The sequence below is a fragment of the Gobius niger genome (assembly GCF_951799975.1).
Source record: "Gobius niger genome assembly, chromosome: 1".
Classification (NCBI taxonomy): Eukaryota; Metazoa; Chordata; class Actinopteri; order Gobiiformes; family Gobiidae; genus Gobius; species Gobius niger.
Genome location: NC_136852.1, coordinates 57,728,145 through 58,016,502, shown reverse-complemented (window position 1 = coordinate 58,016,502; position 288,358 = coordinate 57,728,145). Strand labels below are relative to the sequence as shown.

Genomic DNA, 288,358 nt, shown 5'->3' with positions numbered 1-288,358 from the left:
ATTCAATAGGGTATTCAATAGAACTATAATAATCTGCAAATGTGTATTAATATCAAGTCATATCAGGTTTAAACTAGGGCTAAACCAAATGTAAACCAGGCCAAAAACAGGTCTATACAGAACTAAACAATTCAGGCTACATGGGAGGAATAAGGTCTTAACTAAGGCCCCAGTGATTCTCAAACAGCACGGCTCTCACTCCTACAGCTGTATAGACAGAGGCTGAGACACCTGTCTGTGGAGCCGCGCGGCTCCAGGTTCAGACTTTATGAAAAAGATGCAGTGAATGACACTCGCAAGCGTCGCCTCGTCTTTGCATTGTTATTTATACAGCTGCAGCCGCTGTTATCCTCTTTAACTTTGACCATCGTATACAAAGAACCTCTGCGCTTACAAATGAAGTTTGTCACATTTCCGACATAATGTGATGGAGCTGATGGGGAAAAAAGCGATCAGTGCACTTACATGGATTAATACGATATTATTTCATCCACTTCGCAAACACATACACAACGGCTCTCCCTTACACTTTGAAGGCAGAGAAATGCGCTCTAACCTGCCGTGGCCTGTGAGGAGCCCTGCCTCAGCTAATCCTGCAAACATGATGCGTATGGTCCTTATGTTTCTGTTTGTGATCCGTCATTCCGTTCAATACAAGCCTCCTGTTTTCTTAGTTTTGTCCTCGTTTTCCTCAGTGTCAGAGCCATGTTTTCATGTGAGCTCGGTCTGGTAGGTGATGGTCTTGGCGCCAACACACCGCCACTCAAAGCGCCTGCATTGGATAGATATTATAATAATAATAATAATAATGCATCGGGTTTTATATAGCGCTTTTCTGGACACTCAAAGACGCTTTACATTGCATTATTCATTCACTCCATACCCGGTGGTGGTAAGCTACTATTGTAGCCACAGCTGCCCTGGGGTAGACTGACTATATACAAAGAACCGAGAGAGGAGAGAGAGGCGTGAAGTGTAGGCTTCAAAGACGCACGATGTAAACTGCTATATACTATTCCTTTCGCCCATTGTTTCTTAAACATTATGTTGAAATTGAAAAAAAAAATCTCCAAATTACATTTGTAATAGTGAAATATGAGTCTTAAAGGGACAATACAGAGTTTAAAAATGTTAAAATTAAGTATCTTCCTCCCCCTACATGTTCCAACAATGTCCTAATGTGTAGAATAAGCTCAGACCTGTTCACCACAACTGCCTCTAAAATCCTGCACTGTCACTCAAAAAGGTGTTAATTCGGGTCCAAAGTGCCGTCATGCACAAGCTTAATGTTGAAGCTGCAGTTACACGTATTACCTGAGGTGACAGTAGTGAGTATAAAATGGCTAATTTACATCTAGCCCCTTTAATATTGCAAACCTTTACACATGAGTTTGAACACGTTTTGTTCCATGATTCTGTTCAGAAATCATCAAATCAGATTTGTTTCCGGCACAAATAATAGGTAGCCTATAATTGCACACATTTCTTTAAAAAATGCTTATAATGAGATAAAATAATGAAGGATAAAAATAGCCAATTTTTTACGATCCTGTCCATCAGAATGACGGAGACAAATCATCCCTAGCGAAACCACTGGGCAGGCCGGACCTGGCCGTGTTTTGATCAGGTCTGGTGCAAGGTCTTTGTTCTGTGTTGTTGTTGTTTTTTTACTTGAAAAGTGAGTCTTTCTGAACACCCCTTTACCCCTTTTGTCTCTGAAAAATTTACAAGTCCAGAGTGGTTTGCACGCATATATTTTAACATGTTTTATGGAGACATGAAGCGACAGGAAACAAGAAAAATCATCAAATGTCAAAACACTCAAGTTGCTCTCAAATGATTTCAGTGGAGATGCCATCATGAGTTGTATCTGCCACTATTTGCAAACCACCACTCTGAAGCAACAGTAAAGCTCCATTTTGCAATTGTAAATATGAGACCAAGCGGAAGAAGGCACAGAGATAAATGCTATTATTTTATGAGAGCCTCAAAACTCGACTTACTGCCTGTCTATTTTGTAGTTTGATGTATGATATTTGCTGGAAATACTCACACACTATACACAAGAATAAAAATATCTGTAACATAAAAGAAAGTCTGCAAATATCAAATCTCTAGAAGAAGCAGTTGAGACCTTTAGGATTTATGTGCAGATTATTGAGGCAAACATTAATTAATTAATTAATTAAACCTGGAAATAGTGTTCTCTAAGTGTACTGAAGTTTTGCATTTATTTTGCAAAGTAAAAGTAAAAGTAAAAGCATGCAATTCTGATCTAAAGTTGTAGCTTTCACCATATGTTTCTGTACTGAAAAATATTCTGCTGCAGTTTCACAGCAGCATCGTGCCATCTGGCTCTTCATTACACATTTTCCATCTTGAAGTTTTATTTTGGGTGAACAGCAATTACCTCTCTGTAATTAACATAAATGCTCATTATTTGTATCATTTATTTGTAGTATAAGGATGAAAACATAATGCTGTTTCTATATTGATTTAATACAACAGTCAGGTTTTATTGATTCATTTTCAGAAATGTCAGTCTGGCTTGTGTATTCTGGTGGTAGCCGTAGGGCATACGATCAATTCTGACCATTGAGAACCTGTATAACTGTCTGACACTTGGGTTTTGCACACTGACACATTGAGCAAACTTTCAAAAACATATTGATTGAATGTCGAAAACCCAGTATGAATCAGGCCCTGGATATATCTGCTCCGGATATTGACCACATCACAGAGACAATTCCCAGTCGACGCCTTCAACCAATAGATTTTCACTATGCTCCAAAAAGAAATTCCCTTCTGTTTGACTGAACATAAACTTCCACTAGTGGACACAAACTACCTCATGCCAAACCCGTTGTGGATTTATTAAGAAACAATAGAAATCATGAGAAAAGAAGAAACACATTCTCACAATAATGTTATGATCCTGCTCATAACACGCTTTTTTTTATTATAATTAAAACAAGATAATAGAAGTAAATAATCATTTGTCAGTTAAAAACTCAAGATCCATTTCATAATAAACAGTCTTACGATTATTCTGCATTTGACCCATCCCTCCATGCTGCTTGGCCGACCCATAAGGAGCAAAGAGGGACCGCAGTGCAGCGCAGGCTAATGGTCAGAGTCACCTGGCTGGAGTATTCCCCCATTGTGCCTATTTTTGGTTGATGGTGGAAACCGCAGCATCCGGAGGAAACCCGTCCAGGAGAGAAACATGCAAATTCCACACAAGAAGACCTGCACAGTTCAGGGATTGAACCCAGGGCCTTTTTAGTGTGAGGCAAGAGGCTTAATTTATTCAATATGAATAAAAATGATCAACATCTCACAATGGGTCATTTATCCAGTGTTTCCTCAAGTGCAAAACAAGTAGCATGTGCAAAAGTGGATCCGCAGCCAAGTTATTTATGCAATTATTACTCACATAGCATTCTGTAATTTACCTATCAAGTTTAGGGCCCTAATACAAAAACACACGCAATTTCAACTTATACTATTTGGTGCAACATGTCCACAAATAGCTTTATTCAATTTTGCAACTCGCGCATGTCTTCATAAAAGACCCCAAAATGCCCAAACTCATGCCAATACGTGGGTGTTGTCCCAAGCAAATGTAGAGCAAGTATCTTCAATTCTCCATTAGCAGTGGAGGATTAGCAATGAGATGGTATTTTTCTGAATACACTTATGATTGTTAGATATATTAGGAATATATTTTGGCTATGTGCAAACAAACACTGAGAATGAATGCTTATTTGCCTACAAAATGAACATGTTTACTGCTCCTGATGCAAAGGCTCGGACGCCTTCTCCCTCGTCATTAGCAGCAGAACATCAACATTCTGGCCTTAATTATTGCTGTTGGTATTGTGTGAGTGCTGTGAATCATTTCTCTGCCACCTCCTCTGCCCAAGAAGCAGTGATTTAATGTTAATAAGCAGCGATACATGGAACAAAGCTGGTATGTGGGAGATATGTGGCAAGCATCTGCAGGGGGTTACAAAGTAGTCATGGAAGTCTTTGTTTGCTGAGGTATGGTGTGTAGGTGGTGTGTATAGGGTGTCAGTTATGTGGAAATGAAGCACAAGACTGCAGACGTCCATAGGCAACAATTATATACCACGTGATAAAAGAATATACCTACCCTATATATAAATGGATTTTGCTTGGTTCCTATTTTCACTGTTTTTAAAATACGGAGCCAAGTGGCAAAACGCAATGCAGTCATCTCTGAAACTTTTAGAAAGAGCAAAAACATATTGAGGAAATTTGTTTCACCACCAGTTAAGTCCAAGTCATCTACATTGCATTAAAGGGGACACATGATGCAAGACCGACATTTTAGTTTAGCTTTTGACCATGTTTTAACATTGTTCCCTCATCAAATACATACCTGGAGTAGTATTTTGCTTCATTCAACCACTTGCACTTGAACAATCAATTTAGCGTAGCCTCTATTTTTCCATCATGGGTTGTTCCCCCGGCTGCCAGCAGAGGGCACTCAAAGCAATTTGAGCATAATTTACTCATTAAAGCAGTACTAAGTAATTCATGCCCCTAGAGGCCATAAGCGCCACTGCAGGTGTCGTAGCATATTACGTTTTTTATTCATTGTCAGTGAGAGTAAATACAATGCTGACAGAAAAGATAAAGGGAGAGATGGATATTGTACATCCAATTACACAATGGAGATCATTTTTTTCACTTAAACTTGGCTGTAAATACTGTTTAAGTGGCGCGAGTTAGTTAGCTTTGCCCGCTAGCCTGTTAGCTTCTTCTCCGTGATTCCATTAGTGTGTATTGGGGCCTCTGGGTCGGAGCAGGGAAAGCTGCAAGTGTGGTTTTCTGTCCAGACACACCAGGGGGAGATGAAAGACCCCCCAATCATCCCATCAACACTTGTATTACAGCCCAGAGGGACTACGAAAAGGATTCATTAAGGTACACAAGTTACATAGTACTGCTTTAACTATCAGCAATTAATATGGCATTGTCCACCTAAGCAGTTAAGAATATTTAAAAAAAGATGACAAAAAACACAACCAGTCTTCACACTGCATAAAAATCATCTCAGTTTTTTATTCTCTGTTTGGTAAATTGGATCAAAGGTTATCTCAGTAATAATTTGACAGACTCCAGACATTCCCCAACTGTCACTTGTCGGATTAACATATCATATTACTAAAAAACACTTTGAGATTTATATTCAGCGACAGATCTTAGACATAACCAGGTTTTGAAAATGTTGGTAAGCGGCTCGTCTGCGGACTGCATTAGCCTGACAGCTGTGAGTGCTAAATCTGTTGATCCAGACACCGATTGCTTTTGACTTGGTCCTCATTTGATACAAATAATACTAGTCTTACCAAGTTAATAAACTATTCCAATTCAAATTTCATGACCTGACTTGATATTTCCCTGTAACAATGGTTGATGTGTTAATGTAGGCGGTAATCACTTCATCACCCCCGCCCACTGGTCACTGAACAGGCTGTTACAGTAAATAACCCGACATTAAAATGGCTTTCTCACAACCTTTTGAGTGTAAAACCATCTACCAGGTCAATCCCATTAACTGCAGCATCATAAAACTCAGGCTGACTCCCACAACCGAGCCATAATGGACTGCTCTTCTAATGGCACTTTACGCAATCATCTCACCCACCCATCGCCCAGTCTAATGTACTCGCATCAAAACAATACTCAACAAAGCTTTCGAGGGCCAAGGTTAAATGCTAATGCTATTGAAAATACATACAATTTCTACTGCAGGTATAGCCTACTCGGAAATAATTGTGTTATTAATCAACATTTCATAAAAGGTGGATCATGAATGCCGCATATTCCAGGAAAAATGGACAAATCATGTCTTTGTCAAAGTGGAAGGCAAGCCGGTGTGTCTAGTTTGTGGCGAGGGGCTGGCAGTGATGAAGGAGGCAAATCCTGAGCGCCATCACACCTCGAAACAAATGTGTTTGGATAAAATGAATGCTCTTCGTTGGAGTTTGGGTGCCCAGCAAGCAGCTTTCACAAGACTGACCTAAACTTGGAAAATCAGCTTTGAGGAGCATCATCATCACTGTCTGCTGACATCAGGCGCCTCAGCAAAGATAAACAGTTCCAGCCTTCGCATTATGTGAGACTGACATGCATTGAAATTATGATACTCCATATGCTATCCTACCTCTACCTCAATGTTGTATAAACTCTAGTATGTATGTCGCTAAATTGTAAGACCCTTGGAGTACTTTATAAAAATGTATTTGGCCCTTGATGTGAAAATGGTTCCCCTCCCCTGCTATAGTGTATGCAGGGCATTCTAAAGCCCCCTTTCCACAGACAGGCGCGTATCAGCCCAATGCCTGGTCAGCCCGGTTACCCCCTCTTGGTTACATAGTTACCTAGAATTTGGATCTTTTGAAGAGTCAAATGAGTCAGGGACAATCGTAAACAAAGGGACCTCCCACTTTCAATACTCCTAATACAACATATGGCAAATGGAGAGCAAACAAATGAACAAACTATAATCCAAAATTAACAAATTGATGCTCCAGTTGGAGATGGGAAACATTTATATGTCTTACTGCACTCCGTGTCCACAATTCTTCAAAGACAACTAACTTTTGTGCAACAATTTTGCGTTAAATTTCACAAAACCTTGCAACAAAATCAATCGTTTTTGCCCGCTAATGTTTTATGTCCAACACTGTTTGTCTTAAACTGAATCTCTTACATTTTTTGTACTTACCCCTCCGCACAGAAGGCAGCGGCACTATCACGCTATGAAGACTGAGGCTGTACGACTCACAATATTTTCTTTTCCTTCCTCGGTTTTTCTAGGCTTGGTTTGAGCCGTCGCCAATCTCAAACTCAAGCCACAGACCAAACCCTTACAAGCTTCGATTTGAGGTTAAGAGCTTTGTCATTTGTGTCATTATTAACATCTGTTCTATTGTTTTAAAACTCTACTAAATTGAAGCTAAGCACAAAGTCAAACCACAAAAATGGAAATGGAAATATTCTATGCCAAAGTCCCATCTATTTTAGCTTCACGCTGCTTTCTTTGAGTTATGAGGTGCTAATGGCTGCAAAGTAGTTCATATTTTTTCAAAGTGAAAATAAAAGAAGCGAGAACTGTGAAAATATGTAATATATTTAGTCCTACAGCAAGCTTATACCTGATACGAGCTCGCAGTTGAGAGTGGCCATCTTTTCTTGGCATGCAGATTAAAACCATACAGAGATGAGATGATTCATACTGGTGAGCCATATGCCAATAAGCAACAGCTTGGTTTTGGTATTTTCCAGTGTTAAAAATCATTCTTGCTCATTGTTTTTTGTCTGTAATGTAGTCCTTGTGAAGCCATTTAAGGATCACACCTTCTTTCTCATTCAGTCTGTGTGTTTTATAGTCCTGGCACTTGTATGTCCCGTGCATCCAGCCCATGGAGCCATGCACTATCTGGACTGAACACCTTTAGGTGGTATCAGCCCGGTGCTGGACAAGCTGACTGCTTCCCATTTAGATTATGGATGGATGGTTATTACTTCCTCCAGGCTGTCACTCAGATTAAACCAATATGTGCCTGCACTGGGGCTTATCGTGCCACAGAGAGGACCCTTCTCCTTGGAACCAGGAGCGCCCATTAAAATGAGCCATCTACAGAGCGCTTTCGCAAATTTATTAACACAGTCTCAAGATGTGGTGAAAAATTGCTGCATTAAAGGGATAACAGCATACATGCAGATTAACTGCGCTGGTTTATGACTGACACTGGACTGAGAATATGGTGTATCGTGTTTACTTCTCTCTTCAAGTCAGGTGGAAGGTTTAAGCCATAAATAACAGTTTGTTAGGAAACGCTGTATTTTAATGCAGAAGAATATAGTATAGTTGTTGAGCTTTCTTTTTGCTACCACTGCCTTGTTTTGGATTTGTGGCCATATGGAGCCTCTGCATTTGACACATCTTTCAAGCAGTCGCTTGGTTTTGAGGATTAGACGGTTGTGCATGCTTTAGGTTGGTGGGGAAATCTACTGAAATCTAATGAACCAATTAGATAAATCTTTACATGCATGAGACCCATGTATGTTCATGAACATGCAATGTTCCAACCAAATAAACCAACAAATAAATAAATGGTAAAGTTACAAAGTTTAATGCTATGTAACTTGTTTACCTTAATAAATCCTTTCCATAGTCCCTCTGGGGGTAATACAAGTGTTAATGGGATGATTGGAGGGTCTTTCATCCAGGAAACCACAATTGCAACTGCGCTGCCTTCGGGTCGGAGGCCCCAAAACGCAAAAATGGAATCATAAAGAAGAAGCTAGGCTGCTAACAGGCAAAGCTAACGCTAGCGCCACTTAAAAAGGATTTATAGCCAAGTTTGAGTGAAAAAAATTATCTCGCAACATGCTACGACACCTGCAGTGGCGCTTATGGTCTCTAGGGGCAAGAGGTAAGATGTTTGAGTCTTTTATTTTTTGCGGGACATGTTACAAAACGGTTCTTGGATTGGATCGCCACTAGACTTGTTTTAGAAATGATTAGCTGTGAGCCGGGTTTGTGCTTTTGAACAGAAAATAGGAGTGACTGGCTTAGAGCTTCTCAGATATCACTGTTAATTTAATATGAATACATAAAACCATGAATAATATGCCCGCTCCATTGTATTCTCTCCATGGAAATAAACTTATTTTATTTTAACACCTGCTGCCATTCAATGAAGTAGCACATATGTCAGTTATATTACAATCAGTAGCTCCAGAGATATTGTGTGAATTAATAATGCATGTGCTAGATTCAGCAATTCAAGTGTGGGCTAGGAAAGCATCTCTTTCATCTCAGCCTGTGTGTTTGTGTGGGTTCACTGTCTACTGTAGGAGCCATGTTATTTTTTCCCCTGCTTTGTCTTTTATTGTATGCGTAAATGTGTATGGAGCCTGTTTAGTATGTGTCTGTGGCTCGCCTCTGTGCCTCTCCTGACCCTCCTGGTTAAGCACACGAGGAGAAGAAAACCGCAGTAGAGCTAAAGCGTGGAATGTGCTTGGCTTTCGGGATTACTGTGGTCCTTGTGCGTACAGAGGAAATCACAATTCAGGGTCCACCACCACCACACACTTGAAACAGTGGGGGAATCAATAGGCGCTGCTTTATTTCACTTTAAAACAGGGCTGCATGTTTTTAGAGAAAATAATTATTCTTCCAAGAGCATTAACTTTAGAGACAAGACTGGGAAAATGATTAAACCACTCCAAGAATCTCATGCGTCTCTTACAGAGAGTTCAGGTTTTATACATAAAACCCCATGGAGACGGGAGACATTATACTGTGTTGCCTAAATAATTGCAATCTTTGTGATTTGCCAGTTGCAAACGTTTAAAGTGCAATTTGATTCAGGGGCGCTATTTCAGCCCCACTTTAAAATGACGAAATGTTAAAAAAAGCTGAAATGACTAAAGTAGACGGGACACACATCAAATCTCGCAAATAAATATATCTCGTACAGAGAAAAAAACAGCACTGATTTCCCTAGAGCTCAACACAAAGCACTTTTCATTTTCAAGCTGCACAAGTCTGGAATGGCTTCAGTGAATATTTTGGACGAGCCTCAAAGCTGAGCACAAACTGCATATTACTGCTGCTGTTCAAAAGTATCTCTTTTTACACATTTGACAGTCGATAGTTGTACATCAGTAACATTGGCGCCTGTGCCTCTGCCTCTTGTATGCCGAGGTCTGGGGCTCAATTCCCAGTGGGCAATTTTGCGATTGTTAAGGTTGTGCGTCTGTTGGGGGGGGGGGGGATTTATTATTTTAGTTTCTTATAGGGCAATAGTGAGTCAATACCAACATGATTGATAACTAACATGAATGTGTTGTAACACTGGTTTCCTCTGCTGCAATATATTGGAATCTCACGGATGGAAAGTAGCCCATGGCTAAATCTGGCACATTTACACAAAAGTGTTCATTAATGTGCACTGGAGTGCTTAATTTGATCCCCTGTTTGAGGGAACGTATTCCCCCAATTCTCAGTTTTTCAGGGTAAAGGATCCAGCAAAAGATTTATCTGATATAATGGTGTTTAATGAGAGTGTTCCGGCAAATGTTTTGGCCTGATCCCCCAATCCATCACATCACACCAAAAGTGTTCCTGAAACTACAAATTTACAAATTAAGCACAGCTGGCCTCTTCAAATAAACTGGAACTTTCTTTATCAAACTTCTTTAAATGTATATATATATATATATATATATATATTAAATGTATATATATATATATATATATATATATATATATATATAATATATATTAAATGTATATATATATATATATATATATATATATATATATATATTAAATGTATATATATATATATATATATATATATATATATATAAACAAGGCGATGTGTGTCATCGTCACTCACCGCTAAACTTCAGCTGTAGACGCTCCGCACAGGTACAGTTACATCCTCCAAAACACATGACATCTGTGCGTCTTTGTTTAAGTTTCTCCTGCAGTGACCGTGGCTGTGGTTAATTATAGATCCAGTGCTGCGTAATGTCAGAGGCGCAGACGAATGCGTAAGATCCAATCCTGGCCATATTCCGTCTCCAAAGCTTTGTCTCCGAAAAAAAGTAAACCCAGAATGTGGCCCAACACCTGGCCAAACACAAGCTTCAAATCAAACGCGCTGCTCCGAGTGCTTCAGCCTCCGTGTGCGGAAAGCGAAAAGGAAAAGGAAACTTTTTTTTACTTTGCTGCTGTACCATTTGTTTTCTATTTTGCTTTCACGTATTGTGAGCCCAGAGGTACATTTTATTATAAAGCAGCTTTGAAAGCATTGCCAATTTTATTCTAAGGTTATAAATATTGTCTAACAACGATCATTAGGCTATTTAGTTTCAAAACCTACTTATTATTTTTTAGATTGCGCTTGCACCGTGATGCACCAAACCACGGGTCCTGCACTGTGAGCCGAACTGTGAGAGCTGAACCCCTAATATTTATCCATAAATATTCCACTGTCTCTTGAATTCTATTCCCTGAGTTTAGCGAAAATATTGTCGTTGTAGTATATAAGAAAGGAGTACGGGTGCATCAAACACTCCAATTGCAGTTTGTTTGAAATTATTTTTAGCATTCATTCTTTTATAAATTTGTAGTGGCCATAGTTTTTGGAATGGGTTGGGAACCACTGGTCTACTGAGTGCGGGTCTACAGCTATACTGAGTGACGGGTTATAGGGACTATAGTGGAAATTTTTTTGTAAAAACTCATAACCTCAGAATATCACATATGGAGACTATATATATATATTAAGTGGCGGATATTCAGAAATCCTACCAATGGCTAGACAGAGCCGGACTAAAGGACAGCACAGAGGCACTCATCATGGCTGCACAGGAGCAGGCCTTGAACACCAGAGCAATAGAGGCCCAGATCTATCACACCAGACAAGACCCCAGGTGTAGACTGTGCAAAGAGGCCAATGAGACAATCCAGCACATAACTGCAGGGTGTAAGATGCTGCAGGGAAAGCTTACATGGAGCGCCATAACCAAGTGGCTGGTATAGTGTACAGGAACAGCTGTGCAGAGTATGGGCTGGAAACCCCAAGGTCAAAGTGGGAAACACCTCCAAAGGTGGTCGAGAATGACCGAGCCAAGATCCTGTGGGACTTCCAGATACAGACGGACAAAATGGTAATGGCAAACCAACCGGACATTGTGGTGGTGGACAAAGAGCAGAGGAAAGCCGTTGTAGTCGAAATAGCAATACCAACATCAGGAAAAAGGAACACGAGAAACTAGAGAAATACCAGGGGCTCAGAGAAGAGCTGGAGAAAACCTGGAGGGTGAAGGCATCAGTGGTGCCCGTGGTTGTTGGGGTACTCGGGGCAGTGACCCCCAAACTGGAGGAGTGGCTCCAGCAGATCCCAGGAAATACATCAGACATCTCGGTCCAGAAAAGTGCAGTTCTAGGAACAGTAAAGATACTGCGCAGAACCCTCAAGCTCCCAGGCCTCTGGTAGAGGACCCGAGCTTGGAGGAAAAAGAGACCGCCCGCGGAGGGTGAAGAAGAATTATTTTTTTTATTGTTTTTTTTATTCAATGGTTGATTCTAAACCTTAAAGGTGCACTATGTAACTTTTTATGTGAACAAAAAAAATCCTTGATATTTGTGCGTGACCTTTTAGTGCATTCTGGCTGCTGCTTGGCACCTTTGCTTTCCCTCACAGTGGACTTTATGACACTCCAGGATCAATTGTTTTTAGGGGATCGTACCAGACACTTGCCGGAAACCCAAAAACATTCTGGAGCATCATAGAGGCCACTGTGAGGGAAAGCAAAGGTGCCATGCTGCACCTATATAGCCACTGAGTCACTAAAGGGTCAAATACGCACAAATATCTTTTTTTTTTTTATTCACATAAAAAGTTAAATAGTGCAACTTTAACAGCCCATTAACCTCTTAACCCCCACCTGACCTGAGCACATTTTTTTGTTTGACTTTACCCAAATCTAAAAGCTTCTTCACACAATAATAACACAATTAAAAACAGACAAAAACACAACTAAAGATTGATGAAAAAGCAATGTAAAAGCGACAAAAAGTGACAAAAGTGCAAGGAAAATCAGATGAGAACACGACAAATAAACATCGCAATAAAAAGCAATGGAAAAAATCGATAACAAGAGATGAAAACATAACAAAAACTCTCCAGAAATGTGAAAAAAACATGGTGACAAAAGTGAGAAAAAAGATCTTCAAATGAGGCGTTACACTGGCCTACGAGAAGCTTTAGTTTTGGGGGAAACTAAAAACTGAAAAAACGCTTGGTTAAAGTGAGAAAGAAGTGATATCAATTGTTGAACTTATCAACTGTAAATCATGATAATAATCGCTTACTAAAATAATCATTAGTTGCAGCCCTTTACCAGTATCCCACAAGTGTCCATCATATGAAATGTGTTGTTGGTTTCCCAGAAAGTATTTAATGACTTGTCAAATAGATGCGTATAAATTGCAGAATGCTTGTGGCCCATAACTGTTGGGCTGTCTGGCTCATGATCTATGCGCGCCCTAATTCCCTCCATATGCTAATGCATGATTAGTATGCAGGAGTAGACTTGAAAACATGTACGAGGCATTGAGTCATACTTTAATTAAGCTCATGTCTGATTTGTAGGATGTGTCATTAGTGTTGAGAAATAACCAACATGCATTTTTAATCCCGCCTCAGATCCCATTTGAAGTGGGAAAAGCCTGGGGTTTCAGTGCGTTTGACACAGAGTCTCCTGTGGATTGGGACACGTCAAGTAAAGTAGGTCTCCTCAATATACGGGGGAACGCTGTCGCACTATCACAACATGCAACACCCGATTTGGACAGATTTACGAAATAAGTGATAGAAGCCTTAGGATAATAACAATCTGTACTACATTTGTAATTCAGGAATTTAGATTAAATTTGTGATTAACTTACTGGCATGCAATAATACTAATTAGGATTTTGAAACCAGAGTCTTGCCTCTCTTTCAATGTAAATGAGTTTTTATATTCATGGCATAATATAGAGAGTTTCCTCCAATACTTTACATGCCTATAGATTCAGAATGGACTTCTCGTTAATTATAGGACTGGTTGAATATGAATACAAGCATATCATTAGAAGTTATATGTTTTGCAATGTGACCTCTGCCTGGGAGTTCACGGCCACACGGACATTAAATCATGACAAAAAAACAAAACTCGAGATATATTCCAGGTATTGACCTACATTACTTGTAATGTACTGTCCTTATGTTAACATCACAATTTTTTACAGAAGTGGAATTATTTACAAGCCTTTCTGCTCTCAGCTCATTCATATTCCTCGCCTGTTCTATTTCCATGTCCAGCTTGGCACACTTTCTTGAAGCGCTGATAGAGATAGAGCAGTGCAGTAATGGTGGCAGACAGGCCAGATCTCAGCTGTAGACTTGGCTTGGGCAGCGGAGGGGGAATGTATGCCACGGGGGCTTATCCTGCTCTTGGTCCAGAATCCGGAGCGCACACATTAGTCTGCTGACCAGGCCTGTCCCGGCGGGGGAGGGGTGTATGCCGTGCCAGCGCACATGTCGAATACTGCGGGGGGCATTCTGTCCTCGTGGGACGCTGGACCCTACAGGTAGCAGCAGGTGTGGGGACTACCATTGACATTAGGTGTAGGGAATGTGGAAGGATCTAAAAATATACTGAGATATATATATCTTACATTGCCCGTATTTACACATATTATAGTAGTTTATGTTTTAAAGTGTATACGCTAAAACATAGTTAACACAATTATTTTAAAGATTTTGTTAAATATTGTACGCAGGTTTCTTTTGTTTGGCAGTTTTTGTGATCTTTATAGTTTCACTTCAATATTGGACACTGACACTGACACTGAGTGACATAGATGAAGGACAACAATTTCAAACTGTTGCCATGCCAACCATTTTAGGTCAATGGAAAAGGAGTGCGTCAAACTGCTATGGAACTTTACCTTTAACTATGTCACTTCCTGTTTTTCCTTTTTTCAAATCCCAACCAAGTTAAGCCATAAGCCACGCCTCCAATTCTCATTGGATGTATCTCCAAATGCAGCTTTTTCAGTCTGCTTCATTAAGTAGATATTATCATTTTACAAATGTTTAAGGTTAGGAATTGACTCCGTGCATAACTTCAAATCATAACAATGCTGCCCAAGAAGTGACTTCCTGTTTCGATCCAGCACACCAAAATAAAAGCACCATCAATTCATTAGTTCAGCTGTTCATTAGGTCAACTTTCTTTCTGCCTAACTATGAACAGACAAACCACTTAAATGTGTGTATTTAATTATATTCTTGTAAAGTTGCTGCTGAACTAATCAATGAGACAAGCTGTATGTTTTTAATTTTGTTGTGCTGGATCGAAACAGGAAGTCACTTCTTGGGCGGCGTTGTTATGATTTTAATTAATACACAGTTAATTAAGGTTAGGGTTAGGGTTAGGGAAAGGGATTTGGTTCGAGTGAGAACATTGTGGGGGCGGGATCATGGTGTGACTGGGTTGGAAAGTGGAAAGACGCTTCCTGTTAGCAGGTTAATAATTCAAATAAAAAAAACTTTTCTGCCCAACATTTCTTCATTAAAATCGCTGCTTCACTGAAATAAAATGATAATTATGCAACTGGTGAACTTGCAACTGAGGTTATCCTTCTAAATAATTCATATTTTCAAAAGCATTAAAACCTGTAACTTTAACTGCTGCTTTGTGCAACTGTGATGATGTCGTTAACTGAAAAATAAGCACATACACATAATATAACCACATAACATAACTTTTAGTAGTGGTTCACCACTAAAGGATGACAGTCAGAACCCCAAATAAGAATATTTATTACAATCCATCAAGCTGAAATCATAATCAAAACAACTCAGCACTTGTCACATTAACCGAACCGGCGTGTTATACTTTTTCAGTGGATGAATTGCAAAAGAAATGCTGAAAAGGGTTCTGCAGCTTACCTTCAAGTTATTCGTTATTCTCAATAATTACATGAACAAGCAACAGTTCTATTAATGTCACTGTCTATTCAGCACTTACAGCTTATCACATTGACACATCGATGCCATAAAACTAATGCATTCCCCTCTCTGTTCTCTTCTCTCTACAGCAGCAGATGGTGAGGAACCAACTTCAGCAGGTGTGATCTTTTTTCTTTTCCTCGCTAACATTATTCCCCTTCATTTGAGAATGGCTATGCGTGCGTGTGTGGAGACTGGGAGAGATCGAGAGGCTTAATTTTCTACCTCTTGGCCAGGCGCGTTCCTTCTTTCATTACCGCGCGGTGTAATGCCGGTGTCGACTCACTGATCATGCCTGGTCAGCAGCACTTATCATTATATCATTTAGTAGCGCACTTCATACGCCAGCACAATTCACATGCCGCGCACCTTGAGGAATATGAATCGTCTATCTGAGCAAACTACTTTTTTTGTGGGTATAGCCTGCGAAAATATTATCTTTTGAGTGTGTGGAGTTCGCGGTTGAAGTCTTGTCAAAGTGAAACCGCTGGTGCTTTTCTGCCTCCTGTCACTAAAGGCATTTTATTCTGTATCGTTCACTCAGTCAGACACACGACCACGCTGTTACCACTGGGAGCAATTTCTTGTCTTCTTGTCTCGCCCAAGGACACTGGCAATGCAAACAACAAAACAGACTATCTTTCAAGCTTGCAGCCATTGGACCAGTCTTCTCAAACCACGAGTTAACTGTAACACACACTTTTGTAAAATGTAATTGTCTTGGTTTTGCTGATATTTTATATTCTGGTTTGTTATTCTTTTGGTGACTGTATAAAAATGGTACTAGCATAGGGCATGGTCCGCCCCTCAGACGGACCACCTTTGGACAGACTGTTCTTTCAGTCAGAGGCTGTAACATGTGGAACAGCCTCCCTCTCACTATGAGAGAATGCCTCACATTTAACACATTCAGGACTCAAAAAAAAAAAGTGTTCAAGCAGTATTAAGTAACTTCTTTACCTTAATAAATCTTTTTAGTAGTCCCTCGGGGGTTAATACAAGTGTTCTGGTGTCTCTAGCCAGAAAACCACAATTGCAACTTCACTGCCCCCGGACCGGAGCCACCAATACACACTAATAGAATCATGAAGAAGAGGCTAACAACCTCACGGGCAAAGCTAACTGTGGGCTAGCGCCTTAAGCAGCATTTACAGCAAAGTTTGAGTGAAAAAAAATGTACATAGTGTAATTGGATGTACAATATCCCTTTCTCCCTTCGCCTTTTCTGTCAGCGTAGTATTATGTACTCTCACTGACAATAAATAAATTTAAAAAATCTCAACTACGACGCCTGCCATTGCCCTTATGGCCTCTAGGAGCAAGAGTTACTTAGTACTGCTTTGAAATCAAATCATTAAACCCTACAGATCTCCTGGTGCATGAATGAGCCAAGTGTCGGGATCCATTAAACAGGCATTGTTGGCATTATATACCTTGCCCAGGGACAACAGTTGAAAACTAGCATTGCAGATAATAGTGACACATTTACATTAATGTGTGCTGTCCTTGTCAACTAATAAATAAATAAATAAGGAACACGAGACACTGAATATGACAACTGGGGCCAATGCAAAGTCTGTCTTTACTTCAGTTGGAAGTTATTCACCCTGAACCTTTAATATCTATGTTTTACATCAAGCTTTAGTAGTTTAACTGTTTAGTAGAAACATTAATATTACATTTGCTAAAGTTGATTTTTTTTGTCCTATCTTTAAAAAGAAAAAGAAAAATCTCTTCTAATGGTTGTTTAGTAATTGCAACTTGGCTACTTCCAAATGCAACAGATTTAACCACAGCAAATGTCCCAAAAAGCTGAAAATTGCTCTTAACTGAATCACTGCATACATCAAACAACTCTTTGGAATGATAGTCCGTGCTCCATGTTATTAACTATCTCACCACGCTGCATGATTGTCAAAATGCATCCCATTAGCACTTTCAATGCTAACGTTAAATGTATGCAGTCTCCAAGGAGTGCAGCGGATGTGCTATCCTCTTCCTCTCCAACGCCTAACGCTTTGTAAATACTAATACGAAAAAGGTCTTGCCTCGGAGGCCTTGTTGCGCATCCAGAAGTATCTTTGCTCATTACTGAAAGAACTTAATGCATCGACTTATAAAAGCGTGAACGTTTTGAGGACGCCGGTAAACAAGGGCCTGCTTCATCTTCATCAATGGCGTAATTAAAATGTCACTTCATATTGCAGGATAGGACCGCCACCGCATACAAAGCTCCTCAGTAGATTGTCTAATTGTCTCACTTTGTGTTGCGTCGTTAATATTCGCCATTGTTGGTTGCGCAGGGATCAAACGAGAGGGATCTATTTGGATGTGGCAATCGCAACAATTACAATATTAAATCCTAACAAATCTGTAACAAAAAAAAACAAAAAGAAAAAACTAGGCAAACGGCATTAGCGATAATTAGCAGCTTTCTAAAACAGCCCGGATTAGTTGCGACTTGTGTGCACTGACCTGGAACGTGTGCAAAGAGAAAATGGGACAGGGCGACATGGGAGGCCAAATTATACATGACAGGATTGAGGCGTTTTGCATATCAGCTGCTTTGTCACAGTCTTCACAAGGCTAGTCGTACAGTAGTATACAATAGGCCATGGTGTATTTGTGCCATCAAAGGGGACTGCCCATCGGCTTATGTTGGGTCACGTGACTGGTGCTGAATTAATCACCCAAAGCTTTGTCCAGACCATAGTAGGTCACGTATGTGGATATGAACAAAAGCAAAAGGAGTTTTCATTACGGTTTATCCGTCAGAGCTTTCTCTTTTCAATTATTATAGATATAGATTATATCAGTATTTTTTTTCTTCTCCAGATTCAAAGCAATTTTTGCAGTTATGGGCTTTTCATTACAGGTGGGCCTCATAGGAAATGCTCTGTGTTTAGTTAAGGCAGTACTAACTTGTTAACCTTAATAAACCTTTTCGTAGGGGTAATACAAGTGTTAATGGGATGATTGGGGGTCTTCCATCTCCCACTGGTGTCTCTGACCAGAAAACCACACTTGCAGCTTTCCCAATACACACTAATGGAATCACGAAGAAGAAGCTAACAGGCTAACGGGCAAAGCTAACTGCGGGCTAGCGCCACTTAAACAGTATTTACAGCAAAGTTTTAGTGAAAAAAAATATCTCCGTTGTGTAATTGGATGTACAATATCCATCTGTCCCTTTGTCTTTTCTGTCAGCGTAGTATTTACTCTTGCGGACAATTAATGAGTAAAAAAAACGTAACATGCTACGACACCTTACTTAGTACTGCTTTAAGTTACCATAGACTGTGAAAAACATGGATGTAGCATCGGTCTTAGCTGCTGAAGCCTTTAGGAAATTATGAAGTCATCATTGAACACAAGCTGGTCATTTTTACCTCCATGTGTTTGTCTTAACATGCGCAACATCGTCCTATTTGTGTTCTTCCCACATTTTAATTTTTCTCCCGATTCTAACTATAGCAGTTACGCAGAGAGAGAGACTGGGTAGAGCTGGGTAATTAATCAAAACTGTATCGAAATCAAAATTTATCTCTCAATAAACGTTGCAGGATTTTACAATTGTCAGAAATGTCTTTGTCAGAAACAGCTTCTAGTTTTGCACTTCAAATGAGACAATGGAAGATTTATGTGTGTTAGATGAAACTGGAGGAAAGGTTTTGTTTTTGTTTGAGCTGACGTTTGTATAAAAGGTATGTCTAGGTTCATGAATCTGCTACATTTATTATTTTTAGTGTGAAAAAATACAATTGAATCAACAATAGATATTGATCCAGGCCTGGCTCTAAGGGGACGCGAAAGGGTGCATTGCAACCTCATTTTAATGGTAGGGCTGCTTGATTATTGAAAAAATAATAATCCTGATTATTTTTGTCATAACTGAAATCACGATTATTCAAGCGATTATTTGTTGCCTTTAAAAAAAGTATTTATTTTATTCATATATTTATTAATAAAGAAACTATGCTGAATATTTTCTGTTTTCTGAACAGGTACAAATGATTTCAAGTATGCCTCGATTAAGGAGAGGTCTCTGTTTCACACCTGCCCCCTGCTGGCCAGCCCTCACACCTGCGCAAGTAAACTGAGCAGCGCGGCCTGATGACATCATCACACAGCGCGGTTTGTTTTTATCAGACAAAAGCATGAGCCATGGCACGTGAAATGCGAAGGGAAAATAATCCCAGCGCCATAAAATAATGCCAGTCTGCTTTGCAAAAAATAAATAAACATCGAAAATAATTCGATTATGCTAGTTTTGTAATCGTTTAGTGTAATAATCGAATTCGTAATCGAATTTCGATTAATTGCACAGCCCTAGTTAATGGTATCACAATGTATTTCATTGGCGAGAAACTCCATTTGAAACCCTTTTGAAACCTGAATGCACCCTCAGTAAGTTTGTTCTGGAGCCAGTGCTGGATCGATCAATATAAGGAAAACAACTGTGATCCTTTTTTTATTGGCCAGCCCTATTAAACATTTTATGTTTAGCTTAAAATTAATCAACATTTACATTTTTTTGTACATGATTTGTTCTGTTAAAGGTTTGGATTTATGGGATGGAATGTTATAAAATATAGTTCTAAAATGAATGTTACCATAGAATTCTACTATTTTAGAGGGTACTGTGACTCAGTCCCTCCAGCTAACAACAGTAAGAGCCGAGGGACATTCATTAGACACATCTAATGCACTGCAGGCACCAGATGCTTTTATTTGAGGCATTTTACATTGCTATATATAACTGCTTACCACATACAACATGTCATGCTCACAAACACAATTTCCAACAGGGAAGTCGACTTTAAAGGAAGACCTTTCTATGGCAAGGACAGCATGACATTTCAGTGGCATTTACTACTTTGACAGTCAACCTCTTCTGCTTTGGTGCAGGTCCTCCCAACACATACAGGCTTTCAGTGTGACCTCGGCATGTCAATATTTATCTGACAACTTCCCGAACCATTTTGTTTTTTGCGTGATTTCTATGCGTCTAACACTAAGTGCATGTGGGTGACATTGTCTGACAGTGACAGCTGAATGCGTTGACTTGAAGTGGCAGTATTGTGGCAAGGGCATGGGAGAATGGGAGGCCAAGGACTCACTAAAAGCATGTAATATTGGAGATTCAGTGCCAGCTTGAATCAGTGGAAGGTGAATAGTGGGTGCAGCGACCATTGGCTGGTGAGGCACTGAAGGATAAAAAGCCTGGTTTAAAATAGATCCGACACAATTAGGCCATGTCAAATTTGTCGCTGATCTGACCGGCTGCAGGACCCATTCTAGAGGGATGTAAGTTTAACTGGGCAGGAGAAATGTGTCTTACATTCAGAATGGAGAATCATGTACCTCAGAAAAGAATTGACCTTCAGTGCACCACCTTCTACAGACTAAAGGAAGGTACGGATAATTACGAACAAAACCGTGACTAATTATCACGGCAGATTAAATGTTACTCCTTAGCCACAGTTTGATGTTTTAACCTAAATGTCAAATGTAATGTAATGTAAGCCTGTTGTTGGCTCTATGTAGATTCATTTATATTGCGCAATACAATGCATGGTATAACTTGGTCTACAATTTCAAAAGCATAACTTTAAAGGGACTATAAGGAGTTTAAAAATGTTAAAATTAAGTATTTTCCTCCCCCTACATTTTCCAGCCATGTCCTAATGTGTAGAATGAGCTCAGACCTGTTCACCACAACTGTCTCTAAAATCCTGTACGGTCACTCAAAAATGTGTCACTTCGGCCCGAATTGCCGTCATGCACGAGCTTAATATAGAAGGTGCAGTTACACATATGGCCTGAGGTGGCAGTAGTGAGTATAAAATGGCGAACTTGCTTCCAGCCCCTTTAAACCCATAACATATACCCACGTATGACTAATCCATGAAAAATCTGTTCCCTGTAATAGTCTAATAATGAATGAAGTACTTGAACTGAAATCGAGTACTGCTAATCCTGCTTCTTCCACCAGTGATTCAACCAATATAGATACAGACAGCATCTCTGGAATCGGCCATATATGGTCCTGTTTGAAGCAGTTGAGGGGAAAAACAAAGAGGAGAAAAATCGAAACTTTGTATAATTTCTCCAAAACTACTTTAACAAACGCTGAATTATGATTATAGTTTTCTACCCAATAAAGATAAAAAGACACGGAGGGGAGCAAAGTGGTTCAACAGCCCATAAATACATAAAAACAGAGAATGCGAACACAATGCTTTATGTTAGCATCATGCTAATGCTAACAGTAGCTATGACTGCCGTTTTTTTGCATCTACTGAACAATCTGCTTTGACTTGACTGCATTTGTGTGTGTTAAATAAGTTTATATTCCCCCAGAAAACGGCTAAAATTGTGTTTCCCAAAACATACTTCCTTCCCCCTCGGCGAAGCCACGCCCCCTTGTAAAGCACATTGCCGTCTGTATCTATTTCTTGAGAGCTTATTCACCTTATTGTTTTGCTTTGTCTCGGCACTTCCCTGGTCTTGACACTTCCGGACCGATATAGCGCGAAGTCCGTTCATTAAGCGGGAAAATGTTCGCCGCTAAAATGTGACGTTTAGTCGATTGATTTGTGTAAAATGTCCAATGTTCACTTGGACCAACAAATTAACACTGCACTGTTTCTCTGCACGGCCTAAAATCGGCTTTGTGTTCATGTAGTAACTGATTTTCTCTGGACTCCTCCAGTCCTGTGTAATCTAATAGGAGAGAAAGGGCGGGCACAATTCATGACGGCGCCCACGCGAACGTCCGGAATAAGGTGAATAAGAGGTTTCTGATTCCTTGTGAACCTTCAGAATATGAAAAAAATGTAAACTGCTCAAATAAACAAGAAAGTTCAGTTCCAGTTCCCAGACCACAGTATGATCAGAACTTCTTGGATGGGAGGTATAATCTTCAGCTTTAACCAACATTGTCTAAATACTACTTTTCAAAATCTTTTGCTCTGATGATATACTGTATTATAATATTGCTCAAGCAGATATTGGTAAACTAACCCTTATCCTCTGTAAATGCTTTGTGTGTGGAGCGAGTCCTGTGCAGATGTTGTGGTCTGCTTAAAAGCCTTTCCGTGACCAAGCTGACCCACTTCACTGAGATCAGCAGAAATCTTGATCAATGAAGAGCCGTGGTGGAGCAGTGTAATGCTTTGTCTGACCCCTTCATAACCTCGGCCAACAGAGTAAACCTATTTAAGATTAACCGGACACTTGGGTCAAAGAATGAGAGGCTAAGTGCTGCCGCGAATTTGATAGGCTTTCATTCTATGTTTACTTTTATGTAGGTATTTAAAGGGATGTTTTCGTTTGGGCGCTGACATAAAATCGCTGTGAGCCGGTGGATTAGTGATTAATTATATCCCACTCATAAAAGCCGAGAGCGCTTTAATGCCTCAAGCCGCGCAATTCCAACAGTGCATTGTAAAAATTGATAGTCTAAGGATGTTTAGAAGAGGCTGGCTTTGATAGTGTTATAAATGCTAAGCTAACCATGACAGCAAAAATATCTCTAAGTGAGTGATCTTGCAGCATACTAAAAACACTTTGACACATCCAACACACATATTACACGCATATTATTAATTGAAATAATGTGTGATGTATAAAGTATGAACAATCAGAAGCAGCACATCACCTTTAAGATACCCCTAGTTGTACTGGAAGCAAACGCTAGTGGTCATTGGAAGGCTTTTTTTCTTTCACTCACCATGTACCTGGGTGTTCACCTCAACAATAAACTGGACTGGTCCCACAACACCAACGCCCTGTACAAGAAGGGACAAAGTCGCCTCCACCTTCTGAGGAGACTGAGTCCTTCGGAGTGAGCAGGCCTTTGCTCACAAGCCAAGCTCACCTCCATCATGGACAACACCTCCCACCCACTACATGGGACTATAGAGGAGCTGAGCAGCTCTTTCAGTGGCAGATAGAGGCACCCTCAGTGCAAGAAGGAGCACTACCGGATGGTCCTTGATTCCCACTGCTGTCAGACTGTACAACAAGACTGTTAAAGGATCTGTATCATGCTATTTTAGCTATCCCAAAGTAAAGTATAGGCATTTATATACTATGGAGAACTGTTTTTTGTGAGAAATATAAGTATTTTCTGGGGGTATTTTGCAAACTTGGAAGATAAGACGCTTTGTTTCAGTTAACTCCGCCCCCTCTCTCCAAGCGTATCTGCCCATGCATTATTAGCAGTCAAATAAATATAAATATCACAGCAATAAGTGAAGTTACTTCACAATGCAGTTTTAAGGAGTTGACATCTGCAACACAGCTTCATAAATGGCTAACACACAAGCTAACACACAAGCTAACACACAAGCTAACACCCAAGCTAACACACACGCTAACACACACGTTAACACACAAGCTAACACACACGCTAACACACACGTTAACACACAAGCTAACACACACACTAACACACACGCTAACACACAAGCTAACACACAAGCTAACACACAAGCTAACACAGACACTAACACACACGCTAACACACAAGCTAACACACGCTTTGACTCACCACCGGTCTGTCCTGGCCTCTCCATCACATTGGGGACTCACGTTCGTTGTAAAAGTTAATCCACTTTGAGAAGATTCACCAACATTCATCAGAGACAGTCACAGAAAAACACTATTTTGTTGATAGTCGCTGAATCCCGGAAAGAAATTCCGACTTCTGGCGAGTGACCTCCCCTTCTTAGGAAGGTTGAAAAAGGTAGCCAAACGCGCTTTTCTCCGTGACATTATCGTTAGGTAAGAAAAAAGAACAGGCGTGTCCAGAATAGTTTAGAAGAGCTCCATCTTCACATCCTTCAGTGCAAACATGACATCTGTTCAGACGCTCAGGGGGTGCGTTTGTTTTGTGTTTGTTTTCAGCCCTGACCTGGAAGCGCTTCCTTTTTTTTTTCTTTTTCTTTTTTAAAGCTGTTTTATAAATTATAATCAGGCCGTAAGGCATTACATTACAGAAGTTGTGCTCTTCCTGTTTGACACTATGACGTAAAAAACGTCAGAGTGTCGTTTTCCAGCAGAGGGTGGAGCAGCTGCTCAGAGAGCAGGATTCAGGAGGATTGCTGAGAACTGCGGGAATGAAGCAAAAAAACATTCTGGGGGTATTTTTTATAAAGAAATAGCATAGCAACATAGCAACATGGCTAAAAGCTCAAAAAAGTCGATTTTGCATGATATAGGCCCTTTAAGTAACATATGCAATGCAGTGTTAATAGGGCTTTTATGGAATTGGGGTGACGTTTGTCTGTCTCAACAGGGAGACTAAATGGGAAACCTTTTAGTTTTGCTAATGGAACTGCAGGGGAAAGCCTTTAGAAAACAAGCTCAAGTCTATGTACATAAACCCCTTATTAAAAGCTATTTTTGTTTGACATGAAATAAATCAATCGAGGAATGAGACTGCAGGGGGAAAAAGTCATAACTATTTATCTTTCTTGTATCTCCGACTGCTGTGTGTTGCCATTGCAAATTTGATATTATTATCCAGTGTTATTCTGAGTTATATTAAGATTTCACCAACCGTTTTATTAACCTTTTTCTGCATCACTGTGTAGCAACAACAGTTCAAAGTAGCTGTCTCACTACAAACACATATACTTTGCATGGAGGCCGTCCTTAAAAGCACTGATTGTGATTTATCCGCGATGAAACAAAGGATGCTATCCCCGTTGTAAGCCCGGGTCAGGCCTCCCCCCCCGTTGATGGATTTGACGAGCACAAACGGAGATGAGAGCGGTGGCAGTGGACACACCGTGGGCCCACATCAATCACGGAGGCAGTGCTGCGCGAGGAGCCGAGCAGCTGACAACCTCACAACAGAGCTGCCAAAGGCTCCTACACACACAGGCATGACACGGACAACACAGAACGCAGCTTAAGAGAGCATCGCTGACAGCCTCGTGCGATCAGCAGGATTATAAACATGTCTGCTGTGGGGACCCCTGGCACCGATCTATACTCTGCCTCCGCAAAACATACAGGCCTTAATAAACTGAGAACCAGCTTGGCTGCCCTTTTACGTAGTTGCTCTACCGCTTGTTACAGCAAAGAATTGTACAAAATAGGAAACAGTGTATACTATTATGTAACAATCCTGAGTATGTTTTTTTTTAAAGGCTTCCAAAAGGCACTGGATCGTGTGAAGTTAGTCTATCATACAAAAAATGAGAAGAGTCAATTTTTGAGTGCTTGGTCAAGACACCTCACCCACCTTGCCTGTGTGATTGTAGTGTCTGAGTGAGTGGTGTGAGTCAACTCCAGGTGCAGCCTGTGGTTACAACAGTAGCTTACAATCACTGAGTATGGAAGGAAAAATGACTGACTCACAGTTGGCTGGGCAGTCCACAGTGTGTTTTTGTACTTGTGCTCCTGAGTAAAAGAAAACGTTTGAACAAGAAGGACTTAATTGAAGCTGGAGTTCTCTGCACTGAAAGCACCCTTATTACATGTTGCACTCCTTTATTTATTCATAACTTCACACCCGCACATACTGTTATCTATTGCATCTATGTCTGGACTGTGTTTCATACTTTCTAAAGTCGTCATCACAGCTCAGTTCAGTTTGTGTAATCAACACGTCTCACACTGGCATCTGCTAGACTTCGTTCTACAGTAGTACATCACACTAATATTCAGCATTTGCTCATCGGTTCTGAGCTTGCAGTGCAGCTCCATCACGATTATTAGTTTCTTTTTCCAAATTCCTATTTACTAAGAAACATTAGTTGCTGAAACACTGCTGTCATGAGGGAAAGCAGGCACTGGTTCCACTTGCTGCCTGGTCCTCTCGTGTGCTCTGTCTATTAGGAGCATTGTCGGTTCGGCTCACTGCAGCTATAGATGGCCATGTCAAAACAGCTCGGGAGCCTGTCACTCTGTGCTCCTGCTGAGAGCGAGGGCCTTGCAGGAGCCATTATGCTTCTCGGTCCGCGTGATTAGCCAATTTGTCTTATTCTATTTTAGAGCTGTACAATATATTGCAAATGTCTTAATAATGTGAAAAGAAACTAATTGCACTGGACGGCAATAGCCATCCATCTGTTAGAAATATACATATATGCCCATATAATGGTTCAAGAGTGGCACTCGAGGGTCATTTTGATTGAAGCACATTGTCTGTATCTTTCCAAGACAACTTATACATTAAACTCCTTATTATCCACCTGTTGTTTTTTTTAGTATGCATCTCATAATAGGGAAAAAAAAAAAAATTAAATAAAGAAATTCAAGGTGATTGTATTGCTCTGCTCTTCACTACAGTAATTAGCATTAGTCCAGATTATTGAGTTAATTGGTTCGTTATGTATAAGATATAATCATTTATCATTCATTTTGTTACTGAAACTCTATGATTATCAGTATTTTGCAAGCTTTTACTTTATCCTGTTCCATCTTGCACTGCAGTGGCTCGTTGTCCAACAAGACAAACACGCATTCATAGCCGTTGTGCCGTTTATTTATCTCCCTGGCTCCGTTGTAAGGCTACACATTCCGTGGGTTAAGGCTAGCATGAAATGGCTAAGTGTATGATATATGTGGTGCACATCTCAAGGCTGTGGCCATTTACTCGCTGTTGTCAAACATGCTGCTTGTGGCTGCTCATTTGTCAGATTGACTTAAGAGGCCATGATAGTCTCACCCTTGAGACGTCGTTTTGCGCCTTATCACTGGAAGTGGAAAAAGAGGCTTGTCAGAGCGCACTTTACCTTGTGACAGCGAGATATGACAGAATGAAGATGAGAAAAGCAACGCTATCAGGAGACCATTATGTTTTTGTAAGGTTTGATAAAGGAGATAAAATGATTCAAAACATTCATAAAATATGTGAAAGATTGATTACATTTAGTTGTTGTTGTTATAAATGAATGAGTTCCTGGTATTGTAATCTAAACATTTGTAGACAAGCATAAATCAGAATGTAATTCTTCATGAAAAGAATGGCAGCAGCATACACAAGAGAGAATAGACGACTGGATATTGTAAAAGAAAGTGAGAATTATGGCTTGTTGAAATGTTTTAAGAGGATGATAAAATAGCATTAAAGTCTAGATGTAATAATACATAAAGTATGTCAGAAATACATGCTGTCTAGTACAGATCAGGGTTATAGTGTGTGCTTCATAGGTATTCTAAGGAAGGGCTGTGAGCTTTTTTCCATCTTCATCTTCAAAGTTTTGACAGGCTGACTGCAGTTGAACAAGTGGATGTTTTAAAGATGAGATGGCCATCGGCAGGCCTTGAGTTATGAAAACCAATAACCTGGCATCAAGGCTCTGTCATTTGCATTTGGCCCCATGCTGCAGGTTAAAGCGACCCGGGACTGCTCTGTACTGGCCACTGCTGAGAAATCATAAATATTAAATTCATGCCTCACTTACATTGGCTCAGAGTATCCAAGGATTTAAGTCCTCGTTAATCAACATGGTACGTGACAGTGAATACAAAATCGTAAGAGCTTGTATAAAAATGTATCTGTTTTTATCCAAAAACAACAACTACAACAGAATAGCACATTATTATTCTAAATCCATTGCAAGTACTGTACCCTACAGAATTTGTTGCACTGCAATAATAGTGGTAAGAAAGAAAGTTATCTTTGTTTGTATAGCAATGACAAACCCTTTGACATAGGCCTACCCCGGCTGACCAGAAACACCAGTACATTTTGATATGTGGGATGAAGTTGTCTTGCTTGCTCAAATACTTAAAGCGTGTTTTTTTTGTCATTAATTGTGCTTGAGAGTAAATACTACACTGACAGAAAAGACAAAGGGAGAGAGGTATATTGTACATTGTGCTACAACCCAATTACACAATGGAGATTATTTTTTTCTCTCAAACTTGGCTGTAAACACTGCTAAAGTGGTGCTAGCCTGCAGTTAGCTTTGCCCGTTCGCCTGTTAGCTCCGTCTTCATGATTCCATTAGTGTGTATTGCGCCTCCGGGTTGGAGCAGGGAAAGTTGCAAGGGTGGTTTTCTGGCCAGAGACACCAGGGGGAGCTGAAAAGTCCCCCAATCATCCCATTAAATCGGGGTAATAATCCCATCATGTAGTGTGTGCTGACCTTAAACATCACCTCATATCTCCACCAGGTTCCCATCATGAGTAATTTCCTGTGTTATAATGTTTGCCTATGATGGTTGCATGAACTAACACAGGCTACGTGGTGTACTTTGCTTGCTGAACATAAGGCAAAAGCACTTTTAGAATTTCTGAATAACAACACAACTCTACTGCTTTGTTCGGAGTATTACCCATGTCAAACAAAAAGTGGAACCATTTCTATTACAACTACATACTTTTCCATCTAAGTGCTAATACAATAAATGTGGACATGTTGAACCGAAGGATATGTACAAAATCCTTAACTTAAATGTACTTATGTGTGCTTTAGTTGTAAAAAAAAAAAAAAAAAACAGAGCAAAATGTGACTTCCCTTGTACTATGATATACTCCCAAACCTTCCTTCTAAAGTCATGGCTGTCCACTTTGTGCTGCTGCGGACGGGAGCCTGTCTACTGGAGGGGAGGTCGGGGGCGCATTGAAGGAATTCAGGATGATGCCTTGGGCTGCCCCCAGACCACTGTCACTAAAGCCACCCAGTGGCAGCGCTCATGTCGCCCGCATTCCTCTCTGTGTCAAGCTGTTTTACTCCCTCTCTCTTGTTCTGCCTTAAGATGAAGTCTTTTTACTTTCAGATTTATATGTTTTGTGAATCTGAGGAGTGACTTCTCCCTTTGTATGTATTGTTGGGCTGTAAGATTAACAAAGATTCCAATTATTTAGATTCTCTGAAAACAAACACATTTAGAGTGTGAAATACAACCTGCTAAGTTTGCAGATTGGACCTCCAAAAGCACGCTCTAAAATGCTTGTGATTCCTGGAATAGTTTTCTCTTGAATGTTTTTGCTCCCGGGCCCGTTTAAAACATGCACTGTGAGCTGAAGTCTAAAATTTAGACTGCAAGTTAAAAGAGGGAAAAAAGGATTGCACAGAAATCAATTGAACACTTTTGCCATATATTACTGACATACAAAAGAAAAAACACCCCTTTAAAGTTTTCTTTCAGTTCATATATTTGGAAATTAAATCTGAATTTGAATGTATGGGTTTATTTTGTTGACGTGATGAGACGGCAAAATCACCCACGACCTGAATATTTGCCTGCAATGTCTCCCCTGTTAAATGTATTAATAAATGTATTTTACTGTATGTCCTCCCCAGGCCCTTGCCACCCAAACCCGTGCCACAACAGGGGGACATGCGAGGTGAGCGAGTCCTACCGAGGAGACACCTTCATCGCGTACGTCTGCAAGTGTCCGCCGGGCTTCAGCGGCGTCCACTGCCAGCACAGTAAGTCACCAAAACGATAAGAACATTTATTCATATTGCAGTGATTCTGTAAGTTCAAATGGCACATATGGATCACATATGTAACATTGTAACGAGCATAATCTTTAACACAACCACATTAATAAGTTACTGTATAGAAGTTGGCTATAAAACATAAACAAACAAAGAGGATGATTAACCAGTTTTATGCCAGTCCGGAGCATGGCTAAATGGAGACTACATCATCTGGAATCTTATGCTAATAAAAGGATATGGCACTCTAAAGAGCCAATAAATCGACGCTCAGTTTATATTTCAAACCTCATGCAGCAAGATGATTGTCATTGAACTCATCCATAAATTATGATGCTATATTATGCAATAAAACTATAATCAACATAACTCTTAGCTTTGTGTCACATTTTTAGTATTGTGTCAGAGTTGTGTTTGTTCATGTGCTTGATTTAAACGATTTCATCGCGCGAATAATGACCTTGAGCGTTGAGCAAATGCGTGTTAAAAAGACAAGTTCAGCAAAAGCATTGTGTGGCTGCGGGAGAGAAAAGAATTGCTGAAGCTGCTTTCTATATCTGAGCGTGCTCTTAATAAAAGTTGGTGTCAGACGGCGTTGGCTGCGTGAGATATTACTTAGCCTCGGATGTGAGGCATTGTTCTTGCTATTATTACAATTGTGATAATATGCAGCAAGTATAGGCTCGGGAAAATTGGCACAGTGGATATTTTTTGCAAATTTGCATGAAATATGCAGCTGGTTTAATTTGCTCTGCTTCTGTTAGAGGAATTGGAGATGTGATAAAAGAGTTTTAGGAGGAATAAAAAGGAAAAAAAAAGATTATGTTAAAACAGTGATGAGCTGCACGGTTTTAAATAGAGCTGCATGGTTTTGAAAAACTACCTATCTGTGATTGTTCTGACACGCATTGAGATTTGCAATTTATATATAGGATTAAAAAAAAATCAGGACCAAGTATGAGCTACAGCGTTGGATTCATTGTCGTCTTTATCATTTTGTGGATGCAACCATTGAAATTCAAATTGCACAGCCCTAATATGAAAGGAAACTGTCAAGTGAGATTAAAGCTAAAGTTTTGTCATGTCTAATTAAGAGAAGGATATACATCTATGTTGAAGGATTGATAGATATGAATTGCTCCGTGCGTACACATTCTTTACAGAACACTTTTTTTGGATATTTTTAAAGCTTGAAAACTCCACAATCTTCCAGACACAGCAAAAAACAACAACACAACAACATCTCAGTGTAGTTTCTTGCTGTGTTGTCGTCTTTTCGAAAACTTAAACCGTTTCGTGGGTCAGCTTTTGTGGAAAACAACTCAGCGAGCTTTTGAGCACAGATACATTTCATAACGCAGTACACTGAGCATTTCCAAGCTTTTAACCTTCACACAGCATCCCAGGATTTGGCTGGTGTGTCTGTGCGTGTAAGTCTGATCATTCCCGCGGTGTGATATATAGGCTGGGTGTTAAGGCGGGCTGGCGGCGCCTGCTTGGCTGAGCATTGCATTACTGGTACAGCGCGCTTGTCCTTCATCACAGGTGTGCTTGTAGGTAATGGCTTCAATGCATTATGTCGTGGGCTGTGCAGTGATCCTTATTGGTCTAAAGGAGGAAGATGGATACGGCGGAGAAAAACAGAGAGCTGTTGAACAATTTGTACTGTACAGAAGAGAGGACGTGTCAGTGGAAAGTTAGATACAATACTTTTATCTGTTTTTCAGCATTTGAAGGGTTTTCACAAGTCACTAAACACCAGGCGACCTTGATGTATCACATGGACTTGCACTAATAGCTATAACAGATGCTCAATTTGGTCTGTATTTTCTATGTTTAAGTTCTAGGATGTCAGCCTGACTCCAATCTGCCTTTGTTTACTTTATGTCACTACACTCTCTTTTATTATATCATGAGTTGAGGACACTGCTATGATCTGGGGTCGCTGCAGTTGGTCAAGTCTATAGGTTCAGCAATACACGTGCCCAAATAATGAGATCAGCTGACGACCTGAACATCCTGAATGACCAGGTTATTCCATCATTGGATGGGCACTTCCCTGATGGCATGGGCAGATTCCAACATGGCAATGCCAGGATTCATCGGGCTCACCTGGTGAAAGAGTGGTTCAGGGAGTATGAGACATCATTTCCACAGTGGGATTAGCCACCACAGTCCAGATCTTAACCTCTTTGAGGATCTTTGGGGTGTGCTGGAGAAGGCTTTGCACAGTGGTCATACTCTCCCATCATCAATATCAGATCTTGGTGGTAAATTAATAGGGATGCACCGATACAATATCGGAGCCGATACTTGAAACAATACAATATTGGGTATTGGCTACAAATACCCAATTTATTTTATGCGAGTTGTTATACTGCAACCTAAAGCCTGTTTTATACCCAAGGATATATGTAGTCCTTGTGTAGTGTTTTTCCATCAGTTTATTCATTGATACATATAATTGCCTTTGTAATTTGTCGTTTTGCAAATATGAGACTTTGATTGATCTGAAACTGAAGAAAAGAGGATCCTTCACTTTTTTTTCACTCACAAGCAGTGCTTAATTTGATCCCCGTTTGGGGGAATGCATTCCCCCAATTCAGTTTTTTTCAGGGTAAAGGATCCGGGAAATATTTAGGAGGATCCGGCAAAAAAATTATCTGATATAATGTTGTCTAATGAGAGTGTTCCGGCAAATGTTTTGGCCTGTTCCCCCAATCCATCACATCACACCAAAAGTGTTCCTGAAAACACTAATTTACAAATTAAGCACTGCTCACAAGTGAAATCTTCCAACACTCCATACTTCCATTGCTAATTCTTTTTTTGTCAAAACAGATTTTCAGGCATCTTCTGTTGGAGAACCATCACCTCAAAAGATGTGAAGCAAATTCTTAGATCCAGTATTTTTCAGTCACTTTATTTACTCAGTTGGGTTTCAAAACAACCCATCAGCAGTATTACGGTACGCCTTTGATGGCTATGTCATAATTCAGTCATCGTTCCCTAATAAGCCCTGAGGGAATCGAGAAACTGACTGGTATATGGTCCGAATACACATTACCAGTGCCAATTTCCCTCATGGTCATTACATCTGAATGCGAGCGAGTGGTTCAGTTATACATGGCTGTAAATATGAAGACATTAATCATCAAATCTGCAAATTGAAAATAGAGGCTCATATTTAAAACATGTGTACAAATGCAGCTGAGCTTTATAATGCAAGATTGTAATATAGATAGATGACAAGATGTAAAGATTAATTGTTAGGCTATTTGCGTAATGAAAAATATGTGTGTGTTGTTTGGTTAATTAGTAATTGGTAGTTTCCTGTGTAGTAATTCATCAGTATAATGAAGATCCCTGAATGAGCTACCTCTGTTTGACTACAAATATAACTTCAACTCATTTTTCTACCCTGTAAGCAGTTTTTACAAAAATGTCAGAGAGATGCGCATATTTGTGTGTAGAAATATAGAGGTTCTTTGGGGAGCTACGTGGAAAGAGCTGGGGGGTGATGGAGAGATACTGCTGGTTGTTGGAGAGCTCTGCTTTAACTAGACTGTTTGCTTATTCACAAAGCTGCGTTCACCCCTTAGAGCAAGAAACCATGATGATAAAAACTATAATTAGCATCTCTGCCGGAACACAGCATAATTACAAACCAAAACTTGAGTGTATTATACAACTCTGCTATAGAATATGCAAAGATTCTTTTTTTTTTTTGCATTGACCATGGACCTGATAAATCTCTGGGGCAGTGAAGTAACCATCTCTGTGTAAGGCAAAACTGAAATCTACAGGAATTAATTTGTTCAATTTGCCTTTGCAGCCAAACTGCGTTGAATGGTAATGCTCTTCCCTCATTTTCCCGTCCACCGTGCTCTGAGCGTATTCCATTTCGGATCAATAGTTGTCTCGGGCTCTTTTTCTGAGATGGAGCAGCAGTGCAGAATTGATTGAAGCTAAATGTGCGACGTGCAGAGGTTTTTGTACATGGGCCTGTATTTGATCTACTATTGACATCTTTTATCATGGCATATTAGCGCGGCGCCTCAGTAGCCTGATGCCACATAATCAGACAGTGTTTATGGCTGTGGCCTGCAGAAGCCATTACTAAGGCGGCTCACCTGGGGCAGACCACACACTCTGCTGCAGGAGGCCTCCACAAGGAACCGCTATATGGAAGCACATTTACCCCTCATTATTGACCAATTTACTCCCTGTCAGATATAAGCACCACAGCACATCCTCCTACACTTTTCAGCTCTATAGTTTCTTGTTTATTTAAGAGGGTGAAATTACCCTTTGTCCCAGAACAGCTCAGTTGAAAGCCTTTATGGTAATTTGAGCCCATTTATAGATGTATGAAGGGTGTTCATTGAGACGTACAGTGGTTGATAGTAGCATTTCTGGCTCTCAGTATTTTTTTCTTTTTTTTTTCTTTTTGCAAATGAATGTGAGAATGCATGGCTGCTAGTGTGTGTCTAGCCCTGAAACTAATAGACCATTGTCCGGAGTGGACCTCATCTCGGACCTAAAAGAGTGAAGAAAATTTGAACAAATGAAAACATTAGAAAGTTGTTGTGTGTGGAGTAACCAAATTTCCGTCACTCACTTGACGTTATTCAGACAATAGAGCTGTCAGCTTTTAAAAAATGATGAACCTTGGAACACAATGTCCTTCATTATAACATCATTTTGTATTTGGTCAGTTAAATAAAGACATAAAACCCCCAGCTTCTCATCTCAAAGAATGACCAAATGGAGCTTTTGGAATGAGCCATATCCACTTTGTGTGAATCTTTCAACAACAGGACAATTTCTGTCAAAAGAAGTTGTTTAACCGTTCTGTTTGCCTTTTGCCTTAAAGGAACAGGCCACGGTTTTTCCATACTGAGATATGTTCTTACCTGAGCTTAGACGAGTTGATGCGTACCTGTCTGGACTTTACACGTGCGCTCAGTCATGCAAAAAGACCAAAGATGTTGTTAGCATCTACCCTCTCCTCCTCTCCTCTATGGATCCAAACGGGGGTGAAGTTAGATGTGATCAAGCTCTTCCACGTTTTCCCGATTTATTTACGTGAGAAGTTACACGATCCAACTCTAGTTACCCAAACTTTAACATGTCGAATTTCTCAGCGGATAAAAAGGTGAACTATAGTGTAAAACGTAAAAACACCTTGGACTTCGACGTCCGCACAGTAAAATGAAGATATTACTGCTCTTCTAACTCCACCCCCATAGAGGAGAGGAGGACAACATCTTTGGTCTTTTTGCGTGACTGAGCTCATGTGTAAAAACCAGACAGGTGCGCATCAACTCGCCTTAGCTCAGGTAAGAACATATCTAAGCATGGAAAAGCGGTGGTCTGTTCCTTTAAAGACAAATCCCTGGTTGTTTCTGAAAGCTGGCACTTTCCTTTGGGGATGAATTTGTAGTGGCAGCTTTATAGCGTCGAGGTGCAGCTCTTATTAGCCGCACACATTGCTGTCTCTTCACACACACAGCACGGGGTGGGATGGAGCAGGATGGCTCATAGTGAGATCATACGTGGCGAGATCAGCCCAGATCATCAGAAATCATTCAGGAATCTGCTGTCTCTAACTGTCTTGACTTTAACTTTCTGGGTTGTCTCATGCCAGGAAAAATAGTGAGGATTCAATTATTAAATACCTAATAACCTAAGCTATTAACGTATGCATTATGTTATAGTTATATTCTGTATTGTTAGCGATTTGCGTCTAGTCACATCCACCATAAAGAATGAACTATATGTTTGAAGTGATAGTGAAATACCAACTTGCATTCAGTCGTACATCTTCTCCAAGTGCTTCTGTTGTTTTGTTTATGGCTCTGGGGAAAGTACTTACTGTCTCGAATCATATGAGCACTATCGGAATTAGGTCTAAGGCTCTTTTTCACTCGATGAATTACGTTTCGAGGGCAGGCTTAGCTAAATGGATTAAGATTGATTTAAGCGCTGGAGAAGTGCAAAGTTTGTACTGAAGTTATGGGCTCACCAGAAATAAACCACAAACATCCGCTGCCTATTTTCGAAAATGCTCGTGCAGGCTTTGATCGGCTTATTTCTACAAGATACTGCCCTCATATAAATTCATGCTAATCTGTAACTAAGTGTGGCTAACAATATGACTTGCTGTCTTGTCTGAAAGATTATTATAAAGTTTATGGTATTAAAACCGTTCAGAAACAGTATTGTGTGACTAGAGCAGTAAGAATTAGACGGGTAAAGCATTTGTTCAAATTACAAAGAGCCATCAATTATATAACAATTATAATTTAATAAGCCAGTTTGCTCCTTATAAGCAGCGCCAAACCCAGATAAATGCACTTATGACTATACATTGGTTTGTTATAGCTTTCACACCAATGCTCATCCTCACATCACCCTCCATTCCTTTAGTCTTGATACCAAGGCTACATTCGCTTCTGGCCCTTAGTGCTCACATATTTTACTTTACTTATTAATGTTTGACTGTTGATATTGCAGTATAATTCCAACTGTTCCAACAGCAGCCTTTACTCCAAGCCGATTTAATACCTCGACTGTAGCTTTCCTCACTTTGTAAAACACCCTGAGAACCACTACAGACAGTTTGAGCCTGGAGCCTTCCTATTGCTCTGCTTCTTGTGGAGCCATTTCCACAGCCCACAGCCCACCCACCGCTCGCAGTCTGTGGTGCGAGAGCGGCATTTACAGGAAAGAGATGAGTGCAGAGAATCCTGGGGGAAGGGTCCATAGTCCAAACGAACATCCAAAGAAGTGACCACAATCACCCAGCCGAGCCGACAGACGCCACTGATCAGCGGCCCAGGGAGAGACAGCCAGTGTGTGCACGGATACAAGTGGAAGGGCTGTGCTTGTTCGCAAGCCGTGCAATATTTTTGTTAAGCTTTTCTGCAACATTCGGTCTTCTTCGTTTCAAAGCACCGTGCATTTCTGTCTCGCCCAGGCAGGCAGCATGGGGCAACCTTTTTATGTGGCGTTTCAATCATAATCTGATCAGTCAGAGCCGCCGCCAGAAGGATTTTTTTTTGTTCCGTTTAGCTGTTTTTGTGTCTGGGCTCAGAAGTACAGATTGTAACTGGGATAGGTTTCACCCCAGCTCTAACCCTCTTTCAGACGAAAACATCTCCATTTGCATCTTACGCCCGGATGACATACTCTGCATTTTGAAATCTTTAAATTGGGCTGTGCACTTGTTTCCTTCTTGCTCCAGTTTGACTCACAGCATCTGCACAATAGGTTAGTCCTACTTCTACTTTAGGCACTCCTGTCTTGGGTAAGGACTGTGGAGCTGCCCTTTTGTCATCCCCTGCTAAGTACATGAGAGAGTTGGGATACTCCCTGAGATTCAATGCATTTTGATGTAATACAGATTAGTATCGGTATTGGATCAATAGAAATCTATTCCTCCTTAGTATTACTTGGTGTGAGATTGCCCATCCCTACCCATTGCTTCTGACACTAAGTTGTATCGTAAGTTAATTTCCATATAAGATCAGCAACGCCTGAAAGCTCAATTCAAGCATTTAAACCTGGATGTCGTGGAGCCATCACTATTGCATACTAATTCAGAACATAAAACAAACAAAAATCCCACCCAACACGACCGGACTGGTACTGTTGGGAATGCCCTGAAAGCCAAACCGCCAAAACTGTCTAAACCTATAGGCTCACCAGATCCCCTTGTTAGATGTACAGAATTCTTTTGTGATAGTGGGTGAAGCTCATTTTAAAGTCTGTCCTTCTCATCTACATTGTTGAAGGACTAAAGTGCCCTTGTCTTTAGCGCCGTGTCCCTGGGAGCCTTGTGTAATATTTAGGAAGGTGAAAAGAGACAGTTGCTCCCTTAAATAGCTGATGTTCTAGGCATTTCATTCACATCCGAACTAGTTCTTCCAATTTGATCCACGCGATCTGTTTGCAGGTAGCATAGTGTGTTTTAAATTTCCAGCATCACCTTCTTTCATCATAACACTTTAAAGAAGAACTGAGTAAATAATTCATTGCCTTAATAAATCCTGTAATACAAGTGTTAATGGGATGATTGGAGGGTCTTTCATCTCCCCCGGTGTCTCTAGCCAGAAAACCACACTTGCAACTTTCCTGCTTCCGGGTCAGAGGCCCCAAGACACACTAATGGAATCACGAAGAAGAAGATAACAGGCTAACGGGCAAAGCTAACTGTGGGCTAGCGCCACTAAAACAGCGTTTACAGCCAAGTTTGAGTGAAAAAAAATATTTCCATTGTGTAATTGGATGGGAGGGGAGTTAGATGCAGAGCTGCCCTTGGATTTGGCCTGGTGAACCAAAACTCTGCGCTGATAAATGTTCGGCTTGACTAAACAAGAGCTGCATTAATTCAGCAGGGTCAGAGCAAGTCCAAACGAGAAGGGGTGGCTAGGGCTCATTCAAGGTGGCGTATTATAGAAGAGTAACAACGAAGTCCAATGTAGGGGTGGGAACCTCTGCGTACCTTACCATTCGATACGATACGTGATACATGGCTCACGATAACGATAATTTCATGATGCGCTGATACTGTGATAATCGATATATCTCAAAAATAACCTACAATACATCACAGTTAAATCACCTCTATTGTGATAACTGGAGCACTCATTATTATGCATGACGCTGCTCATAATATGCATGACGTTATCTAAAGTATCGATATAAGAATAAGAAGCATTGGTATCGTATCGCCCCACAAAATATCGCGATATATCGGAAAATCGATATATTGTCACACTCTAAGTGCAGTGTGCAGAATCTTTATGGGTTTGCTTTGTCTGTTTGTTGCAACAGAAGGGCAAGAGAAACTACATATGATCCTTTTTTTAACCCACCATTTAGTGAATGACATAAAGTTTAACACATTTATCAATTCAACAATGCTTGAAGTTATTCGTCTCACATGCAATACATTTCGCCATTATAACTCGAGTTATTACAGCACTCATATGAGAACCTACTGTGTTTAGATTGAAACATAGCTGAAGTGTACATGTGTGTTTTTTTTTTCCATTTTCATTAGCCCACACAAATCAAATTCTATAGCTTCCAACCAATTTATTTCAATCAGTATGTGCGCATCGGCTATTATGCATAATAAGGAATAATGCTAGGTTTATTATACTGTATATGCAAGCAGCTGTAATTGCTTCAAGTTCTTAATGGCTTTGCGTTATTTTAATTGCGGGATTGCAGATTTTGCTTCTGACTGGGAGAAAGCCATTTAGATGAAGGTACCGTAAATTATCAAATTATATGAGCAAACGCCTAAACATAGCCATTCAGAGGGGTCATCATCCTCTCTGATTTACTGTACTGGCTTAAAGATGAAGCGTCAAAGCCTTCGCATATTTCACATTTTTATGACCCACATTCTCTGTTAAATGACAATTACAGTCACCTCAAAACAGCCCATTTATTTCCATTTGCGGCGATGATAAGAGCAGATGTCTGAGCGTCTTTTAGCATTCATCCACTGTAGCCAGGTGACGTTCAAAAGCTGCTGCCGGATTATGGCACACTGCTTCGGGCCCGATCGGCATTCGCCTCACACACCTGCTTTCGGAGCCTCCATCTGTATAAGCTCAAAATGACACTTAGGCTTTCCACCGAGTCGAGAGAGCGCTTTCCACACTTTCCGCACGCACCATCTCGCTGGACAGAAGAAAGCATAAGTGTTTGGGTTCTTCTCGCACTTGAACAATGCACCTTTTGGTATAGCATTTCAAGGGTGCTGTGAAATTACTTTGCGAGGGCTAATCCCACTTCACAAGGCCAGCAGGGAATATGACGCTCTCTGTTTCAAACATGAATTGTAATCCTTTGAAACTTGCAGCACATTAAGCTATTCACACAGTGTTTGATGCTAGGGGGCTATGATGGATGGAGTACATCTTAGTAACTCGGGACTCTTAGACCCTTAATCAGGCAAAACATTATGACGACTGGCATTTCATTTCCTCATCCTTGCGACACGATATTAGAAAAGCAGATTTGCATTTTTACTCATTTATTTATTTTAGTTTTTGACAAGAGCTAAGTTGCGAAGCAGCGCCAATAGCATGGTCTGCAAGCCCTTTTATGGAAACACTGTACTTAATTGCGATACCGGTGAAAGTGATTAGAAAACACTGTGCGTAATGGTTGTGTATTAGCACCACTACTATACCAGCCCATGTGTCTTTACTCATATCCATCCAACCACACATAATTAGTCATTTGTTTTGCTATAGCTGATCATTCAACAGTTGAGCGTGAATGTTGTTGGACACAGGCGGCACCCCTCAGCCCCCAACAGCTGCGAAAACAGTGTTGTTTCTTTTTCTTGATCACTTTGCCATAAAGCACTACTATAGTGCTGTGTTGTATGACTTCTTTGATTCCCTTGATGATCAGCCACTTTCTTTTTGTACATGTCGATATCTTAGAAGGCCTCATTCTTTCTCATCACCTTCATTTGAGACATGCTCCAAAGCTTTTCTCACATTTCATCCTCAAAAGACATGAGGGTCTTCCACAAGCACCAAATACATTTTTCTGCAGCCTCTTCAGGTTCTCAATCTCGGGTTGGATTTGACATTTTTCCTCAACAGAATCGTTAAGGCTTTCTTGAAGCTTGATGAGGTTCTCAAAGCTGAGTTTCGGGCCACTTTAGAATTGATGGTCAGTTTTGAGAGTGTTTTGAGATTGTAGGGCTGGACTGACAGGAGAGAGTGACAGCAGGGACAGCTACTTCCTGGTGCCATCTTCAATCTTTGACTTAATTTGGAGAGACGCAGTTGCTTTCGGCCTTGTGTATTGAGAAGCGGACACATTTCACTGCTCTGTAGCTTGTCAAATCAGGCATCCAAGGCTGCTTCCCCGCTGCAGACATGTGCACCCCTGTGACATTACAGAGACGCAGCCAATAATCGTAAAGGTGCAGTGTGGTGCTAGGTCTGTATGGGCAACCAGCTATGACAATGAATAAAACAGCATTGGACAGCAGAGAGATTGGATCAAATAAAAAATGTGCTGCAAAGGATTGTGTATACAGACTCTGAACGAACAAGCTGTCTTTGCTGTTATGTTTTCAAGTGCCTCTGTTGTCTCGGGGAAGTGAAGGCGAGTTTCATAAAATCAGTGGGAATATGGAAATATACACACAATGTATACAAATCAATTCAATATATACATCGGTATTGGCAGTCTTTGCAAGATTTATCTTTTTCATGGAAGAGAAGCACATACACTGAAGAGAGGCAATAGTGTGTGCTTTGTCAGAAAGTGCCTAAAGCAATGTAATATACACTGTGATATATAAATATGTTTATGGAGGATTCTTGCAGCAGAAGTCTTTATCAGGTCTGATCAACAGTCAGCTAGATGAACCTGGGACCTTTGGGTCAAATATTGGTCTGTACATTATTCAGATCTTGTTTTGGTACTTCAATTTCTCAACAGCACAACATTGCATGCAAAGGATAGAGTTCTTTGTGTTTCTATCATGGCACACTTCCAATGAAAAGGAGCAGTATCAAAATAACTTAAAATAAGACAGGAACATGTGGTGCTAATACAGTATCTGTATGGTGAATAATGCTGACGGTTGCATCAGTCGGGGGTTATATAAGTTATCTGCTAAAGCCATATGTATACTGTAAAGCTGGGCTATCTTGGACTGAGATTATGTGCAGTTGCAATAGAAGAGAACACAAAGCATATGATCTGAACATTATAATCTTCTGTAAAATCTTACCACTGGTATTTCATAAAGATCCCATTAGCTCTTTATTTCTCATGAAGAAAAGTTGATTATGTTTTAGCATCACATCATGTCACAGTTGTACATCATCACAGTGTCCCGAGGGAAGCCACACCCTGCACCGTGAACACACTCTCACTTCTTGTGCTCGTCCTCAAGGTCAAAGGTTAATGATGTGGCAGGAATAAACAACCACTGAAGCACTTCATTCATGTCTATCACTGGCTTCAGGGGCCATACTCTTACCGATGCGCCTCTGTCTCCTACACAGAGGGTCAATAACATCGCTTTGAGTCAGCACATTTAGGATGACACCAAGCATCCCCAGGGTTAACCTCAATCCAGATGTTTTAATGTAACTGCAGAGATTCCAGCTCTGTGGTTTATAATGTAATGGGAAAGTGCGACCGAAGACATCTGAGTGCAGTTACATGGAGGAAGTGGGAGAATTATTCTACAGGGACATTACCCTTTTCAGCTAATTACATTGAGGGGCTTTACTGGTGTAAGAGGATTAGGAGATTCTAACATGCTTCTTTTTAACAATCATTTAATTCATTTATTTCATCATCTAAAGCTTTTGTTTTGGGGATTTCAGAAGTATAGGGCCTTGTTGTAAATTAAGAAAAATAGTATTACATTTCCTTCCAGTGTCTCTAGAGTGTCCATCTAGTAACAATAAACAGAAAGTTTGATTCATGTCATCCTATATTGATTTTGTGTTCTTTGGTCTATCCATTAATTCATATTGTTTTATCCAAACAACTCGTGTCTCTTGAATCTGTCTTATATACTGACTATACCAACACTTTTAACCCGTTAAAATATCACACATAAGATAAAGAGCAACATACATTTCGAATTGTATCCGTTGTATTTACTTACTTCTATCTCACTGCGGGATATGTTGCAGAAGCATTTGGAATAAAGGGAGCTTGGAATCAAACCTTGACCTTGAAGCGTGTTAGGACTCAAACCTTGACCTTGAAGCGTGTCAGGTGGTCTACCATCTGAGCCTCTGTTGCCAAAATGGTCAATCAAATTCTCCAACAGTCCTAAAAAAACACTGTGTGTCATGGTTGTCACGTTAAATTGGTCTGATGGTTATGGCTGTCACTGTTTCTTCGCCTTAATTGCTTTCAACTCATCAACATTTCTCCAGGGACTGCTTTGACACGTCATCTCTGCAGCGCAATGAACTGGTTAAAGGCGGAAAAAGAAAGAGGGAGAGGGGAGGAGAAAGAGAGAGAGGGGAGGAGAAAGAGGGAGGCGGGGGGAGAGAGCAGGTGCAGGATGCTCAGGTCAGGACAGCCCAGCGAACTGACCCGCCAACAAACACACACACACCCCGTCTCTGGTCCCCTGACACACTCCAGCCAATTTAATGCCATCGCCGGGGTAAGTCCCTGACACACAGCACTTTTCATTGCTCTCATTATTGGCAGACTCAGACACTTCTTACGGAGCGATGGAGCAGCCGGGCCATGCAGCGAGACAACCAGTAAAGCGCAGAGCTTCAGAACAAGACCAAAGGCAAACCAGAGGCTTTCAATTTGAAAACAGCTATTCTCAGCTCATGTACGATTCATTTTGACTTTGCTTCCTTAGTAATAACCTCTGCCGATAAGTTTTTTTTGTTGTTTTTTTGTTTTGCAATTATGAATTTGTTTGATTGGCCTTGGGTGTTGTTTTCAGATTTTTGTACCCTTTTATGAGACTAGTCTTTTGTTGTAATTAGATAGATTACACTGAGCATTACTAAAAATAATTGTTTTTGTGGCACAAGAAGTAACAAGAAAACAAAAAAGACAACAACACACAGTTGAAGGGGCTGCACCCATTTTTTTCTCATAGGATGATGAAATACATTTTGTCACGGATTGGATAGCAGTCTAGTTATCATTAAATTCTTCTTCTTGAAAACATCAGGACGTTCATAAGGTGTTGGAAAGAGTTTGAAACACAGTAGTAGGATTGGACAGAGCATATATCACAGGTATTGGGTTAAATCTAGGGCAGGGTGATTATGAAAAAAAAAAAAATATCACGATTATTTTCCCCATATTGATCTCGATTTTCGATTCTTTTTTTTTGTTTAACATATAAATACAATAAATGTGGTCTTTCCATGCATTTAAACCGATGCTGCAGCCAAACTGAAAACTGCAGCTAACTCGTCAGCAAAAACAAACTCCACACTTCTCCCATGTCACCCTTTCACCTGGCAACACACAAACATCTGCAAAGGAGACGCAAAAAATTGGAATGTCTGAAGAATGTAAACTATTTACATAAAGAAATGAGTAAACCGCGCATTTTTTAGTAAAAAAAGACAATCAAACTTACAATTCACTGTTAGAAGTCCAGCGAATCCACCGCTGCAGCCTCAAAACAAATCCACATGGTCCAAATAGCGATCGATAGTTTTAAACTCTTCATCCCTGTCCACGCATCCTGGTCCGCAGGCCTTGACCTTGACACATGTGTGAGATTATTTTTTCCTTTGAGGAGCATGAATACCTGAGCATGTAAAAAAAAGTAAGTCTCTAGCCCATTGCTGTGCCGGAGTTATGGATTTTTAAAGAAATAACCAGTTTGCTCACTCCAGCCACTAGGGGGCAGCTTAAATTAAAAAAAGGAAAGAATTCCACATGTGTTCAGCAGAAGACGCTGACACAATAAGAGATGAGGATATAAACAGCATATTATAGCCACGTGGTAAATGGTCAGTCTGCCCCAGGGCGGCTGTGGCTACCTTAGTAACTTTCTGCCATCATATGTGAATGAATAATGACTTTATGTAGCACTTTGAGAAACATGTGACACTGACTGATAAAGCACAATAAGCTTAAGCCGTTATTTATTAACAATCCTTACACTATGTGCGGCCTGCGACCCGCCGTGGGGGCTGAATTTCGGCCCACGACCTAAACGACTTCGACACCCCTGCTCCTGTTTGTTTGGGCCAAGTGTTCCCCTGTGATTGACCTGACAGGCGCTGCAGCATTGCGCCGTCCATATACAGGTCTGGCCGATTCTCCTCGATTAAAACGCACCACACGGTTATCGTTAGGGATGCACCGATACCGATACCAGTATTGGGTATCGGGCCGATACCACATGCTTGTACTCATACTCGTACTCATTCATGAGGTCCCGATACCAGAAACCGATACCATTTGACGTGCGGCCAGCGCTCCTACGAGGCGCACCTCTCAGCTGAGGAGAGAAGAAGCAACAAACTGGAGAATTCTTTAGTGGAAATACAATATTCCACATAGAGCTGACTTTATTACAAATTACACTCCCTAAATCAGAGTCTGTGCTGGATTTAACCAGAGCTACATGTTGTTAGTGCTGCAGCGTGGAGTCTGCCGTGTTTACAACATACAGGCTAATGTTGCTAACTCGCGAGTAGCAGTTTTGGCCATTCTGGCGCCGTTATGCCCAGGGCTTTATTCATCTGAAAAACTAACCCAGCGACTAAAAAGTCCTCAGAAAATCAAAATAAAAGAGATACAGTATGTCCATATTGAGCGAAAATGAGCTGCAGCAGAACAATGAAAACGCTGTAGCTGCTCGCTAAGTTGCTACAAAACACACGAGAAAATCCACACGGAGCTGAAGTAAAGACGAAAAGAGACCATTTAAGTAACATCTCAATACTATTGTTAAATAAAAATAGATAAATGAATAAAGCACAGGCATTGGGGAGCTTTTAGACATGGGCTTTTCTGTCTATGATGGACAGTGCAATAAAAATTAAAAATGATATTGAATGAAAATAAAAATAAATGGGATCAGCACAATTCTAATATAACTGCTCTTAAATGTGTAGCCTACTTTACTTAAGGAAATGTAAATGAGTAAATTTACTAATTATAAACCAGAAGAAGAAGAATGTTGAAGAAAAGGCCTTGTACTCGTATCGGTATTTGGTTTCGGCGAGTACTTAAATCCAAGTACTCGTACTCGTATCGGTTTTAGAAAAAGTGGTATCGGTGCCTCCCTAGTTATCGTGATCGACCTTTATTAAAATCTCCATTAGATTAAAATTCGATTCATTGCCCGGTCCTAGCTAAATCTGGGCAATTTCTCATTACTGCTGTGAGACTGAGCCAATAGATCTTTGTGTTTGTTCAGTTCTAGCTCGAAAACAAAATGATCACGTTTGTTCTGCTCGGATAGTTTTTTGCAAAGTTGTGAATTTCCACATAAAATATTTGTTGTCATTGAAGTACTTGGACTTCAAGCATAAAAGTATGCTAAATGTAGTTTACTTTACCTCCTCTCTGTGCTCCTCCCACCTGATCCACTGACTACACGTACACTACTTGAGCGTGTCACTCCCTGTGTTGAGCTCCTAGGGGCTGATGGCCTTTCTTAAAAGGGAAGCAAAAACCTTTAGAATGTTTACTGTGTTTTGTTATTGCTTGGCTATGTTTCGCTTCGGGCTATTTGAGTGGCTGTGCCTGCTTCCCTAACCTTTGCAGTTGATCCCGTCGGTGGCAAGTACAGAACCTGGCTTATCTATGTGACTGGGATAACACAGCGGCCCGATGTGCTGGAAGGACTTTTATGTTTATTTTGGTTTTGTGTGGTCTGTAAGCTGTCTGTAAAACATACTTGCAGTATCCATTAATAAAATAACCTCAAGTAGATTACATGAAATATCTGATCTGGTGTCTATTCCAGTATAGAATAATATGAGGGTTCAGCTCTATTTGGCTTGTTGTTTTATAATTTCCCTTAAAATCTTTAGAGTGCTTTTCATGCTGTGGATTCAGTGTTCACATGCGATGCGAAAACACAACGTGCCTCACCAATTAGTTTGTCAATTCATTTCAAATGCGATTATATTTGTGCACGCCGGCACTTTTGGCTTTCGCAATTACATCTGATTGTCCCGCAGCCGCTCATTTCCTCTGGGGCTCCAGTATATGACACAACACAGGAACCCGTTATTAAGATATGATGTTGGTTTAAATCATCATAGTTATTTTAATCAGCCACAAAGAATTGCTGCTGATTGCTGCATATTTTTCAATGTGATTAGAGTTAGCACTTAGGCGGTGACAAGATACCCAGGACCGCCCACATCCACCCCGTTAATGACAGAGCTGGACACGCTGTGATTGGCTCCAGATGGCCATGCGCACAAAAAGATCTAATAACTGACCGGACTCTGTTATCATGTATTTATCTGTCTAACTATGGCCACAGTATCTAAACTGAACTAGTCATTGGGTACATCTCCTGACAAAGTTGCTGTCTATGGCCCTATTCTAATCCATTGCCTTTCAATGGGACCACCAAGAAGCTATTTCCAGCAGAGTCACTTGCTCATGATGATCATGTGCCTGATTAAGACCCTGCTGGGTTGAAATGTATCAACCTTATAAATAAATTACTGCAAGGATTTTCACCCGCCGTTCAGCTTACAATGAGATGACGCTTTTAAAATGGTTTCTTTGCCATTTCTTTGTAGCCACAATTCTGTCCATATTAGCTGGAGACCTATTAAACATGGCTTTAATTGAAATAACTAATCGAAACAATACAAACAAAAAGCTCAGATAAAAACAAAACTATTATTTAAGCCTATGTGAATCTCTGGAAGCCTTGTTTTAACAATCAAAACCCATCGAAATGCGCATAAGTGCTAAGTAATTGTATCCTCACAGCCGGGATAAATGCAGTAATTGGACCCCGTGGTTGACATTTGAACAGACCACTTTGACGTTGCTCTTGTCAGTCTCATCTGGCTACAGCTATGAAAAGTTCTTTTGTTGCACCCTGCAGGAGACTTCCTTCTTGACATATTTTATTCTAGCACACAATGTGACCTGCAACTCCAAATGGATTGGCATGCAGCAAGCTCCACTCACAAAGGGCTCTTTCCCTCATCAAATATTTTTCTCATTCATGTTATTGCCTTGACTCTGTGTGTGGCTTTTGCAGGCCAACTTATATAACTAACTCCAGCCACAAAATCAAAGTATTTGTTTCTCTCTCAAGTCTCTCTGTCTGCCTCTCTCTCCCTTTCTCTCCCTCCTGCTTTCTTCCTCCCTGTCTCTGTCTCTCTCTGTGTCTTCCTTTATCTTTCTCTCACTCTCTCTATCTCTCCCTCTCTGTCTCTCACTCTCCCTCTCTCTCTGTCTCCGTCCCTCTCTCTCTCTCTCTCTGTCTTTCTCTCTCTTTCCCTCCCTCTCACTCTCTCTCCCTCCCACTTTCTTCCTCGCTTTCTCTGTCTCTCTCTCTCTGTCTCTCTTTCTCCCTCTCTCGCTCTCTCTCACTGTCTCTCTTTCTCCCTCTCTCGCTCTCTCTCACTCCCTGTCTCTGTCTCTCTCCCCCTCGCTCTCTCTCCCTCCCTCTCTTTGTCTCTCTCACTCTCTTTCCCTCCTGCTTTCTTCCTCCCTGTCTCTGTCTCTCTCTGTGTCTTCCTTTATCTTTCTCTCACTCTCTCTATCTCTCCCTCTGCCTCTCGCTCTCTGTCTCTCACTCTCCCTCTCTCTCTGTCTCCGTCCCTCTCTCTCTCTCTCTGTCTTTCTCTCTCTCTCCCTCCCTCTCACTCTCTCTCCCTCCCACTTTCTTCCTCTCTCGCTCTCTCTCACTCCCTGTCTCTGTCTCTCTCCCCTCGCTCTCTCTCCCTCCCTCTCTTTGTCTCTCTCTCTCTCTTTCCCTCCTGCTTTCTTCCTCCCTTTCTCTGTCTCTCTCTGTGTCTCCCTTTATCTTTCTCTCTCTCTCCCTCTCTCTCTCCCTCTCTCTCTCTCTGCCTCTCGCTCTCTGTCTCTCTCTCTCTCCCTCTCTCTCTCTGTCTCCCTTCCTCCCTCTCGCTCTCTCTCCCTCCCGCTTTCTTCCTCGCTTTCTCTGTCTCTCTCTCTCTGTCTCTCTTTCTCCTGCTCTCTCTCTCTCTCTCTGTATCTTGCTCTGTCTCTCTCTCCCTCTCTCACTCCCTGCCTCTGTCTCTCTCATCTCTCTCTCTCTCTCTCTCTCTCTCTCTCTCTCTCCCTCCCTCTCTCACTCCCTGTCTCTGTCTCTCTCCATCCCTCTCTGTCTCATCTCGTTCTCTCTCTCCCTCTCTCACTCCTTGTCTCTGTCTCTCTCATCTCTCTCTCTCTCTCTCTCTCTCTCCCGCTCTCTCTCTGTCTCTCTCCATCCTTCTCTGTCTCATCTCGCTCTCTCTCTCCCTCTCTCACTCCCTGTCTCTGTCTCTCTCATCTCTCTCATCTCTCTCTCTCGCTCTCTCTCTCCCTCTCTCCCTCTCTCACTCCCTGTCTCTGTCTCTCTCATCTCTCTCATCTCTCTCTCTCTCTCTCTCCCTCTCTCGCTCTCTCTCTGTCTCTCTCCATCCCTCTCTGTCTCATCTCTCTCTCTCTCTCTCCCTTTCTCTCTCTCGCTCTCTGTCTCTCCCTCGCTTTCTCTAACCATTATCTTCCAGCTCCTTGGACACTCTGTTACTCTGACCAGCACAATTATATCAGAACTATATCAACACATTAACTGAGCACAAAATGTTTCCAAGCTGCCCACTCACTCAGATCTGATCCATTTGCTCCAGTCCAACTTTAGAGAGCTGCACACAAAGATAAATATCAACCAGTGGTAGTAGTAATAATAATAATAATATCACATTAAAAACAGTAGACCATATAACACATCCTGAATAGACTCTTTTCATCTTGAATTAAATTTATAGCCCACTGTGTACATATAAAAACTTCTAAGTTTTCTCCCCAAAGCATTACCCATTCAGAGATATTTGAAGATATAACCAACAGCGTGCGGGTGACTTTCCTAGATAGTGGAGATTAAATCTGGAGATGCAGCCCTGTAACAGACTTATTCTAATCATATTTCACTTTCTTAAGCTTTCCAAATCGCAGACCTAGTTACATATTCATGAAGCCAAATCGTACCTGTGAGTCGCTAAGGAACTCGGGGCACGTTGAAGAGGATTAAAAGTTATGTGACTGCTTCAGGCAAGTGTGGAAACCATTAGATATTTGCAAAAAAAAAAAAAAAAAAGAAATATTGGAGAGGTTTGCTTCTTAAATCCAAGGGTAAAGAGAAGTGCAATATGGAGTACACTGCAATAGTCAATATTGTTGTTTGATATTGCAAATGCTGCAATTATTCAGGTTGCATCATTTCTCCATAGGCTGTTAAATAAAACCTGTTGTTGTTTGACTTTTTTACACGTTGTGAAAAGCATGAGATTTTTGTATTTTCATCGTTGTTCAGAACAAACAGAACATGCTAACTCTAAAATGTGACTCACCGAGACTTTGTAGAAATATTCAAAACCTTTGAGGACTTTGCAGGTTTAGCAGTCCATTTTCCAGTCTTCTCTCAAATTATCTCCTTAAAATTGGCACTGTTAACCGAATCTTCATTTAAATTGCAAATCTGAAAACTATTGCTCATCTGAAAATCACATTTAGATATTTTTTTTCCACTTCTCTTGACATGGAGCGCTGTGTCTCTATCCTTCAGCAGCATCTGTGGGAGGCAAAGGTAACTCCACAGCACACACAGTGCCCTTTATCATACTTGCACTTAGGTCTCGCAGTCTGACCTGCATGAGCTTTACAGTGAGTAAATGATTTTCAGCTTCTCTTATATATATATTTGTTTTATCCCAGAGGAGAAGCAAGGCTAAAATCCTAAAAGATAGAATTTAGGTTTGGCAAACTATGACTAGTGCATGTTGCCAATGCAAGTTGGCAGGGTGTCACTGTGTGGGACAGACATGGAATAACAATAAAGTTGTTTTAGCATAACTTTTTTTTTAGAAAAGGAAGGTGAGGACTTTCAAGGCTGCATGGTTTATGAGTTCATAAAGAGATGGTCCGATTCTTCTTTCTTTTACATTTTTTTGTGAAGTTTTGCCAAAGGAGCAAGAACTATGTCAATCTGTGAGTATATGGTGGATGTGCAGACCATAGCACAGCACAATCAGAGAAAACTGTTTGAATTAAAGGACATTTATGCGTGCTAGCAGCACATGGATTTAGTTGTTAAATTATCTTCCAACCATAGAATCTCGAAATGCTCAGGGACCTGAATATGTGGTCATAAATCTGTTGTTATGAAGGTGCTGCTCTCCAGCCTGAAGATTTATAATTATGCAATCTGCATCACTGAAACAATAACACTCATCTTGTGGTGTCAGGAAAATTCGTATGAAGTCGGCTTCCATTGTCCGCGAAAAAACAAACAAACAAACAAACAAACAAACAAACAACAAACAAACAAACAAACAAACAAACAAACAAACAAACAAACAAACAAACAGCCACTACCTTGACAGGAGGAATCCGTGTACCTTTCGATCATTAGTTATTCCGTTTCAAAATAAAATCAGAAAAACTAATTATGTGGTTGTTTTATTGTATTTCCATTTTCTAAATTAAATTGGAAAGGCAAAAAATTCTAAATAAAATATTGACCCATTTCTTTGCTATGCAGTGGAAACAAACACTGCTAAAACAACTTCCGTTATTTGGTTCACTACTGCTTCGGTTTGATTTGCTACTGGAAATGATGAGTAGCCTAACTTTTTCTCTGCCTCTCTCTCCCTCGCGCAAGAGGGAAACAAAAACAAAGTTAAGCAAAAGAGGTCGAGCTTCAACGCGATCTCCTCTTTAACCGTTGTTTATTATTTCATTAGGACTTTTATTTCTCAAACTCGTTGCTGCTCACTTTGAGCTCCTCGTGGAGCTGCTGCAGCGGCAGCTGAGGTGACCAGGGCGGAGGAGGCAGTGGGCGGTGATGTCGCTTCGGAGGCGGCCAAGAGCGGAGCTGAGCGAACAGGTGGAAGATGCGAGTGTCGGGGCTCGTGTAGCCGCCTCACTTACGGACTCCACGCGCCTTTTTCTCTCCCATGGCCCGGGAGAGCTGGTGCTGGGAGCGTTCGGGAGCTCTCTCTTTCTGTTTCGCCAGAGCCGCGCTCTAAAACCCTTTCCCGTCGTGCATTCACAAACTGTCCCTCTGCCACTCTCTCTCCGTCCACCCCACTTCAGCAGTGACTTTTGTTTTGCAAAGTAATCATGCACAACTAAAGTGACGAAGAGGAATAAAAAAATATATAATAACGCGCATACCCGTCGCTATGGGCGGGCCATAGGGGGCCGTGCCCGTCCCCCAAGATGCTTGTGCCTCCCCAGACACAGATGTGGTGTCGTCTTACGTGATACGCAGGTATACGCCGTATAACCACGAGAAGCCACTACAAATTGGGCAAAGATAGGCTACGTATCACTCATTTGCGCAGTGTTACTTTTGCGCTTTCTGCCTGATTAGACCAGCCCAAACTCCACAACAAGTAACTATTTCCTCCCCTGACACCGAGAGAGGGGACCTGCGGCATTTCATCCCTCTCTCTCTTTCTCTGGCATGGTTCCCTCCAAGCTGCGCTCGTGCGCAATTGCGCACGTCTTCCGTGTTGTCTGGGCACAAAATAAAACATAGCTGATATGATAGAGGAGTATTAACGATCATCCTCCGCTCTGAGAGTCCACGATGTCGGCCTCTTTATGCTCATTTCCCCGTCCCGGCTCTTTGGCAAAGGCAGTGACAGGTGCTCGTGTGTATTTTACTACAAAGCGCTGAAGTCCACCGAAAAGAGCCCGTGTTCCAAGTGTGCGTTTTACACTCAGACACTGGAGCTTTAGTGAAGGCTGAGAGACACTGAAGAGTGGACGCGGCCACAGCCCTGACCGAGCTATATTCATGGTCCAAAAACGGTGGTGAGGGGTGTGGGGGTGTGGGGGTACAGGTGCTCGTTCTACAGCCCCAGAGTCCGGTCGTTTTCCACACTCAGAAACGTGTTTTCGTTGCATCGGCGCAGTATTCTGCACAGACGCAAGGCCCAGCTCATTCAGCTGCTTTTGAAAAGGACCTCACTCTCATAAATTCAAGTTTGAGTTGAAGGATGTGTTGATGAGGAGGTTCAACTCGGAGAAACGCCACCTGCAACATACTGACGTTTCCGCCACGAGGACTCATGTTGCAGCTGTAGTTGGTCTGGTCATATTTGCTGTTGTTGATTATGTTTAATGTAATGATCAGTGTGCGCCAGGGCTACATGAACACCATATGAAAAATATTTATTTAATAGTAAATGTGCCCCCCGTGGATTTCATTTGCCCCCCTTAAGACTGACGTCTGGCGACGGGACTGATAACGCGTGTGTCCTCTCCTCCCGGCGCCTGCAGCTGCATTTCCCCGTGTTCGCGCTGCTTTCCGCCGGCTTCAGTGTCGCTGCCACAGGGCCAGGACCGCACCACTCGCAAAAAATATCAAACATGTTTGAAAACCTTGCGACCGTGCGATTTTCACTCGTACGTTCGTCGTGAGCAGCTCTTCGTGGGTCGTAGCCCCCTGTACACTGCATGACAGAGACGCACAGTGTCTGCCCAGCTTTTTAAGGTTGTTTTCCAAGCAGAATCTCCTCACGGATATTTCTGAACAACCATTCCCTCCGTGGTAATATAAAGCATCTCTGATCTCTGCATGTGTTGCCCAATTTTTGAAAAGTATATGCATAAAACTTTCCAAACAAGTGTAGGAGCGGCTCTGAGCTGAGGTCTCTCCTCACTTCCGGTGTCGCAAACAATAATAAAACGAAATAATAGTAACGTCATAATTTTGGGGGGAATTTAAAACAACTAGAGCCAAAATAAACTCATTGACATTGACAATCCGTGTACCTTTCGATCATTAGTTATTCCGTTTCAAAATAAAATCAGAAAAACAATATTTCCATTTGTTTTTTGTTTTTTTCCCTTTCTAAACTTGAATTAGAAAAAGAAATCTTGTAAACGTCAATGTCAATGTGTTTGTTTTGGCTCTAGTTGTTTTAAATTCCCCCCAAAATTATGACGTTACTATTATTTCGTTTTATTATTGTTTGCGACACCGGAAGTGAGGAGAGACCTCAGCTCAGAGCCGCTCCTACACTTGTTTGGAAAGTTTTATGCAGATACTTTTTAAAAATTGGGCAACACATGCAGAGATCAGAGATGCTTTATATTACCACGGAGGGAATGGTTGTTCAGAAATATCCGTGAGGAGATTCTGCTTGGAAAACAACTTTAAAAAGCTGGGCAGACACTGTGCGTCTCTGTCGTGCAGTGTACAGGGGCTACGAGCCACGAAGAGCTGCTCACGACGAACGTACGAGTGAAAATCGCACGGTCGCAAGGTTTTCAAACATGTTTGATATTTTTTGCGAGTCGTGCGGTCCTGGCCCTGTGGCAGCGACACTGAAGCCGGCGGAAAGCAGCGCGAACACGGGGAAATGCAGCTGCAGGCGCCAGGAGGAGACACACGCGTTATCAGTCCCGTCGCCAGACGTCAGTCTTAAGGGGGGCATATGAAATCCACGGGGGGGCACATTCACTATTAAATACATATTTTTCATATGGTATTCACGTAGCCCTGGCGCACACTCATCATTACATTAAACATAATCAACAGCAAATATGACCAGACCGACTACAGCTGCAACATGAGTCCTCGTGGCGGAAACGTCAGTAAGTTGCAGGTGGCGTTTCTCTGAGTTGAACCTCCTCATCAACACATCCTTCAACTCAAACTTGAATTTATGAGAGTGAGGTCCTTTTCAAAAGCAGCTGAATGAGCTGGGCCTTGCGTTTGTGCAGAATATTGCGCCGATGCAACGAAAACACGTTTCTGAGCGTGGAAAACGACCGGACTCTGGGGCTGTAGAACGAGCGCCTGTACCCCCACACTCCCCCCACACACACCCCCACACTCGTGCCACCGTTGTTGGACCCTGAATATGGCTCGGTCAGTGCTGTGGCCGCGTCCACTTTTCAGTCTCTCTCAGCTTCACTAAAGTTCCAGTGTCTGAGTGTAAAACGCACACTTGGAACGCGGAGTCTTTTCGGCGGACTTCAGCGCTTTGTAGTAAAATACACACGAGCTCCTGTCACTGCCTTTGCCTCTCACGAGCCGGGACGGGGAAATGAGCATAAAGAGGCGACATCGTGGACTCTCAGAGCGGAGGATGATCGTTAATACTCCTCTATCATATCAGCTATATTTTATTTTGTGCCCAAACAACACGGGAGCCGTGCGCAATTGAGCGCAGCTTAGAGGGAACCGTGCCAGAGAAAGAGAGAGAGGGATGAAATGCCGCCGGTCCCCTCTCTCGGTGTCAGGGGAGGAAATAGTTACTTGTTGTGGAGTTTGGGCTGGTCTTATCGGGCAGAAAGCGCAAAAGTAACACTGCGCAAACGAGTGATGCGTCGCCTATCTTTGCCCAATTCGTAGTGGCTTCTCGTGGTTACACGGCGTATACCTGCGTATCACGTAGACTACAACACATCTGTGTCTGGGGGGCACAAGCATCTTGGGGGACGGGCACGGCCCCCTATGGCCCGCCCATAGCGACGGGTATGCGCGTCATTATATATTTTTTTATTCCTCTTCGTCACTTTAGTTGTGCATGATTACTTTGCAAAACAAAAGTCACTGCTGAAGTGGTGGACGGAGAGAGGAGTGGCAGAGGGACAGTTTGGGAATGCACGACGGGAAAGGGTTTTAGAGCGCGGCTCTGGGGAAACAGAGAGAGAGCTCCCGAACGCTCCCAGCACCAGCTCTCCCGGGCCATGGGAGAGAAAAACGCGCGTGGAGTCCGTGAGTGAGAGGCGGATACAGGAGCCCCGACACTCACATCTTCCACCTGTTCGCTCAGCTCCGCTCTCGGCCGCCTCCGAAGCGACATCACCGCACACTGCCTCCTCCTCCGCCCCGGTCACCTCGGCTGCTGCTGCTGCAGCTCCACGAGGAGCTCAAAGTGAGCAGCAACGAGTTTGAGAAATAAAAGTCCTAATGACATAATAAACAACGGTTACAGAGGAGATCGCGTTGAAGCTCGACCTCTTTTGCTTAAGTTTGTTTTTGTTTCCCTCTTGCGCGAGGGAGAGAGAGGCAGAGAAAAAGTTACTCATCATTTCCAGTAGCAAATCAAACCGAAGCAGTAGTGAACCAAATAACGGAAGTTGTTTTAGCAGTGTTTGTTTCCACTGCAGAGCAAAGAAATGGGTCAATATTTTATTTAGAATTTTTTGCCTTTCCAATTTAATTTAGAAAGTGGAAATACAATAAAACAACCACATAATTAGTTTTTCTGATTTTATTTTGAAACGGAATAACTAATGATCGAAAGGTACACGGATTATTGACGTATACAAGATTTCTTTTTGCTAATTCAAGTTTAGAAAGGGAAAAAATCAAAAAACAAATGGAAATGTTGTTTTTCTGATTTTATTTTGAAACGGAATAACTAATGATCGAAAGGTACACGGATTAGGAGGACATGCTTAGTTTGTGATATAAATTTGCCTAAACATTTTTGTCCTTAAATTTTTTTTTCGTGGCAGTAAATCTTCAGTAATTGCAAATGTGCAAGGATCAGCATGAATGCGAAACCGGATCATTTGTAACAAGTCATAAGGATAATGCAATTTAACAAACACTGTATTCAAACATCACAATAGAAGCCTCTTAATGAATTGCTTTTCCTGCTCCTGTATCTTTATGAGCTTTCACGCGGTCAGACAGAATCAAGTAACCAACAGAGAAAATTCAATATTGCCTCTCTACCAATGCATTCTAATGAGGAAGAGCCTTTTTAATTTTCCCCACGTCCACACAGAATAAATGAATTCAGCTTTGTGCATTTTGTGTTTCTTCCAGATATTAATGAGTGTGAACGGGAACCTTGCAAGAATGGAGGCATCTGCACGGACCTGGTGGCCAACTACTCCTGCGAATGCCCTGGGGAATACATGGGCCACAACTGCCAGTACAGTGAGTGTCTGCTACAGCTGTTTGCACCTCAAACATACTCTGTTAAACAGACTTCTGCTGACTTCTTTCTTAATTACCATTTAAATGAACTCTCAACTCCCTTTACAAGGCAAGAGCATGTACTATACGTCAGCTTGAAATGAATTGAACATTTCACACACCTTTACAAAAGACAATTTTGCTTTATACCATTTAGACCAGGGGTGGCCAACTAGTCAGAGACCAAGAGCCGAAATTTTCAACCTTGATCCTGTGAAGAGCCACAAAGGCACCGACCATTAGCGAGATCCAGGGGCGGTAGTTTATTGTGATTAAACAGAAAGTGACCGTTATATATAATCACAATAAACTATAACTTTATACCTGGCCTTTTGCTTTATTTTGTTCAATAATTGTGTTAGATTTAATGGTTTTACTCCTCACCTGGGGTGTGTTTGTATATGGGGCCCTGCCCACGGAGCCCCCTTCTCTGATTGGCCCCTGGCCTGTGGCTCAGTGCCTGCAGCTCGGTCCTGACTGGACTGTGCAGAGAACGCACTCAAGGCTGCACAAAGTTCAAAAACTTCAGGAGCCTCTGGAGGACGTCTGAGATTCTGTTTTATGTTGCATTTTTACAGTTACTGTCACGTGTGAAAGAAAAGTCAATGACTTTGCGTATTTCCGCGTTACGATGTTGCGCTTCGCATCATATACTTCATTAGAGCTCCGCTTTTTCCATTTCCCAATTTAGATATTTTTCTGTGAATATGAGGTCAAATTCAACCAAATAAAGAGTAGGCTGATCAGGAACCGAAAAGCACAGAAGCAGATCCCAGTGCCACGATCTGCCTGCCCGTTGTTTAACCTACATCCCGCTGCACGGGCACCTTTTACACGCCGCCTTGAAAAGGAGAGAGATACGGACTCTCATTCATGTAGAGATGGAAACAGGGTCTGTAGGACTATGGTTGGATTGTTAGTCAAGATTCTTAAAGACTGTTTTATGGTAAATATTCACCAATTATTTTGCAAAGAGCTGCATTGTATTAAACATCTCCAGTCATGCAAAGAGCCGCACTCTGATTGGCCAAGAGCCACATGCGGCTCGAGAGCCACGTGTTCGCCACCCCTGATTGAGACACTACCGTTGTTGATGTAAATATGATACTATTGTCGGAAATTCATTGTAAAGATCCTTTTTTATCTTGAAATTATGCTATATCAAACTCATGTTCCTGTGTTTTTAGTACAATTGTTGACTCTTTTTATCGTCTTTTTATCTAGGAACACTTTAGGATCTAATTTTGTCTCACGCAGGGTAAATACAAATGTTCCTCTCCTTAGTTCAGTCATGACCTGTATCCAGCCTGTACTGAAATGTGGGAACGTTTGACTTTTTGCCAGAAACGGATGAGGGACAAAAACATGTGGCAAAGCACCATTATTTAGTTAATGATGCTCAGATTTGTTTATCTGTGGATTTCGATATACGCAGAACAAATCACAAAATCATTATATCTGTCAACATGTTTAAGTTACAAACTTTTCCACATTTTAAAAGTCTGCAGCAAATGCTGACCCATGGTATTTATTATAACTTAATTGTCACAGCAAATATTGGGTTTAACATAGAAATGTAAAGCCCAATAAATGAACACTTTTTAGACATTTTCACATGACTGAAGTTATATTACTGTAATAAAACACATAACTAGATAAATACAGTTACTGCAGATATTCAAAGTGTTTCTTTGAATATATACATTTTGTTGCAAATGTATTTATAATATACACACCATCATAATCCTGGCTCTGCTGCTAAAAATGTGCACATTGCTATATAAACTGTATGCTACAGTCATGGCTGGGAGCTCTAGTTTTCCCACACTGCTTCAGGGTTGTTATTGCTGTAATCATCCAGAGCCTTTCCCATTTTAAAACAATGATAATGGCAAAATAGACACTTAAAGACGCAATACTGAACAGAGGTGATGACTGTGCAAGCCTCATTAACCAAGGGCATCTTAGGGCTAAGAAAAGCCATCAGCCAAAGACGTCTCTATGTGCGGTTTAAGTTTAGATACTGAAAATGTGTTTTCAATTACTGACAGGGATTCAAGTACCTCCACAAAATGTTTGACTTTCATTGTATCAACAAGCACAGAAAAATGTCTGCAGAGTGTACTGTAGTACAGGGAGTATACTGAAGTATAAGGAGTACACTCAAGTATATGGTTAGAATAGAAGTGGCTCTAAATCAGGATGTAGAGTGGGAGCATGTGGTACCTGCTCCTGGTCCACACAGTGAGGACTGTTTTATTTATTAATATGCAGGTGGAGGTGAGCTCCCTCCATCTTGCTCGCCGTGTGGACTGTGGAATCTCCATTGTTTGGCCCACATCTGTTTCGTTTTACTTATGTCTTTTTCCGCTCCCTCTGCTCATTAGTATTGGTGTGTCGGCATTCATTTGAGTGGGTGTCTAATTTGTTTAGGCTGCCGGTAGGGCATGCGGGAGAGATGGATTCAGCTGTCTCAGGCTGGTGCTTGTGTTAGTGATGGGTCTGTCTGGGCTGATGTATGCTCAGGGGCCAGAGGCCGGGGCCCGGGGGCCGAGCATCTCCTCCGGCTGACGGACGCTTGGCAGGCAGCTCGTTAAGAGTGGCCATCAGTGACACAGGTGAGAGCCACTGAGGCTACGGAGCGAGGCTGCCCACAGCTACACACTGATGCACTTATGTGTCGTGATGCAACACTGCACTAGACTCCTGGCAAAAGATTGTGCCAAATGTATTCTAAATACAACTCAAGGTCAATATGGGGCTTTCTTTTTCTGATACATTGGTTGTGTAAGTGAACAAGGGTCAGAGACATCATTAAACCTTAGTTACAATGGTTAGCAGTGTACTAGTTTGTCACTGGTTTGTGATACTCCTCAGTCGAGCCAAAGGAGGTTTGAGTCATGAAGCCACCAAAAAAAATAAAAATAAAATAAGACAGGTTTTTTTTTCTTTCTCTCCCAACACATGCCGAGTAATATTTGGTGAACATTGCGACGTGGACCATAGTAGCCAGGATGAAGATTGTTGTTTAGGAACTCTATCACCTCTATTCTAAAACACAAACCCTTAAACACCCTTTATATGGTTGTAACAGCTTTGAAACCGTATCTTTGAGACTGCTGTTTTCACCGTACTCCTACACCATCCTCTTGTAGCAAATGGTGAGTCACACACAATAAGGAAAGGGTGCTGCGGCCCAAGTGATTTACTTGGGTGAATATACAAACAGACGTACCGCGGTGCATCCCCCCTGGACCATCCTCAGACATTACTCAGTGTCCCGAGGCGGCTCCTGTAGCCCTGAGTCTCTGGTTGTAGCAGCTGGATCAGACTTGTTTTTATTGTTCCATTCTCCTTGTGACTTTTCTGTGGAGTGCAATCCTCTTCACAATTCCTCCATTTTGTACTCTGTTGGTTTGGTCTGTCCTTTTTAAATGCAAGGGTACATTTCGAGTTGAAGTCGCAGCTTTTTGGTGACCGTTGCTCGAGGCACTGCTTCAGGGCTACTTTATATGGGCATTTCACATTTATCCAGCATGAGAGACCAGTGCCTGTGGCTGGACTTTGTGGCTGCTCCGCCCTGGGCCTTTTGGGACAAGTCTCAAGTGGAGTTTTTCCCCCCACACTTCATGATTACATTTCACACTCTCTGTGAGCACATACACATTGTAGTTTAGGATCAGCCACTGGGAAGGCTAGTTTAAAGCAGACTGCATTTTCATTGTTATACATATACGGTATATTTCTAATTGAATTGCCCTTTATATCACATCACACATTACATCTCAATTTATAAAAGAAAAGTCCTCCTCTCCTCTATGAGGCCAAACGGGGGTGAAGTTAGAAGCGACCAAGCTCTTCCACGTTTTCCCTTTTTGAATACAGTTACATGAGTGGTTACACGATCCAAGTCTAGTTACACAAAATTAAAATTAAACATGTCGATTTTCTAAGCAGGTAAAAAGGGGCACTATATTGTAAGGCGTAATAACACCTTAGCAGCACTTCGACTTAAAACTTTGATTCAACTGGGTGAATATATTATAATAACTGTTACAGACCGAAACATCCATAACAACTAAAGACTAAAGAAACTATCAGAAATAGGATTAATTTCACTTGTGTGTTATTGGTCAATTGCTAAACTATAGTACTGAAGGTAGTGATGGCTTGTTGAGGCTTAATTGTTTTGAATTGTCATCATATTGGATTTTTGATACTTGGAAAAATAAATATTTTGGACGGAAAGTGTGCACACATTATTTGCATATGTTATTTAGGTTATAGACATCTGCTGGGGAGAACGATCCCACCCTTGGACAGACTGTTTGGATTGTTCACTTGGCACACCTCGCTGCCTCATTATGTTGCCTACCTCTCAGTTCACTTATAATTGCAGAGGAAAACTGCCTCGTTTTCATGCGTATCAATTTCTAATTGAACCCTTCCAGAGCTGTAGGAATCTTTGAAAGGAATCTATCAAAACCTGAAGCGATCTAATAGAAAAGGCTGGTGTTTTATATGGAAATGAGCAATTAAGAAAATCTCATCGCCTTGTGGTACCTTTTTAAATGGTGGATATGACATTGTTGACAATGTGGTTTGTTTTCTATTGCAAAGCTGTAAAGTCCAATGCATTGTCAGAATTCATTTTCCATCTGTTGAGACAGGTTTGCTCTTTCCTTCTTTCTCCATTAGATTGAAAAAACACAATCCTTATCTTGCTGAACAATGGCTTCTTTCATTCGATAAGAATGACTTTATCATTTTTTGGTCTATTTTGTGAAATACATTAGCGTGTGCAATACAAAGCAGTTCCACGTAAAGGACACTGTGGCTTAAAACACATGATGCTCATGCTTATTCTATTAACTTGGAATATAAAAGGCCAGGGTGTATATTCACACTGTACATAGTAACTGAGGCAGTTCTTTAAAGTAGTACAATATTTCTGTTTTGCTGTATCTGTTAAACAGTGTAACCATTTTTATTGGTTCAATCAAATTAAATGAATTGGACGAAAACCTTCAACATGTGTATTCTGAACATGTTTAAGAAGCTTGAATTGAAAGTTTAATAGTTACAGACTAAAACTGTGCCCGTACAAAATGCTTTATGTAGTAAATTAAATATTTAAGTGTACAAAATGTACAATACTAGAACCAAAGCTGTCTCGAATACAAATGATGTGACTAAAGTAATGCTTTATATAGTTTCAAAAAGAATAAAACCACTGACATTATAGTTGACATTTGTGTCCCAGTTAATCTGAATTCACATTTGGTCCACATGAACAATGACATCTCTGTCTGTGTTCTGTCTCAGAATGTTCCGGGCCACTGGGCATGGAGGGGGGCATCATCTCCAACCAGCAGATCACAGCCTCGTCCACCCACCGTGCGCTTTTCGGCTTACAGAAGTGGTACCCGTACTTCGCCCGCCTCAACAAGAAAGGCCTGGTCAACGCCTGGACCGCTGCTGAGAACGACAGATGGCCATGGATCCAGGTAAAGCATAATCACAGCACACCGTCGGCCATTTTGAAAACAACAGAGTCATGGCTTATTTCCATAAAATCTTCTATTATGATTTATTCAGGCCCTTAAATAATGTTTGGGAAACAGCCCTTCTTTTCTGAGCACAAATGGCTAGACTTGTCATTCACTGGATCTGAGTGGAGTGAAGCGGTTTAGACATAAACAATATGAGAAATAAATGCTTTGTACTGAAGATAATTTGAATGAGTTCGGTGAAGTTTTAGGGATAATTTCCCAAAGACAGTTGGAACAAAACAAAAACAAAACAAATATTTTTCATAATAATTTAGCTTAACATGGTCCCTTAAACAAGAACATGAGCTTGATTTGGAAGAATACAAATGATATAAATCATTTCCAGTGTTGGGAACGTTACTTTTTTGAATTACTCTATAATTAAAGTAACTTGTTACCAGGGAAGTAACTATTTAAGGTTAAGGTATACTTTATTAATCCCCTTAGGGAAATTCATTCTCTGCATTTGACCCATCCTCAATGCCGCTGTAGCGACCTGTAGGAACGTGGGCCGGTGCTCAGGGACCCATCTCCATGATGTGGATCCAGGCTGGTGATCAGAAACACCTGACTGGGGGATTCACCTATTGTACATGTTTTTAGTGGTAGGGGAAACCGGAGCACCTGGAGGAAACCTACGCAGACACGGGGAGAACATGCAAACTCCACACAGAAAGGCCCTGTCGAACCTGGACCTTCTAGCTGTGAAGCACGAGCGCTACCGCTGTACTACTGTGCAGAAGTAAAACGTAATTAGGAAATATAAGTTTAGATGCTCTAACAGAAAGTTAGTGGCCTGCAATGTCTCTGGAGCGGAGAGCGAAGCGAGAGAGGGGGAAAGACGCATCTTCAACGATTCTGAGTCTTTGGGTTAAAAATAAGTTCCAACACTATTGATCAATGATTGCCAACTCGATTCTCCCTTGCACCGGCCACATACATCGCTGTGGGGATGACAAGCCACGGGTCAGGGACACGAGGAACATAGAGCACGATGCGACACTCAAACACAGTCAGACATGCGCGACAGGTTCTGCAGACAAAGGTGCGCAGTTGCCCCTGTCCTGGAGAGGCAGAGGACACAATGATGTGAGCCCCAAGGGGCATCAACAGCGCCGTTATACTTCAACGCCGTTATTCCCAATAATGATCATTTCTATAACTTGGATACAGCACAGACTGCAAAGGTGATCATGCTACTTACAGACATGGCTGTGCTCCAGTGTGCTGCAGTGTGAAAGGGTAAGCCTATTCTGAGCTTGTATACCTGTATGTGGTTATTAGTTTAAACATAGCATTGTGCTTTGTAATCCCACCTGGAGACAGAAGCATTTGGTCCATAATTATGATTTGCTAACAGAAGAAAGCTTTTCTATGGCATGTGTGATGCCATAGAAAAAACAGATGCATTGTTATAAGTCTCATAGCAAAACTGTTCATCTCAACACTTTAGGGGCTTTTCGACACATTCAAGAAAACACATGTACAGTGTATTAAAAAAGGGTCATCTCAAGCTTTGGCATGTGGTGATAAACGGAAACTATATACCAATTGGGAATTGGAGAGCCAGTAAAATGCCCTTTCTTACAAGTGGCGTTAGCTTTCAGTCAATTAATAAGCGATAATTAAAAGTCAGTTAATCAAAATAAGTGTCTTATGTAGCTGCCGTTTGCCTGAAGTACTGGCTGTGGACGATGATTATTTGCTGAGGGCGGTATATTCTAAAGCCACATGTGAACACAACCATGAAAGGCAAAGATTTAAAAAAAATAAATAAATAAAGAAGCTTCAGATAGGTACATATTTCTGTCTTTTTTTTTTGTCTTCGCGTGATCGACAGAAAAGCTGACAGCAAGTTTTTTAAAAAGACTCTTATCAGATTCCCACACGCACAGACGCTGAACCGTGAACAAAATATAATCAAACAACAAAGACAACGGGGTGATGGGGGGGAAACGCCGAGCCACAAAGGCGTAGACGCGTTGGTAATGAAAAAGAATGAATTGGTAAAAGCGCCGATAGAGACAGGGGAGCGAGAGAAAGACAGCCTGGCACATGGCTGCGAGGAGAACACCACACAAACACCATTCTGCCGCCTGTTTGACTGTAATGATGCCACGTGGGACGACATGAGAGCTGCTGGAGGCATCGTGCGCCGCTACAGAGGGGCCTGGTAATTGGGACGTGAGTACAGAGGTGTAAAGTCGTGTCAGTGATTTGGGATTATGCTAAGAAGAAGAAGAAGTGGAGAGGGGTTTGCCTTGGTGGTGCTGTTGTGTGGTGTGTGGGGGGGCACCTTCTTCAGCCAGATGAAAAGCCAATCAGTGAAGAGACTGCCTGTCAGGAAAAGTGGGTTGTATTTAGCTACGCTTATTTAAATGACTTTGGAAAGATATCGTGCTTGGAAGAGTATCACACTGTACTTTTTTACCTGTACTTTTTAAAGTGGGAAGAACGATAGTGCACTTCTTACTATTCTCCGCACTGTCCTATTTATTGACAGTCTTTTAACCTCTTAACCCCGACCTTAACCGAACATATTTTCTCCAGTTCAGCATTACCCAAATCTAAAAGCGTGTTGAAAAAAAGTGTCAAAAAATGAGGCAAAAACAAGGAAGAAAATGCAACAAAAAAGCGGCAAAAACGTGACAAAAAGGCAATGACAAAGTGACGAAAGCGTGACGAAAAAGCCACAACAAAGCGACAGAAACTCGACTGAAAAGTGATAAAAATGTGACAAGAAAGTGACAAAAATGTGTGACGAAAATGCTACAAAAAGGCCACACAAGAGCAACAGAAAAGTGATCAAAAGCGACGAAAATGCTACAAATGTGATGAAAAGGCAAAAAAAAAAGCTATGAAAATTATCCGATTAGATCAGTTTTGTTGGTCTCAGCTTTCAAATGTGGCGTTACACTGGCCTATTGGCAGTTATGGCTTAAGAGGTTAAGTGTGGTTAATTCTTTATTAGCTTTTTTTCTGTTGCTATATGTGTGACTAATGTATGCAGCTGATCAACTGAATTTCCATTGGGGTCAATAAAGCATATCGTACCATATTTTAAAGGTACGCTGAGTAACATTTTGGGTTCTTCCGTTGCCAGCCATACACAATATGCTCCTGATGCCTGACACAGAAAAGCAAAGAAAGAAAGTATATTTTGATGAGGACTTAACCTATTTAAATCTGGCTGCCTTTTGTCAACATCTCCATGGAAACGAGCTGTAGACATCCCCCCAGTAAAGAGAGGTACTACTCTTACTAAATTATTTATTTGGATTGGCTTTGAAATATATTGGGACTACATTTACTATACAATAAATGTTACTCTTGAGTAAATATTTCGGCTGCTATACCTGAAACTGCCAGACTTCTCTAGAAAACCTATAAAAAGCCCTAACAAAAGAGTGGAACATGGACTGTAGCATTGAATAATACATCACAGGGGTTCAGACAGGCATGCTATACTTGTGCGTGTTGTTTATGCCTCTGCACGTGTACATGTGTGTGAGTGGGCACCTCCATGTACTAAGAGAATATCTGGCCTGCCACTACGAGCCGCTCGCACATAAAATTGCATCTGGAGACCCCAGGGAAATATGCTGCAGGTCTGACCAATATGAAGCAGAAAGTAGCTGCTGTTGTGCGCTGTGTTGAGAAATGAAACAAAGCAAATCAGCAGTGAAGCCTAAGAGGGCCATACATAATTGAATAGAGGGTAAAGAGTTAATGACATAATGGAAGGACATAGGGCTCCGTCAGGCATGCGGACTGCATTATAGCATGGGAAAACTGCAGAGTCTGTGTTTTTTCATGTAGGTGACAACTTGCAGTGTTACGCATACATTTCTACAGTGGTGTAGACAAAGGATTATTGGTTGGTTTGACACTTTTGGCGCCCCAACACTTAATCAAACATATAAAGCCTGGGATTGAGACGTCAAAATCGCTCCGATTTCTTTAGTTCTTGGTGTATTCCACAATAATAAACCAAGGGAGATTAAAATGTGAAATATTTGCGTTTGTGTTCACATGAAAGCATTGTAAAAAAGCAGCAAAATTGTGTATTTCTATGGTATTGTTCAATTGATAGCTCTATATAGAAATAGCAACTGTGTAAAAGTTGGATTTAATCACAAATAACCTTGTGCAGCAGAAATAAATAAATAAATAAATAAATAAATAAATAAATATACTGCTGTTGAAACTAATATTGTGCTTTTTTCATATTTGTTCCCCTTTTTATGTCTTAATTTCATATTAACACAAACATCTTTTGGCTGCACCAGAAAAAAAGTGGGTCATGACTCTCAGTCCTTGTGTAAAAAGCCTCCCTGATGCGCATTGCCAATGGTTACACGCTGGGAGTGTTCTCATTTCAAAGAGTGCACTTTAGAAAACAGGTTAAATCACAACATGCCGGTAACAGGTGTCCTACTGGAGCGAAGAACCGGCCTGTGACACACTTCACATGGCACACACGGCTTTTGCAAAGAAAAAGCACAGAAATCCGTTACTCATTTTAAACTGTAGTTTCACAGAGACCACCGCTGCGGATTTAAAACTGTATTCATCATTAATGTGTCTTTCCGCATCTTTTTACTCCATGAGCTGAATGCGGTCTCCAAACAGAAACGTACAGGCCGAAGGTTCTGAAAGTGAAGAATGTCGTCACTGATGCTTCTGTCAAACAAATGCATCACTATTAGCGCTCTTGTGGCGGAGGTGTGTTTTTCAAGGATCACCCCAATTAGCACGCCGATGGCCTTTTGGTGACAAGCCCCCTCTAATTAGTGAGAAGTCTCCATCTGTGGAGAGTAAAGGAACACTCACAAGAGGCTTATTATAGAGTGGCTCCCAAAGAGTGGCCCTTGTGCATAATTAACGGTCATTAAACAACAGGAGGACTATGATGCTGGAATACAAAGGTAGTCATAGGCAGGTTTGGTGTGCGACTGCAGGTGACATGCCTCTACAGTGTGTTTTTTGGATGAATGGGCAATGAGTTGACGTTAAGGCAGTACTTTGTAACTCATGCCCCTAGAGGCCATAAGTGCCATTGCAGTTGTTGTAGCATGTTGCGTTTTTTCACTCATTAATTGTCAGCGAGAGTAAATACTACACTGACAAAGGGGGAGTGGGATATTGAACATCCAATTACACAATGGAGATAATTTTTTTCACTCAAACTTGGCTGTTTAAGTGGCGCTAGCCTGCAGTTAGCTTTGCCTGTTAGCCTGTTAGCTTCCTCTTCATGATTCTATTAGTGTGTATTGGCGCCTCCGATCCATAGGCAGCGAAGTTGCAAGGGTGGTTTGCTGGCCAGATACACCAGGGGAAGATGGAAGACCCCCCAATCATCATTATTTTTTGCAAACTTGGACAAAAACAAACGAGGCATGGAACTTATAAATGTATAAAAGTTCAGTTTTAGTTAAACATGTCCTCATTTAGTTAAATGTGTTGATTTGTGTTTGATTAGAATGGAACATATCGTGTTGAAATGGTTGAGTGAAACATTGCAATATCGTATCCCATATCGCAAGTTACTTCAATATCGTCCAGCCCTAGTCGATGTCGATTTTTGGGGACTTTTATTGCCTGTTTTTTTCCAAATGTCTCATCTAGTAATCCCCTGTATGATGCTTCTAAACTTTATATGGTGTCAGTGTTTTCTGTGACAACAGGGGGCGCTTTGTTGGGGCAGAGGGCTGATGTAAGACATTCATGTTTAGTAGGTACTTCAGACGGAGCTTGTTTTAAAGACAAAAATTATAAGCGAAAGTCTGCCACACAAAACATATAAAATACGATCCAACGTGAACAAACTTTAAACTGATTTTCAGTTGTGGGAGGGAAGTTGTGTGAGGGCTCATTTTAAAGCACTGAGATCTTTCCAATGCAAAAGACGTGAAATCGGCCAATAGCTGATATTGTAAGACCCAAACATCAGCCGGCTGATACATCGGTCGACCTGCTTTAATTTCAAATTCATTTATTGAATAGAAGAATTTTTTTGGCCTGTCCACTTTGCCGTAAAAGAATGGACGTCTGCTAAGTGTGTATTCAGTCCCAATAAAAAAAACAGTGTGTGTGTGTGTGTGTGGTGCTAAAATGATGAATGGATATCTGTCATCACTATTCACGGTCCTCGTGGTTCATTTGCTTACAGAGAGAGTCAGGAGAGTGCTTCAGTATCTCTGTTTGGTTCCCCTGTAGAGTGAGGGATATGCGACTCAGTGCTCCTCGGGCCCCACAGGCTTTGTCAAACCGTCGTAATGAAGTGAGCTGTTGTCAACTGTCAAAGGCCGTTAGGAAAAAATGTAAAATCGCGTCCCCTCTTGTTTCTAAACGAGAAAACAGAATCACAGCGTGGCCGAGGTTTCAATCTATGGTTTAGCATTAAGAAAAACATTGTTTATGGGTCCCTAACAAGACGGCTTTTGCTCACTGAATCCGATCACACATTTCACACATTGAAGCGCGCATTTCACTTTCATCTGCAAATGTGTAAAAGCAATATGCAATGTCTGTGCTTTAGGTATTTTAGAAACCTATGCATTTTAATACTAAACCCTTTTGTTGTTTTCAATCAGACCATACAGTACTGTTCTGATCTGATCTTTTTTCTAACAAAGAGTGTGGTGGTCTGGTTTCTATGTTGGGTTTCCTGGCTAAATTGCTCCTTGAGTTTCTGATAAAAATAAATAAATCCTTGACTCCAGACTCTGCTTTGGGATCTGCTTGGTAAGTATTACTAAAAGTTGACACATGTGCCAGTGTCATAGCCAAAGCGAAAGACATGAACATACGACCACAAAAAAAAGAAATTGTTATGATGCAGAAGGGCAGTGAGGATCCCAAAGATAGATGACAAGTTTCCCTACAGAGACAAAGTATTTGTTGAATTGGCTTCTTGTTCACACACGGCATCAGAGGGAGGAGGCTGAACCCATGATTATATATATAAATATTTACCGTATTCTGTGAATATTGCCTTACCAACCATATATTTCATCTGCTTCCTCTGGGATGTTTACCTCTTATCAAGTTTAACCAAGCAGTTCGGCTTTACCCAAATCTAAAAGCTTCTCGTCTGTAGAGCTTACAGCCTCTAGGCCAGAGTAATGCCTCATTTGAAGACCTACAAAACTGTTGTTTGTTGTGTTTTTCATCACTGTTTTCCATTCACATTTTCATCATTTTTTTGTCACTTTTTCGTTGTGTTTTTGCCACTTTTTTGTCACGTTTTCGCCCTTGTTTTTGTCACCATTTTGTTGCTTTTTTGCAAGAAACTTTCAGATTGACGAGGGTGTCTCTCTTCATATCTTTCTACAATTAAAAAAAACACAAAACGATATGAAGAAAGGCTTTCCCTGTGTGCTGAAACAATCCTCTATTACAGTATATTGCTTCCTTTAGCCTGTGTTCCCTGTTAGATTGCCACTGGTTTACATTGACGCAGTATTGACAGACTGCACCGGCCTGACAGACTCGGTGTAGACTGTGCAAATTAATTCAACGTTCCATTTGATCAGTGCCTCTCTGAACAAGATGGATGGCCCTGACAGAACGGATACAGGCGGCCAATTGATTCCGATCACCGGCGCTCCTGCGAGTGCCCGGGCCCCCTCATCGGCAATGTTGTAATTTCACACATTATTTCTTTCCCTTTTTATGCTTCCTACAGATAAACCTGCTGAGGAGAATGAGGGTCACCGGCCTAATCACGCAGGGCGCCAAGCGGATCGGCAGCCCAGAGTACGTCAAGTCTTACAAAGTAGCCTACAGTGACGACGGGAAGACATGGCGGACGTATAAAGTGAAGGGCAAGGACGGAGATATGGTGAGACACTGCAGCCATCACCGGATCCCTATAGACTGGCACGCAGACAACAACACGCACATAGTGAATAGAGTCAAGGGCAGGATGGAGGACATGATGAGATGGCTTTTTAATTAGCTCGCACACACCGGGGCCCGTCTTGCCGCGCCGGCCGTACCCCCCCTCCCCACTTTTATGACTTCTAGATTGAATTTTTATACTATTTGGGGATGAACAGCCACCAAACAGGCCTCACAGCATTCTATCATCCCTGACAGCGAGAGCCGCGGCTGTCCTCCATTTGGCCGGGCTCCCCGAAAGACCACGACCTCCAAATTTCTCTGCAAATTTATTACACGCCACAATAGACGGGTGGAAGTTTTTCATTTTTCTAAGGTGCGTTTATATTTCCCAACAGAAGCCTTGTAGGGGAAAGTGGTACTTCAAAAAATCGGTTCATACAGTAATCTTGTCCCAAATGATGCTTTGCCCTGAAACAATTGAATGTGTACCTTCAAATAATATAAACTACTGATAATGTATAATATTCTATCATTTGCTGTAGTACAAGTGTGACATATACAGCTATTTCCTGTGTAAATTAACCCCTTACCCCTCGCCTGAACCGAGCACATTTACACCAGTTCAGTTTTACTAAAATCTTAAAGCAGTACTACGTAACTTGTTTACCTTAATAAATCCTTTACTATACAAGTGTTAATGGGATGATTGGGGGGGTCTTTCATCTCCCTCTGGTGTCTCGGAGGCCCCACTACACACTAATAGAATCAGGAATAAGAAGCTAACAGGCTAACGGGCAAAGCCAATTGCGACCTAGCGCCACTTAAACAGTATTCACAGCCAAGTTTGAGTGAAATTTTTTTAATTTCCATTGTGTAATTGGATGTACAATATCCCTCTCTCCCTTTGTCTTTTCTGTCAGCGTAGTATTTACTCTCACGGACAATTAATAAGTAAAAAACGCAACATGCTACGACATCTGCAGTGGCGCTTATGGCCTCTAGGGGCATAAGTTACTTAGTACTGTTTTAAAGCTTCTGGATTGGAGCTTTTGCCACCTACAGACCAGCGTATGACGCACCATTTAAAAGCTAAGAACTACAAAACTGATCGTAACTTTTTTGTCGTGTTTATTGTTGTTTTTTTGTCTTGTTTTTCTTGTTTTTTGTTGCTTTGTCATCGCTTTTTTCCCCGACGCTTTTTTGTCGCTCTTTTGTGGCTTTTTCATCACTTTTTAGTCGTGTCTTTGTCGCTTATTTATTGTTTTTGTGTGTGACCTCTCTCGTCTTACATCCTCTTTAGAAACTGGCTCACTATAAACAAGGTCATGATGGGGCGATGACAGCCCTGACTCTCCTCATTTTGACTGACCTCTGAGAAGCGAGTCGTCCCCAACTCAAACAAGCCAGTCCAGTTGCTGACTTTGAAAACCTCTCCTAGGATGCCTATTATAACAGAATAAAATGCATGGTGCCGTCTTTCCTCTCCCTTTGCGCGGTGATGTATAATGCATCAGTGCTAATCTCAGGTCATTTGGATAAAACTCTCCAGAAGGTATAGTAGCATAATTGGACCGCTAATTTAGACCACACCACTGTTCTTATAAATTACGAGCTCAAATGGTGCGAGAAATTGTCTATTTTTCCCGGTAATTCTAGCTCATTGACCTTGAATGACAGCAATTTGTTGAGCACGGAGTAGTCACCGGAGACATGGGGCAGATAGACTAGTTAGATCATTGTTAAAAAAAAAAAAGAAGCCCAGCCTTCCTGTAACTGCTGTCCTATCTAATACGACAGATTTTTAGAGGGAACGTGGATAACAACGCTCCTTCGGCAAACTCCTTCACTCCTCCCATCGAAGCCCAGTACGTGCGGATTTACCCACAAGTCTGCAGGAGGCACTGTACCCTACGCATGGAGCTCCTCGGGTGTGAGCTGTCAGGTAAATGAACTTTTATTTTGTAGACATTTATTGGACGTAATTGTGAATTCAAACCATTTTTTAAAATGTATTTTTGTCATAAAATGGAAATGCCAAAAGAAGTCTGCGATCACAAACTTGGACATTTCAGGAATTGCTGTCTGCCCGTTCCTAAATGTCATCCCCGCAAAATGACAAAAAAGTTGAAAACAAGTCTTAGAAAAGGCACTTCGTAGCGTTTATTAGTAAAGTCCTGTTCATCCCAGTGACTTTCAGACGTAGAAACTGCTTATTATTTTCTATTGCTTCACACCTGCACTACTAAAATGCACCAGGGGATACATGCACCATTGTGAATGCTCAAGCATGAAGCGGACATTACAGGAGCTCCAGCCACGCACACAATTAATCACGTTATCCCAATGCAGTTGTGCATGCTGCCTTTGCTCCATAGTGAAAATGAATTGCAGCAGACCTGGAAAAATAACACTGAAGTCATTTATAAAGACCATGTTATCTGTGTGCTAGGCTGCTCAGAACCGCTGGGGATGAAGTCCGGTCACATCCAGGACTACCAGGTGACAGCCTCAAGCATCTTCAGGACGCTCAACATGGACATGTTCACCTGGGAGCCAGGCAAGGCTCGCCTCGACAAACAGGGCAAGGTCAATGCGTGGACAGCTGGACGCGTGGATCAGTCACAGTGGCTACAGGTAACACATACAGGATTCTGTTCTGCACAATAGAATTGATCATTAGCAAAAAGGCCAGCACTCTTACAGCTTTCTTGAAAATTGCTCCTCCTTTGAGGATTAGCAATTACTCCCCCAGTACAGTAAATGTATGCTACGTACATGCCACTGCATATAAATGGATTCTATCTGGCATCATTGTATGCTCCATAATTGATTTGCTTGCTGCTGTGGGTAGTTGTATTTTTTTCTTGCTGGCTTTCATGCTTCCCTTTAGAGGTATTGAACAGAAGGAAGTTTTCCTTTTTTCCTTTAATTCCAGTGTATTTGAATAACACGCCCACATGCCTCTGTTGGAAGTTCAGTCTTGTTTTGCTCAGCTGCAGCCCACACTGTATACACATTTGCAAGAAAATCAGCCAATTCATTCACTTTCATTACAGCAGCTGATGGTTGTAACTGTCGGCTGAAAAGGCATGGCTTCAAGTGTGCATTTACACCACAATCTCTAAGCTCTGAGATGAGACTGTGAGATTGATGGAGCCCAATTGAGGATATCTATCAGACTCAATCGTGCCCACTCTGGCCTTAAAGATTACCCTATATATTGAATCTTTTCTTGATTTGTCCTTTATGGATAAAAGGTCCTAAATGCCTTTACATCTTACTGCTAGCTGTGAAGCATAGTATAGAAGCAATCACCGGGGGGACGGGCAGAGAGAATTGGAAATCAGAATGATTTCTTTGATTTCTTTGGCTTTCTGAAGACATCTCGCCTCCCCTCAGCAGTGGCACAGTTAGCGCGAGGCAGTCACAGCGGCTGTGCGGCTGTTATTAGATTGGTCAGGTCTAGAGTCAGATATGCTGCTTTTACACCGCACTCCTTTGCTGAAGGTGAGGCTGCACATGCACGATGTCGGAGGAGACAGGTGCTTAGCCAGTCTCAGTCTAGGCCATGGGGCTCACTAAGCAAAATTGATTGCTGTGGGTAAAAGAAAACTAGTGGTCTCATATTACATGCTGTGCTTGTTGGAGAGGGAAGACACTATACCGGCACTGCGAGGAAATCAATGGCTTCCTAGGCAGAAGTTCATTTCTACAGCAGGGCATATACAATGTCTGTCTCTTTTACACCAGGGCTGTGTAATGTGGGACTCACAATGAAACTGATAGGGATGTGGTTATTGATCATAGGCTAATGGCATTACTTACTGTCTTTCTCTGAATGGTCACAGTGGCAAAGAAGTCATTCTCAGCAGCATTGCAAAATGGGCTTAAAGCTGCTGGATTAATGGAATTAATCAAGCCTAATGACAAATTAAGTATTCCTATTAATCAAGACGACTGCAGAGCTGGGCAGAGCCGGCTCCCAGCAAAGTCACTAGACTTTTGGATGTACAGGGCAAATGATCACTTGCAACTGCAGACAAGAGTATTGATTACAAATTGTCTATTTAAAATTGTAGCATTGTTTTCAGTCCTGATATAGTCTTTGCTGAAACTAAAATAAATATGAATGTTTTTTTCAATGTTTTTAAAGTAAACATATCGACTACAACAGCACACACAGTCAGAGCCGTGCTTCGCAAAGGGTTCTGAAAGTGTCTGAAATAACCAGTTGATTAGGCAGCTAATAACACCGACTGCATTTCAAAATGATCATTATTATGAAAGCGCTGTACAAATGGACCAGTAGGGGTACTGTCCAAGCTGTAGATGGACCGTCTTGGCAGGAGATGAAATTACACCAAGGGAAACCAAACCATAATCTTTTCAAGATGTTTTCAAGAGAGAAGCCGACACTGTCAGACGAAGCTGCCAAGAGTTCCAGCTGGCATAAGCTGATTAGTTAATTATGCACATCAACATGTCCATGTTGCAAAGAGAAATTACCAGAGAAATACTCGCTACTTTTCAATTTCACAGTGTCCCTGTTAACGCAGCTCCTGCTCTGCATCAGAGCTGACAACTCCTGTCCCTGCTCTGCTGTTGGACTGGCTTTATGTTAAACATGCCTCACACAAACACGTTCTGGAAAAGAGTGATAGCCTTTTATATCCTTTTTATTATGAACCATTATTTTATATATTTCCGTACTATTATATATTTATTTTTATATTTATTATATTTATTTATTTATGTCCATGCACCTGTCTACAATGCCAGATCCCTCACTTCATTCGCAACATTTCTAACAGACAAGAAAAAGAACAAGCCCCTGGTGTTGGTTTGGGCTGTTTTCACACTCTATTATCTCCTTAGGTATGTGTTGTGTACTTGAAGCTTATAGGCGCTAACCATGAGAAACCAGTCATCAGTGTTTATTTTGAGATGTTGAGATCACGGAACATCAGTTGAAAGCATCATAGATAGCATAAATATCTGGGTGTGGAAGATATTTGCTGTTGTCTGATGTAGCAGGGTCTCCAAACTCAAAACATAAAGTCATTTCTCCATGTAGCTCAGTCCTCAGAAACGTCTTCTCTCTCACAACTAAATTTGTCTCCGTAAGCGAATCTTTGGATAAAATCATCTGTTTGGAGGTTCTTAATGTTACCAATTAAAATTCTCCGTATCCACATCTCCAAATCTCTTTCTGTGTTCTACATTTTGACTGTTTTTAAAGTGTCTTGATAAGAACGACCTCACATGTGGGCTCTTCTTGATAACGTGGTGCAGCCTTGCCTGTGCACTCAGAAATGTTTGTCGTGTAATTGGCCTCTTATCAGCCGAGTGGTCATAATGTTATGTTGGGACTGGAGTAAGTGCAGGCTAACCTTGATTCTTCGACTTTACATGGCATACATCCACCTCTCTTGCATTACATCACTTTATCAAAGCCTGCGCGGCTTCTAATCATATAAAAACCCTGATCCGCTGAGCTTGCTGCGCCGCTGACAACAAGCCCTTATGTCTTTTAATCAGCAGAATTAGCTGACTGTTTGTAGAGAATGGCTTTAATTTGTCCCATTGAAACTCTGAGCTCTGTTTATGCAGCAAAGATAAAGGATGTCTTTCTAAAAACAGAAAAAAAAGCTGCCTCAGAGAGAGAGTTAAAGCTTGGAAGGATTTAGGAGGGGATTTTGATCATCTGGAATAGCAATGATCATGTCTCTATTTCCAGAACAACAGACTAGCACTTTGGTAAAGTGGAGATTATAGAAAACTTTCAAGGGATATCCGCAGTGTCCTTCAAGCCTTGATAGTCACAAATGAAGCTATTAGTACTAGTCAGCATGGGACGAGGGTCCTCTTTTATCCAGAGGTCTAACTGGCACGCCACATTGATGAAGTCTAAGCTGTAAAGTGGGGTGTTACTGTATGTGCCTCCAGCCTCTTGATGTTGTCCAAGAAGTTGTGTATGAAAGGGGAGTTGGGGGACTGCACATAGCGATTGGTAATGAGTAGAAACATGTACAATAGGCTAATCCTCCAGCCAGGTGTTTTGTCTGGCTCTACATCTGCTCCTACAGGTCACCCCAGCGGCGTTGAGGATGGGTCAAATGCAGAGAACGGATTGCCCTATAGGGATTAAGAAAGTGTAACTCAATTTAGCTTCTTGTCCTCTGGCTTAACTGAGCACATTTTCTCCAGTTCAGCTTTACCCAAATCTAAAAGCTTCTCGACTGGAGCTCACAGACTATAGGCTAGATTAGCGCCTCATTTGAAAGCTAAGACCTACTAAACTGATCGAAGCTTTTCTTTGCGTTGTCGCTACTTTTTTCGTCATATTTTTGTCGGCTTTTTGTCACTTTTTTCATTGCTTTTTCATACGTTTTTTGTTACCTCTTCTGTTCCATTTCCATCATCATTTACGTCTAGTTTATGTGGCTATTATGAGGCTTTTTTCAAGAAGTATTAAGAGAAGTGTTAAGAAGCCAACTTAAAGGCACACTGCGTAACATTTTGGACATTAGTAAACAACATTAGTAAACAACATGCTCCTAATGACCAGCTCGACACAGAAAAGGCTGTTGCTGCAGACGTACCCACTCCCGGGAAAGATTACAGTTGTGTCTTAGGAGAATTGAGCTGCATGTAGCAAAGGCACATGATTATTTGTACATTTATGAGGTATTTTTCAATTACGAAGTTATCTGTCATTTGCATTTATTGGGTAAGTTTCTATGCGGTGTGGCTTTAAATGTTCTGCCTGTGTACATGTCAGTGTGTTAGTAAGTGTAAGCCCATAGTTGCAAAGACAGTTATATGAATTAGCACTTCGGTTCTTGACAAGTGTGATGCTAGGTAATAATAACACATGCTACATTGCTCTGCCTTTCCTGTGTTACAAACTTCATCACGCAGCATTTGAAACGCGTTATCCGACAAAACTGAAAGCCTAACCGAGCTGATTACATCTGATCTAAATAAAGGCACTTGTCCCTGCAGATGTGAAGACTCAGCGTTCTAATCATCTCAAAAGTTTTCGTGGTGTTTTCGCGTTATTCGTCTTCACGCACAGAGCACAATAAGAACAAGCGGCAGCTGCAGCCCCTCTTTGTCTCTGCGCTGATTAAAACTCAATGTGTTATAGGAACGCCGTCTCTCCCTGCTTCCATCGCAATCAGTGAGGGGCACATACTGTATTTGTCAAGTACCTGCGTGTAAGACCGGTGTGCTGTAACGGTCTAGTTGCTTTTTGAACACTTATTCGGGCAGCTGCTGCGTTTAGGGTCCGATGGGGAAAGCTGCAAGATTCACACAATAAAATCACTGATGTAATTTGGAATTGTTTCCACTTTGTTGCCCACAGCCACTGTTAATTTGATCATTTGTTGCAACATTATCCAAGGATTAAAAAGAAAAAAAGAAAAAAAAGGAACTCCTCACAAGTTTGATATAAACTTTATTATCGTAGCAGCTCGAACCACTGTGGCTGGTTCTTTTGTGTTATTTTGTTCCTTCCCCTGCAGCTAGCCGTATGCAGATTCAATTAACTTACAAATGAAGTTACGGGTAAGGCAGCTAAATCCATCTGCTTCACTGATTCAATTGGTTGCCTTTTAGAGTCGGCTCCCTGCAACTGCCGTGCGTCCTCTTAAACATACCAACAACCTGTGTGATGTAGCTGCTTTGTTTTCATTATCCCGGGGAGCCATCTTATCCTCAGCACCACTTCCTGATCCTCATCGGCTCTGGGCTAAAGGCAGGATGCATTTATCTCCTTTATCTGCGGATGATTGATTCATGACTTCACATAAGCGCCACTGTAATCTGGAGATCGGGAAGAATTGTCAGAAACGAAGGCGCCAGGGCTTGAATCAGTGCAGCAGAGATTGGTTGGATGTGTTGTGCATGTGTATCTGGAAGTTGGAGCGTGTTTCTCCGGGGTGCATTTGAAGCTAAAATCTCCTGAGAGTCTGCTCTGCGCGGTATATAGACAGTGTATGGTTGATCAAATCATCTCAAGGTCTTTGCAGAAGGTGTGAACGTCGTTGAAGAGAGGGGTTAACAGGTATGCTTTGCCACATGATGAAGGTGTTGATTGTTGCTACTTCAGTTTCACCAAATAACATGTTTTTCTCCATGCTTCGATTCCAAAGTGATTCCACACAAGAGCTCTGATCAGTATAAGTGTCCGTCATACGCCTGGTCACAGTGAGAATTAAACAGAGGGTGAAATCCTCCAGCTCTTTAGTGCCACAGCGTCAAGGCCATTTTTACGCACAGGAGCTCCCCGTCTCTGCTTCACTCTCTCTGATACGCTGCGCGCCTCACTGGACCTGGAGATGCTGTTCCCTTTGCTGTAATAGCCTCAAATGATCCACCGCACCATGCTTGATTTCCTTCCTGTTCCTTTTGCCATGGCCAATTCCCTCCATCGCTCTGCGCCACCATTTAGACTTCACTCGACACGCTGAGCCGAACGTTGTCTGTTTTATTACGCCGCACTCTGAGCAGCCTGTTACCATCGCAGGTATAACGTTTTGGACTCTTCGGCTGCTGAAAGGAACCTGCTACTGCTGATAATGATATTACTGCAACTTCGACTGGATTCTTTTTCTTTTTTTATGTAGATAGATAAGGTATTAAATCTTATACTGGCTGCGAAATGGCTATAAAATGCACATCAGGTGCGCTGTAACCCAAATAACTGTAAGACAGAGTTGCCCAAAGTGGAGTCCAGGGGCCAGATGCTGCCAATTTTTGATGTCCCTGAGGCTTCTTTTTGAATAGGCATCACCAGAAATGGTACTTTTTACTGCAAGTGTAATAATTCTACACGATTATAGCCTCAAAAACAAACTTATTGTTGTGGGATTTCGCTGGTTTTAAGATCCCTAGCCTAAATAAAGGTGTGTGACCACTAGGGTTAAAACTCTAAGCTTTAGCTTTTATTTAACCAGGAAAGTCCCTTGAGAATGAAAACCTCTTTTGCAAGGGAGGCAAGAGGCAAACCACAACAACACCCAACATTTTGTATTATTAAACAGTACAAATTAAAACAGCAGAAGGATTAAAAACAGCAATAGGTTAACGACTTCAATTCCAGGTCCTTCAGAACAGCATCAAACCGAGACAAAGTTATTTGTTGTGAGAGTTGAATTGTCTTTTGCAGAGATCTTGCCAATCTAGGCGCTTCTTTCCTTCCTCTGTCCTGACACTAGGCCGTCGCTGAAGATACACACTCAAGTACGAAGGGAGCAACCCAATGTACCCCTGTATATAAACCTGGACCAGTGTGTGAGCCGACGAGTAGCCAAAGCAGGCCATCCGACCCGGGAGTACAGTTCACAATGATGATTTGTAGACCACAGTTTGTTATGAAGCTCAGAGAGGCGTCCAGCATACCTAAAGCCTGGACGGGGGCATGTGTAAAATATATCCATAATCGAGAACAGGAAGAAATGTTGCAGCAAAAAGTCTCTTCCTTACATGGAAAGAAAAGCATAACTTGTTTCTTAAATAAAAACTGAACTTTAGCATTAGTACAGGGGTGAGGCTGTCAATTATGTTTATTGCTTTAGCTTATCTTAAAATTAAACATTTAGTGCCATTATTTCAAAAGTACTTACTTAAACCAAGAGATGTATACCATTCATGGGTTTTAGTCACATCATCATTTCATGTTCATCTTCATTTGAGGACTTTAGATCATCCAAAAGTGTTTTGTTTGTTTGTTTGTTTGTTTGTTTTGTTTTTAAATTAATGTATGGCAACAGTTTTTATTTTGAATCACTTGAGACCCGTTTAAACCATAAAAGACACACTGGCTATGTCCCTATGTTTCAAATGAGATTACCCGTAAGAACAAAGCACCATGATGGCAGTTAAATACACATATTTTGAAGATCGGCCTGTGCTTTTGCCACCATCTTTCATCCCTGTCCCAAGTCATTTGGCTGTAAATGTGCTACAACCGGCCAAGAAGCTGACTCTGCCTTATGCAGTGCCAAAACAAGTCATCTCGCTCTTTAACAAAGACCTTCATCAGAGTGCCAGCGCTGCTCATTTGCCCTTATCCACAGCCCTGTCCAGTCACACTGTAATATTAGTCACTTTATGTATGAATAAGATCTTTGAAATGTCAAGCTGCTATTGGTCAGTCTGCTGTGGTGTAACCGTTCCAAAAGCACTGACAATCCTCATGACCTTTCTACTAGTGGCATCATCAGTGTTACAGTCATGTTACAGTATATTTTTGTAGTATTTTCCCCAATACTCCCCCAAGTATTAGTGGCTAATAAGAAGAATATATTGTGTAAGAACATCAGCTTGGGTAGTAGGTGATGCAATTTTAGTATTATAGTATCCTTGTTTTTGTGGCCTCATTCCATGACACATCAAATTAGTATGATTATCTTGCCAGAATTAGCAGGTCAGTAATTCAGGTGTGTGCTCAAGCACAGAGCAACATTGTGCATTTGGAACCAGCTTATAAGATGCTTAGCAATTTCTAGCACATTTATTTTTGGAAATGTTGTATTTTCCCCTTACTTCCATCATTACGCTCAGGTACAACAGTGGTGAGGCAGAGGTCCACACAGATCAATGCCTTTCACGTCAGTCTTTGTTTTGATTGACACGTTAATTCCGTTGTGGCGCTACCTGTCAGATATTGGTGGATTTCCAGGCTTTAAAGAGCTACCAAACATTCTCAGCGGAGAGCCTCACACTGGAGCTGCCTGCAGGCACAGGCCCATATGTTCTTAAAGCATTGGGATTGGCCCATGGCAGGCTGTAAGCTGCTTTTGAAAGATTTCCTTTAGACACACAACACTGTTATGTTACACTTGACGCAACAATGCAGGCTTAATTGCTCTTTGTAATTTCCTGCGTCACATAATAGTCCATTGTGTCTTGGCATTTAAAAAACGAAACTGAAAACATTGGAAAATATGGATGTTTGATCTGTTGTGTTATTATTCGAAGTCAAACATACAACCTGCAAAAAAGCCCTTTTACATTATAGAAATCTATCTTTCTGTAGCTCCATAATTGCCTCCACCAGGAACAAGCCATCAAACAGATTGCATCCAAAATGATTCTATGCTTTACCAACCCAGCCCTAAAGCAGAATGCAACATCAGAGACAGGACACGTTCCAGTGCATTTGACCTGAGGCAGACCAATCAGCCTTATTCACACTCCCACTGTGTTCACAAACACAGCCATGATGACTGGCCAACGGTGCTGCACCAGAGAGGACAGGAATGACATGTAACCTGTTTTACAACCAGAGAATATTCAGGGATTTATGTGCTCACATTTCTCTTAAAGGGTCGCAACTGGTGGGACAGAAACAGAAAGTGGTTGCGACATTTTAAGTGGGTCTTGAGCCTGTCTCCAATTGCTATTGATCAATGCAGAATAAGCCTGTAAAAGTAGGATTTTCTTTGCTGACTAATACGTCCAAGTGCTTACAGATTTTTGTTTTGTCTTACACACACAAAAACTCACAATTAATGCGACTCCTGGCTGTAAACAGACTTATTAGCACAGCTGGAGACTTTAAGATGCAGTGGGCAGCTCAGCATTTATAAGACAAAAATCTGTCCCTCTCTCCTCCTCTTTGTAGAAGCTGCCTCCCGCTGCATTAATCTCTTCATCCTGCCACAACAATTCCACTTCAAATGAGAACACGATTGCCGCTCTTACTTTAATGAGCAGACAGTATAAATGTTACTTCTTTACATCCCACCATCAAAGACAAATACAAATGACTTATTGGCCTTGTCTGTGTTTTTGTGTTTTGTTTTTTTGGATGTGTGGATGTCTCATCTCGAAACTTTTGGGAACTATAACAATAAGAGGGTTCTTGTTTTTTCCTCGCCAAACAAATCCTTTAACTCAGTTGCTGTGTTTATTTCCTAAGTGCCTCTGTGCAGCAGTAAGAAGCACGTTGGTGAGTTTAAAAACAAGGAGTTTTGCAGTGGTGTAAGGGCTTTTGTGTATGTTGTTGTATGTAGTCATGGAAATGTGACAGAATATATTAATTAAACAACTTATACAAGCGTTTCCAATGACATCACGCATAGTTCCAGTCGCCATTTTGAATACCGAAGTAGCATTATGCAGTACTACTATATGGAACAATATCTCTATTCAGGATATAAAAGAGGACAACTGATTGACAGTGGCATTTTTATGTACTCGTAATCATTGCTCAAGAAGATAACAGCAAAAACACAACCCCAGACGAGACGTATGGAGGACCGTGGCTGCCAAAACTATAAATATATACATAAATAAATAAATAAATAAATAAATTTAAAAAAGATAAAATTTGCAAAGAAATGCGTGCAATTATGAGAATAAGTGCATTTATTTCTGTATTTATTTATTTATATATTTATTTATTTCTGTATTTAATTATTTATTTACATATTTATTTATTTTTGTATTTATTTATACATTTATTTCTGTATTTCTCTATTTATTTCTCTATTTCTGTATTTATTTTTGTATTTATTTATTTATTTATATATTTATTTATTTCTCTATTTATTTATTTATTTCTCTATTTATTTATTTATTTTTGTATGTATTTATTTATTTCTCTATTTATTTATTTATTTCTCTATTTATTTTTTTATTTATGCATTTATTTATTTATTTCTGTATTTATTTATTTATTTCTGTATTTATTTATTTATTTCTGTATTTATTTATTTATTTCTGTATTTATTTCTGTATTTATTTCTGTATTTCTCTTAATGAGATGCAAATCATGGGGTGGGTCGGGATGCCTCTGCTGTAAGCTCATTGGTCAATCTTTTTCCTTGCTCCAGAGCTTGTCCAGCATAGACGGCCATGTTGAGATCACTGTGTTCTCGCTATAGCCATGTCAGAACGAAAAAAAAAAAAAAGCATTCTTCCATATGCAGCAATTGCATTGTGTGTGTGTTTTTTAAACAAATAAGTAAATTATCCTTTGCTCTGGGTCGCTGAACAGCCTCCATTTTGGAGTGGTGAACGGTTGCATGTTGGACCTCAAGCATATCTAGTTGGGGACTGCTGTGCTATGTTCTAATGAGCTGAGAAGACTGGCGGACAGGAGAATCTGTAGTGTTGACTATATTATTTTCCGTTTGGATCAGTTACGTAAAGTCCCGTCGCCAGACGTCAGTCTTAAGGGGGCATTAGTACTACTATAAAGAACATATTTTTCGGTATTCGCGTAGCCCTGGCGCACACTGATCATTACATTAAACATAATCAACAGCAAATATGACCAGACCAACTACAGCTGTAACATCAGTCCTCGTGGCGGAAACGTCAGTAGGCCTACATGCGTTTCTCCGAGCTGAGCCTCCTCATTAACACATCCTTCTACTCAAACTTGAACTTATGAGTGAGGTCCTTTTCAAAAGCAGCTGAATGAGCTGGGCCTTGCGTCTGTGCAGAATACTGCGCCGATGCAACGAAAACACGTTTCCGAGCGTGGAAAACGACCGGACTCTGGGGCTGTAGAACGAGCGCCTGCACCCCCACACTCCCCCCACACTCCCCCCACACACACCCCCACACTCGCGCCACCGTTTGTACCATGAATATGGCTCGGTCAGTGCTGTGGCCGCGTCCACTTTTCAGTCTCTCTCAGCTTCACTAAAGCTCCAGTGTCTGAGTGTAAAACGCACACTTCGAACGCGGGGACTTTTCGGCTTCAGCGCTTTGTAGTAAAACACACACGAGCACCTGTCACTGCCTTTGCCTCTCACGAGCATCGTGGACTCTCAGGGCGGAGGATGATCGTTGATGCCCCTCTATCATATCACCTATATTTTATTTTGTGCCCAGACAACACGGGAGCCGTGCGCAATTGCGCACGAGCGCAGCTTGGAAGGAACCGTGCCAGAGAAAGAGAGAGAGGGATGAAATGCCGCCTCCGTGCTAGAGGAGGAAATAGTTAGGCTACTTGTTGTGGAGTTTGGGCTGGTCTAATCGGGCAGAAAGCGCGAAAGTAACACTGTGCAATTGAGTGATCTTTGCCCAATTTGTAGTGGTTTGTAGTGGGCACACGCATCTTGACAGCATGGCGCTTCTCAGCGCACGCCTGTAATGTACATGTACGCACTTTGCGCGAGAGCTCGTCGCGTGCGGTGTATTAAACCGATTGAAAGCGCAAAGTAACACTTCGCACATGAGTGATACGTATCTTGGCCCGGTTTGTCGTGGTTATCCGGCCATCCTGCATGTTTTCTAGTGGTTATACCCGTCGCTATGGGCTGGCCATACGGGGCCATGCCCGCCCCCCCTGACACAGATGTGGTGTAGTAGACTACGTGATACGCAGACATACGCTGTATAACCACGAAGAAGGCCTGCAGAACTGCTGTATAACCACTACAAATTGGGCAAAGATCACTCATTTGCACAGTGTTACTTTCGCGCTTTCTGCCCGATTAGACCAGCCCAAACTCCACAAGTAACCTAACTATTTCCTCCTCACGGAGAGAGAGGACCGGCGGCATTTAATGCATGTAGGCCTACTGACGTTTCCGCCACGAGGACTGATGTTACAGCTGTAGTTGGTCTGGTCATATTTGCTGTTGATTATGTTTAATGTAATGATCAGTGTGCGCCAGGGCTACGCGAATACCGAAAAATATGTTCTTTATAGTAGTACTAATGCCGCCTTAAGACTGACGTCTGGCGACGGGACTTTACGTAACTGATCCAAACGGAAAATAATATAGTCAACACTACAGATTCTCCTGTCCGCCAGTCTTCTCAGCTCATTAGAACATAGCACAGCAGTCCCCAACTAGATATGCTTGAGGTCCAACATGCAACCGTTCACCACTCCAAAATGGAGGCTGTTCAGCGACCCAGAGCAAAGGATAATTTACTTATTTGTTTAAAAAACACACACACAATGCAATTGCTGCATATGGAAGAATGCTTTTTTTTTTTTTTCGTTCTGACATGGCTATAGCGAGAACACAGTGATCTCAACATGGCCGTCTATGCTGGACAAGCTCTGGAGCAAGGAAAAAGATTGACCAATGAGCTTACAGCAGAGGCATCCCGACCCACCCCATGATTTGCATCTCATTAAGAGAAATACAGAAATAAATACAGAAATAAATACAGAAATAAATAAATAAATACAGAAATAAATAAATAAATACAGAAATAAATAAATAAATACAGAAATAAATAAATAAATGCATAAATAAAAAAATAAATAGAGAAATAAATAAATAAATAGAGAAATAAATAAATACATACAAAAATAAATAAATAAATAGAGAAATAAATAAATAAATAGAGAAATAAATAAATATATAAATAAATAAATAAATACAAAAATAAATACAGAAATAGAGAAATAAATAGAGAAATACAGAAATAAATGTATAAATAAATACAAAAATAAATAAATATGTAAATAAATAATTAAATACAGAAATAAATAAATATATAAATAAATAAATACAGAAATAAATGCACTTATTCTCATAATTGCACGCATTTCTTTGCAAATTTTATCTTTTTTAAATTTATTTATTTATTTATTTATTTATGTATATATTTATAGTTTTGGCAGCCACGGTCCTCCATAGAGACGCACGTTTATGTGATATAACCAGCAAATGTGGCAGAGACGTAGCAGCTCTGTCTGTCGAGCTACAGCAGGATTCACTTAAGATCTGCTTCACTCCTCAGAGTAAATCAACACATCAAAGAGAAACAGAAAACCTTTCTCTGTGATTTTTTACAGTTTGTCATGTCAACAGAGTCTGAGTCAGTGTTTAAGCTGCTCAAGACGTTAGCATGCTACCAGTTAGCAGTTGATTCAATCAACTGTCAATGGTTGACAGTGTTGGCTTCAACACGATAAACACATGTGTGGCTCACATCTATGAACACCGAGGAAATACTACAGTAACTGCTCAGCTCTGACCTCTGGCACATGTTGTATCCAAGGCTAGATGTTTGGAGTGTGGTTTAGGACGTTCTCTTGGAGAGGTCTGAGCTGAGCTTTTGAAGCTAAATGCTAACTGGTAGCTTGCTAATAGATACAGACGGCATCTCTGGAATCGCCCATATATGGTCATTTTTGAAAACAGTTAAGGGGGAAAACAATTTTGAAAAAATGAAAATTTTCTCTAATTATTCAAAAACTACTGTAACAAATGCTGAAATATGCATCGTGCTAATGCTAACGGTTAGCTAGCGCGAGCTACAACTGCCTTTTTTTCCACTTCTACTGCACAATTTGCTGTGAGAAAATATCCACATGGGCCCGATTTACACTTGACTTTATTTGTATGTGATAAATAAGTTGATATTCCACCAGAAAATGGCAAAAAATAGTGGAAAATTGTGTTTCTCTAAAGATTATATTTTCCCCCTCGGCGAAGCCACGCCCCCTGCTATTACGAGATGCCGTCTGTATCTATGCCCTCAGCAGCTTAAACAGTGACTCACTGGTTTCTTCACATAAACGTGCATCTCTGGGGCCGTGTTTTAACTGTGTTTTTGTTGAGCAGTGATTACGAGTACATTAAAATGCCACTGTCAATCAGTTGTCTTTCTTTTACATCCTGACTAGAGATATTGTTACATGTTGCAGTACTGCATAATTCTACTTCGGTATTAAAAATGGCCACCATAACAACAAAAGTCACTTGACTTCTAAATCTCTGTGGATCTACTGCAACAAAGGTGCCAATGTTAGACATTTCAAAGTGAATCCTCACATGTTTCATTTCTTTGTAGCTTCTTCGCTATAAAAATGTTATGCTTTTTTTATTGCTTTGTTATATATATCGAAAACAATACTGTTTCTGACCGTCAAAGCAGTGGGAGAAACGACATCCCAGGTGAATAATTCTCAATACAATCGGCATCGACTCATTCCACTTGACTAGAGCAACTGCCTAATATGTGTCAAGAAGTGCCTTTTCATTTGTTGATGAAGAATTCTATTGCGACTACTGCTGTATAAGTCCACTAGATGCATCTTTTCACATACAACTACGTCAACTAACTTTGCTGCTAAGATTAAAAGCCCTTTTAAGAACTTTTATGAATAGATGGTAATCAGTATAGCTCAAGTGTCTGCAACAATAAACAAGTTTCAAAATAAATCCAAACAGTCACATGTTTCGTTTCTTTGTAGCTTCTGTGCCATAAGAATTCTGCGATAAGCACAAAGCCTTTAGTTAGTCAGTCTGCTCGATGGTGCAGAGATAACGGCCTGATGGAGGCAGGAGCAGACGGGACAGAGCAGAGAAAGGGAGGAGGGCTTCAGTTTAACAAGCTTATCTCTTCTCCTAATTCAGTTTGGGCCATCAAAGTGCTGAGAGGCGCTGGTGACACGAGCGCTCGTATTTTTTGACCGCTACCTGTGACAGCAATTACAGGTTCCCCTTCAAGCACGCCTTTGTTTTGGTGACAGACCTGACTGCTTGGCTCCAGCGCGATTACCTCAGTGTTGTGCAACCAGGGCATAATCAAAGGTGTACAATGCAAGGTGTCATTGGCTTTAAATCAACCTCAGCAGCCCTCGCCGCTGCTCCTCCGCGCGGCCATGTGTGCCGCTGTGACAACATACATCAGAGGGCCAGGACTCTTATATTTCTGTACATGCCTTATTTTTAAAGCAGAAAGTATAAAGCAAGAAGTCTGGATTTTTTATGTAAAGCAGAACTCATGCCCCGAGAGGCCATAAGCGCCGCTGCAGGTGTCGTAGCATGTTGCTTTTTTTTTTACTCATGAACTGTCCGTGAGAGTAAATACTACACTGATAGAAAAGACAAAGGGAGAGAGGGATATTATACATTGTGCCACAACTCAATGACACAATGAAGATCTTTTTTTTTTCACTCAAACTTGGATGTAAACACTGCTAGTGGCGCTAGCTCGCAGTTAGCTTTGCCCGTTAGCCTGTTGGCTTCTTCTTCGTGATTCACAGGGAAGTTGCAATTTTAGTTTTCTGGACAGAGACACCAGGGGGAGATGAAAGACCCCCCAATCATCCCATTAATAGACTTGTTTTACCCCTAGAGGGACTACAAAAAGGATTTGCTAAGGTAAACAAGTTATTAAAAATTTAATATTAAAAAAAAAATTGGAAATTCTTTGTGTCCAGATTTGTGGCCTAAGCTCCTAAATCAGGAGTGTCGAACTCGTTTTGGGTCATGGGCAGAAATTAAGCCCCCACGGCGGCTCGCGGGCCGCATATATTGTGAAGGACTGTGGCCTAATAAATGACAACGGCTTACACTTATATGCTACATAAAGTCATTATTCATTGACTCCACACTCGATGGCTGTAAGTTACTATTGTAGCCACAGCCACCCTGGGGCAGACTGACCACTTGGCTATAATATGCTGTTGAAATCCTGATCGCTTATTATGGCAGTGCCCTCTGCTGGACACATGTGGAATTCTTTCTTTTTTTTTTTATTTAAGCATAAGCATTAATAAGCATTCTGGCTATTTCTTAACAAATCCATAACTCTGCACAGGAATTGCTAGAGACTTACTTCTTTTTTTGACATACTCAGAAATTCATGCTCTACAAAGGCAAGGCAAGCTCATCTATCTCACTTTCATAAATCTATGTCGTTAATGACAAGTATATGAAGTAGACAATAAAGTAACTAAAGTGTAGTGTCAGGAGCATCTGCATTGCACACTGTGGGGTATTAATTAGTTTTGGTGTACGGCACATTGTCAGCTTTTGAGCCTGCGACGTCAGAGCTCCAAGCTATACTTAATTCGATTAATTTCAAGTCTAGATTATCTGTGAACGTGCCTTTAGACGGTAGGGTGTGTTTTTGATGTGCTTTTTATGTGCTCAGCAGGGGTGCATAGATAGGACACATGTGTCAGGGCAGTGTCGCGATCACAGAGAGTCAGTCAACCAGTATCTCACATGTTTGAAACGCCACACAGCACAGGGAATAGACTCTCGCTACCTTCTTCTACCCTGGTTTTTGTTTTATCTCATAACCATTTGACACTCTATTTGTTGGCCTATGACCAGGCCAATTAATGTGATGTATGGCTGCCTCTACCTTGTTAGTTATATTCAGCTGGAGACATTCATCTGCATGCTTTGTAGATGCTCCCCCTGCTCTTTCTGCGCTTCTAAATTTTGCCATTATGCCTACCATCTGACAGCAAAATGTCACAGGGCGCAGATTTTTACATACGCAGCTGAGTTTTATGTTTGCCGCAAGCATGTAAACTAGGGCAAAAAGTAAGAGTGAAGACGTTGTATGACCATTTTACACAATTTGGATTGACTTTACGGCCTCCACTGAGCGCTGTAGAAAATCTTGTTTAGGGGAGTGCACATGACAGGTTATCTGGTAGTTATTTAGTTTGATGGGATAATGTCAGTGGTAGGTACCGGCTTCACCAAGTGCGTTTTCTCCTGTTCAGCTTTACCCAAATCCTAAAGGAATAGGCCACCATTTTTCCATTCTGAGATATGTTATTACCTGAACTTAGACGAGTTGACGCGTACCTGTCTGGTCTGTGTGCGTCCCCGTGGAAGAGTGTGGTCGCTTTTAGCTTCAGCACGTTTGGAGCTATAGGAATATACTGGGAGAGGCCATATGCTAACAACATCTTTGCTAGTTTTCTTTTTGTTGCTATTTTGACACTTTTTTCAAGGAGCTTTTAGATTTGGGTGAAGAGGTTAATAGTTATATCGTATTGTTATATTGTGCCCATTTCCAAAAAACATCACAAAAACGTGACATCCTTTTACTGCAAGCTAAACGTTGAATATAATGATCTAAGTCATTTTTGGGTGAGAAATGTGCAGACTAACCAGCCACACAAGCAGGTTCGCCCTCAGTGGATCAGGGCTGATGCAGAAGCATTCGCAGACACATGAATTCATTATGTGCATGAATAAACAGCATGCATTTGACAATTACAAAACTGAGCTGTCTTTCCTGCTGCTCTTGATTACCAATCAGAACAGGTACCGCCTTCCTCCTCATTGCTCTTTAGGTTCTGTTGATTTGTATGCATTATTCATTTGATGTTTTGTAATTAACACACACAAAATAGCTTGTTGTTTTGACCTGCATGACATAGACAAGTACGATTTCTCCTCTTTGAAGCTTTGCAAAATGGGCTACTGCTTACCGAAGGTGTGAGAGTGTGTGTGTGTGTGTGTGTGTGTGTGTGTGTGTGTGTGTGTGTGTGTGTGTGTGTGTGTGTGTGTGTGTGTGTGTGTTTGCGCGTGTGTGTACGAGGCCAGGCTTAACCCAGTTGTGTTTGTTCTAAATAATGAGGCATAATTGAGGTGGGAAAGGGCCGATGAAAGTAGCAGAGTATGCACGTGTTTGCTGGCTACCACCCCTGCACTGTAAATTGTTCGCAACAAATGAGAAGCTATTAAAAATTAACCCAACTGGAGCGATGTAGGTCTCCGAAGCTGCTGCACAGAGCACTTTCTGTTTTGCTGAGCTGAACTTATGGAGTTTTCCCCCCCCCCTTGTTGTTCAATATTCTGTGAATAATTGAAACCGACTTCTTGCACCCACTGTCTTTCTTGCTACTGTAAATCTAATGATGACATTAAAAGAGTAAATGCTGACCTCATTTCGGGCATTTAGCACCTGTGACATTTTCTCTCCTTTCTCAGGTGGACTTGCTCGTGCCGACTAAGGTCACCGGGGTAATCACCCAGGGAGCTAAAGATTTCGGCCACGTCCAGTTTGTCGGATCGTACAAAGTGGCCTACAGCAACGATGGAGAGAGGTGGAGGGTGTATCAAGATGAGAAGCAAGGCAAAGACAAGGTAAATCCTCACAGCATCATCATCTACTGCGAACTGAAGCGTGTTTTCGGGCTGCAACATAACACATCGATCAACTAGAAGACGGATTTTAAACTATTCATGATAATTGTTGACTGCACAAGTAGCATATAAAAGGTCTAAACTAGAAATAAACCAACTCTAAACAAAAAATATTTAAAACATGACCTGTTGTGTATGTACCAACAGTTGACAAAATGTGAAAAGATGAAGCAAATTCAAAAAAATATTACAATTACATCAATCAAATTTTCATGTGGGCCATCATGATTTTTTAAAATATTTCAGTGAATATGTGTACATCAACTGATTTTTTCCATGATATTTTAATTTCGTTTCACATATATGTATGACCGCAGAGCATGCCTGCTGGAGCTGCGAGTACTGCATGTTTAAATTATATATCACACTCCGAAGTCACGAGAAACAGAGTAGTGAAGTGCACAGAAAGGACATAATTGAACACCAGACCAGAAATGTTCACGTAGAAAAGAAGACGACTTCCGTGTCAACACCCACCGTCCTTTCCCATTGCATCTTATATCAGGACCAAAGTTACCGGCTGTTCCGTCCTATTGCTGCTCTTAGCTTTGGGATCAGATAAAAAAAATGCACTGCCAACCTACCAGCAGGCCATCCCAATGTCGTACTGAAAATCTTGTTTACAAACCTTCACCTGAATTCCAATGTCCATCGCAGTCGGCCGCCCTGACAGACACTGGCCTCTCTATGCTGATATGAGCAGAGCAGCAGACAATGGCCCTGGACACAGCTGTCTCCTGTGGGTTTGACTTGTGACAGTGCAGGGAAAAACCTTCACTCTGTTATTGACAGATAAGGATTTCACATTCTGTGTTTGTGGTCAGGTGAGGTGTGGAGGTACTTTTGGCATAATTATGCAGTTGTTATACAAATATACATTTCCTGTGGCAAAAAGAAGCACGCGAGTCAGTAAACATGATGCTTGTACTACAACATTGTAACACAATGAAATCGTATTATTTAAAAAAAAAAAAAAAAAATCATCAAAAGCGATGGTGTTCCAAAGATGAGAATAAGCCGGTGACTGGCCACAATGCCGACCTTGCACTGCAAATTGGATTGTCACAAGATCGAAATTTTAATCTCACGAAAATCCATGATGACAGGTCAATGCATTTGGACTGATACATTTGGGCTCAACTTACAAACATGCATAATATTTAAAAAAAATATATATAATAATATGTAAGTTGCTTTTTAGTTATGCTTTGAGTCTTGGCTGTGATTAGTTACAGTTTTTCTCCATTGGTTTGGCTCATTTCTTGAAACAGAAATTACATTCTTAAAACTCTAAGATCATTTGGCAAAACAGTCTTACAGTTCAGCACAACACAATAGCTCACGTGCAAAAGCTCATATCTCTCCCAAAACAGTTCACTCATGCTTCAAAACTAAATGGCCTTCTCAGTGCCCCCAAAATGGCAAAGATCCTTCTCAATTGCATTGGCTCATTTCTTAAACAGACCGGACGTTCTCAACACTCAAAATAACGTGGATGGTTCGGCACAAACACCATGGTTCACCTGAAGAAGCTCATACCTCTCCCAAAACAGTTCACTCATGTGTCAAAACTAAACAGTCAGTGCCCCCAAAAGGCTTTGTCCCTTTGTCATTGTGCAAGCATTGCAAGTCTAAATGTTTAGATGTTTTGTCACTATAGCAGAGGACCATTGAAATGTCACTCATATCAACCTTTCAGTCTGACAATGGTTGCTGTCACTTTTTTTGTCTAGCTAATAGAATACAATTGTGTATAAAACTGAAAAAAAAAAACAACAACAACAAAGAAATAGGATTTGAGGGTAAGTGTAGCCTCCAAGGTTTCACACATTGCACTCACACTGCCAAGGAAATTGTAACCATTATCATTCACACAAATAAAGTAACTTCCATACATCAGAGTAAAAAGAACAGTTTACTTGTAAGAGGAGGATGGGTCGGGAGTGCTGCATTGGGTCTCAGCAAATGTTCTAAAATGTTTCAAAATCTTTAAAAATCAGGTGCTCTTCCAGGATGAAGTGGAACATGGAGTTATAGCAGACTTGCCTTGGATTGTAGGTGAGTGCATGTGGCAAAAGGAATCTGAGGCTCTGATGCAGCTACAGTAAAGTCTTTTATTAGAAACACGACGCGTTAATGCGCTTCGACCATTAGACTGGTCTGACGCTCTGAAGAAGACCAACTGCATCAGAGTGCCTCGGATTCCTTTTGCCACACGCACTTACCTACAACACAAGGCAAGTCAGCTAAAACTAAAAAGAACATTTATTCAGCATAACATACTGTAACATAACACACAAACAAAAAACAATGAAAATTATATGCAGCCTACTGTGCTGTAAACAAAGCTGAGTTGAGTAGTTGATAGAATGTTAATACAGTACCTGTGTTGTTTTTGTATAGTTTGACTAAATGGGCTAATCAAATATTATTTATTAAAAAAATCATCATATAAAATTGTATTCATATTTTATCTAAATCTCCAAATACAGCCACTTCCTCTGCTCAAAATAAGCCATGACTTTATCCACCATTAACTGTAGTAGATCTATTTAGTTAAGCCTGCTGTGCAAGAGGTAAATGAAATTGACAACATGTCATTAAGGTGAGTAACACTTTCCAATAGCCACATGATTATTACGCCCTGTGTGCACAGCAGAGCAGCTCGGCTTGGAAGTGTCTTTCCATTTCAGCAGTTTCATTCCTTGGTTGAAAGGTTTATAATTTCAACACCCATGATGATCTTTGGATACAGGCCAGTGAATGCTCAGCATGATTTTCACTCAAGTAATATCAACACCACTGACTGCATGGGCTCAGGAGGCCTGGCAGACATCACTTCAGATCGTGTGAAGTGGAGGGAAAGGAGTTACACAGCCTAAGCCAGCTGAATTTTAGACATTTGACGTTGGAAATTTGCATTGAATCTGGAATTCTCAGCAAAAAATTAAATGTATCTACATTGGCATGCAGATTATGCTTTTGCTTTTTATGTTTTTTTATGCATTTGGAGAATAAAGGGCCCGATCTTTTGTTTCTAAACGCAGGCTGTAGACTAGACTTTGGCACTGACTGGGCGCTCTGTGAAATCTTCTGCTTCATACTTGATGCAGTAAGTGGGCCGGTCGTGGGCTGAATAGACACCCATGTGCTCTTGCAGCATATCACGCCTCAGTCAGCTTCTTTTTTTTTCTAAGCGATGCCCTCAGGCCACTGACGCAGCGGGTATGTGCGCGCCAGATATCGGGCTTGCCTGGACCAACGCTGTTGTTGCACCAGTCAGACGATCGGGCCCTAAATGTTTTAACAGGAACATTTTGCTTGTCACAGGATGTATTTATATATGAAAAGTCACTCAATAATACGCATACACAGTTAATAAGCCTGTGGACGCCTCTTAGTCTGTTCAGGGAGCTATCCACATTAATTCCATGCAGACTGTGCTGCCTTGTTACTAAACAGTCCTGAGATGTTGGTTTACTAGAGGGCAGCCATGTTTTGTGTGGGCTTCAGAGAATGTCAATCAGTTTGTCCCTAGACATCCCCCCCGGCGCTGTTCTGAAGTGCGATTCTTCAAGGTGTTTTCCTCCTTCAGTCAGCCACAGCCGCCATTAATGCTAGAGGACACTTTTGGCTTCTGGGCTCCCAAGGCTACTCCTGCCACACGACAATGCCTGAGTCGGCGAGGATATACTGAGTTACAGAGAGCGAGGCGCAGGGAAGCACACTGTGGTTTAGGCTTGTAAGTATTCTTCTCAGCTCCTCTCCTGCAGCTCCTGTGTGGCAGAGGCTGCAGGCAGTTAGATAGAGATTGAGAGAGGATGGCCCGTCAGAATACCGATGGTGTCAGACTCTGCTCACTGGAGTCTGCTACAAAAATCTATACTTTTAGAAGTTAGGGGGGAAAAACATGTTGTAATAATGTTATAATTGACAGCATTGGGCCAATCCCGGGCAAATAAGGGAAGAGAATATAACAAAGCTTCCTTTTACATGGGAATCATCAATAGGTCATATCCAGCCTAGAGACATGGGCAATTTAATAAAACACCTGATTTCATTAGCTATAGTTTCCACATAATTAAAGGACGCAGCCCGTTCAACTCCCAGTCTGTTTAAGTGACTTCTCAAACAGCCTTATTTGACACTTGGGGCACTTAGCTCTGACATAAGCTAATCTCTGTAAGTGTCATTATTTACACAGCGAGTCTATGAGAGCAATCAAGCACAAAAAGTTATTGATTTATGTGTAACCGTGTCACCACAGGACCATCAGGAGGTTATTTAGCTTCTGGGACCTTCTATGGTCTTCTATGTCAGGAGGTAAGACCAGATCAAACCCAAAGACCATTTTGTTTTCAGGCTACAAGATCTTTTCTGTTGACTGGGTTTGTGAATGCACATGTAGTGGGGCGGCACGGGGGCGCTCGTGCTTCACCGCAAGAAGGTCCCGGGTTCGATCCCCGCGGGCAGGGCCTGTCTGTGTGGAGGAGTTTGCATATTCTCTATGTGGAACTGCAGTTACAATGAATGAATGAATGAAGTACAAATCCCCTAAAGCGGTGTGATGCGCTATACTTCCATTTCATTCCATGTACAGTGTTGGAGTAAATTACACATGCATTTCTTCTGCATCACAAGGACATTCAAACTATGTATTCACCTGACTGACTTTACCGATGACAAACTTTGAGCTGTGAATTGAAGCTCACAGTTGTCTGATTGGTTGAGGGAGCGAGATCCAGACAGTTTTCCAAGGTCAGGAGCTTGGTTGGGGTGAAGGAGGGAACGGCTTCTTCAGCCATAAGGAGGGGTTTGTATTTAAAGCAAATTTGGACAGCGAGCGAGGTCGTTGCATATGTGATTAGAAAACTCTATTGCAGTGGAAGAGTCTAATATTATTACAGGTTGGACAATAAGACTACTTCAGAACATAGCATTTGTCTTAGCCTGGTGAATCATCCGATTACGGTATCCAACAACGTTTTATTCTGTTCAAGGCACAAAACAGTTCCACACACACACACACACACACGCACGTCTTTACTACAACCATTACGCTCTTCAAAAATAATGAGTCTTGAATGGAGCGCCTGGCCACTCGGAAACGCTCTCGAGCCTGATTGAGCCTTTCCTTTGTCCGAATGTCTCTCTTGACCTTTTCCATAAGTGTTTTTGTGCTGTGATCGTGTCCCGCCTCTGCAGCCTGAGGCCACGGGGCAGAGATGTGACCGGGCCGCTCCCCTGACCCGCTGTGCACCTTTAAATAATGGAGTGAGCTCAGTGCAGTCAGCGGGCACACAGCACCTCCCCACCAAAGCAGCGACTCAAGAGCAGAACTAATCAATACTGGACCAAGGCCCAATGGAGAAAGAAACTGAATTTTCACATGTGCTATATACTTTCCTAAGTCAGAGTTGCGTCTTATCCCCCATTCTGATTGAGTCATTGAATATATTTTTTATAGCTGTTGTTGTAAGAGAAATAAACTGGCAATTACGTATATTAGTACTTTTTAAATAGTACTCAAAAAAATCTTAAATAAGAAGCAATTTTGAGGATTGTGTGAATGAAATAAATGGTGGTGTGAATACTTCATGGAGTAATATTCAACTGTCTAGATCCAACATTTTACATTGAAAAAAGGTAAGGAATAAGAACTACATTGCTTTCAAATACATCCAAATTAATAAATAAGTGAGTAAATAACATCAAAGATAAGATAAGACAAAACTACTACGTGCATCTTATATACTGCACTCTCAGGGCTAAGTGTACCATCTCTATATTTCATTTCCTCTGGTCCCACTCACTGACATATAAATGTTCATGTTGCAAAGCATGCTTCAACAAAATCCATTATGAGTGGATTTAATAGATCTATTTATATATATGAAAATAATAGGTTTTGATCATCCTTGAATAACAATGCTGCTCTTTTTCTGCAAATAACAATGAGACAGGCTTTTTGGAGAGGCCAGCATGTTGCTCCGAGAGCTCTGGAGGACAGAAGAAGGTCACAGATGAAAAATTTAGAACATAAATGCAAGACTCAACCTCAGCAAACAAAAGCCGAAGACCTGGTGTATTTGCAAAAAAAATAATGTAAAAAGACGAACCATCAGGGGGCTGCAAAAACAGTGAAAACTTTTCAAACCTGTGTCTTCCAGCGTACAAAGAGGCTTATATAGGCTTTTTTGCAGTTTATTTTGAGCACATTTTTATCACCTTCCTGACGCCTTATCTGTCTTCCCGTCCTAATATTATTGCTCCTTTTATTATGTTTCTCCCCATATCCTGTTCCAGACTGTTTATTTTAAGGACATTTCCTCTGACACGGTACGGGCCCCAGACACCCTCAACACAGATTCTTGTCATATTTCAATCAGATTTTACTGCCCTCCTGTCCCTCCTTTCATTCTGTGCCTTCCCGTGGCCTTTCGGTGCTATCGCTACGGCGCCTTGTGTCAGGACAGTGTGAGCAGTTGAAGGCAGGACACTGAAAACAGAGTGGGAATGGGGATGATATACAGGTGTAGAAATAACATGCGATACTGCCTCTGCTCAATGCTACAAACAGACCTGAGAGGGAGGGTTCTCAGAGAGGTAAGGGAAAGGTAGTCTGCTTTATTTATGTAAAGTAAACAGGGAAATTGGTGCGTCCTGTTGTAATTGGCCATTTCAAAGCCTTTCAGCTGACTCTGCGTCGCACAAATGACATAAAGCAGTGAATGAATGACTGACTGAGACTCTGTACAACAAATAGCACATCATGAAGACCACATGTCAAGTGAACACCAGGTCAGTGGCGGTTGGATGTATGGTTTCTAGAAATGAAGGCACAGTGAATCACAATCAGATTGAAATCACAAAGTGCAGTTGCAATTAACAAATGGCAAAGACAGCTATTATTTTTTAAAGTACATGGGATCTCATTGTGTAGTTTAGACCTCTACAAACATGGTCCTTGGAATCCATGTGCTAGTTTTACAGTTCTATTTCAGTTGTATCTCAAATGTTGAGTTTTTGGTGGTTAAACAATTTTTTTGATGATGGACTCAAAGGGTCAGTTTCTCCTGATTCTTATGTTGTGTAATGTCATCTTTGAGAGTTATTCTGAGAGTTAAGAAGAATGAACAGAAATGGGTTTGCCTTTGTGAATCTTGATCTCAGAGCATGCTCTAATAAGAAGACTAAGAAGAAACAGACTAGAATCATTGTTGACCAGTTTTGATCTGTTTTTTGAAGTTCAGATCTAGGGTTCAGATCTAAGATTTTCTTGTTGTTTTGTTGTGTTTTTTCATTTGTCGGTATCAGACATATCTTTGATATTCAACTCCAATGCCATATAAGAAAATACAATAATTAACCTTTTATTGATTACGTTGAATCCTTTTCTGCGTCATCTTGAATAACCAGAAGAGGAACTTGCTTGTGTAGGAAAATTATTTTGCACAACTAAACCTTCTGTAGAACTGAGTCTTTTGGCTCAAACTCCAAACGCTATTGACTAGCGCTCAGCATCTAGCTTTAACTCTGCTCCCGATCACAAACACTTGTGATCGGGAGCGCATAGATCCTCTCTGTGTGTCCTCAGAGAGGATCTGTGCGCTCTATCCAGATGTGTATGGCACATCCTGTAGAAACAGGTGCAGCTCATGTACTTAGACTCCTCATATTCTAGATTTGTATAGAGAATCGAGTTTTTCTCGAAGCTCTCTCTTCCATGATGCTACCGTGCAATGCGTAACTGGAGGCTGGACCATTCGCGTCTTTAGTAGCCCACATTGTGCTAGAAACATGCTTTATTTCTGTCACCAGTTAAATACTACTGTTTAAGTGATACACGCACTAAATTTACCAAAATCAGCCAGAATCCACTTACAGCGGAACCCAGCGCTGACTGGCACAGGGAAACTCCAGCTGGCACTTTCAGAGCAGTCTCAAACGCCAGGACACTCCCCTGACGCACTCCATGGAGAGCGCTTCAATCTGCCTGATCTCACATGCATTTTAATAACAATAATTGACTGTTCTATAGTTATAAACTTATTTGCACCTTGTATAAATGCATAAGCACCTGGTCACGGTCTCCTTCCAACAGGCATTTTCAGTGCTACCATTGTTTACCAGTAATTTACAGGCATTTAGCAGGCACTTGTACCTTAACCATCTTTACACATCTGTTTAGGCCCGTGTGGTATTGTCCTTCACTGCGGCGTGCCTGTGTCCGCAGGACGTGCTGTGTGCTTTTGGCTAGGCTGCACAGGCAGATGCTCTCATAGAATAATCGTGCATTAACGGCATGTCGCCAGAGCGCACAGAGTCAGTGAAGTGTTTGTGAACAGGAGCAGAGCTAAAGCAGGATGCTCATCACTGGTCAATAGCGTTTGGAGTTTATTTTGTAGCCAAGAGACTGAGATCTACTTTAATTTGTGCTATTTTCCTAAACGTGCAAGTTCCACTTCTGAGTATTTGAGTTGACGCAAAAAAGGATTCAATGTAATCAAAGCAAGGATGGATGTGTTGATTATCAAATAATGTCTGATACAGATGAATGACAAAAACAAAGCCTAAATAGTATTTTATTTTATCTTTTTCAATAAGTACAGAATATCTTAAAACGCAATCCTTGATTTGGCAAGGATTTTACTAGTAAAATTTAAAAAATATATATACAGTGAACGCAAAAGTACACGGACCGTCATTCCCAGGTCTTCAGGTGATTATGAGGAGTTATAGTCAAAGCTGAGGTTGGTCAGTCAGGCATAAGCACAGGGTTGTTATTAAGGGCTGTAGGTGATGAAGAGTTCATGCAGAAATAGACGGGAGCCTGTGAAGAGACCTGAATGTACTTGGTTGTGTTTTACTTCATTACACTTTTGTTTTTGTTTTGTTGTTTTCTTCCTGAGGTCTATTTTGTTTTAGAAACGCCGGTTTGTTGACTCTTTGCATTTAGTGCATTTGACTTTTCTGAAGATACACTCTGGTTTGCACTAAATTAAACTATGTGTCTACTATGTGGGCCTGAAAACGTACTGTACAAAGGGTGTATGTACCGGGTGGAATGAGGAAAATAATATTTGGAAATCGTGGTGGAATAATATGAAGCAGAAAATATCATATCAGATTTCAGGTTGTTGCAAAAAAAAAATACTAATTAACTGAAAAAAACAAAACAAATTTTCATCAATCCACCTTAGTGTCTTTCTCTTCACACCACTTCAATTATGACCATAAATTCATCATAATTAGCAAGCAATCGTTTTGAACTTTATCTTTCCCACCATTTAACTAATAAACAGTTGGAACGCATTGTTGCTCTTAGTGCGCAGTCTCTCCATTCCACACCACAGTGAATCCAATTACATTGAAATTACACAGCTATAATCATGCATGTTTAATTAAAACCATGATATCCTTGGATGAAGCTGTCCCCATAGATACATTTCCTTCTAATGCTTCCAGTGCACTTCATTTCACTAGGCACACTCTTTACTCACACAAACACCGCTTTTAATAAATCAACTGAAGAGCAGCCATCCCGACTTGATGATTAAAACTCATCTGTATTTCATTAACCCCTTGTCTATCCTTTGTCGCACCTCCCCGTGACCCACTAAAACGGTTCCCTAAATATCAACATCATCGTCTTTACCGGAAAAATTCTCTCTCTTCATGTGTGTTCATATGCAAACAGCAGCAGATGTCTGTCACTAATTGTCTAGTTGAAACCTCCAGATGTGACTCGAACAACATCCCGATAGTTTTCAACAGGTGGTGCGAGTGTGAAAGCTTTACCGGAGTGGATTTTGCGGCGACGCTTGACTCACCCTTTTTCAAGCTTTGTGAGGTAGCGGTCACACAGAATTGCTCGTCGTTTTGGTTGGTGCAGTTTGGAGACTTTTCCAGCCCACAGCCTGAGCGTGTGGGTGTCTGGAGGTTTTCAGATTGTGTGTTTGTTTAAGTGTTGAGCTCAATGATTTCAGCTGCTGTAAGGGAATTCTGCAGGAGTCGGGTTTCGAGACTTGGCAAGAGCTACTGTATTTATTACGCTGTCCCAACTCCAAAATAAAAAAAAGATTTGGGAGAGTTTGTTTTTTAATAGAACATGGACTTTTAATGAACTTGTTTGTGTTGCTCATGTCTTGTGAGTTCAGGAGGGCACTGTCAATCTTAATTTCAATACTTTTTTTTAGTTTCGTTTCTCCTGCCTAAATCGAAATCTAAAAGCTTCTCAACAGGAGCCTATAGGCCAGTGTAATGCCTCATTTGAAAGCCCAAATTCATGCAAAAATTTCAGCCATGGTCCCCAGGCTGTTGTGCAGTTCGAAATAATTCGAGCGCACACAGCAGCATGGCGTTAGCCAGGTTACGTTTTCGTAGCATTGTTGTCACTTATTCTTCACTCTCTTTTTCTCATTTTTGCCACTTTTTTGTAAATTTTTTGTAATTTTTTCCATTGCACTTTTACGGCTTTTTTGTTGTATTTTCATCCTCGTTTATGTCTCATTTTCGTCGCTATTTAGACACTTTTTTCAAGAAGCTTTTAGATTTAGGTCACGCCGAATTGGAGAAAATGTGCTTGGTTTTGGTAGGTGGCGGCAGCATTACTAAGTAACTTGTTTACCTTAATAAATCCTTTCCTTTCCTAATACAAGTGTTAATGGGATGATTGGGGGGTCTTTCATCTCACCCTGGCGTCTCTGGTTAGAAAACAACAGTTGCAACAGGCTAGTGGGCAACAGGCTAGTGGGCAAAGCTAACTGCGGGCTAGCACCACTTTAAACAGTATTTACAGCCAAGTTTGAGTGAAAAAAAATATTTCCATTGTGTAATTGGATGTACAATATCCCTCTCTCCCGTCGCCTTTTCTGTCAGTGTAGTATTTATATATATATATACTCTCACGGACAATTAATAAACTACAAAAATCACAACTTTCTACGACACTTGCAGTTGCGCTTATGGCCTCTAGGGGCAAGAGTTACTTAGTACTGCTTTAAGAGGCTAACACATTGTTGTTTCTAATCTTTTTTACTCAGTATCAGTTTTAGGTGTTTATGATACTTTAAGCAAAAAGAACAACATCATTTTAGATTTTGTATTCGTTGCCAGAAGCATGACTTTATAACTTGTAACTTAAATGTTTGTTAAGACACTTTTCTTCACAGCATTATAGTAATATGACGGAAATAACACAGGCAGCTAAGAATAACACACGTTTTCCATTATTCTTTTTTTCCCAGGTATTTCAGGGCAACTTTGACAACGACACGCACAGAAAGAACGTGATAGACCCTCCCATCAACGCGCGGTTCATCCGGATCCTGCCCTGGTCGTGGTACGGACGGATCACTTTGCGCGCCGAGATTCTGGGATGTGCAGAAGAGGAGTGAAATGATTTTCGACTTTTTATTTCTCCACCGTTCTACCCCCCCCCTTCGGCCCCCATGACATGACATGACGGGTTTGTTCACTCCCGGCGTTTTCAAAAGTAGACTGCGCAACCTGTACAAATCAATAAATTTCCAAGGGACTTTTCAAGAATAATGTGTTTTGGTGGGTCGCTGTTAGTTCTTTTTGTACAATGGTTTCAACCCACCTCTCAATAGTTTCACCTTTTCTCCCTTAATGTCCACTACAACGGTAAAGTCTTTTTATTACTAAGATTCACCATCCCGTTTGGACTCGTGTAAAGTATACATGGGGTGGGGTGGGCTATATGTGTGTCTATGGGCTGGGGGACTTCTCGATGTGGTTGTTGCCATTGAAACCTATTGTACAGTGTCACTTTTTATCAAAGATGTGAATTCTGTCTGACTTGATGAGCATAGATGTCCCGTTCATGAAACGTCCCCTATAGGGAAGTCACTCACAGTTTCCCCCCCCCCCCGACATATTTTGCTTTTACGGACAGCAACATCGAACCCACCTTGTCGAAAACGCTATAAGAGACATCCTGTAAAAATGTAAAAGAACTTGCATGGTGCGTGAATTAAAAAATGTATTATGACAAATCATTTCAAACATGAAGTAAGCCCTCAAAGCTACGACTTAGGGTCCTATTTTTATGTGCATTTTTAAATCGGTCTGAAACATGATGAACACACTGCAAAAGCCTACAGAAGAGATCCGTACATCTATTTATTTGACTCCACCGTCTGACTCTGTGTTAAATGTATAAGATTTCAGTTGACTGAAAAGCTCAGGATAGATGTCATACATAATAGTAATAAAATATGAACAACAATGTCACCATTGTGTCATTTCTGAACACCTATTGGAGATGTACATGTCTATGTAATATTGTTTGATGCATTTACATATGTACCGATTAAATAAACATTCTTTATTTATTATGGACTTTTGAGATGTATTGGAAATTATTTATTGGTTTATATAGCGCTTTTTGTTAAAGACAGTGATTTTATGTGCTCAGAGAGTACTACAAGAGTGAATCTTAAAGGTGCATTATGCAACTTTTTCTGAGGGAAAAAAATGATATTTGTGTGTATTTGACCTTGTGGTGACCCAGCGGCTGTATGAGTGGTCAGCATTGCGCCTTTACTTTCCATCACTGTGGTTCCTAGGACGCTCCAGGATCAGTTGTTTTGTAGGTTTTCTGATTGGAGGGTCTGTCAGCAGTGAAAACCTTCCGAACAATTGGTCCTGGAGCTTCATAGAGACCACTGCGATGGAAAGTAAAGGCGCCATGCTGACCACGTATACAGCCACTGGGTCACCAAAAGGGTCACACACACACTAACATTTAAAAAAAAATTCCACATAAAAAGTTGCATAATGCTGCTTTAAGCTGAAAATGAGGACACGTCATACAAGCTCAGAATATTGAGTTCAATCAGAGCTTTAACTACTGGACGCCTGCACTAGCACCGATTTGGAATTGATTATGAACAGCTGTTGGGAATTTGGTTGTGAGAGAGAGTATTGAAAACTGGTTTTAGCCATAGGATTTGGTAATCCATGGTGGGGCTTGCTCTGCTTTCTGATTGGATAATTGTCACAATTACCAAAAACAGCTTTTATATCATGCAAAGGCTTTAGTGTTCATTTAACTAATCAGTACATTCTATATTAGATTTTAAAGCAATACTATGTAACTTGTTTACCTTAATAAATCCGTTTCGTAGTCCCTCTGGGGGTAATACAAGTGTTAATGGGATGACTGGGGGGTCTTTCATCTCCCCCTAGTGTCTCTGGCCAGAAAACCTTGCTTGCAACTTGACTGCCACAGGGTCGGAGCACCAATACACACTAATGGAATCACAAAGAAGAGGCTAACAGGCTATCGGGCAAAGCTAATTGCGGGCTAGTATTTACAGCCAAGTTTGAGTGAAAAAAAAGTATCTCCATTGTGTAATTGGATGTACAATATCCCCCTCTCTCTGTCAGTGTAGTATTTACTCTCACGGACAATTAATAAGTAAAAAAAAAAATGCAACATGCTACGACACCTGCAGTGGTGCTTATGGCCTCTAGGGGCATGAGGTACTTAGTACTGCTTTAAAACGTACCATTACCCAACCATTTATAATTACAACATACTGGTCATTTTATTATTGAATTCATTTATCAATCCTTTACAACTTCAGTTGTGGTGCACAGAGAGAAATAAAAGAGACGACAATAAACACGTTTTTTGTACACAAAACAAGCGCAGGCTAAAGATAAGTTTTAAAGGTGAACATCCAGTGTTAGACAAAACATCTCTTTGATCTGCTTGCACCAGCGCCCGAGAAACAGACATATCACATCCTGCATGTGGTGCTGTTGTTGGATGCTTCCTGCCTTCAAATTCTCTAACTTCAAAACATACATTAACAATTTGCAACGCGCCTCTCATTCCCCGGTTTGCGTTGTAAATTGGAGTTGACATGGGGTTGATTTAGGAAAGAACTGCATAAGATAAATTCAGTGGACCCACACCCAGAGCTTGCCTTATCTGAAATGAGGCTGAATGCCCTTGGTCATGTGATTTAGATACATAAAGGCAGTCTGGTCAAAGTCATTACACTAAAGTTATTACACACCCAGATTAATACATTAGACTGTGGAATGATTTCACTTCAGCTCGCATTAAGGTAATCATCTTTCACAAAGACAGGGAGGATAATGCAGCTGGAGCCTTTGTTCTTAACGTTATATGTGGACACTCACTCTGCCTTCTTTGACCTTTTCATTCATGTTTACAATTTTATTTCTAATATGTTTTTTGCACAATTCTATTACTATGATTAAAAGGCCACGCTTATTGATTCAGTTGACTCTTTGATTAAATGTATTTTTGTCAAAATGATGAAGTGGGCATCTAAATTAAAGCACCATGATGCAAGCCAGCAGCCAGTCGAGCCACTCCTGCTTTTAAAGAATAGGATCAGCTGGCAAGGCTACCATGATGCACCAGTGGATTGTTTGTTCAACTAAACTATAAAAATGTGTATCAAATGTTAGCTTAAATCAGAAACAAATTATGTATCTGTATTCTACTACACTGACATATTTTGTGTTTCTTATACATTTGCAAACATTCACTGGTTAGAAGTCTGTGTATGAAGAACACTGCATTGGATAGGGATTTTCTGAAGCTTAACATGTTTCACAATTCATGGTGCAGTGAGCTGCGTTTAGCTTCATTAGCAGTAAAACAAAAGGCAGCCAATGCGGAGCCATAAGAGCGTTTCACAGGCCCCATCTGATCATGGCACTGGGATTATGCTGATCACATCACACAGTATATTGACATGCCAGTCAAGCTTTGAATGGGTTGTGGATTGCATGCTGTTTGGGAGATAACATCGGTACATGCATGGAGGAGGTCAGTCCCGAGTCTCGATGGTATGGCTCACATGGTCAAGCAAGCCGACAAAACCCGATTTACAGGGAATTACAAAGGCGAGATCCCTGCCTTCGGACGACAGCTGTTTCACTTAAAATGATTTCTGAGCTACAATCAAAGTGTGTCATTCAAGCTCGGGGTGCACATGAAAGGAAACGTTTCTCTTTGAAACATTTCCAAGTGCCGGGTATTCAGATACTACCAGCATCTAGAGATGTTTGTGCACCAGATTTTAACTATCAATGAAGGTTAATTTTTTCACAGTTACTTCTACTGAAGACATTTAAATAAAACTGTCACCTTTTCTTCCCGACTGCAGCTAACAGCCTATAGAGGCCAGAGAAACGCCTCATTCGAAGGCTAGGACCTACAAAACTAAGATTAATCCTTGTGTTGTCGTCACTTTTTTGAAGCATATTTTAAATATGGTTTTAGATTTTTTAAGAGGTTAAAATGCTTTATGATTTACTACTATAATACTATACGATACTATAATAGAGTAATATGGTAGTATAATATACTATTGTAGTAATAAATACTATTTTATACTAAAATATATATCTGGTGACGATGTATGAAGCTCTTAAAAGTTGACTCAACGTATTAGGGGACATGTAAAATAATGACGTAATGTGAATCCAGTCTCTTCATCCTTAAAATGCTTCCTGTGCAGTTGCTGCACCTGGGTATAACCACAGCTATATCCACTAATAATTATAAAGGCTTGTTGTATAAAACGACAGTGATAGATTTTCTTGTGCTTTTCACATGTAGAACTTGAGAGCACCACCGTGTTTGAGTTAAATATAGTGTCACTTACCATATGGACTGAATTTACCTGCATAGTGCAGCGTTTGTCAGTGTATTGAGGACAAATGAGTTGGATGTGGCCCGTGATATGCCTCTTGTTATCTTGTTTGTGTAGTCTTTGGGGACGACGTGGCAGAACTGGGCCAAACTTGTGCGCACTCTGCACCTCTGTAATGAAACGGATGCAGATGTTATTTTCGGATCAGTTAGTGTACCTGTAAAACCTTCAAGTGGGACACAAATTACCATTAAAAAGCCCAAAACTATCAAATGGGCTAGCATCATGTTTTATTGAGGTCAGAGCCTTCCCAATACCCCACTCCCTGCACTGCGCTGCAGCTGCAGTGCGTCTCAATTAGATGCTCGCTTTGGCAATTAGGCTTTTCTGAGCAGGTAATACATAAAGAGAAACCTAGTTCAGTCAGTGTGAATATCACCAGGCCATGTCCGGGTACCACCTGTGATTAGTCAGCTGACAGTACTGTGGTTATCTTTTCAGTGCTCAACTAAAGATCAGAGATAGCAAAGTTGCTTGTATGCTAAAGTTTGTTGGTATAATAAATGCTATAAATAACCCCTTAAAACCAGTAGGCTAATTGGCCTTTTAGAAACTGTCTTACGACGAAAGAAAGATTTTGTGTTCAGCAACCAATATTTGCTGCAATTCTGCATAGTTAGTATAACACCAAATATGCAACGATTAAACTTTACTAACTGCTAAAAGCAAGTTTCTTACAGCCCATAGAAAAAAGTAATGCACCGATCTGATACTGGTGTCGGATATCGGAGCCGATAATGGAAATAATACAATATTGGGTATTGGCTACAAATATCCGATACTGAACAGAGACCAGTTTTGACTCTCAACCCCCCTTAAAAAACAGAATTTTTACCACCTAAATATAAGTGAAGCTGAAGCTCAGAACCTGGAGAATTCAGTCGCTGAGTAAGTTTTAACCTCCACAAATGTATTTTTTATCAGTATGCTAAAGCTAGCAGGAGCATGCTAATGCTAACAAAAGCTAATTGGCTGGGTCAGAAACTATGATAGAAATACATAAAGTAGCCTAATGAAACAAAATCAGCCACTACTGAAGCCAAGTGTTTGTATCAAACATATTTGTAATGATCAGGTCACTTCATGTGAGTTGTTTATATTAATGTAAACTAAAGCCTGTCACATACTCAAGTATATTTAGTGTAGAAAAGTCCAGTGATCCTTGTTAAATGTTAATCCAAGAGTTTATCAATAGATATAATTAATAATTGATCTGTATCTTCATGACAATACTATATGACTTTATTGGTCTAAAAATGGAGAAAAGAGTCAATTACATTTTTTACTCAGAGAGAGACACTCTTAAGAAAGTCTCTTGGTATCGGTAAATATCAGATATCGGCAGATACTCAAACCCTAGTATCGGTATCGGTAGCAAAAAAGCTGGATCGGTGCATCTCTAAGACAAATTACTTCATATTTTATCAAATCTGTTGCCTCTTTTTTCACATCGCACCTTGGAGGGCTTTTATGGAGAAACAGCTTGATGTGATATCTCCCAAAATGAAATTAATTATTTTCTTGCATCTTACCTTTGTGAACCTTTTGTTAAGAAGAAGAGTGCTTTGAAATCCAGGCACACACCCTTGCACCTGACATCAATGACACAGAGATATTTGCTTCACACATTTTGAATACGGGTTTTTTTTTTTCAATAAATGAATCCTGGCCTTATCTTTTGTTGATCCTGTAGGCTGCTGAACACTGGCCAGCATGATTAAAATGCCTCTTTGTGTGGGTCTGTGCGTGCTCGTTCATACTCCTCAATGGGCCCAATTAGAATCAAACATTACACAGGCGATCCCTCAAGGTGCTTATTGTGCTGCGGCTATTTGTCTGTGTGTTCATGAGGGGAGCCCTGCTGGCCTCTGGCATTTGCTCTGAATACGCTAACAATAATTTGCATGGCATTGCATCATTTGAATAAAAAAAGGCCCGTTGCGTAGTCAAGGTGTCTGGATTTTTGTCCGTTTTACGTACCCTTCACATCACCAGAGAAAGATAGATTATGCCGGCTCAAAGAAAAAGTACAACATAGTGCATTCTCTGAGTTGTGTGTAAAAAAAAAAGATAATTATTTTACTTGATGTGCATATTAGGGCAAACTTTTGAACTGTGGCCGGTGTCTTTGAACAGGGGTTGCCTTTCAGAGAGTGTGGCATTGTTATCCAGAGGGTAAACATGCTATCTAATCCACCATCAGAAGCTCAAGGACATTTAACTAGACACAGATTGAATCCTGGGTCACGCTGATGGATGCACTGTCTTTACTGATAAAACGCCTACTCTGTAACCGCGCAGCATTTAAACAACCCTATTTAAGGTCACATTATAGAAATTAGTGGCACCATTCAGCAGCTGTTTAGCTAAGTGCCATGTGCCTAGTCAACATTTTATTTCTATACATCATATGAGCTATTAATAGTTCTGTACAAACCCTCACTAAAAGTATAAATGAGCAGTTTTAGAAGAGGTTTATATTTGTTTGCCTCCTAACACTATTGCCAAGTCATCTTTCTCAATACTTATACAGAAAGAGATTTGTTTGGTTGTTTTCAAGCCTTAGAGGACATAGACAATGATACGAAAAGATTCAGGAGAGTTTGAAGAGTAGAGTGAAACAACATGAGACAAGAGTAAGGAATACTAGAGGAGTTATTTCAGCTTTTCATTCACAAGTCAAACTGAATATACAGAGTTTTATGAAAGTCTTTAATTTGCATATGCAGTGTTTATTTGCATTCATAGACGGAGCCTTTTGAGTTCAGTGTTGCACTTCAAAAAGTCTGTCAAACAGCTGCGCTCTCATCACTGACAGTGAACGCAGCGTGGCATTAAAATTTAATGCTAAAACACAGGAAGACACCAGTTGAATCAAAAGTCTAAATCGTGTCCTGGAATCAAACAAAGAGGAGGAGAAATACTGAGGTATAACTCTTCATAATAATGCATTGTTTTTTATATAGCGCTTTTCTGAACACTCAAAGACATTTACATCGCATTATTCATTCATTCACTCTATACTTGGTGGTGGTAAGCTGCTATTGTAGCCACAGCTGCCCTGGGGTAGCGAGGCTGCCAATCTGAGTCATCGGCCATCATTATATTATAAACAATCAACTGTTGATTCATTCTGTATGTCAGAAATGAACTTTAATTGTTGCCTGTGATTTATATGGACAATATTACACATGTTATTATTTTTCTATTCAAAATAAATGTCCTGGTCATAATAGTCATTCTACCGTTATGTGTTTCTATGCATGACATAATGGGCTAAACACATGAGTGCAGATTGAAGGTGAAGATCATTTATGTGTCATTACAAAATGTGTCTCTGCATTTAGCCCCTCCTTCGACTGAGGCGAGCCGTCAGGAGCAGTGGGCAAGAGCGTGTAGCATCTGGGGACCATCTCCAGATGTGGAGCCAGGCTGATGGTCAGAATCACCTGCTGGGGGATTCGCCTAATGCACATGTGCTCTGGGACATTTTTTATGTTTAATACAAATGTGATAGAGACACTCCAGATGTGGCACTTTGTGTTCAGTGGGATTGTTTTGTCATGTCTGATTGTGTGTGCACAGATGAGCGGCTCTGTCGCCAAAACGTTTGGGGCCAATAACGTTTATCTTATTTTATTTTATCTTATCTTATCTTATGTTGGGGTGCAGGTGAACTCCACACTGAAAGGGAATTTAACCCAGGACCCTCTTGCTGTGAGGCCAGAGCACTAACCACTCAGCCACATGTGCCGCCCTTCATGTAAATCATACAGGCTATTGTCAAGTATGTTTTAATAACATATAGAAGTGTAAACATGACTTTATCAAATAGCAGCATATGAGGAGGTTGCATTATTTCTGATGTGTTTTGTGCAGAGGAACATCATCATCATTCCCTATGAGGTAACATCTAATGAAGAACTGCAGGGACAGATTTGCTTCATGGAGTTCTGGACAGTCCAATTGTGTCCAGTTCTTTGGGTCCCTTTGTGAGCCAGTCTACAACACTGAGATGGTCAAATGTACACACACTAACTTTTATGTTACATTGACTGACACTGATGATATCCACATGCGCCTGTGGCTTCTCCTGTGAGCTCCATCAGGTTTAGATTAATTGAGGTTTGATTCATTTTCATTTTTTGTATTCAGTTTGCCGCTTGCCACTATACACTCGAGTACAGATACTTCAAAATAATATTACTTGAGTAAAAGTAAAAATTGTGATAAAACTCAAATAACAGTTAAAAATACAAATAAATAAATCTTAGAAAGAATAGTTATTGCTGTGGTAAATACATAAATGCATAAATAGTAGATAATAAGAAATGTATAAATAAATAAATGAAATAAAATACATAAACCCCTTTCTTTTTTCTTCCTTTCGCTATAGGGTTATATTCTGCTTTAGTCCATATAAATCACAGGAATCAGGAGAAATGCTCTACAGCAGTTTACTTCAGATTGTTTATAATATAATGATAATTATTAACAAATACTACTGGATATGACATAGCTGACCCTTCAGCCAATCAGAGGCGCAGGCTCACCTGCACAAACGCCCTCGAGCTTATACACGTGTTTTCATTGGACAGAGCGCTGTCCGTCAAATCTAGTTCAAAAACCCGCCAGCTAAACACAGCTGTAATGTTTTATATGTTTTATCTTTAAATGACGAAACTGCGGAGCCGAGGCCCGGCTTTGTCGGGGTGACGAGAGGTGTTTCCCCGCATCCTATGCACCGGAACCCAGCGCGGATCCGAGGCGCGCAGCGGTCACCGAACAACCGGACGTACGGGTGACACGGAGTCTGACAACACGAGGACGTTTGAGGACAGAGATGGAAGTGACAGGAGAGATATGGAGTTGGCAGTGACGCACATGGAGGAGAAGAAGGACTCACGAACACATCAATGGTAAGTTGTGCTTTGGTGTCGCTGTTGTTGTGAGTAAAATGGCGATAACCTAGCCTAACCATATAATATAATAAATTATGAGAGTGGTGAATGTTAGCCGCTGCTGCGGTTGGGGAGGTGTGATGCGTAATAGCGCAGAGCTCGCTTGGAGAGCCTTTGGCACAGCTGGACGTTCAGTTCCTCCACAGGTGTGGCGGGGGTGAAGATCTGGGACTGCTTTCCTTATTGCATGTGGGGCTAATTTTGCAAGTTTGTGATTTATTTCTTTGCGTTTGAGTTTTGGAATCGTCATCGCAAGTGGTCAAAAACACTACGTAAAATAAAGTTGTTGTGTCTTATATTGTCGTAATTAAGGGATAAGACAAACGACCACTTGTGTGGTATGGATTTGGAGGACTTCCCTGTGCAAGAGTGGTTCAACATAATAATAATACTGGCTTACACTAATACTTTACAAGCCTGTATTACCAAGTTTCTTAAAGCGCTAGTCATTATTCATTCACACCATGCTCAGTGGTGGTAAGCTACTGTAGCTACAGCTGCCCTGGGGTAGACTGACAGAAGCGAGGCTACCAGTCTGTGCCATCAGCCCCTCTGACCACCACCAACCACTCACTCACACACTGCATTCACCCAGGCCTCCTGGTCTTCCCAAACAGTCTCCCATCCAACTACTAACAAGACCCTTCCTGCTTAGCTTCCGAGATTTGACGGGATCAAGCAGAGCAAAGGCAGTGTGGCCATGGCCAACGTGACTTGTAGTAGGATCCTGCATTGATCATAACCAAGTCTGAACGGCCTTTTCCTATTTTAAAGTTTAATTCTTTCCCAAAGAGGTGTTTAAACTCACAAAAGAGACACAGTGCAGGATAAAGACCGTGAGCTCTGACCTGGACCAAAACCATTGGAAACCTTTAAAGCCGCCGAGGGAGACCGCACGATGAAACGGGAATATAGGCCATGATGAGACGGGCAAAAGGAAACAGCTTTGATGCCTGCAATCCCTGCTTGGTCAATCTGCAATCAGAGAGCAGCACTCAGCACTAATGAGGGGTTTCTACACACACATCCCGCAGCAGCAGCAGCACCCGCCAATGTGATCTGACAGTTAAATCAAAAATCACCCAACATTCCTGTGGACGCCGCGCTCTGATGAAATGAGCTGAGGACTGACTGCAATTTTAAAAGGCTAAAAAAGAAAATACGCTTCTTCTTTTTTTTTTTAAGTCAAGGTGTGAGTAAAATAAAGCTCTCCCTGGCTTTGCATACACCGGCATGGGCTCTGAGAGAATGTAACACATAATCAACTACTGAGGTGAACGCTGACACATATTTGGGTGAACTGTATGGGTGCTTGAGCCATTTGTGAGTGTGTTTCTGTGGGATGGTGATGATTACAATAATTATTACTCAAATTACACGCTTTTAAATAATGCTGGAGAGACTGAAGTTGCCTCTAATACTCTCTTAGTGTATTGTCCCTCTAAATGACAAAATCTACTGTACGCCGTCTTCCCACCATCTTCTCTCAGGTGCACATTGTTGTTTGGCAGGTTAAGTGCCTTGGCAGCAGGTAGTCTTTGGCCAGCCTCTCCATCACAGCGCCTCTGTGGACCCGTTGACCTGGTGCAGAGCTCGAGGTCAAACAGATGGACGTATGGACACAGAGTTTGTCTCGGAGAGAGGTCAAACAGCAGTAATTACATTTGTACTGTTTGTGATGGCTTTTCCTAGTTCAACGCCAGATGGTGGATTTAAGTAGGTGCGTGTTATCAGTATAGGTGGTCAAACATACCGTATGCCATTGTGTATTCAATGATTTATTTGTACGCTTTTTTAAGTTTGGGTAGGAGGATTGTTTGAAAATCCCAGTTATGTATTTGCTTTTTCGTTCAATGTCATTGTCATTATTATATTCAGGATGCTGGATACAATAGGAGGCAAACAATCGCTTATTATAAACAACACACATTTTGTTGTTCTCATCCAAACATCCACTGTCTACACAATTTCTTTTTTTTTTGCACCAGTGTGCGTTACAAATGCTGGCTTGTATTATTACCGTGAGATGGTGGGTTGGGAGGTTGCGGTTCAATTTATAACCAGATGAAGATGTCAAATGGAAAATGATTAGTTTGCTGCCCGGGTCTGCTTAAAATGCATCTGATAAGAGCTGCAGGTGTTTGACATGTTTACCATCACTCACGGTTTTCCTACACATACAGTACGTGCATACATTTGTGGATATAAGAAGCCAAAATTTAACACTCACAAAAAAACAGCAATCATGAAACAAAATAACTAGTTGTTAATGAGACATTTGAGGTTGGCAACTACTCCCTGCAAATGAGGCCCAGAATTACACGGATGAAATGCAATACTGACATACTGACTCATATAGTATCGATAGCTTTAGTGTTGGCATTAGCTTTGTCTTGCCCGCAGAGCTGCCTGTGTGCTCAGATAAGGGACCACACATTAATGACAATTTAATTACGTAGCAATTTGCATTGGGTGTCTTTGTTTTATACCAACAACAGCAGAAAATCTCAAGAGGGTACAGCCTTATAAACAAAATGAAGATGCGGGTTGAATGTTACTGTAGGTCTGCTTGTCGACCGTCTTGTTGTACATAGTGAGCTTTTGTTTTTTTCTACTGTATTTCCATGTAAATGACGGTGCAAATGTTGTAATGGTTAATTTTCTTTTTTTTTTAGACTGTCCTGTCCTGGGACTACAGATGAAAAATAGCCTTGTGGCTAATTCTGGCATATTTACAGAAATGTTCATTAAAGCTGCAATGAGTAACTCATGCCCCTAGAGGCCATAAGCGCCACTGCAGGTGTCGTAGCATGTTGCGTTTTTTTTTTACTCATTAGTTGTCTGTGAGAGTAAATACTACGCTGACAGAAAAGACAAAGGGAGAGAGGGATTTTGTACATTGTGCCACAACACAACCCAAATACAAAATGGAGAAAAACTAAAGTGGCGTTAGCCCGTAGTTAGCTTTGCCCGTTAGCCTGGAATGTGACGTCATATCGCTAAGCATTATGGAATTAGCAGCAATTGTAAACTAATGGAGATTTGAAAAGTTATTGTTCATATTAAAACACTTGGACAACACAGTGTGTTAGATGTAAGCCTATTTACCAGTAGTAACTCAGCAGCTAACGGAGTTGTTCCACGGCTATTTTCTTCACTTTTTATACTGTTTTTAGCTAAGATTAGTCAATGGAAGTATGCTAACAGCTGCAAAGATGGCGGATCTCCATGGTAACTGTGGAATTTCCGAAACTAGAGTGTTTTCCGACCCGGTGGCAAAAATATTTTTCCTAGGATATATCAGTCTCAAGTCATGAGAGTGAAACGTCTTACATATATCAACCAATCAGCTTAACCCTGCTCCTACCATAGCCACTAACCTTAAGAATAGTGGGCTGGTGCCTAGTCTTAATATGTCTCTGATTGGATGATGAATGTCCAACTCTTACCACTCGGAGGCAGGGAAGTTGCAAGGGTGGTTTTCTGGACAAAGACAACAGGGGGAGATGAAAGACCCCCGAGTCATCCCATTAACACTTGTAGAGGGACTACGAAAGGGATTTATTAAGGTAAACAAGTTAGTTCTTCTTTGATATGTGCTGTCCCTAAAATTTTTTTTTTTTTTTTAAAGTGTTTATGTCATCTTATAAGTACTGTATGTCAGAAATGAACTTTATTGAGTGAAATGTAATGTATCTTCATCTATAAAAGGCAAGGTTGGAGATACAATGTTTCTATATTTCCTGACTCTGTCTTCAAAAGCCTTCACAACTCTCAACACACAAAAGATTCCACTTAGCTGGGTCTTAGCGTGCAGAAACTGTTTGTTTGAAGATATCATCATTATAGTCCTTACTACTATCACAACTAGGCCAGTGACACAATGGTTGTCATTGACTGTTCCCTGCTTCAAGACATACTGCCATTGTGACCTAAGGCAAGACACTTCATAACTAGTGTGAATGTTTGTGTGTATGATATATATATATATATATATATATATATATATATATATATATATATATATATATATATATAACACTACGCGAGTTAATGAATAATGTAAGGAAAGGTGTTTGAAGTATGAAGCATTATTGTTGTTGTTCTGGTCGTTGATGTTGTTGTTGTCGGGACACTCAAGGAAATGTGACTCATCTCACCCACATGAAAACAAAAAATGATACATTCCAGAGCACTATACAAAAGTAAAGAAAGAAAGTAACAGCTGGAGTTGACTTTAAACGTACAAAACAAACCCTTCTGTGTTCCCTTTTCTTTGTCAAAAAAAAATCCTCACCATTCTCATCATGTTTTTGTACCATAATTCAAAAGATTAAGATGTTATTCTAAATGCTCACAATAAACCAACAGCCCTTGACATTTTTCCTCCCTACATGCCTGCAGAGAGGCCATTGTTGCCAGCGTTGCAAACATTTCGTTAAGAAATAAAACAGCAAAACAAAAAAAAGAGTGGAAATGGAAGCAGGCATTTGCATAAAAATAACATTAGTGAAACAGCAGTCAGATGGTGAGGGTCCTTGCAGTATGAGTCCCCCATGACACTACAGCTGGCCTATATGTTTAATGGCAAAGAGGGCGAGGATAAAACCGTCCACGCTCCAGCACTTTTATTTGTGTTCAGTCACTGTTCACGTATTGTCTCCACTCTTGCCTGTTGTTCTCCCCTCACTCACTTCCTCATTAGTAATTTATGGCTTGTTTTTTGACGTGGGCCTGTAGTGGGATAACTGTGCAGTGAATGGAATGGCTATGAGCTTGCCATGCTGCTATGCGATGCCAATGCTCGACTTCATTTATTATTTCACAACGGGCCGGCATGGGAGGGAGGGAACGTGGCGAGAATCATTCGCTTCCTGAGTTAGCAACGGCTTGGACCAAGAATAACAATGGGTCAGAGGAGAGTCACGAGTCAAAATAACTGATGAGGCAGCGGCCCAACGACGAAGAGCGTTCATCCGAAAACTCCTATCCAAATGAAAAAGTATCTATCCAAATGAAAACAACTTCCATGACTATCCAAAGTATATTGTTTTGGTGTCAATTCTTTACTTCTTTTATTGTAATGAGCTGAATGGCTTACGGCAATATTTAACAAGATCCCTCAGGTGATACCAGTATGTGTCCAAGAAATCTAGAAGAAAGTCTTCCATAAATAATTGCCATCAAATTGAACAAGCGCATACGGCTGAATCTATTATAATTCTCATATCACTCATCAGACAGAGTGGGTGTGGTGCGCTGGCATATCTCTGGAGGCCACATGCCACCACAGGCCCGTGATTGGACAAAAAATAATAATAAATGACCGAGGCATGAAGAAGAGAGACCAAGCGGAGGCCCGAAGTCCGCTAATTCCCCTCATCTGGCAGCAGCGATAAGAGCCAGATTAAGATTAACAATATCCAGCCTGTTGAGAGACTAATTATGAGGCCGTTCGCTTCTGGAGGTGGCTTACTACAAAAGGTCCACACTCGTGCTTTGGAGTGCACACTGTACTCTCCCATGTGTGTCTTTCTCATGGGCCTCGGCTCGGAATCCGGCGGCACTTGGCTCAGCTTTTCTCTTCATAGTTTCACGTGTCAGCTTTTTTCCAGCACTCTGCGCTCAACTCGTCTAGTCCACCATGAGAGACATATTCCTCATGGCATCGATTAACAGTTTATCATTTGCACTTGCGTTAGTTTGTAACTATGGATGGATGGATAGATGGATAGATGGATAGATAGACAGACTGCGTTCCAAATTATTATGCAAATTGTATTTTTGTGTCAAAAAGGTAAAAAAAAAATAATAATAATGAAACTCATGGATGGTTTTGTGTCTCGGGCTCTTTGAATCACTGACATTAATGTGGTGGAGTGGCTGAAGGACAACGAGATCATGGACCCGGCCGAGGACAGGAACTTCTACATCACCGTGGACACAACCTGATCACCAAGCAGACGCGTCTGTCCCACACGGCCAACTGCACCTGTGTGGCCAAGAACATCGTGGCCAAGCGCAAGAGCTCCACCGCCGTGGTCATCGTCTACGGATTTCCCATCAACCAGTGCTCCTCCTGTGACCAAAACAGTGAAGATGGCGGCCGCGACACAACCATCTTTCACCAAAGAAAAAAAAAGAGTGGTGCGCACTGAATGGGTGCTGCTGCCGGATGCTCTCTCATCGAATGCAATTTCTCCATCTGTGAGATCAATAAAGTACCATCTTATCTTATCTTAATCTCAGAGACCTGGGATGATTAGTTTTCAGGTTAAGCCCAGTTAAGGGAAAAGTCAAGCAATATGGGAAAGAAAAAGGATCGGAGTTATGTTTTGGGCCAGAATCATGGGGAGAGAGCTGGTCGGCCCTTTTAGGCCCTTTTAGGATCCCTGAAGTTGTGAAAATTATCTTTGAAAAACATGTGGAGTTTCTGACTGACCACTTTCTTCTATGCCACAAAAAGAAGAGCCGTGCTATCCCCATCTTCATGCATGACAATGCACCATGTCCTGCTGTAAAGAACACCTCTGCATCACTGGCTGCTATGGACATACAAGGAAAAAAACTCATGATGTGGACCCCCACCTCCCCTGACCTCAACCCTATTGAGAATCTTTGGAGCCTCAACAAAAAAAAATCTATGAGGGTGGGAGGCAGTTTTCATCCAAACGGCAGCTCTGGGAGGTTGTTCTGACATCCTGCAAAGAAATCCAAGCAGACACTGTCCAAAAACTCACAAGTTTAATGGATGTAAGAATTTTGAAGCTGCTCTCACACAAGGGCTCCTATGGTTTTTGACCTGTTACATTTTTTTTAAATTTAAATAGCTTTTGATTTCAGTAAATATGACCTCCTAATGCTACAAATTCAGCAAATGACCATTTTCAGTTAATTACAAGCTTTAAAATGTATTGAAACGATGAGTTGCATAATAATTTGGAACAGTAGATTTTGAGGTTTTTACTATATTTATTTTTGAAAAAAATACTGTTATCACTGGGAGATTTTTTCAACCATATTTAAATGATCCTCTACCAGTTAAAGACTTGAAAATTATGCGGACTCTCATTTGAGGTGATAATTAAGAAAATGTTAGAAAAATGTCATTTGCATAATAATTTGGAACGCAGTGTAGATAGATAGATAGATAGATAGATAGATAGATAGATAGATAGATAGATAGATAGATAGATAGATAGATAGATAGATAGATAGATAGATAGATGGATGTGCAGCTAGGAGAAGCCTTTTTTCCTGTATATTCCCCGTTGCCTGGAGCAGCTGGGGAGACCTGAGATGCTGCCTTTGGAGCTGCTGTTTGCCCAAGGGAGAAGCAGCACAGCATCAGCCTGACACCTGTGTCTCTAACGTGTCCTCAAAAACTGCGCAGTCTCCTAATGTGCTTCAAAACTCAGTGTCCCGGCGTCTTCTGATAAAGTTGTGCTACTGTACAGTACAGTGTGCCCGGGCTGAACTGTACAAGGAGCTGTGAATATCTAAGTGTGCTTTTTATATCTGCGCCTTGCTTCCCCTCATACATTATGCAAACCTGTCACCTGTGCTCTGTCTCAGCCTCTAACTCTGCACGAATCAAAGAGGCTCCTGACCTGCAGGGGACTTATTCTCCAAAGTGCAGTTTACTCACACACACATACAAAAAAAAAAGGAAGAAAGTGTGACAGTTTCTGTAGTCAAGATGATTTAAAATTAAACACACATACGGGCGTGAAAACGTCTGATGAATAAGGTCTACTAAGAAGTTTTGGTAACATCATTCAATCAAGCAATTAGATTGAGAGGTTTCTGTTAGAGCAGCTGATTTCTTTTTCTTTTTTTAACCCTTTCTGGTGGAGTTTCATCAAGATTGTGTTATCATAATGCTGTCCTGTTTAAAGAAAGAAAATTAATGTTGTAATCCATGCTGTTTTTTGACTGTTGGCTGCATAATGCTCTCAGATGAGTATCTGTTAGTGTTTATTTTGATCCATGGTGGAACTGTCATGTCTTTGTGCCAATGTGGATGTTCTGTGAGCTTATGCACTTGTCAAGGCTTGACATTTTTACTAATTAACTATCAAATGTATTATTGTTTTAACGTGTTGCATGTTCTTATCTTCATGTGGTTTATTGAAATGTACTGAACACAAATTTATCATATATTACTATACTATAAAAGTCTGAAAAATAACTCGACGCTCCATTTGAAGAATCTCACAAATGAAAAATAAAGAAGGTGTTAGGGAGAAGTTTCACGCTCCGACAAAGTTATATTTATAAAAAGCAGGGAAAAGCGACTTTCTGTTTGAATCTAGTGTTGTTCTTTTAGCAGTCAACAATCCAAGGCACTCCGTTTACAAAAAATGTTTAAAGGTCCTGGACCGGATCAATAAAGGACTTTTAAACATTTTTTTGTAAACGGCCTGCCTCAGATTTTTCGACTGCTCAAAACACCACTAGGTTCACACAGTAAGTCGCTCTTCCCTGCTTTTTATCAGTTGTTCTGTCCCTATCCTTGAAGACCACCTGTTGGACAACACTTTTTAAACTTACTAAGTGGACCTGTTCTGATGCGCTCACACGTCTTTCATTGTCAAAGTTATATTTATGTCAGTATGTTTATTTCTAACAAACTACAACAATACATTTATGGGAAAATGAGCCCCCACAGTCTATTTTTATGTGTGTGTTAAAAAACCCTTTTATTATATGCAGTATACTGATATTGTCTGAATACAATGTTTAAGAGAAGGTGAGGATACTGAAGAAGCTCCAGCAGATTAAACATATAGAACACTCGTCCTGTGGTATCAGTGAAGAACTCCGGGGCAAGAGCTGCTGCAATATCACCCAGAGCAACACAGCCATGTTCTTATCGCGGCTATTTTCCAGCCCAGTGTCTCTCCACGCTCCACAAACACCCATTATCATCTCGTGCACTCGTGTGCTTCTGATTGGATAATGGCTCGGATGTAAATACTGCAGGGCCACAAGTTTCTTTCCCCCAACTTCTTGCTCTACAGAGATATCAGATATTTCGGTAACACTTTATTTTACACTACCCATGATACTGTACATTGTACCTGCCAAATTTAGGACAATGTAATGTGAAGTGTAACAATGTGTAATAACTTGTACCTGTGGGATACATACCCAATAGAATGATGTGTATTTGTATTTTGATGGTACATAATGTAATAAGACATAAGACCCTAACTCTAACCCTAGCTCTCAGTGTCTTACGTCTTATTACATTATGCACCTCCAAAGCAATAACATTCCATTGTGTATGTACTACATAGGTACAAGTTATCACAGATTGTTACGAAGCAAACTACACTGTACAAAATATTTTGTTACAATGAATCAATGTAGTGTAAAATAAAGTCTTACCTAACAGGGTAAAACTTAACTACCAGTCATTTATTTCTATGGAATGTGCCACTAATCCCACAATAATACAGTTCTCAATTTCAGTTTGATGCTTTGTTTACAGCCCATTGCGAGGTAATTTATATGTGCAATAAAAGATGCACATTTTATTCCGCTCAGGATTGGCAATCAAATAACAATATTGGTAAACTGAGCCCTCATTTGCAGAAGTGAGCAATTCCCAGCATAATGCTCTATTTTTCTTTTCCTTTCAGTTTCCTTTGAAGTGGTAAAATTCTGCCCGTGTTCTGAGTGTCTGTGACCCAGTGCAGGTCATTAACTGGCTTGGCATTTCCGCTGATCCCTCTTCCTCTCTGGGTTCTTTAGGCATTGGGATCACACAGCCGACGGGGAAGTCATGCTCTGGAAAGACTGGAAAGAGAAGTGTCACAAAGGGAAGTGAAGAGAGGAATTAGGCGTGTGGAAAGTCAGTCTATGACATTATGTGACCTGCACACTGGGGAGGCTGGGAGTTCTGGCCCTTGCTGGATATTGGATGGTTGGTTCAACCAAGTGTGAAAGTGTAGAAGAGCTCTAAGGGGGGTTTAAGAGGAAGGGGCTATTGAGACAGCACCACAGCGTCACACATCAGGGTTTCATTTAGGAGCAGAGGTGTAAAAGCAAAAATACTTGAGGTAGGGACTTATAGGATTTATCCACTATATTCAATCAAATCCGACCTGAGGGCAAGTTAAGTGTTTGTGCCAGTCCCAAGCATGGATAACTTGACATAATTATGTTTTCCTTCAGGTAAATGCTCTGCTTATTTCCAAGACATAAACCTATAGGTCAAGGTAGTAAAAAGAATAGTTCCCTTTTGATATGTCTGTATCACCATGCAATCCGTTTTTCCATTAACCCCTGTTGATAGGGATTGAGGGCCTCTGAACCCCGCATCAATGATGTTTAAAGGCAGGATACATTGATTTGAATGGTAATGCGCAGGCCTCGGTCTCAGAGCAGCTCTGACCCTGATTTAAATGTAGCTTGTCCAGTACAACTGATCCTGGATCAGTAGCTCTGACCCCGAGCCTGGCTTCTGTCCACACTGCAGCCTGTTCAATAATGCAGTGATTTTGAAGGGGTGAAGGGGGGGTGAGTCCTCCACACCACTCCAGTGGAGAGAACTAGATGTGAAGGCATTAGGAGAACGTATTATTAGAACGTACCATAGGACAGTTGCTGAAAACATGGGGAAATATTCAGGAAGAACACAAAAGCACTGCCAGTAGTTCACTTAAGTCTAATACAACAATAACATGACATTTAGAGCTTGTTGGTCAGATAATATTTTTCTGTATTTGTATAATCTAAGCGTTACGTCTGTTTTAAGTCTGTGTATTCATGGTCAAGAGGATGCCTTGTTCAGTAGACCATGCAAACGCTGTATCCTGTGAGGCGGATCCAATGTGTCTGATATTTGTGAAATTAAAGTATTTAATCAGGATTTATTCTGCTACGTTTTTGAAGCAAGTTGTTCTGAACTATTGTTTCTTAACTGGCAAAGACACAGAATAAATTAGCAACAGACTGGCTTCAAATCAAAGTGTTTATTAATTAAAGTCAATCGTTTTTCCATCCCCCTTTTTTTCCTGAGTGGGTTGGCTGCAGTGACTCAAACTCTCAGCTGGAGGGAGCTGCAGGACTCCAAAAGCGAACACTCACACTCACAGTTCAAGCAAACTGCACATACTGGACATAGTAAGTACCATTCATGTTTTGTACAGTATAATCTCCCTTTTCTTTTCTTTTTTGCAATAACATGGATGAACGACTTGCAGCCAGTGTTTTCCTCTCTCCCTTTACCCAGCGGGCAGATTAAAACGAAAGAGTTATTTTTATACTTTAAAATTGTCCTCCTTGATGGTTCATTACCTTGAGGGCTTTAGTTGAACCTGGGAACAATGGGCAGATGTGCCTCCACAGTTTGCCTGTTGCAGTCTTCTTACAGCAGCCTGTTCATGTAATGAGCCACTCACTGGGAACACAGCATGGCGAACCCTCTTCTGTATGCACATCTGACGTAGTGCACTCATGGGACAGTCTGGGCCCTTGTTGCTTTGATGCGATGCGAACGTACATGAACATGGCAGAACACATGAAAGAAGGGCTGTATATGGGTAATACAGCTGCTGTGTTTGAAGCTCCACATAACGAGGATAGGTTGTTCTGGTTCTTACGGGTGGAGGTGAGGTGAAAGATGGAGGCGCTCTCATAAAGAGCTAAAAGGCAACACTCGAGGAAGGGCTACATGAGGTGTGTAATGGCGCCATCTGCAGCTCACTGTGTTGTACTACAGCTTTGTTTATCTTGGAAGTTTAAGCTCTTAACCCCCAACAAGGGAATTTTTTCCTGTTCAGCTTTGCCCAAATCTAAGGTCACATACCGTAGACCAGAGTAACGACTCATTTGAAAGCTAAGACCTGCAAATTTGATTTGTTTCATTGCTTTTTGGCTACATTTTTGTCCATTTTTTGTCATTTTTCATCACTTTTTCATCACTTTTTTTTCTCTTTTTCATCACTTTTGTCACTTTTTCATCCCTTTTTCATCGCATTTTTGTCACTTTTTTATAACTTTTTCATCAATTTTTCATCAATTTTTCATCACTTTTTTATCACCTTTTCATCACATTTTTGTCACTTTGTCATCACATTTTTTACATTTTTTCGTCATATTTTAGTCACTTTTTCATCCCTTTTTTTAATCATATTTTTTCCATCGCATTTATGTCACGTTTTTGTCACCTTTGTGTTGTTTTTTTAGTTGCTTTTCTGTTGCTCTTTTGTGGATGTTTTTCTTGCATTTACAACGCTTTCTTGTCACTTCTTGGTTCGTTTTTTTTTTTACTTTTTCATCCTCGTTTTCGCCTCGTTTTGCCTCTATTTTGACACTTTTTTTCAAGAAGCTTTTAGATTTGGGTAAAGCCGAACTGGAGAAAGTGTGCTCAGCTCATGTGGGGTTTAAGAGGTTAATGACGGCGTTTCGGAGTGAGTGTAAGGGGGGGTTACAGACATTGCTTTATTTTTCTGTCGCTGCCAAAAGCAAAACATTTTTTCCGCACCAGACTCTTTGCTGTAGCTTGTTTAACTCTTCTCCTTCTTGCTACTGGCTGTCCCGGGCTGTGGGGTTGGTCCGTTATCAGCCCCCATGGAGATAAACTGTGTCCCTGTGGTGGTATCCATCAAACCATTTGGCCTTGAGAGACTAATAAAGCAAGGGAAGAAGCTGGGCCATCTGCGGGCACAGGTGATAGATGATGCTCCAAGATCAATGTGGGCAGCCAATCATAGCTCAATAAAACCTATGTGAAGCAACAACAAGCAACTGCCACGACACAGAATGTACGTGTGTGTGAATGAGAGGGGGTTAGGTTACAAGTATGCTTCAAGATTAATCGCAATTGCGTCAACTTAAAATTGCAATTTGAATAGTTGCAGCTCTGTTATCTGCATCTTAAATGGAATCATAAAACGTGTCCAAAATCGTGCAGCTATACACAGATAAAGTGAAAGAGGATATCAATTGTAAATGAGAATGTTGAAACTCCTAAATGGAGACAGATCTCTGGCAAGAGAAAAAGTTTGAACGAGAACTGTATGCGAGCGTATCGGAATATGGTCGGGCTGCTTCCTATTTCCTTCATCCTGTTCTTGGCCTATACTTTGTTAAGGCATTAACAAAAGCTCTTGAAAGACCTGTCAGTTTTATTGTTTGCAGCAGGACTCCCCGCAGGAGGAATGTACATGCTCTCACTCTGTCAATATTGACCCCTCTCCACCCCGACTTCGTCACTGGAGGATTGGCTTTGACCTTTGACCAGCCAGCCAAACTTCTCCGAGTTTGGCAAATTGTGTGCATATACAATTCATAACTTCCAACCATTACATCACTGGGTAAACTTTGCTCACTCAGCCTCTTTGCTTGCACTTTGCAGGCACTTTCAAAATATTTATGTTTGACCCTTGACCTTGAGCAAATGTGACCAGAAAGGCCTTATTCATCGAAGCTGTCACAAATGGAAGAACTGGTATTTCTCTGAACCGCTATTACCCCCTCTTTCTCTGACACATAAAGACTGCACAGCTCCAGCCCTAACACTTTGAAACAGGACTTGAAGGATTTTCAGCTGCCCCACTGCCCCGAGCTTTTTCCATACATACTAATTCTTTTCTTAGTCAGCGAGAATCCTCATTCTTAACACTGTGTGCTAATGGCCTGTCTTTGATAGTAGAACATCGTTTTGCTTGGAATTGGAAAAAAAACTAAAGAAGCTTTTCAATGTCCTATGCTTTACTCAGACTTAAAAATACTTTGATGCACTTTTTTATTAAAGATCATATGCCCAACTGGAGTAAAATCCTTTTTGCCCCAAAGATGATCAAGAGCAGTACGTCTTTATTTTGACTGTTATAGTCTCCAATCACAATCGCTGTCGCAAAGTCATGCCAATATTTAATGCAGAATCAGGATCTGTGGAAGGATTCAGAAGATCTACAAATGAGGCTTCAGCCAACAGTTCATTACATGCAACTTTAACAATTTTTCCAACAGTTTTAGTAACATACAACCACTGTACATTACTGCAACTACTATAATATGAAATATTCAGACCACCACCAACAACAACTACTTACTTGACAAGAATCACTTTCTCTTCCCCGACAGTAATAGTTTTATTGTTTTATTTTAGCACAAGAGATTATTGTGGCCTTTGACAAAAGTGTATCCCGTCTCTTTGTGTTTTGTCTGGGGCAAGAACAACAAGCTAGCACTGTTCAATCGTCCTGTCAAAAAAGGAGGAGCATCACCACCACAGAGAATCCTTATGAGACTTCACCCAGAAAACAGACGGGGCGCCTGTCGACAGCACAGTGGCACACATCTGCTGCCCTGTATGCTCTGTCGATTCACCATTATCCAACGCGTTGAGAGCCAGAGAGCAACCACAACAACTGCTTGTGACACACCTTTCCCCTCATATTTTCTATCTATTTTTTTCATAAATAAAAAAATGGATGATGCAGATTTATGACATGCTCTCCCTGCATAACTTAAATTTCCAGAGTCAAAAGGCAGATGTGCATTTTGTCTGAGTTGCTTGGGGAGATCATTTTACCTTGTAATACTGTTTGCACAGACAATCCAGTCTTGAATAATCCATAAAGACTTGAGAAGAAAGCATACCTGTCTCCAGATGCACATTTGGGAAATCAGATGCTCTCATCCATACCATCTGCTTCCGACCTGCGCTTGCGATGTGCACCGCGCGGGCCTATGAGCAGGGCAAGATGACTCCCTTGGGTGTAAAGGCACTGAGCCAGAGACTCTTACTTGGATGCATCTCCACGTTCCCCCATTTGTCACAAGCACACCAAACAAGTGGACCTTATTTCTCAAACACCGCAGCATAAACGTTTGTTGCTGATGCTGTTTCAATTATGACATGATTATTATTTATTTGCTCATGGCATTGTTTAATGCTTTTGTAAAAAATCCCTGTGACACACACTTGTAAAAGCTCCAGATTTTCACACACACACATTCAACAGTATATTCCTTTGACACTGGAGGCAAGATAAGGAAAGTATCCTTGACATTACTCAGAGATTGGATCAGACCAACCTTTGTTTGAGTGGACAATTCTCTATATCACCAAAATCATCTTAATCTTGCCTGTGTAAAATACAATTTAAATACTTGCATCTGTGAATATTTCTTCTTCCAGGACTTACGTAGTGATAAATGTTTTTATTTTTTCATGTCCTTCACAGCTGTGCAAAGGGATTTTTCCCCTCATAAAAGGCCAAACAGAAATGGTCTCCACAGTTCGATGGCTGTGGGTTTGGTCTGAATGTCACGTTGAGCCTGAGGAGAGAGTCATTATTCCAGAAGGAAACTGGGGAGGGATGCTTTTTGAACTTGCAGCATAGGTTTTGAAGTTTGTTTCCAATTATCAGCCCTAAGTTACTTCCTGAGGGTAACATTTGGCTTTTAATTTGAACATGTCACACACCCTTTCAAAGCTGGTGCTCATTTGTCCTGGTCAGTGCTGTGTAATCTTTTTATGTTTGCTTTTGATGGCTTTGCTACAGTGTCTTTCAGCAGAACTTTTACATAAAGACAGTTATAAGTTGACTAGAGTAAGTCCTCACGCAATATGACCGATATAATAGTAGCTTTTACTCAGTTTTATCATTGTGCTATGGTTGTCATGTTGATAAACGATGTTGCCTCATCACTTCAGCTTCTGATGGATTCATCTCGTTCCACTTGTATCTTTTTATTTTACACTGCTGTGACAGACGATCTCCCAGCTGTGAGGCCTCCTGCTGGTCCTGCATTGGTCACTGAAGTTATGGGACTGGTCAACTTATGCCCATCGTCTGCATGAAGGGTAAAGTTGGAGTTCAATGTGAAGAATTTGACGAAGTGAACGTCCAGACATGCCAAGGGCGACTGCATGAAAGCTTGGGAGAGCGCAACATAGACTGAGAAAGTCATTTGAAATTTTCAGGCATTGTAACCTTAGAGATCGTGTGTGGAGCTCAGTCACTCAGGAGGAGCTCGGAGTAGACCCACTGTTCCTTTGCCTCGAGGAGATCCAGCTGAGGTGTCTCGGTCATCTGTTTCGGATGCCTCCTGGTCGCTTCCGTCTGGAAGTGTTCCAGGGCTGTCCTATTGGGAGGAGGAGCCCAGGACACACTGGAGGGACCATGTCTCTGAGCTGGCCAGGTGTCGCCTCGGGATTCCCAGAACAACTGGAGGAGGTGTGCATGGATTGGGAAGTGCTGCCTCCACGACTCGGCCCAGAACAAACTTGAAGAAAATGGATGGATGGTTACGGTCCTCGTCGATCCTTTCTTTGTTTCTTTTGGTCACATTCCCTGTTTCTGTGAAGGCATCCACCCACAATTAAATTGATCAGTGTCAGTGATCAGGAACACTGCTTCACAGGAAAAAGTTGAAGTGATGATGAAAAAAAAACTGATAACATTTAGCATCATAGATAAATGAGGGGTCCATGTCCGGTTTATGTGAAATATTTAATTGTCTAATTAGTCACACAAAGTTACTGTAAATCTGTGACAATCTTAAAGCAAAGTCATATGTTTTATGCACATTTCTGCTCCTAGAGGCTTCACACTCTTATGTGCTGATGTTTTAGGCAGATTTCAGTCCACAGAAACACTAAACATGTCATAGGACAGATTTATCATCTCTTAAAGGCAATAAAAGTCGTTTCTGTGCATGTTGAGGGCTGGAGATTACCATCTCTTTATGGGTCATCACTCATTCACGAGCGTTTAACGCCGTGGATTTTATGCAGTATAGATTTACAAAGTGGAGGAAGAAAGCCGCTTACTGCACAGCTGAGAAGTGATGTAATTATGTTCTTAGTCTTCGGAGGTTTGATGAGCGTTGTATGTCATACATGTCTGGATCATGGGAGCAACGAAAACACATGACTTATGAGCACATGTAATGTTTTCCTACAGTCACTCATCTGTCCGTGCTGAGTCATTATAAACAGTGGAAACCCCGGGGTACACTCCAACAAACCCGAACATATGGTCCATGTCACATACACTCATTGCATAACACGTATGCTCAGTCATCTTTATACGGTTCTCAGGGCCAGGGGTAAATCAAAACTGCACTTAATAGCTTTCAAATCAAACAAAATGAGGATCAATAAATGTTCACTATTGTCATAACATTTGACATTAAAGCAATACAATGTCTGAATAAAAAATTACAATCATGCTACTAACCTGAGTGAACAATCATCATCACCAACTATCATCATGCACTACTTTTTTTTTTTTTTTTAAGAATACCGGAGAAACAGAAGTATCTGTAATGGACTTCTGTATTTTTTTTTTAATGCATCGTTAATGCATAAATAAATGGTAATACTTTTTTCATATAAGACCAGCAGGGGTCATGCTACATAGATCTTTAAAGCTGAAAATCATTGAACTCATTGCTCCCACCGAAGGGCACTGAGTTCTTTTTGCATCATTGTGTCTCCTGTGCCATTTTTTGGACAGTCTGCTCGGCTCAAGGGGAAGCCACAAACTACAAGAATCCTATTAGCCCAATGCCAAAGGGGCCGATTCTGGTCCACTTCTACAGCGCCATACAAGAAACTTTTGAAAAGGGACCAGTCCGTATTAAAGGCTGAGTGTGCACAGTAGCCCCGTCACCACGGCAACGCTGAGACTGACAGCGGATCAGCGCTTTGGAGCCTGGCAATAAGCCTTTTAGAGCTGTTATCACCCATGAACTGTCTTGTTACGAAGCCTACGCAGCAGAAATTCATTATCAGATAAGACAAATCTCAGGTGCCCCCTTTTTTCACAGCCGAAAACACTTGAGGAAGTTCAACAGGGGACCTCTCAGATTTAAGTGGTACCAAATGTTTCCCCGCAGCCTGCGAAACAAAGGGTCAGTGTTCAGTGCGATCATTTGCAGCAGCCGACTACAGCAGAGCCTGAGTGTAGATGTCCAAACTTGGCCCAAAAAATCTTAAAAGCTCCAATCTCCTCCATCAAAACTGACTCGGCACTGCCCCGGTTTTAACCAATTTGCAACATATGTAAGAGGAACCAGTCACAGAGCAGCATGTTCTGTTTGATCTATGGGATTCTTATGGGATTTATTCTTCTGCTGATAAATCAAGTTAGGTTTAGAGACAGACTCAATGCTAGACACCAGAGATGGAGGGAAAACCTTGCACTGGTTTGTTCAATGCAAAGTCATCTTATTTTTGATTATGCAGCATTTTTTCAGAGAGTTCATTGCAAGCAGCTATCAAAAATCTAAGAGGACTTTTCTTCATATGGACAGCAATATGTCAATAGATTTATAGACTCATCATTGTATGTGCGTAACAGTGCAATGTAACAGAGATCTTACAATAATTAGACTATTACTGCATGTGAACACAATGAATCCAGGAGGTGTGCTGTAATATTACACAATACCCTTGTTTTACTACATAATCTACAAACCCCAACCGTCCACTTGTTTTACAGAGTTACCCCAGACCTCCCTCTAAGAGACACCTCCTGCTGAGAGTTAGTGGGAAAATGGCTGACACTGCTCTGACCTTGACACTGTATGTATCCACTGTGCTGTTGTATATACCCCCCACTGTGTTCCTGCTCTCACAGTCAGCTCCTGTGCCTCTTCTCTCTGTGCCTCTATCCCTCAAAGAAACACGTAAAAAATGTAATACTATCTATAAATGTGACATAACCGTGAAGATATGAAAAATATGAAATGCTCATCTTTAATATTCATTTTACATTCTGGATGGATTTGACGAGCTTAGGGCAACTTTATGAAGCCAAATACCCCACTGACGAGGGCCAAGTAGTTTTTTCCCATGAAGCTCTGTGTCGACTGCAAAAGTTAGGAAAGTCATGTTATTCTTCAGGAGGTTAACATTAAGATTTTATCATCATATATATCATCATCATCACTGTGTGTCGCATCAAAAAGTGCCAGCTGTGTTGGCTTTAAAGTTTGATTGCTAAAATAAATCCTTAAATGAGCAGGTCACCGTTTTTACATACTGTGATATGTTCTTATATGAGCTCAGACGAGTTGATGCGTACCTGTTAGAGTGCGGATCGGGCCGTTTTTTTCTGTCCGAGCCCGGCCCTCGTCCGACAGAGCAGTGATCAAATCCGAACCGAGCCCGACAAGCATTAAGATATTTGTGTCCGAGTCAGACCGAGCCCGACACATTTAAAATCACAATATTTCCATAAGCCTAATGACACAGTAGGATACGATACTGTTTGTGTGGAAAAAGTCAGATTTTATCCATCAAAAGGCATTCGTAACGTCAACACAGATGAGCGGAGCACGCACGGCAGCACGCACGCACGTAGGCTACGTGGAGCAACAGTTTTACCTGTGCGGTCACTGCACGTGTTTCGTTGTCACAGCAGTTCACAACTTCTTAAAAGCATTACTGCGTGTGCACTGCGCAGTGCATAAGCGGGTTTAAATGCCGCATCTTCTATTTATTTAGTTTTTTGACAAATGATCGCTTATAATGCATGAAATGAAACAGACCCATTTTATGTTAATTTTTTATTATCGTGCTGATGTGTCCGAGTCCGACCCGAGCCCGAAAATAAGTTCTAAATATTTGTCCGAGTCCGACCGAGCCCGTCGGGTTCCGACGGGTCCCGTCGGACGTCGGACGGGTTGCAGCACTCTAGTACCTGTCTGGTCTTTGTGCGTGCCCTCAGTCACAATCAAAGATGTTGTTAGCATTTGGCTTCTCCCAGGATCTTCCTATAACTCCAAACGGGGGTGAAGTTGGAAGCTACCACACTCTTCCACGGGTAGAGTGTGGTACTTTTCCATAAAATTTTTGGGGCCTTCACCAGTCTCAACGCATTCAAGGGGCAAACGCATTGAGTTGCGGTGTGTCGGTGCCGTGACCAGATCTACCTGACAGAGTGGCCTCAAGTTGGCTCAGGCTCTGTTAAACGAAGTACGGAGTTAAACTAAGAAAACAGGAGGCGAGTGTTGGACTGAAGGACGTATTTCACAAAACAGAAGCATAAGGACCACTTGCATCGGGTTTTTAAAGTCTGCACGGAGGGTTAGCTATATCGCTATAGCTAACCCTCCGCGCACACAGCGGTGGACAGCCCATCTCTCCGCCAGTTCAAATGCAGTGACTTCCAGGTAAGCCGTTGTGGAGCAAAATATCTTACTGATTAAGTACATCGCCTCCTTTCCCTTTTGACCCTGTCTCAAGGGAAAGGGAGAAGGGCAGACGCCTGGTTTACATGGTTTAGGCCTGAGTTGGTCTTAGCCCTGACTCCTGCTTTACATGTGGTTTAGTTTTTTGGCTTGATATGGCTAGACATTTACAAAAAAATATAAATAACAGTATCAGCTATTCAAAATACACAATTTTGCGCAATGTACAATAAAGTTGAACAGAGTAAGTTAGAGTATAGAGTTATTGTTGACTCAATTCAGGTTTCTCAAGTGGCCCCTTGGTCTAGTCCCTTTAAATATTTGATTCAAGTCAAATGTAGCCTACTCTTCACATACTGTAACTGTAGTGTGTACTGTTAGCACTAGAGTGACAAAGGTTTGTCTTTTGGCTTGTCTCCTCATATTTAGGAGAAGTTGTCGTAGCCTACCTGGATGACTGAGAGCTTCCAGAGAGTTTCTAGTAGGCTACATGCACGAAATGCTCAAATCTCTAATAATGTTTGTGAACAAGTTTTACATATTAATTAAGCATATGTGGCATGGCGCCTGTTGCACCTCCTCCCGCCAGCTGGTGGCGCCGCGGGTATATAAGCGCAATGCACTCACTCCTTCGTTCTCGGACGTCACTCACTTCCTGGTCCCGCCGGTGTCAGTGCGTTCCTCGCTCTTCCGAAGGACAGCTCCGCGTGGTAACGGTTCCACGATGTAGCTCCAGATGCTCCATGGGCAGGGATGGTGTGCGTCTGCTGTCATGGCTCCACACCCGTGTGTTGTGCCCTGCGTTTGATGGTGATCTGGCCTTGTCTTTTAACCTGCTTTTAATCTGCTCCACTCACGGACTTTACTTTTGTTTTGAATACTGCCAAGTTGTGGTAGTGTATAAAATGTGCAAATGTAAATCTGTGTATCAACCGAACGTTTTACCAACGAAAGAGAAACAAAGTAACTTATTGAAGCAGAATATATAATAGTAGCCTAAATAAAACATGTATTTTTGCTAAGCTTGGACTCTGCCTGTGTCTATCATAAACGAACCTGCGTGCCTTAAGGTCCGGAGCCTTCTCTCCGGTGGCGTTGTCAATATTTGTTAAAAGTAGTTTATTTTGGCGGAGATATTTGTTTATAAATCGCCATAACCGCTCGTCTTGCTACATTTTGGCGTTGTCGTCGGCCGGATTGATTCCCAACACAGGCATGTGTTCCATAGCCTACTGTTTGTGTCAGGCAATGCTAAAGCTAAATTGTCAGTGTAGCAGTAGCCCTGATTTCATAGTAGGCCAAAGCCTCTCCTGGCCTGCCATTGTTTTTGTTTTGTTGTACATAATTTTTTGCATGTTGTGCTTTTGTGAAAAGCGTGATTTCATGTTTATTTCTGCATGTACATTTAAGTTTATGGTGGTCATGTGACTTGTAAACCTACATGAATATTGTGGTAATGCTACTACTGTTTCAAACGCTTGTGCTACGCCATACAACAGCTAAATTATCTGATTTCAATGTGTAACTATCTGTTTTCTGTGTTTTCAAAGACAAGGCAACAGCAGAGGAGTCCAGTTTAGCTGAGGGGAACTTGCAGGACTCTAGTGGGTGAGGTCACAGCATCCTGATGCCCGGTCCTATAGTTCCGTATTTGGTGGCCTCTAGTGGGTGGCTCAAACCCCCGAGTAGCGGTGTAGGTAAGGCGAGATGTGAGTTCCTCGATTAGCTACTAAATGGCGCACAGGCGCGCAGCCGCTGTTACCACTGAGATGGTCAGAGGTAGCCCAATATAGCCTTTAGGGAGCTCAGGATTATTTTATCGTGTGTAGTTGCTCATACCTGGGCAGCGGTGGGTGCATTGGGAGGAAGGATGCCTCAATGACCCATTTGCGTCAAGCAGCCGTTGTAAGAAAGCTATGGAGCCTCTAGTATGTATTTGTTTTTGCGCTATCCGTACTCAACACGCCCTTCTGCGGCCTTCACGGCACCTAGTCTAGCCCATGTGCACGGGTTGTACGACTTGGAGATATGCAGTCCTGGTAGTTGGTTGCGTTAGTGCTTCATCTTTTATTTCTGGGAGAGCAGTGTTTGGTAACTCCTCTCTCGCCGTGTGAATGAATGAGTCTGGTTTGTCGTGGGGGAATCGTGTGAATGTTTTGGTTTATCGTCGGGGCGACGATACAGTTGGCCGGGTGGAATGTGGCATGGCGCCTGTTGCACCTCCTCCCGCCAGCTGGTGGCGCCGCGGGTATATAAGCGCAATGCACTCACTCCTTCGTTCTCGGACGTCACTCACTTCCTGGTCCCGCCGGTGTCAGTGCGTTCCTCGCTCTTCCGAAGGACAGCTCCGCGTGGTAACGGTTCCACGATGTAGCTCCAGATGCTCCATGGGCAGGGATGGTGTGCGTCTGCTGTCATGGCTCCACACCCGTGTGTTGTGCCCTGCGTTAGATGGTGATCTGGCCGCGCTGGTGCGATGACGGCGCTGTCCATGTTGTTGCCTTGTCTTTTAACCTGCTTTTAATCTGCTCCACTCACGGACTTTACTTTTGTTTTGAATACTGCCAAGTTGTGGTAGTGTATAAAATGTGCAAATGTAAATCTGTGTATCAACCGAACGTTTTACCAACGAAAGAGAAACAAAGTAACTTATTGAAGCAGAATATATAATAGTAGCCTAAATAAAACATGTATTTTTGCTAAGCTTGGACTCTGCCTGTGTCTATCATAAACGAACCTGCGTGCCTTAAGGTCCGGAGCCTTCTCTCCGGTGGCGTTGTCAATATTTGTTAAAAGTAGTTTATTTTGGCGGAGATATTTGTTTATAAATCGCCATAACCGCTCGTCTTGCTACACATACATTCTACACAGCTATCACATCAGTTTAGGTTTTGGACCTGCACCGACATTATGTGACTGGATTCAATATACAAAATGTACTCAAAGATTGACTAAAAAGAGAAAAGACTGAGATTTCTTTTACTTATTGGATTACGTTACATAAGATTCCAGAGGCTGTCTTTGGACTGTTGGACTTTATGCATCAAGTAACAGCATTACAGCTTCTTACAGTCTGATCTCTCTTGCTGCAATTTCTATGCATCAGTATGTAAGTTAAGTTGCTCCCACCAAGGCTTCTCCAGGACAATCTTTTCCAATTGCAGTTGGCTTTACATTGAGGGAAAGACCGCAACATTGATTGGAAACAGCTCAATATTAGTTTGGGCTGTGACCTTAAATTGCAGCAGTGAGTTTCGAATCCTTGAGTAGCACTACAAGGGAATACAAATTGGCCTCAGAGATCAGAAATCATTGAGGCAATTTTGCTTTTCTCTTAAAGTACACAGGCAAACCACTAATTACTTCAGCCTTGTATTTTGTCAATATATGCCTTGCTCCACGGACAGCATCTGGCTTGTTATAGAAGGCAGATGAAAGATTGGCAATATGAAAACCTGCACACTCCCTAGAGCTGTCACCAATACAATTTAGAGGTGCACTAAACTACACGCTTTTTTATGTCTCTTCTGAAACCAACAGGTGATGTTCTCACAACTGCTGAGTCAGAACAGGATCAAAGACACTCAAGAGATTTCTCCGGGCTCCACTCCAATACAGTACACAGGTCAAGTCCTATATACTGTATATGTAAAGCGGTCACTGTCATTGTTTCACGTTTTAGGAAGGGACGTTTATGTATCTTTTATGTACGTTGTGTTTCATAAAAGACAGACTGACGTGTTTTTTGCGTGGTTTTAAAAATATGGGTTTTGAGGGATGTTATGAAGGAAGTGAGTGAGGATGAGACTCATGAGCATGTTCTGTTCCAGCTTCATCTACCCAGGTCTTGAGTCTGGTCTTAATAGGAGGATCAGAAAGCATGGTTTGATGTGTGGTGGTACAGGAGCTTGTTGTAGTAAGAAGGGGCCAGGTTATGGAGGGATTTGTATTATGATGGTGAGGAGTTTGAACTGAATGAACTGAGGGATGGGCAGTCAGGACAGGAGTGATTGACTCACACAACACCATTGGCATCAGGAGCCGTGGGCAAGTATACAGCACAGCATGACTTTTCTGCCGGTTTGAAGAAGAAGAAGAAGATCTTTATTTATATAGCGCCTTTCACAGACATATAGTCACAAAGCGCTTTACATGAGACAATTGTACATTCACTCCACACTCGGTGGTGGTAAACTACGTTTGTAGCTTCAGTTTCCCCTGGGGGAGACTGTCAGAGGCGCTTTCGCGACTACACACGTCTGCGCCAACGGACCCTCTGACCACCACCATACATTCACTCACACACATCATTCATCCTGGCCTATTGTGCATGTTTTTAGTGGTAGGGGAAACCAGAGTACCCGGAGGAAACCTACGCAGGCACGGGGAGAACATGCAAACTCCACACAGAAAGGCCCGTCCAGGTGGGAATCGAACCCGGACCTTCTAGCTGTGAAGCGAGAGCACTAACCGCTGCGCTACCGTGCCGCCTTGAGTCAAGATCTTGGGCAGGAGTTGAAGGATATGCATGTATTGCATTTCTTTTAAGAGAGCGCAACTGCAGGGGGGAAAAATATATATAAACTAGGGTGGATAAGTGCAAACAAGGAAGCCTTAAAGTCGCAGGATTGGGTTGAAGATGGGATGGCACAGATCGGTGCCATCTCAGAGGACGAGGCAATTAATCTATAATTTATAGTTTCTGTTATGGTGGCTCTTCATGCATCGCATCAGCTGCAAATATTAATTTTAACTATGTTGATTGTATCGTCCCTGATAAATAAATATATTATATTATATATAAATACATTTACTTCAAGAACTATAAGTCCCGTAAATCATTCCAACTGCAATTTATGGGTGCCCAGTCAAACGACCAAACCACCAAAAACATTGACGAGTGTTAGACTCAATCTCACAACCTACTGCTATAAGATGGTGCTTTCCTCATTGAGTGAGTGGTACACCTGCGCTGCCACCGCACTTATATTCATGTAATGGACTGACCCACATTCAGACGTGAAAAGAGAAGAAAAAAGAGACAGCTCTCGTGATTTACAGGTTTAGTAATCAGGGCAAATTCACCTGCACAAAGATTTGAGTTAGAGCTCAGGTGAGGCAGCACCCACGGGTAACACTAGGTCATGGGTAAGTGGTGTGTGAGTGAATGTTGGTGGTAGGAGGATGTGTGCAGATGTGTTCTTCATCTGTTCTGACAGTCTACCTCAAGGGCAGCTGTGGATACATGTGGAGTGAATGAAAGAAGATTCCCTTCCTCTTCCCTTCCCCGCTGCTCCGGGGTGGGGCCATTAGGTGGCTCGAGACAAGGGGCGCACTAAAGCCCCATCTTGCTGATGTTCTGTTCCTTGAACTTAACAAGACTGCAGGATAATTTATTTGGCTTTGTGCCGCACCCTTTCTTAGCCATTTACTTTAACCAGCCAATAAACTATGTGCAACACACTTAACCTCCAAAGCTATGGTGGTAAATGTTAACTACAAACCAAAACAGTTACTGCCGCTCTTTTCTGTCAAAAATATTTCTGATAATACAAGCCTCTTCCCGAGCTGCATCTGTCCTGAGGGCTCCACTGTGAGAACATGTGGACACCCAGAGCAGGAGATGGACCAGCTGCTCGGCCTGAGATTAGTATCAACAAAAGGGATTGATGAATAAACACCACATTTTACATCTAAATGTCACCTTACTCGTATCATTAGACGTGCTCTAAATATGGCAATCATTGGCAGGTTCGTGTAATGTTAAAGATAAGATGTGGATTGAGTACTATGAAACCGTTTAGTACCTGCCTCGTCCCCCGCCGACTGTCCTGAAGCTCCACCAAGGACTCGATGTTAGCTCCACAGTCTTCAGCCCTATCACAGAGGGACTATCCAGGGCAGTGGTGTCCAAACTTGTTTAAAATATTGAAAATGTAATCGGTGTGGAGGTTCTACAGTTTTGAATTCTTCCACCTAACCGCCCTCCAGAAAAGGTTTTACCAACACTTGGGAACGTCATAAGTCATCTGACTTGTAACCTGTTGTCGGTGTTTTTCAAAAATTATCTCTGGAAAAGGATCAAGTCATAAACTTATTTATCTGTTTGTGCAACTGTCATTGTGGATCACATATGTATGGCTTCAGCGTTTATGAGTACATTGGAAACAGAGTGTACACAGAGAGTAGAGAGCACTGGGTGTCCCAGGTGGCCTCAGTGGTTGTTGGGCCTGTTGGGATCAGAAACAGCTGGCCACTGTATCGTAACACTGGCCCTGAATACACTGTCGGTTAGAAGGAGAGGGGGAGAGCTTCCTGTGTCTCTGTTTTACAATTGTAGGGTGGTCTGCTGACCTCAAACCTCCTTCTGCCCATGATTACTTAAGAGGGGTTATGGAAATGTTGTTTGAATAGCCAAAGAGAGAAGTCTTAAGAGTGCAAGCAGAGCTGGACTAAGGACGTGCTGAAATGCACATATGCACCAGCACATTCTGCTTCTGAATAGTGGAGCAGCTGCCCAACCCATAACCCCTGTAGAGAAATTCTTCTATAAAATAATGTAGTTTATAGTTGTTTTTAATGAACAATTGTGACTGGTGACTCATATGGGAGTCATGATGACTCATTATAGTTAACACATTCAGTTATGCCACAAACCTTTCAAAGAGAAAGCTGCAGTGTTCTTCCATTCACTGACCTTGTATACTTTATTTTCTTTTATTTTATTTTATTTAGGGAGACTAGTTACATCTGTCCTGAATTAAAAAGTGTTTGTGAATCACAGGGTTTTAAAGCAGGGTCACTTGAGGTCCCAAAGGTTAAAACCCTCATGAAGAATCTGTTACAGACATTCTAAAGTAAAATTTAAGTTCTAGCCAAGATTAAATCTATGCAAGAACTTAAATTTTACTTGTCTTGAAAAGAAAGTAGTCTCATTTATAAAGGATCTGGTAGACTATAGACAGCAGCCTAGGATTATTTCTTGTTAAACAGGGCCCTGCCTGTTCACTGCATTTGAAGAAAGAAGACGATGGAGTCTCTTTTTACCCCACTGGGTGCAACACAAAGCGCCTCTGTGAGAACATGTTAATGGGGTGGGGGTGCTCACTGCTGAGTTGGGATCGGGCAGACGGGGTGAAAGGCCTGAACCCCTGACATTGTGGTGCACTGTGCACATTTGCAGGATGGACCAAAGATAAACGTCCCGATGTAGCACTGGTGAATCAAGCAGTTGTTTTATAAGCATTTGCAGTACTTCCTGTGCACAGATGCACCCATAAATGTGTACATTGAGCACTTTGTTTGAATCTCATTCAAAATGCATACTGCAGTTTCAATGCCTCTAAAGCTGGACAAACACAAACAGGCCTTTTAATAGTACCGGAAGCTTACCTTAACGTTAGCCACCTTAATAAACATATCGTCGGTGTTCAGATGTGTTATTTAGCGGTATGGTGATATTCAAAACTTTACACAGACTGTTCATTGGGTAAATAGTCAGTAGATTAAATGATAAATTGTTTCCCCTCACAACTTTCCCCTGTTTGACTCATCTAATGGGCTTTATGTCTAATCGATTATAAATGAAGGGAGTGTTCAGAGTCATTATTGAACTGCGTTAAACACAAATCACACCGTTTATATTGGAGCCATTCTTCATGTCTGACTGTGCACGTCTACACATATTACCTCAGCCTTCACTGGTGAGAATTGTCCTGTAGGCCCAAGTGCTTCCCCAAAGTCTTCACCTTTGCCCCAACAACATATGGGATCTATAAGTGTCCTGTACTACTGGCTTGAGAGAAATCTCTTTTGTTTCACTGTCAAACTGTGCAGCAAAGGGATTTCCCCTTAAACTCAATATCAAATTAGACATTTTCTCAAGAGTTTTTTATCTTTTTAATTTAGTTGCATTTGATATTTGGACACATCTGTATCCAATCTTCACTTGGATGTTAAAAGCCCACTTTTTCCAAATTGGAAACAGACAGATCTTTAGGAACATGCTGCATTCAGTCCACCTACACTTACATAGATAAACCTGTTATAGGAAAATTAACCTAAATATAAGATTGTATAAGCATATGCCTGTTTTCTGTTTGGAGGGCCAGGTGACTGTCCTTGGCAAGAGCTCTGACAGAAGTTCAGAAGTCTAGCAGAGGTTTTACCGAGACTTAAATCAATCATGAGCGAAAACCCAAGAGGCTGGAACTGGCTCCGTCAGGGCTCCTGGCGTATTCATTAAAATGGTAATATGTGTTGAAACCACCTCAACTATCCCACCCTGATGCACAATCTTGCCTTACAAGATTTCTGAAAATTCATAGTTGCATTTGAAAATATTAGGAGAAGACAAACAGTAGAAGAGAAATCTGGCTGAAAATTGGGAGTTTAATGATAACTTACTTAAGTGTCTCTCTCTAAAGAGCTGAGAATTCTCTTGCTCTACGTAAACATAAAGCAAGGCAAGGTTTGTTTTGTTTCTTGGTTTAGTGTTTCTTGCTGTCTAGTATTTGCGTTAACTGTTGTCTGTTGTTTTCACTGTCACTTTTGTCTCTTTTTTGTAACTGTCTTATAGCTCAAAATAAAAATAAAAAAATAAATAAAAACAAGGCAAGGGTTCCAGACTATTTTTTTTATATTCACCAGACTTGTTCTAATCTAACCACATTTACTACAAGCATCCTTTTGTTCCTTTTTTCCCCGCTGATGATTTCTCTACAAAGATTAATACAGTATAACTTGACTTGGCCATAATGACCATCGTCACGTTTGGAGGAAAAAGGGGGCATCTGGCATCCCAACTTTGAAATACAGGGGTGGCAGCATCATGCTGTGGGGTTGTTTTGCTGTGGGAGGGACTGGTGCACTTCACAAAATAGATGACATCATGAAGACAGAACACTATGTGGAAATACTAGAGCAACATCTCAAGACATCAGCCAGGAACTTAGAGCTTGGGCACAGATGGGTCTTCAAAATGGACAATTCTCAAAGCAAACTGCCAAACTGGTTACAAAGTGGCTTAAGGATAACAGTCACAGAGTCAATGTTTTGAAGTGGTAATCACAAAGTCCTGATCTCAATCCAGTGTAAAATGTATGGGCAGAGCTGAAAAGGCATGTACACACAAGGTGGCCTACAAATGTGTCTCAGTTACACCAGTTCTGTTTGGAATAGACCAAAATTCCTCCCAACTATTATGAGAAGCTCGTGGAAGGGAATCCATAACATTTGACCCAAGTTATACAGTTTAAAGGCACTGCTACCAAATATTAATAATTAATATATGTAAACTTGTGATTTTGTAAAAAGTAAGAAAATCTCTCATTCTTCTGGAATTTGACAAATAGAAATATTTTTGAAAATCTAAGGAACCTAAAAAAAAAATTGAAAATCTAATGAACCTAAAAAAATGGTTTTATGTCAAATGCAAATGTGTCTTTTTATTAAACGTATGTAAACATATGGCTTCCCCTGAACTTTTCCATGCTGTATGGCTCATTACCCACTCACTGTATCCATCCCAAAACAAAACCTACAGGCCTGCATACTGTACATACTCAAATACTTTTACTGTGCCTGGAAAATGTTTAACCATGAGAATTTTACAGAATTCTTACAAAATATTTAGAAACTGCAATATCCTAAAAGACTTAAATGAGTGGCCAGTCATATAATAAAGACAACACAACTGCATAAGTCATGTAACTTATGTCGCTCATAAAACAACTTTGAAGTCAAGTGTTTCCTCATGTTTAGACTTTGTTGATGGCGTTCTCGTATTTTCTGAGCTTAGTTCCTGGAAACACTGCAGACACATGCGGGTAGACTATAACATAAGTTACTCAGTGTGTGGCGGCTGACAGAGGTGTTTCTTACCTCAGAGGCAGGTCAAAGGGACTGGCTGCTGCCGTCTATGCGTCCTCTGTGTGTCAGACATGAGTCATATGTACGTATGGCTCCATGAGTCAAGGCAATCAATCCACCCAACACTGCTGTTTTCATTTCACTTTCATGACTAAACCGAAAATGACTCAGTGACTCTGTGATTCATATTTTGTGTTTTTTTCTGTACATTTTATTCAATAGTATATGAATTATTTGTTTCATTTTACTTTTATTCAGCCAGGAAAGTCAAGCTGATATTTCAGAACCTCTTTTACAAGAAATTAGGGAACCCTATTGTACATGTTTTGTACGGTAGGGGGTTTAGATGTGGCGAAAACTTCCTCAGGGAGAATATGGACACTCCTCAGAAAGACCCATGTGTCAAAGGTATCTACCTTCTTGCTGTGAGGTGAGAACTAACTGCTGTGCCACCGTGCAGCTTGGTGTATTAACTTGTGCCGTGAATGTCATGTTTCTCCAGTTGCAAACAGTAAATCTTCCTGTTAAAATTAAGACATCCAGCGGAAAAAATGGATTTAATGTTTCAAACTGTTTGCTCAGTGTGTGTTCTACTGCAGTCACTGTGAATGTGGCAACTCTCCCACAGTTCTGTGCAGCTGTGGCCATTTTGAAGCACACCCACATGCCCCCCATTGTGAGCTTGGCTGATCAGCACACTAGCATAGCCAAACATCAGCCATGAAAATGATGCAAACACAAACACATGTTTGTCATAGGGATTTTGATGTAACAGAGATACATCCCATATCTGTGACATGAGAAAGAGATGTGTATTATTACAACAAGGTGAGGGCGACATGACAATATGTCACTATATGAAAACGTGATCAGGATATGAATATTTTTGTTCTGCTGTTTACAGTCTACGTTTCGCAGTTAAGATACCAGAAGCGGCATATCAACAGACAAAACCAGTTAGGAAAGGACTTTACTTGTATAGCACCTCTCACAGACATGATCACCAAGCACTTAACATGGGACAATTTCACATTCACACCATGGTGGTGGTAAGCTGCCTTAGTAGCCGCAGCTGTCCTGGGTTAGACTGACGGAAGTGAGTTTGCCAACTTGCACCAACTTGCTCTGACCACCACCAACCACTCACTCTCACATACACACATACACCCTAATGTACATGTTTGTAGTGGTATGGGAAAATAGAAATCTACACAGACACGGGGAGAACATGCAATCACCACACAGAAAGGCTGGATCCGGTCGGGGATGATTAGCACGAGTGCTAACTGCTGCGCTACCATGCTGCCCAAGTTAGTTTAATGTCTGTGCTTTACATACAATTAAAGTAGATCATACATATGCGGCTAAAAAATAGACTTAAAAGCCTTATTTTGAGTGCATTAGCATTGATATTTTACGTTTTATGATTTGAAATTATGTCTCTGTAAGAAATAGTGAGATACAGGCGCTAGTGCAGGTGCAGACGGTTTTTATGGAAAACAGTTTCTGTACACTGTCATTTTAAACCTGCGCAAAGTATAAAGTAAAGTAAAGTACAAGCAAAGCAACCTCATGGACTGGCCTCATCTTTATGTCTTGTAAGCTAAAATACAAACATTACACAGACTTGGACTAGGACTCCTCTTGCAGGCAGCAGTAGGAATAATGTGTTAAAGAAAGTGACTTTCAGTTTCATTTTACAGCATGGTTTACAGCTTCAGCGTGATAAACACACTTTGAGCGCAGAACGGCCCGGAAGTGATATAATGAGAGATTATGGGCTTGAAAATGTGGAATGAGGAGAAGTCTGAGGTTTTAACAAGGACGAAATTGTATCCAGGAAGTATGGAATGAAGCTAAACAGCTATTTTAACCTGTTACCAACTTAGGGTTAGCAATTGTGCATATTTAAATCTCACATGAAAAATGTCGTAATGTGGTTCAACGCTCAGAAAAGTCAATTTTGCATGATATGTCCACCATAAGTTAGGAACATATAAAGTTGTTGCTGAAGACAAATCTTTGAGAAAAAAGACTAGACTTACAAAAATATGTAGTGCAAATCATGCATATTTAATGATGTGGGAAATATGCAAAAATTGAACAACAAAAGTAAGAGTCAGATGTTAGAACCTTTTATCCCCTGCCAACACTTTCCGCTCATGTGTTTGGCAAGTTTCTAAGTGCAAACCAAACTGTCCAATGAGTAACTTGTCGCCCATCATTATTGTATGAGGAGCCACAGCCAACTCTGACACCATTTCACTCACAGTAGACCGCATGTGGACTGGCTATAACCCATGGAAGGCCTCAGAGTGTGGAGCTGTTTCGAATCGGACGGACAGTGTACACCCAAAACCAGCTCTCAAATGAAACATGCTCTTGTGTGATCCTCCCTTGATCAGATCTGGAAGATGCCATGACGCACCAGCTGCTCTGCGTCAGAGCTCTACTGCTAACGCACATTAAGCCATTCAGCGCTTCCCATCCCACCCTATGTTTAAATACCCCAGACCCGTCGCGGAGTCACTGCTGCTGTGCATTACCAGAAGCAATGAGCAAATGAGCTAACGTCACCTTCAGAGATTTCCAACTGCTGTCACGTGTTGCACCAGAGAGAGTGTAATGAAAAGCAGATGATAATTGCAGCATATAGCTTATTCAGCAATTCTTTCCAGTCTCATGAGGGGTTTAAATAACAACCCCCTGCTGGTCCTATCAGTTATTGTTCTGTCCATATTGCATCCATAGAGTATGTTAAGGATATGGGAGCTGAAGCTACAGAAAACCAGCTGTGGATGTGCTCATGGCCTGGAGACTTGGCTCATACGCAGCGAAGGACCCAGGCAAGCACCTCTGGGTGGGGACTCCAGACTCTGTCAGTCTCTAGACATAGTGCAACATACATTTATTGTCCTGAACATTCTGTCCTCTTAAATATGCATACAAAGGCACATATGGCCATGCTCCTTGTGCGTAGACAATATTACATTACCTCAGCACTGCTCTGGATTTGAGAACATCTAATGTCCCATGACAAAAGGGACCATTGTTTTGTGTAAGCCAATGCAGGGCAGGTTTTGGTTTCTTTGCCTCCCGCAGATGTGTTGAAATAAATGTACAGAACAGTGATTCATGTTTCCACAGAAAAAAAAACAGATATATATATATTTTTTTCAAGTTCATTGTGTGACCGCAGTGAGTCATTTGCGTCCAGTGCACTGGATGACATGTCAATTTGGCTAACAGATTTGTACCCAGGGCTGAAACAACTAATAGGATTAATCAAGAGTAAGACTAAGCAATTAAATGATTGTCAGCGGATACAGCTGTTATCTTGAACATACACAGACTTTAAAACAGGCCATATGTGAGATGTTTTACCAGTCAGAACATAGTTTACATCAAAATGACACCGGAAGTGAGTAAATGTTGTGGGTTTGTTCTGTTTTCATCAAAAGGCTGTTTGGTTAGTCAGTATAATTTCATCACTTCTAAAACTAAAACTTCTCATACATCTTTCTTAGCTCAATGTTTTATTCAGATTATAATTTAATCAGTCTGCAAAGTAATTGTTAGTTGCGGGTCTGTTTGTGTCCATTGTACTTTATTCTATAATTCATAAAAATTTGGGAATGGCTCCAAACTTGTACCTCTTTTACATGACCAGCTTGTCATAGTTAAATCACCCTGATGTATGCAGTTCAGTTTCTACTTGGTCAAGCCCATATCTTACATAACGTTTCATCACTTGTGCATAATCAAAAGAAAATGTGTATAATCAGAAAAAATATCAAGGTTTGGAGTCTTTTTCACTTTCCAACACTGCAATCGCTCTGTTTTTCTTCGCCAAACTGCCAAAACTCTTTCAAATCTAATTACACTGATTTCCTCAAATATTTACAATTGCATAATAAGGCTTCAAAAATCTTTTTATGCATTGGCAACCAGTGTTTGGCCAAGTAATCCACGGTGTTGTTGTTCTGGTTAGTGTTTTCAGATGAAGCTGGAAGTTGGTCTTCTTCTGAGTTGTCAAAGAGGCCTGAATGGGGACCCAGCAAGACATCCGCGAGATAATAGAGGCACATGTCTGCCAGACTATTGTGTTCTGCCTGTCTGTGGAGGAAGTGCCTACGTTTATACAGTAATTTTGCCAATAAGGGGGGCTCTTATGGTTGGTGAAAACCTTTGATATGTGCAGAGCTTTCCCAGATGCTGCTGTGTTACACAAGATGATGCTTCATACTCCCATGGTGGCCTAATAGGAACTTAGGATTGACAAGAAATAGGGTGCAACCATGTAAAAAGCGCACAACTATGTTACCTTAAAGAAACATTGGAGATAGTATTCTGTCATCTTATGTAATCTGTGCTATAGTTGGGCGATGTTCCCCTAATTGGCCGTTGACGATGTTTACAGTGAACCAACGTGATGGACGATGATATCGTCCATTTCTCAGTATAAGCATTTTTTAAAGACATTTACATAGCCTATATATATGCTGCATATTACTATGTATGTTTGGAAAAATGTGCAGATTGCAGGATAATGGGATCACAACTAAACGTGATCTGAACAGAGTCACGGAACACGAATTTTGCAACAGAAATGTGTTAAAACTCGTGCGTAAAGTTTGAGAGGAGAACGACTTAATCAGAGCGTCAACTCCTCAATACCAAGGCTTTTATCACACTAATACGAATGTAAATCTGAGCTTATTATTTGCATTTGCTCAATTTTAATGTAATGTTTAAGAAACAGTGGGTAAACGGCACAATATGTACACGTTTGCGTCGTAGCTTACGTTTTTGAAGCCGCTCCACGCGCCGCCCGGTCCGTGTGCTCGTAACCTCGTACCTCCTACACCGCGCCTCTTTCTCTCCTCTCTCTTTCCTCTCTCGGTCCTTCGTGAGAATAATCTAAACCCATGCATGCCCATGCTAGCTCCGATGTGAGAGCCATCTCGTCATTTTTGAAACGGTTTAAGTTTCCGTATGAAGCAAAGCAAAACCACGCAGTGTTAAACTTTGAGCTGTAGAAAGAGAGAGCTCCGCGCGTCAGAAATAGAGCAGCGCTGCGTCTTTACTTTAATAATTACGGCTAACACATCATGGCTTCTGGCAGGCTACTGAAACTAGCGTGCATATTAGTTATATCCGTGATTTAATTTACAGTGCTATCCCTGCAAAGTTTGCAGGTTTACAAGGCCTACAGAAGACCAGTGCGTGTTTCTGACAGGAGGGGGCGTGGCATCACGATGGTGGCTCTCCATCGTGATGTTGCTCATCCATCACGATGGATGATGATATCGTTCATCGGCACAACCCTAATCTGTGCACTTAAGAGAATTGGGCAAGGTGCAGGTTTCCAGACTTAGTTAGGCCCCAAGGCTGTTTCTGTGGAGTGACAGAAGGCCCAGAAGGGAGAATCGACTTGGCCTGTCCCAGCTGTGATAACTCCAGTGATAGAGCGGTGCGGGACAGTCTTGCCATCTCACAAAGACGATGCGAACAGCTGCGGAAATATTTATCGCAGACCACACAGAACTACTTTGGTGATGGCAGGTCGCAAATCCATAGAGCTCTGTTTTACACAGCGCTTTATCTCCAAACACATTTATTTACAGCAGGAGAGGAAACCCATGCGCCCCAGACAGTAAGTACATCGGACAGAGGGAATAATTATGACTTGTTAGTACAAACGCACAGTGGATCATTTTTATGGCTCTTTTATATTTAAGGGTCACATATTGTCCATAAATCAACTGCACTTGACTTTAACACTGCCGTATGCACTGACAGGAAGGAAGCACAAGAGCGAACAGCTCTAATTCACTAAAATAATATCAGTGTTCAGGAAGTATATCTCATTCAGACCTATACAGTACTATTACTTTAACTTTTGGAATATAAATAGTGTTGTTTTCAAGTAAGTGCTGTAAACTTAATGAAGCACATTTATCCTTTGACAACAAAGAAAAGTACGGAAGGTGCAAAAGCGAGTCATATAGTAGTTGTTATAGTAGTTCTGGTTTAACAGATTTGATTGATTTCACTTTTTAGATGCTGCAATATTTTGACTGCAACATCCATTTTCTTTGAGATGCTTATGGGTTTAAGTTTGGAATTGTAAATGTTGCAGTAAGCACAGTTGCTAAAGTCATATTTTAGAAATGACTCCTTTTGTATTCATTCATTCATTCATTCATTCATTCATTCATTCATTCATTCATTCATTCATTCATTCATTCATTCATTTCAAGCAAATAGTGTGCCAAAAAGATAGCCGACACAATCACTTAATAATCACTTATGCACTGATGGAGTGGGGAGAAGTAAAACTTTTTGAACCTCACCCTGATAATAGATAATAGATAAATGATACATGGTAAAGGTTTTGATTATTTCTTCCCCTGTTCACTTACCCTTTGTGCAATAGGGTTCTTATTGTATTCTCATGTACATTATACAATGTGTATTATGCACAGTGTGTATACAAAATATTTCGAAATAGGCACAAGGATCAGAGGGATTTCATAATATACACCGCTGCGGAACATACGCTGCAGGTTTATTTTCTCGTGGTTTTCTATACTCTACAGAGAGGGCGAGACGATGTTTCCTAAATAATGTGGCAGAGGGGAGACAGAGTTGGTGATGGACTAAGGGGAGGGGGAGTGGTTTGCACTGGTTAGGCTTCAATAAAAGGCACTTGTGTGGACCTCTGAGGAGCCCAAAGTTTCCAGTAGAACCACAGGCGGCTGCTGCACAGGCACAATCAAAGAGGGGCTGCTAGACTAACAACTACATAGTAACGTTTCATTTTATATCATTTATATTGAAGAGGCCCCTTTTTGTAACACAAAAATGATTAGTCTGCTGTTTTTCACCATCATCACGATGACGTTGACTGGGAGTCAGGCAGAGTTCAACACAACTCTATCAGGTAATTTATGTATCATTTTTAATTTCATAATATTAATTATAAACAGGCATATGCTACATGTTTGAGTTTTATTGTGTGCATGTGTCTTTGTGAAATGTGCTTGTCTCTGCATCAATATTGAAACTGCATGCAAAAAGCTTATGTAAGAAAGGGGTCAATGAAGCAAAAGTAGCAACATCGTCTCCAGGGTAACTGTGACTCGGTGTTGCATACAAACCTCTAAAACACAATCTGGCCCCGAATGAATCACGGTGTCATGCTCTGCCCACACCAGCGCAAGGAGGAGCACACCATTCATACTACTACCAGCACACAAGCTCCAAATACGTTTTGTAAAGTCCTGCTGTCAATGTCCATAGCGCTGTTTCGACGGGTAATAAAAGTTGAGGATAATGAGTTGTGTCATTTTATTAACTGTCTGTGATATTTCTTATTGGCACCTGCTCAGAGGATTATGGTCCCGGGCTGTGAAAGACGTACTGACAGCTCTGTGGCTTCGTGTTCTATGTATTGAGGGATATTAAATGTGCTTTCGGCAGCCCCCGACGAGCTGACTCTGTAACGTGTCAAATTAGGGATGTCTCAGCTTCCAAGACGGAAGGAAACGGCTGGTCTGTTGGGAGAATGTTTCACTTGGAGAACAGATTATCTTTCCTATCCAAATATTGAAACGATTCCCCATGGTTGATGTTCACAGCTGTGTGAGTTACTTTTGCTTTTTACTCGAGTACAGTTTCAAATTGAGAGAGGGGAGGTAAAAGCAAAGCAAATGTTCAATTACTATAAAGATGGTTTGGTGGTTTTTGACTTAATGGTAATGGTTGTTCTAATTACCTTTCAACATGATCGTGCTGAATTTGAGTCTTTAATGATGGAGTGGTCCCGTATCTGTATTTTTTGTGTTGATCCCAAGAGAGCATTAATCAGGAATAAAACTAAGCTAGTCCCACAATACTGAGAGCCTGAAGGGAGATAATTCCCGTGAACAGCCTTGTCATGGAAAAAGCCATAATCACTATTCCACACTCTCTTTAAAACTCTCTCAGTGTTTCTCGGGCCGGGGTGTGTCCTATTCAGCACCTACTAGCTTACTCCAAAATGGAGCTCTTTTGGAAATGTGCCATGGATAAAGGCAGGGTGACAGGAGCGGAGCTAAGATTAACGACCCGCAGCTAAACGTATAGAGCCCCAGAGCTGAGCCGCGGCCAAAATGACTCTGTCTTTCCCTGTGAGGTAATAGTCTCGGAGTAAAGCGCACTGTGGTTGTTGGTAACTGAGGCTTGGCCCGGTTGTTAGGGCTGGGTGGGAAAAGGGGCTTGGCTGCAAATGAGCTGAGGCAGGGGACGCAGAGCAGGATTAGGCAGCTGTCTGGTGCCAGCAGGCTTTTCAATCTCTGTTTATAAGATAACCAGGCGATAATTGTTCAGCCATAAGAAAAGCAAATGCCTAAATACCATGTCCATATATGGTTGTAATTCTGCAAGTGGAAAAAAAACGAGTCAGTGAGCACCACCCAGAAGTACAGGGTGTCGGTGTAAGCAAAAGTGCAGTCACTACAAACTGTGCATAATAAAGTAGAGTGTTAAATTAAGTAATTTTAATTTTGTAGTAGCTGTATTATGCTACGCTAAATAAGCTATTAAAGCAGTACTAAGTAACTTGTTTACCTGACTAAATCCTTTTTGTAGGCCCTCTGGGGTTAATACAAGTGTTAATGGGATGATTGGGGGGTCTTTCATCTAGCCCTGGTGTCTCTAGCCAGAAAACCAGAATTGCAACTTTCCTGCCTCCGGGTCGGAGCCACCAATACACACTAATAGAATCACGAAGAAGAAGCTAACAGGCTAACGGGGAAAGCTAACTGTGGGCTAGCACCAGTATTTACAGCCAAGTTTGAGTGAAAAATGTTTACTCCATAGTGTTATTGGATGTACAATATCCCTCCCTCACCATGTCTTTTCTGTCAGCGTAATATTTACTCTCACGGACAAGAAATGAGTAACATGCTATGACACCTGCAGTGGCGCTCATGGCCTCTAGGGGCATGCGTTACTTAGTACTGCTTTAAGTTATCTAAATAGGATGTTACAATCACTCAAACACTAATCATATTTTACTATTGATGAATGTCTTTCTTGTTTGCTCCTCCAAAATATGGAAAGTAATTTTCATTTTAGGGATGTCAAATGTCTGCATCCCTTTAACACCATAATTAACACAGAGCACAACTGTGTCCAGCGCTCTACAAACATAATTAGATTTAGAGAAAATATAGATCACTGAGTGAATACTGGGCCTTAAGGAGCAGCAGATGGTTCTAATCGCTCGCTAATACAAGATTTTACTGAGTGAGACAAAATTGTGCTTGGTCATAAAATGTCACTGCTTCTACTTGGCAGCAGCTGCAAGGCATGTGTCCATTTACTTGTTAGCTCACTTTTCAATCCCACCCGCTTTTTCGGAAGGAATCCGACAGAATTTACTAAAAACTTACCTCCTCCATTTAAATCTTAAGCAGGCATTTGACATCTTAGTCGGATGTCAATAGGACGTGGTTGGAGGTGTGACATAGAAATGAATGGCTTCGTTCTGTGCCCAGGCTAGAGTACACACGACAGGCTGGTGCTTTATGAGTGCAGAGTGCCCCATGACCGGGGCCAAATTCCCCTACAGGACATGCAAGAGCAGGAAGCACTGTAAAGTTTTTTTCCATATGTACGGTCGCCTGTAACTACTGAAGATCGCTTGGAAAACATTACACTGAAGTGCATGGTGCTTACGTAATGTCGGCCAGACCAATGTAAACTGTATAGCTTTCAAATTCAAGGGATAAGACCTCTTTACTGAACCAAAAAAAGGCCGGTATTAAAAGAGCTTTGCAATAGGATTCTGACAAGCCTTATCCAGTCTTTAAGTCATTGATGTGTTTATTTATCAGTGTTCCCTTTAACAATATTCCGAACAAATATTATGTTTGGACTTTTTTAACAGTATTGCTATTTGGATTAAACCTATACAAGCATGCTAATAATATATATCAAATCAGAAATCAAATAAGCTATAGCTTCTTCAGTGTGTACTTTCGGCTGTAATCAGACCTTCTCCAACTGCAACCAACGCTCTTGGTTTACAAGGCAAAATAAGCAGTGAGTCAAGCGTGGCCAAAGAGGAGCAAGCCAGGCTTCTGTCAAAGAATTTAGTAATTAGCAGCAAGAGCGTGTTTCCAAAGCCTGTAAAACCCCTGGCACGTTATTGATTGGACAGAAAAAAACAAGCAAACTTTCTGAAGGCATTTCATTAGAATGTAGAAATTGCGAGGTTGGGTATGTAAGAAATGCTTTGCATACTGTATATTTTTATGGAAAACGAAATTGTAATATGCACCAGATGCAGCAGGGTTTTATTGGATAGGGATTGGAAGTGAAGTGAATCATTCAAATAGCAGCTAACAAAGACAAATAATTTAGAATAGATTAAAGTGGGATTTTGTTTCTCCTTCTTTCTTTGTTACGCGTCATATAATCGCCTAAGTGCTTGAGATATTCGACCTCCTGGGGGTATTAATAGTCTGCAGCAGTGGTTTTCAACTTTTCATACCAAGTATACTTCAAATATAACTCACCCACCAGGTCTAGATTAACGCTAAAGACTAAAACAGGTTTAAAATGTATCTAATCAAAATATACTTTACAAAGTCAAAAACTCTAAACAATGAAGAAGTAAAGAGTTAAGTAAAGTTTGAAACAAGTCATATGTTCTGCAAACATTACACTCAGCACATGGGGAGAATGCAAAAGGTCTAGTCATACTTCACCCAAAGGCCATCAGTGGCACACATCTCCCTTCAGAAAACACAGCCATCCATAAGTCCCAATCTGAACAGCAGTGCAAACACTTGTCACAGTGGCTCAGGAAGAATGAGGACACTGGGGTCAAGGACCATGTACACACAATCATCTGGTTGACTGTTGCAAAGGGTTGGCTACCTCATGCTGGTGAAGGTCTTCCAAACCAAGCAAACTGTGTGTGGTCTATACCTAAAGGTCAGGGACATAGTGGGAATCCATGGTGTGAGACAAAGCAGCCTGTTGGATTTAAGCTGACGGGTGGTTTAACAAAGTGAAAAGAGCTCAACCATCGATTAACCAATGGAAAAATGTTGAAGACTGTGGAGAAATGACAGATTTGATTTAAAAATATTGCAGATTTGGGCTAAGATATATTTTAATAATAAAAAGACAACACCCTAAGTCACGCCAGTAAATTCAGTCTGGACACACCCCTGCCTGCACCAAATTCTTGTGCAAATCACCACATGCTGTCTGTGTATCAGTTTATTTGGCCGGGACAGTGCCTGTTAATTAACATACATGGGACTCATGAATGTAAACATCTGTTGCCACACACTGATGGTCTGATGATGTATTTTCTATCTGATTAATACTTGTTCGTCTTGCAGTTACAGTCTACGCTGATCTTGGTGACAACGTCACCATCCCCTGCCACGCCCTGCAAGAAGACACTTTCGGAATACCTATGTTGAATGGGATCCGTGTGAAATGGACCAAGGTGGCAGAAGATGAGAGTTTCAATGAAGATGTGCTGGTGGGAATGGGCTTCCACATAAAGACATACAACAACTTTGACGGCCGCGCCTTTCTGCAGAAGGCAAATGAGGAAGATGCATCACTCGTGTTGACTGAAATCTCCATGGAGGATGCAGGGAAATACCGCTGTGAGGTCTTTACTGGGATGGAGGAACAGCTATATGAGGTGGTCCTGGAAGTGAAAGGAAATCCAAACAATGGTAAGTCACGTTGTTGATAGAATATGATTTTAGATGTAGATCCTCCTGTCATTAGACGACCTGCTCTACCGTCTGAGCCACGGTACACAACTCAGTAAATGTGAACCAGTGAACCAGTGAAACATAAATCATGATCAAATCTATGCATGATATGTGTAACTTTGGGACCTGCTTTCGACAAATCGTGACTCAAATAAAACTGCTAATTTATTATTATTATAAAAAAATCATTTGCAGTTTGATCATATCATGGTATCATAATATAGAAAGGCAGCTATCTCCTTGACACAGTGTTGACTCAAGGTCATCATCATATGGTTGACTATCAAAAGCTTGAAAAACATTTCAGCACCAGTCACTTTTGTCCGAGGACCCGTAACCCACTGGTCCTGCTTCAAGCCACCAGCTGAGAATCACTGATCTGGTCCATAGGATATAGGCCTTGCATTAGCACAGTATGTTTGTGTACTCACAAATACTGCAAAGATTCTGCTTGCAGGCAGTTGATATGATATGAATACTTTTCCATAATGAACACCCTTAAATGATTGCTTATCTGGTAACAAAAGCTTTTTCTCCCCAGGTGTCGTGTTTCCTTACTCCCCATCAGGAGGCCGTTACCACCTAAACTTCGAAGGTGCAGAGCAGGCTTGTCGAGATCAGGGTGCAGTGGTGGCTTCCTTTGATCAGCTGCTGGAGGCCTGGAAGGGAGGCCTGGACTGGTGCAATGCTGGCTGGCTCAGCGACGGCACCGTGCAGTACCCCATCACCAAACCCAGACAGCCCTGTGGAGGGACCAGCAATGGGCCAGGTCTCAGGAGCTATGGGCGCAGGGACAAGAAACTGAGCCGCTATGACGTCTTTTGCTATGCTGCTCCCCTGACAGGTTAGTGGTCTGTATTTAATTTACACCACAATTGTATGAAGATAAGATAGCATAATAAAACTGAACCAAAATGTAACATGATCATATTTAAAACAGTACAGCATTCTTTCCATTTGAAAATATGTTTGTTGAGCAGCTTGGCTACTTCAAAATGAAATAGAGCAGCATTATTAACCTTTATCTTGAAAGCAAACTTGGTCAATAGACAAGATCCTTACATACCATGGTTCTTCTCTCCTTCTAGGTCGTCTCTATTGGCTGGTACAACCCGACAGACTCACCTTCGAAGAGGCAGAACAGGCTTGCATAGCTGACGGCGCAGAAATAGCCAAAGTTGGCCATTTGTATTCCGCCTGGAAGCTGGAGAGCTATGACCGCTGCGATTCAGGCTGGTTCGCGGATGGCAGTATCCGCTACCCCATCTCCAGGCCCCGCAAGAACTGTAGTCCTACTGAGGCTGCAGTGCGTCTGGTGGGCTTCCCAGACAAGGCACAAAAGCTTTATGGTGTCTATTGTTACAAGGATGATCAGTGAAAAGATACAAGGTTAAGACATAACCACCAAAGAACAACAACAGCCACATCATAGTCAGCATGAAGCACATGAGCTTTGGAAGCTAACTCGCATGAACTTTCACAAAAACTGTGATATATTTTTTACTCTCAGCCGTATCTGCCATACATCCTTAGTGTTGACTTTTTTATAACCACTTCACTACTTGTTTGTATTTCACTGTTGGTCTTGATTGTTTGCTGAGGGCCACAGGATTGTAAAATTGCATTGAATAAAAAGACAAGGACTTGATGGTGAAGGAACATCATCTAAGTTTGATTTGTCCTCCAGCGAATATCGAGAAAATGCATGGGTGAAAGAGATTTGCTATATAGATGAGGTAATATTGTTGCATGTTTTAGTACAGGTGTGATACTTCCCCATCGAGAAATTCTAGGTCCTTTCGTAATTTAGACTGTGGAGAATTCCTTTTCAAATGACATTACTTTTCATAAAATGAATGTAAATGTTTGTACTGTGACTGTTTTCCTGAATACGCAGCCAGCTTGTTTATATACAATGCGTATTTTTAACAATACAGCTGTAATGGTCTTTATGTATTGACACTAATTGTTTTTTTAATGTTTAGTCAATAAATGTAATTGAAAAGTGTGTCTTTTTAATAATTGACTCTCAAAATGCAGTAATTCATGTGGATCCCAACTTTCAATTTTTTACAGGTTCTTCACGTTGCATTCTTAATAATCATCGAGGTGCTTTGCATACTTGCAGACACATAAAAGCAACTGTCTTTGCATTGTATCACCATATACCATGTAGAGCAAAATCACTTGAAATAAAGAGCATTAGTACAACTTTGACCCTGTTTTTCCAAGAGAGAGAGAGCCATATCTGGCACAAACCCTCGTCATTCACGGTTCCATAGAATAGAGTCTACTCGCTTTATTTATTCATTCGCATTGTATTTGAAGTACCAAACTCCCAGCCCCTACTACATTATTCAAGAACAAAAGAACTGTCTTGAAAGGATGAATGCAGGATCCATGGGAATTGGGTCAGTTTTAGGAAGATATAGAGATGCTGGATAAATGTAAACTGCTTGAGGTATACAGCATTTTAGTTTCTGATCTCACCAAATGAGCATATTTTCATGTAGTTTGTCATGTCGTTTAAAAGCAATATAAAGCTGTTGAACATTGATCATGTTGACTGATCAGAGATGTTTTTGTTCTTATATGTTTACAATATAGAGAGGAAGACATGTGCTACAGCAACCAATTTAAATAAAACAGTATATGTTACTGAACTTAAATGCCGTTTCCTTCACTTGAAAGACTGGTGTGGCATTACCACCTGCTGGTCAAACAGTCAAACAACAGCACTTCAGTCATTATTGTGTGGAAAAATTATAATTACTCACCAATTATAATCACTCACCAAATAATTTAGAAATTTGAAAATAGAGTTATTATATAATTTGATAGATTTGTTCATCAAAAAAAATATTAATATATTTATTTCTTTTGTGGTTTAAAGCAGAAAACAATTATGCCTTTTAAAAAGTAATTCATAAACATATCAAACATCAACATTGTACAAGTTATAAATATATAGATATCATGTGCACGTTAGGGTTAAAACACACATTCACAGGCAGACAAAACAACTTTCTCATAACAAAATACACCAAAAATAATGCAGGAGACGCTAATGAGCATCCGCTTGTACATAAAATGCAGATGCAAATTACTGCAGTCGACAGAGCCTTGCAGTTTCTTTGGTCCACAGCAAATATTTAACAGTATAAAGTCATTGACTTTCTTCAGTGCCCAGTTCGTCAGTTCTGGATTGTTGCTGGTCTCTGGATTAATACAAAAATACATGCAGAGCCCCTGAGGGCCATTGCTGTGAGGATCAAAGGAAGAGTTGTAGATCTGCTTGAAAATAAATTAATGTTCATTCAAGTCTCTCTGAGTATTTCAACATAATACATTCTCTAAATGGCTGATTTACAACAAAATAGCAAATTGGAGGTTGAACTAATACAGTGATTACTGGTTACAGCATAAGTACAAAGCCACTTTCTGGTTAACGTGTGATTGTGGAGGACAGGACATTGTATAGAAGCTGCACAGTGTAACTGTAGACTGTAGACATTTTGAAGCTTTACTATATTTGATAGTGTTCCTCCAATGTCACACATGTAGTGAGGGTTGCCATTACATATTCATGATCATTGTAAAACTGTCTGCATTCAAATATAGTGCATTTTTGGCAATTGCTAAGACAAACAAGGTGTCTGGCAGAACACAAATCCACACAATTTATTTCTATGGCAGTACAAGCTCCCAAATGTGTTTGTGAGAGCCAGAAATGTGTAGGGGATAATGCAAACAGTTCAACCTCCACACCCTCCTCCTTTCACAATTTAAAAATGGCACAAATCAGGTGCCCCAGCTATAAGCTCAGCCACAACAGTCTCCTTGAGTCCTGCTTAAAAAAAAAAAATCACAAAATAAGCGCTATGTAACTTGCTAATACAAAACAAATGTGTATGTAATCATTTGTTTTAATAACCCGGTGGCAAAACATGTCCTTGGGCTACAGGAAGCAAAATATAAGGAACATGTCCGATATAAATCCACAATGGTGAACGGTGCTCCTTGATAAAAAAAGAAAAAGGTGACGTCGAGTTTCATTGTCCAAATGGAAAGAAAAATCCATTCCACAAATTTTATTTTCCATAGGCTTTGTCCTATTGCATTGATTTGTTCGCTCATTGTTTTATCTTCTTTTGTTCCGCTGTTCATTTCGACCTCTCCGTGTGCGATAAAGCGGATACTGGAAGTGTGTGAGTTCGTCTGGCCTCCGCTTGAAGTTGTTGATGCTATAGAGACTGTTGTGTTGATGTCTTCGATAATATGCCTTTTGATAGATTGATGCTAAAAAAGAAACACATTATGATCACACAACATTGGAGAACAATGTTTCTCAATAATGGTCAACTTACGATTTATGCAGGCTATTTTGGGGACATCCCATCGACCATCTCCACGGCATCTAATTATGGGCACATGTCGTTGGATAAAGCCGGTTTGGCACTGGTATCTCACTAAAGAGTTGACCTCATATCTGTCCCGCTTTTTGCCAAATGTCCTTGCATTTTCTACAAGAGGAGGTTGACTACAGGCCACTGGAAAACATTACATTTGCATCATCCTCAATGCATTATAAAATATGGCATATTTTGACTACCTTTCCAGTTATGTTGTTACCTGTTCCTTTCTTGCAAGTGTATGTAAGGTGGTAGTTACAAGGAACATCATTCCACTGACCATCCTCATGCCAAATCATCACTACGCAGTCCTCACCCGAGGAGAAGAAACTGTCTGGCTGGTTTGGCCTCCAGTTTTCATATTGCTGAAAAATAATGTTTCTTGATGATTTTTTTTTTTTTTAAATCAAGATTATACATATATAATTAATATACATTCAATTTGAAATCAAACCATTTTTTAGTGGCTACAAGGGATAGACCCCGGGACCTTCTAGCTACCGCTGAAAGTTGTTGTAACCCACGTGATAAAAGTTGCCCACCTCCAAATATTCCACCAATGAACCCCAATAATATGACTTGAGGGGCCCCTGTGTCACTCCCTGCTTCCTGGTGCTCCCACATTGTCATGTCAAGATCCCCTACCTGTACCATACCCATAGACTCAGTACTCACATACTTTATGGATCCCCTCTGAATCTACTACAGTAATTACAAATGACCTACTACATACAGTCGGTCTGCCTAGCCTATAAGTTTTACATCTTCTTCTGTTTAAGTGGCAAATAACAAGGGCATTACAGTAGTGAAAATGCATTTTAAGTAAGACTAAACAAGGTTAGGTTGTACAGAACAGTCTCTTAACAGGGAGTAATTTACTAAAACCTATTATTATTGAAGCCGCAACATTCTTGCCCAAATGTGCGTTTACACATAGATACAGTACACACAGCTGTCGGATCTTCCACCTAATGCGGTTCTCTTTCAGCACTATTCCAGGTTCAAACACTCCCTGTCAAGCTCTGACCCTGACTCTTCCAGCAGGGCCTTCAGGCTCTGCTTCTCTGTCATTACATCTACACACAACAGCAACAGGACTACCCAAGAAATACTTCCAAAATAACACTCACATATTATCAATTCATCCATTACTATGAGTTATCCTCACTTAAGGTTGTGTGAGGGAGCAGCATTACATGTGTTTTCAAATTCCCTTTGGCAATTCACAATCACAGCTCCTTAGCCTATGCTATTTTCTGTACCTGCAGCTTAGCTGACAGCAGGTGCTACCCATCATCAATTATAAAACCCAAATACTTAAAACTCGATACCAATTCAATTTTCTGTCCAGATTTAGTGCAGATTGATTCAGGCAAACTAATTTTCTTTTTTAGCAAGGAGAAAAACATCAGTTTTGTTCATGCATTCAGAACAAGTCTGAGATGGCACAACTGATCCTGCACTTGATTAAAAGCTGATTGAAGATAATCAAAGGCCTTTGCAGGACTGGGAGCTGAACAATAGATCACTGTATCATCTGCGTAAAAGTGAAAATTAGCATTTGGGATATTTCTTCCAATGCCATTAATATACAGTGTAAAAAGCAAGGGCCCAAGTATGGACTCTTGAGGCACTCCATTTTGGATCTGCAGAACGCCAGAAGCAGAACCCTCCAATTGTACACTCTGGGTTCTATTGGACAGGTAATTTTTGAACCATTCAACTGCCTGGTCTGAAAAACCACACGCTGACAGTCTTTGAGCCAAGACAATGTGGTCAACAGTATCGAAGGCTTTTGTAAAATCAATAAAAAGGGCAGCACTGCAATGTTTATTATCAAGAGCTTCAGTTATATCGTTTAAAACCTTCATAGTAGCTGTAGTTGTTCTATGCTTTTTACGAAATCCTGATTGAAACTCTGACCAAGTAGAAGTAGAAGCAAGGTACAGTTTCACTTGATCATTAACCAAGGATTCAAGAATGTTTGCCACAACAGAAATTTTTGAAATAGGCCTATAATTATTTAAATTGCTAGCATCCCCACCTTTTAAAAGTGGCAACACAATTGCAGATTTCCAATCTTTGGGAATTCTATTTGTTTCCAATGTAAGATTAAAAATACAACACAATGGCTTTGCAATAAATTCAGATGCAAGCTTTAAAAAATGTGGCTCTAAGTTATCAGGGCCCGCTGGTTTCCAAGCTTGTAATTGTTTCAGCGACCTCTTAACTTCATTGACTGTAAAAGCCCGAAAGTTAAAATCCTCCATTACATTTTCCCGATGAGTTGGAGGCTGCCCCAAAGAATTATCTGATTTAAACAAGGAGCCAGATTCTATGAAATGCTTATTGAATTTGTTCAGCATTTCAGTTTTATTAGTAACCTTTTGTCCATCAATCACTATATTTGAAGGCAAATTAAGACAATTACTCGAATTATTTAGTGATTTTATGGCCTTCCAAAATGTTTTGGGGTTGGATAAATTTTCTGTTAAATTAGCAAGATAGAAGCCAGATTTTACTTTCCTCAGCAGCAATGTAAATCTGTTTCGCAATTGCCTAAAAAGCAGTCACCCTCACTTCCGGATTTCCGGGCTTTGGCCCAAGCTGCATTACGTGCATGGAGCAGTTCTGATAGTTCACTTGTGAACCAAGGATTTTCACGCCCCTTAATTCTAAACTTTCTAAGTGGTGCTGCAGTTAAAGCAGTGCAAATCATAAAAAAAAGCTTGTTCGGAAAAATTCTTCAGAATACGCTTAACAACCATACAAGGTTTGGTTTTGGGATTTTTTGTGTCCCGCACAATTGCAATTGCACAATGATCACTCATATCATTTGGGAAGACATCAGATGCAATAATTTTGTAAGGCATATTTGTCAGTGCCAAATCAATCAGCGTGGCTTTCTCAACATATTTGGGGTTTAACCTTGTGGGGGAACTTATCAGTTGAGTTAGATTTAAAAGATCACATTGTGATTTCAGCGAATCTGATGCAGAAGTTAACCAATCCCAATTTAAGTCACCAAGAATCAACAATTCACTATAATTTAAACGTGACAAAAGATTAGTCAATGTAGAGTTGCTTGAAGCTGATGGTAGTCTATAGCATCCAACCACCATAATATGTTGAGTTTTGGAAATTTCAACATCAATAGCTAAAAATTCCAATTCCTTGCTCACAGAAATGGAGACACACTGACACACTGGTTTCTTCACATAAACGTGCGCCTCTGGGGCCGTGTTTTTAATGTTTTCTTCTTGAGCTATGATTACGCATACTTAAAAATGTCATTGTCAATCAGTTGTCTTTCATTTATATCCTGTGTAGAGATATTGTTACATGTTGTAGTACTGAATAATTCTACTTTGGTATTCAAAATGGCCGCCATAACAGAAGTCACATGACTGAAAAGCACACATATACATACATGTATAAATATATATATATATATATATATATATATATATATATAGGACCCAAGCAGGAGGAAAAATAGTTTATATATAGTTTTATATATATATATAAAAGATTGGTGGGGACGTAGGCTCTCTTACCACATGTCTGCCATCCGTCCAGCGGAAGTCATTGTCAAACATTTTATCATTGAGACCAATCCACTGATAGTCCTGTCCAAGACCTTGTAAAGAAAAGTGTTTTTGTTTGGATGTACACATATTTTAAATATGTATAATTATGTGTGTAATATATTAACCAGACATATATATATATATATATATATATATATATATATATATTTATTTTTTATTTTTTTTTACTCACGGTTCACAAACTGTTGTTCTTCATGAGTGAGAATGCTAGTGAGGTGAGCCCCATGCATTCGGCACTCTCTTTCGGCCGTGTCCCAGTTTCTTCTCTGAGGGAAGTACTTGTAACAGTGTCCCTGGAATTTGTGCCAGCCATAGTCACAGGTTTCAGTATCTGAAGGGACAGGAAGCAACATTCAGTTTCATTTCACTAAGCAATTATTTACTCTGCCAGATGTGAAAGAATAATGATTGGAGTTGCATAAGGATTAGACAGCATAACTCTGCTACTCAGGATTAATGCAGTTCAGTAAATGGCTTAGACTAGATAGTATTTAATCTCAATCAACCAGGTAAATACATAAGAATGAATGAATTAGGGTAGTAGATCCACTGCTGAGGGCCCCACTAGGTGGGTAGTGGAGGGGGCAATACACAGAGTCCAATAAATCAATTCAAATTGACATTTTTAGCCTGGTTTTAACATTGTTGGTCTATTAGATCTATTAATCTTCTATTAATCTCATCATGGGCTTTGTTATTTGACAAGAATTGTCTTTAATTCATGTTTGACAAAGCATAAATACACACAGCTGTGTGACTACGCAGTAAGGGTGTGATTCAGTGATGACTGATCCCAACAATGTTTAGGGTGTAGACCCTGGTAAAAAATATTTCCCGACAATTCAGTACAAAATGCAGAATTTAAGAAACTGGCAGTGTTTATTGAGCTAAATCTTTATTTTTTGACTTTACTGTAATCTTGTGTAAAAAAAAGATGCTGTGCAGATCTAAAGAAAATGCAGAATATGTGCATAGGATAATTGTGGTATTTTAGGTGTTCAAATTAATCAAACTATTATTTTATGAATAGCTTCAGGGATTCAAGCTAGTTCTTACAATAAGGATCTAATTACAGTGCATCCAGATAGCACCCACGCCTCTTCACTTTTTCCACAATTTTGTTATGTTACATGTTTTTTCTCATCAATCTATACACAATACCCCATAATGACAAAGTGAATTTTATTTTTTTTGGCAAATGTATTGAAAATTAAAAAAAGAAATAGAAATATCTCGATTTGGGAAACGCCATAAATTGTACGGCCAAAACGTTGTATGTTTGGTTGTGACCTAGGCTTTAAGCAAACGTACCTTCTTCACAGTAGAGCCCAGAGTAGCTTGGAAGGCACACACATGTGAAGCTTGCCACACCATCGATACATGTTCCTCCATTGCGACAAGGATTGGAATGACACTCATCAAGTTCTATATAGGTAATGCAAATGAATACAGAAAGAAAATGAGAACAATATGTAGACAAGTCTTCAATGGAATGTATTAGTGAACCAACCTGTTCCGCAGTTAGGACCATTGTAACCAGGGGCACAATTACATGCATAGATGCTGCCAGTCTTGTAGCAAGTCCCACCATTGAGACAGACATTCTCTGTACATGAATGAATTCCTAGTGAAAGGAACACACCACAGAACTGAAAATGTAAGTAAAGGAAGAATCTATTAAATATTATATAAAAGTTCTGTATATACCTGGAATTTCAACTGTTTCACCAATAACTGTGTGGCCCAAATCCAGGACTGGTGCTGCTGTATCTTCTCCTTTTATTGGTGATTCACTTTCTGTGAGCGATGGTGCCTTAGTTGTATTCATACTATCAATCTCCACTGAGGATGAAGGGGTGGTGGGTTCAAATGCAACCGTTGGGTTGGTTTGAACACTTGCGGGTACGACTGACATAGACACTGAAGCTGGCCCTACAGATGTTTCTGACTCTTCTGAAATTGTTGTTTGATCCTTGAATACTGTCTGGATCTCTTCTTGGGATAAAGAGTTCTCCTCTAATGGTGTTCCTTCAGTCACAGTTGCTGCTCTATAGGGACTAACAGTCGGTTGTGTTGCCATATTTGAGACAAATGGTGACTTGGTTGTTTTCTTGTCACTATCCGCCTCAGAAATTGTTGCAGATGTTACATTTTCCTCTGAACTGCTGCTCTCAGAACTAAAGGAGTCCATATCACTGAAGGATTTTAAAGTAGTAACCACTTCGGAGGCAGCTGTTGTTTTCGGTGTAAGGTATTCTGGCAGTGATTCAACTTGGCCAATATTACCATAATCTGGGGCTTCATCAATTAAATCCAGAAAGGCATATGTAGAGGAAGTTGTGTGAGTATGTTTGGTAGTACCAGGGGCTGGTTTCACACTCGTCTTAGCCTGTTGCTCTGGTGTTGTTTTTGAAAAACTGAAGTCAGATGTTACTTCAGTGATCTCTTTCGAAGAGGTTGTATGCTCAGTATCTGTCTTAACTGATGTTACTGTGTAGTCGGAGAACTGACCAGTTGGTACTGTTGATTTTTCTGTGCTTAAGAGTGAAGACTTAGTCAATGGAAGCGTTTTATTTATGGGCATATGTGCTACCTTTGTGACTGTTGTAATAGGCCTTTGAGAGGACAACAATTCAATAGCAGCAGCATCTGGTGTTTTATCTTCCAAACTTCCGACCCCTGTTTGTGTTGAAAGGGTAGGTGGTTGAGAGTGTAATTCAAGCCTAGGGATCACTGTGCCTGTTGTGGAGGCTGTGTTTTTCTCAGAAGAGGTTTCAAATGAAGGATAGTGAGTCGATGCAATCTCTGATCTAGCTTGTTGGAAGGGCACGCCTGATGAACTTGTATCTAATTCTGGAACAATCGTAGCTATAAACTTTATTTCTATATCATTTGAAGGGGTATGTTGAGAATAAACAGCAACTGAAGAACGTATTTCGGTATCCACAAGATCTGTTGTAGATAGAGTCTTGAAACTTGTGGTCACTGGAAATACAGTGGTTGATAAAACTCCACTGGATGAGAGACTGTGCGATGGTGTTTTCCCTCCCTCGCTGTTTATGTCTGGATCTTTCTTAGTGATGGGTTCCTTTGTACTAGACATACGTGGCACTTGAGTGACTGGAGCTTCTGAAGTAATTACATAATCCTCTGAAATCACAGTACTTGAAATTTCCTCAGTGCTGTAGACATGTGATACTGAATCTTTCACTGTCACCTGAGCTTGTATCTCTTTGTCGTCAGAAACAAAATGAGCATTGGTGTCAGAAGAACGTGGTGAGGTTTCCAATCCAGAGGTTAACATTGCGGATATATCCATAGCTGGAGTAGCCTGAGATAGCGACTCTTCCCCAGACACATCTTCATAAGTAAAAATGTTTGTGGCAGTAGTTCCAGATCCCTCTGTGATTGAAACCTCTTGAGTTGAAACGGTCTCTACGCCTGTCGCTTCTGCTATATGAATTGTTGGGTGGACTACAGAAGATGGATCTAGAGACACTCCATCTGCATCAATTATATCATGTTTGTCATCTGTAAGTATTACTGATGTGCTTGTTGATGGATGCAAAACCATAGTAGATGTTTGTTCTGTTTGGTTACTTTTAACTTGGTCAATGCTTGGATTTATTATTACAACTTGCTGGTCGGTAAAACCATGGTATGTGATTGAGGGTATTGGAGTGGACATTGACATTACTCCCTCCTTTGTGTGGATAGACCTTGGCCTTGCAGTGGTATAATCACTTGTGCTACTATCTGTGATTTTAAAAGTAGGTATTTGAGTAGACAATTCTGTCATGTGTTCAGCTGTGGATGTTAGTTTTATTCGATCTGTCATTTCAACTGATGAAGGCATGTTTGAAATACTCTCTACCTCCCGAGAAGAAACATTCTCTGAGGTTTCTGAAAGTGAAACAAATGTTTCTGTTTCACCAGTTGCTTCCCCAAATGAGCTGCTTACTGCTGCCAGTGTCTTTGAAGGAGAAGTCACCGATATTAGTTTTGTTGAAATAGTAAGAGGTGTTGATGTTGAAAGTTCAGAACTGTTAAGAGAACTTGCATGAGGAGATACCATCAGGTCAGGTTTAGTCACTGGCGTCACTGTGGGTTTAGATTTCTCTGTACTTGATATGGAAATACCAACATTTGTTGGTTGAAAATATGACGGTGTTGTAGATTTGTTTGGGCTGCTTTGTTGCTCTTCTGGTAGAGTTGAATGTCTATTATCATCAACAATAGTCGAAGACCAATCAAAGCTATGGGGCATTGCTGTTGTTTTCACAGTACTGTAAGAATGAGATGTTGGATGATATGTTTGCTCATCAGATGTTGAACTCACTAAAGATGCTAGGGGTATTGTTGAAACTGTATTAACAGATGCCTCATTAACTGTAGCATGTGCAGTTGCCCCTTCAGCAATGTCATCCTCAAAAGTAGACTCATCTTTAATTTCTCCACTGCCTTGCTCAATTTCCCTCAAGCTTGAACTGGCAGGCTGTGATGAGGACAGATTAATATTTGTATAGATTTCAGTGGGCATTGTGCTTGATAGGTCACTTTTGACTGAAGCGTGGTCATCAGTTTCAGCTTCATCTGTTGCTACAGTATATGTATGAAAAGGTTTTGTGGCTGTTTCAAAACTAAAATCATCACCAGAACCATCTTGACTTGTTTCTAAGTCACCGTCTTCTGGTGTACTGCCAGAAATCTCCATGTCAGTATAAGTAGAAATAACTGTTGATACAGACATACTGGGGCTTGCCATTGGAAGAGAGGTTTGATGTTCATATGAGCTTGGTGTAATAGATCCCGAAGAAGCAAAGGGTGTTTCAGTAACTGAGATTAAACTTGAACTTGTTTCTATTGAGGAATATGGACTTAATGATGAAGAAACGCCAACAGAAGCAACTAAAGTATCAACTATGAATGTTTTCATAGTTTCTGTTTTGTCGAGAAAGATTTGAAAACTGGTGGCCTGTTCCATTTGCGCTACGACATCGCTAAAAGGTTCATTAGTGGGCATTGATGTTTGTGTTTCGGAATCAAAGTATGATGAAATATCTGGTGTTGCAGAGCTTTTGTCCAATGTTTCATCAATGGACTTATTAGAGGCCACAACTTCAAGGGTTGACATCAAGGCTGAAGATGTTGAAGTCTTACCTGGCAAAATGGTAGAGCCAGACGTTTGTATGATAGAAAAAGAGGATGAAGCTGTTGGTGCTGTTGCACTGTCTCCTAATGTTGTTACAAACTCTTGTTGTACAGTAGATAGCCACAGTTGTGCAACTTCAAGCGTTGTCTTTTGAATCCCAACTGTAGCAACTTCAGGTTGAAGGGTAGACAAGGCTGACATGGCTGTAGGCAATGATGAGGCTGTTGAGAGTGTAAAGCTTTTGCTTGAAATCTCACTCGAGGAAAGGCTGGAGGTCTTCTCTGTTATTGATGAAGAGTAAGGAGTCTCTGTTGTTATAGATTCCTCAGCAGTTAAAACAGTGGGAGAAGACCCTTGTGTTACAGCAGACACCGATGTAGATTTGTCTGTACTGTACAATGATGATGCTACTGAAATGGAAGAGCTTGTAAGCAACATATTTGGAGTTGTGTCACCTGACCCAGAGTCCTCTGATGAACTGACAAAAGACGCCAATGATGAAGTCATTTTCTCCCTTGGGGTGCCAGTTCCATGTGTCTCAGAAGGTAAAGATGGTGTCTCTGTACTGTACAGTGAAGAAGGAGGAGAGACTGTCAGCTTTGAAAAGGTCATTGCTTCCAGAGAAGTTAATTCAGATTTTGAGGGGGTTTGTGTTGACATTGATTCATTAATAGTTTCAACAGTGGATGTCGAAGCATTTATTGTTAGAGACACTGCTTCATCCTGTTTGGCAGTGCTGGAATGACTAAAATTCACCTCTTCTGTTCCTGTAGAAGTTTCATATGCCTCTGTTTTTGTTGACCCTTCTTCAGAGGCGCTAGTTGTTACAGTGTCTCCTAATGTTGTTACAACCCCTTGTTGTACGGTAGACAGCAACAGTTGTGCAACTTCCACCGTTACCTTTTCAATCTCAGGTTGAAGGGTGGACAAGTGCAGCGTAGTTTTGCTTTCAGCATCTGTACTATCAGTAGAAGACGACCATATAGTTTCTGTCGTTGGAGAATGGGTAACTATAGATGCAGGCGAAATAGTTGACCCTTGTGGTTGAGATGTTTTAGAAGTTTGTTCTACAACTGTAGGAACTGAAGTTCTACTTGAGAAATCACTGACATGTTTTAAGGTAGGCAGGGTTGTAGGCTTTTCTGTACTAAACAATGATGAGGCTGTTGAGAGTGTAGAGCTTTTGCTTGATATCTCACTTGAAGAAAGGCTGGAGGTCTTCTCTGTTATTGATGAAGAGAAAGGGGTCTCAGTTGTTATAGATTCATCAGGAGTTGTGTCACCTGATCCAGAGTCCTCTGATGAACTGACAAAAGCCACCAATGATGAAGTCATTTTCTCACTTGGGGTGCCAGTTTCATGTGTCTCAGAAGGTGAAGATGGTGTCTCTGTACTGTACAGTGAAGAAGGAGGAGAGACTGTTGGCTTTGAAGAGGTCATTGCTCCCAGAGAAGTTACTTCCGATTTTGAGGGGGTAGTATCTCCTGTATTAACATCCACAGCTGTAGAAGGAGAGGTTCCTGTCAGCATTGAGTCTTTCGGGAAGACATCCATAATATCTCCTGAACCCTCTAGCATTGTACTGCTGAGGAATGAAGTTGCCGTAGTTGATCCTGTGAAAGGTGGAACAGACTTCACCACTGTAGCTTCCGTGGAAACATCCTCTGCAAGAGTGGACAAGTGAAGAATAGGACTACTTGAAGATACTGCCCCTTCAGAATCAGATTTAGTAAAAATGCTACTAGCTTCAGATGTAAAGGGTGGTTTGGTGGAGAGCTCTGTTGGCAATATTGATGACTTTTCAGTACTGAACAAGGAAGATGTTGAAGGTTCTGTTATTGTTGGAGTTAGATATTTTTGTGATGTCAGTGATTCTTTGACAGAGTCAGTCATAGACACAGATGCTTCTGTTGTTGGTGACATTTCTTCTCTGTCTTTGGCCGTGCTGGACTGGCTCAAACTCATGTCTGGTTTGTCAGTTGGTTTCTCAGTACTGTAAAGTGAAGAAGTGGAAGAGACGGTTGGCATTGAAGAAGCACTTGTTTTGTGAGAAGTTACTTTAGCTGTTGACAAGGCAGTTAGTCCTGTAACATCGTCCGCAGCTTTCTGGGTTGATGTTTCAGTAAACAATGACACTTTTATATAGTCATCAGTAATGCCTCCGGATTCCTCTGTTGTTGTACTGTCAAGGAATGAAGTTACCACAGAGAATAATGTTGAGCCAGTGAAAGTTGGTACAGACTCCACCATTGTACTTTCACTGGATATGTCATCTGAAAGAGTGGAAGATATGAGAGTAGTCACAATTGAAGATGTTGTCCCTTCAGGTTTGGGCTTATGTGAAAAGTCTGTCGTGTCAACTGTGAAGGTAGGTTTGGGAGAGACATCTGTTTGCAATATTGAAGGCTTTTCAGTACTGGACAACAATGAAGATGTTGAAGGCACAGTGCCTTCACTGGACGTCTCACTTGTGGACTGGCTGAAGATGACATTGTCTGTTATTGTTGGAGATACAATAGTTTGTGTTGACAGTGATTCATTAATAGTTTCAACAGTGGATGTCGAAGCATGTGTCGTTAGAGACACTGCAGAAGCTTCATCCTGTTTGGCAGTGCTGGAATGACTAAAATTCACCTCTTCTGTTCCTGTAGAAGTTTCATATGCCTCTGTTTTTGTTGACCCTTCTTCAGAGGCGCTAGTTGTTACAGTGTCTCCTAATGTTGTTACAACCCCTTGTTGTACGGTAGATAGCAACAGTTGTGCAACTTCCACCGTTGTCTTTTCAATCTCAGGTTGAAGGGTGGACAAGTGCAGCGTAGTTTTGCTTTCAGCATCTGTACTATCAGTAGAAGACGACCATATAGTTTCTGTCGTTGGAGAATGGGTAACTATAGATGCAGGCGAAATAGTTGACCCTTGTGGTTGAGATGTTTTAGAAGTTTGTTCTACAACTGTAGGAACTGAAGTTCTACTTGAGAAATCACTGACATGTTTTAAGGTAGGCAGGGTTGTAGGCTTTTCTGTACTAAACAATGATGAGGCTGTTGAGAGTGTAGAGCTTTTGCTTGATATCTCACTTGAAGAAAGGCTGGAGGTCTTCTCTGTTATTGATGAAGAGAAAGGGGTCTCAGTTGTTATAGATTCATCAGGAGTTGTGTCACCTGATCCAGAGTCCTCTGATGAACTGACAAAAGCCACCAATGATGAAGTCATTTTCTCACTTGGGGTGCCAGTTTCATGTGTCTCAGAAGGTGAAGATGGTGTCTCTGTACTGTACAGTGAAGAAGGAGGAGAGACTGTTGGCTTTGAAGAGGTCATTGCTCCCAGAGAAGTTACTTCCGATTTTGAGGGGGTAGTATCTCCTGTATTAACATCCACAGCTGTAGAAGGAGAGGTTCCTGTCAGCATTGAGTCTTTCGGGAAGACATCCATAATATCTCCTGAACCCTCTAGCATTGTACTGCTGAGGAATGAAGTTGCCGTAGTTGATCCTGTGAAAGGTGGAACAGACTTCACCACTGTAGCTTCCGTGGAAACATCCTCTGCAAGAGTGGACAAGTGAAGAATAGGACTACTTGAAGATACTGCCCCTTCAGAATCAGATTTAGTAAAAATGCTACTAGCTTCAGATGTAAAGGGTGGTTTGGTGGAGAGCTCTGTTGGCAATATTGATGACTTTTCAGTACTGAACAAGGAAGATGTTGAAGGTTCTGTTATTGTTGGAGTTAGATATTTTTGTGATGTCAGTGATTCTTTGACAGAGTCAGTCATAGACACAGATGCTTCTGTTGTTGGTGACATTTCTTCTCTGTCTTTGGCCGTGCTGGACTGGCTCAAACTCATGTCTGGTTTGTCAGTTGGTTTCTCAGTACTGTAAAGTGAAGAAGTGGAAGAGACGGTTGGCATTGAAGAAGCACTTGTTTTGTGAGAAGTTACTTTAGCTGTTGACAAGGCAGTTAGTCCTGTAACATCGTCCGCAGCTTTCTGGGTTGATGTTTCAGTAAACAATGACACTTTTATATAGTCATCAGTAATGCCTCCGGATTCCTCTGTTGTTGTACTGTCAAGGAATGAAGTTACCACAGAGAATAATGTTGAGCCAGTGAAAGTTGGTACAGACTCCACCATTGTACTTTCACTGGATATGTCATCTGAAAGAGTGGAAGATATGAGAGTAGTCACAATTGAAGATGTTGTCCCTTCAGGTTTGGGCTTATGTGAAAAGTCTGTCGTGTCAACTGTGAAGGTAGGTTTGGGAGAGACATCTGTTTGCAATATTGAAGGCTTTTCAGTACTGGACAACAATGAAGATGTTGAAGGCACAGTGCCTTCACTGGACGTCTCACTTGTGGACTGGCTGAAGATGACATTGTCTGTTATTGTTGGAGATACAATAGTTTGTGTTGACAGTGATTCATTAATAGTTTCAACAGTGGATGTCGAAGCATGTGTCGTTAGAGACACTGCAGAAGCTTCATCCTGTTTGGCAGTGCTGGAATGACTAAAATTCACCTCTTCTGTTCCTGTAGAAGTTTCATATGCCTCTGTTTTTGTTGACCCTTCTTCAGAGGCGCTAGTTGTTACAGTGTCTCCTAATGTTGTTACAACCCCTTGTTGTACGGTAGATAGCAACAGTTGTGCAACTTCCACCGTTGTCTTTTCAATCTCAGGTTGAAGGGTGGACAAGTGCAGCGTAGTTTTGCTTTCAGCATCTGTACTATCAGTAGAAGACGACCATATAGTTTCTGTCGTTGGAGAATGGGTAACTATAGATGCAGGCGAAATAGTTGACCCTTGTGGTTGAGATGTTTTAGAAGTTTGTTCTACAACTGTAGGAACTGAAGTTCTACTTGAGAAATCACTGACATGTTTTAAGGTAGGCAGGGTTGTAGGCTTTTCTGTACTAAACAATGATGAGGCTGTTGAGAGTGTAGAGCTTTTGCTTGATATCTCACTTGAAGAAAGGCTGGAGGTCTTCTCTGTTATTGATGAAGAGAAAGGGGTCTCCGTTGTTATAGATTCATCAGGAGTTGTGTCACCTGATCCAGAGTACTCTGATGAACTGACAAAAGCCGCCAATGATGAAGTCATTTTCTCACTTGGGGTGCCAGTTTCATGTGTCTCAGAAGGTGAAGATGGTGTCTCTGTACTGTACAGTGAAGAAGGAGGAGAGACTGTTGGCTTTGAAGAGGTCATTGCTCCCAGAGAAGTTACTTCCGATTTTGAGGGGGTAGTATCTCCTTTATTAACATCCACAGCTGTAGAAGGAGAGGTTCCTGTCAGCATTGAGTCTTTCGGGAAGACATCCATAATATCTCCTGAACCCTCTAGCATTGTACTGCTGAGGAATGAAGTTGCCGTAGTTGATCCTGTGAAAGGTGGAACAGACTTCACCACTGTAGCTTCCGTGGAAACATCCTCTGCAAGAGTGGACAAGTGAAGAATAGGACTACTTGAAGATACTGCCCCTTCAGAATCAGATTTAGTAAAAATGCTACTAGCTTCAGATGTAAAGGGTGGTTTGGTGGAGAGCTCTGTTGGCAATATTGATGACTTTTCAGTACTGAACAAGGAAGATGTTGAAGGTTCTGTTATTGTTGGAGTTAGATATTTTTGTGATGTCAGTGATTCTTTGACAGAGTCAGTCATAGACACAGATGCTTCTGTTGTTGGTGACATTTCTTCTCTGTCTTTGGCCGTGCTGGACTGGCTCAAACTCATGTCTGGTTTGTCAGTTGGTTTCTCAGTACTGTAAAGTGAAGAAGTGGAAGAGACGGTTGGCATTGAAGAAGCACTTGTTTTGTGAGAAGTTACTTTAGCTGTTGACAAGGCAGTTAGTCCTGTAACATCGTCCGCAGCTTTCTGGGTTGATGTTTCAGTAAACAATGACACTTTTATATAGTCATCAGTAATGCCTCCGGATCCCTCTGTTGTTGTACTGTCAAGGAATGAAGTTACCACAGAGAATAATGTTGAGCCAGTGAAAGTTGGTACAGACTCCACCATTGTACTTTCACTGGATATGTCATCTGAAAGAGTGGAAGATATGAGAGTAGTCACAATTGAAGATGTTGTCCCTTCAGGTTTGGGCTTATGTGAAAGGTCTGTCGTGTCAACTGTGAAGGTAGGTTTGGGAGAGACATCTGTTTGCAATATTGAAGGCTTTTCAGTACTGGACAACAATGAAGATGTTGAAGGCACAGTGCCTTCACTGGACGTCTCACTTGTGGACTGGCTGAAGATGACATTGTCTGTTATTGTTGGAGATACAATAGTTTGTGTTGACAGTGATTCATTAATAGTTTCAACAGTGGATGTCGAAGCATGTGTCGTTAGAGACACTGCAGAAGCTTCATCCTGTTTGGCAGTGCTGGAATGACTAAAATTCACCTCTTCTGTTCCTGTAGAAGTTGCATATGCCTCTGTTTTTGTTGACCCTTCTTCAGTGGCGCTAGTTGTTACAGTGTCTCCTAATGTTGTTACAACCCCTTGTTGTACGGTAGATAGCAACAGTTGTGCAACTTCCACCGTTGTCTTTTCAATCTCAGGTTGAAGGGTGGACAAGTGCAGCGTAGTTTTGCTTTCAGCATCTGTACTATCAGTAGAAGACGACCATATAGTTTCTGTCGTTGGAGAATGGGTAACTATAGATGCAGGCGAAATAGTTGACCCTTGTGGTTGAGATGTTTTAGAAGTTTGTTCTACAACTGTAGGAACTGAAGTGCTACTTGAGAAATCACTGACATGTTTTAAGGTAGGCAGGGTTGTAGGCTTTTCTGTACTAAACAATGATGAGGCTGTTAAGAGTGTAGAGCTTTTGCTTGATATCTCACTTGAAGAAAGGCTGGAGGTCTTCTCTGTTATTGATGAAGAGAAAGGGGTCTCAGTTGTTATAGATTCATCAGGAGTTGTGTCACCTGATCCAGAGTCCTCTGATGAACTGACAAAAGCCGCCAATGATGAAGTCATTTTCTCACTTGGGGTGCCAGTTTCATGTGTCTCAGAAGGTGAAGATGGTGTCTCTGTACTGTACAGTGAAGAAGGAGGAGAGACTGTTGGCTTTGAAGAGGTCCTTGCTCCCAGAGAAGTTACTTCCGATTTTGAGGGGGTAGTATCTCCTGTATTAACATCCACAGCTGTAGAAGGAGAGGTTCCTGTCAGCATTGAGTCTTTCGGGAAGACATCCATAATATCTCCTGAACCCTCTAGCATTGTACTGCTGAGGAATGAAGTTGCCGTAGTTGATCCTGTGAAAGGTGGAACAGACTTCACCACTGTAGCTTCCGTGGAAACATCCTCTGCAAGAGTGGACAAGTGAAGAATAGGACTACTTGAAGATACTGCCCCTTCAGAATCAGATTTAGTAAAAATGCTACTAGCTTCAGATGTAAAGGGTGGTTTGGTGGAGAGCTCTGTTGGCAATATTGATGACTTTTCAGTACTGAACAAGGAAGATGTTGAAGGTTCTGTTATTGTTGGAGTTAGATATTTTTGTGATGTCAGTGATTCTTTGACAGAGTCAGTCATAGACACAGATGCTTCTGTTGTTGGTGACATTTCTTCTCTGTCTTTGGCCGTGCTGGACTGGCTCAAACTCATGTCTGGTTTGTCAGTTGGTTTCTCAGTACTGTAAAGTGAAGAAGTGGAAGAGACGGTTGGCATTGAAGAAGCACTTGTTTTGTGAGAAGTTACTTTAGCTGTTGACAAGGCAGTTAGTCCTGTAACATCGTCCGCAGCTTTCTGGGTTGATGTTTCAGTAAACAATGACACTTTTATATAGTCATCAGTAATGCCTCCGGATCCCTCTGTTGTTGTACTGTCAAGGAATGAAGTTACCACAGAGAATAATGTTGAGCCAGTGAAAGTTGGTACAGACTCCACCATTGTACTTTCACTGGATATGTCATCTGAAAGAGTGGAAGATATGAGAGTAGTCACAATTGAAGATGTTGTCCCTTCAGGTTTGGGCTTATGTGAAAGGTCTGTCGTGTCAACTGTGAAGGTAGGTTTGGGAGAGACATCTGTTTGCAATATTGAAGGCTTTTCAGTACTGGACAACAATGAAGATGTTGAAGGCACAGTGCCTTCACTGGACGTCTCACTTGTGGACTGGCTGAAGATGACATTGTCTGTTATTGTTGGAGATACAATAGTTTGTGTTGACAGTGATTCATTAATAGTTTCAACAGTGGATGTCGAAGCATGTGTCGTTAGAGACACTGCAGAAGCTTCATCCTGTTTGGCAGTGCTGGAATGACTAAAATTCACCTCTTCTGTTCCTGTAGAAGTTTCATATGCCTCTGTTTTTGTTGACCCTTCTTCAGAGGCGCTAGTTGTTACAGTGTCTCCTAATGTTGTTACAACCCCTTGTTGTACGGTAGATAGCAACAGTTGTGCAACTTCCACCGTTGTCTTTTCAATCTCAGGTTGAAGGGTGGACAAGTGCAGCGTAGTTTTGCTTTCAGCATCTGTACTATCAGTAGAAGACGACCATATAGTTTCTGTCGTTGGAGAATGGGTAACTATAGATGCAGGCGAAATAGTTGACCCTTGTGGTTGAGATGTTTTAGAAGTTTGTTCTACAACTGTAGGAACTGAAGTTCTACTTGAGAAATCACTGACATGTTTTAAGGTAGGCAGGGTTGTAGGCTTTTCTGTACTAAACAATGATGAGGCTGTTGAGAGTGTAGAGCTTTTGCTTGATATCTCACTTAAAGAAAGGCTGGAGGTCTTCTCTGTTATTGATGAAGAGAAAGGGGTCTCAGTTGTTATAGATTCATCAGGAGTTGTGTCACCTGATCCAGAGTCCTCTGATGAACTGACAAAAGCCGCCAATGATGAAGTCATTTTCTCACTTGTGGTGCCAGTTTCATGTGTCTCAGAAGGTGAAGATGGTGTCTCTGTACTGTACAGTGAAGAAGGAGGAGAGACTGTTGGCTTTGAAGAGGTCATTGCTCCCAGAGAAGTTACTTCCGATTTTGATGGGGTAGCATCACCTGTATTAACATCCACAGCTGTAGAAGGAGAGGTTCCTGTCAGCATTGAGTCTTTCGGGAAGACATCCATAATATCTCCTGAACCCTCTAGCATTGTACTGCTGAGGAATGAAGTTGCCGTAGTTGATCCTGTGAAAGGTGGAACAGACTTCACCACTTTAGCTTCCGTGGAAACATCCTCTGCAACAGTGGACAAGTGAAGAATAGGACTACTTGAAGATACTGCCCCTTCAGAATCAGATTTAGTAAAAACGCTACTAGCTTCAGATGTAAAGGGTGGTTTGGTGGAGAGCCCTGTTGGCAATATTGATGACTTTTCAGTACTGAACAAGGAAGATGTTGAAGGTTCTGTTATTGTTGGAGTTAGATATTTTTGTGATGTCAGTGATTCTTTGACAGAGTCAGTCATAGACACAGATGCTTCTGTTGTTGGTGACATTTCTTCTCTGTCTTTGGCCGTGCTGGACTGGCTCAAACTCATGTCTGGTTTGTCAGTTGGTTTCTCAGTACTGTAAAGTGAAGAAGTGGAAGAGACGGTTGGCATTGAAGAAGCACTTGTTTTGTGAGAAGTTACTTTAGCTGTTGACAAGGCAGTAAGTCCTGTAACATCGTCCGCAGCTTTTTGGGTTGATGTTTCAGTAAACAATGATACTTTTATATAGTCATCAGTAATGCCTCCGGATCCCTCTGTTGTTGTACTGTCAAGGAATGAAGTTACCACTGAGAATAATGTTGAGCCAGTGAAAGTTGGTACAGACTCCACCATTGTACTTTCACTGGATATGTCATCTGAAAGAGTGGAAGATATGAGAGTAGTCACAATTGAAGATGTTGTCCCTTCAGGTTTGGGCTTATGTGAAAGGTCTGTCGTGTCAACTGTGAAGGTAGGTTTGGGAGAGACATCTGTTTGCAATATTGAAGGCTTTTCAGTACTGGACAACAATGAAGATGTTGAAGGCACAGTGCCTTCACTGGACGTCTCACTTGTGGACTGGCTGAAGATGACATTGTCTGTTATTGTTGGAGATACAATAGTTTGTGTTGACAGTGATTCATTAATAGTTTCAACAGTGGATGTCGAAGCATGTGTCGTTAGAGACACTGCAGAAGCTTCATCCTGTTTGGCAGTGCTGGAATGACTAAAATTCACCTCTTCTGTTCCTGTAGAAGTTTCATATGCCTCTGTTTTTGTTGACCCTTCTTCAGAGGCGCTAGTTGTTACAGTGTCTCCTAATGTTGTTACAACCCCTTGTTGTACGGTAGATAGCAACAGTTGTGCAACTTCCACCGTTGTCTTTTCAATCTCAGGTTGAAGGGTGGACAAGTGCAGCGTAGTTTTGCTTTCAGCATCTGTACTATCAGTAGAAGACGACCATATAGTTTCTGTCGTTGGAGAATGGGTAACTATAGATGCAGGCGAAATAGTTGACCCTTGTGGTTGAGATGTTTTAGAAGTTTGTTCTACAACTGTAGGAACTGAAGTTCTACTTGAGAAATCACTGACATGTTTTAAGGTAGGCAGGGTTGTAGGCTTTTCTGTACTAAACAATGATGAGGCTGTTGAGAGTGTAGAGCTTTTGCTTGATATCTCACTTGAAGAAAGGCTGGAGGTCTTCTCTGTTATTGATGAAGAGAAAGGGGTCTCAGTTGTTATAGATTCATCAGGAGTTGTGTCACCTGATCCAGAGTCCTCTGATGAACTGACAAAAGCCACCAATGATGAAGTCATTTTCTCACTTGGGGTGCCAGTTTCATGTGTCTCAGAAGGTGAAGATGGTGTCTCTGTACTGTACAGTGAAGAAGGAGGAGAGACTGTTGGCTTTGAAGAGGTCATTGCTCCCAGAGAAGTTACTTCCGATTTTGAGGGGGTAGTATCTCCTGTATTAACATCCACAGCTGTAGAAGGAGAGGTTCCTGTCAGCATTGAGTCTTTCGGGAAGACATCCATAATATCTCCTGAACCCTCTAGCATTGTACTGCTGAGGAATGAAGTTGCCGTAGTTGATCCTGTGAAAGGTGGAACAGACTTCACCACTGTAGCTTCCGTGGAAACATCCTCTGCAAGAGTGGACAAGTGAAGAATAGGACTACTTGAAGATACTGCCCCTTCAGAATCAGATTTAGTAAAAATGCTACTAGCTTCAGATGTAAAGGGTGGTTTGGTGGAGAGCTCTGTTGGCAATATTGATGACTTTTCAGTACTGAACAAGGAAGATGTTGAAGGTTCTGTTATTGTTGGAGTTAGATATTTTTGTGATGTCAGTGATTCTTTGACAGAGTCAGTCATAGACACAGATGCTTCTGTTGTTGGTGACATTTCTTCTCTGTCTTTGGCCGTGCTGGACTGGCTCAAACTCATGTCTGGTTTGTCAGTTGGTTTCTCAGTACTGTAAAGTGAAGAAGTGGAAGAGACGGTTGGCATTGAAGAAGCACTTGTTTTGTGAGAAGTTACTTTAGCTGTTGACAAGGCAGTTAGTCCTGTAACATCGTCCGCAGCTTTCTGGGTTGATGTTTCAGTAAACAATGACACTTTTATATAGTCATCAGTAATGCCTCCGGATCCCTCTGTTGTTGTACTGTCAAGGAATGAAGTTACCACAGAGAATAATGTTGAGCCAGTGAAAGTTGGTACAGACTCCACCATTGTACTTTCACTGGATATGTCATCTGAAAGAGTGGAAGATATGAGAGTAGTCACAATTGAAGATGTTGTCCCTTCAGGTTTGGGCTTATGTGAAAGGTCTGTCGTGTCAACTGTGAAGGTAGGTTTGGGAGAGACATCTGTTTGCAATATTGAAGGCTTTTCAGTACTGGACAACAATGAAGATGTTGAAGGCACAGTGCCTTCACTGGACGTCTCACTTGTGGACTGGCTGAAGATGACATTGTCTGTTATTGTTGGAGATACAATAGTTTGTGTTGACAGTGATTCATTAATAGTTTCAACAGTGGATGTCGAAGCATGTGTCGTTAGAGACACTGCAGAAGCTTCATCCTGTTTGGCAGTGCTGGAATGACTAAAATTCACCTCTTCTGTTCCTGTAGAAGTTTCATATGCCTCTGTTTTTGTTGACCCTTCTTCAGAGGCGCTAGTTGTTACAGTGTCTCCTAATGTTGTTACAACCCCTTGTTGTACGGTAGATAGCAACAGTTGTGCAACTTCCACCGTTGTCTTTTCAATCTCAGGTTGAAGGGTGGACAAGTGCAGCGTAGTTTTGCTTTCAGCATCTGTACTATCAGTAGAAGACGACCATATAGTTTCTGTCGTTGGAGAATGGGTAACTATAGATGCAGGCGAAATAGTTGACCCTTGTGGTTGAGATGTTTTAGAAGTTTGTTCTACAACTGTAGGAACTGAAGTTCTACTTGAGAAATCACTGACATGTTTTAAGGTAGGCAGGGTTGTAGGCTTTTCTGTACTAAACAATGATGAGGCTGTTGAGAGTGTAGAGCTTTTGCTTGATATCTCACTTGAAGAAAGGCTGGAGGTCTTCTCTGTTATTGATGAAGAGAAAGGGGTCTCAGTTGTTATAGATTCATCAGGAGTTGTGTCACCTGATCCAGAGTCCTCTGATGAACTGACAAAAGCCGCCAATGATGAAGTCATTTTCTCACTTGGGGTGCCAGTTTCATGTGTCTCAGAAGGTGAAGATGGTGTCTCTGTACTGTACAGTGAAGAAGGAGGAGAGACTGTTGGCTTTGAAGAGGTCATTGCTCCCAGAGAAGTTACTTCCGATTTTGAGGGGGTAGTATCTCCTGTATTAACATCCACAGCTGTAGAAGGAGAGGTTCCTGTCAGCATTGAGTCTTTCGGGAAGACATCCATAATATCTCCTGAACCCTCTAGCATTGTACTGCTGAGGAATGAAGTTGCCGTAGTTGATCCTGTGAAAGGTGGAACAGACTTCACCACTGTAGCTTCCGTGGAAACATCCTCTGCAAGAGTGGACAAGTGAAGAATAGGACTACTTGAAGATACTGCCCCTTCAGAATCAGATTTAGTAAAAACGCTACTAGCTTCAGATGTAAAGGGTGGTTTGGTGGAGAGCCCTGTTGGCAATATTGATGACTTTTCAGTACTGAACAAGGAAGATGTTGAAGGTTCTGTTATTGTTGGAGTTAGATTTTTTTGTGATGTCAGTGATTCTTTGACAGAGTCAGTCATAGACACAGATGCTTCTGTTGTTGGTGACATTTCTTCTCTGTCTTTGGCCGTGCTGGACTGGCTCAAACTCATGTCTGGTTTGTCAGTTGGTTTCTCAGTACTGTAAAGTGAAGAAGTGGAAGAGACGGTTGGCATTGAAGAAGCACTTGTTTTGTGAGAAGTTACTTTAGCTGTTGACAAGGCAGTAAGTCCTGTAACATCGTCCGCAGCTTTTTGGGTTGATGTTTCAGTAAACAATGATACTTTTATATAGTCATCAGTAATGCCTCCGGATCCCTCTGTTGTTGTACTGTCAAGGAATGAAGTTACCACTGAGAATAATGTTGAGCCAGTGAAAGTTGGTACAGACTCCACCATTGTACTTTCACTGGATATGTCATCTGAAAGAGTGGAAGATATGAGAGTAGTCACAATTGAAGATGTTGTCCCTTCAGGTTTGGGCTTATGTGAAAGGTCTGTCGTGTCAACTGTGAAGGTAGGTTTGGGAGAGACATCTGTTTGCAATATTGAAGGCTTTTCAGTACTGGACAACAATGAAGATGTTGAAGGCACAGTGCCTTCACTGGACGTCTCACTTGTGGACTGGCTGAAGATGACATTGTCTGTTATTGTTGGAGATACAATAGTTTGTGTTGACAGTGATTCATTAATAGTTTCAACAGTGGATGTCGAAGCATGTGTCGTTAGAGACACTGCAGAAGCTTCATCCTGTTTGGCAGTGCTGGAATGACTAAAATTCACCTCTTCTGTTCCTGTAGAAGTTTCATATGCCTCTGTTTTTGTTGACCCTTCTTCAGAGGCGCTAGTTGTTACAGTGTCTCCTAATGTTGTTACAACCCCTTGTTGTACGGTAGATAGCAACAGTTGTGCAACTTCCACCGTTGTCTTTTCAATCTCAGGTTGAAGGGTGGACAAGTGCAGCGTAGTTTTGCTTTCAGCATCTGTACTATCAGTAGAAGACGACCATATAGTTTCTGTCGTTGGAGAATGGGTAACTATAGATGCAGGCGAAATAGTTGACCCTTGTGGTTGAGATGTTTTAGAAGTTTGTTCTACAACTGTAGGAACTGAAGTTCTACTTGAGAAATCACTGACATGTTTTAAGGTAGGCAGGGTTGTAGGCTTTTCTGTACTAAACAATGATGAGGCTGTTGAGAGTGTAGAGCTTTTGCTTGATATCTCACTTGAAGAAAGGCTGGAGGTCTTCTCTGTTATTGATGAAGAGAAAGGGGTCTCAGTTGTTATAGATTCATCAGGAGTTGTGTCACCTGATCCAGAGTCCTCTGATGAACTGACAAAAGCCGCCAATGATGAAGTCATTTTCTCACTTGGGGTGCCAGTTTCATGTGTCTCAGAAGGTGAAGATGGTGTCTCTGTACTGTACAGTGAAGAAGGAGGAGAGACTGTTGGCTTTGAAGAGGTCATTGCTCCCAGAGAAGTTACTTCCGATTTTGAGGGGGTAGTATCTCCTGTATTAACATCCACAGCTGTAGAAGGAGAGGTTCCTGTCAGCATTGAGTCTTTCGGGAAGACATCCATAATATCTCCTGAACCCTCTAGCATTGTACTGCTGAGGAATGAAGTTGCCGTAGTTGATCCTGTGAAAGGTGGAACAGACTTCACCACTGTAGCTTCCGTGGAAACATCCTCTGCAAGAGTGGACAAGTGAAGAATAGGACTACTTGAAGATACTGCCCCTTCAGAATCAGATTTAGTAAAAACGCTACTAGCTTCAGATGTAAAGGGTGGTTTGGTGGAGAGCCCTGTTGGCAATATTGATGACTTTTCAGTACTGAACAAGGAAGATGTTGAAGGTTCTGTTATTGTTGGAGTTAGATATTTTTGTGATGTCAGTGATTCTTTGACAGAGTCAGTCATAGACACAGATGCTTCTGTTGTTGGTGACATTTCTTCTCTGTCTTTGGCCGTGCTGGACTGGCTCAAACTCATGTCTGGTTTGTCAGTTGGTTTCTCAGTACTGTAAAGTGAAGAAGTGGAAGAGACGGTTGGCATTGAAGAAGCACTTGTTTTGTGAGAAGTTACTTTAGCTGTTGACAAGGCAGTAAGTCCTGTAACATCGTCCGCAGCTTTTTGGGTTGATGTTTCAGTAAACAATGATACTTTTATATAGTCATCAGTAATGCCTCCGGATCCCTCTGTTGTTGTACTGTCAAGGAATGAAGTTACCACTGAGAATAATGTTGAGCCAGTGAAAGTTGGTACAGACTCCACCATTGTACTTTCACTGGATATGTCATCTGAAAGAGTGGAAGATATGAGAGTAGTCACAATTGAAGATGTTGTCCCTTCAGGTTTGGGCTTATGTGAAAGGTCTGTCGTGTCAACTGTGAAGGTAGGTTTGGGAGAGACATCTGTTTGCAATATTGAAGGCTTTTCAGTACTGGACAACAATGAAGATGTTGAAGGCACAGTGCCTTCACTGGACGTCTCACTTGTGGACTGGCTGAAGATGACATTGTCTGTTATTGTTGGAGATACAATAGTTTGTGTTGACAGTGATTCATTAATAGTTTCAACAGTGGATGTCGAAGCATGTGTCGTTAGAGACACTGCAGAAGCTTCATCCTGTTTGGCAGTGCTGGAATGACTAAAATTCACCTCTTCTGTTCCTGTAGAAGTTTCATATGCCTCTGTTTTTGTTGACCCTTCTTCAGAGGCGCTAGTTGTTACAGTGTCTCCTAATGTTGTTACAACCCCTTGTTGTACGGTAGATAGCAACAGTTGTGCAACTTCCACCGTTGTCTTTTCAATCTCAGGTTGAAGGGTGGACAAGTGCAGCGTAGTTTTGCTTTCAGCATCTGTACTATCAGTAGAAGACGACCATATAGTTTCTGTCGTTGGAGAATGGGTAACTATAGATGCAGGCGAAATAGTTGACCCTTGTGGTTGAGATGTTTTAGAAGTTTGTTCTACAACTGTAGGAACTGAAGTTCTACTTGAGAAATCACTGACATGTTTTAAGGTAGGCAGGGTTGTAGGCTTTTCTGTACTAAACAATGATGAGGCTGTTGAGAGTGTAGAGCTTTTGCTTGATATCTCACTTGAAGAAAGGCTGGAGGTCTTCTCTGTTATTGATGAAGAGAAAGGGGTCTCAGTTGTTATAGATTCATCAGGAGTTGTGTCACCTGATCCAGAGTCCTCTGATGAACTGACAAAAGCCACCAATGATGAAGTCATTTTCTCACTTGGGGTGCCAGTTTCATGTGTCTCAGAAGGTGAAGATGGTGTCTCTGTACTGTACAGTGAAGAAGGAGGAGAGACTGTTGGCTTTGAAGAGGTCATTGCTCCCAGAGAAGTTACTTCCGATTTTGAGGGGGTAGTATCTCCTGTATTAACATCCACAGCTGTAGAAGGAGAGGTTCCTGTCAGCATTGAGTCTTTCGGGAAGACATCCATAATATCTCCTGAACCCTCTAGCATTGTACTGCTGAGGAATGAAGTTGCCGTAGTTGATCCTGTGAAAGGTGGAACAGACTTCACCACTGTAGCTTCCGTGGAAACATCCTCTGCAAGAGTGGACAAGTGAAGAATAGGACTACTTGAAGATACTGCCCCTTCAGAATCAGATTTAGTAAAAATGCTACTAGCTTCAGATGTAAAGGGTGGTTTGGTGGAGAGCTCTGTTGGCAATATTGATGACTTTTCAGTACTGAACAAGGAAGATGTTGAAGGTTCTGTTATTGTTGGAGTTAGATATTTTTGTGATGTCAGTGATTCTTTGACAGAGTCAGTCATAGACACAGATGCTTCTGTTGTTGGTGACATTTCTTCTCTGTCTTTGGCCGTGCTGGACTGGCTCAAACTCATGTCTGGTTTGTCAGTTGGTTTCTCAGTACTGTAAAGTGAAGAAGTGGAAGAGACGGTTGGCATTGAAGAAGCACTTGTTTTGTGAGAAGTTACTTTAGCTGTTGACAAGGCAGTTAGTCCTGTAACATCGTCCGCAGCTTTCTGGGTTGATGTTTCAGTAAACAATGACACTTTTATATAGTCATCAGTAATGCCTCCGGATCCCTCTGTTGTTGTACTGTCAAGGAATGAAGTTACCACAGAGAATAATGTTGAGCCAGTGAAAGTTGGTACAGACTCCACCATTGTACTTTCACTGGATATGTCATCTGAAAGAGTGGAAGATATGAGAGTAGTCACAATTGAAGATGTTGTCCCTTCAGGTTTGGGCTTATGTGAAAGGTCTGTCGTGTCAACTGTGAAGGTAGGTTTGGGAGAGACATCTGTTTGCAATATTGAAGGCTTTTCAGTACTGGACAACAATGAAGATGTTGAAGGCACAGTGCCTTCACTGGACGTCTCACTTGTGGACTGGCTGAAGATGACGTTGTCTGTTATTGTTGGAGATACAATAGTTTGTGTTGACAGTGATTCATTAATAGTTTCAACAGTGGATGTCGAAGCATGTGTCGTTAGAGACACTGCAGAAGCTTCATCCTGTTTGGCAGTGCTGGAATGACTAAAATTCACCTCTTCTGTTCCTGTAGAAGTTTCATATGCCTCTGTTTTTGTTGACCCTTCTTCAGAGGCGCTAGTTGTTACAGTGTCTCCTAATGTTGTTACAACCCCTTGTTGTACGGTAGATAGCAACAGTTGTGCAACTTCCACCGTTGTCTTTTCAATCTCAGGTTGAAGGGTGGACAAGTGCAGCGTAGTTTTGCTTTCAGCATCTGTACTATCAGTAGAAGACGACCATATAGTTTCTGTCGTTGGAGAATGGGTAACTATAGATGCAGGCGAAATAGTTGACCCTTGTGGTTGAGATGTTTTAGAAGTTTGTTCTACAACTGTAGGAACTGAAGTTCTACTTGAGAAATCACTGACATGTTTTAAGGTAGGCAGGGTTGTAGGCTTTTCTGTACTAAACAATGATGAGGCTGTTGAGAGTGTAGAGCTTTTGCTTGATATCTCACTTGAAGAAAGGCTGGAGGTCTTCTCTGTTATTGATGAAGAGAAAGGGGTCTCAGTTGTTATAGATTCATCAGGAGTTGTGTCACCTGATCCAGAGTCCTCTGATGAACTGACAAAAGCCGCCAATGATGAAGTCATTTTCTCACTTGGGGTGCCAGTTTCATGTGTCTCAGAAGGTGAAGATGGTGTCTCTGTACTGTACAGTGAAGAAGGAGGAGAGACTGTTGGCTTTGAAGAGGTCATTGCTCCCAGAGAAGTTACTTCCGATTTTGAGGGGGTAGTATCTCCTGTATTAACATCCACAGCTGTAGAAGGAGAGGTTCCTGTCAGCATTGAGTCTTTCGGGAAGACATCCATAATATCTCCTGAACCCTCTAGCATTGTACTGCTGAGGAATGAAGTTGCCGTAGTTGATCCTGTGAAAGGTGGAACAGACTTCACCACTGTAGCTTCCGTGGAAACATCCTCTGCAAGAGTGGACAAGTGAAGAATAGGACTACTTGAAGATACTGCCCCTTCAGAATCAGATTTAGTAAAAACGCTACTAGCTTCAGATGTAAAGGGTGGTTTGGTGGAGAGCCCTGTTGGCAATATTGATGACTTTTCAGTACTGAACAAGGAAGATGTTGAAGGTTCTGTTATTGTTGGAGTTAGATATTTTTGTGATGTCAGTGATTCTTTGACAGAGTCAGTCATAGACACAGATGCTTCTGTTGTTGGTGACATTTCTTCTCTGTCTTTGGCCGTGCTGGACTGGCTCAAACTCATGTCTGGTTTGTCAGTTGGTTTCTCAGTACTGTAAAGTGAAGAAGTGGAAGAGACGGTTGGCATTGAAGAAGCACTTGTTTTGTGAGAAGTTACTTTAGCTGTTGACAAGGCAGTAAGTCCTGTAACATCGTCCGCAGCTTTTTGGGTTGATGTTTCAGTAAACAATGATACTTTTATATAGTCATCAGTAATGCCTCCGGATCCCTCTGTTGTTGTACTGTCAAGGAATGAAGTTACCACTGAGAATAATGTTGAGCCAGTGAAAGTTGGTACAGACTCCACCATTGTACTTTCACTGGATATGTCATCTGAAAGAGTGGAAGATATGAGAGTAGTCACAATTGAAGATGTTGTCCCTTCAGGTTTGGGCTTATGTGAAAGGTCTGTCGTGTCAACTGTGAAGGTAGGTTTGGGAGAGACATCTGTTTGCAATATTGAAGGCTTTTCAGTACTGGACAACAATGAAGATGTTGAAGGCACAGTGCCTTCACTGGACGTCTCACTTGTGGACTGGCTGAAGATGACATTGTCTGTTATTGTTGGAGATACAATAGTTTGTGTTGACAGTGATTCATTAATAGTTTCAACAGTGGATGTCGAAGCATGTGTCGTTAGAGACACTGCAGAAGCTTCATCCTGTTTGGCAGTGCTGGAATGACTAAAATTCACCTCTTCTGTTCCTGTAGAAGTTTCATATGCCTCTGTTTTTGTTGACCCTTCTTCAGAGGCGCTAGTTGTTACAGTGTCTCCTAATGTTGTTACAACCCCTTGTTGTACGGTAGATAGCAACAGTTGTGCAACTTCCACCGTTGTCTTTTCAATCTCAGGTTGAAGGGTGGACAAGTGCAGCGTAGTTTTGCTTTCAGCATCTGTACTATCAGTAGAAGACGACCATATAGTTTCTGTCGTTGGAGAATGGGTAACTATAGATGCAGGCGAAATAGTTGACCCTTGTGGTTGAGATGTTTTAGAAGTTTGTTCTACAACTGTAGGAACTGAAGTTCTACTTGAGAAATCACTGACATGTTTTAAGGTAGGCAGGGTTGTAGGCTTTTCTGTACTAAACAATGATGAGGCTGTTGAGAGTGTAGAGCTTTTGCTTGATATCTCACTTGAAGAAAGGCTGGAGGTCTTCTCTGTTATTGATGAAGAGAAAGGGGTCTCAGTTGTTATAGATTCATCAGGAGTTGTGTCACCTGATCCAGAGTCCTCTGATGAACTGACAAAAGCCACCAATGATGAAGTCATTTTCTCACTTGGGGTGCCAGTTTCATGTGTCTCAGAAGGTGAAGATGGTGTCTCTGTACTGTACAGTGAAGAAGGAGGAGAGACTGTTGGCTTTGAAGAGGTGATTGCTCCCAGAGAAGTTACTTCCGATTTTGAGGGGGTAGTATCTCCTGTATTAACATCCACAGCTGTAGAAGGAGAGGTTCCTGTCAGCATTGAGTCTTTCGGGAAGACATCCATAATATCTCCTGAACCCTCTAGCATTGTACTGCTGAGGAATGAAGTTGCCGTAGTTGATCCTGTGAAAGGTGGAACAGACTTCACCACTGTAGCTTCCGTGGAAACATCCTCTGCAAGAGTGGACAAGTGAAGAATAGGACTACTTGAAGATACTGCCCCTTCAGAATCAGATTTAGTAAAAATGCTACTAGCTTCAGGTGTAAAGGGTGGTTTGGTGGAGAGCTCTGTTGGCAATATTGATGACTTTTCAGTACTGAACAAGGAAGATGTTGAAGGTTCTGTTATTGTTGGAGTTAGATATTTTTGTGATGTCAGTGATTCTTTGACAGAGTCAGTCATAGACACAGATGCTTCTGTTGTTGGTGACATTTCTTCTCTGTCTTTGGCCGTGCTGGACTGGCTCAAACTCATGTCTGGTTTGTCAGTTGGTTTCTCAGTACTGTAAAGTGAAGAAGTGGAAGAGACGGTTGGCATTGAAGAAGCACTTGTTTTGTGAGAAGTTACTTTAGCTGTTGACAAGGCAGTTAGTCCTGTAACATCGTCCGCAGCTTTCTGGGTTGATGTTTCAGTAAACAATGACACTTTTATATAGTCATCAGTAATGCCTCCGGATCCCTCTGTTGTTGTACTGTCAAGGAATGAAGTTACCACAGAGAATAATGTTGAGCCAGTGAAAGTTGGTACAGACTCCACCATTGTACTTTCACTGGATATGTCATCTGAAAGAGTGGAAGATATGAGAGTAGTCACAATTGAAGATGTTGTCCCTTCAGGTTTGGGCTTATGTGAAAGGTCTGTCGTGTCAACTGTGAAGGTAGGTTTGGGAGAGACATCTGTTTGCAATATTGAAGGCTTTTCAGTACTGGACAACAATGAAGATGTTGAAGGCACAGTGCCTTCACTGGACGTCTCACTTGTGGACTGGCTGAAGATGACATTGTCTGTTATTGTTGGAGATACAATAGTTTGTGTTGACAGTGATTCATTAATAGTTTCAACAGTGGATGTCGAAGCATGTGTCGTTAGAGACACTGCAGAAGCTTCATCCTGTTTGGCAGTGCTGGAATGACTAAAATTCACCTCTTCTGTTCCTGTAGAAGTTTCATATGCCTCTGTTTTTGTTGACCCTTCTTCAGAGGCGCTAGTTGTTACAGTGTCTCCTAATGTTGTTACAACCCCTTGTTGTACGGTAGATAGCAACAGTTGTGCAACTTCCACCGTTGTCTTTTCAATCTCAGGTTGAAGGGTGGACAAGTGCAGCGTAGTTTTGCTTTCAGCATCTGTACTATCAGTAGAAGACGACCATATAGTTTCTGTCGTTGGAGAATGGGTAACTATAGATGCAGGCGAAATAGTTGACCCTTGTGGTTGAGATGTTTTAGAAGTTTGTTCTACAACTGTAGGAACTGAAGTTCTACTTGAGAAATCACTGACATGTTTTAAGGTAGGCAGGGTTGTAGGCTTTTCTGTACTAAACAATGATGAGGCTGTTGAGAGTGTAGAGCTTTTGCTTGATATCTCACTTGAAGAAAGGCTGGAGGTCTTCTCTGTTATTGATGAAGAGAAAGGGGTCTCAGTTGTTATAGATTCATCAGGAGTTGTGTCACCTGATCCAGAGTCCTCTGATGAACTGACAAAAGCCGCCAATGATGAAGTCATTTTCTCACTTGGGGTGCCAGTTTCATGTGTCTCAGAAGGTGAAGATGGTGTCTCTGTACTGTACAGTGAAGAAGGAGGAGAGACTGTTGGCTTTGAAGAGGTCATTGCTCCCAGAGAAGTTACTTCCGATTTTGAGGGGGTAGTATCTCCTGTATTAACATCCACAGCTGTAGAAGGAGAGGTTCCTGTCAGCATTGAGTCTTTCGGGAAGACATCCATAATATCTCCTGAACCCTCTAGCATTGTACTGCTGAGGAATGAAGTTGCCGTAGTTGATCCTGTGAAAGGTGGAACAGACTTCACCACTGTAGCTTCCGTGGAAACATCCTCTGCAAGAGTGGACAAGTGAAGAATAGGACTACTTGAAGATACTGCCCCTTCAGAATCAGATTTAGTAAAAATGCTACTAGCTTCAGATGTAAAGGGTGGTTTGGTGGAGAGCTCTGTTCGCAATATTGATGACTTTTCAGTACTGAACAAGGAAGATGTTGAAGGTTCTGTTATTGTTGGAGTTAGATATTTTTGTGATGTCAGTGATTCTTTGACAGAGTCAGTCATAGACACAGATGCTTCTGTTGTTGGTGACATTTCTTCTCTGTCTTTGGCCGTGCTGGACTGGCTCAAACTCATGTCTGGTTTGTCAGTTGGTTTCTCAGTACTGTAAAGTGAAGAAGTGGAAGAGACGGTTGGCATTGAAGAAGCACTTGTTTTGTGAGAAGTTACTTTAGCTGTTGACAAGGCAGTTAGTCCTGTAACATCGTCCGCAGCTTTCTGGGTTGATGTTTCAGTAAACAATGACACTTTTATATAGTCATCAGTAATGCCTCCGGATCCCTCTGTTGTTGTACTGTCAAGGAATGAAGTTACCACAGAGAATAATGTTGAGCCAGTGAAAGTTGGTACAGACTCCACCATTGTACTTTCACTGGATATGTCATCTGAAAGAGTGGAAGATATGAGAGTAGTCACAATTGAAGATGTTGTCCCTTCAGGTTTGGGCTTATGTGAAAGGTCTGTCGTGTCAACTGTGAAGGTAGGTTTGGGAGAGACATCTGTTTGCAATATTGAAGGCTTTTCAGTACTGGACAACAATGAAGATGTTGAAGGCACAGTGCCTTCACTGGACGTCTCACTTGTGGACTGGCTGAAGATGACATTGTCTGTTATTGTTGGAGATACAATAGTTTGTGTTGACAGTGATTCATTAATAGTTTCAACAGTGGATGTCGAAGCATGTGTCGTTAGAGACACTGCAGAAGCTTCATCCTGTTTGGCAGTGCTGGAATGACTAAAATTCACCTCTTCTGTTCCTGTAGAAGTTTCATATGCCTCTGTTTTTGTTGACCCTTCTTCAGAGGCGCTAGTTGTTACAGTGTCTCCTAATGTTGTTACAACCCCTTGTTGTACGGTAGATAGCAACAGTTGTGCAACTTCCACCGTTGTCTTTTCAATCTCAGGTTGAAGGGTGGACAAGTGCAGCGTAGTTTTGCTTTCAGCATCTGTACTATCAGTAGAAGACGACCATATAGTTTCTGTCGTTGGAGAATGGGTAACTATAGATGCAGGCGAAATAGTTGACCCTTGTGGTTGAGATGTTTTAGAAGTTTGTTCTACAACTGTAGGAACTGAAGTTCTACTTGAGAAATCACTGACATGTTTTAAGGTAGGCAGGGTTGTAGGCTTTTCTGTACTAAACAATGATGAGGCTGTTGAGAGTGTAGAGCTTTTGCTTGATATCTCACTTGAAGAAAGGCTGGAGGTCTTCTCTGTTATTGATGAAGAGAAAGGGGTCTCAGTTGTTATAGATTCATCAGGAGTTGTGTCACCTGATCCAGAGTCCTCTGATGAACTGACAAAAGCCGCCAATGATGAAGTCATTTTCTCACTTGGGGTGCCAGTTTCATGTGTCTCAGAAGGTGAAGATGGTGTCTCTGTACTGTACAGTGAAGAAGGAGGAGAGACTGTTGGCTTTGAAGAGGTCATTGCTCCCAGAGAAGTTACTTCCGATTTTGAGGGGGTAGTATCTCCTGTATTAACATCCACAGCTGTAGAAGGAGAGGTTCCTGTCAGCATTGAGTCTTTCGGGAAGACATCCATAATATCTCCTGAACCCTCTAGCATTGTACTGCTGAGGAATGAAGTTGCCGTAGTTGATCCTGTGAAAGGTGGAACAGACTTCACCACTGTAGCTTCCGTGGAAACATCCTCTGCAAGAGTGGACAAGTGAAGAATAGGACTACTTGAAGATACTGCCCCTTCAGAATCAGATTTAGTAAAAACGCTACTAGCTTCAGATGTAAAGGGTGGTTTGGTGGAGAGCTCTGTTCGCAATATTGATGACTTTTCAGTACTGAACAAGGAAGATGTTGAAGGTTCTGTTATTGTTGGAGTTAGATATTTTTGTGATGTCAGTGATTCTTTGACAGAGTCAGTCATAGACACAGATGCTTCTGTTGTTGGTGACATTTCTTCTCTGTCTTTGGCCGTGCTGGACTGGCTCAAACTCATGTCTGGTTTGTCAGTTGGTTTCTCAGTACTGTAAAGTGAAGAAGTGGAAGAGACGGTTGGCATTGAAGAAGCACTTGTTTTGTGAGAAGTTACTTTAGCTGTTGACAAGGCAGTAAGTCCTGTAACATCGTCCGCAGCTTTTTGGGTTGATGTTTCAGTAAACAATGACACTTTTATATAGTCATCAGTAATGCCTCCGGATCCCTCTGTTGTTGTACTGTCAAGGAATGAAGTTACCACAGAGAATAATGTTGAGCCAGTGAAAGTTGGTACAGACTCCACCATTGTACTTTCACTGGATATGTCATCTGAAAGAGTGGAAGATATGAGAGTAGTCACAATTGAAGATGTTGTCCCTTCAGGTTTGGGCTTATGTGAAAGGTCTGTCGTGTCAACTGTGAAGGTAGGTTTGGGAGAGACATCTGTTTGCAATATTGAAGGCTTTTCAGTACTGGACAACAATGAAGATGTTGAAGGCACAGTGCCTTCACTGGACGTCTCACTTGTGGACTGGCTGAAGATGACATTGTCTGTTATTGTTGGAGATACAATAGTTTGTGTTGACAGTGATTCATTAATAGTTTCAACAGTGGATGTCGAAGCATGTGTCGTTAGAGACACTGCAGAAGCTTCATCCTGTTTGGCAGTGCTGGAATGACTAAAATTCACCTTTTCTGTTCCTGTAGAAGTTTCATATGCCTCTGTTTTTGTTGACCCTTCTTCAGAGGCGCTAGTTGTTACAGTGTCTCCTAATGTTGTTACAACCCCTTGTTGTACGGTAGATAGCAACAGTTGTGCAACTTCCACCGTTGTCTTTTCAATCTCAGGTTGAAGGGTGGACAAGTGCAGCGTAGTTTTGCTTTCAGCATCTGTACTATCAGTAGAAGACGACCATATAGTTTCTGTCGTTGGAGAATGGGTAACTATAGATGCAGGCGAAATAGTTGACCCTTGTGGTTGAGATGTTTTAGAAGTTTGTTCTACAACTGTAGGAACTGAAGTTCTACTTGAGAAATCACTGACATGTTTTAAGGTAGGCAGGGTTGTAGGCTTTTCTGTACTAAACAATGATGAGGCTGTTGAGAGTGTAGAGCTTTTGCTTGATATCTCACTTGAAGAAAGGCTGGAGGTCTTCTCTGTTATTGATGAAGAGAAAGGGGTCTCAGTTGTTATAGATTCATCAGGAGTTGTGTCACCTGATCCAGAGTCCTCTGATGAACTGACAAAAGCCGCCAATGATGAAGTCATTTTCTCACTTGGGGTGCCAGTTTCATGTGTCTCAGAAGGTGAAGATGGTGTCTCTGTACTGTACAGTGAAGAAGGAGGAGAGACTGTTGGCTTTGAAGAGGTCATTGCTCCCAGAGAAGTTACTTCTGATTTTGAGGGGGTAGTATCTCCTGTATTAACATCCACAGCTGTAGAAGGAGAGGTTCCTGTCAGCATTGAGTCTTTCGGGAAGACATCCATAATATCTCCTGAACCCTCTAGCATTGTACTGCTGAGGAATGAAGTTGCCGTAGTTGATCCTGTGAAAGGTGGAACAGACTTCACCACTGTAGCTTCCGTGGAAACATCCTCTGCAAGAGTGGACAAGTGAAGAATAGGACTACTTGAAGATACTGCCCCTTCAGAATCAGATTTAGTAAAAACGCTACTAGCTTCAGATGTAAAGGGTGGTTTGGTGGAGAGCTCTGTTGGCAATATTGATGACTTTTCAGTACTGAACAAGGAAGATGTTGAAGGTTCTGTTATTGTTGGAGTTAGATATTTTTGTGATGTCAGTGATTCTTTGACAGAGTCAGTCATAGACACAGATGCTTCTGTTGTTGGTGACATTTCTTCTCTGTCTTTGGCCGTGCTGGACTGGCTCAAACTCATGTCTGGTTTGTCAGTTGGTTTCTCAGTACTGTAAAGTGAAGAAGTGGAAGAGACGGTTGGCATTGAAGAAGCACTTGTTTTGTGAGAAGTTACTTTAGCTGTTGACAAGGCAGTAAGTCCTGTAACATCGTCCGCAGCTTTTTGGGTTGATGTTTCAGTAAACAATGACACTTTTATATAGTCATCAGTAATGCCTCCGGATCCCTCTGTTGTTGTACTGTCAAGGAATGAAGTTACCACAGAGAATAATGTTGAGCCAGTGAAAGTTGGTACAGACTCCACCATTGTACTTTCACTGGATATGTCATCTGAAAGAGTGGAAGATATGAGAGTAGTCACAATTGAAGATGTTGTCCCTTCAGGTTTGGGCTTATGTGAAAGGTCTGTCGTGTCAACTGTGAAGGTAGGTTTGGGAGAGACATCTGTTTGCAATATTGAAGGCTTTTCAGTACTGGACAACAATGAAGATGTTGAAGGCACAGTGCCTTCACTGGACGTCTCACTTGTGGACTGGCTGAAGATGACATTGTCTGTTATTGTTGGAGATACAATAGTTTGTGTTGACAGTGATTCATTAATAGTTTCAACAGTGGATGTCGAAACATGTGTCGTTAGAGACACTGCAGAAGCTTCATCCTGTTTGGCAGTGCTGGAATGACTAAAATTCACCTCTTCTGTTCCTGTAGAAGTTTCATATGCCTCTGTTTTTGTTGACCCTTCTTCAGAGGCGCTAGTTGTTACAGTGTCTCCTAATGTTGTTACAACCCCTTGTTGTACGGTAGATAGCAACAGTTGTGCAACTTCCACCGTTGTCTTTTCAATCTCAGGTTGAAGGGTGGACAAGTGCAGCGTAGTTTTGCTTTCAGCATCTGTACTATCAGTAGAAGACGGCCATATAGTTTCTGTCGTTGGAGAATGGGTAACTATAGATGCAGGCGAAATAGTTGACCCTTGTGGTTGAGATGTTTTAGAAGTTTGTTCTACAACTGTAGGAACTGAAGTTCTACTTGAGAAATCACAGATATGTTTTAAGGTAGGCAGGGTTGTAGGCTTTTCTGTACTAAACAATGATGAGGCTGTTGAGAGTGTAGAGCTTTTGCTTGATATCTCACTTGAAGAAAGGCTGGAGGTCTTCTCTGTTATTGATGAAGAGAAAGGGGTCTCAGTTGTTATAGATTCATCAGGAGTTGTGTCACCTGATCCAGAGTCCTCTGATGAACTGACAAAAGCCGCCAATGATGAAGTCATTTTCTCACTTGGGGTGCCAGTTTCATGTGTCTCAGAAGGTGAAGATGGTGTCTCTGTACTGTACAGTGAAGAAGGAGGAGAGACTGTTGGCTTTGAAGAGGTCATTGCTCCCAGAGAAGTTACTTCCAATTTTGAGGGGGTAGTATCACCTGTATTAACATCCACAGCTGTAGAAGGAGAGGTTCCTGTCAGCATTGAGTCTTTCGGGAACACATCCATAATATCTCCTGAACCCTCTAGCATTGTACTGCTGAGGAATGAAGTTGCCGTAGTTGATCCTGTGAAAGGTGGAACAGACTTCACCACTGTAGCTTCCGTGGAAACATCCTCTGCAAGAGTGGACAAGTGAAGAATAGGACTACTTGAAGATACTGCCCCTTCAGAATCAGATTTAGTAAAAACGCTACTAGCTTCAGATGTAAAGGGTGGTTTGGTGGAGAGCTCTGTTGGCAATATTGATGACTTTTCAGTACTGAACAAGGAAGATGTTGAAGGTTCTGTTATTGTTGGAGTTAGATATTTTTGTGATGTCAGTGATTCTTTGACAGAGTCAGTCATAGACACAGATGCTTCTGTTGTTGGTGACATTTCTTCTCTGTCTTTGGCCGTGCTGGACTGGCTCAAACTCATGTCTGGTTTGTCAGTTGGCTTCTCAGTACTGTAAAGTGAAGAAGTGGAAGAGACGGTTGGCATTGAAGAAGCACTTGTTTTGTGAGAAGTTACTTTAGCTGTTGACAAGGCAGTAAGTCCTGTAACATCGTCCGAAGCTTTTTGGGTTGATGTTTCAGTAAACAATGACACTTTTATATAGTCATCAGTAATGCCTCCGGATCCCTCTGTTGTTGTACTGTCAAGGAATGAAGTTACCACAGAGAATAATGTTGAGCCAGTGAAAGTTGGTACAGACTCCACCATTGTACTTTCACTGGATATGTCATCTGAAAGAGTGGAAGATATGAGAGTAGTCACAATTGAAGATGTTGTCCCTTCAGGTTTGGGCTTATGTGAAAGGTCTGTCGTGTCAACTGTGAAGGTAGGTTTGGGAGAGACATCTGTTTGCAATATTGAAGGCTTTTCAGTACTGGACAACAATGAAGATGTTGAAGGCACAGTGCCTTCACTGGACGTCTCACTTGTGGACTGGCTTAAGATGACATTGTCTGTTATTGTTGGAGATACAATAGTTTGTGTTGACAGTGATTCATTAATAGTTTCAACAGTGGATGTCGAAACATGTGTCGTTAGAGACACTGCAGAAGCTTCATCCTGTTTGGCAGTGCTGGAATGACTAAAATTCACCTCTTCTGTTCCTGTAGAAGTTTCATATGCCTCTGTTTTTGTTGACCCTTCTTCAGAGGCGCTAGTTGTTACAGTGTCTCCTAATGTTGTTACAACCCCTTGTTGTACGGTAGATAGCAACAGTTGTGCAACTTCCACCGTTGTCTTTTCAATCTCAGGTTGAAGGGTGGACAAGTGCAGCGTAGTTTTGCTTTCAGCATCTGTACTATCAGTAGAAGACGACCATATAGTTTCTGTCGTTGGAGAATGGGTAACTATAGATGCAGGCGAAATAGTTGACCCTTGTGGTTGAGATGTTTTAGAAGTTTGTTCTACAACTGTAGGAACTGAAGTTCTACTTGAGAAATCACTGACATGTTTTAAGGTTGGCAGGGTTGTAGGCTTTTCTGTACTAAACAATGATGAGGCTGTTGAGAGTGTAGAGCTTTTGCTTGATATCTCACTTGAAGAAAGGCTGGAGGTCTTCTCTGTTATTGATGAAGAGAAAGGGGTCTCAGTTGTTATAGATTCATCAGGAGTTGTGTCACCTGATCCAGAGTCCTCTGATGAACTGACAAAAGCCGCCAATGATGAAGTCATTTTCTCACTTGGGGTGCCAGTTTCATGTGTCTCAGAAGGTGAAGATGGTGTCTCTGTACTGTACAGTGAAGAAGGAGGAGAGACTGTTGACTTTGAAGAGGTCATTGCTCCCAGAGAAGTTACTTCCGATTTTGAGGGGGTAGTATCACCTGTATTAACATCCACAGCTGTAGAAGGAGAGGTTCCTGTCAGCATTGAGTCTTTCGGGAAGACATCCATAATATCTCCTGAACCCTCTAGCATTGTACTGCTGAGGAATGAAGATGCCGTAGTTGATCCTGTGAAAGGTGGAACAGACTTCACCACTGTAGCTTCCGTGGAAACATCCTCTGCAAGAGTGGACAAGTGAAGAATAGGACTACTTGAAGATACTGCCCCTTCAGAATCAGATTTAGTAAAAACGCTACTAGCTTCAGATGTAAAGGGTGGTTTGGTGGAGAGCTCTGTTGGCAATATTGATGACTTTTCAGTACTGAACAAGGAAGATGTTGAAGGTTCTGTTATTGTTGGAGTTAGATATTTTTGTGATGTCAGTGATTCTTTGACAGAGTCAGTCATAGACACAGATGCTTCTGTTGTTGGTGACATTTCTTCTCTGTCTTTGGCCGTGCTGGACTGGCTCAAACTCATGTCTGGTTTGTCAGTTGGTTTCTCAGTACTGTAAAGTGAAGAAGTGGAAGAGACGGTTGGCATTGAAGAAGCACTTGTTTTGTGAGAAGTTACTTTAGCTGTTGACAAGGCAGTAAGTCCTGTAACATCATCCGCAGCTTTTTGGGTTGATGTTTCAGTAAACAATGACACTTTTATATAGTCATCAGTAATGCCTCCGGATCCCTCTGTTGTTGTACTGTCAAGGAATGAAGTTACCACAGAGAATAATGTTGAGCCAGTGAAAGTTGGTACAGACTCCACCATTGTACTTTCACTGGATATGTCATCTGAAAGAGTGGAAGATATGAGAGTAGTCACAATTGAAGATGTTGTCCCTTCAGGTTTGGGCTTATGTGAAAGGTCTGTCGTGTCAACTGTGAAGGTAGGTTTGGGAGAGACATCTGTTTGCAATATTGAAGGCTTTTCAGTACTGGACAACAATGAAGATGTTGAAGGCACAGTGCCTTCACTGGACGTCTCACTTGTGGACTGGCTGAAGATGACATTGTCTGTTATTGTTGGAGATACAATAGTTTGTGTTGACAGTGATTCATTAATAGTTTCAACAGTGGATGTCGAAGCATGTGTCGTTAGAGACACTGCAGAAGCTTCATCCTGTTTGGCAGTGCTGGAATGACTAAAATTCACCTCTTCTGTTCCTGTAGAAGTTTCATATGCCTCTGTTTTTGTTGACCCTTCTTCAGAGGCGCTAGTTGTTACAGTGTCTCCTAATGTTGTTACAACCCCTTGTTGTACGGTAGATAGCAACAGTTGTGCAACTTCCACCGTTGTCTTTTCAATCTCAGGTTGAAGGGTGGACAAGTGCAGCGTAGTTTTGCTTTCAGCATCTGTACTATCAGTAGAAGACGACCATATAGTTTCTGTCGTTGGAGAATGGGTAACTATAGATGCAGGCGAAATAGTTGACCCTTGTGGTTGAGATGTTTTAGAAGTTTGTTCTACAACTGTAGGAACTGAAGTTCTACTTGAGAAATCACTGACATGTTTTAAGGTAGGCATGGTTGTAGGCTTTTCTGTACTAAACAATGATGAGGCTGTTGAGAGTGTAGAGCTTTTGCTTGATATCTCACTTGAAGAAAGGCTGGAGGTCTTCTCTGTTATTGATGAAGAGAAAGGGGTCTCAGTTGTTATAGATTCATCAGGAGTTGTGTCACCTGATCCAGAGTCCTCTGATGAACTGACAAAAGCCGCCAATGATGAAGTCATTTTCTCACTTGGGGTGCCAGTTCCATGTGTCTCAGAAGGTGAAGATGGTGTCTCTGTACTGTACAGTGAAGAATGAGGAGAGACTGTTGGCTTTGAAGAGGTCATTGCTTCCAGAGAAGTTACTTCCGATTTTGAGGGGGTAGTATCTCCTGTATTAACATCCACAGCTGTAGAAGGAGAGGTTCCTGTAAGCATTGAGTCTTTCGGGAAGACATCCATAATGTCTCCTGAACCCTCGAGCATTGTACTGCTGAGGAATGAAGTTGCCGTAGTTGATCCTGTGAAAGGTGGAACAGACTTCCCCACTGTAGCTTCCGTGGAAACATCCTCTGCAAGAGTGGACAAGTGCAGAATAGGACTACTTGAAGATACTGTCCCTTCAGAATCAGATTTAGTAAAAACGCTACTAGCTTCAGATGTAAAGGGTGGTTTGGTGGAGAGCTCTGTTGGCAATATTGATGACTTTTCAGTACTGAACAAGGAAGATGTTGAAGGTTCTGTTATTGTTGGAGTTAGATATTTTTGTGATGTCAGTGATTCTTTGACAGAGTCAGTCATAGACACAGATGCTTCTGTTGTTGGTGACATTTCTTCTCTGTCTTTGGCCGTGCTGGACTGGCTCAAACTCATGTCTGGTTTGTCAGTTGGTTTCTCAGTACTGTAAAGTGAAGAAGTGGAAGAGACGGTTGGCATTGAAGAAGCACTTGTTTTGTGAGAAGTTACTTTAGCTGTTGACAAGGCAGTAAGTCCTGTAACATCATCCGCAGCTTTTTGGGTTGATGTTTCAGTAAACAATGACACTTTTATATAGTCATCAGTAATGCCTCCGGATCCCTCTGTTGTTGTACTGTCAAGGAATGAAGTTACCACAGAGAAAAATGTTGAGCCAGTGAATGTTGGTACAGACTCCACCATTGTACTTTCACTGGATATGTCATCTGAAAGAGTGGAAGATATGAGAGTAGTCACAATTGAAGATGTTGTCCCTTCAGGTTTGGGCTTATGTGAAAGGTCTGTCGTGTCAACTGTGAAGGTAGGTTTGGGAGAGACATCTGTTTGCAATATTGAAGGCTTTTCAGTACTGGACAACAATGAAGATGTTGAAGGCACAGTGCCTTCACTGGACGTCTCACTTGTGGACTGGCTGAAGATGACATTGTCTGTTATTGTTGGAGATACAATAGTTTGTGTTGACAGTGATTCATTAATAGTTTCAACAGTGGATGTCGAAGCATGTGTCGTTAGAGACACTGCAGAAGCTTCATCCTGTTTGGCAGTGCTGGAATGACTAAAATTCACCTCTTCTGTTCCTGTAGAAGTTTCATATGCCTCTGTTTTTGTTGACCCTTCTTCAGAGGCGCTAGTTGTTACAGTGTCTCCTAATGTTGTTACAACCCCTTGTTGTACGGTAGATAGCAACAGTTGTGCAACTTCCACCGTTGTCTTTTCAATCTCAGGTTGAAGGGTGGACAAGTGCAGCGTAGTTTTGTTTTCAGCATCTGTACTATCATTAGAAGACGACCATATAGTTTCTGTCGTTGGAGAATGGGTAACTATAGATGCAGGCGAAATAGTTGACCCTTGTGGTTGAGATGTTTTAGAAGTTTGTTCTACAACTGTAGGAACTGAAGTTCTACTTGAGAAATCACTGACATGTTTTAAGGTAGGCATGGTTGTAGGCTTTTCTGTACTAAACAATGATGAGGCTGTTGAGAGTGTAGAGCTTTTGCTTGATATCTCACTTGAAGAAAGGCTGGAGGTCTTCTCTGTTATTGATGAAGAGAAAGGGGTCTCAGTTGTTATAGATTCATCAGGAGTTGTGTCACCTGATCCAGAGTCCTCTGATGAACTGACAAAAGCCGCCAATGATGAAGTCATTTTCTCACTTGGGGGGCCAGTTCCATGTGTCTCAGAAGGTGAAGATGGTGTCTCTGTACTGTACAGTGAAGAATGAGGAGAGACTGTTGGCTTTGAAGAGGTCATTGCCTCCAGAGAAGTTACTTCCGATTTTGAGGGGGTAGTATCTCCTGTATTAACATCCACAGCTGTAGAAGGAGAGGTTCCTGTAAGCATAGAGTCTTTCGGGAAGACATCCATAATGTCTCCTGAACCCTCGAGCATTGTACTGCTGAGGAATGAAGTTGCCGTAGTTGATCCTGTGAAAGGTGGAACAGACTTCCCCACTGTAGCTTCCGTGGAAACATCCTCTGCAAGAGTGGACAAGTGCAGAATAGGACTACTTGAAGATACTGCCCCTTCAGAATCAGATTTAGTAAAAACGCTACTAGCTTCAGATGTAAAGGGTGGTTTGGTGGAGAGCTCTGTTGGCAATATTGATGACTTTTCAGTACTGAACAAGGAAGATGTTGAAGGTTCTGTTATTGTTGGAGTTAGATATTTTTGTGATGTCAGTGATTCTTTGACAGAGTCAGTCATAGACACAGATGCTTCTGTTGTTGGTGACATTTCTTCTCTGTCTTTGGCCGTGCTGGACTGGCTCAAACTCATGTCTGGTTTGTCAGTTGGTTTCTCAGTACTGTAAAGTGAAGAAGTGGAAGAGACGGTTGGCATTGAAGAAGCACTTGTTTTGTGAGAAGTTACTTTAGCTGTTGACAAGGCAGTAAGTCCTGTAACATCGTCCGCTGCTTTTTGGGTTGATGTTTCAGTAAACAATGATACTTTTGTATAGTCATCAGTAATGCCTCCGGATCCCTCTGTAGTTGTACTGTCACGGAATGAAGTTACCACAGAGAATAATGTTGAGCCAGTGAAAGTTGGTACAGACTCCACCATTGTACTTTCACTGGATATGTCATCTGAAAGAGTGGAAGATATGAGAGTAGTCACAATTGAAGATGTTGTCCCTTCAGGTTTGGGCTTATGTGAAAGGTCTGTCGTGTCAACTGTGAAGGTAGGTTTGGGAGAGACATCTGTTTGCAATATTGAAGGCTTTTCAGTACTGGACAACAATGAAGATGTTGAAGGCACAGTGCCTTCACTGGACGTCTCACTTGTGGACTGGCTGAAGATGACATTGTCTGTTATTGTTGGAGATACAATAGTTTGTGTTGACAGTGATTCATTGATAGTTTCAACAGTGGATGTCGAAGCATGTGTCGTTAGAGACACTGCAGAAGCTTCATCCTGTTTGGCAGTGCTGGAATGACTAAAATTCACCTCTTCTGTTCCTGTAGAAGTTTCATATGCCTCTGTTTTTGTTGACCCTTCTTCAGAGGCGCTAGTTGTTACAGTGTCTCCTAATGTTGTTACAACCCCTTGTTGTACGGTAGATAGCAACAGTTGTGCAACTTCCACCGTTGTCTTTTCAATCTCAGGTTGAAGGGTGGACAAGTGCAGCGTAGTTTTGCTTTCAGCATCTGTACTATCAGTAGAAGACGACCATATAGTTTCTGTCGTTTGAGAATGGGTAACTATAGATGCAGGCGAAATAGTTGACCCTTGTGGTTGAGATGTTTTAGAAGTTTGTTCTACAACTGTAGGAACTGAAGTTCTACTTGAGAAATCACTGACATGTTTTAAGGTAGGCAGGGTTGTAGGCTTTTCTGTACTAAACAATGATGAGGCTGTTGAGAGTGTAGAGCTTTTGCTTGATATCTCACTTGAAGAAAGGCTGGAGGTCTTCTCTGTTATTGATGAAGAGAAAGGGGTCTCAATTGTTATAGATTCATCAGGAGTTGTGTCACCTGATCCAGAGTCCTCTGATGAACTGACAAAAGCCGCCAATGATGAAGTCATTTTCTCACTTGGGGTGCCAGTTCCATGTGTCTCAGAAGGTGAAGATGGTGTCTCTGTACTGTACAGTGAAGAAGGAGGAGAGACTGTTGCCTTTGAAGAGGTTATTGCTTCCAGAGAAGTTACTTCAGATTTTGAGGGGGTAGTATCTCCTGTATTAACATCCACACCTGTCAGCATTGAGTCTTTTGGGAAGACATTCATAATATCTCCTGAACCCTCTAGCATTGTACTGCTGAGGAATGAAGTTGCAGTAGTTGATCCTGTGAAAGGTGGTACAGACTTCACCACTGTAGCCTCCGTGGAAACATCCTCTGTAAGAGTGGACAAGTGCACAAGAGGACTACTTGAAGATACTGCCCCTTCAGAATCAGATTTAGTAAAAAAGCTACTAGCTTCAGATGTAATGGGTTGTTTGGTGGAGAACTTTGTTGGCAATATTGATGACTTTTCAGTACTGAACAAGGAAGATGTTGAAGGTTCTGTTATTGTTGGAGTTAGATATTTTTGTGTTGTCAGTGATTCTTTGACAGACTCAGCCATAGACACAGATGCTTCTGTTGTTGGTGACATTTCTTCTCTGTCTTTGGCCGTGCTGGACTGGCTCAAACTCATGTCTGGTTTGTCAGTTGGTTTCTCAGTACTGTAAAGTGAAGAAGTGGAAGAGACGGTTGGCATTGAAGAAGCACTTGTTTTGTGAGAAGTTACTTTAGCTGTTGACAAGGCAGTAAGTCCTGTAACATCGCCCGCAGCTTTTTGGGTTGATGTTTCAGTAAACAATGATACTTTTGTATAGTCATCAGTAATGCCTCCTAAACCCTCTGTTGTTGTACTGTCAAGGAATGAAGTTACCACAGAGAATAATGTCGAGCCAGTGAAAGTTGGTACAGACTCCACCAATGTACTTTCACTGGATATGTCATCTGAAAGAGTGGAAGATATGAGAGTAGTCACAATTGAAGATGTTGTCCCTTCAGGTTTGGGCTTATGTGAAAGGTCTGTCGTGTCAACTGTGAAGGTAGGTTTGGGAGAGACATCTGTTTGCAATATTGAAGGCTTTTCAGTACTGGACAACAATGAAGATGTTGAAGGCACAGTGCCTTCACTGGACGTCTCACTTGTGGACTGGCTGAAGATGACATTGTCTGTTATTGTTGGAGATACAATAGTTTGTGTTGACAGTGATTCATTAATAGTGTCAACAGTGGATGTCGAAGCATGTGTCGTTAGAGACACTGCAGAAGCTTCATCCTGTTTGGCAGTGCTGGAATGACTAAAATTCATCTCTTCTGTTCCTGTAGAAGTTTCATATGCCTCTGTTTTTGTTGACCCTTCTTCAGAGGCGCTAGTTGTTACAGTGTCTCCTAATGTTGTTACAACCCCTTGTTGTACGGTAGATAGCAACAGTTGTGCAACTTCCACCGTTGTCTTTTCAATCTCAGGTTGAAGGGTGGACAAGTGCAGCGTAGTTTTGCTTTCAGCATCTGTACTATCAGTAGAAGACGACCATATAGTTTCTGTTGTTGGAGAATGGGTAACTATAGATGCAGGCGAAATAGTTGGTACAGACTCCACCATTGTACTTTCACTGGATATGTCATCTGAAAGAGTGGAAGATATGAGAGTAGCCACCGTTGAAGACGTTTTGACCTCAGAATCCACTTTATTCTCATCATATAAAGTGGACTTCAGATTTTCTGTTATTGTAGAACCTGAAACTTTTTTTGTCTGATCAGTCACATTAATGACAGGTTGACTAGTTGCTTTTACAGTAGTTGCTGATAATTTTGTAGCTTTATCAGTCTTTTCTTGGCCAGCATTTATACTGCTCATTTGTGTGGTTGACGAAACAATTTCAGTTTTACCTTCAATGTGCATTGTAACATAATGAGATGATGTATCCATTTGTGATCTTGAAGATGTCACCTTAGACTTAGTGTCTTGTGTAGAAGATGAAAACACCCCATATACCAAAGTTGTTGAACTTGAACTTTCATCTGTTCGGTCATTAGCAACAATGGCAGGCGTACTGGTGGGAAACAGCTTTGTTTTTTCTCTACTAAAAAATGATTCCGTTGTAATTGTGTCACTTTTGCTAGATGTCTCAGTTGTGGACCGATGTGAGGTGTCACCTTCCATTATTGCTGAAGTCACAGGGGTTTTTACTGGTCCATTATTTTCTGTCACAGTTTCCATCGTGAAAGTAGACTCTAGTGAGGATTGGTCTGTCGTGTAGCCAGTTACATCAGACTGATGTATTTCTTTTGTACTTTGCATTGTTTGTTGGTTGAAAAACTGAGTAATTGCTTTCATTGTTGTCTGTAGTACTTCTATACTACTGTATAATGGAGAGGCAGTGGTTGAAATAGTATCCCAAATGGCGCTGATTGAATCACTTTCCTTTTTGGAGTGTTGAGATGTAGCTGTATTTTCCGATTCAGGGTTTTGCTGCTGTTGTGATGTGATTTCTTTGGTTGATGATGTAGACATTGATATTGCTGTTATAGTAGGTTTCATGGACAGCTGTGATTCCTCACCTGTCTGTTCTGAGAATTGGCTATCAGCTGGAATTGTTGTGCTGAAAATATTTTTGTCTAATGTTAATGTCCCCTCTGTTCCTTTTATAGTAGACATTGAAGGGTAAGTACCATCTGTGTCTATTGTTACATCATCAGAAGGTATGATGGGTTTATGGGGAGTAGATTTTGTAAATTTCTCTACAGCTATAGGGGTAGATGTGCCTTTTTGTGCATCAGTGCTCACAGAGACATCAACATCTTTTACAGACGTGGCAATGACAGTGGTAGTTTCCACATCCATCATCACCTTTGGAGACACGGACATCAGTATTTCAGCTGCTGTTGTGGAAACAGAAGCAGAAGAAGTAGCAGTTACATCACTCAATGCCTCTGTTTCAGAAGCTTCAGTAGATTTAGGCAGAGAGGAGGTGCTTGATACAGCTGCTACATTGGTCACTATCTGTGTTCCTTTGGCTTCCTCTTTGTCATAGGTGGGCTCCAGGGTAATCTCTTGAGTACCATTAATGAAGATAATAGTAGGAGTACTAGACACTGCAACCTGGGAGACAAGCTCTGGTTCTTGATTATCCACAACAGGCTCACCATCAGCTATTGAGGGTGTAGGATGATGAGGCGTTATAGCTATGGATGGGGAGTGGTCAAATAAATCTGAAAAGACAACAAAAAGATGCACCACACTGGTAAAAACATTTTGAAACACTGCATGAGGTATTTGTTATTATGTGTAAATCATCATTAAATTGTTGCTTTTCATACCGTCTAAAACTGTTTTGGTGATAAATATGTGTTTCATATTACAAAAATGATGGAAAAGTAACATCATAAAAATTGTGATGCTTCCATCACATATTCAGAATTTTGACCATACCCACACCTTTTTAGAAAGTAAAATGGCCGCAATAAAAATGTACACTGATTTGGCTAGTGCTTTCCTGTCTATGTTGCTTTAAGCACTCTTCTCTCCCTTTCCCACAAATTGTGACCATAAATTATTGGTTGTGGTCAAGAACATCTGCAACTGCTCACCTTTGCAATAAGACACCTGTTTAAAACCTACATGCCCTGGGAACTAAAGTAATTGACTTGTTGGACTACATGAATAACAATTCTGTTATCATCCAATTCATACTTTTACAAAAAAGAAAACAAGAAATTATTTCAGTCCTTCGAATTCAATTCAAATTAAAAAATGTTCTCATACAACAGTAAATATGTGTTATATAATTTGTATGTGCCCAATAGATAGGGCATAAATCAGCTATCCCTGAGGCTAGTATTTCTAAAAAGTTCTAAAAAGTCAGACAGGCGACCAGAACACATTCTGTAACAAAGATTTTTTCATGTATGGGTATCTAATGTTATAAAATCCAATAAGTACTTAAGAAAATTATAAGTTAATTAATATGCTTTGTATTGCTTTACCTGAATGTGTCAGCTGCAGGTCTCCTGTGGCTTGGCTTAACTGCTCTTGGGTAGGTGGTGATGTCGGCTGGGATGGCTGAACAGGGGACTTCTCAATGGACAACTCTGTCCCATTTTCTGATTTATCCTCTCCTATTATACCATCACTGCTGTCCAGGACTTGGATGGTGGATTCATCAATAATATGAATGCTTGTTGTCAACAGGTCTTCCACAGTGGTGCCCCTATCAGGTAAAGTTGAAACCTCATGGGAAGCCGTGTATATTTTACTGTCTTGTGTTTGACCAGCAGTGTTTTGTGATGGTCCAGATGTTATAATGTGGAGTGGGTCTGGTGTAGGAGGTTTTCCTTCGACATAAAAACCAGCTTCAATACCATCATACTCATCAAAGGTTGGTTCATAGGTCAGGTCTGTGGTATTGTTAGGATATAGAATAGTTTCCTCTGTCGTCCCTTCAGCAGACATTGGCTCAGTAATGTGTGAATCAGGCAAGCGGACATCAGGTTGTATTGTGCTGATTTCGATCACTGAGTGGTCATCTTGATCAGATACAGACTCTGACGTCTCAGTAGTGTTTAAAGTTCCTGGAAATGTGTCACCACGGAGATCAGAATCGACAAAGGTCACCTCTGTAAAGTCTTCAATGTTAAAGTCAGGCGGTGTCTCAAACTCCTCTTCTTCATCCCGAATGGTGGGTGCAGCTGTGGTGAATAACTCTTCATGTTCTGTGGGTGTAGGACGGGCAGGGGCCATACTGGTAGAAAACATAGATGGTGGAGATGAACTCTCAGGTGATGATGTCTCTGCTTTTGTGGTTAAGGGAGTAGTGCTTGCCTCCAGTAAAGGGACAGAGGAGGTGGGAATACTCATAGTGGTCGTTGGAGACACAATGAGCACATCCACAAGTGAAGTTTGATTTATTGTCTCACTTCGTCCTGTAAAGGCAAGGAAAATTGATCATTATAATATCACATACCTAATCACTAGGAAAAAAACATGTAGAAATAGTCATTCTGTCATGTGTCTTTCATTCATACCATGAAAATGTTTCAATGTCAGTTACATCTAGGTGTTACTAGCTAAATTAAAGTGTTTCATGCACAATTGTACATGTTTAGTGAAAGAAATTAGCATATAATCTCAATGATGCACTTGTGCCGGTGTGCTTGTTGAGGCCTTTGCTTCCTTATGCACAATCTACACCACATTTTCTGCACTACCCTCCTGGGCTCACCAACTGTATTTACATTATCATTTTGGTGTGGGAAAGCGAAAACTCATCAACTAAAGCATGATACTTGTAAATCACATAGTTCAAATACAATATCAGCTGAGGAGCTGACATAGGATACACAAAGCAGGAGGTGATGTTTGCCTGTTTGTGTGCCCTCTGAACCCCATGGGGACTTATCATAGTGAGATTGAGCATAGCTTGGGGGCAGTAAATGCTGGGGCAGGGAAGGGCTTATCTATTCAGTCTCTCATTTGTAAAGATGGAAAGAGCAGGTCAGGGGTCACTAAGGATGACTGAATTTAGAAGTCCAGCAGTAGCTTTGGCCATTATCCAAACGTCTGCTCTGATAAGTACAAGTGAGAATGACAGAGGGCAAACACAACAGCGGAAATTAGAGGAGAAAGGGAAGTGAAAAGAATGAGATAGTAACACTACAGGTGTGATTTTAATTTGCCTTATTTGATAATGGTTTATCAAGCAAGGATCTGACTATTTTGCAGTCTTTATGCGAGCAGGCTGATTCCAGCCTGGCACTATTTCTCTCTCACCGGACTGTAAACATTTAAATGTTGGAATTCGTTGGATGTGGGACTGTGTACAAATGAAGCAAAGAAGCCGAAAATCAAAGGGTGGAGGAGAAAAGCAGATGAGATCATAGCTCTCCATAGACCAGCATTGTTCTGGTGTTTTCTAGCTCTGAGCATGCATCTACAATATATATGAATAAAAGTAAAAAATGTGAAATTACACCCTGTTAAAATAACAAAAATGTTTACCTTTAAAACAGTATGCTCCAAGTCTTGTATTTGGATCAGGGAAGCCTGTTTGGTTTTTATGGCGATACATAGTTCTGACACCAAGTAGGCCTCCACCGCATTGCATTCTGGGTACTGAAACAGGGTGTCGTGCACTGCCATCTGATAGCCAGCCATAGTCACATTGGTCAAGGCCTTGCCGCCATGCAGCATGGAGCTGCCCAGGACTTGCAAGTACAGAAAATCTTTTTTTACATTCTTCTCTTGCTTCCTCCAGATTCATTTTCTGTGCCAAGGGAGCATAGAAAACTTCACCTAAGTAAAAGAGACACAGATTCATAAATAAACCAGTATCAACATCACCTTGATTATAAAGCATTCAAGGCCACTGTGATCTTTAAAAATCTCTGGTCAGCTGATATCAACACAACAGGGCAGAGACCTCCCACTACTCCACTGTAATCAAAAACATTCAATTTGTACAATCATGTGAGGGAGGATTGTGCTGCGACAGACATCATGACAGACAGCATGTTTTGAGTTAGTCAGGGTGTAACTGTGTATCCGATGTTGGTTTTTATTTTGCAGATTTACGATGGTGCTCAGATTAGGAAATGATTCCCAACCAGAGAGTTTTCCCTTTAAATTAGAACTGCATTGTCATATTACAAAAGCAACTATTGTTCTGTTCACTTACAACGTTTTTCTTTTTATTTATTTTGTATCATATTCATATTGCCTGTTTTATGTTTAATCTGGGGGCACGATATATTGCCAGTATTGTCTTTATGGACCCCAGGAAATATCAGTAGAGAATTTATAAGGAATATATCTTCCTGACTAAAAAAGCAAAAATCATACATAATGTTTTACTATGTAAAATTGCATTATATATATTTTTTTAAAGTGCATGAATTGTGTGCATGTGGATATCTCTAGTGACTACAGGGAGGGGTTATGTACTCTGGCTGACACTAAGGTGGACATCTGTTAATAAAACCAATACAAATGTCATTGTCAAAATAATGCTCTTTCTACTTGGTGTTGTGCTTAAGCTGTAACAGTATTGTATTGTGAACAACATGCCATGTGTATGTCACGATTTCTTTTGAGCAGTGATTTCTGACTTACCATTAAGCTTGTCGACATAGCAGTAGACGTCATATGTGTCCAATGGTTTACGAATCCCATACGATCTTACACCAGGTTTAGTCTTAAGGTTTCCATAGCAGCCTTTTCTTGGTCGTGTAATTGGATATCTAAATGATAAAGAAATGGATGAAAGGCTCATTGTGTATTGTGAAAATGATTATGATTTGAAATGATATAATTTGATGAACAAACCTCACTGTCTGGTCAGCAATCCATCCAGCATCACACTGATCAAAGCCATCTTCATAAGCAGCTTTTAGCTGTTCATATGTGGCGATTGTTGCCCCGATGTTCTGACATGCTTGAATGGCTTTCTGATAGTCCAGAGTGTACCTGCTTGTGCTTGCGCGATAGTGAAAGACAACACCTGGCAAAATAGAAAAAAATATGAAAAATAATAAGGTTTATTTAGTTTATCTGTTGGTTATGATCATAATTTCAATGCTGTAATTTAAATGTCCAGGACAAAGATATCATGCATGAAATACTTGGCACTCTCAGACCTCTTTAGAAAAGGGAAACTTAGCAATAAAAAAAATAAAAAAAAAAGAAGAGTGAAATACTGGACTTTCACCACAAACAAATAAGATAAGTGCTGCTGATGCCATTGCACTGAAATCCCCATATTTGTGGACACTAAATAGACGTAAAACCGATGATTGATAGACCTAATTAACATTGCAGATATTTGGAAAGACGTTGTGCAGTGTTAACTTGTGGAAACCAAAAGTATCTCAGTATCCCCCACCCTGCTCATGTTTTCTACATCCTTAAGATGAGTTATGACTCCCAGGACACTTTCTCTGTGAGAGCGGGCTGTGTCTTATACTGTAATCAAACTAGGTAAAGAATTGTAAAAGCTCCAAAGTGACAGTAGATGGCAGCTAAGAGGATGCAATAGTGTGGGATTGTTATACAGCATCCATAACTACACTGAGGGCATTTTTATACCCAAGGATAGGTATAAGAGGAGAGGACCACCATCGAGCTTGTCACAATGTCATTTCACAGATAATTAAGTTGATAATACTTATCATAAAAGTGCATCTGCTCTAAAATAAAGTTATACAAGGTGTGATTACAGTAACTACTGGGTCCCTGCAACTTTCAAACCAAGCTGAGAGGCCTCTAGCTTTCAGAATGTTTACTTTCCCATCATCACCTGTATTGTATTTCACTGCTACAGTCGACAATAAGCTGCAACCTCCCACATGTAAGGAGTGTTTAGCACCAAGACTCTCTTACCATTGACATCAAGGTTGACAGTATCCTGCGTGTCCTCGATGCCGTACATGACCTCACAGCGATATGTCCCTGCATCACTGGCCCGTAATTTCACCATTGTTAGTGAGGCATCACCGACATCTTCAGGGTGGCTGGGTACTGACACCCGATAACGATAGCTGGAGCCAATCTTGATCACCCCATTTTGAGCCACTAGCACTGTGGATGCTGAAGTGGAATCAATTCTAGTCCATTTGATACGCAGATAATCCCTGTTATAACTGATTGTTCCATTCGGACTGATGATTGGGGCTGAGGTTGGGATTATTGAAAAGAAACAGGGAAGTGTCACCTTGCCCGAAAGCGAGCCTTTGATGGGCCTGATGATCGATAAAGCATTGGTAGCTGTAAAATACAAAAAGTTCAATAGCTTTTTAAAATATGTAACAAAGTAATAGGTCATATTACTCATATTAAGGTAAGCACAGATATGTGTGTTTATTCAAGAGTAGAGAGGGTAACCGGACTATTAGAGTTCATTTACATTGACAGGGTGTGTTAACTACACCCAGTCTAATAAAAAACATGCATCATGTCCTGAAATGGACCGATGGAAAGTCAAACCTCATCCTGAAAACGTTGGGTGTGGGAACACGTTTAAGACAGAACACACACAGCATGTCAAGGTCATTTTTCACCTTGAGTAAGAAAACTATGCTTTTGATTGACGTGCAGGTGAGAGAGTAAAGCTCAATATCAACATATTTAAAAAAAATGCAGTAGACTCTTTAACCTTACTACTACAACTTCATAGAGTCTTAGACGCATAAAAAGCTATGTGTTTTATTCATGACCAACTCTGCATATTATTAAGAAGTGGGGTTGGGATCACTGGAGGAAGAACCATGTGACCATGCTGATGGTGCAGCAGTGGGATATTGCCCTCGGCCAAGTGTTCTGTAACGGGGCCTCATCTGCCCAAGAGCCAGCTGTTCCTGAGAGCTGTGAGCACTGTAATTGAAAGGTGTCAATCATAGTCACTATAACCACCTAGACACTTGCAACGTCAACCAGGAAAGCCGTGAAACACAAAAATACAACACAAACATACAATAGATGCATTCACAAAGAAATGTAGGTCTTACATTTAAAGGTTCATAGAAGATAGTTTGAAAGGGAGACAAAATCAGCATGACTTACTTGTGGCTGAGGCAGCTTCACAGAGGCAATATAGCCACAGGATATTTTTTATATTTAGTAACATCTATTGAAAAAAAGCAACAAAAAAACAACAATAATACATTTGAAAATAATATCAACTCCTACTGCATTATAATAGACGAAAACAACATTGCTCATCTGCCAGTGTGTTACCACATAATAACTATATTGTTTTATTATTATAACTTCTTCTTGTTCAATAATACACAGACGGATTTCAATGGACAAGATGTCTAGGTGTCTTTTTGTGGTCTGTGTGTGGCACGCAGACCAGAGAGGCGTCTTGTGGGGTCGGTCTGTATTACGGAGTTACATCGGCCTTAAGTGCTCGGTGCACCCCTCAATGTAAACGCAATTTGTCGAAATTTGCAAATATTAATCACGCTTTACAATTGACGCTGAGTAAACGATGAGCTATTACGCAGAGGAAATGTCCCCCTGGAATATAACATCGCATTGCCTGCTTTTTCAGGGATGCTGCCTAAACTTATTCTTAGGTTTACCGATCGATTGGCGTTGGTATTAGCCTATTAGCGAAAACTATTCGGAGGCAATTGAGGAGCGAAAGAGTGGGAATCCTGTTTGGCAGCGCCATACTCTGTGGGTTATCTGAGGACAGCGGAGCATCACTAGCTCTCCCCAAATCGTAACGAATATCTTCGACCTTAAATTGATTGTAATAATAATAATATCATGCAGATTTTGTGAAGACATGTTTCAACATATATATGCATGTTGCCTACTTTCAAAATAGTCACGTATTAACTTTGAGAAGGTTTCCTGGAAAGTAAAAGTAGCCTAATACGAGTCCACTCACCTTGAAATAAGTTTTATTCCATGAAATAAGAAGCGAGTTGTATGCACTCCTATATCCAGTAAGTCCCGGTGCGCAACATGAGTGCGTAAAATATATCCAAGTGTCCTCTCCAAAACTCCAGCGCACCTCTTGATGCGCAATTTCCCGCTGATTGATAGTCCAGGGTGACCGGCTACCGCTCGGAATGTGTTGCACTGTGGCACAGATGGGATAAAGTGTTGGAAAGGAAAAAAAGTTTGATTTTGTCTAAAAGCACCCTGTTATTTCGTCAGGGTTAAAGAGGAGGAGCAGAGCGCCCATCAAAAAGTGAAGGGACACCTGGGGGAGGGAGCAAAGTCATCAGCTGCTGGGGTTCACGCAGAGCCAATCAGGGTGACCACATTCACTGGGCAGGTATAGTTAAGTGAGTAGTACAATCTTTACAACAGACCTAATGTAAAGAGAAAGTGAGGCCATTTTAAATGTCTTTACTAGTATAGCCAATAGTGTACAGCCAAAACCATAGTTTGAATGCATTTCCTATAGCCTATATTTCTTCAATAAGATATAGTAGGTTAACTTATTAGCATTCTTTTTCAGATAATGTGTCAGTGGAAAGAGCAGCAGAGGAGTAATGTCTAGAGTGGTCAGAGGAAAAAGGGTGGTGCAGCCTTGTCTGACTGAATGTGACTCAGATTTGTTGTGGGGCTCCATCTAAGCTGATGGGGGAAGATCACTTCATGAATGTGATGATTTTTCTGTGGTAGAAGAGCTGTATGTAAACAACGTGGGAAAAGATGGTCCACACTGTCAAATGCTGGATGCAGAAACAGAGTTGAGCTGCATGAGACTTGGGTAGTCAGTAATCTGGTAAGGATATGTTCTATCCCTTTGATAGGGATCCTCTGTGTTCAGCTGAAAATAACAATCTATATTGATACTGTATTGATAAGTATCCCCATATGCATTTTGGAGATTTTTGTTGACTGCAGCAAAGAGGGTGTAGAAGTCTAATAAGAAACAGTGCTGCCTACACTTGTGATAATGACACAACAAAGGAAAGAGTTAAACAAATAGAAGATAGTAGTTTATAGACGATATTTCTGTTAATCTACATGCCGGAGGACAGAGAATGGCTCATGATGTGTCGGTCACTTTCAATGCAGACATAGTGAGGGTGCTTCGGACCGGACCAGACTAATTGTTTCAAATCACGGAGCAGTGTTCTCAGACCAGCCATTCCAGCTGACACCTAAAGGTAAAGAGGTAAAGAGCCTCCCACACAAAGGGGCACTTCTTAAAGCCTCAGGCCCTTGTAAAAGTCATAGGTGTCTTTTCTGTACCTGTGAGCATTGTAATCATCACATCAGCAGGATGGTTATGAGAGTGCATCTTTCCAGTTTGCCTGGAGGCATCTGGACAATAGGACTGGAAACCTTGGGGATGACAATGAATATATCAGAGCAGTGCCGCCCAATATAAGAACTGCTGTTGTTTGCGACGCCCACAAGACACACTTTATGACATCCCATGATCTGGTGACCCCCCAGGTTGAGAACCACAGGGTCAAATTCTAGCTCATCATTGGACATTAGCAACATTTTACATGAATGTAAAAAACATCCATCTTCTGCAGATGTCTAGGCACGGTCTCCCAGACGTCTCTCCCGCACACACATACATGAATAATAATCATAATCATAATAATAGTCAACTTTAATACTTTTTGAGGATTTAAATGGTTAAACATCATCACTCCAAAGTGATATAACTAGTTTAAAGTTACGGGAAGTCTGTTCACTTTATAGTTTAAACATCTTAAGTGAGTCACCTAAAAGTTAAGGTGCAGGTTACAAACAGTTGTGTAAAACTCCGTACTGTATGTGTAACTATGACCTCCGGTGGCTTTTTGGTGCCTGTAAATCACTGACTTACTTTAGTCATTTAGGGAGTGTTTGATCCTGGCGAGGTGCTGTGTGGGCCCCACGAATGCGGCGTGTATCACATGACCAATAAAGGTGGCCTGCGTCCGGACCCATGCCATCACAGACAGTGTAAAACAGCACTATTTCTGCAACTCAGAAACCTTGTCTTACCATTGAGTTAAAACTGGTTCAAAAATGAATTCAGTAGGTTATTTTTCTAAAAAATAAATAAATAAATGAAACTGCAAAACTGGTGTGGGAGAAACTCTGGGGTTTGCAGTGCTTTCCCAGGATTCAGTGAAGTCTGTGGATGTGTTTAGCAAACAAATCCCCCATTTAGAGCATAAAATGTGGTAAAATGAAGTTGCCTCTGGACAGACAGTAACCGTGATCCTTTGGAGCCAACAGTGGAGGTCCAGACCACTGATGGTGATCTTTCAGCTTTAGCACAAAGGCCATGAGAGGTGAGCGACAGTAGACACCCCATGTTCTTTCAGGGAAAGTCAATGTGCAGTGATGTTTTTGTCTTACCATTGGCCTAAGACATGATTTGCTTGCACTGGAATTAAACAAAAATGTAACAAGCTACGACAACAAGTGTTAAGAAAATTATTTGCTTCACTTGGTCCATATTGTACTTGTGATTTTACAAATTAGAATAAAATACACTGTGGGCCTGATTTACAAAACCAGGTGCTAATTTGCAAGTTCTTGCAGATGCCATTTTATAAAGTCTGTCTACAAAACCAAGATCCATCCAAAATGGTATTTATTCCCAAAACCATATTTATTATTATCATTCATGAAAAGTCCCACTGATTTTTCAGGATCTCTTTTCCGGGGGAATCCTGGATTATGAGGAGAAAGTTATGGTAACTGTTTTTAGTGGTAGGGAAAACCTGTTAAAAAAAAAATTAAAAACTGTACCGGCTCAAACCTGGGGCCCTCTTTCTGTGAGGTAAGTGCCCCCTTGCTAAGTAAATTTACTGATCCAGCTTTGTATTTTCTATTCCTCCAATCTACAGCAGAAATTAAAATATTTTATTTCGAAAGCAGACATGTTTAGAGACCAGCCTGTTGTGTTGAAAGGAAGCCAAAAGTCACAAGAGAACAGCCCATTCTTACGTCATGGCATTTGCCAACAAAGTTCAGTTGACGCATGTGGTGGGAAACACTGGAGTGTATCTCCAATATTCTGGGATTTACTTAGACCCTCCTTTTCACAGAATTTTGATGGACCAACTGGCAGTTTTTATGAGCAAATAAGAGCAATGACAGTCATGACATATGACCGAAACATGTGTGTGTCTGAATGACAAATCTTTGGTGCATTCAGACCCGGAGAGCTTTGACCACAGCAGATGGGTGTGTTGGGAAGGCATTGGATCCCCACACAAGAACAAAGTGCCTATATGCCTGTATGTTGTGTTTTGGCACAGATGTTTGTCAGATAATGGTGACATGCATTTCCAGCAGTGTGAACTTTATAACTGTGGGAAATAAATTTGGTTTGATTGGTTTTAGCCTTAAGTTTTAAACGTTTTTGAGCGGAATGTGCAATAAAATGTGGGCTGTACAAAAATGATATAAATTTTATGTGAAACAAGGGCTCCTTTGGTTTGATTATGGATCCACTCAACAAAAATGGGATAATCTTAAATCACAGGAAGAGCTCCTTTGTCAGATCTAATCATCAGAAAGCTCTTTTAATGACAATTGTTTTCCCTCAGCAAAACATACAGATGTGTGCCTTGAAAATCTGACAACTGTAACAGAGATCAGAGTATTTTACTAAACAAGCACAAATTGTTACGATTTAGACATTGTTTCAGTTGCTACCAACAGCGTGGCAGGGACCATTAATACGCTGTATATTTAATCAGCTTGTAAAGGTCAGTTTTATGATTCACTAATGAAAACCATGTCGTATTCCCACTGGGATCTAAAGAAGCTGCAGGTAATGCAAGATGACATGTCTGAGCCAGTGAAAGCAGGAGATTTTATAGGTGTGGAAAAAAAAGAAAAAGATAAAATGCCCAAGACATTTTTGAACACAGCACACATATCTTAGTAAAAAAAAAAAAAAAACATACAACACTGATTGTTTTTCAATTAAATATTTATTATCAAGCAGTACAAAATGTGTTGAACAAAACTTCCACAAAGGTTGCACTGTCTCATGGCTGAAACAGGAAAAGCTGTGCTTTCATAAATGGACAGGGTGCTACAGGTGCACACAGTAAGTAAATGATGATGATGAACAAGTCACTCTCTTTTTAACCCTTTAACCTTATGTGCTGAAACTTCACATGAACATCCTCAGCTTTAATTTAAGACTGTGTGTTGTGTCATTCAGAAGATATATATACTATAGAACCAAATATGTACAGTGCAGAGAAAAAGTAAGTACACAAAGTCTCACATTTTGGCCTAAATTGGTCACTAAATGTGGTCTGATCTTCAAAATCACAAGAATGATTAAACAGTGTCTGCCTGAACTAATGCAATTTATACCAAACATTTACATTTGATCATATTTTTATTGGCCACAACATGTAAACATTCACAGGAGTACACCGCCTGATCAGCCAGCTATTTCATACAGGGGTTCACTTACTTATTCCATGCATGTTGTGAATGTCTCAGGTTTTTCTTTCCAGACCCTGAGGTAACAAAACAGCCCCACACCACTATTCTCCTGCTCTAGACTTCACAGTGAGGATAGCGTTTTGATGTTGATGTGCTGTTCCATTTGTCCTCCACACATGACGTTGTGTGTTCCTCCCAAACTATTCAACTTTGATTTGCGAAAGATGGATGCTCCACAGCACTACTGGAAAAATATACTGCGGACAGTTGGATCCAAAGGTGAATAGTTTGGGAGGAACACACATCGTCATGGGTGGAGGAAAAATGGAACTGGACATCAACATCAAAACGCTATGCTCATTTTGAAGTATGGTGCAGGCAGAATCAGGGAGTGGGGCTGTTTTGTTGCCTCAGGGCCTGGACAACGTGCTGTCACCAATCACCAATCACGTTTATCACGTTTAATTTTGGCAGAAATGTGAGAAAGTCCAGATGGTGTACTTACTTTTTGTTGGCACTGTATAACCAATGTAAAGCTGTGTAATTTCCTAATTAGTTGGTATCGACTAGTATCTTACTGTAAACTAAACAAAAAAAATGGATACAACAAAGTCTTGTCTCTGTGAAAGTGTGACATTCCTATAGGGATTATTAAAGCCGTAAAGCGTGTGTTGAAGGATTATCCCGCCGGCCACCTGTGGTTATTCACTGACATCTATAACATAAACGACACAGCGAGGTCCAAGAGTCAGAGGAGCAGTGCTTAAAGACTATCAGTCTACTGAGTTCATGACTGTGATGACCCCGGGACCTATAGTTGGCAGCAGAGGAGAAGACAACAAACAAAACCTCATCAACATCTGGCGTCATGTATATAAATAGAAAATACCATAAATGCGAGTTTAACGAGCAAAATCAATTACATGCTGTGTAATCCTATTTGGAAATGAAAAGAACGAACGAAGGAGAGTTGACAAAGGGTATAGTCTTCGATGCTTTGTTTTGACTATCAGTTTTTGTTGCAGCAGACTTCACAGCAGTTGTTCTGTGCTGGTCCACGAGAAAAAAGGACAAATAAACGAGACACTTTGGAGGGAAACTGCTTCGGTATATTTAGTAGTTATTTTTGTATATAGTAGTTTTTTAATATTTAATATTTATATTTAATTAATATTTATTATTTATTTAATATTTTTTATTTTAATAGTGCAGATATTTTACCTGAAGAATAGGTTTAAGCTAAAGATTTTACCAGTCTTCATACAGTTCAAGTCAAAAGAAACACGATAGAAAAACATAGAAAGATAGAAGTAAAGTTGTTGTGTTTATTTAATAATCCACTGGACGAGGTTATAAAGGGAAGAGAAACATGTTAAAACTTGACCAGGACACGATAATTTAAACCTTTGTTAAACCTTTTACATGATAATTAATTCTGAATTGAAGGACATATTGTACTTTTTGTGTTAGTTTTAAGTGTACTTGTATGTATAATGTATTTGTCCAACTATTTAGCTTGTTATATGCAACTATAAAAACTTGCTGATGACATCTTGGGATTATTTTGTGCTTTCTTCAGATCAGTGAGTGAATACCTCAGGAGAGTGGCTCTGGTTGTTGACTTGCTTCAGAGGAACAACTCTGGTCAACAAGAATCCCATGGCAAACCAGATTTCGGCCTAAACACAACAACAAATGAATGAAGTTAATATATGTATAAAGGATTTGAGTGACAGTTACAAACTAAGGTCCAAGTGTTGTAGATCTTATGGCTTTTACGTTGTTAAAGACAACCTTGTGGATCCTGAACACCTAAACTAAAGATAGGCAAAATCAGAAAGAATCTGGCATTCCATACACGTCTGATCTGGAACCCATTCATTTGCTCGAAGTTTGTCCTTAAGCTGTGAGACTTAACAAATGCAACATGACAGATTAAAAGGGGCACCTAAAGGCTTCTGGAAATGTTCACGTTATTATTAAATCTGATCCACTTGATAATACGTATAATAGCTTTAAGTGAAAAGCTCTTGTCTCACTCTCACTGATCCCCAAAGTCACACATTTCCACCTGGCTCACTCTCCTCTATCTCATTCTAACTCTGGTGATGGCTCCTGTGCTGCCTCTATCAGCAAAGCTCCAGGGGACAAAAAACCCCCAAGAGGAAGCAGGTCAAAGACTGTTATTCCTCATCTTGTCAGGACGGAGGAGTATGAAACCACAGCCTTGAGCAAATGGCTCAACTAAGGTCAAGTATGAGGGGAAGAGTCCTTCATCTGTTAAGTTGGCTGAGTGGTAAAATTTACATAGAGGAACTACACTGGAAATACATCCCATGATCTGATTTCTTTGTTTTTGTCTCTTTTTGCCATTCAAGCTGTGGTAATCAAGTTATTTTCTTGTGAGAGTAAACTTCATTTGGCCCCATATATCTTCATTGTAAACACAACATTTGTGGAAGAAAAACAGACCATGTGTGCTGTTGTGCATCTAAATGTAGTCCATTTTCCTCCAGTGTGAATCAGGAAGTCAAAAGCACAATTTCACTCAACTACCTGCCCTTCAAAGGTTTGATAATGGAGTAATTCAGATAGTGCAGCTTTAATTGAATAAAAGTGCAACACAAAGATACATTTTCAAATGAGAACGATCATTTGTTATGTGCATGTAAACAAAATTCTCAACGAGATGTTGGTTGGAAAGTAAAAGTTAAAACATTTCATTCAACAGCTTCTACTTTTCTTATTTTAACTGAAATAAACTGAAGGAGAGCGATTATGCGCAATGTCCATCCTCCTTTCATCTTAGGAAGCAGCAGAGCTGAAGGTGTTAGCATGTGTGAACTTACGGTAAAGCATAGCCCACTTGGCCACTTCTCAAATGAACAGTCCCCCTGGGCCTTTAAGCTCGGCTCCAAAGACAAACGAAGCCATTGAGAGAACAACAGAAGCCTTACGCAAAAGATATTGGAGGGGGTATGAATCAGTGTGTGCTATGACATCACGCTAGTGCTCTGTGATGCAGACCACCTAACTGCAAGTCGTATTGAAACAATCATTGCGCACGTTGGTTCGTGGGGTTTTAGCTCAGTCGTACAGTTTCCCAGAACTCTGCACCCACAAGTAATGGCTGGTGTGGCTGTTTAATCCAATTCAATTACCCAGTTTATTAGAAAATAAAAGCTGAAAGAGTGGAGCTATGGCCTATGACATTACAAGCAAATGTTGTAGTTTTACATTTTTTCATAGACATCTTTAATTCGATTTTAATGCTCTTTATTCAAAGGCAACAGATACAATTTGCAATGTACCTGTGATGAGAAGTGTTGGATCTTGATAATACTGATCTTCCATTGTGTCAGTGCTGCCATTGTCATCACCAGATGGATCCCTAATTGAGGCAACAATAAGAACAACTTAAACTAGCAATTCACCAATGATAACAAGACAGTTGTGTGTAAATGAATGATGAGGATAAATGTATGCTGGGTCAGGATTTCAGACAAATTATAATTTATCACTCAAACTGATTGTGGACGGAAAAAAAAAAATCTCAATATTTAATCAAATATAATGTTGAATGCTGCACACCTTTGCCTCCTCAGTTTGGCTTTGGGCTGGTCATCATTCTGTTGCAGGGCCCGGACAGCTTCCTGAAGCTCTCGGATCCTGGACTTTTTGTCGTTGAGGATCATGACAAAACGGGAGTACATTTGCTTCTCTAGAACATTCTTAGTTTTAACGCAAGAGTCCAACCTGGTAACACACAGATATATGGTCAATTCAGATTCCTGTGATTAACCATAAGCGTAATTCACAAAGAGGTACGGCACGGTGGTTGGCCTTTGTGCCTCACAGCCTGAACGTCCCGGGCCTTTCTGTGTGGAGTTTGCATGGTAAATGGTAAATGGTCTCAACTTATATAGCGCTTTTCCACCTACATTAGGCACTCAAAGCGCTTTACAGCAAGGATCCACTCACCCATTCATACACCAATGTACGCAGACACTGGGGGCAATGTGGGTGAAGTGTCTTGCCCAAGGACACAACGACAATGTGCACTTTCAGGAGGTGGGATTCGAACCCGCGACCTTCCAATCATGAGACGACCCTCTCTACCATCTGCGCCACTGTCGCCCCGTGTCGCATGTGTCTGCGTTGGTTTCCTCCAGGTACTCTGGTTTCCCCTAAGACTAAAAACATGTACAATACTTAAAGAGTAACTAAACACCAAATCCACTTTTTTTTGCTGATAAACGGTCTAAATGGTTGTTGAATAGAGTTAGCTACATGTCCCAGTCAATATGTTGACATTTGGGGCAAACTTGTTCAAAATCTCACTTTAGTGTCTAAAACCGCATGGTTCGCGCCCCCTACTGGTTTCACGCAGCAACTACATTTGATATTTTGCGGTTGGAGGAGAGTGTGTCCACGGCGTCCACAAAACGTCATCAGTTCTGCCTCTGTGCCTCTGTGGCCCCGCCCACACACGCCTCCGCCTCCGTCACGTAGCAACCAGGACACGCGTCTCGCACACACCGCCTGAGCTCATGAGTCAAACCAGTAGATGGCGCCCCTGCGATGCTCACACTTCGGCCGAGGTGGCGTAGAGGAATAAATCCCTTAGAAAAGCTGCTGTGCGATGCTCTCTCTCTGTTCGCAGTCACTGACAGCGAGCGAGTCGTCTACCAGAGGCGATCTTTTTTTTTTTCGTAGGATAGTTGCTACTATGATGCGCGGGTTGCGGGTTCCACCGTCGACTTTACAGCAGGTTTTTGGCGTAAATATACGTCGGATTTTCATAAAACAAGCAGCGTTTTGCAGCTTGTGATCCAGAGAACGCTTTTGTGGAGCTCATATCTCCTGTTTTCCACCGTATGTGTGACTGTGTGTGACTTCGCGTTAGGCCGACCTCTGCTCTCTTCCTCTCTCCCTCTTGCCCAGCGCTCTTCGGAGGGAGAGAGAGAGAGCGCGCGCGATGACACGCCGGTACTGTTCATACGGATCATATTTGTAACGCGTAATATTTAATGGTTGCGAGTGCGGGGCGGGGCGGGTTGTAAAAATAGAACAACGTTGCGGGGCGGGCTGGGTCGGGTTAGAACCTGCCCCAAATGAAAAAACCCTGACCCGCGCATCACTAGTTGCTACATCAAGCAATCACAAGTCATGAGAATGTACCAACTCTCCTACGAAAAAATAAACCTTGCGCACAGTGGTGACACCGGTAACAGCAGTCTGTCAGTCCTGTCAGATCTAGGGGCTTGGTCTGAGACTGTCAACAGAGCAGACCCCGCCTACACACTCACCCCCCTCGTCTCCCCCAAAGCCTCCGAGACCACCCCTTTCTCAGCAATTTTTGACTTTAGTTTGTGGGTGGGGAAAGGCTCTGCCACGCCCGTTGAGTTGCACTTTAAATCCTTTAGTCAGGTGATTGTGACCATTAGCCTGGCTCTGCATGTGGAGATGGCTCCCGGGACGCCTGCCTACTGTGGCTGCCCACTGTGGCTGCCCACCGCTCCTACAGGTTGCCCCCACACCTTTGGAGGATGGGTCAAAATGCAGTGAAAGAATTTCCCCACAGGGATTAAAAAAGAACCATTTAATTTAACTAATCCTCAAATCATGTGTGTGCCCATAATTATGAATAATGAAACCCAGATATTACAAAAATCACATGGCACATTGGTGACTGGGTGGAACACAAGACAGAAAATGTGTGGAATATTCAAATTTAGAAAGAACAAGTATACAGATTGTTGTATCTTACTCTTTAAGTATTTGGCTGTGTTCACATCGGAGTTTGCGATTCTCCTGTAAAAGCTGGGAATTTGTTGCCTCCAGATGTAAGTGCCGCTTAAGGGATTGACCAATCATCTCCCGGTTTAGCTCCAGGGGGTCTGGTGCTGGCTGAAGCTCGACAGAGCCCAGATTAACCTAAGGGAAAGGAGGAACAAACACAGACCAACAAAAGCAAATAAGATTACTCTGATAACATTCAGAAAATGATGGCAGCTGTAAATATAGTCATAAAGTATCCGCCTGCACCAGTAAAGTGCCTGCAGAGTCCTCCCTCCAGGGTCGTCTGGGTGACAAGTGGACAGATAGTTGAAGCTTTAAACACATAAACAGCTTTTATGTTGCAGTGTATGTCCTTGTAGCATTCCAATGATGTGTTTATGGTAGTACATTTTGCCATAAGACATGTATTTTATGTTTTAGAAATGATATTTAGACCTAGAGTTCTCAAAGTGGGGAGAGATGATTTCAAGAAAATATTTGGAATTTGGAAATCAAGCCACATATCGTGAAATGTTTTTTACTTGAAATTATAAATACTAATTATACAATTCCTGACCAAAAGAAAAAAGTCGCCACAAAGAAAACAGTCACATGCTCTGTTATTTTGTTGGACCACCTTTAGCGCCGATTAGCCTTCAGCATGCATTCGCTGTGGAATTGTTTCAATAAGCTTCTGCAATGTCAAAAGATCCAAGATTTTTACTAGTGATGGGAGAGTGTGACCACTGTGCAAAGCCTTCTCCAGCACATCCCAAAGATTCTCAATGGACTCTGTGGTGGCTAATCCATGTGTGACAAGGATGTCTTATGCTCCCTAAACCACTCTTTCACAATGTGAGAGTGATGAATCCTGGCATTGTCATCTTGGAATATGCCCGTGCTATGGAAGAAGAAATTGATTGATGGAATAACCTGTTCATTCAGGATGGTAAGTTAGTCTGCTGAGCTGAACTTATTTGGGTGCATAGTGTTGTTGAACCTAGACCTGACCAACAGCAGCAACCGCAGATCATAACAGTTGAATAAATCAAAGCGGCAACAGTGTGTTTTATAGTGGGGGGTTGTTGGTTTGGTGATTTTCGGGGTCACAGCCTAAAAGGTTTGGGAATCCCTGATCTAGACCACAGAGCAGAGTTTCAACAGCCAATGTAAAGCCTCTCTGAGTGTCCAGAAAAGCTGATGATATTTAATGTCATAAACACTTCACATTTGAGAGTGAAATCAGAGTTTAACTTTATTAATTTTAGAAGATGCCCGTGAAGTCTGAACATGAGAGTAATCATTTTTAATCCATTAAAAAAAGTATATTTTGTGACCATTAAAATTGTCATGTCGATTTGACCAGAATAAATTGCGGACCTGAATCAGCATTTGCACTTCAGTGTTGTCTCAAGATCTTTGCCAATAAGAAGATGTCTCAAAGATTAGGTCAGAATGTGTCTGAGGTCTGACACTTTAGGGAATGATGAGTGTGTTTCTCTGTCTGAGAAAGATACAGGGTGAATTGAGCATTTTGCTCTGAGTCACTCAAGTTTCCTGTGCTCTGTTCCTCTTTGATGACACATTTGAATCACAGGTAGGTTTTAGCTGCAATCGCACATTCCTCATTGGATTCATATCATGGAGGTCAGCCACAGGCTCAAATGAAAAAACAAAAAAAGCACAAATATTTCAGATAAAAGGTGAAGACACTGTGCTCCGCCATGCATTTAAAATTAGCACACAATATTTTGCTGGGAAAAGAAAAAAGCACTGTTAACTGTAAACTATTGTTTCAACTAAAAAAAATAATAATTCCAAGAGCTGCCAAGTCCAGTACAGCCTGTACTTTCATTGTCAGTTTCTTATATGGACTTTAAACAGCTGAGGATGAAACAAAAGAGTATAGACAACTACTTAAAGCATTTGTACTACTTAGTAAAGTGGCACGGCAGCGTGTCATCTTGTGAGCAGAGGGTCAGTGGTTCAAATCCTGCAGGTGCACACTTCGCCTCCAGTGTCTGACAATGGGTGAGTGGCTCCTTCATGTAAAGCGGTTTGAGTGCCAAATATAGGTAGAGAAGGGCAATATAAATGTGACCATTTAAACATCATCATCGTCAATTAAAAATTGTTGATACTACATACATCTTAGATATAAAACAATTGTATATCAGAGTTCTATGTGATTCTATGAATTACTAGTGATTCTATGAATTACTAGTGATTCTACTGTATGAATTACTAGTGATACGTGATATACAGTGGGGAAAAAAGTATTTGGTCAGTTTCACACAGACATTCTATTGGATTTTGGCCAAATACTTTTTTTCCCCACTGTTTATGATGTTTGTGTATTAAGCTGTTATGTCAACCTAAGAAATAAAATTAACTGAATTGTCTTGAAAAGATTAACCGAATTAAGGCTCTTAAATTGTAATGATTTGTAGCTGTGAGTTTAATGAATCAACAACTTCAAATAGAATACAATGTGAAGATTTCTCGGCAGCTCATGGAATTATTAATTTTTAGCTAGAACAATAGTTTTATTACATTTTACAGTCAGGGTGCTGCATCCTCTTTGATCGTATTAGAGGTCATAAACATCACCAATCTTCAAAAGGCCCCATAAAATTCATGTCATTTTTGTCCTGAGTGGACGGTGTCCTGACAGGCCACACAGCTGTTTCACACAGCTGCCTAACCTGTGCAGTGTGCCTGTGAGTATGAATGGACATTTGTCAAAAATAAAAACACACAAGGTCCTAGACTTCAGCAAACACACTGTGTATTAAAGCTCCATACTTCTCCACTTTGTACAGAATACCCCGAGGAATATTTAAAATAAATAATGGACCAGTTCTTTTGCTTGTTTGTTTTAAATAATTAAGTCTAAAAGCTCAAAAGCTTACAATGCCCTATACTTATAATCGGAATATAGACATTTTGAACATCTTTTCATCTTCTCTTCTCAAAATCTGCACGTGCTTCAAGTGAAGCAGTCTTTCAGTTGTAAATCAGCCACACTCTAACAGCTTAAGTGAAGACACTGACACTGTGAGTTCTGTAATGTTTCCACATTTACAGTAGGACAAGGCCACACTATAATTACGGAGCCTGTCAGCAGCTAGGTTAAACACCGTTCATCTTTCTGACATTAATATCCCTTCTTTGTCATTAGTTTCTCTGAGTAGATGCTTTACAGTTTTTAAACCATACAAAAACTGTTTTCCCTCAAAAACCCTTGAAAAATCTGTGACAAAGCGCACTTTAGACTGTTGTTTTATGAATGAACTCCTTAAAATTAAACAATCCCTGTTTTCTTTTCATTTATTCAGTGTATTTTCTTAAACCGCTGTTTAGCCCCTGAGACTCTAGAGAGAAGTCCTAGAGTCAGTGCCAGTGTGTGGGAGGTCAGAGCATCCCAAATGCTGTGCGATGGTTCTCTTTATGTTCTTATCTTTTTCCTATAATTGCAACATAATTGATACAACATAAGCAAACAAAGGGAGACAAAAATTAAGGAGTATTGATTGTTGTGTTCAAAACTTTGTTGGTATGTGAGTGTGTGGTCTATTTGTTTGTGTGCCTTGAATTGATCTCAGAGCTTTAGGTCAAGCTGCAGATGGAGAAAGGGAAACGTAGGTGTGGAGTTTCAAAAGAGCACTTTGAGAGAAAACAATGACATGCCACACAGGGCACCGCACACAAGGCTTTCATTATCAGAGGCCTTTTCATTCAAACATTCTGTTCACTATCATCAAATTGAAGTCGAAGTCCAGATTTCAATTCCAGCAAGAAAGAGTTCTTAAGAGTTAAGACTGGTGCCCCTAGTAAAGATAAAAATGATAAACCTCCCTTAGACAATTAGCAGCACTACCCAGCAGTAATTAAGAGCACTGGGAAAGTGTAACACTGGACTTCACAATGGCCATTAAACAACACCCACAATGCACAGTTGTATTTTCTGTAAACTTTGAACATTGAACATTGAAATACAGATCAAAGATTATGACAACTAAAATGATTTCATCATTGATCATTTGTATAACTGCAACAGTGCACAACGCAGAGAGGAGAGTTTGCATAAACTAGGTGACAGCTCTCTGAATGCTGTTCAATGTACTGACTGTAATGTAATGAAATACATATATTTCTGTACTTTACTCACACAAAACGTGTCTCTCTATTGGCCGTCTGAAGAGCTGTACACTACTCTACTAAGAACATCCAAATTACACTCATCATTACAACTTCCAAGGTCATTTTCATAAATCTTTGTCACATTGATATCACCAGCTGTTGAGAGTAGTCCTCCCTTTCATCTATTGTCAGGGGAAACATGTCTCATTTTTAGAGATTCTGTGTAGCCTTAAATTATACGCTGAGAAAATATGTTACACTTTTAACCTGTGACAGGCTCAAAAACTCAAGGAGACCAAATGGGAAGAACAAAAAACAGGTGTGTGGAGTAGTTTGCCTTGGTCTTTATAGATTTTTGCATTTGCCCCACACAGGCTGCTTCACGGTAATCAAGTACTGAGTGATTCTGGTGCTCTTTTTACTAGCCAAAGCAGTTGGATTGTCTTTCAGGAAGATATTAAAGATATATATTTTTTTTAAATAATGTCTGAATAAACTATTAAAAGGTTATGGTTGCAAATGTATATATACATAAAGGTCCCTTACATAAACATAAAGGGACCTTATATATAAGGTTCCTTTAAGAAATCACCAGTTCCAGGACCCAATTCACATTCTAGTTGAAGAATAACAGTAAAATCCACTCAGTGGCACGGCTTTGTAGTGTTCTTTGCTTAGGATTGCAGATGCAAAAACATCTCTTCTGAAGCAGCAGATAGCCCTGTCCTTTCACTGACGTAAGAAGAACTGGACAACTTTTCCATTACAAGACTGCATAAGCGCAAGCTGACTACTACTGTCTGTGATGATTTTCATTCGGTTCCACAAGACCCTTTAGTTGGTTGGATGTACTTTATTTTCCATCCTCTTTATGTTTGAGTCCTATGTTAGCTATGTATCTATGCAATTCTAAATCTATAGCAATGATGCTGAAGTGAGAAGGAAAAAAAATTATGGATTCTAAAATAATGTTATTTATTTGACCAAGCTCCATAACTGAGTCCTAGCCAGGAGGTGTGTCTTTTGAAATCAACTCCATTGGAGAGAAACTATAAAGCTTATCTTTTTAACAGCCCCTTTTATTTTACAGCCCACCATTAGATGTAGTTTTCCTCGGGGTACAGTAAGGATGCAGTGGAATGCAATGTAAATTTACTGAAAACAAAAGTGTCTTTAAACCACAGATCTTTATCCTCATTTCCATATTTGATCTTGATAAAATGTCAAAGTCAATCATTTCAAGTGTTGTAAAAATGTATGTATTGCTTACCGAGACATTGGCAGACATCTTCTGATACAAAAGGTGATCAGCTGTGAGTTGGAATGAAAACTTGGTCTTCTCTCTTTCTCTCTCATCTTGGACTAAAGCCTGATGAAGCTCTTCAACATAGCAGTCTCTGGACATTCCAGTGTCACTGGCACCTTTTGTGACCTCTTCTTCTGAAACTAAACAGAACATTAACAGCGTTAAGCTGTTACCTTTACATATACATTTAATATTATTAAATAAAAAAAAGCAGATTACAGCATTTTTGACACCTCACTATTCTTATTTCAACATGCTGCAAAGAAGACTTTGAGCATAGATCGGTATTTAAGTATAAAAATGTACCTGTACTTAATGCCTGAGGGGGACATATAAAAGTACAACTTCCATGACACCTGAGGAGAATGTCATCAGCTGCAGCACAGCTGCTCACAGAGGGTCCCAATTAAGACATCAAACACACAAAGACTGACTATCCAGAAGCCTGTTCAGAGCTCCCACAACCCCGTGTCTGCCTGTCAACTGTGCAGATGGACCGCAATAGAAAACTAAGAGAGACCTGTTATATTCCAGGTGTCCTCGAAGAAAATACTCTCATGTGCTTAGGTAACCAGACAAGCACACTGACGGACACCACAATGCCAACCTTGTACAATTTAATATTTGGTTCATCTGTAGCTGCCAATCTTGTAAAACTTGGAAAATATATATATATATACTGTATATTTCAAAAAAGAAAGACATTTAATATAACACCTAATAACACCTAATACAAACAGATTGCTAGAAATCATTGTATCCCAAAAGCAGATTAAATTAATTAGTAAATGTTTACCTTCGCCAATCCATGCTGCGGAGCCATTGGTTAGAACAATCGTGAATCCAGCACCAAGGTCACGGGACCAATCTACTCGCAGGAAGTATGGGATGTGTGGGTCATTGCTTATGAGAATCTGGTGAACAGCACCGCTCATATTTCTGTTCAAAAGAAAAGGTAGAAACAGAAAAAAAAAAAGAATTGATTCAGATTGTGACTAGTCAGCTATTATAACAAATTGCGTATTTACAAATTGATAATAACTATTGGTTAAAACACAGGTTCTATCATACAAACAGTGTAACGATTAAGTCAAAATGGCACAAGAAGATGATTTTTATGAATAATACTTTTTATTTATTAAAAACAAATCTAAATCATGGGTCCACAGTCAGTATAATTTCAAAAGAATGAGACACATTTCAAAGGAATATTATATGAACTGTTTAACTGGCAAAATAACAACTGACAAGTCGACTAATATAAAGCTGCTCTCACACGTATTTGTTATTGAATTTGTGGAGATATAATGCTAGAAAGGCACAGGATTAGTTTTTTAAAGGCACACTCATTTACACATCACCATATATGTAAAGTCTATGTATCATTGTATCCTGCTCAGAGGTCATGATACAGCAAACAAACAAAAAACTTTCTGTAATTGTCCAAAAGTAACAACACAATGTGCTTCTTGGGAAACTTTTACTTGATTACGGATGTCCAGACAAGACAGAATATGTGATTATTGCTTTCTTGCACAGTGAGAGGTAAACTACACATCACTCCAGTTAAATACAGGGCAGTGAAGAAAGAGGGAAACCATGTTTAATTAGCAGTTGGCCAAGCTGGACATGTTTGCAAAAATGAAAATGAACCCCTCTTGGACACTGGGCATTAGTTACGATGCGACTGGGCTTTGATAATTTTTGTCCGTCATAAAAGAGAAAATGGTGATGGTAAATAGGGGTTTGTGTTTTTTATATTGCTGAACTCGTGCACAAAGTTGAGTCTTGATGGTGAATGAAGGGTTGTTCCTGGATGAGGGGGCCGCTCAAGTCAAGGGGCTGAAAGGCTCAACTTTAACCTCATAAAACAAATCCAGCTACTCATTAGTTACTGTAACATCTGTTGCACAGGGATGATGACCCTGTGGTAATGACAGAAGAACAACCCAATTAAATAAACTGTTGTCTGTCAGGAATGGTGAACTTAACAAACCTTCAGTGCGGCCAGTTTTCCAATTAAATACATACTGTAATTAGACACTATAGATGGATTTAGTGAATTACACAACGCTGAGTTCGGTTGTCGGACTACCACAGCTAAATATGCATAATGTTCACGTTGACATATTTGCAAATTAAAGGTTTGTTTATTCTTTGCATTCTTACCATTTTTAACATGAGTTATTCTACATTATACCATGCACTGCAAATTTAAACAGAACATGTTAAAATTAGGCAGTAATTACATGTTCATGTCTAGCAATTGACATAAATATGTAGCTGATTGACAAAGGTCATGAAATGAAAATAGAGTACACTGGTGAACTGTGAAATACTTATGGAAGGCATTATAAATATACTGTGCATCTTGCAATTAGCACGAGGAAGGTTACCAGTATAATAACAATGTATGAATCTTCTGGATTACTTGAGAAACTCAATGTTTACACTGAACGTGTGACTACATGTGATATACTTACGAAATAAGCTAAAAGGCTAAGTTACGGAAGTTTGAAGTGCAGGTGACAAAGGCACAGTCCTAAATACACTGGAGTGGCTTCATCGGTGACTCGCTTGCGGACTGAATGGAGCAGAAATTACAAAGCCATGCGAAAGGAAACTGCTGAAGCTTCTATGGCTTCTTCAACACGATCAACCAATCATCACCGGCGTACTACGTCATATACGTAACCGGGGTTACGTAACGTGAGGTCACCAAAAGGGAAGTGTGATGTGGCTTTGACTCGCAACGAAAATGGTAAGTTTGTTTGTTTGTTTATAATGCACCCTGCTTCATGTTATCTAAACACAACCGCCGTGTGTAGTATATATTGTTCACCTGGCGATTCTTGATAAGTACTTGATTGCATTTGTTATAATAGCAAAACACCGGTAAGCCTTGCTAGCATTAGCGTTAGCTACTTTCACTGATGGAGATTTAACTTAGGTTTTGACAACTTGCTTGCTGCTTGAATCATTGTTTGTTGTTTAACATTTTTACCCCATGCACGACACTGTCCACCTCCTAGATTATTCTTTCATTCGTAATGCAGCCAGTTAACTTAGCTTGATAGATGGGCATGCCACGTAGTAGGTTAACATTCATTGTTTACATTGCTGTAAATATTTACTACAAACAGTAGCAGAGACGCACAATATTGTATTTTTTTTTTCATCATCATCTGTCATCTTAATTACAATTCATAGTATTAAATAGTTGTGTGGTTGCTAAAACACCAACATGATATATTTACCATTATTTTATTTAACTGTAACTTTACCTATCTTGCAGTCAGCCATCTTCAACTTTCAATCACTTCTCACAGTGATCCTTCTCCTGATCTGCACTTGTGCCTACATCAGAGCTCTGGCACCCAGCCTCTTAGACAAGAACAAGACAGGGTATGTATGGGGCATCACAAAATGTTTTTTTCTACATCACAACCAATGCTTTAATTGGTTGTAATTATTTGTATGTACTGAAAGCTACAACAAAGTAATGCAAATATTATTTTTTTGTTCCCCCCTTCCCTAGGCTCTTGGGAATTTTCTGGAAATGTGCCAGAATAGGTATGAATGTTTTGTGTGTTTTTAGTATGGTTGATCACTGCTGATTTGTATTTTCCTCTTCCATAGGGGAGCGAAAAAGTCCCTGGGTGGCCTGCTGTTGTGTCATCATGGCTTTTAGCATATTGTTTCTGCAGTAACAAAAGAAGAGCAACAAAATGTGAAAGTCACTACTTATAAGTGAAGAAAATCAAGGCTATAAGGCTAAAGACACACACACACACAAGAACTCTGGAGGTTTGTCATTGGTTAAAAAAAAGTTGGACCTTGTCATCACCAATCACCATGTGTGGCTGTGTTCGCAGACGGTGTTTATTATTCAACTTAGACTTCCTGTGTTTACTAATGTACACCATTAACTGTATGTGAACAATGGGGGCCAATTCTTTGTCATCTGCTTTTATGCAATTGCTGTAAATCACTATTTGACAGAATAATGGGGAACAAGAGGATATGTTTGTCAAAACATTTCAGTAACAGTCCATGCTTTATTATAACCATATTTAAAACTCCCGATAATAAATATTGTTTACAAAAAATGCAATTTTAGCTCACTTCATAGTATGTCGTTTTTCAATCTTGTTTTTTTTTTTTTGGATCATTTTCAACATTGTGTGTCCTGCATTTTTTTTTGTATAAATGCAGAATGGTAATGGTTTTCCACAAAATGAAATTACCCCTTTTGTTTTGTCAGAAGGGGTTGTTTTTAAGTCATTTTGCCACTATTTATTAAACCTTTTGAAAAAAAAAACTGGAAGCTTTTTTTTCTTCTTTGAGTTAAATGCATGCTGCCATCTCCTTGATGGTAAAGTAACCGCTTCTGTATTGGATTCTGCAATTGGTGACTTCCTATCAATCTCCTCGCCCTAACCGGACCAGACACTGTCCCACACAGATTTACACTCCTGTGACTTGTGATCTAAATACAGCTTGTGACTTGTTGACGTTGCCACCTTTGATACTCCCATCACTGATGGCGTTCCAATTCCTAACGCCCCCTCAGTCCCTTGTTAGGAACCGGAGCTCCAGTATTAGCATCCATCTGTTTGAGCTAAGATAAAGCATCAAGTGAAGTCTGTCGGTAAAGTAGATATCAGTGGGCAGTGACGCAGATACAGGAGAGAAGAGCAGGAAGCTCTCAAGACCACTGACTCTATCTTGAGGAGCAGAGATACTGCTGAAAATAGTCCTTCAGCAATGTTAAGGAAACGTAAGAGATGGAAGTGATCTATTAGACAACTATTCTAGTATTACATTTATAGAAGTTCTTATTTTTGCATATTTGGATATACCCATAAGATTTTAACACAATTTGCCATGAGCATCAAAGTCAGTCTGAGATTGTAACCGAAAATGTCATTGTTATTTGTTTCCCTATTTACTTATTTGCATCTAATATAAGCAGATGGTGCTGCTTCTTGTCATTTTGCTCTGAGTTTGAAACTCCTGCAGCTGAGTGCATCACAGTGTTCAAAAATCTCACACTCTTCTAAGTATCTGGAGAGGCACGTTAAACCGCACTTACAATTTAAAATGAAAATTTGTGAAACATGTCCCTTGTACAGGCTACTGACTTCCTCAGGCTATGCAAAGATGATACATCCAAAACTGCTCCACGCTAGTCTGCAGCATATGCCCACTGTATGTATTGTCCAGTCACCAAGAATAAAAAGTCTACATTTCCCTCCACACTTGAACACAGCAGTTTGGATTTTTGTTTTGTTTTTTCTAAGGTGACATGGACAACTGTTGCCCAATATCTGATGCTTCTGAGTATAATCTGCAGTATTGCCCTTTGACGTAAAGAGCCTCATGGGGAAGTGTTGCATAGTGTTGATGACTACCAAAATCCCTCTATCACTTCCAGGAAGACTGGGAGTTGTTTCCACTCCAGAAGTAGAGAGGGGCTTGGAGCTGCACCCGGCACAGTTCCAGACATGAGCTAAAACGTGAGCCCCTCTCCCTCTAGCTGCCATAGGAACCAACATACACACTGAGTCATGGACAGTGCTTTTGGGTTTATATTTTGGCTAAACTATATTAGCTTGCTTTAATGTTGTTTATATTCTACAGCTTTGTTTAAGTGTATTTTAGTAATGGAACGAATACTATAAGACTATATAGGCATGCATTAGAAGAATACAGTTAAAATATGACAACACAGTGAGTGTATTTCCAGATGGGCAGGTGTTAGCAGCAGATATGAGTGTGGACAAACCACATAGTGCATAATCACTAATGCATAAATGAAATAATCTGTAATTTAAACAAATAAAGGACATTTTTGCTCGCAGAGGACCCCAAATATCCCTGAAAAAACATCAGAATCATCAGTGGTATCATCATTTGGCCTTCTCTGTGTTAGAGCCATAAGTGGCATCTCTTTAAAATCAATAATTAATTGGCTAATTAGCTGATGTCTAGATGAGGAAAAGGATATGCACTGTTCACCAGGTTGAATACATTAGATTTCACTGAAGGAGCTGAGAAAAAGCTTGACTTTTCACACAAACAATCCCACTCACCGTTGTTTATTTTGTAGGGGGAAAAAAAACTTAGACACCATGACTTAATACGTGCCACATCCTGTATTTGCTGGAGGAATGCAGCTTTAATTTATTCCCTTTTTAAAACTAATTGTTAATTTCTGCTAGACATCCTTTGAAAAATCCAAAATAATGTAAAGAGGGAGGGATTTTGACAGAGGTAGTGAAATGTCAGTGGCCAGGGGTTCAGTCTCAGTTGCGATGAGTGCCTGCTAACACTGTCTCCCTGGGCAAGAGAGACACTTCACCTAGTACAAGTGATTGGATGGGCTTGGGACAGATTAACAAGCCACACCTCAGTCAGTCCAATAGCAACTGTGACTACAATGTAACAGAAAAACAAGTATAACAGCAAAACACAGATCAAAACTGGCGAATACACCCCTCATTCACCCCACAATATTCCTGCACTGCCTTAACTGGCCATGGAGTTCACCAGGAACTAAAACTGCATCATGATTGCAACCCCAAACACATATCTTCAAACAAAAGTTGGAGATACATAAGGTCTCTATAGAGTACGGGGTCAATGGTCAAATTGTCCGATGTGAGGCAGTTTGTGACCATGTTTTTGAAAGGCGCTGTACAAGTATTTTCCTTCCTTTCCTAACATCCACCAGGTCTGTGGAGTTCTCATGGAGGAGAGGAAGTGGAGTCCAGTGGCAACCTGTGAAGCTCCAACTAACTTTATGGAAAAAAGGGTTGAGGCAGTGCCGGAAAATACTGGCGTCAATCCAAAATATTGACTTTCAATTAGGACATTTTCACTGAGAGGTGTACTCACTTTTTGCACCATCAGTTTTGACATTAATAGCTGTGTATTGAGATATTATGAGGGGAAATTAAAATCACACCGTTATGCAAGCTGCACGTACCATTTTATATTGTAGCAAAGCGTCATTTCTTCAGTGTGGTTCCATGAAAAAGATAGAATGAAACGTTTGCGGAAATGTTCGGGGTGTTCTTACTTTCTGTGAGGTTCTGTATTTGACATAGTGGGGCACAACCACGACCCCGCGATGCTCATATTCAATATTTAATGAGACTTGCCGTGGGAGATCACAGGCTAATCTGCTGTGTGTTAAATAAATATTTTGCCCAGATGAGACATGTTTTTCAGTTGTGGTGGGAGAGGAGTGCTCCACAATGGCTCCTCTGTCCAGGCCTTTCAGACATGACTCAGGCGCAGACAGGGAGAGGACGCTCATGTACTGCAGCTCTGTGCTCAGCTGTTGACGCTTAGCAACAGCAGCATCAACATATTCACCATCATGCTTCTGTTTTTGCATTATGACATGAACTTCAGTGGCAGGATCATAAACTTGTTCTTTTTTAAAGCTCTTTCTTAATGGGATCCATATAAATAAACAACTGGGCTTCAAACTTCATTGGTCATTTGTGTAATTTCTGCTTTGGGACAAACAGTTTTAATGTATGTACAGTAGAGTCCCCTCTGGAGCCAGGAAGAGTGAGTGTCTTGCAAGTGCTAAAGGGCCATTATCAAAACTAAGAAAAACCCCCAAGAATAAACCTGTTCCAAATTAGGGAATAAAATAATGATTCTAAAGAAACTCTGGGACTGAAACAGGGTTGAACATGATCTTCAATAAAATTACAGTTGCAAAAGGATCTTAAGCCCACACTGCACTTAATTGTGCAGCTTTACGGATGCTAGATTTAATTTTTTTAAAGCAGGTTTTCTGAAAATATCCAGGCTGAATGTCAGTTTATTGTTTTTCATCAGTTCTTTTAATGAATGTGTATATTAGGCATTGAAGGATTGAATGAAGCTACGTGCAGCAGGCATGTGTTTTGATACTTTGTAATGCTGTCACACACCCATCTGACTCAATACTTTAAAACAGCTCTAAGTGGTGAAAATGGTCACTGGCGGTTTACAAAGGGCTCAAGAAATGTTTTAAAGCTAAACATTGACAAGAGGATGTTAGTTTTATCAAAAAGAAATATATCTTTGTTTACGCTCACCCACATCTGTTTAAAAGGAAACAGCTCTTTAAGATGAGGTAATACATGCTTTGCCACCTGTTTGCCAAAGAAAGAGACATTTTTACAATGACAAGTACATTTATTTAGACATTTATTCCCTCCTGGAACCGCCACGTTAAAGGGGTTTGAGCACCCGGATGAACCTGGGGGCTCTGTTGTCGGGGTCTTTGTGCCCCAGGTAGGGTCTCCTATGGCAAACCGGTCCAAGTTGACGGGTCAGACAAAGAGCGGTTCAGACGCCCGTTATGAAAGCCCGGTTAGAATCGTCAGGCCGTCCTTCTGTGGACCCGCCAACTGCAGGAGGGGCCATGGGGTGCAATGTGATTTGGGCAGCTCCAACGGCTGCCCCACGACCCGGAAACGGATAAGTGGAAGAAGATGTTTGGATGGATGAATTTATTTAGACAAGTTGACAGTAAATTTAGGGTGAAGACAAACTGATTCTGCTGGCTGTGTTTTCATTAGCACATGCAGGTTTTTAAGCTCTTGCAGTGCCTTGTGCCTGGATACTTCTTTTACATGTGTTAATTCCCAAATCTGCAGCACAAAACTACTGTACTTTATCCCTGGATTTAAATCAATCAATAAATAAACAAACAAACAGTGTATGGATTTGAAGATTCAGTGCAATAATACTATGCGCCAAGGCAACAAGCACAAATGTAGTTGTTCCCATGGCTTGCATTTGGTTTTGATTAGGCAACATGTAAACAGTTCTTGTAACAGAGAAGAGTCTAACGCAAACAGCTGATTTACTGTTGCTAATAAAGTCCCCGCCGCGTATTAAAGTTGAGAGGATAATGATCAGTGATGTGCTCTGTCCACTGTACAAAAGACTCATTATGTTTTCCTTTCTCATGTCCCACTCATGCATACAAAGGCTTTGGGAAATCATGAACATATGTTCACTAAAAAACTTTTCAAAAACAATTGTTTGTTTATGACGCTTTGAAAGCAGTACCGGTCATTCTCTGAATGAAGCAGACAAAACAGTTCTGCAGTGCTCCCAAGAGTGTTATATTTTGTGGCATGGATGCGTCATAGTGGGAATCTGCCCATGATGTGTCACATGACAACAATGACAGCCGGGCCTGAGGTGAATGGCAAAGGATTCCCCCAAATCACAGTTTCACAAACTGAGCCACAAACCAACAGCTCAACAAGATATTTCACAACATGCGATTCAGTGATAAACAGCTGGGAGGATTTATATGCACCAATTTCACAAAAATCTGAAGCAATTTATCCATCAAGCTGACAGTTAGTGAAGAAACTAGGAAATCACTTTGGTCTGGCTGTATATTACACATTTGTATAACACAGCGAAACACTGAAGAACAGATTAATATGGAGTTTACTCCAGAATATACATTTACAATTTCTACATTTCCCACGCCGCTTCTATACCAGTGTTAATTTTGACAACATATTTTATTTTAGTTTTAGTCTTAGTCTTTTGACTAAAATGTAATTTAATTTTAGTCGAGATTTAGTCAAAAAGAACGTTTCAATTTTAGTCTAGTTTTAGTCGACTAAAATTGCATGTCAATTTAGTCGACTAAATTTAAGACTAATTTAGTCGACTTTGCATTTATAATATTCATTATAATCATATTTAATCCAGGTCCTCGACTTCATGAAGCTGCTCCACATGAATAAAGCTCAGAGCTGATCGTTTGGCAGTGAATTTACATGATATGAGGCTCTTTCAGACGGTCAGTAGAAGTTTGGATGATTTTAGTCTCTCCTTTTCATTTTTATTTAGTCTTATTTTAGTCGACTAAAATATCTGGACATTTTAGTCATAGTTTTAGTCTCATGAGAAACGTTTAATTTAGTTTTAGTCCAATTTTAGTCGTCAAAAATAACACTTTGACTAAAATTAAGACTAAATATTTTAGTCGACGAAATTAACACTGTTCTATACTGCCGAGAATACTTTGGTTCATTAATTGAGCATCAGGCCTTTCTGTAGCCTATATGTTGAACGTTACAATCTCTTATTTACTTCAGTTTATATTAGTTCATTTGATAAAACTCAACACATCACTCAAACCAGCATTTGAAACACATTGCTTTCTGCTGTGAAGGTTTGAGTAAACTTTCAGGAGACCAACGTGAGCTGAGGCCCTGCTGTGAGAGTGCCAAGAGCAGCAAGCCTTCAGAGTAGGCCCAGGCCCGGCCCAGCCCTGTCTCAGGCAGCCTCGGCCTAATGAGGAACACATGGGCCCACAGTCCAGGGCAGAGCTGGGACAGTGAATCGAGGCTTGACAAACAGAGATGCACTCTAATCAAAAGGTTTAACTCAACCTTTAGCCACACCTCCACACACTGGTAACAGCTCTCTTTGTACTATGGCCTTTAACTCCCTCTAGTGGTTACTAAATCCCAACATTTAACCAAACTATAAAGTCTAGCCAGTCTCTTGCTCCGCCACAAGAGGGCTCTGGGACACTGACCATTTGAGGGCAAGGTAGGTGTGTGAAGGTCAGCAACACAATAATAGCGTGCAAGTATAGTGTATTTCATATGATGGAAACTATTAACATAGTTTCACAGTTTGGACGCTGGGAATCCAATGTAAGAAATTTTAAAGATAGTAGTTTTTTGTTTTTTTTTTCGATAGGAAGATTGTGTCACTGCACATTGGGAATGACAGATGTTTTTTCTCATTTCTGTCACCTTTAGGACAGCTACTATTCACTCTCCTACTGACAAACACTGAACAGAGTGAGGGTTACAGTCCAGTGCACCATTCGTGCGCACATGGCAGCACAGAGCCCAGAGCACACATACTTCAAGAGTGCATCTCCCCACCCACCCACACACACACACCCCACACACACACCCACACACACACACACACACACACACACACACACACACACACACACACACACACACACACACACACACACACACACACACACACACACACACACACACACACACACACACACACACACACACACACGCACAACCACAGAGTTAGCCGCGAGAGAAGCAGACGCAGGGTGCAGGAAGGAGCTGTGAGCCGCCATTGGCTAGCGTTTCTCCACCCCACCGCCTTTGAGTCTCTGAGGGGTCTGCTGCAGTGCTGTGCCTGTGCTCCAGGGCCCTAAAAAACGCAAGAATGGCCCCTTTTCTGGAGTGCTATTTTTGGGGCTTGATATCAGCAACCGCCTCCCCATTTTTCCACAGTTTGCAACACACTGGTTCCCACTGTAGGCAGCCTGAGAATCACTGCAACCAGCAAAGCAACATGATACCACTGAGACAACTAGAATCTGCATGAAGTGAGCGAGGGAGGATGCATAAATCAGCTTTCCTCAAGGGCCCCGGCTCAACGACGCAGAGCTCAAGCAGCATGCATTACTCCAACTACAGAACAAATAATTTGGAAACGACCACATGCCCATCCGAAAAATTACAAGGAATTGTCATAATTGGAGGAAGTCAATCATTTTTTTTTGTCTTATTCCCTTATAAGGGAAGCACCGTGGTGTAAAGACTCAACGTTGCCGATGTATTCTGTTAAAGGAAAAAAAATCACTTACGCCTGTGAAAACAAACACAGAACTTATTGGGGCTTGGGGCATGACCCATGGGGTAGCAGAGATGGCCTATCTTCCCACTACACTACATTTCCTCTAATTCTTCCGAAAAACTGCCTTCCATCTGGTTGGTACGGACACCCTCATGCTTGATTATGGGATTATGGAATATCATATTCATGTATTGATCAACACCTTGATAAATGGGATTTAAGATCAAGCACTGGTTTAAATAATTTGCTGAAAAAGTTACATTATTAATATTCCACTCTTCACCCTGATGTAATGATGGCTACATTTAAAAAAGACAATCAACAAAGTCATATAGTGTATTGTAAGTGTCTAGTTTGAGACCTGAAGAACATGGTTTTGTTTCTCCCCTAAAAATAAGCACTCTGCCAGGTTAGTATATGCTGTAGCAAAGAAATAGCAGGGTTCAAAATAAGAACATATTGTAGAGACCAACCTAAATATGCACAATGACACAGCAGTTAGTGCTTGTGCTTCACAGCAAGAGCCGGGTTCAATCCCGGGCCGGACCTTTCTGAGTGGAGTTTGTGTGTTCCCCACTGTGTCTGTGTAGTATTCTCAGAGTATTCTGATTTCCACTACCACTAAGAACATTCCAATAGGCCAGGATCGTAGTGAAGCTTAAATCATCGACTGGACTGGGTTTGGTTGAGTTCAGTTCAACTCAACGGAACCCAGTCCAGTCGATGATTTAAGCTCTATCACAATGAATACTTCCTGGTCAAATGAGTCTTCACAAAAATAGGCCAGGAAGACTGAGAGGGTGTTTGAGAGTGTGGGACAATGGATGGAAATTAGCCCATGGCTACAATCCAGCGTGGCGTGCCTGCATGCATGAGTCACATGTGTGTTCAATAATATGCACTGTCCAAATAAACTAAACCAAATAAACAATATGGGTCACCTACAGAACATGATTAGCCTGTAATTTACTTGATAAGTAATTTTCTTTACAAACAAACTTATAATTATGAAAGCCCAGGAGAGCTGAAATAAACTGTTGCAGAGGGAGAGAAAAAAATCATCACAACCTTGCATGTGTTCCATTTCAATTTTACCTAATTTACTGTACACAATTTGGTTTAGAAAGTTAAGCTTGGAATGTATAGGCCTCTCAATTGAGACTTCAGAGAAAGCATGTCAACCATTAGTCATGTAGTAAATCAGTGGAGTATCTGCCCACATTCATAAAATAGAGGGAGGTCCCTAATTCTACAATAGCCTATAGGGCTTCAGATTCATGTGGAACCTGTCAGGGGGAAGATGTTTATGAATGGACACGCTGCTTCTGAGTTCAGTGTGGTGCAGCATTGGGGAGGATAGGAGTCAAGTGTAGTTATTGAGACGTGCATCAGTGCTTTGTGATGATGATGATGATGATGATGATGATGCGCATTATGGTGCTTATTAAGGCTTAATTAGCCTACTCCACTTTTTATCACGTTTACACTTCATGTGCAAATGGACAATGTTAGTGGGTATCCTGTTGCCAAAGGCGGAATTTGACGCTTACAAGACAATGTTATTGTGAACTATTGTGCTTTTTGTTGCACAACTTGTTTTTGCGCGGCCCTGGAGATGGCTATCCGGCTTATTGATAGTGGCGAATGCCAGCGGGCATTAGAACAGCAAGCGGCCATCTGCCAGCCTAGCGAACTAGCAACCCCACCAGCTGCAGTCGCAAAACGCCCTATAAAGCAGGACATGCATGCAGCTTCTGACGTCTGCGGCCACACTGCGCTACAAAGCCCAGAAAAAGCCAGGAGCGGAAACAATGAGAATCTAGCTTATAGACGGCGCATAGGCTCGGGACAGGCAAGTTTTTAGCCTAGGAGGGTACCTTAAGTACACATCAGTTTGTTTCGGAGGTGCTACGATGGAAATATTAACATAAAAAGACTCATGCAGGGGCACTTTAATACCCCGACATGGCGACGGCAAGAAAAGGGAGAGAGCTATTTACTGTTTTGGAAACTAGCGCGGACACAGAAAGTAGCTCGGTGTGCGATAGTCATGACACCCCGCTTAATCTTTCGGCCGATGTTAAGTGGTTCGAGATTCCGTACAAAAAGCCAGAGTCCTCGGAAGACGAGGCGGAGGAGGACGGCGAGGGGGAGAATGGATTCGCAGCAGCAGACGCGGCGGAGCACGACGCAGCGGACACCGCCAGCCTGATGACTGGAGTCGCCTGTAACATCATCGTGGTGACGGGCACTAACGGGCTCAAGAATGACGAGGAGGACTATGCCGAGGACTGTTTCTACTCTACCTCCACTAACTGCTCCGATAACACTTCCAACGACTCGGATATTGATTTCTCCGATTTGGAGGAGGAGCAGGAGCGCCGAAGTTTTTTCAGCCTGGAAGACGACCTGGACGAGGACTGCACTTCTGCCGACTTCTGGGGAGAACCGGACCAGGTGATCTCTATAGAACCTTTCACTGCTCTTAGTGGCCCGCAGCACTCACTGGGGGACGATGCTGACACCCGTGACTATTTCCGGATACTCTTCCCAGATTCTCTTTTTGAACACATGGTAGAACAAACAAACAATTACGCCCTCTATCGGCAAAGGAGGAGCGGGAAGTCAGACCCCCACTGGCACCCTACTGATGTGAGAGAGATGCAAGCCTATGTGGGCTTAAACGTTCTTATGGGCATCAATCAGCTTCCAGACACAGGCATGTACTGGGCTAGTGATATTTTCATAGGGAATGCAGGCTTTAAGAAAACAATGACAGCCAGGCGCTTTGAGAAGCTCTCTCAGTACCTGCAGCTGTGCGAGCGGGAGTCAGAGCCAGAGCGGGGGGAGCGCGGCTATGATGGCCTCTTTAAGATCAGGCCTCTGTTGGATGTGCTGGATAACACCATGTGGGATGCGTACATGCCCAATCGCTGTCTGACAGTGGACAAGTGTGCCATTGTGGTTAAGGGCCGCTTCTCCCCCGCACAGTACATGCCCTCTAAGCCTCTGAGGAAGGGACTGAACGTGTGGATGCTGTGTGATTCAAGATCAGGGTACTGCCACCGGGCTAAGATCTCAGTTGGAAAGCAGAAGGATGATGAGGCAGCAGTGTGCCTTGGCTACAGGGTGGTGACCTCCCTGGTGCGAGGACTGGAGGGTCAATACCACCATCTTTTTATTGACAGCTTCTTCACCTCAGTGCCCCTGCTCCAGAGGCTGCTGCAGGATGGACTGTATGCCTGCGGGCCCACTCACCCAGCCCGCAGGGGTTACCCTGAAGTTCTCAGACCACGCAACATAGGAAAACTGTCCCAGGGTGAGTTCTACCAGTGCCAACGAGGGAACCTGGTTGCCACAGTAACACGTGACATTAAAGTTATCAGCTGTTTGTCCACCAACTCTGCACCTGGCATTGTGGGCATCAGCCCGGGAAGACAAGAGAATGACGAGGGAGAAGCTGAGAGTGATAGTGGAGACAGCTCTGGCATTGGCGTGCCACGACCTCTGCCCCTGCTCCTGTATCAAGAGAACATGAGAGGTGTGGAGCTCTGTGACCAGCTACGTGAGTGCTACCAGGTGGGACGGCCTTGTAAGAAGTGGTGGCGCTACTTCCTGTGGTTCTACATTAACCTCTGTATTGTCAATGCCTACATCATCCTGAGGGAGAGCAGAGGGGGGGCCCCACCCTCAGGCTTCAATGGGAAGCAGTTCACTCAGCGGCACTTTCGGGTCCGTCTGGCTCAGCAGCTCATAGGAGACTATCAAGGGGCCAGAGGCATGGAGCGGGCAGCCCGCAAGAGGCACGCTGACTCACCTATTGAGTATGGACACAGGCTGGAACGCATGTCTGAGCGTTCCCGACGCTGTAGAAACTGCACCAACAAGGGGCTGAGACATGAGAGTGTGTTTGGCTGCAAGATATGCAATGTCCATCTATGCAGAGGCGGCTGCTTCTCAGAGTTTCACAAATAAATGTAGATTTTGAGTTTCTTATTTTTTATGTAAGCAAACCATTGTCAAGGGTTTTTTATACAAAAGATGTAATTCCAAAGGTTATCACTACAGATGCACAGTATATTCACAAACTTTGAGTTAGCTAGGATTGAAGTATTATTGCACGTAAAATAGAGAAACAAACCAACAGTAGTGTGTTGGAATTAGGATAGAATGTTTTTGACTCTCTCTTGCCTTCCATGTGGATAGAACTGCCTTGCCACTTTTGTATGTTAAAAATATAAGCATTTTTATGAAAGCAAACTTTGAAGCACTTACATTAAATGGTAAATGTTTACTATGAAAACTTTATTCCCTCCTTCTTCCTAAATAAAGTAACCAAACTGAATCTAATCAGGTATTGCCTTTTTGTGTAAAGCAGTTCTTACCGTCAGACCATGAAAGAGACACTTTAGAAATCTTTTTCTTTGGTGCTCTCTTACATGGGTTCTGAGAGGACACAGCTTGGAGCAATTAGAGAGCAGAAAAAGCCCCAGAGTGCTGAGTGGCCATTGGAGCCATGGTGCCATTTCTTTCCCAAACCACACTCCACACACAGCCATCTGTAGCCCTGTGTTACTTCCAACTCCCAGAAAGAGGAACTTGTCACCCGCTAACATAATATAAAATGTCTGCAGATTTCTTCAGTATTTGTACAAAGACACATTTTAAAAAGCAGATTAAGTTTTTCTTGTTTTCTTTAGCCACATCATGTTGTTTGGCATTAGCAGGTCAGACTGGGTGTCTCCTGTGTTCCTCAGGGTTGTCTCTGTCCTTCCTGCTCTGTCCTCAGGCTGCTTCGTGCTGACACACTCCTCACACGCCTCCCGCTCTGCTTCTCATTCCCAGTTGGCGGAGGGTTAGTCAACTGGACGCCCATCCCGCTGATCTCGGGAGCTCCTGTGGGGCGTATCCATAGTAACCATGGCAGATGAAGACGGGGAGTCGCCAGCAGGCCTGCACGTTGTCATGGCAGCTGCACTACAAAGTTGTGATGTACCACAAGCCACCCCTCCTTACCCCTTCCTCCAAATTCAAGCAAATCAGCCTGTGGTTAGTGTGTGGGGGAGCAGGCTGGTTACCAGGCAAGATCTGTTTAAGGCGAGTGAGCTCACCTAGTCTGTCAAAGAGGAGCAAAACATTAGATAAACACTTGTTTATACTTAACTATTGCCTAATGTATATGTAAAAACAGAGATATCTCAGGTTGCATCCTGAGTATCTCTACAGAGAGTAATCCTATTTTAAGAATAGAACCTTCAACAGCAGCAAGTGAGTCGATTTTCCACTTAATTTGGCTTTTTTGTTTTGCTGCAGTGAAATACTAACTGCCATGCAGTTGTTAGGACTTCACATGCATATATATAAAAATAAATAAGGTAAATTGAGATAATAGGGTTTTAATTATTTGATATTTTTCTCCTTCATTTAGTAATAATCATAATAAGGTATGAGTTATAAATTGTGCTTTTTCAGAAGCTCAAAGTTGCTTTACAATTTTGTGCATTATTCATTCACACCATACTCGATGATGGTAAGGTACGTACGTACATAGGCATATGTAGCCACGGCTGCCCTGGTGTAGACTGATAGAAGCGTGGTGTAGACTGATAGAAGCGTGGCTTTGCCTTCAGTTTCTCCGACCACCACCTACCGTTCACTCTAACACTGCTTTCACCCAGGCTTACTGGTGTTCCCTGGCAGTCTCCTATTTGAGTACCAACCAGGCCTTACGCTGCTTATGCATAAAATCAAAAACTCATACTTGTTATTGCTGTTATGTTTCCCAGATGATCCCTTTACCTATTCTCTTGTACAGCAGAAATAAACGTTTCTTTCTTACTTGCATAAAACACTCAGTAATAAGAGCGCTTTGTCAGGAACATGTGACTGTTTTCACTTGTGAACCAGCACTCGGGCAACATATGTTTGTTTCAAATTCAGAATGAATTCCTCATCTGGTCGCAAAATGAGCTCTGTGAAAATTCTGCCTTTTTCTGCCTGTCACTAAGTTATTGGCTTTGTAGTTAACAGCTCAGGTCAGAAAAGCTACCCCTATTAGCCAAGAAGTTTCCTAAACCAAATGGACCTCTTTGGTTTCTGCTGATGTGGTTTAGGTAAACCTAAAAGTATAACCAGGGGAAGTTTGAAATCAGAGTCCCGTTCCTGCAGCACATTGAAAGTTATCTGAAATACAAAAATATAAGAATAAATAAAAATCACAAGTAGCTCATCAAAACCTGATTTCAATTGTTCTGTTTTGTGGTTTGTTCCTTTCATCAGCCTCATGGTGGTGCTATTGACCAGCGCAAGACAGGTCAAAGGACAGTTTTGCAAATGTAAGATTTTTAAGGCATTACAGATATGTCATTATTAGATGCCTACAGTAAGTCTGAATTATGAGAGGAGCTAACGTGAGTAACCAATGACTAGGGGGACGCACTGTGTTAGACTATGCACAGTTTACCTGCCTATATGTTTGTTTTTTACTGGACCAGACGGTAGCGCGGGTCGTCTCATGATCGGAAGGTCGGGGGTTCAAATCCCACCTCCTGAAGGTGCACACTGTCATTGTGTCCTTGGGCAAGACACCATGCCTGCAGTGTCTGCTGGTGTATGAATGAGAGTGTGAATGGGTGAGTGGCTCCTTGCTGTAAAGCACTTTGAGTGCCTAATGAAGGTAGAAAAGTGATATACACGTTACTGCTTATCATTTACTTATCAAATAGAAAGCATGTAAACCTTTTGTTGTTTTATCAGCATTGACACAGTTTTTCTAATCTTGTTGCTCCTTGAGAGATCACGCCATCTAGACCAGGGGTCTCCAACCATTTTTCCTGGCAACAGTGCTTAAATAAATCCGGGAAATATTTAGGAGGATCCGGCAAAGATTTTATCTGATATAATGGTGTTTAATGAGAGTGTTCCGGCAAATGTTTTGGCCTGTTTCCAAATCCATCACATCAGACCAAAAGTGTTCCTGAAACTACTAATTTACAAATCAAGCACTGCATGGCAAGCTACTTTTATGCAACAAAAATGTCAGAGAGCTACTTATGCTTACACTTGTGTAACTATGTGACTTGTGTAACTATGTGACAGGCCGGAGAGCATAGTAGCTACTGAGCTACTAGTCAGAGATCCCTGATCTAGACCATACCATCACCCTAACTCTACATTAATTTGTCTACAGTCTTATCTCATTAGTTCTTTAGCTTAAGCAGGCTATTACTTTGATTTCTCTCTATGATAAATGCCAAGCATCAATACTTTTTGTGTCTGTACCTTTAGCCTGTACTCCAGCTTCATCATGGAGCAGTTGAAGAAGGTCGGGGGCAGGTGAGGCGGGATGCTCAGGACTTTGGTCACAGTGTGGCTTGTGTGAGGTGGAACCTGGTCTCCCATGCCAAACATGATGTTGTTAGTGTGGACTTTATGCTTTGACTGGATGGCAAACGTCTGTTTCTCACTCAGGTACAACTTGGGGGTAACTGTTCTTGATGATTCATTGACCACCTCCACTGACACACCCATAGCTTCACCTGCAGACAGAGAGGGGGGTTCATCTTCAAGTAGACACAGGTAAATAGGGAAGAGCAGGGAAACTATTTACATGTATTTTAGGATGGTTAGCAACAGTTTACACTAAAATATAGTAAGTCAAGACTTTTGATTGGCCTAAATTGACCTAAACATGTTTTAAAGCTCTATATCCCAGGTGAAAGATACATCAAACCAGCAGATTTTAGCAGAAAATTAAACTTTAAATCATAATCTCTTATTGTTGTTTTTTTTGCCCTTGATATATGTATGCGGAAAAACTACAAAATGATAAATATGCAACACCATGAAGCTTCTGACAGTTTGCCATTGTGAACATTGAATTCAGCAGACAAAGAACCATGCAGAAACTTGGTCTTGTCTTAGTTCATGGACAACTGGACAACCCATGAATTTAATGTCAATATTTGCATTTTGGAAAGGAACACTGCTTTGGTTTGGCTTGGGTTAAATTGGATACCCCAAGTTTCTCCCCATTGAGCAATGTCCAGGATATCTTGGTTTACTTTCTCTACCATTAGAGGGAGCTGTCGGGATGCAACAAACGTCATCAGCATAAAGCAGACAACCATTTACAGCCTGGTTTGCTTGATGACTGGATTTCACCAGGAATCAGATGTGAGAGATCATTCATGAACAGTACAAACGCAGTGGGAGCCAGAGTGCTTCCGTGAGGCTCGCACACAGGATGCATTCCATATGATGGAAGCTTTTAAAGTATTGCAGGATGAGGTACAGAATCAAATGCAGCTGCCAGGTCTAAAAAACAGCACCGCACGAAAATCTTTTCTCCAGTAGTGATTGACATTTGTGGTAAAGAAAGCTGAACTGATCAGTTGTGGAATGACGGGGTAGAAATCCGAATTGTGAAGCTGATATTAAGTTGTTTGTCCAACAGGTTTTTGTTGATGACTGACTCTAGAATCTTCCCCACGTTTGATGTTGTTGACATTTGCCGATAATTTTGATATGACCTGTTACCCTTATATTTGTAGATCAGTGTCATGTGTGCCGTTTTCCAGGCTTGGGGAATAATTCCAGCTAAAGCTTCGTGGCAGTTTCTCAAAACCAGGTTCGTTATTCCATCTGGGCCAGTGGATTTTGATGTTGGAGAGGACTTTGGATGTACTGAGTGCATAGGTGGGAACAAGATGTTAAAATTGAGTGTCTGTCCTTTAGACGTAAAAAATAGTTGTTAAGAGATGTTGCTTTTGTAAAATCATAAGAGGCAGAAGCATCCGCTGTACAGATGGCATCAGTTACTTTGGTACCAACATAAAGATTTCTTGCCAGTTTGTGCCATTTTTTGTGCCACTTTAAGTTTATTGCAAGTAGTCCGAGATAAATTGTATGCCAGTGAGGTTTTAGAGAGGGTGTAGTCTTTCCTTTCTTGCTTTCTTTGATTTGAGTTTGGCATAAATCTTACCATGGCTTACGTTCACGTTTAAAACCTATTTGCATTTGCTTTTTAGAATAATCACGCTAACTTTGGGCAAAGCCTTTTTTCAAAGTTTCACCAAACTTCCTCATATTTTTTTTAACATACAGTACACAAGGTGCAGCTGCTTTAATTTAGAATTATTTTATCACGTTAAAATAAGGAATTGAAGAGTGGGTGGATCAAATCCCCCTGCTGACCCCTACACTTGCCTTGCCGAATTCCCATTCTCTCAGAGACAGCATTTATGGTCACTTTTCCAACGCCACAAAATGATATCCTGGTTGCCTGTTGTTGTTCCTTGAAAATGAGAGCAGAAAATTTCACGATAGATTAAAAAAAAAAAAGAAAAAAGGCACAATTTTCATACCTTGAGTCCGATTATTATCTGCTCAGTTTTGGATGCAAATGGAAACTCCGCCTTGGTCAGAAATGGAAACTCAGTCTTGGTTTTGTGTATAACCCAGATGGACTGTGTTAACTTTGCTCTCAAACTGTATGTAATTCGGCCCCATTTTCCCTGATAGGATGAAGGCATATCCCTGCAATAATAATCATAATCATAATCATAATCATAATCATAATCATCATCATCATAATAATGTATAAAGTTGAGTGACATATCTGGGCAATACTTACCTGTTTGGTATGTAAAATGTAAAAGGAAACACATTTCTTCCAGCACCTATGATTTCTGAACCTGTTAAACATAATATGGGTCTTTGTGCTGTAACATGCATTTTATCATATACAATGTGCTTAGAAAGCGTTCACACCTTATTTAAAAAGTTTAGGAAAAGAAAATATGAAAAAAGCAAGCAACTATAGACTGCTAATAGGGTGCGTCTGTGGCTTATTCCATTGATAGACAAGTACAATCCTTTTAATAAATAAATGTATAATAACTTGAACATTTGCTGAATTAGACATCAATAACATAGGTAGAAAAAGAGGAGAAATGATCACCTCCTAAACCTAATACACATAAAACTAAAAGAGTAAATTAAACAACGTTGTTTCTTATACGAACCATCTCCTTTGTTCTTATCCTGAAGAATTATGTGTTCAAAGAAGAAATATTTCTTTTTGTCTTGCACCAGTGTGTTGGTGCCATCCGCCTCACACCACGTCACCGCGACCTTGCCTTTAGCTCGCACGTAGAAGCACTGCACTTTGGTCTCCTTTGTGGTCACTACGATGACGCGTCCAGTCAGGGTGTCCCCCGGAGAATAGGTGCCCTGTTCGTTTAGTTTGTCGTACTCCACATGGAAGTGCTTTACTGTCATCACCTCCCCACGTATGTACACTCAGTCTCAGCAAGAGCGCTTGGATGGCTGTAGAAAAGTTCGAGTAAGTGAGGATCTGCGTCTCAGGGTCATGTGATCAACCTGTGGGTGTCAGATTCACGCGCTCCATTTGATGCCTATGGGTTATATTTCAACACACAAAGGCCGGCATGGGTTCTGTTTGCTGCTGCAGGACGACAAAGCAGCAATATGGAACAGTTCCCTAAACAGTTTGTTAAAATGTGGAGTATGGATGGATAATGAAATGATTTAAGTTTGTCCAAGTACTGCATATAATTTAGTTTTCAGCTCATTTTAAACATTTTACGAAAGGACTGAAATATGAACTGTTAAACACTATAAGAACAGAACATGTGTGGAGGTCGGAACCACAGGGTTAGCGGGTTTTACATCTATTAAGTACATCTATCAACACCAAATTTAAATGATTTGGTGTTGCAATTAACGTATTGCAGGTAATCATTCAAAATTAAAATTTGATTATATTGTGATTCAACTGAATATCTTGCCAAATTAGTGGAAATGCGTGCAATATTTTTGTAAGATGCTGTAATTACTATTGTATAATTGTTTCAAAGAGAACAAGCCTAGTGTACATTTGTATTTTGTTTTTTATTACAACAGCTTATGAGCAGAACAATATTATAATACATATTTCTAAAGATACAGAGCAGGGTTATTGTTATTTAGTTACAATTCATTCTAGTACTAATTAAAACACATCCACCTCTCACATTAGTGCACTGCACAATACATATGACTTTCTCAGTAAAGTTGTTCTGGTCGCCTCTTGGGCTTGGACAGCACAATGATGGGCAACTTGACCTCTGGGGAGTACAAGGGGCCGTCCAGGTAGACCTGCAAACACATGACACATTGGTTTGTGCGTTAATGGTTAAGTTTATGTTGTTGTACAAATTTTTTTTCAGGCTGCACAGTTAAGTGCAATGGAGTCAGAATAAATATGGTCACACATGGCAAAAGGATCAGAGTGAGCAGACATCATCAGGTGTGAAGTGACACAAAACATAACTCGGGATCTAATTCCCGAGGAACAAGATTAAAGCAGGATAAGGAGCTCAAATAGACAATTTAATATAATGATGATGATGATGATGATGATGATGATGATGATGATGATGATGATGATGATGATGATGATGATGATGATGATGATGATGATGATGATGATGATGATGATGATGATGATGATGATGATGATGATGATGATGATGATGATGATGATGATGATGATGATGATGATGATGATGATGATGATGATGATGATGATGATGATGATGATGATGATGATGATGATGATGATGATGATGATGATGATGATGATGATGATGATGATGATGATGATGATGATGATGATGATGATGATGATGATGATGATGATGATGATGATGATGATGATAATAATACAAACATCCCACCCTGCTCCAGTAATTAGTCATAAAGTAGTCATAAAGACACTCCTTACCTTCAGTCGGTACTCCTGCTTGACGATGTTGCAATTGAGCATAGATGAATGGAGTATTTCAGGTATTTGCAATACTTTAGTTTGGGTCTGTTGTTCTCCAGCCTGTACTGGATCACCTTTCTCCTCAACAATATTTTTTGTGTGAACTTTCCTCTTATTTTTGCAAAAGAAAGACTGCTTCTCGTAGAAAACGTATCTAGGAGTTGCTTTCGAATCTTTTGAGCTGTTGGTTATTTGAGTCGTGACTTCAAGGCCTTCACCTGTAAAACATCAGTATATTGTTACTGGAGGAGTGGAAACTTAGATAAACAATGGGTTGTTGTGGTGCTTTCTTATTTTTTATTTTCATAAATATATATATACACCTGGTAGATAAGCCATCTTTTTAGTGGCAACACTTATTGCCATTTTTCCAGATGAAAACATTCCTTTCCTTTCATTCTGCTCTTGTTGAGGTTTCTGTCAAAGACAAAACCACATATACAGTAAACTATAATATGGTAATTGTTGTAGTAAAAGTAGTAGTTGAGTAGTAAAGTTTATAATCAAAACTACTGTATCGATATATGTGTCTGAAAACTTACCATAATATCAAGATTGGGATAGTTGTCAGACGACTCGACAAAGAAGACGGTTTTGGCTTTGCGGTCCAGCCTCAAAGATCTGCTTGCTCTGGCTTCTAATGAGTAGGTCACTTTGCCATGTCTTCCCACCCACCATTCGGGCAACTCTCTGGGTCAGTCAAACACCTTTCAGTCAGATCACTCAACAAAAACGATGTGGTGCTAAATACTGTACCTACTTGTCAGGGATGTGGATGTCAAAGGGGAAAACATGACTCCCTGCGGTGAGCACCTTCGACTCTGTGAAGACAGACAATTATTATTATTATTTGAATATTCCCCGTGTAAATAGGGAGGTTAAGTCAGTGATCTACAAATATAAAACACCATGAAATAATTATTGGTGGTTATAATCATTAGCGACCAACAAATAACACTATTACACCAAACCGTTTGCACAAAAGTATTTCTTATTCTAATGACAATACAACTTACCAGGTCTTGATCGTTCTAGAAGGATTTTGTCAATAGAGAAAAAGTGCTCCTTGGCTTTGTATGAAACAATGGCATAGATATGATGCTCGCTCCAAAACACAGACGCTTTCCCTTGGGCCCTCACAGAAAGACACTCGATTTTGGTATCTTTGGAGAGCTCCAGGAGCACCCTCCCTGTGAGCGTGTCTCCTCTGGAAATGTTGCTCTTCTCCTTCGGACAGTCATACTCCACTGTGATCTTTGTGATGCTCATCTTGTTCTGCCGGGCTGAAGATGTCCGTGCGATATTTATTGTATCTGCATGGCCATGACGTGTGCTTTTACAACCTTTGCTTTGACATGAATTACGAGAAATAGATAAGAAGTACAATGAGTCCGGTTAGTGGCACTTCCTTTTTACTGTAACCCCAACTCCGTAAGTGTATACATAGGGTTTTTGTGCTTACATTGTTTCTTTAGCGCATACATGACAGATGAGTTTATTGCACTTTGGAACATTTCTATTCACGGCCAATTTGTCTCACCTGTGATGCGCCGCTGTGTCTTTCCAATAAGGGCATCTATAAAAGCATCTCTAGGGCTTTGCAAGCACTTACCATATTCTAAAAATGCTTCATAAAGAACAAAAAAGAGAAAGATTTCAAAACATTTGTGTGAACACATGGCACTGAAACGTTTTTTGTGTGTATATAATAATACATACATTTCAGATTGGCAAAATATTTCATAGAATTTTACCCTAAATATAATTAAAATACAAGCGTTTATTTTATTACAGATATTTCCATCATGTAGAAATACCTAAACATAAATGTACAAACAAGCGGCTCAGCTCTCTTATGACATGACTGTAGCTTTACCCGGAGTGGGTACGTCTCCTGCTCATCTCCATGGAGATGTTGAATTTGAGATTTAAGGCGAGACACTGCAGGTGAATAGGGAAAAAATGTATATTTACAGATATCAATTTGAAAGTTTTGCTGTCGATCACTGGCATAAATGTGAGGAAAAAATACATGGCAAGTTTTCTGTCATTTTATCTTTTCATATAAGAACAAGGTGTTTATGCCTAAAAATGCCCCAAATTTCCCATCTTTTCGGCGACGAAATCTGAATAATGGATAGAGTTACATTCAAATTTATGGTTTCATTTTATTGATGAATGAGTTGGCAAGGCTTTCAGAGGGGATTTTGGATTTCTTGTTTAGTTTTAAAATAGGCTGTTTTTTAGTGGAAACATTTGTAAAAATTACATTTTTGCCTTATTTTTTCAAAATACATTCAAAACTCAATAAATGGGGCTAGGGATTAAATAGTAAAAAATCCCTCTGAAAAAATCTTCCAAATATTGTTCAGTCCAAGGCTGGAAAATGTGAAGTCTTTAGGTCTGACTGACGTGGACATAGTGTCGCCACAATGACAGAAAAATGTGTTTTGAGAAAAAGGCCCTTGAAATTGCATTGTCCCATATAAGTCTATGGGGGAACATTGAATCAGCGCAATATTTAAACATGTTATTGTGAAGATTAGGCATATTTTCTGTTTCCGGGTGAAAGCTTATATGTTCAGAGACCAATTTGGCGCAAAACCTGAAAACTGAAAAAATTGAGTTTTGCCTGCAGTGTCTCCCCTTAAATAGGTTAGATTCTCATCCAGATCCATTCTTTGATTACCCAGCGCAGTAATAGCATTTTAAGTGCTGAGCTGATCACAAGGAGCATGTTTTGTAGTGATGGCAACAGTATAGTACAAAATGTTACGCAGTGTGCCTTTAAGTTCCAGTGACAAAACACATATAAATAAATAAAGATAAGAAATGATTTTTAGATAATGAGAGGGTGGTAGTGGTGGGGTTGGTTTGGGTAAGCTCTTGCGTCTGATACTTTATATTTATAACTTCCAGTCAGCAAGGTGGATCATGTTACTCCACTTGGGCATGTCACATATTTACGCAGGCGATTTAGTGAGGCACAAATCATGCTGAGGGGTGAGTCCAGGTAGAGCATTGGGACATTTGGGAAGTCTGTAAACCATTATTTCCCGTTGTAAAAAACTAGTTCCCGAAACCTTGATTAAAAGGTGAGTCCTCTTCATGGCTAATGACACATAGCCATGCGACGGAGCAGGAAGCTGGTTGGAATGGGAAACAGAAAGTGGATGACAACAAAGGGCCTGATGCAAGAAAACCAATTCCTTTGTTGCCTATGGTTACTATTTGTCTCGTCATTTGTTGTATTTGAGGAAAAATAAGACCACATTAAGCCTAGCTATTTGTTTACTCAAACCCCCACATACTCAATTAAAGCAGAACTAACTCATGCCACTGCAGGTGTCGTAGCATGTTGTGTTTTTTAGTCATTGATTGTCCATGAGAGTAGGCTACTCTCTGTTACAGCGGGTGACATGGATTGTGTGAATATATTGCCTCTCATTGCGACGAAAACAATCATAAGGAGCTTATTAGGCCCGAGCGGCCTGCCGGCGCAAGGGCCTATTGTAATTTGTTCCTCTTTTACGAAAACAAACTCTGAAACACGCGGACTGACGTTGAGTGTGCTGTAAAATATACGGGGTGGTCACACCAACATGAACAGCTTAAGTAACTTAACAATCCCATTTCACAACATGTTTGTAGGGGTCTCAACTACAGGGTTATAGTTTTATACCTGATCAGACTTTAAAGACACTAAATACTTTGTTGTTTGCAAGGGATGTGGTACAGCCTGCGGTTTTGTAACAGCAATTCTGATTAAATAGAAAGAAAAAAAAAGCCTAATTGAGATATTTCTGAGAAGTACAGCGATTAGATTGTTTTTCTCGTTATGTCCAGGAGCATTGACAATTGAGAGGACCAAAACACAAACTGCTGGATTAATCATTTCTTTGAGAACATGTTTGTAGAGGTCTAGGTTTTATATGTGATCAGACCTCACTGAGATAAAACCTTTTGCCACTTGCAAAGTGCAAGTTACTGCCTCAATTATCTTTGCAGCTTTGCCATTTAAAATATTTATTTGGTTTATTTATAACAGAAGTCTGACATATGCATCGTGGTGGTTAAGGCAAAAGCTAATTCCATGTGTAATTATAATTCCAACATGTGTCCCTGGAGCGAACATGTGTCCAGACGCTTATCTGGACATTATGTTTGCCTGTTTGGTGCCGTTGTGATATTGGTATACACAAAACAACTGATGGATTGATTGAATAACAGCGATTGTGCTGCTCAGGTGGGACATTAACACAATTTACTGCAGAAAACTCGCTACCTTTGATAAGAGCATTGAAATGGATCTGATACTATGAATTTTAACAGTATATTGTTATGCATATTTGAAGAATTAGAGAGTGTAATTTTAAGCTGCAGAAGTGAAATTTACTTTTGTATCAGACAAAAGTAAATTTTGTAAAAGAAACAACAAAATGAATAAATATAAACACATTTTAATACATACAAATGCTTGTATTGGCTCCTAAAGATTTGTACAACAAAAATGGGTCTCTTTTTGTCGTAGAAAAAGAGCCCCATTTTTGGGGACATCAACCCCGCCCAGTCAACCGGGCTGACCGCCGAGGCCCCGCAGCCCAGGCCCCCCCCCAGTGGGTTACGGGGTCTCGGTGCTCGACACAGCAACCTCTGGAGTGACGTCATGATAGAGGAATGTGCGCTGAAGTTTGAAATACTTTATTTAAAACACAAACAAACAGAGACAATGGTACTTGGTATGTTATTTTTTTTAATATTCTTCTTGGGAGACATCTTTGTGTACTATACTATAACTAGATACTGCACTGACAGAAAAGACCAAGGGAGAGAGGGATATTGTACATCCAATTACACAATGGAGATACTTTTTTCACTATAACTTGGCTGTAAATACTATTTAAGTGGCCCTAGCCCGCAGTTAGCTTTGCCCGTTAGCCTGTTAGCTTCTTCTTCGTAATCCCATTAGTGTGTATTGGTGACTCAGACCCGGTGCAGGAAAATTGCAATTGTGTTTTTTTGGGCAGAGACACCAGGGGGAGATGAAAGACCCCCCAATCATCCCATCAACACTTGTGTTGAAAGGATTTAGATCTTCTTTAATAACGTGGGGGAAATAGATTTTTAGATCATTTGAAAACATCATAAACCAGTGCTCAGAGGTATTAGTGTCTCAGTGTTAATGTGAATGTTAATAACCTGTTTAAAATTATTGATTTTAATTTTGATTGATTTTAATTTTTCAATAACATAACACAGCCTTTTGGTTGTACAGCTGGCTGTCAAATTAAAGACATTTTAAAAGACATTATGCAATTAGTAGGCTAGTAAAAGTACATTTAATGTAACATTTAATTACTTCTCATTACTCCCTGTACTTAACTATAAGCAACCATTTGTAATTTAGACACTGAGAAATTAATGTGTAATATATATATATATATATATATATATATATATATATATGAAAAACAATTTTGTTAACTGTGTCATGTGCTCAGTAGGCTACAGTTTATTGATGAAAATAGATTCACTGTAGCAGCAAAGTTTGGGGAGAATTTAAAGTGCAGTAAAATGATCAAGCTGCGTGTGTTTAGTGCATTATGGGGCAACAGTAGCCAAGTTTGCATAGAATTTGGCAGCTGATCCAAAGGTGGGTGGACAGTGTCTGTGTACACTGGTGTCTGAATTTTATTTGCATACCACCAAGAGACAAAGGATGTATTTACAACATTTACAATATGTACAGCTTCTTACGGGCACAATTTCTCATTTACAATCATCCTACGGTAACTAGTTGTGGTGGATGGATAGTATTGGAACTGATTTGCCAGATGGTAGTAGGTAAAACTTGGAAGCATTCAGGCGGCCTTTGCCTTTCTATTTTCCCAATGAAATTGTGTTTTTGTTGAATCAAGTGATTGGAACCATTTGTCTGGAGGTGTAACAGGAATGCTGGCAAATAAGTAGTTGAGCTTAGTTAGGTATTTTCATTTTAAAAGTAGCAATGCATCCAATTATTGGAGGAGGTAGATGTGTTAATTGTTCCAGGTTATCTTGAATTCTTTTGAGAAGTAGATTCATGATTGAGTGAAAGCAACTCTGACTTGGAGGAAATGTTAATGCCCATATACCTGATAGTGCCTTTCGTGAAGTTAGTCCTGAGCTCAGAATCCCCGGCAGTGTCCGAGAGAGGGAGTATTGTTGATTTATTTATCATTTATGTTGGTTGAATGGTTGGTTCCTTGACTTAATGATTGTGGAAGTTTATGACAGTGACCATTTATGGTCCCAGCTTTATCTTAACCATATAGGCAGCAGGAACAATAAAACTAATGCATATAACCTTACATGTTGCTTTGAAGTGTATAATAAATTATTTTCATCACTTCGATTGCCTGTTCACTGCGGTTTATATCTGTGTTTTTGTTTTTCCGGCAGAACAAATATAATTGGTATTTTAATAGTTTATTTGTTTGTTTGATCCAACCCTTGAACTATTCGAATCCCACAAAAAAAATAAAAGACAAAACAAATTTCATAACTTCACATATTTTCAGCTTTTCACGTGACACAAGTCAGTCACAAGTGACTGTGAAGCACAGGTGCAAACAGCTGTGCTATTATGATATTTAACCTGCACACCTGGTTTATAGGGTACAATGATTTGAACACCTTTAACATGCTAAAACACCCAAATATGCTTTGGAGTGACTAGGCAAACAAACTCTCTCTCTGTTTATGCTCTTCCAACATCTTGGACTCACTCATCACAATGATTGGTAGCTTGACCTCTGCTTTGCCTATTAGGGAAACATCCAGGGCCACCTGCAAAAGAAGACACACTTTTTACAATGGGGCGATTGGAATATGGCTAAAGCAAAAGCATAATGTATGTTAAATGTAATAAAGAGGAGATGACATGTGTTTTCCCCTCTGCTCTGGTCATAAATTCGTAATTGATGAATAAATGAATGACTGTCATAATGAATGTCATACCTTGAGCCTGTACTCCAGTTTGAGTATGTTGCAGCTGAGGAGAGTTGAAGGGAGAAGTTCAGGGATGTGCAGAACTTTGGTGTCGTTGAGCTGCATTCTGGGTCCTACTGGCTGCCCTTTCTCTTTTATTATATCCTTAGTGTAGACCTTCCTCTTCAGTTTTGTATAGAAACACTGCTTCTCGTAGAGGTAGTACTTGGGTGTGATTGTATTGTTTGAGTTGTTGATAATTTCAGCTTGAACTTCAAAAAAAAAAAAAAAAAATTATAGACTTGCTTTGTAGATTTTTTGTTGCAAGAAGATAGTTTGTTACAGCCAATACCATAAATGCATACACATTCAGTATAATAAATATTTGTTACACTTAAATGGAATATATACATATTCTGTCATTTCATTTATGGATTCATTCTTGCACTTTTATCTCCCTATTACTGAGCTGGCACATACGTCCTGCTCTCATTCAGATTCCTCGCTATTCCTTCCCCTTTGTTGTGAATTGTAATCCCTTGGGGAAGTCCTAACATCAATATACACCGAGTCTACATGCTCATCTCATGTATTTGGCCTGTATTCAGAGATGTTCTTTTGTACCTTGTAAATATCCCATCCTCTTTATGTGAACGTTCAAAATCACTTTCCCAGATGAAAGCAACTTCTTCTCACTGCAACCATATTGAGGTTTCTGTTAAAAATAAGACATGTATTAATTATTATCCTTGTACATTTGTACATGCTGTATTATATAACACTATAGCAAAAAAAGAAGTGGATGCAGTATATAGTACTGAAGACGGTTAAATACATTTACTATTTCTAGTACTGAGTTATTAGTTCAAAGGAAACTATCCTAAACAACATCAACTCCCTCTAATAATTTAAAACAAATTAGTAAAACTTTCAAGTTTCATTTGGTCAGACCCTATGGTTTAGAGATGTTGAAATCTTTACCTTTACAGGTTTCAGTCGCCATCTGCAGGCCGTCGTCAGAAGTATCACCGATTTGGGGTGAAGTGTCACTTATCAGCTGTTCTTCCCTCCAAGGCGTGGCCAATCCCCCGGTGGTCTCAGGGCGACGGGGGCGTGATCTCTGGAGAAGGACATCCCAGGTGTGGGACAGGAGAAACGCTCCTTCAGTACAATTGATGTTGTCGGTGCTCCGTTTCCTGAGACCCACTCTGGTCAGGACCGTCAGACTGGCCAGATATTAGAAGGAAGAACAGCTGATAAGTGACACCTGATTCTGATGACCGCCTGCAGATGGCGGCTGGCAAAACAAACTGCATGATGTACATTTAAACAGTTAAATACTGCGTACTACTAGATCAGGCGTAGACAGGTCCTCATTGTAAACAATATAGAATTCTTCTTTAGCTTTACGATCCAACTTCATAGATCTGCTCGCCCTTGCTTCCAGCCGATAAATTATTCTTCCATGTTTACCCGTGAAGGAAGATGGTAACTCCCTGCAAATATGACATAAAAAATATGAGCAAATTGTTTATTTAAAAGAATAAAATCATGAATTTGATACGTTCTATTTGATAAGTTCACATACTTATTTGGTATTTCAAAGGTAAAAGGGAACAAATGCCTCCCTGCAGGTATTACTTTAGAAGCTAGAAAAGAGAGTTGTTGAGTAAAGACCTACTGAAACAAACATTAATGCATCTGCTATGACAAATATGAAAATCAGAACTTACCAGAATTTGTATCATCCAGTAGACATTTTTCCTCTGAGAAGTATTTTTCATTTGCGTAATATGTTATGTGTAATCTAGGTCCATAGTGTTCAGTCCACTTTACTGATGCTTTCCCCTTGGCCTTGATGGAGAGACTCTTGATTTTGGTCTCTTTGGCAAGCTCCAGGATCACGTTCCCCGTGATTGTATCTCCTCTTGCAAACACATTGTCCTTGTTGTTTGCATCGTACTCAATTGAGAGGCTGTCAATGGTCATTTTCTAAACAAACTCAACGTGCTCGCTGAAACACTGCTTTTATTCCTGGTTTATGACAGTCACATGTGCTGCTGCTTGCGCAACATTTGCCATGACACCATGTTTACAGCCTTTTATTACGGAAGATAACAATCAAGCTCTGAAGTTCAAAGGCTAACATGCAGATATACAGATATATGTGGCACAGCATTATTATATGAGTGCAGTGTTTATTTTGCCGACTAATATATCTAGTCATAATTTTAGACAAAGTAATATGTTTGCTGACTAAAACTAAAATCATTCAAACTTCCACTGACAGTCTGAAAGAGCCTCAAATCATTAAAACAGCAGCTTTGAGCTTTGTTTTTGTACTAGAGAGGACCTTGATTAAGTTTAAGTAAGTAAGTGTTTTATTGTTAATGTACAAGCGTACAACGAAATAGTGTTCAGGTGTCAGCCCTGAGCTGCTGCGGCTGAGCCGCGCTGCCACTGTGTGTAAACCTGACCCGCATGACCATAGAGGTCGGGGAAACTGTAGCACCCAGAAGAAACCTGGCTGTCTGCCCCCTGTCTCCTCTGAAACGGTACAACGCCTCCTGGGTTTGTACCTGTTTCAGAGCGTGGTGTCCTGCACTGGTCAGTTCCTCCACCTCCTCCTTCCTCCTGCATACAAATAAACTTGCCTTGCCTTGCCTAATAACATTTATTGCCCAGCTCACTCACCTATCTGGGATCTTGAATGAAAAAGGAAATACATGTCTGCCTGATAAAACAACCCAATGCTGTGTTCAGACCGCACGCTTCTTGGGCTTCAAGCATCAAGACGCTCTGGACGTGCATCTGCTCAGTGTGTAGCTCTTGCCTGAAAAATAACTGCTGTTTGGGGGCTAACTAGTCCCTCTTTGCCACTGCTATGCAGGTCCGGATCTACGGGGGTGCAAAAGGGTGCATTGCAACCTCATTTTGAAATGTTTGCACCGTCAGTTTAAATGGCATCCAAATGTATTTTAATTGCCAGAAACTGTGTTTGCACCCTCAGTGAATTTGCTGCTGCTATGGTTTATGGTTCTTTAACTATACCCCCATGGTCAACACCAGGATCTCCCCAGTATTTAAACCTATATCCAGCTCATACGCTACATTATTTGTGCCGCCTGGAAGTGGCTAGACTAGGTTAGCCCAGTTAGCTTGTTACAATCGCCTATAGCTCATTGTTGATTAAAAGTATGCAATAAACCACAAATGCGTCAAGCTCAGTCGGCTCAGTGTGTGATCGTCATAAAGGCTGCTTTATGTAGTTGCCGGCTTTACTGACGTTATACAGTAGTGCATAATACTTCATGGGATCAATGCAAGCTAGCTGTTAGCTTTTAGCATCAGCAAGCTCAGTGTGTGATCATTGTTAAAATTGACTTTATCCGTGCATTTTTCTGGTTTTCACATGATTGATCGGAGCTTTAGCTTGTAGCATTAGCTTTCTCCAGAGGGAATGCTCCGGGCGGGCATCAAGGCCCAAACACATTCCCAGCGCAGATCCAGCCACTTAAATAACTTTTATCTCCTTTAAAACCTCTAAAATGATTCTTCCATTTATCACATCTCCATTTAAGAAACGATTGTTGCTGTTGATGGCACCATATTCAATGAAGAAATTATGAATGGTCATTGTCTCGAGACCAGGTGCAATACGTTCACATGTTTGCCTATTGAGAGGCCACATCTGTTTGCTAATAATGCAGCGTCGCGTCACAGTCACATGCTTTTCATATCCAATGATATCACAGACCAGCTTAATAGAGATTTAAGGTGTATAAAGGTAACTCACTGGAAAAGTACTACTAATAGAAATCAGTGATTCTCTCACGCCAATATACTGTATAAACAATAAATTTCAAATGAATTGTCATTTGAAAAACATAGACCACAACAATTACAATGTAAAAAAAACTAAATATGCATTGTAATGCAATGTAATTTATCGACATATGCTGGTTAAAAAACATACTAAGGCGTTTGACCATATTCTGGAAGAGAAGGATAGAGTTCATAAGACGTATATGGAGGAGGGGGGTCTGAGGCGTTCACTGGGGGAGCTGAAGGCGGGGCCAATGCTGTTGGCTGTGAAGGGAGATACTGTGGCCCAGGCAGGGGCGCATATGGCATGGGGCTATGGTAAGGAGCGTTACCATAAGCCCCCAATCCAAAGTCTGAAGCAGCCAGTGGCGGTCCCTGGGCAGGGAACTGGTGAGCACGTAGAATCGCGATGGGGAATTTGATTTCTGGGTCAGAGGCATATTTCACATTCAGGTAGACCTGCAATACATATTCTGTTAGGATCTCAACATTCAGGACTCAATTAGCTGTATTTGATTTATGTATTTTTTTTTGCAAATTAAGGTTATTACTTTCTTATTTTAGGTTTCCAATCAACTTGCCTGAAAATATTCATTAATTATATATTGTGGGCAAATTGGAGGTAAATAAAGTGTAAATAAAGTGTCTCATAACAAAGGCTGTTTCCCAAGCCTATGTACCTTGCCTTGCTGTTGGAAGGCTCTACTCACTTCCTTCCAGTCCAAGGCAAGTGTCCTGCCTTGGTCCAAAAAGGGCTGCTATTGGAACACACTTCAGAGGTAAAGGAAGTGACGTCACATCATAAAAAAGGTAGATATGTTTCATCCAGGGGAGAGGGGAGGGTCTGCTGAGGAAGCGCGAGGGATGGAAGTAATTATGTTTTTACTGATTAAAAATAAAGAAATAAAAGCGGTCAGACGATGAAAACCATCAGAAAATACACAATAAAATTCGAAAGGGGGACTAAAAACTTAAGAAATACAATGTGCCTTATATGAATAAAATTAAATCAATGCCCATGAAACAAATAAGTAATTTGCTGCCCCATGAAGCAGTGAAAAATTCTTGAATGTTTGAATCAAATGATATAAATTTAAAGTTAAAGGAATAGGTCACCGTTTTTACATACTGAGAGATGTTCTTACCTTAGACGGCGATATGAACTCCGTCAGCACAGTAAAGTGAAGATATTACTGCACAGATTTCGAACTACTGCTGGTATTTTTACGCCTTACAATATAGTTCCCCTTTTTATCCGCTTAGAAAATCCACATTGTTTATTTTTGTTTAATTATACGTTTGTAGTGTAGCACTTCACGCAACCATATTTAATAAGGGAAAACGTGGAAGAGCTCGGGAGATTCTATCTTCACCTCGTTTGGAGCTATAGTGGAGAGGAGGAGAGGCTAAATGCTAACGCCATCTGTGCTGTGTTTACGTGACAGAAGGCAAGCGTGAAGACCAGACAGGTACAAAAGAACTCATCTAAGGTAAGAACATATCTCAGTATGTAAAAACGGTGGCCTATTCCTTGAACAAAACAAATTGTAAATTCAGTTTTAAAAGACAAAAACCTATAATGTATTATTTGACTAAATCTTGACCAAAAAAAAAAGACTCCCACAAGCAGAATGAACACTGGATGTGGAGGATTAAACAAGTCAAGTGCTTTTACAAGTCACACAAGCCAGCACCATCGTTTTTTTCCATTTCATTTTTTCTTGAGAGCTGTGTTGCATTATGGGTGATTTTGGCTGGAGCAAGCCAGCAAAGGCTACACTGGTGTATCCTTGTAAATTAGCCACATGCCTCCGGACGACTTGGAACAGCACTTGGGCGGCGAGTGATGATGTAGATGCCTTACCACGCCCACTTCAGACGAAGGCAAGGCAAGGTACCTAGGCTTTGGGAAACAGCCCTAGTATTCATATACAGTATCATGTATATCATTTATACCTGTGAGGATATATATATATGCCTGTTAATGTGTAACTCTAGCTTTATGTGGCAATTGTGAGATGGGTGATGGGCCTTCAACAAGTTCTTTCAAAGCTTTTGCCAGATTTGAAACTTACCCTGAGTCTGTGCTCGACTTTGAGGATTTCACAGTTGTGGATGGATGGCTCCATGTCATGAGGGATGTTGATGAGCTGAGTGACTTTCTGGCTGCTGGAGGGAGGGATGGGCACCCCCACCTCTTTGACCAGGTCTTTGGTATAGAGTCGTCTTTTGCCTCGCGCAAAGAAGCTGTGTTTGCTGTACAAACAAAACTTTGGCCTGATTTCTCGAGAGGAGTTGTTCTCAATGGCTGCAAATACCTTTATGCTGTCACCTGCAAAACAAAAAGCAGTGTGAAAAATAATTACTAATTGTTGACATATGTACCAGTAAAACGATGCGTCAGTCTCTTGCTCACCTTGGTAAAACCCTGCTTTTTCAATATCCACATCCATTGACACAGTTCCAGAATTAAGAAGTTTTAGTTTCTTGTCTTTAGATTCGTGCTGTGGCGCCTGAAGAAAATGGAGAATGAATGGGGTAGCAATGTTAAACTCATAATAAAAGGACAATTTGGAAGGTTGCAATTATCAAATCCCAACGACTGCAAGTATTTGGGCAGTTCAATACATGCGTCAATTGATGTTTATCCCAGTGGGTGCCCAGTCAAACAACCAAACCAAAACAACAACAAAAATAATAGGGGTTGAGGGTTGGCCTCAATCTCGCAAACTCCTGTTTAAAAGTTGGACACTCTCCTTGTTGAAATTCAGTGAGAAAGAGTAAAGAAAGTGATTTCGTGATTTACATTACAATTTTGAATGAATGAAATCTTGTTTTGTATATTTTGTCACTTGTTTTCAGACTGATTGTCGCTGCAAACTAGCCATTACAAACCTGGCTGGAATATGACACTGACAAGAACCTGTCGCGATTCATGCAAATACTTAACAAAGCCTTTAAATTTGCATTGAGACCAGACATACATGCAAGCAGCTGGAATGTGAGGAATTCATATGGGACAAGCCTATACCTTGAGCTCAGGGTTGTGATCCATGGTGTCCTGTGTCACATAGTTGAGATTTACTGTGTTTTTTGTGGGAATCCTCATTGATCGGCTCAGCTTCGCCTCAAGCAAATAGACAATTTTACCAACTACATCATGGTATGAGGAGGGTGTGGGCCTACCAAAAAAAAAGATGTGTTTCGGATGCATTTTTACAATACAAAATATGTTTTGCTTTTTATACTTCACTGTACACTAGGAATGCCGATATAATTGAAATTACCAAAACATTACTAGTACTTCCAGTACAGAGCCTATTGTTCTGAGCTGTTGCTAGACATTACTGTACAGGTTTGTATTTTGGTTGTTCTGCTATATAACAACATACTCACTGCACTGGGAATTGGAAGGTAAATGGGAAGATGTGGCGCCCAGGAGGAAGAACTGAGTCTGAAAAACAACATAAGTTTTAGCACAAATTTGAGAATAAAAACAAAAAAATAATAAAATAAATACATCAAAAAAGCCATATCAATGGCTCACAAGTTTGTCCATGGGGAGTCGGCCCATTAGACCGACGTCTCATTAGTCCGAAAATGTCCCATTGAGGAGGTGTTGAAAAATAAAAATAGTAAAAATTTAAAAAATGTAACGCCTATGATAAAACTCTCCATTATTTCTGTTGTAAACATGAAAACATTTTTTTTTTTTTTATGCTCTGCAGTTCAATTACCGGTTTTGTTTTTGTCTTCCATGAAGTGATGCTTGACGCTAAAGTACTTGTCCTTAGAGTGATACACAACTGTTCTTTTTCCATGTCGCTCGGTCCACCGAACTTCTGCTTTCCCCTTGAACTTTATGGAAAGACACTGCACCTCGCACTCTTTGGCCACTTCCAGCTCCACTTGGCCGGACACGGAGTCGCCGCTGGTGAAAGTATTGCTTTCATTGATCGGATTATAAGAAACTTTCAGACTCTTCACGGTGCTCGACATTTTGAACGCTATCTGCTGATTTCCTACTGCTTGGTCGTTAATCAGTTGCGTAAACTCCCCGTTACTGAAAGCGTCTCCTCTTGGATACCGGAAGCGCGTGGGACCTCGCCCTGCAGCAACAGGACCTGGAAAGCAGCCTATCATGTTGTATGTTGTATGTTTGGCAATACAATATGACATATGCATTATCTAATTATGCTTTTAAGAAAATCACACATTACAGGGAGAAGATAAGAAAAGAAAAAAGTGAAATGATTATAAATAAGAGAGTTATTTAAATCAAAAATGTAATTATATATAAAGCATATATTCACCTTTTTTACTTGGGAGATTCTCTATAGTTTTAAAGTAATATTTTAATATTCCTTTGAAATGAAATATATTTGGTTTACCTTTTGACCATTTTCTAGAATGAATATACTACTAGCCATACAGGATTAAAAAATATGAATAGTAATATTCAAGTTCACACCAAAAATATATAGGAACATTCATAAAATAGATGCAACACAGTTTCTTATTCAATATTACAGAATGTACAATGATCACAGTTATTCAAATAAACTAAATGAATAATTTTATAGTTAACCTATGAAACCTTATTATTAACAATACCTACCATACTATTATTATTACTACCATACACTATTATTATAAACCCTGATTTTTTTTTCCCAACCAATGTTTATGAAGATATTATTTAAAAAGAATTTACATCGGGGTGTTGTTATTGCTTTTTTTTTTTAATCCATCTAAAAATATATCTGAGGGGGAAAAAGTCCTTCCTCATGCAGCCGTGAAGATTTTTTTATTCTCTCAATTATCTTTTGAGCACACAATATTTTTTTTCTCCCTGTGGGGAACTTTAGCGGCTCCGTAAATAAGACAAGATACACATTTTATTCATTTGGTTTATAGTTTCACTTTTATTGTGTGTACTGTATTGCTGTTTAATCATTGTAACATTTAAAACTGGCTCCTGTACTGGTCGGTGTGTTGGTAGGAGGGGTAAAAGGCATGTGCCCCATAGGGAGGGGGGTCATCTGAAGCCTGAGCAGATTGGTCATGCAGTGCCGCACTCTGAACGGGCAGCGCAGAGACCGAGACAGGCGGATAGCGCTGAACCTCGTGATAGCTGCTTTGAGCTGAAGCCTCAAATGCCTTTGCTTTCTCTGACTTTGCTGACTGTTTTTGCGCCGTTGTAGTGGTACTTTGCTCAGGTAATATCACTATGGGTAACTTGACCTCAGGGTTAGTGGCACATTTGATGTCCAGGTGGATCTGAAAAAAACCAGAATAAAGCCATGACCTCGATCCTGCATCCACTTGAGCAGAGCTATATATGCAGTATCTAGCACCGTGTTCATAATCAAAATCCTGTGAATTCAGCCGACTTAATCTGTAATGTATTCTGCAAACTACAAGGACCTTTTCCAGTCCAAATCATTTTATAGCACAATTTATAAACACCAGTTCTCAAAATGCTACGCAAAAATATATAAAAGCTGTTCTGGATTTAGTTACGTTCACATAGAGTTAGAGTTAATTACTTTTTAATTTTGTCAGTAACAAATTCTTCACAATTCTTGCACTATTATTACATGACAATTAAAAGCACTTCTTGCACCATTTTATAGCAGTAGAATGATTACCTTGAGTCTGTACTCCAGCTTGATGATGCTACAGTTGAGTATTGAGGGGGACAGTTCTTTTGGGACAGTGATGGTCTTGGTCACAGTTTTGTTACAGCCAGACTCCACCACGTCACACTTCTCCTTCAGGACGTCCTTCGTGTTCATTCTCCTTTTGCCCTGGGCAAAGTAACTCTTCTTTCTGTACAAGACGAACTTGGGCTTGACCGCACGAGATGACTGGTTTTTGATCTCAGCTGTAACCTGCAGAGCCTCTCCTAGGAAAAACATGATCATTTTGTTATTCACAAATTATGCATGTGGTTAGTATGTCACTGTATGACCCAGATACAGTATGTGGTAAAGTGTAAAGCCCCACGTATGAATTGGGAATGTATCATGTTTTGAAACCACTATGTTAGTGTGACTTCGATACAGTACAACCTATTCAATATACTCTAAGCGCAACGTTTAAAATTAGTTATGAGACTTAAAGAATACCTAGTAGGTCGTCCTGCTATGAGGAAATTGCTTGAACAGTAAATCTAATTTGCTACTGTGTTTTTAATTAGTGTCTGCAAATAGTACACAGTTATTAACCAGTATTGAACAGCAAATGTTCTCTCCTATATGACGAACATATTCTATTTAAAACAAACTGTACTTAAATGTTTTCTTACCTTGCCAGTATCCCAACCTCTCAGTGTGGACATCAATAGCAACAGTTCCAGATCCAAAAGCACTTATGGTTTTGTCTTTGCAGCCGGTCTGAGGCTCCTAAAACACACTCTTGATTATGAAGACAGCAACACTGCACTGTGTTTAGCTTAAAATAGTGTGTACCAGCAGTCCAGGTATGTCCATGTCAGCGCTTGAGACAAATGTGAAGTGTGTCTTGGCAGTTTTGGTCAACTGCATGGACTGCTTCAGCTCTGCCTTCAACTTGTGCACGATTTTACCAACTGTGGATTGAAAAGTGGATGGCATCTTTCTGCAATTCAAAGACACTACTGAAATATCTGTCCGTATGTATCTGGGACTTTTAGATATAGACGGACAGAAGGCCTGGAGGGTGAAGGCATCAGTGGTGCCCGTGGTCGTTGGGGCACTCAGGGCAGTGACTCCCAAACTGGAGGAGTGGCGACATATGGATCATCTGGCTCACATTGTAAAACATGAGACATCAATTTCACCCAAGGATTGGCCACTACAGATCTTAACCGCACTGAGAATCATTGGAATGTGCTGGAGAAGGCTTTACCCAGAGGTCACACTCTCCCATACAAGATCTTGGTAACGATATAATGTACCCCCAGTTGGAAATACAAACTTTTTTTTTTTTTTAAACAATGCCACAGCAAATGTGTGCAGTAATCAAAGTTAATGGTGGTACAATGAAATATTTATAATATTACTTTTTTTTTTTAGGTCAAGCAGTGTATATTAAGAATAATACAAATATTTTAAGGAACAAGTTTCTGTGAACAAGTGTAATAATGTAGTGAGAATTAAGATAAGACTCACCTATCAGGAATCTTGAATGAAAAAGGGAACACATGTCTGCCTGGTCCAATGACCTCAGTGCCTAGAAAGGAGAAATGAAACGTAACGCTGGCCTATCTTGAATTGTTCCAAAGCAACTGAAACATACCGTCATTTCTTGTCTTTCTTAGGATGTGATGGGAGACATCATAGTACTTCTCATTAGATGTGTAAACCACATGAACGTTTTGTCCATATTGTTCCTGCCAGCAAACTCGAGCCTGTCCCTGTGCTCTGAAAGTGAGCGTTTGAACTTTTGTCTCCTTTGAAACCTCCAAAATAATTCTTCCATTTATGGTGTCTCCATTTGAGAAGATGTTGTAGCTGTTGATGGCGTCATATTCAATGGAAAAATTACGAATAGTCATCTCTGCTGCTCCAGCAGACGAGCTCAACACACAGGCTGCTGAAAGAATAATTCCCTAGCTCTAGGCAGGTGCAGTAACATGTAGGCCGATGTTGTTGAACTGGTTTGGTAACTGGTAATGCTCAGCCACATTTCTGCTTTAGTCATGAAACTGTGTCATGTGACAATCTCTCATGCCTTTGTTTTCCAATGACACAGGAATATATACATATATATATATATATATGTATATATACATATATATACATATATATACATATACATATACATATATATATATATATATAATATACATATACATATATATATATATATATATATATATATATATATATATATATATATATATATATATATATACTGTATATATATCCCACAAGCAAATGGCAACCTCGAAGAGGTGACAAGGAAAGCGGCTATGGCCAAATACCTCCAACGAGAAAGGCAGGTCCTAAGAAGCCAGCTCAATGGCAAGAAGACGTCCGCCCGTGGAGGGTGAGCAAGAGTTATTTAAAAAAAAAAAAAATATATATATATATATATATATATATATATATACACACATACACACACACACACACACACACAAACTAGGGAACACGTTTCTGTCACAATGTAGTGAGAAATTAGATATTTTATGCAAGACTCATTTATCAGGAATCTTCAGTGAAAAGGGAGCACTGATCGAAAAGCTCTGTTTGCAGAGCCAGCTTTTGCTGAGTCGTTTTGCTTGTTAATCAACGCGTTGTTCCGACAGCGCTCACTCACTCTCCGCCTACTTTGCCTGTAGACTGTTCTCAGTCATGTGACTTTATGTTGGCAATCAGCTGTTTGGAACTGTGCCTATCTAAATATAAATTAAAATGGAACCTCAAATGAATGGACAAAACAAATAATAATACCTGTGTAGTGGTGATTTGCCAACCACAATGACAGACACTGAGAATGGTCTGAACATTTTACATAAAATTGCACTATTCACATTTATTGACGTGCACAATAATAGGTGTCAATAATAGGTGTCTATTAACTCAGCGCTTGACTCCACCCACATCCACAGTTCAAAAGACACGCCGTGGGACCTACTTTTAAAAATACTAATAGTATTGACATTTCTCTTTCGACATGTTTTTGCAATTTTCTCTAATGCCATAAATATCAGTTTATTGTTATCCGAGTATTTTGGCATGTCAGGCTCCTCTCCAAAGGCACAACTCATTTTGGTTTTGTCCTTAACACATAGTTTAGTCAAATTAGTGTTTTGAGCAATCACATTCAAGTTTTGAATTCATCAGGAATAAATGTCCCCCTCTGAGACAGGCACAGGGAATGTTATCTTCCCACTTTTTTTTTTTCATCATAGACGATTCACAGGTTGTGAACCTCTCACTGATAATAACAATTCAGATTTTGGTGGAAATGTTTACCAGAACAAACAAATCTTATGAATTTATGATCAACAAAAATGTTGTTTTGCATCTTTTGTCATTCATTTTTTATTTATTTTATGACTTGCTGTCTGCTATATGTATAATGCTGTTGGTTGAAATAATATCACAAGTGGCTTCATGATTTATGGAAAACAGTAACCAAAGCATTTCAACTTTGCATGTAAGACCTATGTTGTGAAAAAAAACACAGCTTTTTTATGACATAGTGTGTTTCTAAAATGTATTGTGTAATATGTACGCATTAGGATGAGACTGGGTTGCCTGTGCACACAGAAAATGTTGAGTGTGTGCGCCTCTAATGCGTTCGTAGAAAATATTAAAATTACGTTTTTTATCTTAATCATTAAAATACCACATTATTTTCACTGTAAAAAAATGGCAGAAGTCAGCAGGCATAATAAGAAAGCAACATTTTTTATTTTATTTTTTTAAGAATAAGACATCAACTAACAACGAAACAGAAATGGTTTAACCTTTATTGAGTGTAACCTTTGGTAACTGTATTGTAAGAAAGCCACATTGACAACAGGCCCCTGTTCAGGTCAGTGTGGTAGTAGGTGGGGTACAAGGCGTGTGCCCCTAAGAAGGAGGTTCATCTGAAGCCTGATCGCTCTGAACGGGATGGGCAGAGACCTGGACAGGTGCATGGTGCTGGACCTCGTCATAGTTGTTCTGAGGTAAATCCTTCAATGCCTTTGCTTTCTCAGACTGATTTTGCACCGCAGTCATGTTACTTTGCTCAGGCAACAACACTATGGGTAACTTGACCTCAGGGTTAGTTGCAAAATGGATGTCCAGGTGGATCTGAAAAGACAGACGAGTGTCATGATGTTGTCCCTCTACATGAAAATGACACCAGAGCTTCATCAAGGAGGGGGGATCCACTGGATAAGCTGATATTTTACTTTTGCCAACATACTTGGGGAAATAGTGTACAAATTGATAAGGAAACAGGCCCACTTTTAATGGAAGACTGCAAGTAGCACTCAAACGCAAAAACCAAGGTATGGGTTAGAGTTAGTGCAGCTTCCCCTCCCAGACCTTTTGTCTTTCAGTGTCCCAGCAGTGCACACAGAGCTGGGGAAAAAGGCTTTCTCCTTCTCAGATCCCTTCAGCTGGAACAAGCTTCAACAGGATCTGAAACTGTCCAGCCTGGTCAATCTTGGAGAATGTATTGAGTTTTATTATGGTCTGGAAAATGTGTCAAGAGGAAATTGCTGTTGTTTTAACGAGGTTTTTTTGGTGCCATGTTTCGATGTAATGCTGTTTATAAATTATAATAATATAAAACAGGTCTCTTTTGTAAATGAGACATTGAGTCTCAAGGGACAAACCTATAAATAAAAGATAAATAAATAATATAGGCCGGGTCCAGGGTTATGAAGTTACCTGAACAATAAGGCAAAGTTTTGAAAGCTATTTACTCTAAAAATCATTGGTCGCAGAATATATTTTACACTATTCCCCTGTTAAGAAGGGGAATAGCATAATGCTATAGTATAAGTATAATTACCATACAATTTATCACAATCATTATCATCACAATTATCACAATATTATATTCATTACAACATACAGAATTTCATAAAAAAAATAATGTACTCGATCACTCTCTCTATAATAGTGGACATCTTCCACTATTATAGAGTACATTGTGTGATTACCTTGAGTCTGTACTCCAGCTTGATGATGCTACAGTTGAGTATCGAGGGGGACAGTTCTCTTGGGACAGTGATGGTCTTGGTCACAGTTTTGTTACAGCCAGACTCCACCACGTCACACTTCTCCTTCAGGATGTCCGTTGTGTTCACTGTCCTTTTTCCCTGGGCAAAGAAACTCTTCTTTTTGTACAGGACAAATTTAGGATTGACCGCACGAGATGACTGGTTTTTAATCTCAGCGCTGACCTGCAGAGCCTCTCCTGGGAAGGACAACAATTTACTTTTGGTATATCTTGCCACGGTTTTCAAATTTATCAACTGGACAGGGCTATTAGAGTTAAAAAAAAAATACTCCTGGGTGACTGAGAACTTTCACAAACAGCTCAAATGAATTGTTGCAATACGAAGTAACAAAAGAGCATCATTGAAGACAAACAAATAAACAAAAAACAGACTTGAAGTTGCATTATGAATCTTTTTTAGTGGCACTGTTGAGTTACAAAATTTGAAACTCAGTCTGAAACAATAAGGTTTCTGTTTGTGAGAATATGATTTATAATAAACATAATAATAGGGTGGCACGGTAGCGCAGTGGTTAGTGCTCTCGCTTCACAGCTAGAAGGTCCGGGTTCGATTCCCACCTGCACGGGGCCTTTCTGTGTGGAGTTTGCATGTTCTCCCTGTGTCTGCGTAGGTTTCCTCCGGGTACTCCGGTTTCCCCTACCACTAAAAAACATGCACAACAGGCCAGGATGAATGATGTGTGTGAGTGAATGTATGATGGTGGTCAGAGGGTCCGTTGGCGCAGACATGTGTAGTCGCGAAAGCGCTTCTGACAGTCTCCCCCAGGGGAAACTGAAGCTACAAACGTAGCTTTCCACCACCGAGTATGGAGTGAATGTACAATTGTCTCATGTAAAGCGCTTTGTGACTATGTCTGTGAAAGGCGCTATATAAATAAAGATCTTCTTCTTCTAATAATAATAATCATAATAATGGCTTACACTTGTATACAAGTATTACCAAGTTTCTCAAAACACTACCCTGTAGTCATTATTTATTCACTCCATACTCAGTGGTGGTAAGCTACTGTTGCAGCCACAGACTGATGGAAGTGAGGTTGCCAGTCTGTGCCATCGGCCCCTTCGACCACCACTCACTCACACTCTCAATTATTCTGGCCTATTGTACATGTTTTTTGTGGTTGGGAAACCTGGGGGAAACCTACACAGACACAGGGAGATCATGCAAACTCCACACAGAAAGGCCCCGTCCAGGTGGACGTCACTCGTAGTAGTCAGTTGTCAGTCATAGTACTGCAGAATCTAATCGACCTCAGCATTGCAGTTGTGATAACAAATGTGACCATAAACTCCCTCACTGCATCACTGTATCCAAGAGATGTTCAAATCCAGAGAGACTGCAACCTCAGATGAACCGGTACTTCAGAAAACAAAATTTCTGATGTTGCTGCTTTTAAATAGCTTAGTCACAGGGTTTAACGACATATGCAAAGATTGTACTATTTTGTGCTTTGTTGTCTTACACAGCACAAAATAATATAGCTTGTTAACTTAGAACTGTCTGAACAAAGTTTACAAGTAAAATTGTCTTAATTTATATAGAGCTTTTATCCAAAGCGCTTTACAGCAAAGAACCACTCACATTCACACTCTTATTCATACACCAATGTACGCAGACACTGGAGGCAAGGAGGGTAAGTGTCTTGCCCAAGGACACTGACAGTGTGCATCTGCAGGAGACGGGATTTAAACCTTCACCCTTCGACCCATCATGAGCCGACCCGCTCTACCATCTGCACCACTGTCGCATACATACAGAAGTTAACATGCTCTGTATGTATTTAATTTAAAATGTAGGTTTAGGTTTTAATTGTAAACTTCCATGAACTAAACAATACAGACTAATCGAAATGTAAAGTGGATGATTTAGTTCCACTAACAGTATTTTTGAAACTACTATTTTGTCTTAAAAGATCAAAGATGTCAGAAGATTTTGATTGTTAATTTATTGATCTGAATCGAAATTGAAGTTCTTGCAAACCCTTGATGTGGCACAGGGAGGGTTAGGGAAGGGAGGGAGTTCAGCTTCCTGATAGCCTGGTGGATAACACTGTTCTTCAGTTGACTGGACCTGTGGATTGCGCAGTCCCCTCCCTGAAGAGACTGTGTGATCACAGGTGATTCTGAAGGCTTTGTGGGTGAGACGGGTGGAGCACATTACCTTGCCAGTATCCCAACTTCTCAGTGCGGACATTAATAGCAACTGTTCCAGATCCAAAAGCACTAATGGTTTTCTCTTTGCAGCCGTTCTGAGGCTCCTAAAACACACATACTTTAAGTGACTGAAACTGCAGTACAGCAGTATATTAATTAATGTATATGTACCAGCAGTCCAGGTATGTCCATGTCAGCACTTGAGAGAAATGTGAAGTGTGTCTTGGCAGTTTTGGTCGACTCCTCGGAATGCTTCAGCTCTGCCTTCAACTTGTGCACAATTTTGCCAACTGAGGATTTAAAAGTGGATGGCATCTTTCTGCAATTTTAAGACATTTATTTGTAAACTTTACTGTGATGAAGACCTTAAAAATCGCAATAATTCATTTTTTTTTTTAGCATAATTTAAAAAAAATAAAGGATTTCATTAAACTTAACAGCAAAGTCTGTCCAATGCAGGGAAGCCCTTATTCATTACAGATGAGAGACGGCACTAGACAAAAGCAACACTGTACTCTCACTCCCAAGACTATTTTCACACATTTATTAGAGAGGACTGAAAAGTGACGAAGTATGATTTAACTATTTTTCACAATTAATTCAATGAATTAAGTTGAGCTGACCGTCAGAATTTAAGACTCACCCATCTGGGATCTTGAATGAAAAAGGAAATACATGTCTGCCTGAACCAACAACCTTAGTGCCTAGAAAATACACATTAGTTTATTCAATTGCGTAATGCCAAATAAACAGAAAATTACTCACATACCATTTCTTGTCTCGGCGAGGATGGTTTCCGAGACGTCGTAATATTTCTCTTTAGATGTGTAAACCAAATGGAGGTATTGTCCTTGTTGTTCGTGCCAGCAAACACGAGCCTGTCCCTGTGCTCTGAAAATTAGCTCTTGAACTTTTATCTCCTTTGAAACCTCTAAAATGATTCTTCCATTTATAACATCTCCATTTGAGAAAATATTGTTGCTGTTGATGGCATCATATTCAATGGAGAAATTATGAATGGTCATTGTGCCGCACCAGCAGACGAGCTCTGACTAAGACCAGGTGCAATATGTTCCCATGTTTGCCTATTGAGAGGCCACATTTGTTTGTTAATAATGCAGTGTCGTGTCACAGTCACATGCTTTTCATATCCAATGATATCACAGACCAGCTTAACCGGGATTATGACCTTTATTGAAGGTGTATAAAGGTAAATCACTGGAAGAGTACTACTGTTAGACAGGATCAACGACTCTCACGCCAGTACACTGTATAAAATAATTTATTTTAAATGAATCTTCATTTGAAAAACATGGACCATAAAAATTATAATGTAAACTAACTAAATATGACATGCAACATTTTACATAGAATCGACATATACTGGTTAAAAACATACTACTACTACTTTTGACCATATTCTGGAAGAGAAGGATAGAGTTCATAAGACGTATATGGAGGAGGGGGGTCTGAGGCGTTCACTGGGGGAGCTGAAGGCGGGGCAAATGCTGTTGGCTGTGAAGGGAGATACTGTGGCGCAGGCAGGGGCGCATATGGCATGGGGCTATGGGAAGGAGCGTTACCATAAGCTCCCAATCCAAAGTCTGAAGCAGCCGGTGGCGGTCCCTGGGCAGGGAACTGGTGAGCACGTAGAATCACAATGGGGAATTTGATCTTTGGGTCAGAGGCATATTTAACATCCAGGTAAACCTGCAATACATATTCTGTTAGGATCTCAACATTCAGCACTCAATTAGCTGTATTTGATTTATTAATTAGGGTTATTACTTTCTTATTTTAGGTTTCCAATAAACATGGGAATTCAGAGCCTCTTGGGTGGCTTCCTCAAACTTTATTTTTGTGCAATTAGCCTGAAGATCTTATCAGATGTCTTTACAAACGTATTCATTAATTACATATTGTGGGAGAATCTCAGGTAAATAACTTTGTCTCAAAACAAAGTATTCATACACAGTATCATGTATCATGTATTATATATATATATATATATATATATATACACATCATTTATACCTGTGAGGATATATATATGCCTGTTAATGTGTAACTCTAGCTTTATGTGCCAATTGTGAGATGGGCCTTCAACAAGTTCTTTCAAAGCTTTTGCCAGATTTGAAACTTACCCTGAGTCTGTGCTCGACTTTGAGGATTTCACAGTTGTGGATGGATGGCTCCATGTCATGAGGGATGTTGATGAGCTGAGTGACTTTCTGGCTGCTGGAGGGAGGGATGGGCGCCCCCACCTCTTTGACCAGGTCTTTGGTATGGAGCCGTCTTTTGCCTCGCGCAAAGAAGCTGTGTTTGCTGTACAAACAAAACTTTGGCCTGATTTCTCGAGAGGAGTTGTTCTCAATGGCTGCAAGTACCTTTATGCTGTCACCTGCAAAACAAAAAGCAGTGTGAAAAATAATTACTAATTGTTGACATATGTACCAGTAAAACGATGCGTCAGTCTCTTGCTCACCTTGGTAAAACCCTGCTTTTTCAATATCCACATCCATTGACACAGTTCCAGAATTAAGAAATTTTAGTTTCTTGTCTTTAGATTCGTGCTGTGGCGCCTGAAGAAAATGGAGAATGAATGGGGTAGCAATGTTAAACTCATAATAAAAGGACAATTTGGAAGGTTGCAATTATCAAATCCCAACGACTGCAAGTATTTGGGCAGTTCAATAAATGCGTCAATGATGTTTTTCCCAGTGGGTGCCCAGTCAAACAACCAAACCAAAAAAAATTAAAACAATATAGGAGGGTTGGCCTCAATCTCGCAAACTCCTGTTTAAAAGTTGGACACTCTCCTTGTTGAAATTAATTCCACCACACCTATTTTAATGTAATGGACTGACCCGCACTTGCATGTGAGAAAGAGGAAAAGCTTGTTTTGTATATTTTGTTTTGTATATTTTTAGCACTTTGAGGTTTCGTTGAAATGTAAAGTGCAATATAAATAAAATGTATTATTATTATTATTATTTTGTCACTTGTTTTCAACTGGTCGTCAGTGCAACGTAGCCATTACAAACCTGGCTGTAATATGACACTGACAAGAACCCGTCGTGATTCATGCAAAATACTAAACAAAGCCTTTAAACTTTGCATTGAGACCAGACATAGAGTGGGTTGCAAATGTATCCACCCCCTTTGAACTTTGACATTTTGCCACGCTATGGTCCATAAACATAAATATATTTAATTGAATTTTTATGTGAAAGACACACACTAAGGGACACAATCGTGAAGTGAAATTAAATTCATACATGATTTTGATTTTTTATAAATAAAAAAATGAGTGTGTTTTTGGACTTCATGATGCCATTTGCTCCCCAATAATCTCTTAGCAGACCTCTGAGACCATCAGAGAGCAGCTGTATTTGAGCTGACATTAGATCATACACAGGTAGACTCTATTTAGTCATTGGATCAACATGTGATCATATAGGGGGGCTTATGCACATCCCACTTTTCAGTTTTTATTTATAAAAGAAATTCTAGATCATGTTTGAATTCATGTTCCCGATTGTGTGTCAATTAAAGTGTGTCTTTCACATAAAATTTCAATTAAATAAATGTATGTTTATGTTTATGGTCTATAGTGTGGCGAAATGTCAAAAAGTTTTGCAAGCCACTGTACATGAAAGTTAGTCCATAGAAGCTCTATGTACAGGTTGCCTCAAATGCTAAAATGCCTGCAGATTTCTGCCCTGCTGGTGGAATGTGAGGAATTTATATGGGACAAGCCTATACCTTGAGCTCAGGGTTGTGATCCATGGTGTCCTGTGTCACATAGTTGAGCTTTTCAGTGTCTTTCGTGGGAATCCTCATCGATCGGCTCAGTTTAGCCTCGAGCAAATAGACAATTTTACCAGTATCGGCATGAAATGAGGAGGGTGTGTGCCTACCAGAAAAAGAAATAACGGATACGTTTGGATGGATTTTTACAATATGCTTTGGTTTTCATACTGTAAACCTAAATAATTGAAATAACAGCTGTACAGCGTTTGTATTGTGGTTGTTCTGCTTTATACCAACATACTCACTGCATTGGGAACTGGAAGGTAAATGGGAAGATGTGGCGCCCAGGAGGAAGAACTCTGCTGTCTGAAAAACAACTTGTTTCAGCACAAATTTGAGAGTAAAAAAAAAGAAAAAGAAAAAAGAAATCAGTGACTTACATGTTTGTCCGTGTTCTACAGCAAGAAGTCTATCACTGTCGTTTTCTTTGGGAATAAAAAGGAAAGATTTCAGTTTTGGGCATCATGGTTAGGCTACATTAAAGACCCGCAGCACAGGACCAGGGTGATCACCACAGTGATCCTTTTACAAGGTCACGCTTTTCTGACTTTTTGTGCATTAAACGTTCTGCTTGTGTAGTAGCTGATACAATTGGCCTAGTTGTTTCAGTTACCTGTTTTGTCTTTGTCTTCAATGAAGTGATGCTTGACGCTGAAGTACTTGTCCTTAGAGTGATACACGACGGTTGTTTGTCCATGTCGCTCGGTCCACAGAACTTCTGCTTTCCCCTTGAACTTTATGGAAAGACACTGCACCTCGCACTCTTTGGCCACTTCCAGCTCCACTTGGCCGGACACGGTGTCGCCGCTGGTGAAAGTATTGCTTTCATTGATCGGATTATAAGAAACTTTCAGACTCTTCACGGTGCTCGACATTTTGAACGCTATCTGCTCTTTTCCTTTCTGAGTGGGCGTGAGCCAGTTGCGTAAACTCCCCGTTACTGAAAGCGTCTCCTCAGATACGGGAGCGCGTGGGACCCCGCCCTGCAGCAACAAGACTTGGAAAGCAGCCTATCAGTTTTCTTTATCCTAACAATTCTACACTACACGTCCTGGCAGGAGAAAAGGGGAGCGGGCTTTCTACTTCCATGCAAAAAAAGAGGGTGTTTGATAACGCCTATATTCTTATACAAAGCCCGCTGGTAATCTTCAATGCTTCATTGAAGCTGTAGTCTACGCCCACGGTGGTCTGACAAGTATTAGGTTACATTTAGCCCAGTTCCCAAATTAATTTGACGACTCCCACATCTCATACACATCCGTCCATACAGTCGAAACTAACGGTGGGTAAACACACATGAAATTAGAGCCATGGAAAGGTAAATAACACATGCTTTCGTTTGATCACAACTGAGCCTATTTAATTTGAGTCAATAGTCAAAGTGCAGTAGCCTTTGTTTTGCTCTTTCCACTGCGTTTAACTTCCTGTGTGTGTTAGTCTTTGATAGAGAAGAGCTTTTAGTTACAGTTCTTTAAGCAAGTTTACAAGGAATAATATGAACCGCTTCAAAGATCTTACATAAAATATCACTACTTACATATATTGTCATAATCAAAACTATAACATGATTCGCCAATTTAGGTTAGTTTCAGATTAAGCCCAACATAAGTAAGAAAGTAAGTGCTTATTGTCATTGTTCAGGTCAGTCCTGAGCTGCTGCGGCTGAGCCGCGCTGCAACTGTGTGTCAACCTGACCCGTATGACTGTGGAGGACGGGGAAGCTGTAGCACCCAGAAGAAACCTCGCTGTCTGCCCCCGTCTCCTCTGATCCTCTGAAACGGTACACCACCCCCTGGGTTTGTCCCTGTTTCAGAGCGTGGTGTCCTGCACTGGTCAGCTCCCCCACCTTCTCCTTCCTCTTCCTCCTGCAGCTCCCTCTGCTCCACAACAGTCTTTCACCATCTCCTCGTTTGTCCCTTTTTGTTTCCTGGAGCTCCTCTTGTGACGCCTCCGCTGTGCTGCAGTTGTGGGGGCTCTTGACACTTTTTCAGTGTCTCAGAAGAAGAAATGTGTAGGTCTCAAATGGGTTTAGCTGATAAACTAGCTTTTGTTTGTGTTTAAAAAGCCGCTTTCTTCAGGATCATTTTGGACTCTCAAAGTAAACAAATCCACCAAACCCCCACAAAAACACAGCAAAGACGTGCAAAAGTATCCAGAAAAACAATGTGGAACACAGAACCACAAATGCAGTTCACAGAAAAAGGCAAAAAAATCGTTTATATATATATATTCTTTTATATTTGTTTTATATCGTGCTTTTCTGGACACTCAAAGATACTTTACATTGCATTATTTATTCACTCCATACTTGGTGGTAGCTTTTGTAACCACAGCTGCCCCATACTGGGGTAGACTGACGAAAGCGAGGCTGTCAATCTGCGCCATCAACCCCTCTGACCACCACCAACCAGTCACTCACGCACTGTATTCACCTTGTAAATATTACAGTACAGTATACCTGCAACAATACCAGTGAGATAAATTGTCCAATGGCATTTGTTAGTGATACAATATTACTCAGTAAATTAACTTTTGGTCCACAGAGTAAAGGACAATAATTGAATAGATATGGGTGCGATAAACTACTTTTATTGTTACAAGCACATCATGCCTTGAAACATGGCTTCTCTTTAAGATTTTATAACGTAATTAATCAAATGCTAACATTTTTAAACAATCATTTAAGTGAAAACCCTGCAACCAAATATGTTTGTTTAACAATAATGTCAGAAAACTGAAACTAAAGGAAATATGACGGAATAAACCTCATGATTTACTGCCATAACTGGGCAGGGACGGGTATATCCCATAAGCCATGTGGGTTTCATAAGGAGGGGGAGGTGGAGCAGAGGGGTTCATGCCTCCTGAGCCGGGAGGGGGGAAAATCCCAGTTGGGACAGAGTGAAAAGAATCAAATCCGTAGGTGGGACCGTCAAGTGGGACTTTCTCATCAAAGCTCTGTGCAGTAGGAAGTATTATTATAGGGAACTTAATCTGTGGGTCAAACGCATACTTGACATCCAGATACACCTGTAAAAGCAATATATTTCAACATTAATATAAATCTGCTGAGGATAAGCGTAACACTGGCAGTACATACCCTGAGCCTGTATTCCACTTTGATAATGTTGCAGTTAGAGATAGATGGGATTGTGGCGGCAGGAATAGTGATGAATTTGGTGACCGTTTGACCAGCAGAGGGCGGGACAGCATCTCCAACCTCTTTCAGTAAATCGTTAGTCTCCAGTTTCCTTTTACTCTTTGCAAAATAACTGCACTTCCTGTATATACAATACTTGGGGCACACATCCCGCGATGACTTGTTGTGAATTGACGCCACTACTTTTATTCCTTCACCTGCAGAATAAAGCATTTACATGTTGTCGAATGCACATAACACTTTGTTCCTTATTTCTTTTGATGTGTTGGGAGAATAGCACTCACGTGTAAAGAGCATGCAGTTACATTTAGAAATGTCTATACACAGTCTGTATCTATAGTAGACTTTGTCTTTTAACTCACCAAATTCAGAGATTTTGACTAGATTAATATCTCTCTAATTGTGCTGTTTTTTATTGTTTGTGGATACGTTGTAACAAGTAAACTTCAAAGTATTCTCTGTCAGGAATATACATTACAATTTTGGTGGCATTATCCAGTCACACAGAAAAGAACATTGTCAGCCAGGCAGGACTTCAAGACTCAAGGCTGTTTCCCAAAGCCTAGATACCTTGCTTTAAGGACAGGATTTTGGTGGAATATTTGACCTGAGCATTTTTTTGTATTATTGTGATGACGCTGTAGCTGTGTGAGGTAAATCTGAAACAGCTTTTTGTCATTGTCTGTTTTCTGTGTGGCTTTATATCGTTATTGTGGTTTGTAGTTTTTGTAGTCCAATACTACATGGGTGATGTAGTTTTTCATGAACCAGCTGTTGGTGATGTGACTTCCCCTGTGTTTTCCGCCCTGGGTAAGGATGATCGGTTTGGGTAAACAGCTTTGAAGCTCTAGTTCCTAACTGAATAGGGATCTAACAGTTGACCCTATCGAGTGACAAGGGTTAGGAGCTCGGATCAGGACATAGGAGCTACATATTTGAGGATTTCGGATGGACCCCTAGGCTGTATTTGTGGACCCACTTCCTGTAAATTTAAATGTCATAAAATCACTTCAGAATTAAAAGTTTCTTTCCAAAACACTAAACATCAAAAAAGGAAATCAAGGACTTATATTGGCCCATGCCTGAAATCTAAATTCAACATCCTATTATATCTGTGAAGCTCAAGCACATTGATAGTGTGACTGTAAGGTTGCCTGTGAAATTGCCAAAGGAGTCTTGTCTTTATCTACACATAATAAACTGAGTAATAGGAGACTTTGTGCTCAATAAAATGGCAAGAAACCAGGCGTGATGGAAAAAAGACAACACTTTTTTTCAATCTTGTGATTATGACTATATGTTATAGTAATAGTTGTTGTTTTTCAAACTAATGCCATTTGTTTCATATTAAATATTGAAACTTGGATATATATCCCAGGTCCCAGACAATGTAAAGTTTCTGTTAAATTTCTGCCTTAGTTCAGAAATATTTACCTTGATGGAATCCACTCTTGTCAATATTCACATCCATTGCCACGTATCCAGAGTTGAAAAGCTTCATTTTCTTATCCGTTGCACCATGTTGTGGAATCTATGACACAGTTGCATTTGGTATTTTATCTAATCAACCAACAGCATTATGAAAAAGATTTTGTGTTACCCCCAGAGATGATTGAAGGGCCAAGTCGCCTTTTGAAACCAGGTTGAACTCAGCCTTAGCCTTACTGTCCATTCTCATCGACCTGCTCAGATTGGCCTCCAGTGTATACCGTATTTTACCATGTGCACCTTTAAATGATGACGGCATGTTTCTGCAAAATGAAAACACACACAATATTCTAAAAAATCCCAAACAACACCATTTATGTGGGGAACTGGCCTGAATTAGAATTTGTTGACATAGATTATGACTAATATCTAATTACTGGGACCATTCAAGTGAAACGAGAACAGGCATTAAGTTTTATCTTTTTTTATATGTGTCAGCAAAATTAACATTCTTTTTTTCTCTTTTCCATTACAGTATTAACAAGTGAAAGCATCAGTCTCTCAGGTGCAGTGTCTTATAAATATTCAACATTGTATTGTACATTTTGTCTATTTATCTTTCTTTCTTTTTTTTTAAACAAGGAATCACCCATAGTTGAACAGGTCCTCCAACGTAAATTATGAGAATTGTAGTTGTGTAATGTTGAACATATGAATTTGGACTTTATCTGACTTACTGTGCAGGGATCTGAAAGGTGAAGGGATAGACGTTGCAGCCCTGGCTCACGTGACTGTTTCCTTAAATCAATCAGTCAGACAATTTATTCTGTGAAGTATTATTAGTTATTGCTCCATATTTTGGTAAGTATTTAAGTGTTGTTACTTACCCTGGCCTTCCTGTATGAGAAACTGCTTGACACTGAAATACTTCTCTTTGCTGAAGTACGTCACAGAGTTCTTTCCGTGGTTCTCAGTCCATCTTACCTCCGCTTTGCCCTTCATTTTCACACTTAGAGCATTGATATCTGTGTCCTTAGTGAGTTCCAGTGTCACCTGTCCTGAAATATAGTCCCCACTGCTGAAAACATTGCTTTCATTGATGGGATTATAGCCCACTGAAAAACTCTTAACATTATTCATCACGCTACTGCAGCCAACAGACTGAACTAACCTGTGATACACATGAGGATTCCCTTATCTACCAGCAATAAGCAAGGGGTGGGCTCTGTAATGATTAAACCACAGGTAACAACCTGGTGGAAAACGTACAAGCTATTATATGTACAAGCTATTATTAGAAACTAAAACAAACTTGTGTTTAACCTTGAGACAATAATAAAAAAAACTATCAAAGCAAACAATGTCATTGTTTTATTCATTACTTTTCACTCATATTATAGCTCCAAGCATGCCAAAAATATTAGCACAATAAACAGCAACTTTCATCAGCAACTTTATACATACAGTCAAGCTAAGTATAATATATTATACAGCATATTAGTACATTTGTTTTCTCTGTACATTTTCAATACATTCTATAATTATAGCTCTGAAATACACTTTTGACTCCTAAGCCCATACAACAGAGTAAATAAATTGCAATACATTAAAACTTGTAAGAGCACTTAACAAGGTTACTCAAATGTAACATGAAAATCTTGTTCACTGGAAAAGTGGTCAACCCGCTTTGGCAGCCTCATCTGGAGTGTTCTGGCAGATGTATAAATACCAGGCTTAACATCACAAGTAGGAAGTCTACACTGGTTCTGATAATGCTGCTCTGTTGGCAACTGGTCATAACAGACGAAGAACATCTGGTCATACAGGCAGGTGGCTCTGTCTCATCTATGTTGAGTGTTGCAATGGCACCAATGGTTAAATACATCCTCAACATTATTGCGGCACATGGTGAAAGATTTAAAAGACAGTCTGTTTTTCAAAAAACGGCCGTTATTAACACAATTGTGTTTGGGAAAATATATATATAAACTGCAATTTGAAGCCTTTATGTGCAGTGAATATTTTTACTCAATCGATTACCAGTACCAGGAAGGTTAACGGCACTGCAGCTGTTTGGTGAAGAACCAACTTGGTTCTATTCTGAAATGGAGACCAAATACATTAACTGATTGTGAGATATAGATTTTCCAAGGACAGGGCATTTAAACCTGAACAAGGCAATCTTTGAGAATGATCTGGGCACCATCTCTTTACTGTCACAAGACATGCACAGTGCCGTGAAAGCCGTGTGTTTGCTTCAAAAGGTGGGATAAAAACCACCCAGCGCGCAATGTTTTTAAGATTTTAAGCTCATAAGCTTGTTATCACGTTTTTATGTAAATAAAAACATTTGATAGAGAAAATGTTTTTTGCTCTCTACAAACTGAGGAGCACCATTACCACAAAACAAAACTTTCACAAAAAACCTCCCGAGCAATGTTGAGTGCCTTGGCAGAGGTTTATATGTATGCCTGAATGTGATCTGCTTCTCTAAAACAATAATCAAATACATTTTGTTTACACTGCAACTCTGTTTGTGTTGGAGTGGTTTGAGTTGCTGAGGTAGAGCCATTTTTTCACTGTCAAGAATAAACCAACTAGTGATGTGCGCCATATGCTTCAAGACTCAGGAGGAAGCGGATTGTAGATGTTATTATCATAGATGATAATAGGGCAGCGCACAATGACTTCAGATGAGCCTCTTACATCGAGAGAAACCTGTCAAGAAGATCAATAAATCATGTTTTGATAAATGTTTCTATTATCCTATTATTTAGAGAAAAAAAGTGTACCTCAATCATGTATTCCACCTCCAGAATGCTGCAGTTGGAGATGGTGAGGTGGGTGTTGGTGGGAATAGTGATTAACAGTTCTTTGTGAACATCTGAAGCGTTGGCTTGAATGGGATCTCCATTCTGAGTAATCAGGAATCTCGTTCCAGAAGTTCGGTTGTGTCTTCCGTGGGTGTAGTACGTCTGCCGTTCTTTCAGCTTGACTTTAGGAGTGACTGTTCGAGATGAGGCATTATTGATCTCACAAATCACTTTCACTGTTTCACCTGGAGAAGACGCAACAGACATTTTAGCATAATACATCTGAGTAGAAGGCAGGAAAGTGCTCACAGAAACCCTAACCTCGCATGAATGCTTTTCTCTCTAAAGTGGCTGTCAGTTCAACTGGACCGGAGGCCCAGCACAGGCAGCAGACAACCATATTGTTGCATCCTGAAAGTGGGGCCTAGGAACAGTTACAATATTTCAGACAATACTGCCAAGCCCACAAAGAATGATGAATTAGAGTAACTTGAATGGTAATAATAATTCTGATACACATCTTACCCACAGTTCAGGCCGATTATTAATTTGTTCTATAAATCTTAATTCCGTCTCGAAGGTTTTGGCAAAATGCCACGGCCTGTCGATGCTTACTGTCAGAAGGTATTGTACCCTTCCATGAATACCATGGAATGTTGATGGGAAGTCTCTGTGAAGAGATATTGCTGTAAATTAAGTCATATGCATCATGGTACATGGCCCGCTTCTGTGGACCTCACTGCCCAAAGTAATTCACCATTTCCTCAAAATGCCAATGTTTTACATTATGACCAAGTGGGATGTTCTGCCAGGAAATTAAAAATATATCTATACTGACTGTATTTCATGCATTTTAGAGTAATTTATAAGGTATTTGATCTCATATGTGCATTATAAAATTTGATTCTCAAAATCATCTTGGAGCACTGAGGTTCTGTGCTGGAGGGCCAATAGTTACCCCTGCCCTATATGGGGTTAATTTTGTTATTAGTGGTAGAATGCGAGATATTTTCTTCTTCTTTCAAAAGAAAAATTTGAAAACTACTTGCACATTATGTAACACAAAGAGTAACACAATAAGTAAAAGCAGGCTCTGTTCCTCGTTGAATTGGGGGATGTGTCTGACAGAGAAGGGAGGCCACACACTAAAGGAAACTGTACAAGCGTGCTTCTAATAACAATGCAAGTTCTCTGACAGTCAAAAATGACAAACGTACCCATGTGGGATGTGGCACGTAAACGGGTACACATGTGTACCCCGCGGAAGTTTTGCTGCCCCACCATCGAGATCTATGGAGACAGAGGCAAATCAGTCACATGCCATCGCAGTGAACTAGCCTATAAAATCCTACAAAAATGACTTAAGATATAAACACACTGTTTTCTTGCAAAACGAAGCTTCTTAAATCGAAGAGGTCTATTTTGGCTGAAAAATGTCTTCGACGTCGTTTCTTCCCCCCGCCGCCACTGGACCAGTGGACATGTACTTTTCCAGATAGTCCCATTGTGATGGACGTGATTTTAGTCTCCTTCGTGAGGTCAAAAGATATTGCTCCAGTCACTATATCCCCGCATGAGAAGGTGTTTCTGGGGTTGACAGAGTTAAGATTTATGTTGAAATTCTTGAACGCTGACTCGAACATAGTAGCTCAAATTTCACCTCTCCGACTGGTCTCTTCTGTTGACTATTCTCGGACTTTTGATAATCTCTCTTGATTTGTCCGGGCTACACAAAACTATAGATGGAAAAGCTTGGCTTATACTTAAGTGGTATAAAGCAGCTTTAAAGGACGGCAAACCACAACAACACGACAAAACGCAACAATGCGTCCTTGTTGCGCATGCGCACAGGCGGAGCAGACCTCCACCCATGATCTGCCCAACTTCATTATTTTAATCACAGCGGATTTCCTCTCGAGAAACTGCGAATGCCCTGATAACGCCACGAGCGGACTTTCTTACTCATTGGGGTTCATCAGATATCGATGTTTATTGCAGAGAATACCGAAGTATGACATGGTTCAGTTTAATAAAACA

General features: G+C 40.8%; 12 protein-coding genes and 1 long non-coding RNA gene across 14 annotated transcripts in view; 4 read left to right on the top strand and 9 right to left on the bottom strand.

Moving 5' to 3' along the window:
* The window catches only part of edil3a (EGF-like repeats and discoidin I-like domains 3a), a 122,271-nt gene extending 18,904 nt beyond the window's left edge, over positions 1 to 103,367 (top strand). Inside the window, exons 2-10 of one of the 2 annotated variants that reach the window (XM_079577203.1) lie at positions 15,713 to 15,739; positions 29,894 to 30,022; positions 56,556 to 56,669; positions 62,034 to 62,215; positions 69,951 to 70,106; positions 71,906 to 72,050; positions 72,558 to 72,742; positions 90,790 to 90,945; positions 102,255 to 103,367. In XM_079577203.1, coding sequence (XP_079433329.1) covers positions 15,713 to 15,739; positions 29,894 to 30,022; positions 56,556 to 56,669; positions 62,034 to 62,215; positions 69,951 to 70,106; positions 71,906 to 72,050; positions 72,558 to 72,742; positions 90,790 to 90,945; positions 102,255 to 102,404 — 1,244 coding nt within the window. In that variant the 3' untranslated portion in view covers positions 102,405 to 103,367. Of the gene's footprint in view, positions 1 to 15,709; positions 15,740 to 29,893; positions 30,023 to 56,555; positions 56,670 to 62,033; positions 62,216 to 69,950; positions 70,107 to 71,905; positions 72,051 to 72,557; positions 72,743 to 90,789; positions 90,946 to 102,254 lie in introns of both variants that reach the window. The other variant, XM_079577202.1, reaches the window with a different exon arrangement.
* Positions 103,368 to 148,457: 45,090 nt separating this feature from the next.
* On the top strand, positions 148,458 to 155,533 carry hapln1a (hyaluronan and proteoglycan link protein 1a). The gene is made up of 4 exons (XM_079577269.1): positions 148,458 to 148,676; positions 153,136 to 153,483; positions 154,067 to 154,369; positions 154,614 to 155,533. Exons 1-4 carry the CDS (start codon positions 148,598 to 148,600, stop codon positions 154,901 to 154,903), a joined length of 1,020 nt encoding a protein of 339 aa, XP_079433395.1. The 5' UTR covers positions 148,458 to 148,597; the 3' UTR covers positions 154,904 to 155,533.
* A 2,133-nt stretch (positions 155,534 to 157,666) lies between these two features.
* Positions 157,667 to 213,573, bottom strand: vcana (versican a; the record flags this gene model as incomplete). Its single annotated transcript, XM_079571429.1, has 12 exons — positions 157,667 to 157,824; positions 157,893 to 158,075; positions 158,158 to 158,302; positions 161,495 to 161,577; positions 161,721 to 161,879; positions 162,860 to 162,973; positions 163,059 to 163,172; positions 207,810 to 208,103; positions 208,920 to 209,047; positions 209,133 to 209,307; positions 210,186 to 210,476; positions 213,525 to 213,573. 12 exons carry the CDS (start codon positions 213,571 to 213,573, stop codon positions 157,667 to 157,669), a joined length of 1,893 nt encoding a protein of 630 aa, XP_079427555.1.
* A 3,724-nt stretch (positions 213,574 to 217,297) lies between these two features.
* Positions 217,298 to 230,563, bottom strand: LOC306978639 (DNA repair protein XRCC4-like). Its single transcript, XM_079577293.1, has 8 exons — positions 230,409 to 230,563; positions 228,722 to 228,864; positions 227,890 to 228,065; positions 222,466 to 222,632; positions 220,287 to 220,451; positions 220,007 to 220,086; positions 218,291 to 218,374; positions 217,298 to 217,506 (listed from the first exon to the last, which is right to left on the bottom strand). The coding sequence occupies exons 2-7, from the start codon at positions 228,858 to 228,860 to the stop codon at positions 218,292 to 218,294; spliced, it is 810 nt and encodes a 269-aa protein (XP_079433419.1). The 5' UTR covers positions 228,861 to 228,864; positions 230,409 to 230,563; the 3' UTR covers positions 217,298 to 217,506; position 218,291.
* A 43-nt stretch (positions 230,564 to 230,606) lies between these two features.
* Positions 230,607 to 232,115, top strand: tmem167a (transmembrane protein 167A). The gene is made up of 4 exons (XM_079577316.1): positions 230,607 to 230,686; positions 231,221 to 231,330; positions 231,464 to 231,498; positions 231,565 to 232,115. Exons 1-4 carry the CDS (start codon positions 230,684 to 230,686, stop codon positions 231,633 to 231,635), a joined length of 219 nt encoding a protein of 72 aa, XP_079433442.1. The 5' UTR covers positions 230,607 to 230,683; the 3' UTR covers positions 231,636 to 232,115.
* A 926-nt stretch (positions 232,116 to 233,041) lies between these two features.
* LOC306980601 lies at positions 233,042 to 234,875 on the top strand. Its single transcript, XR_013794042.1, has 3 exons — positions 233,042 to 233,268; positions 233,367 to 233,444; positions 234,662 to 234,875. It is a non-coding gene; the product is annotated as an uncharacterized lncRNA (long non-coding RNA).
* Positions 234,876 to 244,455: 9,580 nt separating this feature from the next.
* LOC306974152 (arrestin domain-containing protein 3-like) lies at positions 244,456 to 249,876 on the bottom strand (the record flags this gene model as incomplete). The annotated part of the gene is made up of 6 exons (XM_079571320.1): positions 244,456 to 244,572; positions 246,877 to 247,127; positions 248,797 to 248,890; positions 248,961 to 249,132; positions 249,230 to 249,290; positions 249,621 to 249,876. 6 exons carry the CDS (start codon positions 249,874 to 249,876, stop codon positions 244,456 to 244,458), a joined length of 951 nt encoding a protein of 316 aa, XP_079427446.1.
* A 786-nt stretch (positions 249,877 to 250,662) lies between these two features.
* Positions 250,663 to 252,694, bottom strand: LOC306974077 (arrestin domain-containing protein 3-like; the record flags this gene model as incomplete). The annotated part of the gene is made up of 6 exons (XM_079571193.1): positions 250,663 to 250,755; positions 251,384 to 251,643; positions 251,749 to 251,842; positions 251,968 to 252,115; positions 252,186 to 252,246; positions 252,442 to 252,694. The coding sequence occupies 6 exons, from the start codon at positions 252,692 to 252,694 to the stop codon at positions 250,663 to 250,665; spliced, it is 909 nt and encodes a 302-aa protein (XP_079427319.1).
* Positions 252,695 to 258,139: 5,445 nt separating this feature from the next.
* LOC306973978 (arrestin domain-containing protein 3-like) lies at positions 258,140 to 260,383 on the bottom strand (the record flags this gene model as incomplete). The annotated part of the gene is made up of 6 exons (XM_079571082.1): positions 258,140 to 258,253; positions 258,425 to 258,666; positions 259,019 to 259,109; positions 259,743 to 259,890; positions 259,983 to 260,043; positions 260,128 to 260,383. 6 exons carry the CDS (start codon positions 260,381 to 260,383, stop codon positions 258,140 to 258,142), a joined length of 912 nt encoding a protein of 303 aa, XP_079427208.1.
* A 1,986-nt stretch (positions 260,384 to 262,369) lies between these two features.
* On the bottom strand, positions 262,370 to 266,362 carry LOC306973888 (arrestin domain-containing protein 3-like; the record flags this gene model as incomplete). Its single annotated transcript, XM_079570962.1, has 6 exons — positions 262,370 to 262,678; positions 264,295 to 264,551; positions 264,636 to 264,732; positions 265,251 to 265,401; positions 265,616 to 265,673; positions 265,957 to 266,362. 6 exons carry the CDS (start codon positions 266,360 to 266,362, stop codon positions 262,370 to 262,372), a joined length of 1,278 nt encoding a protein of 425 aa, XP_079427088.1.
* An 822-nt stretch (positions 266,363 to 267,184) lies between these two features.
* On the bottom strand, positions 267,185 to 279,840 carry LOC306973815 (uncharacterized protein; the record flags this gene model as incomplete). The annotated part of the gene is made up of 13 exons (XM_079570840.1): positions 279,534 to 279,840; positions 279,301 to 279,345; positions 279,166 to 279,226; positions 278,873 to 279,023; positions 277,593 to 277,689; positions 277,252 to 277,508; positions 276,523 to 276,817; positions 275,279 to 275,397; positions 275,115 to 275,211; positions 272,874 to 273,130; positions 268,530 to 268,626; positions 267,871 to 268,127; positions 267,185 to 267,499 (listed from the first exon to the last, which is right to left on the bottom strand). The coding sequence occupies exons 1-13, from the start codon at positions 279,793 to 279,795 to the stop codon at positions 267,185 to 267,187; spliced, it is 2,310 nt and encodes a 769-aa protein (XP_079426966.1). The 5' UTR covers positions 279,796 to 279,840.
* Positions 279,841 to 281,686: 1,846 nt separating this feature from the next.
* LOC306973721 (arrestin domain-containing protein 3-like) lies at positions 281,687 to 284,648 on the bottom strand (the record flags this gene model as incomplete). The annotated part of the gene is made up of 6 exons (XM_079570724.1): positions 281,687 to 281,950; positions 282,021 to 282,277; positions 283,515 to 283,611; positions 283,681 to 283,831; positions 284,246 to 284,299; positions 284,392 to 284,648. The coding sequence occupies 6 exons, from the start codon at positions 284,646 to 284,648 to the stop codon at positions 281,687 to 281,689; spliced, it is 1,080 nt and encodes a 359-aa protein (XP_079426850.1).
* A 977-nt stretch (positions 284,649 to 285,625) lies between these two features.
* LOC306977631 (arrestin domain-containing protein 3-like) lies at positions 285,626 to 288,150 on the bottom strand. Its single transcript, XM_079576031.1, has 6 exons — positions 287,700 to 288,150; positions 287,539 to 287,611; positions 286,847 to 286,991; positions 286,643 to 286,745; positions 286,301 to 286,566; positions 285,626 to 286,226 (listed from the first exon to the last, which is right to left on the bottom strand). Exons 1-6 carry the CDS (start codon positions 287,962 to 287,964, stop codon positions 286,128 to 286,130), a joined length of 951 nt encoding a protein of 316 aa, XP_079432157.1. The 5' UTR covers positions 287,965 to 288,150; the 3' UTR covers positions 285,626 to 286,127.
* Between the last annotated feature and the right edge of the window lie 208 nt (positions 288,151 to 288,358).

What these genes read in the sequence shown, in the direction of transcription:
- tmem167a (XM_079577316.1), top strand. An exon ending in TTAGACAAGAACAAGACAGG is followed by an intron (nt 231,331 to 231,463) that starts GTATGTATGGGG and finishes CCCCTTCCCTAG; the next exon opens with GCTCTTGGGAATTTTCTGGA. An exon ending in CTGGAAATGTGCCAGAATAG is followed by an intron (nt 231,499 to 231,564) that starts GTATGAATGTTT and finishes CCTCTTCCATAG; the next exon opens with GGGAGCGAAAAAGTCCCTGG.
- hapln1a (XM_079577269.1), top strand. Translation starts at nt 148,598, where the DNA reads ATGATTAGTCTGCTGTTTTTCACCATCATCACGATGACGTTGACTGGG. An exon ending in GTTCAACACAACTCTATCAG is followed by an intron (nt 148,677 to 153,135) that starts GTAATTTATGTA and finishes TTCGTCTTGCAG; the next exon opens with TTACAGTCTACGCTGATCTT. An exon ending in GAAAGGAAATCCAAACAATG is followed by an intron (nt 153,484 to 154,066) that starts GTAAGTCACGTT and finishes TTTTCTCCCCAG; the next exon opens with GTGTCGTGTTTCCTTACTCC.
- LOC306977631 (XM_079576031.1), bottom strand. Translation starts at nt 287,964, where the DNA reads ATGTTCGAGTCAGCGTTCAAGAATTTCAACATAAATCTTAACTCTGTC. An exon ending in ACGTGCCACATCCCACATGG is followed by an intron (nt 286,992 to 287,538) that starts GTACGTTTGTCA and finishes ATCTCTTCACAG; the next exon opens with AGACTTCCCATCAACATTCC. An exon ending in GAGAAAAGCATTCATGCGAG is followed by an intron (nt 286,567 to 286,642) that starts GTTAGGGTTTCT and finishes CGTCTTCTCCAG; the next exon opens with GTGAAACAGTGAAAGTGATT.
- LOC306978639 (XM_079577293.1), bottom strand. Translation starts at nt 228,860, where the DNA reads ATGAGCGGTGCTGTTCACCAGATTCTCATAAGCAATGACCCACACATC. An exon ending in AGATGTCTGCCAATGTCTCG is followed by an intron (nt 222,633 to 227,889) that starts GTAAGCAATACA and finishes CCTTTCCCTTAG; the next exon opens with GTTAATCTGGGCTCTGTCGA. An exon ending in CACAGCCAAATACTTAAAGA is followed by an intron (nt 220,452 to 222,465) that starts GTAAGATACAAC and finishes GTGTGTTACCAG; the next exon opens with GTTGGACTCTTGCGTTAAAA.